At 44.6% G+C, this 287,593-nt stretch overlaps 1 protein-coding gene and 2 long non-coding RNA genes across 11 annotated transcripts; all 3 read left to right on the top strand.

The window, feature by feature from the left end:
- The first annotated feature begins 48,566 nt into the window (after nucleotides 1-48,566).
- Nucleotides 48,567-225,052, top strand: CADM1 (cell adhesion molecule 1). 8 transcript variants are annotated; one of them, XM_084495641.1, is made up of 13 exons: nucleotides 48,567-48,722; nucleotides 166,830-166,976; nucleotides 168,089-168,241; nucleotides 171,889-172,026; nucleotides 173,864-174,019; nucleotides 185,668-185,767; nucleotides 188,825-188,997; nucleotides 193,129-193,200; nucleotides 204,396-204,428; nucleotides 210,764-210,817; nucleotides 212,955-213,035; nucleotides 221,338-221,469; nucleotides 222,470-225,052. In XM_084495641.1, the coding sequence occupies exons 1-13, from the start codon at nucleotides 48,608-48,610 to the stop codon at nucleotides 222,586-222,588; spliced, it is 1,473 nt and encodes a 490-aa protein (XP_084351767.1). In that variant the 5' UTR covers nucleotides 48,567-48,607; the 3' UTR covers nucleotides 222,589-225,052. The 8 variants fall into 8 exon arrangements, with proteins under 8 accessions (XP_084351767.1, XP_084351768.1, XP_084351769.1 ...); XM_084495642.1 differs by lacking the exon at nucleotides 193,129-193,200; XM_084495643.1 differs by lacking the exon at nucleotides 212,955-213,035.
- LOC311422515 lies at nucleotides 113,541-116,031 on the top strand. 2 transcript variants are annotated; one of them, XR_014685397.1, is made up of 3 exons: nucleotides 113,541-113,862; nucleotides 115,607-115,810; nucleotides 115,920-116,031. It is a non-coding gene; the product is annotated as an uncharacterized lncRNA (long non-coding RNA). The 2 variants fall into 2 exon arrangements; XR_014685398.1 differs by having other exon boundaries at nucleotides 115,891-115,973.
- A 48,236-nt stretch (nucleotides 225,053-273,288) lies between the features above and the next one.
- On the top strand, nucleotides 273,289-285,633 carry LOC311422510. Its single transcript, XR_014685394.1, has 3 exons — nucleotides 273,289-273,332; nucleotides 282,271-282,354; nucleotides 284,367-285,633. It is a non-coding gene; the product is annotated as an uncharacterized lncRNA (long non-coding RNA).
- Nucleotides 285,634-287,593: the final 1,960 nt, after the last annotated feature.

Below are 287,593 nucleotides of genomic sequence, written 5' to 3'. Positions count from 1 at the left end.
CAAACAGATTTAATGGAAACACAAAAACAGTAGAGGACATCCTTGAGGTGAGACAGAGCTGGGTGCAGACCCAACCCTCCAGCCTTAGGTCTGCTGACAAAATTGTTCTTGGGCAGAACAACTCCTCTGCGCCCTGTAAAGTACATGTCTGTAAATGCATCCTGCTGTGATGCCTTTGTGCAGCAACACGAGGCTGTTGACTCATGTTCAATTTGTGACCTCCTGTAACCCCGAGCTTTCTGCAGTCCTGGTTTTCCAGCAGTACCTTACAAGTTAATTACATTCCCTGGACTTTTCGATCACACTCCCAGTTTATCAGAATCACAATTGATCCTTAGCTTATCCTCCAATGTGCTGCCAGCCCTAGTGTGGTGTCATCTGCAAGTCTAATAATTCTTTCTATTCCATCATTTAGGTCATGAATGAAAATACTGAGTAGTACTTGACCTCGGACCCCAGCAGTGTCCCTGGCAGATACATCCTTCTGTTTTGACAGCAGGCCATTTATAATACTCTTTGCATACAGTAATTTATCCCCTGATATAAATGCATTCTCTGGTAACAGTTTGAATTATGTGTTTTTGCACCTCCAAAAAGTCATTTCTCCCGGAACAGTCCTGTGAAGTCAACTCTGTAAAGCAATGGTCAGCTCCAGAAGACCGGTCTTAGGCACTAGTTGCAGTTGCTAAATCCAGAAGGATTCCTCTCCACTAAATCACCCATAGTAGGAAAAAGGAGGACAGCAAGACCTGTAGCTTTGGAGTGGGAAACAATAAATTGTGTCCCAAATCTACCTTTCCATGCACAAATCAGTGCATGGTATTGCAGATTCAGAACAAAGAATGTGGAATTTATTTGTTTGCCTGGAGGTGAGCTTAAAAGATGCTTGTAGGCACAGTAAGTGCTTGTAGCACTTTGTAAAAATCTGGCCCCACGCTCTCCAAAGTAAACGCTGTTAGTCCCAGCATCTGGCCTTGTAGATATGAATCATAGCCAGGTAAGAAAGTATGGTTTGTTCTGCCCCCCCGATTTGAAAGAATTGCAGGGATTTATTTTTTAGAGAACCTTACATCAGCTTTTCTCAAACAGAATTTTGAGGGGGAAGAATTTCAACAAGCAGCGTGTGTTCTTATTTCAAGTCAGACGCAGAGGTGAATGGGGAGGCTGTTGCAATAATGCCATGTTACAAGTCAGCAGTACAGGCTGTCCGGGGGCAGGGTTTTAGCCTCTCTTATCCCTGATGCTGCTGCACGGAGCAAGAGGTTTAACATTGACAATATTGTCAACCTGCAGTAATTATCTTGGTTAACCTCTAGGCAGATCAATTATCCTTTCTGACAAGGAATATAATATTAATACCCAGTTGTGTTGGTTTACTTACAATAGCTCTTTGGTACTTTTCCATAGTATCACAACACGTCTTAATCAGATGGTGAGTGGGCTTAATTAGCCGAAGTATAGGTTTTATTTTTGATTTCTATGACTACTTAATCTAATGGAAACACATTATCTGCTCTGAGGTCTGCAGTTTTCCATTTGTAATTATTGCTGCTCTTAATTGATGGTGCATCAGGGGTTGTGGCTGCAATATGGAAGTTGAAATATGTCGCCTTTCTTGAGTACAGCTTCTAATATGTTACTGCTGAAAGGTCTGTGCCCTTATATGCTTGAGCAGATGGACTCCCGTTTTTTACTTGTGGGATACCTGGCTTCTGTCAAAGGAAGGAGGAAATTCTTTGGAACTATGGAATACTGAGCGTCTGCTGCGCAGAAGCTTTGCGTTTGTAAAGTTTATCATGCCATTTCATGGTGGAACTCAGATGATTACAATGCCTGTATATAGTATCTGGAAGCTGTTCAGGTAATGGAAGCAAAACAGCTTATAAATTTCCAAAACGAGGCCTGGCATTTATGACTAAAACCTCACATTTCAGGACATGCAGATGGTTAGGAAAGAACAGCTTGGAAGGATGGGCTAATATAAAATTATTAATTGTAACATTTTTTTTGCACCTTTTTTTCAAACAAGGGTTCCTGTTGAAATAAGCGGCAGCTCTGGTTTGATGCAGCTGCTGCGAAGGGCTGCCTAGCCTGAGGGCAGTCATGCTACCTCTGTGTTACCATGCTGCACTAGTATTTTGTACGCTCTTGGTGGCTGGAGTTTGCAAGGCTAAGTGGCTTAGCCTCTTCTGTCTTCCCTGGAGAGAAGAAACGGAGCTGCTTTGTCTGCAGGGCTGGCAGTGCCTCCATGGCCCCTTACCAGAGGGCCACCGACGTGCAGTTACATGCAGCACTGTTGGAGATGTACCTGAAAGGATGGATGTGTAAAGGTGTATTTTGCAGCTCCAGCATCTTCATGAGTTTTGGGTGTTGCCTTTTCCAGCTTCTGCCAGCAGAGGGAATATATGTAAATGTGCCAAATACTCTTTCTCCTCTATTTGTTGCCATTAAAAGGACACAGCTTGGCTCCAGAGCAGGCAACTGGGCAGGCAGGTATTCAGAACCAGGTGCTGTCTCTTGGGCCACGTCAACCCATGCTCAGGACCCTAGCGAGAGCTTTCCCATGTGCTCAGCAGCCGGTGCACTGGGGGGAGGTTTGTTTTACAAAATATTTGCACCGATTCCTTTGTGCCTGACCTGCTTCAGTGACAAGGAGAAGCTGAAGACTCTTCCCCAGCCTCTTACAGGGTGACTGATCAGATAATGTTCTGTAAGCAAATGCACAAATAACATGAATTGGGGTTGGCACTGAGCAGTGAGGTGTAAAAAAAGCAATTTGAGGTGTTCTAAGAAAATGCCAGAGCCTCTAAGATGTGATTGCCTGTCGGGAAGCCATGCCCGGAGTGCAGAGCTGCTGCGCCACTGGGAGCACTGCCGGCGAGGCACTGGGGAGAGCAGAAGGGGTCGTGTGGGTAGGATGAGGTTGGGCTCTCCATGCAACCCTCAGCTGATCACGTAGTCTCCCTTGGCTGCAGCACCTCAGCTCTAAGAATTGGTTGCTTTATGCTGTAGTGTTCAGGGCAGAGCTGCCCATGTGCAGCACCGAGCATGGTGGTGCGAGAGCAGGGAGCTGATGGCTGGAATGGGATGAGAGTTGCTTCCCCCTCCCTTGTGGAGGGTGAATAAGCAGAGCGTTCAGCACAGCCAGGATCATTTGCTGCTTTCCAGAGACAAGTGCACCTCTTTGCTGAACACAGATTCCTCTGCACATGGTGCTGTGTGTGTGCACAGCTTTGATTCTGGGACATGTCCCTTATCCGTGCCCACTCCGGCCCCCATTTCTGAAGTTGAATCTGCCTGCAGGCTTCTTCCCTGGGAACAACCTAGTGAGCTGCACAGGAGGATTCATCCTTCCAAGCTTCTGCCATGATTCAATTCCCCATGCTCCAGCAAAAGCCATTCCCATAGCAGCTTCCCTGGGTGCTGGGTGCCCCTGCTATGCCTGGCCCCTGTCCCGTGGGGCCGCTCTCCCTGTGCCCTCTGCTCCAGCCAAGCCCCCGCTGCTGCGGGTGCTGCTCTCCCATTGCTTCTGTGCCAGCCTGTCTGGAGAGAGGCAGATGATATCCGAGATGGCAGCCTTGCATTTCTGCTCCATTTCCCTCCAGCCTCTGCTGCCTCCCTCCCCTTTTGTAACATTCATTAGCCACGGAGAGGCGAGGCTGAAGCAGCACACGGAGGTGGTGTGCAGCCCCTGAGTAACCTCGCTGCTGAGCACCGTGCCTTTGTGCCCCCCCCATCTCCTCTCGGTGGAGTAATAAGACTTCACCTCTGTGCCCCAGCCACCCTGTGTAATACTGGTGTTCCTCGTTAGCGCTGCACAACCAACATCTGTCTCTTTTATGGTGTCTGTTTACCTTGGGAAACTTCTGGGGGAAGCTCTTTATTGTTAGAAATAAAAGGCAGGTTATAAGAGAGATGGGAATTCCATGAATTCATATTATTTAGAAATCACTGGAGTTTCACCTTTAACGGATGAGCAGCTTGTGGACATCTGAGTGGCATTAGGTAGCCAGCCTGGCTACCTGGGGGAGCGGGAGGGAGCCTGTCAGGTGCCGAGAGCTGGGACACTCCAGGAGCCTCCCTGCTCTGCTGATGTGAGCAGAAATCCAGCAGGATCCCACAAGTTTAGACTCATTGCTGGGTTAGACCACTGCTTTCCACGTCACTTCTGGAGAGCCAGCATGCGCAGCTGTGTGTGGAGGACAGGGCTGCCCCTCACTAGACCTTGCATGCCTGTTTCACTGCAGAGCTCACGTCTGAGCTTCTCTTTTCTCTGCCTGCTGTTCCCTGCCTGGCAGAAGAAAAAGGACTTCAATGCAAGGGGCTGTGAAGGAGGTCAGAGCCAAGGGCTGCGAGCTTTCTGTCCATCATGGAGAAAGGAGGGGGGCAGGATGGATGGCTGTGTGGGGCCACAGCAAGTGGGAACTGGCTGCAGGGTGAGATGCGGGGCAGAGGGAAGCAATCCCTGTACCCAAGTGAAGGGTCATGCTCGGGATGGCAGGAGGGGAACCTGTTTTGGATATCCCTGCTGTTTGCAGCTGGTGTGCCCGGTTGGTGCGGCTCTGCCAGCTGGATCTGCTGCGTTTGGTAGGTGGCTGTTTGATGTGGTGGCCGTTCTTGGTGCAAAACCAAAGGTGCTGGTGAGGCTTCAGATGAGCAGCTGGAAAGCTGCCTTCCTCTCCTGAACGCTCCTGGTGCTTTCTTAGCATGTCTTCGCTGCTGCTTGAACATAATGCCAGGACAGGAGCTAAAATACTCTTTCAGATAAGGATGTGAGGGTGTTATCTGGAAGCCTGCAGATACTGTATGTCAGGGGAAAGGTCACTGAAAAGAGGGAGGTGGTAGAGATGGAGATTAGGTGATTTGGAGATGGCTTGAGGGATTTACTGGAGAGACAGAGCTCCTGTGGAGCATGAATGGGCAATAGCACCTCTGATGGATTATATGGCACCTTGTTCAGAGGCTTTCCATGCTGCTGCAGACACCAGCAGGGAAGAGACGGGGAAATCTTGCATTGAAAGGAAGCTGCAAAGCTCTAGATAGTTACATCCCTTGTTATTTCTCTACCTGCCCAGAAAGCGCGTTATCATCCCGGCAGAGCTGAGGCAGGAACTTGCAGCAGGAGCCAAGCCTGCCCCGAGCTCGTGGTGGAGAATCGGTTTGGCAGCAGCACGGCCACCTGAGGAGCGAGATGGATGGGGACAGGATGGCTTTTCTGTGTCTGAGCCTCCCGTGGTACAGGCTGTGTTGGGAAATTCATGTTGGTGTCCCCCTGGGGAAGCCCCCTCCTCTGTGCCTTTCTGTGTTCATCTCCAAACAGCTTACTCTGGTGTGGAGGTGTTTCTGTGAGCTTGTTCCAGGCTCTAGGATGAATGTGCTGTCTCTGACCTCCTCTAGCTGCTTCTGCCTTTCGGATCTGCCCTTTCATATCCCATTTCAAACCTACTTTTAGTAAAAGCACAGTTTACCGTCTTGATTATATTACACGGGGGCTTTTCTTTGCCCCTTTATTGCTACAGAAAATAAACGGCGAGCTGATACTGCTGTGCAATTGCTGTCAAGGATGTGAACCTTGGGTAATCAGCCACGGGATCACATCTTATCAGCTGGAGCTGAGCAGCGAGACCCCTGCACCACGGCTGGGCCAACTGTATCAGACTTCAGCCCCTATTGTTAAGGACACAGAAACTAAGAACAGGGATTTGCCGGTCTGGCAAGGCTCACGTCTTGGCCGTGAGGATCTTCCCCAAACTTTCTCCTGGCTGCGTTCCTAGACTGGCTTTTCTCCTCAGTTGTGTTTGTTTTAGATGGGTGTTGGGCTTTGTAATTGGTATTTAGTAAATATCCTCGAGCCCTCACTGCAGCCTGGCAGCGATGTTCCCAACTCAAGGCAGGCACCCCCTGCTCAGCCGCTGCTGCTCCGGCCCCTGCGGCCGGATCCTGCCACCAGCACCCCTCTGCCCGTGGGAGGTGTGCGGGTCCCGAAGGGCATTTTGATCAGGGCCAGCCCCAGGCTACAAGGACATTTCTCATCCCCCCGTGTTACAATGAGCCTGGATGCTCCGATAGCTGCGTGAGCACGCAGTCCCTTCTGTAGTCCCGCTAAGCCTTTGTCCTTATTTCCTGTGACAGTAAGCTCCCCAACTTCATTACAGGGTGGAAAACAATTTCTTTTTATCAGCTTGGGCTTTCCTACTGCCTACCTTCATTGAAAACCCCAGTTTTCATATCTTATGAGATGGTGGTGAAGTACCAATCTGCCTCTTCTGGATCATCCATTTTCTTTTTATTGTCTCCTCTTATCAGTAGCCACTCCAAAGGCAGAGTTTCTTTTTTTTTTTTTTCTTCTTAAATCTCTCTTCATCTCCGAGTTTCCCAGGAGCTCTTCCCCTCTCCTCTGAACACCACCTGCTCCTTTGGTCTCCGTTTTGTGCTGGGAGGTCGGACCAGGCGCAGTACTGCGGGTGGGATTCCAGCAGCATCCCCTGCCAGAGCTTTGCTGCCCTTCACTGCTGAGCAAGAGCTTTCAGCGAGCTGTCTGCGAGGCTGGCAGGCCCTTGAGCTGAGCTGACAGGATTAATTTAAAATCCCATATGGTGGAAGAGTTGACTCTTCCCTCCCAGATCGCTCCCTGCATGGGTAGCGATCCCCAGCTGGTGTCTTGTTGCCATCTTACCTGGGTTTCCTCTGATCTCCGAAGCTCTTTGGTCTTCCCTGAAGCTGGCAAACCACAGCAGCTGTCCTGTCCATGTGGTGGTGTGATTCTCACCTCTTTCTTGGATAATAAAGCACATCAAAGTCTGTAAGAGGACACCCGGAGTGCAGGGGGGTTCCCAAAGTATGGGGCAGCCTCCCCATGACCTGGGGAGTGGCAGTGCCAGCAGGGGGGCAGCAGCCTCCAGTGTTTGGGGAGGCAAACCTGGGGCTGTCAGACTGTCAGAATTGGGCAGCTTTGCCTTAAAGCAAGGGAGCTGAGACCTGGATTCTGCTCACAAGTTTAACTTGATTAAATATAACTTTGGGCGAGTGAATTAATCTTTCTGTATTTGTTCCTTCTGCAGCTCCCAGCGTCAAGGTTCTGTTGGTTAATGTTTATAAAAGTCTTTTGAAATCTGGCTGTTGGCGTGTGGGTCCAACAAAGAAGCAACAGTGAACAATAAAAGAATATTTTCCAAAATACAGTGTAGTAAAAGCAACCGAGATAAGGTCTGCTCTCATTAATTTAAAAAATGATATTTTTCTTTCTTCTTTCAATAAAAACTGTCTGCGTGATAAACTGACATCTTAAACAATTGTTTAAGCAGCACAGGTTTAAATATATACTTCCTGCATATGCTGCTGATGAGTCACTAGTCAAAGTTATTTATCGGATGTGATCATTCTGTACTAGACAGTGTAAGACTGAGCTCTTTTCTTCCCACAGCTACACAGTTACTGCGAACAATGAGGGCGCTAAAGTTTTGCCCGTGATTAAATGATTTTGAGTCAAATCTAACATCTTTTGGGAATTTGGAGAGTTCCAGAGATGGTACTGAGAATGCAATATTTTCTGTAGTCTGAAGGAATGAGCAAAGCTTAAGCCATTCACAAGAAATGCCTTTAGAAATGCATTTTGGGAATCTCAGACGCTTGGAGCTCTGCTGTCAGTTTCTGAATGCTTACAATCCTGTTCCTTTTGATTGCAAATACACAAACACTCCTCAGCTAATGTAAGAGTAACTCGCTATGCAGAGAAAAGAACAAACAGACTATACAAAAGGCTGACAATATGTGCAGTGAGAAAACTGATTTAATAAATGTATATAGACGTGCGCACACCCGATGAGCTTTTATTTGTGTCAACATCAGATGGTAAGTAACAAGGATAAACAATTTAAGGAAGGTGGTTCATGAGATATCTACCAAAAATTAGTGCTGAAGCATTTTACTGAGTCGTTTTAGAGTCCTGGAGTGATCAGAGCTCTTGGCATTTGTGATTTGCCTTCAGCAAAGTTAATAATTGTAATCAAAGTAAATCTGGGAGCATATTCACTTCAACAAGTGTAGTGTTGAGTGAGGTGATGGCTGCGTTTATGGACTGCACATCAAAACCGGGGCTCAGTGTGCTATGATCTAATGACAGTAATGTTGATGAAACCATGAATAGGATGAGGAGTCACTACTCTGTGTATCCTTAATGCAGCATTTGGTGCCACTGCTGATGTAGGTGACTTTGGAAGGCGATGCTGGGACAAATGGTTCGTGCTGGTTGCTGCAGAAGCCTGACCCCACGCACGGGGCTGATGGGCACTGCAGTGAGATGCTGCCTGTGCCTGCCGGAGGACAGGGTCTCTTTCTTCTGCCGCTCGCAGGGTTGGTCTCCTGAACAAAACACCTCTATTTTCTTTTAATCAAATTGTCACCAGGAAACACATCTGTTACTGCTTGCTTTGCCGCTTTCATCCGAGGTGAGGACGGAGCCGTCCTTTTGAGCTTGCCTCTGTTTATGCAAAGCACTTCAGCCAGGCAGGGCTACTCGGGTATCAAAGGCAGAGACTGGAGAGGTGGCCTGCCGGCATTTGCATATAAAATTGCAAACCGAAATACAAACACCAGAAAGATGTGAAGATCAGTGTGAAGGGTGAGCATGAAAGGCACTGACAGGCCCCAGAAGCGGGGGGAGCGAGGGCAGGTACGGAGAGGGAAGCGGTGAGATATGAAAGAGAGAGAAAATGAACACACAGAATATTTTAACTAACAGAAAAGTTTCTTGTACTGAAGACAGATGATGAAAGAGAGACAGTGAGGAATTATTAGGACAGAAGATAAGGAAACAGCAGAGATAGGAAATAATTATTTTGTATCTGTCTTTATAAATGAAAATGAAGGGCATTAACTTAAATAGGATTTAGATTTTCAGGGACAGAAGGGGATGAATTAGGAAGTGTTCAGATAACAGCAAAAATGATTATTAAAGGTCGGGGGCTCTTGAAACCGACGCCGCTCCTCTGCTGCGCAGCTGGCAAGGAGCCTGCGGCCGCTCCGGGGATGCTCGGGGGCCTGGTGCTGGGCAGGGACCACCCCGGTCCCACCAGAGCAGATCCTGGGAGCTGGGCAGCCCTACAGAGCCCCCAGTGCTGCTGACTCGTGTACCAGGCTCGGTCAGAGGCCTGCAGAAGAGAGCAGGGGGAAGCTCTGCGGGGAGATGTGAGGCCTTTCCACACGGCGAGATGAGATGGTGCTGGGAGCAGGTGGAGCTGAGGGCTGCTGGAGTCTCCTGGGGAGGGCTGGCAGAATATTAATGGTGTTAGTGTTTGGAAGAGCTCTAGGCTGCCTCTTCCCTTCCTGGAAGCTGCCCTCTGGGATTTAGGCATTAGTATTTTGCCTGTGCTTTGTAATCGAGCTCTGAGCAGCCCACCTGCTTCAGCTGAACTTCTGCGATGGGGATATGGGCATGGTCCATTTTCTCTCTAAACCCCCTGCCTGTGGCAAAGATTTCCCCAACAAAGATGCTGGTGTTTAGGATAATGATAATTAGGAACAGTTTCTAATATTGCTATGGGGGTAGGAAAAAAAACACAACACAGCCCCAGTAAGAACTTCCTAGAGGTGTTTGTATCCCCCCTTGCTCACATACAACAAAATTCAGCAAGTCAAGCATTTTATTAAGTTCTTAAGCCAAACAGCCCTAGGCCCTATTACATTTTCATGCTCTTAGAAGAGCGCTTGCAAAATTCTTTTCATTTGCACTTAGTTTAATTTCAGATGATGCTTTCATAAATCAGCTTCACCACTTTGCATGCATAGCTTGGTACGTGTGGTTATTTGTAAGCATAAAACCTTATGTCTGTAACTAAAAATGTTTGTTTGTCTGGTTTAATGGAACAAATAGGTAGGTTTGAATATGCCAATAATCACAAATATGGAAGTTAGGCTGAGTGATTCATTTAGAACTGCAGGTCAAGATTTCCCAAAGAGATTAATGGTGTCAAGCCCCATGTCTGAAACTGAGCTATTTGAACAAAGCCTGACCTTTGGAAGCTGCGTGCTAACTACTTTCTAAAAACAACACTGGAAGTGCTTTCCTTTGGGTGTTGAACCTCATGAGCCACTTATGAAAATCCCTGCCACTGCTCCAGTGCTGGCTATCCAACCTGATATGAACTTTTAACTTTTACCCAATAAACAAGATGTAATAGGCTTTAAATAAACTAAATAACAGTAATTTCTCTTAACCTCAGACTCTTAATAACACTTCTCCCTCGTATTACTCTGATATACTCAATTTCCCTGTTAATGGGCTTGTTTTGGATGGTGTTACAGTCCTACACAGACTCAGAAGAATCCTTTCAGCTTTCCCATAGGTTCCTGCTTTCGTGCAGTGCTGCTGGTGGGTCTGCACACTTTGTCTCTTGAAGAGGGGCTGGGCGCTGGGTTTGGAGCATGCCTCGGGGCTGGGCTGACTTTAATCTCACATGCCAACAGCATCAGATAGCCAGCTAATACCCTGGTCTGCCATAGCCGGGGAATTGAGGGATACGTGAGGCTGCAGCTTACTGCCTGCTTGAGCCCCTCTTCCCAGTGGTAACTACACCCAGCCTCTGTCCATGGAGAGAGCTGAGGGATGGAGCTGTGTAATCCTCCTGTTAAAATCCTGCATGGGAAAAGCTAGAGGAGTTCCATATGCTTGTTGCCTAAAAGAAGAGCAGGATCAACCTCTTGAGTGGGCGAGTTGCTTATTTATAACTCTCCCACTGAGCTTGAGTTTGTTTAATTTTCTGGAGCAGCACACTGCTTGTGAATGTGGCTGTATAAATTTTCTAACAATAGTCTGGGACTATATATAAACCTGAAGACGCTGCAGTCCATGGTGCATTCAAATTAACAGGATGATGCATGATATATGGCATGCCATAGGTAATCTTGGATCTTAGGTTGCTGCTGGTCTTATCAGCCCTGAAAATCAGAGTGGAAACAGTAGGTTTGCCTCCCTCCTGTATATAGCTTAAGAATAGCAACCTGATTTTTCAGTACCACCTGCTATTGTCCTCTGCTGTTGCAATTTACTGCTACCTGATGTGTTCAGACCCACATGCTGCTGGTCCCTCTCGCTCTTTTACCACTGGTTCTTGTGCCTGATGCACTGTTACACCCTGTGAGCTTTGTGCTGAAGCAACTACAGCAGGTTTGTGCGGGATATTGGTATCTTTTTATATGGACCCTTGATGAATCTGCTGGCACATGCCACCAGAAGAGGAAGGCAGGCAGCGGCGGGGAGGGTTGCAGGAAAACAAAGGGGTAAAGTGGCAGGGTGAAAGGCAGCGGTGTCAGCACATCGGCAGGCAAAGTGCTCAGGGTTTTTAAATAGACATAATTCAAAAGAGGTTTTTAAGAGATGTCCATTATACTGTTAATTGCTAATTGATAAAATCTGACAGAGTAAAGGCCTGAATCTGCATGAGGGAAGCTAAGCTCATCCTGTAAATTACCCAGATAGAGCTGGAGTTTCCTTCTTGGCTATTCTGTCAGCAAGAATGTGTCTATTCACCTGTTAAAGTGGAAAACCATGATCACAAGGAGATTTAGAACACAGTTGTGGGAAAGAAACAAAAGGCAAAGCTGCCTTGTCAAATAGGTAAGTACAGAGCATCTCCAGGCAGGGGGCAGCCAAACAAGGGGCACCTTGGGATCAGGGCTTCTGTGTGCAGGATGCCCAGGTGCACCAGGGCTGCTTGTCTGGAGCACAGGTGTGAGGGGGGATGAAGAGCTGGGTTCTGGGGAGGGTGTGGGATGTGCAGTCACTTAAGGAGCTCCCTGTGAATAGGAGATACTCACCGAGCTACAGGCAGAGGAGGTGCGGTACTGGGGAAACATCTCAAGAATAGAAGGAATTTCTGGATTTCTGAAGTGTAATTGTGATTTTTTTGGGGGTAAGTCTTTTTAAAGATAAATTATCCACTTGGCAAAAAGGACAATCTGATGTTGTTAGTCGGTCTTTGTAGTGGGACTAGTTCTGAATGTGACCTGGGCTTCACTGAAGGGATTTAGGGACTTGCTTTTGGAAGAGCAGGCTTACCTGTATGGTCTTAGAACAATTTATACCCCAAGTAGGCTTACTGGGCATGTGCACAGCCTGAATTCATGGATGCTGTTCAGAGTGGATGCACTTGCTGTTTGGCACAGGGCAGCAATAGCAAGTTCTGCGCTGTCTCAATGGAGCAAAGTAAATTCCATCAGCTCCAGAGCTATACACTGAACCCAGGGAGGGGTTGCGTGAACCTCTGGATAAGCTGAGTCACAATATGACCATTTCATGTCATGCAAAACAAAAGGTGCAATTTAAAATATCATCCTTTGGATGTATTGAGCAGTATTTGGTTGTCAAAACTGTGTTTCTTTAAGCCAACGGTCCAGAAAAAACTGGTAATGAAGAGTTGTTTGACAGCAGGAAAGTGGAAAGGATGCATATGAAAATGACACATGACTTTCTAGTTTTTCATAAACTTAATTGACTTTTTCCACATACAGTTACACTGAATTACTTCCTGTGTATGTACCTTCATGTTAGGGAACGAGATTGCATAAATAAATTGCATGCATATAAGGTGAATAAAAGGACATTCCAGCAGCGGTGCATGTGTGTCTGTGGCCAGAAGGGAAATGCTTGTGCTCAGTGGACTGCAGCACTGGCAGGCTTGTTGATCTACTGCTGTATATAACCTACTTCTCAGCTTGTTTTGTATCAGTTGTAGAGCTTAAAAGCAAAGGCATTTTCTTCACTACACCCACCTGTTGCTTGCATTACAACTGCTATGCAAATGACTTGTATTATCATGGCCAGAGATTAGGCATCTTCCTTGCAAATTCAGCATTCGTCCACAGAAAGCACATCTCCTATGAAGCTAGCATAAAGGATAAATGCCTCATTCCTTGGTGTGTGTTTTTTTTTCCACATCATTCCTCCACAGTCTTGAAGAAATGTCTGACAAGACCTATTATTTTTCCAGTTATCCAAACTGTCCACATCTTAACAGCTTCCTACTTCAGTTGAGACAGTCTGAAAAGTTTAATATCATTTCAAATCAGAGAGCCAATAAAACTTGACATTATTAATATGATGTCAAGGGGTTTTCCAACTGCTTAGGGAAAAACAATGTGTCGCATTAAGCATAGCTCCTTGCATGGTGAAATATTAAGTGACTTTTCAATGAGTACCAGCTGGAGCTATTAGTTTTTCTTTGCTGCAGTTGATACTGAGAAAAGGTCTGGTTGAGAACCTTTTATGAAGACATTAGCTGAGTCTGTGCAATCAGAAAGGCTTGTGATTTCCGAGGGATTGCTCTCTATTGGGGGCTGCATATGCAAGTATGAATTATTAAAGGCTGTAAATACATTTGTCAGGATGTGCTTTCTCTCTCCCTTAATGCACTTGTTACACTAGGGAGTCTGGATCATCTACTGGGAATTTGATCTTAGATTTTAATAAACTGAACCAACTTCTTAATCTTCTCCCGCACCTTCCACTGGGAGCTGAGAAACAAGGGAGTGTTACAGGCTTCATTTTCTGTGGTCTAATTCATGGTCGGACTGTGGTAGTTTGCTCTGGGTGTTGCTGCTGGATGTTGCCTAATACTAGCCCTACACTTTGACCTAGAAAGCCTGCCTTGGCTCTGGACGTTAATTTTTCAGAAAGGACTTCCCCCCGGGTATAGCCATTGCTGCTTTCCTGGCTGGCTTGTTTTTCTCGTTGGTGCCCGGGCGGCTTTGAACAGGCAGGAGGCCTGATGGTTCTGCAATCTTTCCTTTACCTTCAAGTTATTGTAAAAGAAAATTGCTTCATCTCTTTGTGTGTCCAGACTAAACATGTTCTGCACAAAAAAGTTAAAATATTTTTTTTTTTAGAATGCCTTTGGTAACACACCCTGGGATCAAGTAGTTATTTAGTGTGCTTAAGGCTTTGTACAGCACATTAAAGCCTCACAGATAAAGCCTCACTAGCTGTTTACAGTGTGTATGTGTTAGTGCACGTTCTTAAACACACCTCTGGATTCTGGTCTCGACTGTGCCTCATTTTCTTGTTTCCCCACTCGTACAATAACTAATGCTTTGATGCCTCACAGGGGAAGTGTAAGTATTTAATTTAACTTTTATGAAGTTCTTTGACAACGTAAAGATCACTGAATATAAAGCAGAGTTTCAGGGAAGTTGAGGCAGTGATGTTCCACTTTTATCTCCGATAGGAGTTCACACATCTGAGCCCCAGTCCCTCAAAAACCCCAGGACTTCCAGCCAACCATATTGTTGCCTTAAGGCCATAACTATTTTTGACATTTTTAGCCTATAAAACCATAAATCCCCCTTTGACATTATAATACACCAGAACTGGTTTATTACTGTAGCTGCTAATTCAGTTGCAGTCCTACTTCTGCAAGGCAGTGCAGCTGCAGTAGAAATTGGAGTAGCAAATGGGGTTCGATAGCTCCCTTCCAAGGACATGAGGATCCCATGGACAGCCTGGCTCTGTCCTGTGGGGGAAGCTGCAGCTTTTCCCCTCCAGTGGGGGTTGCTTGGCTTCAGGCAGCTCTCAGACCTTTGAGGCAGGAGCATGGGGCTCCTGTTCTCAGCCAGGGTGCCTGTCCCTTCCTGAGCTCTGCCTTTACCCAATTTGTGATGAATTTCCCTCCTAGGAAGGGACTGATGAGAAGTGGATGCCCAGGGAGCCATCTAGCAGTCACGGGTACGTGCCACCCCCATGCAGAGGGCACCTGCCTGTGGCTGGTGCTGAGATTTGGGGCATGTCCCTGGGGCTGGATGTGATCGTTCAGCTTTGCCTCTCAGCTCGTCCAGTCTGAGGGCTTTCTGCTTCTCCAAACCACAGATTTGCTTTTCCAGCCTGTGCTGGCCACCAGGGGATCTTGCTCCCCAAGAGACCACCTGCAGTTGTGCTTGATTTCTCCCTGGGCTGCTGAGGAGCAGCAGGAGGAGCATCCTCTGCAGGCAGGGTGAGCCTGGGACCTGGGCACTGCTTCTGTTCCCGAATCTGCTGGCCCCATGCAGGAAAGCTGGCGGCTGTACACAGCCTTCGCCGAGGAGGAAGCCTCTTACTGCCTCTTCCCTGCTGCACAACCTTCCTTCACCTTCTTTCTTTTAATGTCTTAATCAAGTGGCTGATAAGAGAAGTGATCCATGAAAAGGACGGGTATCTTGACAAGACACAGAAGCTTGTGGCAGCACTTTCCCCACAGATCAGCATCCTCCACAAGAGGGAGAGACAAAAAAGACAGATTTTTGTACCCTTAAGCTTCCACCACTGCAGTTCAAAAGACCAATCTTTACAGAAAATAAATTTAAAGGAGAATTTTTGATGTATATGATGGTCTCTTGTGGTTGACAGGAGTGCTGCTGGCAGTATATGGAGTATGCAAAGCCAGAGTTGGGATTACTTAAAAGTGTCTGTAGTTCTTTGATTAACCAGTGTGTATTTTATTTTTTTATATGGCACAATCAGAGCCCTACATTGATAATATCTTGCTATTATTGTTCAATACATGAAACTCCCCTTTTTCCTGCAGTGTGTAGCTGCTTTTTAGGGCACTTTTTAAAGAACTCATTCTCCGCATATTAAATTTATGCCTTTAAAGCCGGCTTTGTGCACTCGGGTGTAATCGTGGTGTGGTGTCATGCACTCAGTCTCATGAAGAGGGATTCGGGGGTGTGAAAGCCCTGAAAGGGAAGGGTCTGTGCCATGATGGGCGCTGTGCTTGCAGGGGGAGAACCGTGGCATTTTCCTCCCTGCTGGCTGGTGATGTCCAGTGGGTACCGGGTGCCCATCTCTGCTCCCCCCCTTACTGCTTGGCAGGGAGGGTGTGGGTAGAGCTGTCACGACAGGAGCAGTGTCACCGTATTTTGGTTCTCTGCCTCTTTTACAAGGGTGCAAGTGAGGCACCAGGAGGGAGGTGTCATGCCGGAGATTATCCATCAGGTCGCCAGCACAGCCAGGAACAGATGCGAGGCCTCCGCTCTCCTAAATGACTGCATTTTCTTTGTACCCTGCCTCATCAGCTGCCTTGTTCAGCTGTTTCCTGGGTCTGGGCTACAGGCATGTGAGAAGTTTGCAAAATAAAGAGATAATAATAGTAAACTCCAAGAAGGCAGAAGTGAGCAATCCGAAACTTGAGCTGCTTCAAGCGGGAAGTTCAGCAGCTGTAGCGAAACAAAGAAGCAAAGCCTGTTCAGCACCCAGGGTGGGCTTGGGTTTTGGGTTGCTGCTGCCTCGTGTTCTTGTGTTTTGCTCCTGGAAAGGGAGCACCTGGCCCTTGTCTGCCCCTGTCCAGGGTAGGGAGAGGGGCAGCGGGGCAAGGCTCCTGCACCAGGCATCGTCACCTCCAGCCAGAAGCTTGTCCCTGCCCAAAAGACCTCGCCGCCTCCCCAACAAGTGTAGAATTTGAAGCCAGGCTATCAACTCTAGCTGGAATCTGTCAGGCTGGTCTCTTCTGCTTTTATCCTGTGATTTTATTTATTTATTTTGCTTCTGGCCTCTCTGCTGCCAGCAATACCTGTTCCCGAGTCCGACTGAGCTGGTGTAGTATTAAGGATCGTAATCCTTATGATCCTGTGTGATCCATACATCCTGTGTGATGTAATAACACTCCAGCTCTCCCCTCTGCAGCTGTATTGCTTTTGCTGTGCTGATGGCCCTAATGACTTGTTCTTGTCAGTTGACTGAGCAGACAGGGCTCCTGGGGTGTAGCGCAGCTGGAGAGGAGCTAAATCAAGGTGCCTTATTCCCCTTACAGACCTGCTTCCACCCCCTTTCTGAAAGGGGGAAAAATCATATGAAGATTACTTAGCTCGTTCCTAGGGAAGCTTTGGCTTCGCTAAAAGAAATGCCATCTGTTTCGGTGCACTGAATTTATGCAGGGAAGACAGCAGTGTTAATAAACAGTGTGTAACAGCCTCGGTCCACCTCCGTTAGAGCTGTCCCGGGAAGGATGAGAGGTGCTGGGCCAGGGGAGAGCCCGGGAAGGAAAAGCAGGGTGCTGGGGCTGGAGCTGGTCGGGTGTGGTGTGCTCAGCACTGTGGGATTGGAAATGAAGAGGGAAGGGATGCTCAGCCCTTTGATTATTTTCCTCCTTTTATAATGCCTTCACTTGAAATAGAAATGAAGGTAGAGAGTAAATTCCACATCCAAAGATGGGTGTCTGGTTCTGAATAGGATCGATTTAGGGTCAGTACTTCAACGGCTCAGAGGATTTGGGTTTCAAAAGTTCCCAACCATTACTGCAGTCAGATTTTTCTAAAGGGCCCAGCGTGATGACATTTACAGCCAGATTTTTCAAAAACAGTGTAGTACTTCAGATGCTGAACTCCTGAAAATCTAGTCATTTAATTTGTTAAATGAGAGCGAAGGTCTCTTCAGATAATCTCTGTCATTGTAAGAGTGGAGCTCTTCTGTGGGAAAAGCAGTCTATTCCTAACCAAATCTCCTTTCAGGTTTGAAGCACATTAGCCTAGAGTCACTTTAAAGCACATTTTAAAGGCTGAGAGCAACCTAAAGAGGGAAACGAGACCTAATATCAATTAGCTGAAATTTGCATGGCTTGTCACTTAAATTCGGAGATGTTTTGTCTGTGACAATGTTGTCTGCGTTCATGGGGGACAACTTGCTGAACTATGGCATTTCCCCTGTACGCGCCTTGCTGGAATCGGGAAGGATGCTGCACAAGCCTGCCTGAGTGAGTGATGGGTCTCCAAAGGCGAATAAAAATACTTCTGTGACAATTCACTTCCAAGATTTCAGGCGCATCTTTTTCTTAAGAGACTCTGGTGGGCTGAGCACCGTCTGGGGAAACACAACTCTGAGTTCATTACTCCCTCCAGCTGCAGGTTTTGTAGGATTTGGGCAAGTCACTTAATCTGCCCCGGCTCCTGCCCCGTCATGTCGGGCCGGTAATTCTTTCCAGCTAAATGTGGGTGTCCTGAGGGAGGAGCACGGGGGGAGATCTGCCGGTGGTGATCTTTCCCTCCCTATGTATAATAATCCTGAACTGACGAAATAATGACTAGTCAATACCTGCCTCTTTCATCTGGCAATCTCTATTTGCACACTTTAAGGGCCTGATTTTTCAGAAGCCCAAGCGCTCAGAGAGCACAAGGGCTCAAACACGAGCCTGGGGATGGCTGCTACAGCCACAGCACAATGCTGTCCCCTGTGTGTGCACTCCTTTCCAAAGACATTTCTCTGAACACAGCGTGTAGGTGTAGAGTGTGGATAAACACCAACCGATGGGCTGAACCTCTTACTGACCTTTAACTGCTTGGTAACTGATTCTCTCCCATAATAAATATCTCCTGCAATTAATAGTCAATTGGTACTTAATTAATGAAGCAATAACAATGGAACAGAACATTGTCACGGGATAATGGTCTCCTGCAGCCATTATACTGTAGCTGTCCCACTAAATCAAAATTAAGTGCAGTGCTCCGTCTGTTTGGAGCAGGAGGGAAGCGCTGCCCGCCCCAGCCCTCGGCTGCAGCAGGGTGCTCTGAGCAGCCCCATCTCTGTGCCAGCAAAGCAGAGAAAAGGCTCTGGAGTAAAGCAGGCAGGTAATTGTAGTGAAGGTTAAGAGTACAGAACAAATGAAGGCTTTAAATAATCCCCACGAAGGTCTCAGCCACCTGGTAGGGCTGCAGCATGCAGGGCTGGATGCTGGCAGTGGCTGCTGTGGGCTGTGTGCAGGGGAAAAGCTCAGCTCACACCAAGAGGAGTTCAGTGCTCTGGGTCCTGCCTTTCCTTGTGCCAACCTTTCGGTAGAAATGATGTGTGCTGCTCTGGGGGGCTGTCAGGAGCGAATGCCAGAGCCTTTCCTCTAGGGACAGGGCTTTTGGGCAGTGATCTCCAGGCTGTAAAACATCCCATGGCTCACTCCTGCACCCCGTCCTTCCCTGAAGTGCATGCTGCTGCCTTAAAGGTGACTCAAAACATGTGAACGCCAGCTTCCTGTTCGTTTTTTTAAAAAAGTCCCATTTTTCTGTCTTGTCAGGTCTATTTAAGTATTTAATGAGGTGAGATAGTACCAATAAATTTACCACAGCACAATAACTCTGATGTGGGCCACAGCCTCATAAACTTCCATCCCTGGGACGGGAGGGTGAGCCACTCGCCCAGGCTGCACCGCGGTGATTGCTGTGCTCAGGCACTCTGAAGGTTGGCCAAGGACTTTGGAGGCTCTGCCACAACCAGGAGCATGCTCACCAGGATGAGCTGCAGGGGACTTTCCAGGCACGAAGCTGTTAAATTGGCAGTGGGGATGCAGGGGATGGGGCTAAATCCTGCTGGGATGGTGGAAAACTGCTTTATCCTGTACTGCTCATGCTACAGCCCGTGGAGGCCTCTGAGGGCTCATCAGCAGGAGCAGCTGGTGCTGTAGCAAGCAGAGCTGACTTTCAGCTGATTTCCTCCTGGGGACCACCAGGAGCAGTGTCCTCTTCACCCATGAACAGGGACTTAGTACAGGCAGGCTGAGAAATCAGCCTGGCACTTTGAAGCCTGTGGGTGCTGGGCTTGCACCAAAACTGCATGGCTTGTGGTGCTTCTGCCCACACCCCATGCAGGAGGACAGTGTGGACATGAGATCCGTGTCTGCTGCAGCTGATCCCTGTGGCTGGTTGGGGTCGGTGAGCCCTGTGGCAGAGCCAAGGGTCCTGGTGCTGAGCAGGGCCAGCGAGCTCAGGCACCGTGCTCCTGGCGGTTCTGCCACATCCAGCCTCTGAGGAAGAGCTGGGTGACTGTGCTGCAGAGCACAGAGAAATGCTCATCTCTGAATGTCTCCTGAATGAGTAATCTCACAGATATTCCCCCCCCACACACACACTACTTGCAAATCTGTTTGCAAGCAGCTTGCTTTCTGGGAGGACTTGGAATTGTTAGCTGGCTCCTGCATCCCGTTTACTGAGGCATCCCTTCCTGTGACTGGCTTTGGCAATGACATTTCTCTTGATCTGAATGTGTTGGTTTCTTTTTTTTTTTTTTTGAGTAGAGAGGATGGGAAAAGATGAGATTAAAGCTGTTTCATGTGGGGGCATCTGTGAGTTTAAGATTCATTCTGGTACTTTGGCATGAGTGCTTGTGGCTGATGCAAAGTTATATTGAAGTTTGAAAGAATTGTCTCTGGCTCTGTATCTGTCTCAAGATTTTAATTGCTTCTGTAGTCTGATATTGCCCATTCAGCAGGTGCAAGAGCTGAACTATTAGCTAAATTATCCATTTTCCATGGATCCTATACATTCTAGTAGTATGCAGCAGTAAATTACAGAGATTTCACGATTTTCCTCTTTTTGCTTCTGGCACTGACCCCTCTGAGCTGGGGAGTAAGAACAGGATCTGTGCTATCCATCGGCTGTATCTGGGCCCACTGGAGCACCCTGTTTACACCAATCCTGTACAAATTCATTTTGTGTTCTTCTCTATAAATAGCTTTCCAGTGCTTGCCCATACTAAAGAACCATCATACTCCATAACTGGCCAGGCACAAATCTAATTATCCCAAAAGGGGAGGGAGTGGAGAGAAGAAAGCACATAGAAATTTCATCATCTAACCTTGTGAAATCTGTATGACTTGGAGCTCCAGAGCCTTTGCTTTCAGAGTACAGCTCACCTTCAGAAGCATGGGTTATTTAAAAACACTTTTTTTTTTAGCTATTTTTTTCTTCTTTTTTTTTTTTTTTTTTTTTTCCTCTGTGCACTGTGCTAAGGGACATACTGAGAGTAGTTTATTACAGCTTTCTGTTTCGTTCTGCTGCAGTACAGTAGAAATAATGCAATCATGTCTCAGCTCCATATGGTCTCAGAGGCTGAGAAGCAGAACAACCTTTTGCTTTGTTTGTGTTTTCACTTAGAGCGTTGGGGGATGCTGTGGGGAGCTGCTGGCTCGGCTGCTGTCGGCCCCCCCTCTGCTGTGCCCCGCTCCCCAAAATGCCACGGCGCAGCGGTGTCCCGGTGTTCGGAATGATGGTGTGGCTAGAGAAGGAATACTGTGCTTGGAAAACAGCCATCGTTTATCTAAATATTTGTGTTTGTATGTGTGGGCTCCATATTGCAGAGAGCAAGTGCGGTTCTGTAGCCTCTCCACTACAGCAGGTCAGACCATACGATCCGAAGCTGCCTGCCAGGTTTGAAACATGCAAGTGTGTTTGCCTTGTGTGGCAGCAAATAACCTCATGCTGCCCGTTGGATGAGACTGGGGTGCGAAGAGCACCAGGCTGCAGTGATGAGAGCCCAGACTGTAGGAAATCAGGGGTTGTCTCCTGCGTTTGGGAGCTGGGGGACCCTGGAGGAGCCGTGCTTCAGCGCTGCTGAGGGTTGTTACTTCGGCTCCAGAGGACCCCCCCTGAAGCATCCCGATCCCATTTGGGTCATTTTCATAGCAAAAAATTCATTGTCAGCAGTGGCTTCTAAGAACTGAAGCCAGGAGTGGGGAAATGGCACTGTTGTAAGGTGCAGCTGATTTTTTTTTTTTCAGATTTCTCAGAATTTGGCAGGGCACAAATTGCGCACGCAGTGTTGGGCATGAACTTGGTCCAAAGCACCCAGTTCTGCAGCTGATGCCCAGATTTGTTATCAGTGAGCTGCTCCAAGCAGTGCTGCTCTGACCAGGGGATCTGATTCAGCTAAATAGAGAATTAAACTGTTCTTTGAACAAAGAGTTGAAAGGTGCAAGGCCTGTACGGTGCGGATCAATGCAGTACACACAAATTCCTGAACCGCTGGGTTTGCTTGGCTTTGGAGGTCGTGAACTCTGCTAAATTCTTTCAGCCTCTGGTTCTGGAGCTCCATGAAACAAACCTGGGGAGAAGGAAAACATTCCTGGTGCCCGTGTGCCCCTGCACAGAGCTGCACAAACAAATGGTTCCAATTATGAAATGGAGTTTGCATGCACTGTGTTATTTCACCCAGTGCCGGAGGGTCTGAATTTCCTCACTACTATGGATAAAGTCTGTCAGCCAACATCTACACTCGTGTAAAAACATAAAATCGAGCTTTGTCTTTCATCAGAAAAACAAACTACGTGCCACAGAGCAGAATAGCAGAGGGAGCACCGGCAGGGCTGAGCAGAGCAGTGCTGGGCAGCAAGGCAGGGAGAGAGCCAGGCTCGGGACACCTCTGCAGGAGCTGGGGCACCCTGCACGGCTGCACACACCATTTTCCTGGGGAGAGGACAAAGCAGGAAGGCACAGGGGCGAGGTGTCTGCTGCATTGCTTAAAAACCCTGCTGTGGGGCATGGGTGGTACATAGAGAGACCCTGAGGGAAGGCACAGGGAAGCAGCTTGAAAAATCAGGAAGGGTTTTGCACAGAGATGTACAGCAGCTTGAGAAGGCATCTTTTCCTTTTGGAGCTGTGCAGATGGACAAGACCAACGAGTCGAGCTGCAATGAGGCTCAGTATGGCCTGCTTTGGATTTATTTGGATTGGGGAGCAACCTGGCAGTACAGGAATACGACACCTCTCTTGTCAGCGGATGCTGGGTCAAAACGTTCCCGTGTTATCAGTGAAGTATTTCCTACTTGGCACTTAACATAAATAGATCACAAAACACTTCACAGAAGAAGATGGAATGAAATTGTGTTGGGGGGAAACGTGGATGCAAAGCTTTGCCCCAGCTGCAGCAGGACAGTGGCAAAGGAGAGGGGAGAGCTGCTGCTTCCCACCATCAGCTGGTGGCTTTGTTCTCCCAGACTTGTTGCCTGCCTTTATAAGTGCAGGATGGGAAAGGCCCCTGCCAAAGGTCTTCCAGGCTACAAGGACGTGGTGACAGAAGGGAGGGCAGCCCATGCCAGAGTACTGAGCAGCATCCTGCACCCAGCCCAAGGCATGGTGCCTGGAGGCACCCAAATGGGCACAGAGCCCAGGCCTGCTGGCTTGAGCATCCTCAGGCAAAAGCACCACATCTCACCTCTCTGCATAAAGCATTTTTCTGTCATCTGCAAGATACTTTTTATCTGAAGAGCTCTCTTCACTAGCATAATTTCTCAAATTACTTGCTCTTTCTTTACCTTCCATGTGTGTGCTTGCACTTTTCCTGCCTCATGTTGACGTCATGTTTTAGTACAGCAGCAGTAACATCCAGCCTGAGGATAAATTCGTGCATGTGAGAACTAAGAGGGCTTCACCTGTGATGGGTCTGTCCAAGTACTCCAGAAGAGCAGTCCAGCCCTTGGGATGCTGTTTGTCTAAATTTTCTGAAACCCACGGCTATAATTAGGCTGCACTCTGGGTATTTATAACCCTTCATGGCTTTGTGCTTAGTGTTTCTAAATGCAGAGTGGAAATTGGGGCCGGCAAGGTAAAACTCACCGGAATAAACAGTGCGGGGCAGGCAGGTGCATTCTGCAGGGAGGTCTGAAGGGGGTGAGCCCGAGGCCCCCAGCTGCCTGGATGTGGGGGGCCGTGCCCCCCAGCCCTCTGTCCCAGGCTGTGATCTTGGCTCCGCAACCCTGAGCAGGAACGTGAGACCCGCAGGGGGAACCTGGGGGAGCGATGCTGCTTGTTCAGAAGGAAGCGTCTGGTCAGTGATTAACCAGTGGGTTTTGTGATGTGAGGGCTCTGGCCTGACTTCTGAGGGTGTCTGTTCACAGAGCAGCCAAGTTCAGGAGGTAAACGCTGAAGTTCCCTAAATGTAATGCCCCTCAGTACCTGGGAGGGGGCTGGTGCTTGGAAAATGGTTGTGGTGGTGGTGTCACAGCAGCCTTTTGAAGGGCGTGTGGTTTATTTCCATTGCACTTTCAACCAAAGGCTAGAGTAGGTGGGGCTCCACAAGAATCTGCCCCTGGGCAGAGGGGAAAAACTGCTGGAGGATGGAGAAGCCAGGTTAAAGGAGCCTCTGCATGCAGGAGGTGGAGGAGCTTTGGGAGGGCATCAGGATGCTGCCTCTGTCTCCCTCCCTTTGCTACTCAGCAGAGCAGGAGAGATGGCTTGAAAAGCTGGCTAAATAGCAGAAATAAGTTGCTAGCAACTAGAAAAGTAAAAACAAAACCAAAAAGCATCAAGACCCGGGGAATGCTTATTTGCCTCCAGTAACTGATTCCTGTCATGCAAACTGACAACAAGCGCGTATTGAATATTTGATGTTTTACTGGAAAGTGGGGCATTAGTAGTGGATGTGATGGTAAAGTGAACTGCTGCCTGGGCTAGCAAATCGACCGACGCTGGAGCTGGGAGGACGAGAGAATCTCAGTGCTCTGCGTGCAGGCTGGCAACCCTTACTCTGGTGGTGCAAATGGCCTTGGGACGGAGCTGTCTGTGTTCGGGACCTGATTCGGTTGCATTCAGGCAAACGCACCCAGAACGCAGGGCCTTGGTGCCAGCCTGCTCGGCTCCTAACCCGGCGTTCGAGGCACGCTCCGTGCCGTGCTGTTAAATGCCCTACATATGGATGAATGTTTATTTAAAGCCTTTAAAAGTAAGCAGCAGCAAAAGAGATCCTTGGCTGCTTGACAAGGCAAATGTGGTAGAAATTCCATATGTTTCTGGCTTTAGCCTTCCCCAGAGTGCCCCATTTTCTCCATGTTTTGATTTTTAGATCAGGCGTAAGCAACTTTTCTCATTGGTCCGGTTGCTGGTGGAAGTGCTCCCATCTCCAGTCTTTTGTTGCTGAAGCAAATTAGGCAGAGTTTCAGCTCCCTTACCTTCACACATGCTGCCAAGTAAATCCTGCAACTTTTGGGGGTGACGACATAAATTTGCAATGGTGTTCTGCAAAAGCACCCTACCAAACCAGAGCTGTCTAGCATCCATAACAAGCTTATCAAAGAGTTTCTTTGCAGTGAGATCTGAGCCCTCCAGGTTTTGATTCATAGCAGGTGAAGGCAGAGTGTGCTGAAACCTGATTGAAATGTGCGAGGTCAACAAAATAGAGCAGAGAGTGCACAATAATTGGGGAAGAAGCAGCAGCCTTGCTTTCTGCATGTGTTCATGTGATCCCTGTACTTTAATCTCCCATTTCCAAAGGGAAGCCTGTCTTGCATACTTTATTATGGTGTTCATTTGCACAGGAGGTCTTCTGTTATTATTATTTATTTTTTTTTTAAAGGGGGGGGGGGGAACATAACTGAAATTACTGCTGACTTTACTCTCCTCCTTTCTCGTGAAACCAAAAAGGGAAAAGCCTCCCTCTCTCCCTCCCACCCAGCAGGGGTGTGGGGAGAGGAGTGGTACCTGACATTCATTTTAAGGATTCTTACCTCTTGCAGAGTTTGAGCCCTTTTTCTTACTGCAGTGCTGATGTTTACTACAGATGAGCAGATCTGAAAATGAGGAAAGCCTTCTGTGCTCTTTCGGAAGCTAAAATCTCTTGAATGATGAGGTCTGAGGGCTGAAAGAGCTGGGCTCCTTGGGGCAAAATGCATTTGCTAGAACAGATCTTGCCTCTGCCTGGGAGAATTGCCCCAGATTTGGGGATCTCTGACCTTTCTCAGAGATTTGGGGAAGAGGTAGGAAGAGTTTTAAGTAAATGTTTTCCCAAAAGGCTATAACATTTTGTTGGAAATGCTCCATTCCCTAACATCTGTGCAAATTAAAATCTTTCTTTGCTTTCAAGTGGTTGTCTGGGGGAGGGCTCCCTTCTCCTCTGCATTCTGTCTCTGAAATGGAATATGTTAAAAGGTAAATAAATAAATAAATAAAAACTGGGAAGGGGAGAGAGGAAGGGGAAAGAAATCTGTCCCCTTTTCCCTCCTTCCCATCTGTTGTTTAATCACCAGCTGTTTGTCCTTAAGCTTGGATTACAACCTCTTCATCAGCCTCTTCTGTGCAACACCTTGTGCAGCGGGGCCTTTGAATCCCCCACACCGCATTATACATGCACCGCGTGCGGGAAGGGCCTCGCTTCTGAAAATCTGGGGGAGATCTCTAGCCCCATTGCTGTCTCTCCTGTAGAAATGTTAATTTCTCCACTCTGCATGTTCCTACTTGAGATTGTCTCTGCTGGAAATCCCTTTGTGATGGTGCCTGGGCGTCCCATGCCTTCACCCCAGGGTACAAGTGCTTAGGGTCACCACCTTTCTTCCTTGCAGAGGAAATGAACCTAAATGCTAGCAAGTGTGATAAGCAATCAGCCATTAGGCACGTGTAGGGAATGCTGGCTGCTGTGGCAGCATATTATTTACCCTCTCACAGGGAGTGAATAAATAAGACTCAGTTTCAAGCACTCGGCTGGGAGGTGATGCCCAGGCATGAGCTTGGAGCCAGAGCAGTGGCGAGGCAGGAGCGGTGCGGTGGCTGCTCACCAGCTTTGTGCCATGTGTCTGTGCCGTCTCTGACCCCGTACGGGCTGTCTGGCTCACGGAGGGGTCTGTGACAAACACATGAGCTGATGGTGGTTGGTGGAGTTAGAAGCCAAGAGTGATGCCGGATTTTTAGCGCGGGTGCCAACTCGGCCTCCATCTGGAGTAGCCGTAGGAGAAGTCAGCATAAAACCTGGGGACTGCTTAACAAGCTCTTTAGTGCTGCTGAATGTGCTGAGCTCATCCAGGGAAGCCGTGGGTGCCAAGCGTTTTCTACTGATGGACTTAATGCTGTAGGATGGGGAGCCCCCGGTCTGCTCCCTCTGCTTCCCGGCTACCTTTGGGGGACGGCTGTGCAGCCCCGCAGCCAGCCCTGCACTTGTAGAGCTGCTGCTTTACACAGAGGGAGAAACATTGTGCTGCCGCTCATCACCCTTCCCTTCAGACTCTTGCTGCTGAACCAATTCTGTGTCTGAGTGCAGACGTGCAGGTTTTCTCCTTGGCACCACCCGCACGTGCCCACTTTGTGGGCTTGTGCTTCAGACCCCTGCCCGGTGACAGCAGCTGCAGCAACGAGAGTTCAGCTGCACCACAGTTGCCTGAAGACATAGCTACTGGAGCCTAATTATCACCAAAACGGATCACTACCTCACTGCAGACACCAGCCTGATTAACAAACATCCCCAGCCAGATGAGAGCTCCCTGCACAACCCACACGGAGAGCCTTGGTGCTCTGCAACAAAGGAGGTGTGGGTTTAAAGAGGCGACATCTCGCTGTGCATGCAGCGAAGCACCAAGCAGTGCCTGCTACATCTTTATTAATGATACCAGTATCAAATGTGAACTATTCGTAGACACCTGTGTCAATCGGAGAGGACAAGACAGAAGCAGAAATCCGGGGCTGCAAAACGGCATCCAAAATATTTTTATAGATTAGCCCGACTGCTTTTTCAGGGGGGAAAAATGTTCAAAGGAAACCAGGGCACGGTGAGCAGCCTGGTACAGAAAGCTCAGAATCGATCGATTTAGCTGAGTTCACGCTCCTCCCAGAAATGAAGGAGAGATAGGGCTAAGGTTTTTGGGACACGCCTCACAGCAGAGCTGTGAGAATTTCTTGGCAGAATTTCTTCTTGCAGGAAGCAGCTGCACGGTGTGGACGGGCGTTGTTCTCATGTCCTGTGCGCAGACACCTGGGCAGGTGTTGCACTGGGTGCTGTGAAATACGCGCAGGTCTGATGTGAAATATGTGCAGGTTTGATCAGGGGAAGAGAGAAAGAGTGGGTTCCCCTGGTCAGAATTGCAGCAGAAGGAGTTTGAGGTGGCAGGCAGGGTTAACGCTGCTGGGCTGGCAGGGTGGCACGTGGCCTCAGGCAGGACGGGCTCCAGTACAGCCCAGCACAGCTCTGACACCAGAGTAAGTCCCAGAAAGAGAGGAAAATACTGTATTTGTAAGCAAGTCTCAGATAACAGCTTGCTCGGTCACCATGGGGTCACCTGCTGCCATGTACTTTAGGTGAAGTCTGTGAACAGTGGCTTTAAAATAGCTTTTAATCTCTGATTTCCTGGGAAACACAGTAATGCAAGGGTAAGGAGCTGCCTGGAGTCAGTGAAAGCCGTGTGTTTGTTGGTTAATGCCTCACCAGCAAAGCAGAGGTTTGTTAGAGGAGGGCTAATCATTTACAAGCTTTAAGTTTAGATGCGTGGCTTAAATTTCATTGCGTCATGCCCTGAGTATGTGCATTAGGGTCCTGGCTGCAGGCTGGTGCTGCGGGTTTGGTCTTTGTGCCCCTTGACGGGAGAGATTGGCAGTGCAGCACGGATCTCAGTCTGCTTGCATGGGCTTGCTGCTGCTTGTCTGGTAAATATCAATGTCAGTCTGTGTCTGGAAAGAAAAATCATATTGCAGTGAAACTGCAAGCATGGCGAGTCTCAATATTTGCATTTTTAAGAGCTTCAGTCCTTTGTCTTCTCTGTGTATTAAAAGGAGGGTAAAAGAGTGCAAACCTCAGCCCTTGGCTTGTGGAGCAGGGCTTTGGGGGCATGACCAGGAGCAGCTTAAAGCCTCAAGAAGACACCATGCCTGGAATAATGCACGATGTGATCGCACGCCAAGCTCACACCTCCAAGATATAAGGTTTGCTCAGGACTCAATCATCTGGGTTTTGACAGAGCGGCCAGGACAGCTGGTCCCCCAGCACCCCAAGCTCCATCACACTCCTGCTAACACCAGGCTGGGCATCTCCCTGTGTCAGGGCACGGCTCTGCCCTGCCGGGTTCCTCGCACCCATCCCTGCCTCGGAGACCTTTGTGCCTCCCTCCTCAGCCCACAGGGTCACCTGCAAATTTCATGTTTGGAACCACTATTGATTTTCCTGACTGATGCACCTTGCTACGCTGTGCAACACACACCAGACAAAACAAAAAGAACTCAATCAGCCACTTAAACAAAAATAAAATAATAATAATAAAAAAACAAATCAAACAAACCCCACCGGCTTCCCATTATGGGCTGGGCAGATCAGGCAGTTATAACTTGAAAGGGTTCCCATTGACCCATAGCACTCAGTTAAAATGAAGGTAGCAGTGCAAATACGGGCTGAAGATGTGGGCTCAGGAGAGCTCTTCCCTTACATAAAAAGAACATTTTGCTTTTTTCTTTCTTGTTACCTGCAAATGAGAAAGAAATGCTGTGCTCCTCCACTCTGCGTAGCATTATTCCTACCATACCAGCTCTCAGCTCCCTTTTCCCTTAGCTAATAAGTAATCATGAGGAGGTTTGTGGCCTTGTTTATTATATTTGGCCCAGAAAATGCTTTTTTCCTCTCCTCCTCCCCCTGCCTCTTTCAGTAAAATGCTTTCTGAGATTTATTTGTAAGCCTGTAAATACAGAGTAAATAGCTTTAATTTAATTTACTGGGCTCCTGTAAGAAACTGTATCTGCAAGCAGGAATTGTTTCAGCCTCTGCTGAGCTGAGACGTGCCTGTGGATGCTGGATGGTCAGGTCTTTCTGATTTTTTTTTTTATATTTAATTTTTATTTTCTTTACCCCTTCCTAAGGGGAAAAACTGTTTCTTTGCCTTCTGCTGCCTCCGGGAGCTTTGTTTGCACTGTGCTGTGTGCGTAGGTCGGATGCGTGGTGCCGAACATGACAAATTGCCATCCTGACCCTGAGAAATGGAAGGTAGCGATCTGATCCTGCAATGAGGCCCATACATCTGTTGTCCCAGCTTGCTTTTAAGGTGGCAGCGTGACAGATCCAGAGAGGACATCCTCCTGCCTTTTGCCCAGACTTCAGTTCTGAGGAGGCTGTTTCAGTATTTTCTCTCTGGTCTTGGAGGATTCACAGATCCTGGCAAATATTTGGCAGACAGAGCTTGATGCCTGTCTCTTTCTGTAAACTTTGTGTCTACAGCGCTGTGACTTGGGTGCAGAGTTTTATGAATGGGGAACGTTGGTGGCATATGGGAAGCAGCGCTGAGCCTAAAATCGTGGTGAGAAAAAAGGGGGAGGACGTGCGATGACATTCGCTGAAGGTTGGAAGGAATGAGGCTCCTGCGTCGGTCTGCCTGGATGGGTGCCCGGGTGCCTGCAGAGCCTGGCTGTAAGGGGGGGTCGGTCGGCCGAAAGCTGCTGACTGTTGCCATGTAACAGAGCCGCTCCTCAGCCGACTGCCAAATGTCTAATGTGGGGGACCCCATGTGCAAATCTGTCTGCGGCTTGTAAATGGACAAGGGCAGTATCAAGAATCAGATTATCAGCATCCCACCCGGCGCTCTGTTGTGCGGCGGGTGCGTTGCTCTCCTCCTTCGCCCTCCGCCCTGTGCTCCAGCAGATAGCACATATATCCTCCCTGGCACAGCGATGTGCGTGCTCCTCTCGGCAGAAATGTGATGCAACCACAGCTGAGTTATGTCAGTCCTGAACCCACGCTCCCAGGACCCGTTCATACAATCGCTGGGCACGGCAGTTCCCGTGCGAAGCGAGCAGGTCTCTGCATGGTAAAGAGAAGCAGCAGCAGCTCAATTCCACTTGCTGGTGATGAAATGAGATTGCTACACCACTTCCTCTCCTGCTTTCCAGCGCATTCTTGTCCACATCCCCTCCCTCCCAGCCCAGCACCGCTCCTGGGGCTGCAGGGAGAAGCCGCTCATCCCCGTGCTGTTGGGTAGCAGCGCGCTCCATGGCCACGAGCCCAGAGCAGAACGGGTGGGAATACAGGCAAAGCTGGCAGCCTTGGCACGTTATCCAAGATAAATCCTGGATAAATGAGTCACTGACGCAGGAGGCTTGCTACACCCTGTTTCGCCCCTGTAACAGTGGCTGGCACTCTCCCAGTTAATCAAGTGTTGCTTGTGCACCAGCTCGTGCGCGGGGCTCAAGTGCTGCTCCCGGCTTGCTCATCTGCCAGTGACGAGCCCGAAGCGAGGAGGGTGGCTGCCTTGCTTGCCTCTGTGTGTGTGTGGTTTTATTCTTCGAGTTATGAGATTTGCCAACTGAGATTTTTTTTTTTTTTTCATTTTGCATCAATTTATTAGGAGTTTACCCCCACACACACCTCTTTTATTTTGTTAGCTGCCTTGGTTAAGTCTGACAGCTTATTTAGAACGGGCTGGTGCCCAGAGGTAGAATTTGCAAACAAATAACTTTCACCCAACATGACAGTGTGCAATAGATTGCAAAAATCCTAGGCAATGCTCTCTGACATGACAGTGACAATAGGAGTTTTGTCCTCATTAGTTTTCCCAACATAAAGACTTCCAGCTCTGCCCAGCCCTTATTGCCTGTCAGTAGGAACAGACTTCAACAACACCCCACTGCTCTGCAACAAGCTGGTGCTGTCGCGGTGATTTGAGGAGCGAGGACACCCTTCTCCCTGCTGTCCCCAGCCGCACTGATGCAGGGCTGGACGAGCCCTGGGTGTACGTCTGTAGCAGGATTTGGCCCCTGTGTGAATGAGTCATTTGTGTGAATTTGACTCCACATCTGGTTTTGGATAGGGGAAGAAGGGAGGGGAAGGCGGTTGCCTTCCCATTTGCTGCTTAGCACAGATCTAAGAGTTATGGCAAGTGTTGTTCTCTTCTGTGGTCATAGCAACTTCCAAATTAATTTTGCTTACTTTTAATCTGAAGTATTTGCAGTTCCCAAATGAGTTGTCCTCTCCAGCACTGATCTCAATTACTTTGTTATGATCAGAGTGTGTGTGGTGGCAGGGGAAGAGGAGGAGCAAATCGTGCCACTGCTTAAAATGTGCTCTGGTCATGGGGGCTATGGCAGGAGGATGATGTTCTTTCCTCTGCAAGGGATGGACTGGGGATTGGGGAATGCCCCTCTTTAAAACATCTTGTTCCTTGAGCAGAACATCTGACAGTGCAGCCACTTCTCTAGCAGAAAATCCAGTTGTGCTATGGTTTCAGGATCACTGTCTCCCTTATTTAAGACTTGGGACATTGAGCTCCCAGGGGACAGAGGAACCCTTTCTCCATCCCTTCCCACTCCCAAGCTGCCGCTAACAAATGCCTTTGGAGCAGCTGTTGAATGTCCATGGAGAAAAACCGACAGTCTCCCCGAGAAAGGAGACTGATGACACACTTCTCTTGCTTGGGTGCAAGGGGGCTACCATTTTTCCTAATTAGTCATGATGTCTTGCCCATCACAGGAATAAATAGCAAGCTTTCCCTAAGGATGTGAGATGAGAAGCACTATTTATCGTTGCTCTCTGAGGAAGCTGACAACATGACAGGTGAAATATCAGGAATAATTAAGAAAAATAAGGGCTTATGTACTTTATTGCATCAACAGCAGGGATGTATTGCCAGCTCCTCGTGGATTCTCATTGTGTGCCCCTATCCTGACATCATCTGTAAATATTGTATTTTCTCAGAGCTGCACTCTTGTGCTTCTGTAGTGCCTCTCACCCGGGGCCCTTGGCAACTGCTGAACATCCCTGCAGGCACGAGTGCTGCTTATTGTTCCCTTTTAGCCACTTAAATGAAACAAAGGTGCCTGCTTGGTGACTCAGTGATGGCTTCGATCCGCAGTCCGGCAGTCCTGGTTCTCAGCTGCCTGCTGAGCTGCTGGAAAACACCACCTCCTCCTCACCCTTGATCCTGCTTCTGCTTCTCTGTCCCTGTTTCTCTGACCACTGTCTTTGCAGCAAAGCCAGGAGCTCCTTTTTTTTTTTTTTTTTTTTCTTCTTGGAATAGTCTTTGCTTCCACACAGTGTTCATGAATTTTTCACTTAATAGTCCTGGGTTTGCTTTGTGCCACTGAGCTTTCCCGGAGATACGAACATGTTGGGTAACAAATGTGTGTGTTTAGTAAATACTATTTTCCAGTGAGCTCTTTGTCTGGGAGAGAGGAAGGAGAAATCACTAACCTGCGTATGAGCAGAGGACTTATGGATTTTAGACTGAACCTTTTTACAAATTGTTGACTTCAGAAAAGTGGCTGGGAAGCGGATCCCTCTGAGACAGGCGCTCTGGGAAGGCTACGGCTGCCCTTACCACTTACGAACCAATGCATCTTTTTTCTGTCTGGTAGTGAAAGCTCTTGGCTGCATTAGGGAGAGCATCCACTGACTTTGAACTGCAGCTTTTTGCACCATCCCTCCAGAAATCGATGGCGAGTGACGGCCCAGAGCTGGGGGAGCGGGGCTGGGGGGGAGCAGCTCCCAGGACCTGGTTCCCATTAAGCGTGAGCCGTGCCCCTGGGGTGCTCCCTGCTCCTCTCGGGCTGAGGCCACGCTCCCGTGCCTGGCTGAATATTAAGTTAAAGCCGCAGCCCGCCTGCGTTAGGAAGATCTGTTTGCTTATGAGGCAGGACAGCTGGAGAGCTCAGAAACTGTATCTATTCAAACAATGTGAAAATCTGATTACAGCAAGTGTCACTGGGCATCACTTAACTCTTCCTCTGCAGCCCTGGCTTTGGCTGACAAGCATAATAGATCTCTTGGATACATCTTGTGCTGAAATAAAATGCCTGGTCAAAAGTGCTTAAAATCCTTCAAGTTTAGAGTTTGCTAATCATGTCTCTCATTTGTTGGCTCAATGTGATTTTCGGGCTGTCCGTCCTACATTAAGCCTCATTAAGATTGTGTAGCAGTGTTCATAAACGCGGTCAGTAAAATGTGTCTTTTTTTAGGCACTTAGGAGAAAAGAAATTGTATGTCACAGTCCTCATCTTGTCCCCTTTGACCATATGCTGTAAGTGCTCATTGGAACTTTTTAAGAGGCTTTTGAAAGAGATCTTTTGTTAGAGGGGGAGGAGAAAGCTAGCAGCAAACAACTCCTGAACTGGGAAATGCTGCTCCTGGGGCACTTATATTTAGCTCACTTGCAGCAGTGTCCCTTCAATTTATACTTACACTTTTGTTCCTTTTAACTACCAGCACTGAGGGTCTAAAAGAGAGACACCAGCCAGGGATAGGCAGTTTCTCCTTGTGGAGGTGAAGGTATTTTTAACACAATGCCCAAGAAAAAAGAATTTGTTTCCTCCAACATTCAGTCAAAATCAGTGCTGTGAAGGATCTCTCCTGGCAAGCAAAGCCTGTGCACTCCTGTCCACAAAAGCATCACATGCAGTAATGGAAGCAAAATCAAATACAAAAGCTGGAGAGGTGTACTGGAAAACAAAGGTAGAAAGAAGTTCATCCCTGCTCGGTGGCCTGTGATGACTCACTCCTGAGGCTAAGCACTGCGAGGGAGGCAGGCAAGCCACCCACATTAATTCAAAATATGCAGGGTGGCCGGAATCCCAGACCAGCAAAAAGAGAAGATGGGTTTGCAACGAGAGCCAGGTCTCTGCCAAAATGAGGACTGGTTTTTGTTCCTTTAAATATTTATAGAGTGCTGTAGTACCTTGTGCTACAGCCCGCGTTCCCGGAGGCTTTGGAGTAGGAAAAATGTCCAGAGCAGACTCTGCTGGCTAGCAGTACTGCTGTGAGATGCTGCTTCGGAGCCTGTCCTTGGGGACTTTTCATCTCCCGTTTGATTTACGGACCGAGCAGCCCCAGGGCATGAGTGCAGAAGCGTGAATCTGCTTCAGCTGTGGCTGGATCCAAAAAATAGGTATTTCATGCCCTATGCCAGAGAAGTACGTTGTCTTGGGAGAGGTGTCCTGCTGGCCCAGCAGATAAGGAGCAAGGCAAAGGTGGGGGAGAAGCTGTTAAAAATAAGCAGTGGCTTCAAGACAGACTGAAACAGGCCAGATTTCATGAAATGGCTTACTCGTAGCCATGGTGTGGTTTCTTTTGTTCTGCCAAAGAACCTGGGGCTCTGTTACTGGGCCTGGCTGCTTGCTGTGAGCTGCAGGGCAGGAGCAGGGCTCTCAGGGTGCGTGGTGTGTGTTTGTCACACGTCCCCTGCTCATTGCCTTGCACCGTTGGTGCTGTGATCTGGGAACGTCCTCACAGCCTGCCCATCCTGCCAAGCACAGCCCTTCCTTCCCCTTCGCTGTCGTTAACGTGTTTGCTTTTGGTAGCTGGCTGCTAACAAGTCAGACAAGTCTTGGGTTTAAATGTGTGATTCCTCAATTCTCCCAGCAAATAAGCCAAGATAAAACCCTGACCTTTGAAGCCACTTGTAATTTAATACAGCTTAAGTAGTAAACATTGAACAGTTGCAAAGGAATATGATCAAAGCCATTGATTTCTTTGTAGTGACATAGTGACTTTCTGAATAATTCCCAATAATGAGAAAATCTGAGAAAATTGAAACCTGTTTGTAGATATTATAAGCCTAAATGATCAAATAAATAATTAGCAAGCTACTCATTTAAGCTCTGCATACGAGAAAGCAAGAAAATCCTTAAATGCCGCTAAAATACTAGACTTCACATCTTTTGGGGGCAAAATAGAAAAAAATCACCCCAAAAATATTACTGTTTCTGCTTGGCAGCAGTGTCGGTTTCCAGATGATTAATGCCGATCAGAGATCCCACGGGGCTGCTGGGGGCTACGTGGAGGATGAGGTGCACAAGGGTGGGAAAAGGCAGCATGGAGGTGTGAAGCATCACTGCTCAGCTCCCGGGCCTTGTTTCATGTGCCTGCCTCTGCCACTGCAAAGTTGCAGTAGCAATAGTTACCTGACCCTTTGGTACAGTCAGTGTGGAAAGCAAAAGTCAGCACAACACTAATGGTAAGTGGTGCTCTTGGAAATGTTTCTTCCTGCATCCTAGGAGAAGAGGTATTTGAATATTTGTTACAGAACTTAACTGCAGTTGAATTCATTTAGCATGGGCTGTCTGTGATGCCCCGGTAGAGGACATTTTAAAGCACCATTAGTGTCGTGCTGGTTCCTTCTTTGCATTTGGAAAGGACAAAGCTTGCTGGTGAATGGGCTTGAAGAAACAGGAGCGATTTGTGGGCGCATCCAGCATGGCTCCTCCTGCCTGCTGGGGTGCAAGCGGCCGTGCTGCTGGCTTTGTTCTCCCCAGCCAGCTGTACAAACACGATGCTTAACCCTGCAGAGCAAACCTTTACCCTGTGTCCCGACCCTGTCCTCTGAAGTACACCTCGCACTTACTGCACTTCTGCCGGAGGAAATCAGCTCTTATTTGCATTGCTGGCTTCTGCCGTCATCCATAATCAAATCTTCATTTTTATTAAGAAGAATGAATGCCCTAGGGTCCTGCCTGAGTGCCCGCTCCCCTCCTTGCTGCAGTGGGTCCTGCTCCTAGGTCTAAGCCAGAACGCTGGGCCTGGTCTCACCCAGGAAGCGTAACTAAAAATTGCTTCTGTTGTAAGCTCTGTCAGCTCTGGGGGAATGACTTTTCCTTGCTTCTTCCTTGCCCTGGAAACAGAGGGCAGACAGTGTTAAATGTTGTGGTTGTGCACCGTGTGGTACGATGCTCTGAAACGCTGCCGTCGTGACAGCCACAGGAATTTAGTGGTTCTTGTGAGTTATTTACTGGTGGGGAAGAAAGCAGCATTTCTGGTTTGTGTTGCACACAAAATGCCTACCTGATTACGGGCTTCCAGACTTCCAGAGATGCCTTCCCCAACAGGCACGTTCAGCAGGATGCTTGCCTACCCCCTGCAGAGACACCCTGCTCTCAAAAGTCAGACTCGTCTGGGTTTTCATACGCAGTCCTGTTGGCTTTCAGATGTCAGTATTTCAGTTTTGTCTTGTGGCTGCTGTTCAAAGAAGAAAAATAGGGTGGCCAAAAATCCGGATGCAGCAGATAATGCTGACAGTCACACCAGGGCAGTTCTGCCTCTCAGGGCAGGAAGCCACCATTTATTGCTAATGCCAGGACGAGGCTCAAAGTGGATGTCCTCGAAACACAGCCGTGCTCTTCCCCAGCCCTTCAGACAGAAATGAAAAGGCTTTCATGTTCTGCGGGGGTGGAGAGCACAATTTGTGGTGACCTGTCTCTGGCTGGTATTTGAAAGGTCACTTTGAGTACGACACTCTCTGAGCCCATTGATTTGGGGAGGAAAAAAAAAAAAAAGCCCCAGCCCTGTACAGAAGGGAAAAGCGGGGGAGAGGAAGCGAAAATAGAACTGGCCACAGCCATTGTTTAAAACTAACAAAGAGCCACTGAAAGGCTCCGCTCGCTGTCAATAGCCCAGGCAAGGGCGGCCGCTGGGCAGGCGGCTGGGGCCGGGCTGTGCATGCACTGGAGCCTCCGCTCAGCTCCTGTGGTTGGTGGCAAACGCCTGCAGGAGCTGGGGCTGTGGGGAGGCCTGGCAGTGTGCAGAGGGCTTGGATGGACCATCAGCTCCCTCCTGGCAGCAAGGGGTGGGTGCCCAAAGCCCCATCAGAGAATGTGCGCACCCAGCCGGGCATGCCTGCCGGGGGTGGTGCTGATGGTGCAGGAGCTCCAGGAGCAGGCACATTGGGTCCCTACAAACCAAAATGTAGCCTGGAAGGGGCTTTGCCCCACAACCACAGTTGGATCATTACCTTGGAAGCAGCCGAGGCCAGGAAAGAAACGATTTGCCCTAAAGAGCTCAGCCAACTGTCAGCTGTTTGGTGAGCATTAGTGAATAATAAGGAGAAAGAGCAGCATTAGCCCTGCATCCATGCAGTAATCTGTCATACAACAAGGAAAGTATTGGCACGTTGTCATGTTTCAAACACTGCTAATCAATGTCTCATAGAAAAAAATAAAAAATCACCCTGAATGCACCCAGCGGCGTGGTGCTGGCTGCGCAGCTGGAAGCTGGCAGGGGTCAGGGGCAGGGGGACAGATGCCCCCTGCCTCTTGAGGGCAAGGGGCTGGGGATAGCAGGCAAGGTGAGGACCCTGGGCTCTCCCTGAGCTCTTAGTGCTTGTAGAGCACACGTAGCTGCAATTTTAGGAAGGCTAGCAGAAGATCAAGCAGTAAGTTTTTAGCTAGAGTCATGCTGAAGGGTTAGCTTGTTATCTGCATAGTGGTTAAATCCCAGGAAGACCCTCTTATTTCGGGATGTAGGTGATCTCCTTTCTCCCTGAGCGTTGTGGCTGGTGTTCAAAAGGGTGGACAAAGTCACATCAAATAACAAATTGGTCTTCGTCAGAGGTTACGGGCCTTGCACAGGGAATAGATGGAGTGAGTTGAGGGGAACTGTGGTGGATGGTCACAAGAAGGGAAAGTTTCAGTGCCTGAGACCCAGATTCAATTTGTTGTATTGTCTTACCTTCTGTGTGGGACTGGATAAATTAATCTCTAGCTCAGTGCCCTGCCTGGAAAATGGGGATAATAGCATCTCGGAGTTGCTCTGTGGGTGGTAAATGTGTATGAAAGACACAGGACGCTCTAATGCTACCATCCTGGGAACAGTTTGAGTGCAGTAGACAGGAGAAGCCTAGCAACTGCTATCTCAGTCACTTGTGTCTCCCATAATTAATTACAATATGTAGTGGTAGACATTTGAGTGGTTGAGAGGGGAAAGGGAAAGACTCAAACTTGTAACTGGATTTCTGGAGTCAGGAGGGAAAAATTGAATTTTGCCCTGCAAAAAGGATGCGAGGGGAAAACAGAAGGGAGGAGACAGCATCTCCTGGCCCGAGTGTGTGGAAAGAGAATAATCAAGGTGCAAAGGTGATGCTTTTAGGTAGGTAGGTATCTTGGAAAATGGCATTTTCTTATTGACGTATCTGGGGAGAGACTAAAAGGGTTTTGCCAGTTAGCGATGGGAACCTTTTCTGCTGCAGGCACAAACCCAGAGGGGGTCCCAGGCAGTGGGATGTGCCTGGAAAGGCAAAGTTCTGCATTGACAGAAAAGGATTTAGCAAAATCACTTAATGGATTTATCCTTCTAATTTCCCTGAGCTCTTCCAAGCTCTGGATAGAAGCAATGAGGGCAAGTTTATGCACTGATTATAGAAGTGATGGATCTAAAGAAAAAGAAGAGGTTTGAAGGGTTGAAATTTACTGCAAAGTCTGGCCCAGGAATGACCCCCTTTCTCCTCCTTTGAATTTTTTCATCTTGTGCAGAAAAATGCAGCTGGTCAGCTTGACAAGTGGAAACTGTAGCTTTGTCATTAATGTGCAATGCTGAAACAATGATGTATGGCTGGCAATAGATCATGTTGGGTTTCCGCAGAGCAGGGAAGACTAAGGCATGAGACTAATTCATGATGCATGAACGCATTGATCTTCCTGGCTCTGAAAATACAATGTAATGAACCCCCGCTAACACATCATTTTTATGCCACTGCACCTCACTAATATCTAATGATTTCACCTTGCTCTGAGATAAAACATAATTGTATGGGAGTTCCAGCTTTGTTCTTCAATATCTGAGTAGAGTTAACGAATTATGTTTTGCTCTGTAGCTATCGGCAAGTTGGGACAAGCTTACAAAAAATGCAATTATTGGGCTAAGATGCATGCCTAAAGCACTGTGTCTGTGTGTAATACTGTGTGTGTATACATACGTGTATGTGTGTGTACACATCTGCTGGGGGCATATGTGAGAATATACACCACTTATGCATCTGCCTACTAGTAAACGAAGTAGTTAAAAAAATGGAATTGTAAAGATGTTGAGAAGCAGGTGTCCAGGCTTAGGGATTTCTGGATTTCATCCATCCCACTGGTGCTCAGAAAATGGCAGTAACTTAGAGATGGAGGCTGCCCCGTAAATGTTGTTGTTTGCAGCATTCCAGCTGGTGATTTGAAAGCACAACAATCATTTCTTCCAAAGTCCACAATCCTTTTGAAGACCAACCTGCCACAGTTCGCCCTTGCAAAGCGCCAGGCAGCTAGTTTCTTCCCCAGCCAGGCAAAGCATTTTTCTGAAGAAAATAGGTTTGAGTTCCTTTTGATAATTTTAAATGCTAACACACTCCTCAGTTGTTTGTACTTCACCTAAATGAAGCTGTTTTTTTTTGTTGTTGGTGGTGGTTTTTTTTCTTTTTTTCTTTTCTTTTCTTTTCTTTTTTTTTTTTTTTTTTTTTCCTGCTTACTGTCTGTCCATAACCAAATGCTCTCTCTCTCCCAAATCATTCTGCACGTCCTGGTTTGAGGGGTTGGTAGCAGGGACTTTTCCTCCTCAGCCCGCCCGAGCCGAGGCGTGCGGTCGGGGAGTGAGATGGCGTGGATCAGTGGTGGGGACGCTTCTGACCGCATCAGTCCTGGGCTGTCAAAACCTCGACAGCAGCAAGGCTGTCTGGGGACTGCTGCGGATTGCCCTGGCTGGCAGCGGTTTGTCTTGCCATATTATCTGTAGTCACCTGTCTTCTCTTGTTTTATTTAGTGATTGGAAGCTCTTTTGGGGGTGAGCAAGTGGTAAACTCCTGTTTGTTGTACATCATCTGCTGCAGTTGGGGTCCTGGCCCCTGACTGTGGCTTTTAAGTAGGATTGCAGTACAAAAAATGAGCAAGAGCTAGTAAATGTGAGTTGAAGGTGAAGATGTTTGTGGATTCTTCAAAGGAAAACCCTACTGTTACAAAATAAGTCAATGGAAATCTAACCATTCTTGACAGTGAAAGCTGAAGTAATGTTGTACCTAATTTGAAATTCCCTCTAGGCTGAGTAAGACTTTTCCTTTCATGTGTGATGTTTGTATCCCTTCTGGGAGCCCTTTCCTCTGTACCATGGTTGGTTACATGTGGTGTTGACAGATGATTAAGACATGAAGTCTCTTAAATCAGAGGAACAGTCAAAGTTTTGCATTGTGTGCTCAGGTGTTTACCCACAGCATTTTAATCATTTCAGGCTGGCTTTGAGGTTTTGGACTTGCTGCCTCTTGCATCTTTAGGTGTCCACAGCAAATGAGATGCTGAAGGGAACAACAACCCCCAGTCGTACAAGCAGGATACCGGAGGGGAGAGCAGTCCCTTAGGGGTAGCGATGCAGTTGGAGTGCGTGATCTTACTGGTGCATCTGGTTTCCAGCTTCTGTACTACTCTGCTTGTCACCTCCTCAAAGGAAAACTTCGAAGTTTAGGAAACTGCAATTTCTGCTCTGCAAAACTGTGCCTCTGCATGTTTTTGAATGTTTCCAAAACACGAGGGTTAGACAGCAATGCCGCAGTGGGCTCGTGTTCTGACGCCTTGTCACACGAGCCCACGCTGGGTTTTTGGGTATTTGGGTGGGGCAGACAACACCCATGAGTCATCTTGCTGCGGAGAAGATATGGCTTTTGATGTGATCAAAGGGGATTTTTTTTTTTTTTTTCTTTTTCCTTTTCTTTCCCCAGCTGCATGTAACAAAAAACCCCACAGCCTGCCACACCGTGATGTCTGTCTGGAGCCGGCTGCTGCTGGAGCCTCCCCAGCCCGTGCCTCCCCGCAGCTGGGCGCTCAGATCGAGCTGTCCTCGTGTGGGGACAGCAGCTCCCCCAGGGGATGGAGGACGTGAGCATCACAGGGGATGAGGAGAAGTGCCCGCCAGGACTCCATTAGCTCTGACGCCTTCTCTTTATGACAGACCTGTAGCTTCCCTCGGCACTTATTTTGATGGCTTGCTTTCTCCCCCCATCCCCATGATCTCCATGTCTTGACTTTTGCAGGCACTTTTCTCCTATAAGAATATTAAGCATATTTAAAAAACACTTAAATGCTAATGTGAAACCTGAAAAGAGGATGTCAAACGCAAGAGACACTCCGAAGACATGATGTCTCTGTAGAAGGATTTGACCCTGGTAATCTAATTTGCTTTACATTTCAAATGATACTTCATTCTCTTATTATAAGGCTCTGTGTCATTGGCTCATAAAGATTACAATTTCTTGTCTCCCAATTGTAATAAATCCAATTCAAGCACCCTCTTGATTTGAAATTTGTCACAACAACATGCGGAGGGCACAGTTCCTGAGTTTTATGGTGAGGGTGCATTAGACTCATCTGCAGAAAAGATGACGCAAGACTGTAAAATGATTCGTCCCTCTTTCTCAATTGGATATATGATAAAAAAAAAAAAAAATCTAAATTATAGCTTATTCCTTATTATCCAACAGTAAAAAGGCTAGACTGGCAGGGGAGCCAGACTGGCTAGATTTTTTTGTGCGTTATTGTTACACTAGGGAATAATCTGGTTTCTTTAAAACCATCTGAAAATATTTCATCTTGCTTCAGCAGACTTGGGGGCTTAACCTTTCTGCTTATAATTATTGGAGATGATAGAAAACCAATCAGTATTTTGTGCATGTATCTTATCAGGCACTAAATAATATAGTCACAGTGGCTGATGCATGGCTGCTTTGTACCAACACATAATCCTGTTGACCAGATGAAGCCCTGTCGTAATGGACAGGCAGAAATAAGGCGTTCAGTTCACATAAAGTTTTGTACTTGTGCTGTTAGCATCCAGGTACTACTGCTGTGGAGAGCAGGAGCTTTGCTAGGTGCTGTGCTGCTCACAAAGTGATTTTTTTGGTCCATATCCATGGTGTTTGTTTCAGTGACAGAGGTGTGCTAGCTGTTTTACAGCGCGTTCTTTGTTCCAGATTATGTCTGTAGGAGAATGTGTATGTAAACATTGAACCCAGGTATGCCTCGGCAGATGTTGATGAAGGTGTGGTGCAGATCCCAGCCTCACAGCCGAGCATGAACTTCGCTCTTCACGTGCTGCCAGGCACCTGCGTAGCTGGGATAAGCTCTCATCTTTTTTCATTCTGCCTCTGATCTGCACTCGGTTTTCCCCGTGGCGTGCTCCTGGCCATTTTTCCTTCAGGAACTTATTTTATGCCCTGCTTTGCAATGGCTGAACACGAGCACAAGCTATGCCAAGGCTTAATGAACCCTCCTGGAAGGAGAAGCTGGCAGTCAGGGGCGTCTCTGACAATGCTGCTGAGATGAGGGAGGGGGGAATGCATACCGGCCTGTGCTCCGTGCTGCTGATGTACAAACATGTGCTTTGTTGAAGTGGGGAGCTAAGCTGCCTCCCGAGTTTTAACACCCAGTAGGGCTCCAGGGTTTCATGTGGCAGCTGCCTAGCTGATAAATATAGCTGACACACATCTCGAGCTAGAAATGCAACTACCCTCCGCCTGCCACCGCACTGTGCAAAGCCTCTCTCGTGTCTTGCTTGGCATCAGGCATTGGCTTGCTCCAAACGGCTTTTGTGTGAAGCTTAAAGCAGGCATCTCTCCCCCGTTTCGCATCGGAAACTTGAAATACTTTGCAGGGGAGCAGCACAGACCAAGGCTCGCTGGGCTGCTTTTCCCCTCGCCGAACCGAGAATAGAGCGTGACAACAGTTGCCTCCCACGGTCCTGGGCTGCCGTTTCATTTCCTGCCTGTATGCATCAATGACAAGATTGTCTGGAGTGGAAGGGAAATTCCTTTAATGAAAGCCACGGTGCACCTTTCCAGCCTCTTTCTGGTGTGTAGAAGCAATCTTAAATCCCTGAAAGTAGACCGCCTGCCCTTTGTAACTTGGCTCGGTGAGCCCTTGCCTTGGTGACAGTGCCTCCAGGTGCCAAGTTGCTGCCGAAAGGGAGAGGTGGTGTGCTGCAGATCCAGGCTTGGGTTGCTCTGGTTTGCTGCGTGCACAGGATAGCAGAGGAGCTAGGGAGGTGACAGCAGTGCACCTGGTTATCAGCCATCGGTGGCACGAAAACGCTTTTTTTTGGACCGTCTCAAATAAATACATGCAAGAGATTTTTGCTTGGAGAGAACTTTTGTACTTTTAGTGGCTGTTGCTCCTTAGGGTTTTTTTTTTGTTTTCTTTTTTAACAAAGGTTTTAGCCAAGCAAAAAATCCCATCTGTACAGCTTTTTTATTAAAAGATAAAAAAGGAGAAGTTCATAGGAGTTAGCATTAAGTCACGGTCCGTAGCAATCTAAGGTATTCACTGGCTGGGGACTCTCTCTGTTTATTTCAAATACCCCTTTATCATTTTGTTGAAAGAGCGGTGTTCTCTGTAAAGCTCTGCCAATTGAAAAAAGAATCAGATAATGAAGACTGATGCTGCACTGATGACAGCCCTTCAGATCCTCAATAGGATTTCTCCAAAATCAAAAGACTTTTTTGTTTTATTGTCACACTTGTGGCTTAAAAATAATTAAATTTAATCTTCTAGGTCTCGAACGAAAATGAAAATTTAAAAACAGGCCCCCCACATGCAGGAAAAGGACAAAGCAAATGCAAATATCCAGTAGGTGTTAAAGAAAATTTTGTAAATTATAAATGAAAATATCGTATTTACAGTGGGTGCTGAGCATATGCGCTTTACAAAGACTACATTATTGCTCTCAGCAAGTGTGACTGGTCTTTGTGTGTGCCTGCAGTGTTTGTCTCAAGGGAATTAAAGTCAACGTATTTATACACTTGTATAAATGTTGCTTTCATTTACTGGTTTGGCACCAGTTGTTTTTGAATCCTTTGGAAATGTACTGTCTTTTCCATGTAAATGCCACTCCAGCAAAATACTTAGACATGTATGTGACTGCACAGAAACATGCAGGGTGCACACGCTGCAAGTTGAGCCTCTGCTTAGATATTTGCTGAAGCGGAGCTGCTGTTTCCTTCCCTGCAAGAAGGGAAGGCTCTCCAGACTGCCAGCAGGCTGTGTTTGGTACCGTATTAGCTACCTCCAAGAAGCTGTGAATGCTGCAGCGAAATGTGGCAGCTGTTCCTCAGCGCTCGGGAACGGGGAGCTCCAACAACCCTTACCTGAAACACAGCGGTGTTAGAGGGGCACGTTTTGCCTTCAGCTCTGTGCTAGCTGCCTGTTGTGTCATCCCAGCAGGTCAGTGCACTGCTGCAACTTGGCTAATTTGGTTTTCCCGTCTGCAGAGGGGCTGTGGTGCCACATGCACCTCCAGCGTGCCACGAGGTTGGGGGGTCACCTGCCTGGCAGTGCAGGACATAGCTGCCCACTGTGGCACAGCAGCCTGCTCAACCTTTCTCTGTATTCCACTCTCCGATGTCAGGCTGTAACTGATTAGGACCAAACCAGGCATTTTCCCCTAAAAGTGTCCCCACCAGCAACTGAGGCTCCTCCCTGCCCTGCTGGGGAGATGCCGGCTGCTCCGTGGGCACGCATCCTTGTGTTTTGCTGGGCTGGGATGAGATAAAGTTCTCCTCTCCTCCGTGGTGATGGCAGCAGTAGTTCGGCTTTGTATTTTGGCATCTGTTTTATACCTTTTAAATTTTTGAACAAATTTGTTGTTGATCGCAGTGGGAGCCAGATAAATAAAATATATCGGGAGATATTTGTACTGTAACTAAAGCACTGAATTTCTATAGGGAGAGCGTAGCAAATGACAACTTTGTCACAGTACGTGGAAGAGTGGAAATTAGGCTTTGCATTTTTACCCGATCTTTAAGCAGGCTGAACTCAGTGCTTCCTTCTGGGGACAGGTAAAGGGAGATGCTCGGAGGCCCCGGCGGGGAGCCAGTCTAGCTGGGGGAAGCACGCAACAGTTCCTTCAGATGAGCTGTTAAATCTGAAATGCTATAACTTGGTTAATCCTTTTCTGGATTCCTTTTGACAAACTCCTAAATTTTCAAAGAGTTACACAGGATTTAGCCCCATGCCAGCTTTAATGTGAATTGTGTGGCTAAAATTCCATGCAGTTCTTTGAAAATTTCAGAGCCGGTGCTTTTCACAAGATCGACAACTGTTTTATTTCTCTTGACAGAGTATGTGGAGTGAACAAACACTGCCATTTGTAGAGAAATCTTTTTGGTCTCTCAGTCTCTATAGCACCTTTAATCTGAGACTCAAAGAGCTGTGTAAGAATGGAAAGTCCCACAGTACCTGCAAAAGTTAAATGCAGTGTGCATTACCTTCATTTTCTAGAGCGGAAAACTTGGGCTTTTTTAGGTTATCTTTTTCCCTTCTTAGATTCACACAGCGAATGGCAGTGCTGGAGGACAAGACGGAAAGCCATTTTGGCTAGCGAGTAATTTTGGTTCACCAGCCTTTGCGAAAGTAAAGTACAGAAACCATCAGTTGGCTGCATTTATTTATGAAGTGGCCGTAGTTAACGTCAGCTGCTTGAAATCAGTTGGAAGCCAGGTGAGGTTGAACCCTCCGCCCCCATTCCCAGTAGCGGCCACAGAGGCAGTACCAGTAATCTGCACTGGAGCTGCTTCCATCTCCAGCCTGATGTCTCGCCAATTTCTATTCATCCAAAGAGCCAGGGCTTGCTTACGCTACCAAGTTTCATTCAAGGCATCTCAAAACATTGCCCCAAGTTGGATCCAAAGCTCGTGTGATAGGAAGGTAAAGCACAACTAATGTTTCTCATTCTTTCTGCTCCTCTTGTCTTATGTGCATGTTTGAAACAGGGGGTTTGGCTCTTTCTCCAGAAGTATGCCACAGATTGCAATTCTCATTTTTAAGTTTATTTCTGCTCTTGACTTAAAAACTGAATTAACAAACAATTGATTATCAGTTTTAAAATGCAAAAACACCATCTGGTCTTTGAGATGTGCTAAATTGCTGGGGGGCGGGAGGGGCAGGAATGATGAATCTGAAGGATTGCCACAAGTGGCACAGGAAAGGTTCCTGTGCGAAATTCCTGCTGCTCGTAACCCCTACCACCCAGAGACGAGATCTGAAACGTGATCCTCCACCCGCATACCTCTGAAGCTCAGAGGGGCTTTGGTTACGGGGTGCTGCAGCATTTCTGCCTACAACACCAACATGCACAGCATCCCCACGCTATGCAACGAGGGAAAACCAAAGCACCTCGCTGGGGGCAACTGGGGGCTGTGCTACACCAGCTCAGCTGTGCAAGGGGGACCCTAAAGCAGCCAAAGCAGCAGGGAGTAGGGGCTGTTCCCTCTGGTGCTTTGCTACCCCGGGCCCCCAGGTTCTCCCTGGTGCCACGTGCTGCACGGATGCCGACAGGCCTTCACAACCCCGAGGGCCGTAGCCTGAGCTCAGCCTCGCTTCTGGAGCAGGAACAGACTGGTTTTTCCATCGTTCTGTGGCTCCTGGCTGCCTCCCATGAGAGACAGGTCACAGCGAGTCTCAAGAATGAGTGGCTGCTTGTCAGTGGGATGTGTCACTTCGGGAGCAACCTTGTCATGTAATGCCAACAATTATATCAGCTATATTTGTGGGTCAGGTCAACCTTCATCAGACCTTTCTCTCCTCTCCCCTTCCCTTGCTCCTGCTACCACTCCCATATTAGCGAGCTGCTGTCTCTTGCTGCCTGCAAGTTGAGCCCTCGCTGATTTAATACAGCTTTCAATCACTGCCAATGGGGCTCACGCTTCAATATCATAACTGCTAAACACACTGTGACAAATAATCTGAGGCTAAGCTTCCAGGACAGAGGAAATCGTTTTCCTCTTGAAATTAAAGTTGATGCATAATGGAATGCAATAAGATGTTTCCAGCAGGAACACAGCCAGTTTTAGTGCATCTCGAGTCCCTTTTTGTCTGCTGAACGAGACGTTGCAGGTTACGGAAGTCATTTCCTAGAGTTCAGGATTTGCAATTTGCATTCTATAATCTCCTGGTCATTTAGCAGCAGATAATTTGTCATGGTTTGTTTTAGCTGTTGTGATATCGATATTTATTATGCAAATTGTATTTCCTACTACTTATTGTTCTGCACCCTATGAATACTTAAATTATTATAAACCTTTTTACTTAATATGGGTTGTCTTCCAATTTGATGTTTGAGCAGCAGTAGGTCATAATGCACAATATTGTACAAAGGGGTCTAAAACATGTAATTAAAAATAGACAAACAAGATAATCTGGTGCCTGATGACACAGAGGCAAATGGAGCCGCTATGCAAAGTCTCTCAAGCCCAAGCTGTTTACCAGTGCTAAAGTCCTTCTGGAGGGAAGGGAATTTAGCGTCGTGGACAAAGACAAACGCTTCCTTCTAAACTGGAGGATAAATCCGGCTTAGTCGCACAATCGTGATGAGCAGGGTAGCCTGAAACTCCGCGTACGTGGCACTTGCCATCTCTCCAGGGCGAAGATGCTTGGCAGCTCGGGAGGGGCACGGGGCACCGCTCCGGGGTGGGGGCAGCCTGCGGGTGGGGGCTCCCCCCAGCCCTGCGCTGGGACCTAACGCCCGCCCGGAGCCGTTTCAGCTGCGGGCTCAGCAGGGACGTGCTGATAAAGTTGGGCTGACAACTCACCTGCGCCCAGCTTAGCGCGGAATAACCCTGCTAGCGGCGGCAGCACCACCCGACGGCCCCTCCGCCCCCCCCCCCGGCATTGCCCGTGCAGGCCCACGGTGCTTCAGGATCGGAGGCTGGGGCCCGGCTCCCCTTCCCCGGGCGCTCCGAGCCCGCTGCCGGCTCCCAGCTGCCCGCTGCGGGGTGCCGAGACCCCCGGGTGGGCGGCCGTCGGGTACCGGGTACCGGGCAGGGGGAAGCGGGTGCCGGGGCTGCCGGTCCGGGGGCTGCCGCCGGGCTCGCTCCGTGCTCGCCGGGGCTCGCCCGGCCTCGCCGCGCCTCTCCCGCGGCCGCTGGGAGGCTCAACATCGCCTCCAGCGGCCCGGCTGCCGGCTCCGGCCGCGGCGGCCCCCGGGGGGGGCGCGGGTGGGCGACACGCGGCGGGGCGGGGCTGCGACACGCGTGGGGTGCGCGACGCGTGGGGTCGGCGAGGGTGGGCGGCCGCGGAGAAGGGCTCCCACGCGTGTCGCGGCCCCACCCACGCGTGTCGCGACACCCCCACGCACATCGCGACACCCCCACGCGTGTCGCGAGCGGCGCCGCCCGCCCCCCACGCCCCACCGCTGCTTTCCCTTCCCATCCCCGAAGCGGAGAGAGAGAGGGGGGGGGGCTCCCGCCCTCCTCCCGTTTTTCCGCCGCCGGGGGGGGGGGGCACCGGGCCGCGTCCCCCCCCCCCCTCTTCCCTTCTGCCCCCCCCGTCGGGGCGGAGCGAGGCCGTGGCGCTGCCCCTCCCCGCGCCGTGACGCGGCCGCATCTCATTAGCGGTGCGCGCGGTCGCTAGGTGCCGGCCGGGGCGCAGAGCCGAGCAGGTGCCGGCGATGGCGGCTCGCGCCCAGCCCCGCGGCCCCGCGCCCCGCCGCGCCCCCCCGGGCCGCCTCCTGCCGCTGCCGCCGCTGCTGCTGCTGCTCTCGGCCGCCGCCGTCATCCCCAGAGGTAGGGCGCTGCACCGGACCCCCCCCCTTATCCCCTCTTTATCCTCCCCATCAACAAAACCCCCCGGGGCTGGACCCGGCGCGCACCGTCCGCGGGGGGGCGCCGCGGGGCTGCGGGGCGGGTGGGGGGCAGCGGGCGCCCCGTCGGTCCGTCTATCTGTCTGTTCGTCCGTCCAGCGAGAGGGGGGGGGGAGCGGCGCCGTGCGGAGGCTCCCGCTGGGTGCGGGCGGTGCCCGCGGAGCCCCCCCCCCCGGGGCTCGGAGCGGTGGTGGCGGCGCCCCCGGGGCTGCCCGCTCCGCCGGGGGGCGTTGGGCAGCGCGGGGCGGGCGCGGCGGCGGCGGCTCGGTGCCGGTTTCCATGGCAGCGGCTGCTGGCCGCGGGGGGGGCTCGCCGGGCGGCCGCCGACCTGTTGGCAGCGGCGTGCAACTCCGTCTGTCCGTCCTTCCTTCCTTTCGTCTGTCTGTCTGTCCGCCCCGTCCGGGCGGCTTTGGGCTGAGCGGGCGGCACCGGAGCGGGGCTGCCCCGGAGCCCCGAGCCCCCGCTGCCCCAGGGGAAGCCCGGTCCGACCCGGTCTTTTGCAGCAGGGCCGTGCCGGTGCCCGTCGGGGCAGCCCGTCGGGGCCGCCCGGTGCCCGCACAAGGCTCCATTTAGCGGCTGCCGCGCCGAGCGGAGCTGGCGTGCCTTGCCCGGGACCAGGCGGCGGAACAAGCGAGCCATTGAGCGATCTGTTGCGTTTCGCTGATACGGAGAAGAGGGGAGGGGGGGGGCGAAGGCGCGGGCAGCGCGGCCGAACAAAGAGCTTTATTCACGGCCGCGCTCTGCCCGCTCCCGGCGCCGGGGGCTCAGCCCGACGGGGGGCACCGCTGCGGGCCCCGGGGGTCGACCCCGTCCCCGCGATTTTCTCCGTTCCGGCTGCCCTGCGGCCCCCGGAGCCTGTCGGGGGTGGAAAGGAGCCGTCGGTGGCAGCCCCTTTTTATTAGAAGCTGGGGAAACACTTGTGTCGCTCCGGCACGGCTCGGCAGCAGCCGCCCAGATGTTTATGTGATTAACGCGCTGTCCTCGTAGTTTTTTCGGAGGGCTTGCGCGGAGGTGGGTTTTGTGGGATCCGCGCTCGGTTCAGCTCCACATGCAGGGAATTGTCTGTTGGTCTGACCTGTGGGGAGCTTCCACTTCAACCAGCCTGAAATAAAAACAAAAGCCCTGCTGGGGGATAACTCCGCTCGCTCTTTGTGTTGCCGTCTGCCTCCCAACATCTTCCCTCGCGTTTCAAATCGTTTTTAAGGGCCGCTTTTAGCCAGGGGCTCGTGCGGTGTCACAGCAGCACGAGCCTGGTAGCCGGAGCCCCACTGGCGGCCGTAGCAGCCCGCTTCAGACCGTTGGAGCAGGAGCCGTTGGGAAGGAACGAGCCGGGGCTGGGTGCTGCAGCTCGATGCCGGTGCCTGACGTGTGCACTCGATGTTTTCCGATAGCGAAAGGCACCGCACGGTACGAACCGAGATGGCGATGCTGTTGGTAGAAGATAACTACCTGGTGATGCCAGCGCTCTGTCGCGAATAAAGGATAACATCCTAAAAGTCCTGCTTTAATGTATTTCAGACAAAACTTCTTAACGCTGAAGACTTCTGGCTTTTTTTTTTTTTTTTTTTTTTTTTTGATATTTCCTTCCGTTTCTCCCCTGTCTTTTAAAAGCTACTAGTTTGTTAGCTTCAGTACTCCTGGAAGACAAACCCAGCGGTGTGGCAGTCGGTGTCTGGCAGTGATTGCTGCCCGCTGTCGCCGTGTCTCCGTACCGCTTGCCACACGAGGAACACCAGCCCCGTGCTGTACCGCGGCGCAGCAGCATCCTGCGAGCTGGAGCGCGCGTTGGAGTCTGCTGCCATCGCTTCCCTGCCCGCCTGGAGCTCGGGTGGTTGGGCTGGCAATAGGCAACGCTAGGGCTCTGTTTAAACCGAGCTGGTACCTGGAGATGAATCCGTGCATTTCTGCAGCACCTTTTGATCTGATCGCGGTGCTTTACAGTGAATTAAACTTTGTAACACCCCTGCGAAGTAGGACGAGAGCTGAGGGATGGTTTCGGCTAAGGCTGAGATGCAGTCAGCGCTGGAGCACGGCAGCTGCCTGGCGGCACACAGCCATGTTGCGCGGCAGTTTAGAAAGAATAACTTCCCAGCCGAAGCCGCGGGAGGCGTTCAGAGGAGCGGTGCCAGCATCGCTCCGAAGCCCGGTCGTGGTGCTGGGTGCGACGGCCACGCTGACACCAGGGTGCTGCGGGTGCGCCTCGGGACAAGCAGCCGTCACAACTGCACGCTGCGGCATCTGCCAACGTGAAACAAGCCCCGAATGCAATAGGCCAGGGGAAGACCTTTGCTCCTTTGTAAATACGGAGTCAGTTTCTAAGGAGCTTTTGTGTGCAAGCAAGACAAAGCTTCTGATCTGCAACGGTTTCGCTGAGACTTGGCTGGGCTCTTGCATTGGAAAATACACTGACGTTCTGGTTGTGTTCTGCATGAAATGCAAACACTTGAGGAAAATTGCAAGGAAGAGGCTGGTAAATAAAGTAATCCATCTGGATTGCAGCTTGGGCTCATTTGTCTTGCATGTAGGCAGTTGGGCACAGGTTTATAAGCACGACAATCTGGCTGAGAAACCACTGCCAAGGAGCCTCCTGTGATTTCCAAGGATGGGAAGCCTCGCGGGGAGTCGGCTCTGCTCTGTGCAGGATCTACACACAAGAGGGGGCAGTTCCTCGCACCTTTGGCCCGATGGACACCTGTTGGGTTTATTACTGGCAGCGCTGGATGTCACGATATGCACTGGACGTCGCGATATGCCTTGGCAAGAGCAGGGGCTGCTGGCGGTTCCCTCTGCAGAGGTGGCTGGGGTGCACCTGAGGCCGGGAGGAGGAGACGCGCTCCTCCTGTGCGCGCCCGTCCTTATCAGTCTTTGGTCTGTTGATGTTGCTTTGCTGTTTTCCTTGCTTGTATTTCACTCTGTCTCTTCTGGGTGTGTAAATAAAGAAGGCTTTGTAATCAAACAGCCCTGACTCAGTAACTGAAGATGGCTTGGCGTTGCTTCCTCAGGTCTGTGCCAGAGCCCAGTGCGTGTTCGGGGGGGCAGAGGCGTGCGGACCGGGGCTCTGCCCCGTCGCCTGGCTAAGAAGGGATGGGTCGGCTTCCTCGCCCTCTGTCTGCCCGGGGCCACCCAGAATAAAGCATTTGTTTTAGGCTAGGTCTGCTCTCTCTTTGAAATGACTGTTTAAATGCTCCTAATAACATGTTTGCTCAAAAACCTACTTTACAAAATAGCTTTCTGATACTGCATGTAGGCAGATTTTTCTGGCGTTTCTGTTCAGCGCCAGCTTTTCTAGAGATTATTGTCATAATTTTAAAAGGGATTTTAACAACTGGTGCCTTTTTTTTGACAGTGTAGCAGTACTCCTGTCTTGAATACAGGGGCTCTGCATATCCAAAAAAATGAAGTTGCTTTCTGTGGTTCAGGGAGATACGATTTTAACAGACTTCAGAAGCTTTAAATGTAATGCAAGCTGTAAGTCTGCAGCATTCACTGCAGCTGGAATTCAGCCAGTAAGTAAATACTTATGCAGCGGTTTGAGAGTACAAGCAAAGCCAGACGTGTAATCTGTATCTCTTCTGAGAAATGGGATGCGACATTAAAAAAGTTGTATTTGTTCCTCTGAGGAATACTGTGTGCTGTTCTCTAGTGGCACAAACCCACTGGCATTAAATAAAGAGACTTTGTTTGGAAACCTGCAATGAAGAGGAGACCCTAGCTGGAATGTTGTAATTACGAGTGGTATGTACTTGTTTAAGTTTCATAAATCAGTTACTTCCCTGGCGATTTAATTGCATGCTGCAGCTAGCAGCTGCTGTTGTGGTTAACGGGAGCTCCACCACAGAGCCCTTTGAAGGTCGTCCAGTGCTGGCTTGGAAGCTTTGGTGCGCTTGGCTTCACGACCAGGCACCAGGGGAGAATGCTGGTGGAAGAGGCTATTTTTGCATGTCTGAAAAAAAGATACCGCGAGGCTTCAATCAAAAATGTAGTAATTGGAAGGGGAGTATTTCACAACAGAGCTTGGCGGCTGGGCCACGCGCTGGTGTGCAGTGTCTGATCCCACTGCTCCCAGCTCGTGGCTGGTCATGGTCGAGCCCTGCCCCTGCGTTTGGGTGCTTGGTTCCTTGGTTTGCAAGTGCAAAGAGCCCGAGTGCAAGCGATGCACGTGGCAGCTGGCTCCTCTTCTGATGTTTGTCTGCTCGTGAACAGAATCTGCCTGGTTTCTCTTGGCTTTTCTTTCCCCAGAATAAGCTTTTTTTCCCCGTCTTTCCTCGTGTATTTGTTACCTGGTGATCTTGTTGGTTTTCCCGTCATGCTGCACATTGGGCTGCGTCTTAAGTCTTTGTATGGCAAAGGAGTTAGCTGTTAGGGAGCTGTTCTAAGAGTGCTGGATGGGACTTTGGAAATCGGACTTTGGGGTTAACCTCATTCATCTGTTCAGCGTGTATTATCGTGAGTGATAACAGTACCTGAACAGCAGTGTTGTCATAGTTGGTGTTTACCTGCTGAACGTGCCAAGTGGCTTTTCTGTTTTATTTAAAGCACTTACCTGGGCTGTGCTAGGAACTCCTACTGGCCTGCATGGATAGTTAGTTGAAATCAGTGATGGCCCTGCATGGGCCGGTATGATATTTCTACTCTACAGTTCAGTTTGAGTGGATTACGTTCTTCTGTAGTTTAAAATTTTGAGTAATAACATCAAACCCTAATGGATATCTCAAGGTGGTGCTACTATAACAACTGACACCCTGTTAAGATACTAGTATAGAGGTAAATGGTATTTAAAATGGTATTTAAGCACATCTCTGGTCAGAAATATAAAACTTTCAAGGGCTGTCTTAACGTGAAAACTAAAGAGATTGTTCAGCTTAATTTTTTTTTTGTCACTGGAAATGCTTGTGCATCTTGGTGTCTGTTGGCTGTCGTTCATATCTGGAGGTGCTGTGTTGTTTTCCCTGGTTTATATTTTTACCTTCCCAGGGCATGTGTGGGTAGCTTCAGCCTCTGGGGATTGCAGTGCTGTGATCGGGAGTTGCATAAGCGTCTTTCCCAGTTCACAGGGCTTTCTCTGAAGGGTAGATGGAAACAGTGTTCATGGCCAGGGCTTGGCTTTTTTTTGTAACTTCTAAAGCAGCAGCAGTTAATATTTCTGTGGGTTTTGCCAGATCACTGAAGTCGGTGTCAGCCCCTTCCCTTCTGTTAGTGACAATATGAGGGAAATGTAATTGTTGAGGAGACGATGGGCTCTGAGCTGTAGGAGATGACAGGCATTCCTTTAAAATGCAGGTGTATGTTTGGCACTGCTGGGGAATAGTTGTGTTAGAAACGTACTTTCCCTGCCAAGACCAGCTGTGAAGTGTTTGCCCTAAACAATTTATATTACTGGCCCGATTCTTCACTAGGACAGACAGCAAAAGTCCGTGGCTGCTACTACATTTTCCAGACTCCTTGGTGAAGCAAAGGAAGCTTAATAGCAAGAAACTGTAGTTGAACGTTTTGCTCAAATGGTTTTCTCCGAGAAGGTTCAGGTACTGATTAGCTTACATGACAGTGAACTTCTCTTATCTCTTGTATGCTCAGCATCTTGAAAGTGAGGGAACTCTTTGAAAAATGCATTTGACAATTACATTAACAGTGTCTGGTGCCGTGTACAGGATTAAGCTGCCGGAGGGCACAGGCAAGCCCTCGCTGGCTTTTAGGGAGGGTGTGGGACTGTGCAGTTCATTCCCCTTGGGTTTCCTGCAGGACGGTGATCTGCTGCTGACCACCAGGTGCTGGGTACCGGCTCCCCAGCCAGCTCTGGGAGAAGACAGGCGTTTCGTATACAGAGTTTGAGGCAGTGCCAGAGCGTTATTCTCATCGGGGTGAAGGCAGCTTGCACGTTCCCTCTGGTTTTGCAGCATAACTATGCGAGCTCTGCACTGCTGACATGCAGAGCGTGGGCGCTTATCTGGGGTGAGGAGTTGAAGCGTGGGCTGTTAATCCCCTGCAGGCAGGGGAGCTCCTGGAGGTGAGGCACCGTGGGCAGCGGTGGTCTCTGGACCACCTGAGTGGTGGTGGAGGTGCAAATGGAGCTGGTGGAGCCGAGGAGATCCACAAACCTGGCACATCGCCTCCTGAAGTTACACTGGCTCTTGACAAGTGCTGGGTATATAAAACACCGGGTTTGGGTTACGTCTGTGGATGAACCTCTTTGATCTTGTTTTGCCCTTTTTTAACAGTTTGTGAGCGACCGAATCTGATTTATAATCTCTTCAAAGGTCTGCAGCCAGAATGGAAGTGTTACTGTATTCCCCAAGCTATCGCAAAGCATCACGAGTTGATCGTCTCTGAGGTGGACTCGAGTGGTTTTCTTCCATTCACAAAGATGCACTCAAGTGCTAATCCACAACACGACAACTTTCGTGAGCTTGGACCTGAGAGATCTCAAAATTTGATGCGGAAGCACACCTTTCTTAAAGCGGTGTGCCAGCCGAGGATGCGATCTTCTCATGGACAGCATGAGACCAAAGCAGGACTTGGCAGGCGGTAGCAGGAGAGGTCCGAGGCTGCCGTGGCTTCCAGTTCTTGCATCCACTTTGTGCCAGTTACCACAGCATGTATCCCTCCTTGGGAGTGTGATGAGGGAGAAAGAAGCACCAAGCAGCAAAGTGACATTCCCCCCCTTCCCTTGCTCCCCCCGTTCAGTAATAGAAATACGAGTGAGTCTGCAGCATCAAAAGAGAGATCAGAGTAATCGGATCAAGCATGAGAAACTGCTTGTTGCTGCCTCTCTGTTTTTAAATGAGGCTGCCTGGCAGCTTCCCTCTCAGAACACTTCTAAATACTGGTGATGTTCAGCTTTGGAGCTGGGGTTATAGTGAAGTAGGGCTCTACTAAAATTAGGCTAGAAAGAAAACTTTCCTTGTGTGCTCTGAGCGTTATGCATCAGCTCTGGGCTAACGCGCTAAAAGAAAGGGGTGTCGTGCCCTCCCGGCCTTTATGTCGTACCTGAGAAGAGGAACGCTTATCTCCAGCTCTAATTGCAGAGACAGCACTTTCACTTCATGCGTTTTATTGCAGTAGTGCTCTTCTGAAATGTGTTCTGTGACACTGAGACATCTGCGACCTTGGCAAACGTACACGGCTTTATTGAAAGGCGTTCGCTTCCCTGCCCTGCTGCCACAGTGGGGCATGGGATAACTTTTGGGCAACAGCTGCTCTTTGTCCATTGAAAGGCAATGAAATTGCTCGGCTGGGTCAAATAGGGGAGAAAAGCTGCTGGCTCTTGGGTATGGCTTACCTGCAAAGATTTTTCTTCTTCAGCCACAATTGTCTCTTGTACCATCTACTGTGCCTGCTGGAGGCATGTGGACATCCATCCCAGTTCCTAATGTTTGCTGTGCTCCATAACATCAAAACTGTCACTTACCGTACAGTTGTAAAGCTATAATTGCCTTTGGGTACACAGTTGTGTTTGCTCAAGCATTACGTACGGATTAGTTGGTCGAGGTTTGTAGAAGAACGACAAGTATTTATTTTTTTTAAACTTTCCTAAAGCAGAAAGTGATTCCCAACTTCTTGCTGGACATTGCAGATAAGATGGCTTGCTTTTGGGAATACTGCTCTAAAAAGATACTCATCAGTTCTTTTAAAACATTGCTTGAAGTAAGGTTTTTTGTTACGCCACAGATAATCCAATGATGCGGTGAAGTTGTGTTGGGTAAACCTAAGCAAAGTTGTTGTTGCATAAACCAGGACAAACACGAAAACCCTGGACAGATTTGCATAGTTAGGTTGTTTGGAGGGTCACATCTAATTCTCACTGGTTTCATTATAATGAAGACCTAAAATATTCTCATTTAGAGACTTACTGCTCTAGTGTTTTTTTTTTTTTTGTTTGTTTCTTTCTTTGTTTGTTTTTCTAATTTGGATTCTAAGTTATTTTGCTTCTAAACATGGGCTATTCATTTATACTCCCACTACTTGCCTCTTTGATATCTTTATCCATGTTAGTTTACGTGTACTTAGGTTATGAAGTCAGAAGGAAAAGACTTCAGCAGGAGCAGAGAAGCTCTTGTGAGCTGCCCTTCGTGCTTTCCCCAGCCTGTGTAAAGTAGGTGCTCCTGCTAGCAGAATTGAGGGTAGTCACTGCCATGTACCTGTGAGCAACTTCAACAAGAAAGTATGCTGCGTTGTTCTTGCTGTCAGCAGCTTGTTAGAAACGCTTATGCCCGGATCCCATTTCCTGCCTTAATTGGGGGAAGATTACGTTGCTTCATATTGAGATCCGGAATGATGCTGTTTTGGTACCATTTCATGACGACTGTTGGGCTTGGGCTTCTGGAGTCGCGTGGATAGTTGGTCACCAAACATCAAAACTGTGAATGTTCGTCAGTGATGGTCATCTTTGTCAAACTCAGGTGTGAAGAGAGAGGAGTGTTTGGGTTAGTTGAACCTGTTTGGAGTAAGCGTGCTTTTTCGGGATGGGTGCAGCAGGAACAAAGCAAAGCAAAACCCTTTCTTATCATAGGAAGTGCTTTTGTGGTGACAGTGAGAATCTAGGTCATTTAACAGAAACTCGTTCTCTAAGCAGATTAAATTTTTTTTTTTTTTTTTTTTACCACCCTAGTTTTTTACCATGCTGTGCGGAGTCCGCAGAAACTACGCCCAGTTCCTTAGCACATATTAACCAACAGGGGGTCAAATTAAATTGATGTGCGGAAACATTTTGATTTGCAGTTGAGCAGTGGGTGTAGTTTGGTTGTAATAGGGTATCCTGCTGAGTGAGCTGGTATTTCCTTTGCTCTTCTGCAAAGTAATACCCTCTGTTATGTGAGAGAAGTGATTGTGCTTCTGGATATGGACGGTGGAACAGAAGAGGATGCGCGGGCTCGGTGTGTGTGGGTGGAGGAGAGGAGCAGAGATCCCTGCCGGGAGCAGTGTGATTTGGCAGAAAGCTCTGTGGCTTGGCGTCGGTACCCGTATTGATACAGCATGCTCCTAATCTGTCAGTTGTAAACGCTTACAGCAGCTCATGGTGGGAATAAGGCAGAACCCATTTAACTTGTTCCAGCTTCTTGTTCTTAGTCACTGTTGAAGTCTGGGTGTGTGGAAAGGTTCTTCTGGGTGTGTAAAAACAGAGTATAATTTTCCTTTGTCGTTTGAATTTTTCACTTTTGAACTTAATTTTCTAATAGCTTAACTGCTGCTCAAATTAAGACTTATGCTGTGTCATTAGGAGTGGATGTATAAGGTGATGATTGCATGACTTTTGTTTTCTGCCATATCGCACTTAAGCACTGTTCTTCCTCCATGCTCAGCTTCTGGTCTGAGGGTGGCTCTGAAATGGATATTTCTCATTAACCTAGTAGGCAGAACTACTGAAAATGACTCCTATGCTCAGGTTTTTGAGCTCTGCCCACTTAAACAATTTTCAGTTTGATTTAAAGGTCTTAATCATTCCATATAATCTTTAGTAGAATGTACACATGTTAATCAACTCTACTGAAGCCGAACCTGCCAGTTACTGCTTCTTTTGCCTGTCAAGTGTAGTTGCACTTTTTTTTTTAAATAAAAGCAAGGATTAAAGTGGGATAGATAGGAGATTAACACTGTTCCCTTTGGACATCTTCAGGGAAGGATGGAGAAAATTGTAGACAAGAAATAAAGAAAATACTTGGAGGCAAATCATTTATTGCTATGTAGCAGTACATAGAGCCTTGTAAACAGGGGGTTTATAGCAAAACCAATGATGTAGCTTTTCAAATCTCTGGGAGGATTTTGGATACACAGTTATGCCTCCCTCCTCTAGGCTCTTTTTCGTAAATTGGATCTTAAGTTTTCAAGTACGTTAGCACAACACGATGTATGTAGAATGCAGCTCTAAAGGGGTGTTTATATGTTAGATAAAGCTGTTATTTTGTCTTTTTTGGGTAGCTTTTCATTTTCAATTTCATGTTGAAGTTGGATGGGTCTATTGATCTTGCTCCTGGTTGAGATCACAGAGGCTGTCTTTAGTAAGAGCTCCTCATAAATATAACTTAACTATTTACCATAGAATTAATTTTGTATTTCCTTGCAAGATTCAAATGTTTTGTGGACTACCCATTGTATTTACAATTCACCTTTTCCTCTCTGACACCTCTCCTTCCCACCCACACACCACACCCCTCCCAAAATCTGACTTCTTTGGGTTTATGTGCAAGACTAACAAGGCAGGAATAGAGAAGAAAAATAGGTGGACGTATGCAACTGGCGTACGTTGGCAGCTTGAGTCCAACATTTTTATTAACTTCTGGAATTAATCCTCGGGGAATGCACAGCCATGTGCAATGAGTCAGTGTTTGTGGAACAGTGCTGTGCATCTGGAGGGTAAGACATCTCGAGCAGCTTAAAGAAACTTGCGGTACATGCAAATAACTGAAGAATTAAGAATTTACACTACTTGTATGTACTCAGTGGGTGAAGAGGTAGCTTGACTTTTTATGAGTAATCTGTTACAGCAGCAGTGAGTAGTTAAATCTGCTTTCAGGCTTAAAATGCAGTGTAATCTTCAGGGTTTTGCCATGCTGTAGGGTCTTTCACTATGGAATTTCACAGCACCGGTCGCTATGCCCCTAGAATTTTATTTGCAATTGCTTTAGCTTGGTTTCTTCTCATGGACTTCATTACAAACAGCTCCTGGAGGGGCGTTAGGGTTAGTGGTAAGCAGCGCTGGTGCTGGTTTCTGCAAGGCCTCCAGGGCACCAGTGGAGGCTCTTTGGCTGGTGTGTGGCCTGCTGGCATGCATAGGCTTCCTGCGGTGGTGGCAGCAGGAAGGCCTTACTGGGAAGGCCTTACTGCCCTGTCTGAGCCCAGCATGGGGTCACTGGTAGTCCTGGTCAGCGTGCCCTGAGGGACCCCCAGGAGGGTGCTGTCTGACTGGCCAGTGCTGCCTCCTGCAGTGGTACAAGCTGGAAAAAGGGTGTCGTGTTTGCCTGTCAACCCCCATGTCACGTTTAAATCCTTTTGTAAAATGGAGAGTAACGTAAATTAATTCTGCAGTGAATAAACAAGCATTAGGAAGCTATTTTGAGCCTGGTCATCTGCGTGTCCATCTGGGGAGAGCCAAACGGACTGACCTATAGCGCTGGCTCTCTGTGTTGATATCTATGAAAAGATTTTGTGCTGAAATTAATGGGAACATTGTCTGGTGAGCGCAGACTAAAGGGGGTGTGGGAATATTGTTGAAAAATGGTGTGGATTGTTCGCTGCTGCTGCTGTTGGGTTTCATTGCCTGAAGAATGAACCTTGCACTTCCAACTGTCACTGAATTCACAAGGGAAGCCTTTCGAAATGCAGTTTTTCTTTGCTTTAAATAAAATATCCCTTGTAGCAGGCCAGGAAAGTGGTGTCCATTAAAGATGCAATCCAAAACAATATTAAAGTTTTAATAACTTAGTATTTTTGTTGTGCCAAAAAAATCAGATTACTTAAAGAATAGCTTTTCCTTGCTCAGCTGATTTATAAATGCCAATGAAATCTTTTGCCTAAACCTCTGTAAAAGTTGAATTTGAATGAACTAGCTAAAGAGACATTTTTGTCAGTTTAATAAGCATAATAAAACGGTAAATCTTAGTGAAAAAAGCACCTCTGAAATTGGTATCTTTTCATTTTAAATTGGTTCCTAGGATTTATAAGGAATTCAAAGACAGATAGAATGAACAGCTCTGGGTAGATATTGAAGCAACATGTTCCTATTTTTCTGGAAAATATATGGACAGTGTGGAATAGAAGCCAAGCTCTGAGAAACTACAGCACATAAATTACTACTCGCGTGGCTTGCAGCAGTGGCAGAAGTAGTCCTGGGTGTTCCCTTTGGTTTTGCAGTCAGTGCTCAGAGTGGTTGCTGTTTCCTCCTGTGCATTGACTTCAGCAATTTCACTTATCTGTATCTGTTGCTCACAATTTGTGATTTTGTATGTTAGTCTTCTCTCGGAGTGACTTTTTTTTTTCAGCATCCATTTGTCCAGGTTATCAGCATGCAGAGGAGAGCTGACTTGTATTTACATGATTTAGTTGTAAATATGGTAAGCGTTGATAGATATTGTTGTCATAAGTGCTTACAGCTACTGGACTGATTACTGAATTTCTTCTGTGAAAATCTGTACAAGCTATGCATACCAGCAGCTTCCCAAGGGAAGTGTGTGAAATGAGCTTGTGGCTTTTCATGGAGAAATCAAATCCTAGGTGTGGCTGTATTGTGCTAATTTATTGAGGAAGTATTGTCTGGCAACAACTGGGGTTCTGAGGCTTTAATGAAGGAAAAATAAGAGGCGATTTTTTTTTTTTTTTTTTTTTTGGTGGGAACAGATGCCATTATGTGGAATACTATTTGGGGAGGATATGAGTAGAAAACATCTGTAATGTTATACACAAGGGGCTTGGAGTGAGCGATGTTAATCGTTGCCACTGGGGTTGAAGGAACAAATGCATTATTTGCTAGTAGTTTCTTTTTAATTGACTAATACGCTCTGCCTGAGCTACCATTGTTTAATAGCATTACTTCCAGGGTGTTTTACACATCTATCTAGACCCCCTGTGTTTCCAAATGACTGTTCCTAGGAAATGTCTTTCCAAATGCAGTAATCCTGGATCTGGCAAAATATTCCCTAGGGGGTGTGGCTTCTAGAGGGCTCCCTGCAGACACAAGGAACATCCTCAAGCTGCCGAAGATATTCAGTTCTTCTACTTTGGACCAGTGAAAAATGACAGTTTGGGGGTGTAATTTGAGATTTTGAGGTATTTTAAGGTGGCAGTGGTTATTATATTTAAAAAGCAAACAAATATGGAGAGGGAAAAACAAGGCAGGTAACAGATGGTGCCTCCCGTACTTGCATGTGGCTTCATCAGTGCTGTATAGTGCCAGCTGCTGGGAGGATGAAGTGCTGGACTTGCTGCCGATGACTTGAACTCAGCACACTCCTAAGTAATCAAAGTTTGTAAGCTGATTTGCGAAAGTGTGATGCTGCAAGGCAGTGGTAAATGGAGATGCAGTATGTTCACTGGTTAGATATAATGCCCTTGATGCTGAATTTAGACCACAGACTTTTTTTTTTTTTATTTTAAGTATCCGTCTCACCCCACCCTGTCCAAGTAATTTCCTGTGTAATACCAACACTTACAGTCTTAAATCTCTCACAGCAGCTTAGACTATGTGAGGAAAACCTAGGATCTGTGTCCCAGTTCTTATGGCCTTAGCTTTTCAGGATACCAGCCATCTCAGCAGCACTGTACGTGTGAAATGAGAGCTGTGCACGCTGCTCAGCAAAGGCACTTCTCAGTTTGGAGCTGCTTTGTCAGGCATATAGACAAGTAGGAAGGGATATCTATTTATTCTCAGGAGGGATGAATTGCAACTGCAAAACCAGTCCCTTTGGTAGGAGATGGAGTTGCTTGTCTGGATTTGCAGCTCGGTTTGATTTGTTTGCCTTTCAGCACCTTGATTCAGCAGTGTTTTTGCCTGATAGGGGGGAAAAAATCTGTACTTGTGGGGTCAGGAAAAAGGGAGGATAGGAATCCTGAGTACTTAATATGGGCAGTGTAAGCTTTGCAGAGTCACACATCCAGATGGATTACATGAGGAACTTGACATCTTGTTTAAAAACAAATCATTCATTATGTAGCAGTGAATAATCAAGCATTACAGTTTCATCTCTGGAGGTTCCTTTTTTGGTTGGAATTTTGATAGTTCAGTAATTAAAAGCTGAAAGCTATTACACTGTCTACATGTTGATCAATTGGTAATTAAAAAGTTGATGATAGATATGGTATTTCATGGGACTGGTTTGTTACGATCAGATTTCCTTAGTGTGTTTTGAAAATTGTCATTTAACTTAGCACTTAAGCATTTTTCAATATTCATGGACTATTTTATTTGAATTTTATAAATGCCTTTAAATTATCAAAATTTGCATACAGTAATTTGAGATTCTGGATCGCATGATTTTAATATGATCTGAAAGGTTAGTTTCTTCTCCGTCTGTGGAAACGCATTTCCAGCCTATGTAAATGTTCTTCCTCTCTATACTATATAATTCTTTGGCTGTTGTATCATTAATTTGCTGTGGCAGATTGCCGTGGCTGGCTTAATCAGCCTGAATCTAAGGCAAATACTTAAGAGTACTTGAGGTATGACCCTTGTCACAGGATTCGTTCCTCGTAAGTCATTCAACTTTCCTGCCGGCTGCTTAATCTGCACCTGATGTCAAAGTGCTAATTGGGACCAAAGCGATTCAGGCTCCCGGGCTGAGGTGTTGACTGCAGCGCCTGCATTTTCCTGCACGTGTGGTCCCTCGGGTCAGGGTGCAGTGTGAGCTGCTGTGAGAGTGTCACGGCTCTGGCACAACCCTGGCTCATGCGTCCTCGTTAGAGTGGTCCTATCAAACACATGAGGGGGATTTGGATGCTGCAGGGCCCCAGGGAGCTCTCCTGCAGCTCAGGTGTGTCTTCAGATGGGAACAACTGTGCGGGAAGTATGTACCTGCTGCTGGTTTAAGACTGGGTTTCCAGTATTGCAGTAATCCATAATAAGGCTAAATTCCTCTGGTTTTGTAGTTGTAGGTACAATGTAAACAAACACAATTCTGAAAGGAGAGCATGCCAAGTTGTCAGTAGCTCTTGCTCACGTTGTAAACTGTTTCCTTTGTATTGCTTTAGTGTCTGGGGATTTGGTGACCGTTTGTCTCGGTCACTGCAAATAGCGAAGACGATTCCTGTCCTAGAGAGCGTCTAAACCTAGGCTTCATGGCAGAGGACTGGAGGCTTCTTTCAGTTACCATCATCTTGTGTGTGGGTTTGAGAGCTTCAAGGATAATCAGTGGAAGAGGAAACAGCACGTCTGAAGCATGCTTTGAGGGTTTCTTGTGAGGGCTGCGAAGTTCAAGTTAGGCTCACCGTGTGTGCTGTGAAGGTGACGGACTGGGCAGAATTCCTGCCTTCCCTTTCGGTGAGATGAAGGCATTAATCTTGTCCCCAGGAGAGGCTGCTGCAGACTGCTTGTTTGCAACAGCAGTGTTAAATGAAAAGAACTGGAAGGATCGTAAGTGGAAGACCATCAAAATGCTGCTCTATTTAAATTGGAGGATTTTGTCAAATCGATTTTTCAAAGGGACATGTAATGCTGGTAAGTAATATACTTAAAAAGCACAGAATTGTGCTACAGTATCAAAATCTTGGGTTGTACAGGACAGCTTGTCCTATCTTTGGAGCTCCTGCTTTTTCAGCTTTTGGCTTCCCTGCTTGATGAATATTTGAAAAGCCTGGAGGCCTACTGAGCCTCTTACAGCTGAGGGAAGGTTGAAGATAAGTTTTTGATAATACAATCAGGGATAAAGCAGTCCAAAATGAAGGAAAACTGTGTTGGTAATGGCCTCCTTGATGGAAGATTCATTGCTTCAGGAGCCTAATCTGAGACCAAGATGAAGCCCAAGCCTGACACTCTGCAGAGCATAATGCAAGATTTACAGGTCTGCCACACTCCAGAGATTAAAAATAAAAAAACCTCCAAGCCTCCTTTTATACCCTTGAAAAACTTTGAGGGGAAAAAGAGGAGATTTGTTTTCTTGTGAATATTTAATAAATAAATAAAACAAAACCAAACCAACCAACCAACCTTTCTGCCAAGGCATTCAGATTCCTCCCTTCTCCGATGCTTACAGTCCTGCGGCTGGCAGGGAGTTGTTGGGGTACAATATTCTTGGGTGAATGCAGCAGCTGCAGTGCACGCTGCTGGGCAGGGCTTGTGTGGGTGCTGGGTGAGCTCGGCTCCTTAGAAACCCTTCTCGAGCAGTTGTCAGCTTGGCTGGGGTGAGCCTGGCCAAGTGCCCTACCTGAGCTGTGCTCCTGGAATGGTTTCGCTGTAGTTGGCTTGAACATAGTGAGCCACTTAAGATCCCTGCCAAGCTGATCTACCGGAAAACACCTTCCTATCACTTAATCTGGCAATTCCTAATAAACCTGTGAAGGCAGGCAGGACTCTGCTAACACACCTGAGAAGATGCCTGTTTTGGGTCACGAGCCTCTCCATCACACCGTGGGGCATCCAGTGCTGTGGTGCTTCAGGAGAGCCAAAAGGAACAGCACAAAAGTCAGATCCTTGGAACTGGAAGGGAAGAGGAGGGCAGAGGCTGTCCCAGCTCTTGCGTTTGACTACTGGGAAGACCTCCTGTACTCCAAGACAGAGCTATTTGTATTCACATCGTGGTATAAACGCTCGTAGTTGCTTCACCTGGTCCTTTGAGACAGACAGCATGTGGGACGACCGTTTTCTGCATGAGATGAAGATATGACATTGGTGTGTTAACATTAATGACTTAGATGCTTTCTGAAAAAAAGCACTCTGTCCTTAGATACTTGTTGCTTTGTGACAGCTGGTTCCAGTAATTTGTTTTTATAGGGCAGTTTGTAGTAAATGAATGACATGTTGAATATTTTACTGAGATTTTAGATTATCTAAAGAATACTTTCCGGTTTACTAATTGGTAGATAATGCTGCGTACATTGATGTTGACATGAGCAAATGGATTTAAAATGGTTTTGAAGTGAGCCTCATTAAAAGATGTTCTAATTCAGTCAACAGGAAATGTCAACTAATATGTCTGTCCTCGCTCTCTCAGCCCAGATTGGGGTAGTGTTGAAGCTTTTATGGGTCTGTATTAATTATAGGCAAGTGTGACTGCTGCATGTGGCTATTGATAAGTCTTGTTAAATTCTTGATGACAAATTCTGTGAATTCGGTTCATTAGAAGGTGGTAAATGTGAAAGCTGTGTAATTAGCTGTCTTACAGATTTCCTTTTGGCCTTTGATGAACCATCCTGAACCAGGCGAGGGAAGGGAGGCCTAAAAGTGGTCTAGTTCTGAAAAATACCTAAGGCAAATGAACAGACAGAACTGGAAGGTGTGGTCAGGTTGATTTGCTATGTGTTTGAGTCTCTTGAAAGTTCTGGAGGCAGGCAGTGATTTTGGAAAGCTTTCTAAAAGATGATTTTCCATAATCTGGGAGCTGAGTTGCAGGATGCCTCTAACTGTCTAAAGCAAGCTTGGTAGGAATGGGAAGGAAGCTCCGTGTTGCAGTCTGAGCTGCTGTTGAGGCTGTCTCTCTATGCATGTAATATTTGCCTGTAGCTGTGAGAAAGAAGGCAGAAAACCTCTAAAAGGGCCCACTTGCATATAGACGTTGCCATGATGCACAGGGCTTTTGTTGGCAAAGGTGATCAGATCATCCAGCTAGATACTGCTGAGCAGTTACAGTCCAAAAGCATCCTAAGAGGTAGATCTTGCTGCCTCCTCAGGCTTTCAGTAAATCGCTGTAGTGTCACAGGACTCCAGGCCCTTTTTGTTATAGATGGGTGGAGATTCGTTACTCACCCAGATTAGCATCTGCCAAATGTGTGTTTTCTGACAACCAAATAACTACACTCTCTTTACAAATCTAGATGGTACTAGACCATGCTACCTGAATTTGATACAGAAGAAAAAGGAAGCTTTGATGTGAAAGTCTTGCATCAGTACATGTGTAGCTCTGGTCTAGCATTAACCCTTTTCTCTTTCAGGGAAAATGAACATCTCTGAAGCTTAGTAAATGAAGAAAACAATGCTTTGGAGACATGACTAACGTATCAAACATTCACTATGTTGCATAAACTTTCTGTAGGTGTAATGCAATGTTGTCTCTAAAGAGATTTGTGGCTGTTGGGGCAAGTGAGGAAGCAGTCCTTTGCAGTAAACTGTGGCTTGATGAAAACTATTTTAAACAAACCCGGAGAAACTTAGACTTCTCTTACAGCATTGTTGTGCTTCTCTTCCACTTACTCTCTATAGTTGCAGCCATCTGGCTTGCTTAGGGAGCACAGTGTTCACTGAAATAAGACTAATGTTTGAAATATCTGACTTTGCTAATTGGGGAAGGAGTGTAAAAGAGAAGCTGTCTATAGTCTTTGTCAGCAATCTTTAAATCTTGGAGAAATGGGGAGCAGAACACTGCAGTGAAGCCATGAGAAATTGCTGGAGTATGGGGAGAAGGGAAAAATTTCCTTCAGAAGTAAAAGCAGCTTTTGCTTGTAGCGCAACTGAGGTTTCTTCGACTAAGTTTAAGTGATTGTGGCATCAGAAATAAGCTCCTGTATTCTTTGCAGTCTGTAGTGCTGCATTTCCAACTCCTAGGGTCTGCATCCAATGTTTTTGTTGTGTTTACTGTGTGTGTGCACGGAGCAGTTGCTCACAGGGAGGGAAAGCAGTGTGTGCAATGTCACAGCTACTGTCATGTGGGCAGGGATGCAACTTGCTCTCCAGACCTCCTTTGTATTGGCAGTACAAATGCTGCCAGTCTTTACTTCTGTTTCCCTACTGTTGTCTTGTTTCCCAGATAGTTATTTATGTCGATGGCTTTCATACTACGTGTTACACTGTGCCTAGTGCAAGGCAGCATTCGCCTTTGTTATGCGTTCTGGTTTCTGCCCTGTTCCAAATAAACAAAATCAGTGCTAATGTTAGAGGAGAACTTTCCCTACCAAACCTAAGAATAGAGTAATAATACAACACAGGAAATGAATTCCTTTTCTTGTTACTTCTATAATCCCATCTGATGCTTGTGGGCCAACCCGTTTACTCTCTTATGGGCATGCTAGACTGTTCAAATGGGACTTAAGCCACTCTGAGTTTTTGTTGATGTTGAAAACTAACAAATATGAATGCTACTCATTTAGAGAACAATCCTGACAGTAGACTGCATGTAGGCATAATCAAAGGATACTTAATGTACTACATTACCTGGGATATTGGGGGTTATTTTTATTATATTCTGAAAGTAATCTGCAAGATCTGATATGAAGAGACACAAAAGGTTAGTTGAAAGCAGACAAGAACTGAATCATTGAATTGAATAAAAACTGCATTGTGCAAGCTGTAATGCTCCTTTCCATTCATTACTGCAATTATAATTATGGAACCCAAAGTATTTAATTGGCCTCACATACTCTTTACACTGAATAGATTGCATTGTTACTATTTAAAAAAAAATATCCTCTTATGCATTGCAAATACATGTACGTGTTGCTCTCTGGTTCTCAAGAGGTTTCTTTGTTTATATGATGAGTGATTAACTGAATTATGGATCTTCTCTATGTTGTGTCAAACTAAAATCAAATGGAAGAAGAATTCTTCCCATGCATCAGATGAAATTAAATGGAAGCTTAAAAAATACAGCTTCCTACATTAAAAACCCGACCAAAAAACAAAGTGATTTTGGCCATTAAAACTGATTTCAGAGGTATGGGAGCCTCTAAAATAGATTTTAAAGAAAAAAAGGTAAGCAAAGTAAAGCTAAAATACTGATTTTAAGGCTCAGTGCATGTTTTGCAGAACTGACTTTTGGACCAGTGCTCTTCAGGCAAAACTTGAGTAAGGCAAAGCAAAGTCACCTAAAAGGATGTATTTTGGCCTGAAAGGGTCACACAATTGTTGTTCCTCTAACAATTAGTAACAATGATCTTATTATTTCCATTAATGAAAACTGCTTGTCAAGCAGCAGGGAAGATGGCTTGACCCAGTTTGTATCCCTGTGCGTGCACATTAAACTTAGTAGTCAAAACTATAGAGGGAAAAGGGCTGCATCTTCTGCTTGGCTCTACTTTCAGGGTAGCTGATCTATACATCTGACAGATTTTCATCTCCAGGTATGGTGGGTTGGCATGCTGGTTTGTGAAATCATTTGTTTTGTTTTCCTCTCCTGCTTAAAGCTGTATCGAGATTTCGAAAGCATGGTACTACCAGTGTGTGTTCATAGGGAATATTTGCCGGCTGAGCTCACATCTGTCTATTTGGCTTCGATGCCCACGTTGCTCCGGGTTAACATGTTGTTGTGTGTTATCTTCACTGCTGTAACTCCTGTGGTGTGTGCTCTTACTCTGTATCGCACAAGGTACCTTCTCTGTCTCATTTTGGGTGAGCTAGCTCAAATTATCTTGCTTTATGCACCTTTGCTTTTTGTGTATTGTGTGTGAAACAAGCAGACATGTTTAATTACAAAGCAGTAATTCCATCATCAAGGCTCTAGTGAGCCCTTTAAATGTAGGGGAAGCCTATTTGTTCTCCATTAAGAACAGAAAGGTGCAGAAAGGTTTGTTTTCCACATTTACTTCTGCATCCCTGTTTGATGCTCGTACGGTATTTATTGTCCTTTCCTGATCTTTTAATGTTTCCACAAATGGAAGGACAGTGGGTTCTGATATACCCAGATTGTAACTTCCCACTTAAATGGCTTTTTAAATGGAGCGTTTTTCTGAATTGCTGCTTCTTCTTGTTGGCTAATCTTCACTGAGGGTTGGTGGGGGATGAGGACTGAAATCGTCATACACAAAGATGCTGTGTGTAACACTTGGCAGGAAGACTTGAAATTGGATTACAAGCTACTATTCCAGCAAGTAAATGTCCATGGTGTTTTTATAGCTTATCTCTATTCATCTATGTTTGCAGGGCTGTGCTTGCCAAGTGTTAATGTAAACACTCTATTTTGAGACATCGGTCCATTTGCCTTCTGGACATGCTTCTTTTATAAGGTGGTAGTAAACCTCTGTACATAAAAATAAAATAGCCCTGTGGTCATAACTGCACACAAACTAATGTTACTGATGCAAAGTGTCTGACAGCAATTGCCACCTGTGTCAGCAATTCAGTGCACTCTAACTGAAGCCTGGTTTCAGGAAAATACTCTCGCTTTACGCACCAGAGCTTGCCCTGGGCTTCATCTTGTCTTCTGGTTTTGGAGCTGCTGCTTTGGGCTCCAGTACAGGGCCGGAATGAGTGAGCTGAGCAATGCAGCTACCAAAGGTGGTTTTCTAGGCTCTGTGGTGGGTGGCATGTTCCAGCAGTGAAGCTGGTGTTATCCTATGGCTGAACTGGGAAGAACTACTCTGGCTTTCAACAGAGTTGCTTGCCTCTCCTAGAAAAAGTTTTATAGACTTGATGCTCAGTGCAAAATGGGTAATAGTTCGAACTCTTTCAAGGATTTAGGGAACTTTCTTAGTATATTGTTGGTTTGACTTAAATTGTTTATAAACATCTCCTGAAACTGACAGGAGAGAAAAAAATGAGCAAAGCTTGTGTGTCTAGCCAAGCAGTAGATCATGCTGGTGGTACGTGTTGCACAGTATTTTAGAATAGACTGTCCAAGCTCTCTGACCTACAGCCTGGAGAAGATGTGGGGAATTCCAGTATTAGAGGGATCTTGTCAAACTCTCAATGTCTTGTAGGTCAAAGTACCCGAAATATGTCAGTGATGTTGAGTGGAATGCAAATCACAAATGTCCATTGCACTTTGTTTAATAAACACATTTGCACTTGTGTATAATGAAATCCTTTTATACTGCCTTGTAACTAACACGCTTATTCTGCAGCCCTTCCTTTTAGGACAGGGGAACTCACGGTCAGCTGTGCTCTGCATGACTTTATGAGAAATGTGTGTGATCAGCTCCCTGAGTGACAAATGGTAACTGTCGCTTAATTTTTATCCCCAATTATGTATCTCTGGGACCAATTTTTCAGGTGGAATGTTGGAGCCATTAAAAAGAAATAAGTAAACTCTGCCGTATTCCATCATTTTTGGCAGCTGCCCAGTGGTCTGTAGCTTTAATATGTGCATTTCTGTATGGATATTTTTCATAAGGCTTCTGCAAGAGGGCTGTTCAACACTTTACTTGTGACTTAACTTATGAAGATGCAAGTTGTAAGTAAATCCTAAGCCAAGCTCTTCTATGTGGAGCAAATGCTGTTTTGGTATTATTGTTCCCAGAATTTATAGGTAAATTGGTAGTAGATATGTTTAATACTTTCATTCTCAATATTTCTAGCCTCAAATAGGGCAGACTCTTCCCTGAATCATAAATGTTTAAGGGAAGTGACATTGCATTGCTCTGCTTGTTTTTTACTTATCGGATTAGAGGTAGATAAACTGGTTTGTGCTTTTCACTTTTTGGCAGTTCATTGGTTTCTGCAACACAGTTGTAATTTAAAGGCTGGCAGAACCTTAGTTTTATTGGAAGCATTAATATACCATATAGAGGCTTAAGCATTATCAAGCTTTCCCAGTTGCTCTTAATATTTTCTATAGAAAGCAATAAGGATCATGGTTTTGGGATGCAATAATATTCAACTAAATTTTCAGTGCTCCTAGGTATGTTATGCAGGTTCTTACCTCCTCTGTTACGGGGAACAGAAGTCCTGTCTCATCTGGGGATGCAGGATTTCCAACCCATTAGTTTATTTCCAAGTAAGAAGTTTTATAGTGTGTTGCAAGTGATTTGGCGTTTTTAAAGGTAGCTTAAGGGAAGCTTGATTTCCTTGGAAGTTGAAGGAGTCTTGTCGTGGGCTTCACGTTCACTTCAGACTGCTATGTGAGTTTTTGGTAAGGGGCCCTTTTGTGTTGTCAGGGAATTTGTCCTCATGTTGGTGTGGTCTACTTTCTTATCAAGCTGCCTATTATCATAAAGGCGTATGATTTGTGAGTAGCCTTCTGCTGTTGATGCCTGCCTTTTGTTTTTATCATGCGGTTCATCAGCCATTTTAGGAAGGGAGCACAGATATTTTATCGTGAGCTTTACATTGTGTGCCACTTTGCAGTCGCTAATATACTTAATGAGCTTACTAAGTTGCAGGAACTATGTACAAGAGTATTGGTTTCTTTAGCAGATTGATGTGTTTATATGCATGTAAATCTATATACAACGAAAGCTGCTTAGCAGCTGCAGTTGTAAATGCACACTAGGCTTGTTGGACACGCAGTCTTTGGTTGCTGCTGTTGACACAATGAAGTAACCCCAGTTGGTTAGCACAGTTTGTTCCCAGGAAATACTGGAGGCTTGTGTGTGCTAAGTTTTGATCCCAGAGGGGATTTTCTGACAAACTTGTCATTTTCTTTAAAGCACAGCAAATATTCTTGGTGTGCCAACGCAGTTGTAAATCTAATGTGTCCCTTTGTATGCGTTGGCCCAGGCTAGTGAACTGGATTGCCCCTGCTCGTGCATGGGTGAGAAGAAGAAAAGTGAGGTTGGTTGCCTGCGCTTGCCGGGCAGAAGGGCTATCTGTCACTGTCACAGCCTCGCCCTGCCTGGATTGCTTCTGCTTCTGTCAGATGGAGATGAACGGTGACTGCTGACACCTTTGTGGAGTCTTCTTGGAGACCTATCCTTTTCAAAGCAAATGTTTTCTAGTGAATGAGGGGTTTAGTTTGCTAGTAATAACCCTGAAGAAGTTGATGAATGTAGCACTTCTCCCAGGTCAGCCTGTGCTGTCCATGGCATGGGAAGGAGCAGGTTGCAGCTGCTGCCCTTCTCACAGCACAGTCATGTTCCTGGGCAAACTGTAGCTTTGTAGATCTTGGTTCTTTCCTACACCCTTCTAGGATGTGGAGCTCCCTTAATTTCTGTGGGAAATGTAGTCTGTGGTATTTAACAACTCTCTGCATAAATAATAAACAGCTGAGTAAACTTGGGAAAAAACACCCCAAAATAAACATCCCAGGTGTCTCGTCTTCATTCACAAATCATCTTCTATCACATGGTTCAGATGCATTTCCCATTATGGATTTTGGGTTGAATAACTCAGCATTCTCGACAGCAACGTGAAATAAACGGGGGTGGCATGCCAAGTCGTGTTCTGTGTGCTGCCTTCTGCTCGCTGTGAGCCTGTCCTGGGATGGCTTTGATAACTCCTGCCTCTCGGAGCCAAGGCTCTTTGCCCCTACAAGGTGGTGCACCACATCATGAGGTGATGGTGTGTATGTACATTGAAAACTAGTCCGCAGTCTCCCAAGTGTAAGAAAATGCTTCACATTTTGCACTGGTACAGTTTGAGCCTTGCTTTGTGAAGTAGATGCATGTCCGATGTTAAGCTTCAATTGATATTGTCAAGCTATTTTTTAAGCAGTTACACATGAAGAAAGCAGGTGATGTCCTTTTCGAAAGTTATTTCTCTCTGTATGATTTGATTGGAATGAATGACTGAGACTACATCTAATTGCAGGCTGTGTTATTTAAACTTTTTGCAGTGGAGTTCACACTTGTTTTGTAGTTCCACTGTTACCTCTGCAGTTCCACATTCAGGATAAATGTATCTGTATGGGTATACCAATGAATAACTTCCCTTCATCGTTAATATTTAATAAATAGTCAGCTATTGTGATCTTGTTCTGTTTGGTACTTGCAGAGATTTTTGGGAGGACATAGTTACGATGTTTCTGTACTCCCTTTGGTGTTTTTTGTCCTGCTGGTTATAAATGAATGATTGCAGCCCTTGCACAACTTCTGAATGGACAATGCAGCTCTTGTGCAAGTCCAGCGTGTCTCCCACTTGTCCGGGGAAGTCAGTGCTGAGGACTGGAAGATAATGAAGTTAATGAGTACACCACAGAGTCAGCAGTGTTCTTGCATTGAGAGCGCAACGAATGGAAGATGCTGTCCTTGGTTAAACTAATTTCATCAGAGGTTGGGTTTGGGAAGCACGGCTTTGTGTGTGCACGGGCTCCAGCTACACGCCTCGCTGCTGGCAGCGGGCCCCCTTGCTTGTACGGAGGTGACCTGGAGCATGACCCAGTTTCCACCTGCACTTTGAGGAGCGTAGCTTTGAGGCTGGCTGGTTTGATTTGAAACTGCATAGATTATTAAAATACATGTGCTTTTCAATAAAGGTGTGCTGGAGATTTATTTCAGTGTATCGAATTTTACTTAGTGCTTATTAGTCGCTATTGTTAAAAATAAGTGCTCGCTGATACCACTACGTTAAAGGTGAAGATGTTCCGAAGCACAAGGAAAGCATGTGTTCGTAGGTGTTCATTACAGCTTAACTGCCACTGTCATTCTTTCCAGAGAGCATTACAGATCCTATTCTGTGGAAAGATTTAACCCCTTGAAAAACAACAGACAGTCAAAACACTTGCAAGGTTAATATCAGTTAAGAAATAGCTTTTAAAACCAGGCAAGCTCAAAAGTCGGCGTTTCTTGAATAAAACACGTTTCTGCTTTTGAAAAAAAAAAATCCGTCTGAAGAAATCACATTTTTCCTGGAAAAGCTCAGTGACAGAAAGTACAGGTATAAGCACCCTAGATAATAGAAAGGGAGCTGAAAGAGATTATCTTTATTTCTGAGATAGGATCTGATGTATTAGATAATTTCTAATTTAGTTTTGAAAATCCTCCAGTTACAGGGATCCTGTAATGCTCCTTGACAGCCTTTACACACGCTTAGCTGTCCTGATAGTTTTCGTATTTATAAGTTTTCTAACTATTAAGTTTAAACCTTTCTTGCTGAAGAGGCTTGTGCTGTAAAATTGCTCAATGGGATTTAAACACATGTGCAGCAAATTGCTGAGGGCTGGAGCACAGGTGCACTGGATATAGTGTTTTCCTTTCATTGACCTTAGCCGAAGAAGCAAAAGGATTCAGCAAGCATGGTTCCAGGTAATGCGATTTGCTGAAAAAGTATATATTTTTAGGGTGTTTACTACAGAGGTCTAAAATTACATGGACGTTTTGCCGCCCTCAACAAGAAAAAATGCATCTCCAGTTAAGTTCCATAATAAAAACAGTGCTTTAATAGAGACCTTTTCTTTAAAAGCTCAAGTATTTTAATGAAACTTGCTTCATCGTAAATCAAAGCACTTACTGCTCTGTAACCACAAAGTCTGACTCAGGGCTGGCATTTCTTTTATCTTGGTGAGCAGTTCTGACACTGTTCATCTGATTTGTTTCATTATTTTTCTTTCAGAATAGTACATCATCCGCAGAAACTAATTCTTTAGGTGTCAGTTCAGGGATTCAGCAGTAATCTAAGCCCCGTGCTTGTGCTCCACAGCAGCGCTGCGCCGCGAGACCCGGAGAGGTGGTATTGACCCTCTGGTGCCTTAACCAGTAACACGTTTACAGCCCTCGCTCCTTCGATCCCTCCTTGGGATTCCTCCTTGAAATCTCCTCTTTCCACAGCCTGGTGAGGAGCAGAGGCCCTGTGCCCACCGGGGTCTGGGCGAGCTCCCCGCAGCCAGGCGGGCGCAGCGGCCGCTGGAGGCTCGCGGCGGATCAATAGCAATTCTGTTATGGGCCAGATGTCAAAGCACAGAAATATGCTTTCAAATCCCAGGGACTTGCTGTGACAGCTAGTGTGCTAAAAGACATTTGCTTGGCAATCAAAGGCATTAATAGTGGTTTTTGTTGACCACCTGTTCGGGGGAGGTTTTTAATTACCTTTTTGGTTGCTGGCCAGCGTGATAATGCCGCTACATGTTTCCTTTCCTTCGTTTGGTTCCCCCAGCTTGAACACAAAGCAAGCATTAAATTGCCTTTTCAGAAGTGTTGAAGCCTTTGGAAGGGGCGGCATGCTTATTCCATATCTTAGTTGTATCTTGAAACCTGGGGTGACAGAAAGTTGAATTTCAAGGGAAAAGGCTAAGAATAGGCTTCAGGAGTAATTGGCAGTCTTTATGCTGCTCGCTTTGTTCAGGATGTTTGCATGCCGGAGGATGGCTTGGGAAAGGCACTTCATTACGTGTGGCATGAACTGGAAGGAGAGAGGACTGCTGGTGCTCTGTGTAATTTTTGGATGCAATCTTCTAATCTGAGAACTTGAAAATGCAGAGTCTGACACCTGAAGGGTGTTTATTCCAGTGTGGATCATCAGCCTTCAGATTCCTGTTAAGAGACCTCTGTCTCCTGAGCTAATGCAGAAACTTTGCGGTAAGCTGTTATTTTCTGTGTGAACCAGTCAAGAGAAGAGGGATGAAATGCGCGCTGGTGAATGGGTTTTATAGATACTTGTTGACAGCAGCGGAGGATTGCAGCATTCTGGCCTTGCTTTGGGAGCTCTGGCAATGCTCTGCTCATAGATTTTCTCTGCTTTTACCCCAGGCTGTCTCATTTTCTACTCACTTTTCTTTTTGGTTTCTACCAGCTCGTGTAGCCTCTCATTTGTCTCCTTTCGGAGTCTGGAGGTGGGGGTGGCAGCAGCTGCACCCCTGCTGGTGGGCAGGCTCCGTGCTCCCTCCCTGCTGGCTTATCTTTAGGAAAAGCTGTGTGAGTCCCCCATGTCCGTGGGCACGGGGACTGGAGGGGTCACACAGGTGGGGGCTGTGCAGGAAGGAATTGGGCTCAGCACAGGTATGGGGTCTGCAGATGTCTGAGCTGCCAAATTCTGCTGACCCTCTCCTACACACATACAGCCAGATGGGACTTGGCCCATCTTGCACAGATTTTTCCATCAAAAATTAAGGTAAATTGCTGTCACAGAAGTGACTCTCTTTCCACTGCACCCCCTCCTTTCCCTCGGCTTCTTTGTCAAATTTCAAGGCTCGTTCCTGAGCATGCGGTTGCTGGAGATGCCGCCTAAAGGCACTGACAGTAAAAATCCTTCTGCAAGGAAAATGGAGGTTCCTCCAAGCTGGACATGATGGAGACCCAAAACATTTTGGCTGAAAATCTGCTGTTCTCTTCCATGAGCGTGGGTTCCCCCACTCTAACCACTTCCTGCTGTAAGAGATAGAAACCATCTGCCTCCCCAGGCCAGCCCGGGGTCAGGGCTTGTGGGGATTCGGATTTACCACTGACCACCTAGATACGCTTTCCGTGGTTACAGCGGGCACCTTTGGAGGGATGGTGGTCGAAAAGTGAGGAAGTGGAGATGCTGTGGTGGGGCTGGGTGGAACAAAGCCTCCCTGCCCTGGCGGAGGAGCTTCCCCGTGGCCAGGAGCCGTCGCTCCCGCAGCGAGCGCTGCCGCTGCAGCCTCCGCCAGCGCGGTTGTCAAAGCTGTCTTTGATGCGGGGAGAGGATAATTCTGACCTACCTCTGAGAGCTGTTAAGGATTAATGTTTACACAGGGCTTTGAATATGTCAAGCTTTATGTAAATACCAGATATGACTTTTTTATTAATACCCCCTGCATGCTCTCAAGTAAATAACCCCTGCCGTGCGCACGGTGCCTGAAGGCAGGCAGGGAAGGCAGGGCAGCGCGGTGCCGGCAGCCAGGACATCCCATGGCAGCTGCTGGGCACCGCAGACCCTTGCCCATGTGCCCCTGAGAGGGTCTGTGCCCCTTGGCTGTGCCCCACGGTGAGATTGCAGATGAACCGTCAGGTAGGAGCAGAGCCACGTAGCGCTAGGCATTTAAATGAGAAGGCAATAGCCCTTGGGGGCAGGCTGGCTTGGTACCAGTTTTATTAATTATTACTTTTTTTTTTTTTTTAATCTGCAAAAATGGTCATCCTCTGAAATGCCACTTCAAGGTTTAAAAGTAAGTTATATGGGATGAAAGGAGAGTTGTGTGTTTTTTTTTTTTTTTTTTCTTTTAACGAGAAAACGTTAAAATATCCTGTCATTTTGGACTGTAAATTCCATTAATTTACAACTTGGCTTACTCTTAATACGGGATTCTTAAAGAGGGAGGATTAAACTGTGGTTTATAGCTCCTCTGCACTTGTTTGTATGTGTTTGTAACAACAGACAAAAAAAACCCTTTACATCTAACCTTTCCTGTATATTTCTTATATAAGGCTGTGTCAGGCTTTTACTGCTCCATTCAGGAACTCATTTCCAAAACTTTGTTATGCATAAGAAACTACGGAGGGTGGGAATTGACTTTTTGCCAGTTACTTACTTAAACCGAAGAGATCTTTGCATTCAAATTACTTATCTGGAGTGCTGGCAGGCTAATAAATTCAAGGGGCTGTTCTAACCACTGTCAATCTCAAATGTAATCCTATTAAAATAATTGAGTATTTTCAGGGTTTAGAATTCCCTCTTCCTGCTGTCCAGGGCACACAAGAGAAAACATGAAAGGCAGCCTGGAGTGTCCTCCGAATGTCATTGAGCCGACCCCGCGTGCGTTGTGTAATTCCCTTCTGCCAGGACTTGGCCAGCTGCAGCATGCGTGGGGGCACGAAGTTTGTAACACAGCGATGTAGGGCAGTCCGAACTCCAACTTCTTGCCTTTTTTTTTGGTGGAAGTGATGGCAGTGGTTTTGGCCTTGCTCTGTGTTTCAATTGGGCTACTTCACCTTGATTAGAGTGGGAGACTTTTTGTTGCCCTCTGGGATTTGCACAGGGAATGCAAGGAATGTCAGCCCTAACCTGACCTGCTCTTTCAGGGGCCATCCCATGCAACTGCCAGCTGCGCTGTGCACTTAATTCAAATGGGAGGCTAACCCCCATAGCAAATTCTTCTTTTTTTTTTTTTTTTTTTTTTTTTCTGATCCTTATAGATGCTGAGATAGGTGCTAGCAATCTCTCTGCCCACGTTTTTGTTTTTGTTTTTCATTTGAAAGTCAGATCGGTTCTTTGTTTCGTAGTGTGGCCCCACCAACAGTTGTTTCAGCAGAGCTAGGACAATGGAAGCTCTTTGTGGTGATGCTGCTGTCGAAGCCCCCAGGACATCAAAGCATAGCTTCTGTTGCTTTTTCAGAGATGACAGTTTCTCCAGTTTGTCTTTTGATAATCTTCAAATGCAGGCATGACCTGAATTTACGACGTGGAGAAAGAAAAACGGTAGGAAAAATCTCTGAAAGCTTTTAAGGTATCTTTGACAGCAGTAAACTAGAGAAAATAAGCACAAGTTCTTTCCTCTCCCCTTTATTTTTGCAGGTCACTTTAGGGGAAATCAGAGCAAAATCCGAATACTTCAAAAACAGCCCTCAACCCAATTTCCACCAGCAACCAACCAAAAGTCTCCTGCCATGCAGCCCCCAAACCTCAAATTCTCTTTGGCAGGCTTGTGTGAAAACCATCTTTGAATTACTTGCCACAAGCAGGAGGTGAAGTTCCCCTGATCTGGGAAAGTAAACATTTATTTTCCATAGTATGTTCAATCACTGCCGAAGCTTTTACGTGGTGATGCAGCACTTTGGCACAGACAGCTGACCTGTGTGTTTTCCCATCTTGGCATTACCTTTGCACCCAGCAAGCTCAAAAGGCAGCATTGTTTGGCCAGAGAGAAATGATGGGATGCAGAGGTGATTCCTCTTGCTTGTATCCTCATAATTATAAGGGTGCGATATTGTTCAGCTCAGTTTTTCTGCAGAGCATGGTCTAAAATGTGTGCCTGTCTTGCTTTGTGGCTTGTGTGTGTTCCATTTCACCCATGAGCTTGTGTTACCTTGAATTGAATTGGTTTATGGCATGCTGTTTTCGGTAAAGCGGCAAAAGAAATGGTCACATAATTCAGCAGGGCTTGCCCTTGGAGTGATTTAGTTACACTGGGTGATGGCCGAGGAGCCTTATTGATTTGGAGCTCCCATTGGAGCTGAATTCGGAAAGCTTTGCAGCACCTGCAAGACACTCGCCTGAATAGAGCTACTGAGAAAAGCATTTCAGTTATTGGCATTGCTCCTAATGCATTTTGTATGTGTCTATACCACAGGGAGAAATGTGTGGTTATTGTTGAAATATTATCTACACAGGTTTTCAGAAGATGAAGAAAAGGCACTTTGCTGCAATAACTGTTGTGGACATGCTATTGTGATAATGCTTTGGCGTTTTTATATTGAGATGTGGCTCAATATATTTTCGCCTTGCTGTGTGCGTTTTTAAAAACAGTCAAGCAGAGATATTTGATAAATGGGGCTTTGAAGGCTGCTTTCTGCTGTCCAGTAATTTTGGCTTGAAATGTTTATTTGAATCGTTCTTTAGTTAAATCTACTTGGATCTGGATAGTAATACGTATCAGCTGTTCTAGTAGCTGTGCTATGTATTAAGCATGAAATAACATTGATCATAGGAATATGAGGGAATAAATGAATCTCAGAATTGCTTTATGTTGGTAAGTTGATTTGGATGAACTCGAGGGAACAGATTTTTCTTTTGTCCTGGCTTTGCAATGTATGTTACGGTCTGCTGGAAACAGCTCTAAATATGTCTTGAAGCCACCGTAATATGTGAGGAAATGTACTTTCTGTGTGGTGATTTTGCAGGAAGGTTTTATAATTGTTTGCCGTAACAGCACCAAACCTGTGGCTTTTTCTCAACCCCTTTTTCAACATGGCTCATAAAACTCCTTTAAATGTGTGGGGGGCTTTACGTGAAAGGCAGTTACTTAGCACTGGCCTCAAGGGAAATGGTACAGTGTGGAAAAACCTGGAGGTGAAAATAGGAAACCCATGTTGTAGCTCAACATTTTTGTCTTGGTTGCTAGCTTTTCACCATCTTTTATCCTTACAAAACAAAATGGAGTTTGTCTAATCACCAAAGTTGCAGAGTAAGTACTTGTGTCCAGGGTGATAGTTGTCAGTGCCAAGAAATAGAATTGAGCAAAATTAAACCAAAACCTGATTAGTGACCTACTTAGAAGAAGCAGAAGGTTCTTGGATTCTAGCTGAAGTAAATTCCAAATACTGTATTTAATTGTTTCTTCCTGATTAATAACATCTAAGTATAATATCTGTCAGGATTTTTAAAACAAGGAAGCAACTTTAAAGCATTACATTTACTTTACCTTGGGAGAACTTAATTAGCTGTCAACCACACTGCACATGAATGGTGACTTTTGAATGAAATTATCAAATCTCTATTCCTGAGGCATTTTTTCTCCCTACTTCCACACGGAAGAGGGGAACAGGAGAGATTTGTTTAGATAGAAGCAAAAGTAATTTTTAGGAAAATGCTTTTGTGCATGCAGTTTTCTTGTATTAATTACAGAAACATATAAACATTCTATTCCTGGGTGAAAGTGAGTGACTTACACAGAGGGGTTATTAAATCAGGTTGGAAGTGCACGTCCAAGCAGATACAAGATTGTGGCCTTGTGGTTCTCCATTTAATGGGCTAATTTCTTACGGGATTGAACTTCTATCATTCAACTGCATACCATGGTAATTTACTTATTTTGCAAATGCAATAAATAGATCAAAGCCAGCAAATCAATTGAACAATCCTAATTTAGAGCTCCTTGCTTTTGCCATCACGTGATGGCAAAAACGTGCCATGGTGATCAGGAAATCTGATGCATTGGTGAAGATGGTGAAGAGAGTTGAGGACATAATGGTATAGGAAAAGAAAGCAAAGCAATTTGAAGTATTAAAATATCTTAGTGTTTTGATAGGTTTGTTGGCAGTGATATGAGTTGGTGAGACAGTGTGTGAGTATAAACAGCTTTACTGCAGCATTAATGTTATATATAACTTGCCTCTTCTACCCAATGCACGCCTAATGCTAGGTGAACGTGTTATCCAAATGAATCCTCTAAACCTGTGTTTTAAGGACCAGCTTGTTGCTTTGCTTTTAGGTCTGATAGATCTGCTGATACTGTCATTCTTCAATGGTTTCTCACCAGTGTTCTCATAATGACTAAAGCAAACACATAGGTGACAAAAAAAAGTAAATAAAAAGATTTTTTTTTTGCTAAAATGGGGATATTTGCATCTCTTTCAGAAATTTGATGCATACCTACCTTGATAATCAAACCTCCAGTCATAGCTTAATTATATAATTATATGGTCTGATTTTTTTTTTTCTTTTTTTTTTTTTTTCTACACCCTTAGAGCCCTGAACTAGGAAGAAATCTAGATACAGCAAACATCTGAGAGGACCATTAGATGCTTTGTTAAATTCTCTTGTAGTGCTCTAAGCTTCGTGTTTATCAAGAGTCAAGGCAATATAGCACTCCGTTTTAAGTTCTGGCTTTATTTGAACTCAGAGTAAGTTCTAAGGTTCTTGTATGGACCAGGTACCACGAGGCTTTTTCTGTGTGCTACGTTCTGTTGTGCTGCATGGAGTATCTCCTGCCATGGTGGCGTCTTCAGGTTTTATTTTGAACTGTTGTAATTCATCTGTTCTCAGTGATGCGTGTGTTTTGCAAAACGTGTCTGTGGCTTCTCTAATCATTCTTGAAGAAATGTTGTTCTGTCACCTTGTGAATGATCTGCGAGGAAAGTTTGTGAGGCAGTGTAACACGAGCTAGAAATGCTTCAGCCGTTTATAAGTGATTATATTCAGTTCGTAGTGTCCAAGCACCATAATGAATGAAGTCAGTGTCGCTAATGGCACTGATAAAAGCAAATTCTGCCTTTATTTCCTGTAGTCACTACATCATCTCGACCAATGGAAGCCATAACAGGATTTTCACACAAGATGGGCATTAAATTGGTGATGATGCGTGAGCTCCTCACATCTGCTGGGCTGTCACTCCTGGTAGCTGGCGCTTCTGCAGCTAACCTGCGTTTAGCTGTAACTTCATTCTTGGGTTGTTTCTTAACTCATTTGATTATATACTAAAACTGATTCCTTTACTGATTAAAACTGATTTCCTTTAGGGGTATTTGCAGCTCTGTTTTTCTTTTTCCTTTGAGGAATGGGTGGGTGGTATTTGAGTTGTGTATGCTAATGCCTTGGTAAACTTCCATCCTTCATCCCGTGATTGAAGTCCTCCTGTTGTCTCAGTGGGGACAGAAGTTTGCTAAATCTGCTTAGAAATGGGGACGTGTGAGACAATAAGGAAAAGGACTGTTCTGGCAAAAACTGAAATACGTAATGTTGGGGTTGTTTTTTTTCAATCCAGATCTGCCCTTCAACTCCACTGTCACAAGTCTTTGCAGACCTTCTGATTGAGCTTCCTTGCCTTCCAAAGCAATATCGAGAGAAACTGTAAAGTGATCCCCACATATTTGAGGCAACTTGTGACAAACAATTTAAAATTTGGCAGATGTAACAAAATTGTTAGCTGTATCCTGACACTACTTCTGGGGCTTAGGAATGTGTTTTTGTAGCAGATGGAGCTATTAGTTAGCTGTGCTATCTTGAAGAATTGCTTTCCCAGGTAATCAGCTCTGCTCATTTAGGATGTCGTTTCCCCACCTCGATATGTCAGCCGAGGAAGCAGGAATGATTAATCACTGCGGCTTGGACACTGCACAAGAATAACTGCGTAGAGGGAATCATTCTGTGGAGCACCAATGCCACAGGGAGTTTAAAGTGCTCTGATGCAAAGCAAACAAGATGGAAAAGATGACCGTGATGCTTCCTGATGGCTGTGTGTCAGTGCATAGAGTTTCTGTGGCAACCTGAAGATTTGCAATTCATAGAAAGCCTGGAGCGAGACAAAACTTCTAAGCCCTGGCTGTCACTGCTGTGGAACGGGTGCCACCAACACCTGGCAACCTTCTTCCATTGCTTGCTTTTCACGCTTGGCAGAATAAATCATATAAGAGTAACGTGCACAGTTAACCCTTCTTAAAATGTATACCTTCAACGTTTCCAATTAATCTTCTACAGAAGAAAGGCTTGTGAGAAGCGTTTGAAAAAATAACATTTGGTATTGATCTTAACTGCAGGCATATTATTGAAAATACTGCTTTCTTGTAGACAGATCAACAAAAAATATAAAATAATATAAAATAAGCACATCTTTATTTCTTTTGGATTAGACTGAAAATGAGGTGTGTTTTTTTCAATTACTAGTATTCTTAAATTGCCAATAAAGGTTAGTCTTTCTATTTTTTTCTGAACAAGCAGATCTCAAGCTCAAGTCTTCTTGATGACTACTTCTATTTTCATTTAACCTCTTCAAAAGAAATTTGGAATATTTCACAAGACTTCTGGTGTTGTGATGTACAATATAAACATAAGGTGCCTGGGATTTGTGATGTGAAAGGGCATCAACCTGAAGTAGGTGGAAACCACTAAGCCAAAGCTACAGTAGTTAATACTGTTAAGCTTAATCTTTGCGAAGCTGTCAACTTGAAAAACAGACACTGGAAACTTATTAGGACTGCTCTTGCTAAGTGTTAGTCTTCATTGCAGTTTGGGCTGTACAGCAATGGGTGAACTGCGAGTACGAAAGTTGTAGCAGCATTAAACCTTTTGTAGAGAGCTTGACGGTAGATGTACAGTCTGGTGTGAAATCTGAAGGACTGCATCCCAAAGCTCCCCCGTGGCATTTGGTGTAAGCAGGCTGCTCTGGTACCGCTGGTGCTGGCTCAGCAGGCATGCCATGAATTGGTCGAAATACACCAGTAGTGCTGGCAGCTGTGCTAACCTCACCTCATAGTGCATGCTTACTGACTTTATCTTAAAAAGTCACTGCAGCATTGGAATACCTCTTCCAGAAACTTGCTTTGAGGCCCATTTGGCAATGCAGTGCTTCCTGTGGCTTTGGGAGGGATTTTTGTTTTCCCCCTCGGAGCGCAGTGCTGGTGCCTGCACTGCCCGTCTGTCTGCACTCGCTGCTGGTAGAATAACAAACTCGGTTCCTTAGCGTAGCTCGAGGCTTGTGTACCTTTGCATTTTCTGCATTCTCTGCACCTAATCCTAGATGTTTCCAAAGTTAAATAAAAGGTTGTGCATATTTTATACATCAGATGTAAGCATGTTGTTCCGTACTTACATAAAGACAGAGAGAGTAAGAAGCTACATGCATAGTAAGTAGGATAATACACTGCTCAGGGCGGGTTGTTTTCTGGAGTGTGTGCTGGCCCCAAGGCATTGAGACATTTAATTTGTAGCGTAGCAAAGATATTTACCTTGAAGCATGTTTGTGAACCTTATCCTTACCTAGTTTAGTCATGTCTGTTTCTGAAAACATTTTTGTTTATTTTCAAAGCACCTAATGCCTGTAGCAAAATTTTGAAGTTAATTGCCTGGATATATACTGCAAGGAAAATGAAGTGTTACAAGAAGATAGCTGTAGATAGAGGGGCTGAGAGAATAACCTCGGGGCATCTGCCTGTGAGCAGACATGTAAAAATATTAATTTTTGAACTTTTGACTTCAAATGTTTTGTGTAAAATGTTTAAGTACTCTTTCCATCAGATTTGATCTTTTGAGGCACAGGACCTTGTTGTGGTTGGCAGAGCTCCTGTAACGTAATTCTTTTTAAACGATCTCTGAAGTTGTCAAGTACTTTTTTATGAAGGTGCTTGATGGAAAGCTGTACAATTTGTTCCGGCAGTAGCGTAGAATGACTTGTGTTTTTTCAGTGGAAACGGAGTTGGTTTTTTGAAACTGTTAACGTTTAAGAGAAGACTTGTGTGAACGCTCACAGGAATGGAAGCACAGCTTCTTCTTTGTTTGTTTTCCCAAACAAGTGTGTGAAAATACACGGCAGAGTACACGTACTCAGGTATGGGCTGGGACAGCAGACTTGTTTCTTGAAATTGGAAAGTTATTCCTAAAACACAAAATAAAAACTACAGGGGTGTGGGCTTTGCTTTTCAAGATGTTTATATGTCAACTTTCACAATTTGTCTGCCCCCTCCTCCCCTCATGTGTTGCCATTATGATGGATGAATTTCTTGGCTACTGGCTCCATGGTTGTTGTGACTGAGTAGGAGCATCCTGACATGCAAAATCACAGCAGACTGTAGCTGAGTCACAAATGACTGAACTAGTTAGATTATCACTTCCTACACAGGCTCTCTGAAGTTGTCCTGAGAATCCAAATGAAGGGAACTTCCACTGGCAGTGGGAAAAGCTCTGAAGACTTTTCTGCAAGTGCATAAATAAAAAATTAATTACTGACTGTTATTTCTAAATATCAGAATGGATAGCCCAAGCCTTGAGCGTTCCTTGCTGGTGACCTTGCAAACCTTCTGTGGGCTGCAGAACTTGTTTCCCAAGCAGTGAAGATGCCTTTGAAGGCCACGTATTTCTGGCTGTGACTCTGGAATTGTGTTGAAACAGGTAGTCAGATACCGCTCGAACATCAGCTAGCCAAGAAGCAAGCAGCGTTGGTCATCAGGATTAACCATTTCCATGTAAATAATTCAGACCTAAGAAACATATCTTTAAGAAAAGTATCTTTAAAAAAAATGTATCTTTAATTCTGGGATATTTAATCAGTCAAAGAGGATTGGGCTGCTCCAATGAAATTCTCATATTTCAGTCTTGAGCCTTGTTCCCCAGGGAATGGGGAAGCATTTTTCACATATTGCTGAGTCTGTTTTTGACCCTAATAAGGCAAATGGACAAGAAAAGAAGAGCAGCAGGGACATGTCAGATGAAAAATTAAATGTTCTGAAATTGATTATACGCTGCAGAAATGTGGTCGTCTTTCTAGTAGGAAACTGTAAACAAAACAAATTGGATCAATTATCCCTTTCTTTGCAGCAGCCATTGCAATTAGTGAGCACCTGGAGTGCAAAATGTGTTTCCCAGGTGGAGTCAAAATAAAACGCTGGGTGGCCCCAGGCCTTGTGCCTGCACCGGCTGCGCTCTGCGGCACGGGAGCAGCGCTGCTGCCTGCTGCTCCTCACCAGCCTGGCAAGGGCTGAGCTGGCACCGCTCGTGGTGCGGCTCCAAGATGTGTCCTTCAAGCCCAGGTGTGCTGCGTGGCAGCTTCAATCAGCATGGTCACCTCCTCAGGGTACACAGATGGAAAAAAAAAAAACACAACACATCGTTTCTGCATGTGGTAACTTGCAGGCAGCCTTCAGCAAACAAGGTCCCCTCCTCAGTGCATTTCTGCAGCGGTTTCCAGACAGGCGTGGTTCAAGTTCTGCACGTGGCTAGATGTTTTGCCAAGCCTGGCACTTGATGAAGTGAGGTGCCATGTTGGGAAGATAGTTATGCGTGCAGACTTGAGTCCATGAAGTGTACGTTTAATAAGAAGTGTCACTTGTCAAAATAAATGAGCAAGATTTTTATTGCATGTTCATTCGCTTGTAAAATTTGCTAGTCTGCGATGGCTCTTAATCATTAATGTGAATTAGCCAGGTTCTTCTGTAGTTTAATTACTAGTATGTCATGTTTACATTCTCTCTTGATGAACTAATGGTTACATTTTATGCACAGTTTCATTATAGGTAATGGGCAAAATAAAAAATACCAAAGATGTGTGTAGATGTTGTAAAGCGCTCATTCTTCGGAAGATTGAGGTATAATTGCAGCTGAACAGAAGTCTGGATAGGAGCTCTGGGTCATCATGTCCAACCCTGTAAGCTGTCCATAGCGACTTGAGGACAATGAACTATCCTAGTCCAGGGCACGTTATGCTCCTATGCAGGAACTGCTGCTCAGTACGCGTCTCTGATAATACTTGTTGCTTGCTTGGGATTCTTCTTTCTGCTGATATGGTGCTGCTTTGTGGTGGTGGTTGACTGTATCATTCCATATTCACAGCCCGTTTCTCATAGCAAGGTTTAATTATGTTGATAGGCAAAAGCAGGAATGCTTTCTATTGTTTCTTACTTCATTGTTCCTTGAGGATTAATGAGAAAATTGGCAGAAAATTGACCAGAGATGCAGACATTTGAAAGGATTTTTTCCTTCTATGATATTACTTACAGCTTTTCAATAACTGAGAGAGCTTTTAAGCTATGTCACACTGTGGGTATGTTGTATGTTAATTGTTTGACTTGGTTTTTATAAGATGACTGAGCTACAGTATTTAAACAGAATGGCAGGTGGAGCCATAGATAACATTGAACTGAAATTCATTGCGAGAGATGTACTCCTACAGATTGTCTGAAATTTAGCTGTGGCTTTACTCATCTTCTTAGGTAAGTAAAGCAGAGCCAGTTATGCAGCAAGCTCTGTGCCTGGCAAGTTGGTCTGTTGGAAGTGCAGCCTGGCCGAGCTTTAGAGGTGGCTGCCAACTCATCCTCCGAGTGGCAGCAATTGTACCGCCTTTTTCTTCCTTGACCTCTTGCTCAAAATGAAATTCTTAATTGCTAAGAAAACTGAGTCATACTGCATGTTGTCAAGGAGACAAATAAAGCCTATTGAACTCACAGAAACAGCATTAAAGACATTGGCATGTTTTCTCTTAGTTCTATAAGCGAGCGGTTTGTGACACTGAAGTTCTCCAGATGTTATGTACAGCTGTTGCCTGAACAATATAGATTTCACAATGACATACCTGAATACAAAGAAAGCAACTTTCCCCTTCCTCTTATCTGTGCTCCTAGGGAATTCTCTATTTACCTTGATAATGCAGGCTTCTAAGAAGCTGCTCTTGATAATGACTATGTAAGAGCAGACAAGATGTGCAGGGGTCGTAATTGGAAAGGGAAATAACATTTAAGAAGTGAGAAACTGAAGATGCTTTCCATATGGAATAATATGTAATCAACCTTTTAAATGCAAGGAGTGCTGACTCCTTCTTTGGGCAAAAAGCAGTCTGTAAATCACCTGTAGCAGTTCTGCTGGATAAGTCACCTTGTTACAACTAAATGAGAAATTAGGCTTAGTGTCCAGCATCAATTTATTGCTTTTATATTTTCAGTCATGTTATTTGCTTACCTGCAGCTGAGAGGATACGGGCAAATTCAGAGATGGTGGTGCAGGAGAACTCTTGTGCTGTTTTCCACAGTCGTAATGGTGAGCACATTTTGTGTTCGCAGCACGTTTGAGGTCTGTGAGCACATTTGGCTTTGAGCTGGTGCTTGTGTGCGCTAGCGCGAGCTGGGACACCAAGCAGGTGCTGCTTCCCTGCGTGCACAGGTAGGGCTCTGCCTCTCTGCAAGGCGCTGAGAAGGTGCAGGGACTCGCAGTTCTTCTAAGAATACTTATTTCTGGATTTACTTGCATGAATGGATCTAAATGATTTCCATAACAATTACCTCTGGAAATTCCAGTACTTGAGCGGTTCTTACTGTTTTTAAGTGAAGAGACAATGAGGTAAAAGCAGTTTATGCTGAAGCAGTTGCTGTTCCGTGGCTAACCTTAGGGTAGGATTCTGGTGTCCTGACTTTACTATTAGCAAGTCACTTTCTTCCATTGATCATTGAAATAAAGGGTGTTAAGGGCCTTAAGCTTCACATGGAGCCATTACAAGACACATCAGGAATCTAACCGTGGAGGTATCTCTGAGCAATGGGTGATCAAGTTGCTTAAAGTTCAGGTGCTCTGCTGCAGTTTGCTTGGATTACATAGAAGGTGGCTTTCCACACATACACCTGTCTTTTATCTCAGGGCTTGGAAGAATCCAGATGTATGCCCGTCAGTATGTCTGCTTAAATTAGAGGTGACAAATTATTGATAATTAGCATTGCTTTTTGTTTTACCATTGCAAAATGTGAATTTATAAAAGCCAATTTATTTTTATCTTTGGCCTCAGGAACTCCAGAGCAGTTGTACTTATTCTTAATTGCTTGTTTTATGGGTGAAAATTAGGCTGTAAAGCGAACTGCAGTGTGAGGAGACTTGGTTAGATAGAACGCTTGCAATGTTTGAATGGCAAGGAGAAAAACCAGTGCTGAGGTTTGTCTAATACTTCACAAATTCCAATTTTTATTAAATTTAACAATGCAACCATTTCTAACCGTTCTATAACTAAATATAGTAATGAAATTTTATTTGAAGTCAGGAACATTATCCAGATATGACTTGATGTGTGTAAGATACTGCACATCAATGGAGTGGTACAGATTGTGTTAAATGGGCCTGAAATAATCTTCAGGAAAGAAAATCGTTTTCTATTCTTCTTGACACAAAGTGTTTGTCACAGATATGCATTCTTATCCGCATCTTGTTAGTGAAATCATTATACTTTTCATTACAACTTTTATGCAAATATGCTGGTTTTCCTTGATTAGGTTTGCATGAACACGCTGTAATTACAGGCTGAGGTGATATTAATGTGTAACAATTAAATATGTAATTACTATGTGTAATTACGGCTGGGAGAGTGCGTTGTAATGGCCTGTGCACCATGCCGGCTCACGGGCAGGGTGTCGCCCGCAGGAGCCAGCAGTTGTGATTTTACGCCCATTTGTACCAACAAATCTTCAACGGCTCTCTCGGCAGAGATGTCTTGAGGTGGAAGGGGCCATTAGAGCCGGGGACACGCAGGGTTTTATGGTTTTATGCCATGCCACCCACAGGAGCTGCGGGGCTCTGGGAGCACACCCGGTGGCCCGGCTGCGGGCCTGGTCCGCTTCGGGCAGGGGTTTGGTGCACTCAGCGTTCCCCTCCTCCTGCTCATCTCCTCACAAAGGCAGCCAGCAGCAGAGGAGCCTCATTTGCCCCCGGCTGGCTTTCCAGAAAGCTCTCCCAGCTCGTGTCCCACTGTCACTGCGGTGCTGGGCCGGTGCCCGAGCACACTCTGCAGCCGCGGTCTCCCGCTGACAGGCACCAGAGGATGGGTGCTGGTGCATCTCAAATTTAAGATGTGACGTGATGCAGGCATGATAAAGGCAGATCATCAGCAAAGGTCAGGTATATTCCGTTTGATATCTGATATATCCCCAGGAATAGATCCTATTCCTGGTGGGAGGAAGGACTTGGTGCCCAGACAGGGGGGTTAATTTTTAGCCTCAGCCTGGCGGTGCAACTCGTCAGTTCTGTTGGGCTTGGGGAAGGTTTTGTTGATGTGTATGGGGAGGAGAAAGAGCCCTGTGCCTGGGAGGTGTTTTCAGCCTTCCCTTTCTGCAGATGAGCAGAGGCTGAGAGAAGCTTCGTGCTCAGGGATTCTGGGGCTCTGCTGGGGGTCCACGAGAGCTCTTGCTGAGCCTTTCTCTACCACTTAAAAACCTGCTGCGACTTGGAGCTTTGCTAAAGAGAATGACTTAAGGCTAGCTCTTCAACCTCGTCTTCTGGACGTGTGGGAGTGCCTGTTTTACCTGGCTCTTAGGACAGCTGGGGGTTGGTTGGTTATGTATATCTGGAGATGAGATCTGTTTTCCTCTTAGTACGCTTTTACTCTGATGCTGTGAGGATGATTTTGCTTTAGCTCCTTTCCATTGATGTGTAGACCAGGCAACAAGAATGCCTGGGGGGTACATCTTGAAGAGGGCTACCATGAAGCAGATAAAATGGTAATACTTTTTCTGCTGGAAGAATACCAATGAGGGACTTGAGGAACCTCCTCAACTGAGGTTTTCTCTGTACTAGGAAAGGAGGCGAGGAAGAATACAGATATGGCCCAGTCAAAAATGCTCCCTGATACCTGCATTGCAGTGAGGACACAGGCTAATGGCTAGGGTATCCGAAACAGAAGAAGGAAGAAAGTTGGAGGCGATGGGAGTTTAGTGATAGTGTCCTAATATTGCCTTGTATGAAGGCTGCACGCATAAATGTTTCTGCATGGCATGGGGGGCTGCCTTGTCCTGATGAAGCATCACTTAGTGGGGGATGCAGGAACAGAAGTATCTGTGGTACAAGGGATCAGGCTGTGCTGTGGCTGCAGACCACCCAGTGGGAATTTCTCCTCCATATGACACTTTGCTGTGTCTTCAGTTGGTGCTGGCAGAAAGAATATACCTGCTAAAATTCTCCTCTTGGAGCAAGGTTAAATGGTCTTTTCCAGGGGATTAAGTATTGAGACATTTTCAGAGACTGAGGATATCCATTTCTTGCTCTGAGGGAGTTTCAAAGGGTTTGTTTCTATTTGTCAGTCCCTGTTGGGAGAGAAGGGATTCCATGTCAGCAGTTGTGGAAATGTACTTTTAGAGATGACTGAGTGTAATTAAGAGATGTGTTGGCAAAGGCATGTATTTAAACATCTTTGCTTTTTTTTTCACAGAGTCCTTATTCAAGTGTTCCTGTAGCTGTAATTTCTTTATTTTTGGTTTGGAGTTTGGGTTTTTCTGTCAGCTGATAATGCATCAAGAGCTTCTCTGGTGGCTTTCTTGGAGAGGCAGCGCAGCCTCTGCTTGTTTCCTTCCCGCTGCTTCGCGTCCCAGAGCTTGAATTGTGATGGGATTCCTAATGCAAAAGCACAACTTGCTATCTGTAGCTTGAAGAAATGAGTTATTGTGCCAGTAAGAATTGTTTGAAGAATTAAAATTGACCCATTTCCTTCAGGCACAGCAAAGTTAATACTCAAGAGTGTTAACATCGTAGGAGTGATTTGAGAAGTATTATTCATCAAATCCCTGTGCTAATATGTATGTAGGTATAAATAAAAAGGCCTCAAAGGTTGTTTCAGTATTTATTAACCTATCCTCTTCTTCAGGGGCCTAACTTGGCTGCAAAAGCTTGGTCAAGGCTTTTAGGTAGTTGTCTGTGCACTGTTTCCCACTTTATTGAAGCAGAGAAACCTCTTCTGGAAAAAAGGCTGCTAACTTATGGCTGTTGTCATACACCTGCACAAAAGCAATAACTTCCAGCAGCTGCAGAGAGTTCCTCTTGCTGCAGCCTGAGCAGCAGTGGGCTATGGACTGAACCACAACTGGAGTGGTGCCCATGCCATCACCTAAACGTGCCCAGAAGCTCAGGGCAGATCTGCCACTGTGAAACTTCGCGTGATAGACAGCATTAGATCTTGCACTTGTGATTTTTCTAAGATTTAGCTTGGAGCTAGGGTCTGTATTCGCTGTATTCTAATGCTAAAGCATAAAGGCACCATTTTTCTTTTCTAGATTTTTGCATGTAACTTGCTATGTTTGTACTAATTTTATTTTTTCTCTGTTTTCTTTAGGTAAGTGGATACAACTTGAATGTTAATGTTCTGCATTGGACAACTGCTGAATCTGGACACTGGAAACCGTAAGCCAGTTGTCAGCTGAGCGATGCGTCCTTAGTAAGTTTAGAAACACGCGACAGCTGTGGTGTCCCTGCAGCACGCATGGGGGTCAGCCTTGTGTTGGTCAGAGACACTCAACTTCTGGATGCTGGCGTTTTTGGTGGCTTGTTTGGATAGGCAGTGGCCTTTTCTGTCACCTGGGAAGTGCTGATAATTTCAAGTGGCAGGTTGACTTTTTTTTGTCTCTAAAGCATCTATGGTGTGTTTTTTTTGTTGTTGTTGTTTTTTTTTTTTTTTTTTTTTTTTTTTCTTTCTCTGGGATTCTCTCACTTGATTGAGGAGAGAACTCACACTTCCTCTCTCACCACTGCTGTGAAAACCCATTTAGTCTTTCCCAAGTAGTGATTTTTCTGTCTGATTTTTTTCCATTGTATGCTTAGGATTGTTATTCTTCAAAGAGTAAATTTTAAATACAGTTTGATTCCTTGGCTTGGGAGTGTTCTTCAGCTTAGTGTTGAAAGGGAGCATGAGGTAAGAGGCAGGAAGTTTTTTTTTTCTTTTTTTTTCTTCTTTTTAAATAATGCTTAACCTAGAATTAAATTCAGAGGAGTGCCTGGAGAAAGTAAGATCTGTGATCAGATTCTCAGAATACTTTTTTGTCTTATCTAATAAGCAAGAGAAGCTAGTAGAGGGAATTATATGCTGGAAGGGGAATTTTAATAGCAACAAATATGCAAAGAGGAAAGCATCTCAAGTGAATAAAGAATGCAGACTGGTAAATGACAGATCTTTACCCTGTTTGAAGAATGCAACTGTTTTGTGGTACAAACCTAACACCTGGCCTTCCCCACTGGAGCTAGAGAAGACTTAGCATCTACTTTGAGGTTTTGAGGTTGTGAGAATCCATAGTTCTTGCCTGTTGATGTGGAAGCCTCCCAACCAGAAATAAATTAGGATAAAGTAGCAGTTCCAAAACCATTCTGTAGCATCCTCACTTCTGATTGTACAAACCTTGCCTATGTAAATGAATTTGATTTGCAGCCCCGCTTCTAAGGGTTGATACTTCTAAGTGATACACATCCATAATTTCAGTTCAGTTAGTTATTGGAGAGGGTGTTGCATTTTAATTCAGGTACAATCATGATCAGCTCTTTGACCACAGGCATCAGTTTCCTTCTTTTACTAATGCCAGGGCATATTACAGGAAAATATGAGCATCTTATACTGGGTGTCGGCTGCGCTCAGAGTCTTTTTGTCTAAGAATCCAGTTAAATAACACAGCATTTTGTCTAATTCCTGGAGGTGTCATTTAAGCAGCTGTGTTCTAGAGGCAGGGCTCTGGGGAAAACGCAGGGTTGGCTTTTCTTTGTTTCAGATGTGCTATCATAAGTTGGAGTGTATGCAGGAGGCAGTCTTGCAAGACCTGAGTACTATTGGCAGTTGAGGAGCTGGTGCCATTCGGGGTCAGATATATGGCTGTGCTGTAGCTAACTCCAATTAAAGCAGAAAGCATTTTCAATTTTTAAAAAAGGAAATGTTAAAAGCTTTAATTTACTGCAGTGAACTGTGGATCATGGTTTAAGCTGGGAAGACAAGTCCCGTTGTGCAGGCCTCCACATGAAAGTAACACCAATTCTGGCTTTCAGCAATGTGTATGTGATGACATAAAGGACTGAATGAGCCAGCCTGTGTGGTTGTGGGTACTGTCCTGGGCAGAAGCTGTGAGGTACTGTCCCAGATTTGCTGCCCTCTTCAGCTCTGGAGCCACAGACCCCGTGCACAGGTTGCTGTTTTCAGCCAGGATGCTCCAGACGTGCACGGTGAGGCTCAGCAGGCTCTGCATGCCTGCCTTTCATATGCAAAACCAGATGTGTGGAGTGGTCTGCTAATTAGAAGGGAAAAATGGGAATGGGAGTAAAATAAATTATCATTCCAACTAGGAGCCATTTAGTAAAAAATACTTGTGTAATGTGTTAGAATCCCTTTTTTGAGCAATAACACCCTCATCGTTGTATTCAAACACTGAGATAAATGCATCAATCTAAATTCATGATTTTAGTTTTTTCATATAGTTGCTAATTATTGAACATAACTAGTTTATTCATAATTTCTTTTCTCCTTCTGCTTGATAGCCTTAATCCTGTATTTGTGCGGCTGTCATTCCCATGGTAACAGACTAGTGTCTGAAGCAGAAGATTATTAAATACAGAATAGTACATTAAAATAATGTTAAGGTTCTGACTTAGAGACTTTCACATGGGGGCAAACTTCAAAAAAAGAGAACATTTTTACAAAAAGCAATTTACTTTGCCAGTAATGTTCTCTATTCCCATAGCTATTACTGAAGAGATTTGTTTGAGTAACAGCCTGCTCCCTCGCAACCCATCTCCTCCTCCCGCTTTGCAGAGAAATCCTAATCTTGTGTTTGTGTCGTCAGTCTGTTTCCATGGTAACTGTCACAAACGTATCGTGACCTCACAACAGGATGGCAAAGGACGAAAATGTGCGTTGAGAGGCGGTATTAAAAATGATCATCAAAAACAAAGAAAAACCTCAAGCCCTGGTGGGTGTAACAAAACATAATAGAGAAAAAGGCGATGGGGTTGTGGCACACTGCACTGGTAGCTTGTGTGTGTACATATACAGCCACAATTACTTTGCCTCCTGATCTTGCTTTGCAGAAACTTTCCTATAAAACCATGTTTATGCTCTAACTTTATTTATCCCATCGCGTTTGTGGCAGTGTTGGGTGTCCAAGGTGGCAACAGTACAGCAAAAGGGTGAGCAGATGGCTTCCCTTAACTTGTGATTTGAATAGCAGGGCTGACAGCTGAATGGGCACGCTACCTTTTTGTGGTGTCAAACGTTTACCCTTTTAGCTTCTGGAATCTGTTTTCAGCCATGGGTCATATATGAGTGAGGACAAGGCACTAATTGTGGCTTTGCTGCAGCACAGGACCCTGCGGAAAGCAAATTCGTGCAATAACAGGCTTCAACAAGGTGCTTCTTACACGTTTACAAAAACAGATTCTCATTAATTAAAACTGAAGCTAAAATTTGAAAGAGGATTAGGAAGGATTAATAAAGAAAGGTAGTGAAGAGGCTTGATTATCTGCTGTGGAGATATCAGCTGAATAACATGTCGTGGGCAATGAGATGGAGTAGAAAACTCGTGCGTACCTGTGATCGGTGGATATGGCAACTTGTGATGCTTTTTGCTCGTTTGCACTGACCAGGCTGATGCAGGAAGCTTCCCAGAGAGAAATTTGCCCCTGTAATGCCTTGACAAGAACTGCTCCTCTTTTTCTCAACTCAGCAGGTGAGAAGCTCTTGGCATAAGGTAACGTGGGAGCTGGGTTGGGTCCCCCTGCTGTCAGGACAGGGGCTTTTACTTCGTCCTTTTGGAGAAAAAGCACGTTGTCCAGGGGTTTGGTTTTGGTGATCTGCTTTCCTTAGGATTTGAGAGGGATCTTAGTGGGTACATTTGAAGGTATCTTGCCAACGTTTTCATCCTGCAGCCAGCAAGAGATGACTTTGGCTGCTGCTGGGCTGTGATGCTGCCTCTGGTGACTCCTGGAGCAAGTTCATCTGCTGATGTTAGGAGCACAGAGCCGTGCTAGCAGTTCGACAGCCCCTTTTGTGATCCTTTTCAGAGCCTGTAGTTAAGACAGTGTTATTGGCAATTTTGGTGTGTATCATGATGGCTAGCAGCTAGGGAGGGATCTCCAAAGGGAAGTTCTTGTTCTCATCCAAGGAGCTGTGCGTACAAGGATGATTTGGCCCCTGAGGCAAGGGCTGAGAAGGACTGGGGTGTGCTGGCTGGTCTGCGCAAGTGGGGTTTGGAGCAAGTGCTTGTATTACACTGCCTCTGAGCTCAACCATTTCCTACATACCAAGCATGTAGCAAGCAAAGATGATAAAAATAGGGAGCGACATACAGAAAGTTACTGCTGCTCGAATGCTGTCTTCGTTTACAGATACTTAAAGCAGTGAAGCCACACAGAGAAAGTGTGGCTGTCTGCATACCTCATGTATTTTTAATACAATCCTTTATAGCACTAATAAGATCTTCGTGCAGCTTGAGCTTCAGCAAGTGCTGCTGGCCCCACCAACTAATAATCGATATGTGTACACTAGATTTTTGCAGACAGCTGCAAACTCTTTCTGTGCACGCTGTGTGGCCGTGGATGTGCAGTGCCTGCGGTCCTGGCTTGCCCCTCGTGCCAGCACATAACGGAGTGATGTGCGGCTACATGAGAGGAATTCAGAACGGGCCAGCCTGGGGCGAGGGCAGGGTGAACTTGTCTGGATGGAAAAAGCCTCTTGTGGGCATTAGCAGCAATGTGCTGGGGCGGTGCTCACAAGAACAGCATTGCCTAGATGCCTTTTATTTTTTTTTTTAAATCCGTTTTTTTCTCTATGAGTAACTTGTAGGGCTCGATTGATTTGTGGAACATGTGCCCTTTCTCTTTTAAGCAGTTTCTCCATCCTCTTACTACTAAAGAGCTTAAGCATTATTTTCCTCTTCAATTGGTGATGCTGGAAGAGTTGAGCGAGCACAGATTTCTGCGTTCCATAAACCATAAGGTCCTGCCTGCAACTTAAATCTCTTTATTTGTTTTGTTATTGCTTTTCACATATGTTTGGTTATAAAAAACAAGTTTTCCCTCTGGAGATGGACTTTAAAAAGAAAAAAAAGGAGAAAAAAGGCTATAAGGAAACATTGTTATCAGAGTGTCTTGTTTTGCTCTTAGCCTTAAGAAATACTTGACTTCAAAAGAAAATAGCAGTAGGTCTCCTAGTTTTTGTACCTTTCCTTTGTTCCATTTGTAATGTGTGCTGGCTAACTTTTGTTTTAGACTACAGCCTACAGTGACTTCACAAGACAGTTTTGTAAAATGATAGTGCTGTAACGCTTTCTTCAGTGGATTTCGATGTTTCTTCCACCGCTGACGTGTTCCTGTGGCAGCTTCCACTTGTGTGGGAGTGTGCATCCCCTGTGAGTATCCTTCATAGGTGCACGTACAAGAGGGAAATGACAAAGTTAGCAGAAAAATATCCTTTGAAAGTAGGGCATCTTTGCTCTCGTCTCTTGCAGAGCTACTTCTGTTTTGTAACTGTCGCCTTTTCCCTCCCTCCCCAGCCAGCCCTCTGCCTCGTGGGTAATTTATGACCGAGTTCAGTGAAATTCTGCATTTGGCTGATACATTGAAAAATCCATTTGCTATCAATGACTTCCTTTAATATAAAAGGAAGTAGATTTATGGGAAGAGGAGCACTGGCATCACAAGTACCCTTTATCTTTCCTCTTTTAGTTCATTCACTCCTAACCTGTGTCTGTTTGAACCAGGAGCATTATTGGTGTTCTGAAAGATTAGGATTTGAAACTGTAAATTTAACTCTGATTTCCACCTCCTGGGAGATAACCTGAGGACACGGGGCTTCAGCTGCATTAAAACACAGAGGTATGCTCCCTTCTGTGCTGTGCCCATTTTTTAATATTTTCTTGAGCTTTTCCCATTGAAGATAGAGGGTGAGGAATGAAAGTCTGAACTGGGAAGCGATGATTTTTACTTTTAACTTGATTCTTTCCCTGCTTTTGTGCAAAAATGTGATGGGGCTTTAAAAATGATGTAATAACTGCCTTTTAAGGATATAACCCAAAATGAAAGTCACAGTTACGACCTCTGAATGGAAAACGTTTCCAGAAGTGGGTTTAAATCTGCAGTAAATGGTAGGGTGGTGTGACCAGCAGCCGCTGAACCCATGGCACCAGAGAGGCGATGGGAGCCGATGGGCTGAGCGCAGCTACCGAAAGGTCACCACAGTGGTGCCTGTGGATTGAGCACCTATCAACCAGTTATCTTCAAATTATCTTCTCCCCCTCACTTTTCAATTCAAGAGCCACGCCAGTGTGCTAATCCCTGGGCTCCAGGAAGTGTGAAAGAGCTGTGGAGCAGCAAGGCAGGGCAAAATTAAATTGGCATTGGGGTTGCTTGGTTGAAGGGGACAGGAGATGACGTACGAACCCAATGCAGTTTGACTTCTAGAACAAATGGATTGGAGGTAAAAATATTTCTTCCAAAAAGGGGGTAGAAAAGCACTGTGGTTTGTAATGGAGTACTCAGCCTAAAATAATTTTAGCCGGTTTCATGGCAAGATCATTTCCAATGTTAATTGCCTTTTTGCTTGAAAAGGATGTTGTTACAAAGTGAGTAATGGGGCTGTTTTTCAAGACATCCGAAAGCTGAATTGGGATATTTTCCAAAGTCCTGCAAGTGCAGAGGTTGAGCCGCTGCTGGCCAGAAAATGCTTTGCTGTGGTCTGGCCAGGCAGGTGACCAAGGACCGTGGCCCAGTTGAGTGCTGGGGACGTGGGGTGGTGAGCGGGGTGATGTCAGTGGTGTGCTGCTGTGCATATCTGAAGCCTGAGCCCACAGCAGCAGCCAGGGCATGGTGCATGGGGGATGCTCAGCAGTCCCCATCGAGCCACGTGTCCACGCTCTGCTCCACTCCTCTGTAAAGGATAGGAATGTGGTGACGAACCAGCGGGACACAAGGCTGCAGCAAAGGCAGCGTGCTTCCAAAAATGAACAAGAATTAGATGGAAAATTCCTGCATTTTGTTCGTTTTGATGAATTCCGTAAGTTGGAAGGCTAATTGTGCTCAATTATTGCAGTCTAGTGCAGATAGGTTAATAGTTTCTAGACATTGATGTGCATTGATTTCTTTCTCAGGCTTTGAGACAATAGTCGATTTATAAAGAACGACTAAGTTTGGTTTACTGTCAATTGTTAGGGTTTTTTTTTTTGCATTGCTGCTGCTGTATTATTGGCAGCCATTAAATTGATTCAATTTGAAAACTGAATGAGAAATTAGTGTGTTCTTATGTGGATATGTTTCAACTAAATTATTAAATGAAGTGGTTGACTTTTCTATCTGAGTTAAACAAGTAGAAAAACTATAATTAACTATTTCATTGACTGGGTAGAAGCTGGAAAATTGACATAAGATGTTGACCTCTGATATTTTTTTTCTTCCTTGTTTCTTCCCTGTTCTATGGAAGCCAGGGTGAGCTTTAACAGGGATAAAAGACGAGACCGGTATATATAATTTGCTCCCAGAAATAAAAATGTTTTCATTTCTGTCTTGCACATCTCTTTTGCTTTATTTCTCCTTTCCCTCGGAAAGGTTATCTGGCAGTTTCTGATACTTGCCAGTGCAATGATCCTTACAGCTCTGTATCGTATCGCTCACCCTTGTAAAGAGGTGCCTTTGGATGTGCCAGAGGCGCGGACTCCTTGGGAGACCTTGCAGTGCACCGACAATACTGAACGCAGTTTTAATTATGGCTCAGAGGGATGGGGGGGGAAAGATGTTTTTTTTTTTTCCCTTTTGTAGGAAAGGCACGTAGCTGCTCCAGTGACAAAACACTCTGAAGCTTCGCTGTCTGCCTTCCTGTGCATTCCAAGCACTGTGCAGAAGGCACGTTTCAATTCTCGAGCTCTGCAGCAGAAACAGGCTTGGCCCAGGGTGAATTGCATGCCCTCCGCTTACCCCGTATGGTATAAATGAAGTGGTTTGCAACTGCGGAGTCTTGGTACAGTACACTTTGAAGATGCTTCATTAGTATGTACTACTATTTATACTCGATCTGCATTTGTGCTCTGCAAGACCAGTTATGTGGCACTAAGGTGCTCTTTTTGGAAATGGACGTGGACGGTGATGGTTGGGCAGCGAGGAGGTGCAGCTGGTCACGGCCCTGCCCTGAGATCTGGGACTAGAATTCAGGCACTTCTCTCTCCTTCTTGTTGGGCCTGGCTTTTATTTTGGTTGGTTTTCATGATTAATGAGCACGTTGCACGGCCTTCCATGCCCTCGCCCTGCTTTGTACTCTTCTTGTGCTTTGTAGCTCTCCTAGCACCATTGCCTACAGCACTCTGACTTAACGTGGCTGTACGCACTTACAGGTTGTTGGCTTTTCTTAAAGAAAAGAAAGCAAGCAATGCAGCACTACCTTTGGTTTGGATATTTGCCTAATAAAACCCGTGTGCCACTTATATGTCATAATCAACTTTTCCGGGAAGATTCCAGCAAGTCTCAAATAATCCAAGGTGCTTCGTGCAAGTCTCGGGGATGCTAGCAGATGTCCTGCACCCGTTGTTAGGCCAAGATTCAACAGCTGCTCTGCTGCCAAATATGTTAAGTATGATGGGTAGACACTTACTTGGCACAGCTGCCCATTCCTGGTAAAATGCTAGAAAATGCATCATATTATTATCTTGTGAACTTTGAAGCTCACAGATGGAAAGCAGCATGTAATAAATGATTGGTGAGAGTCCATTAAAATAGCCACTGCAAAACCTCCCCCCGGCTCCACGGGGGTGCAGAGCCCTGGTTTACAGAGAGAGAAACGGAGACACGTGTAAGTGGGAGAAACTGAAATTTGTAGCAGCAGCAAATCTTCCCGTTATTGAACATTTCAGCCTCGTGTCCATCCTTACACAAGAGAGGGTGGTACTGGCCAGGCTGTGGTTAGTATTAACCAGCAATGTAAACTGGTAGTTATGCGGGAAGTCCCTTGTACATGAAGTACCACCAGCTGTTTGTTACAGAAGAGTACATCATTGTTTTCTGAGTAGCAGGCATTTTTCTTTCCTTTATTTGCATGCAAAGTAACATACGCTTTTTTGAAAGCTGGGTACATGTGGAGCTGTGTAACACTACAAACTCAGAAATGAAGGATCACGTTTTTTAGCAATACATGCTACGCTACTTTGAGCCTCCCTGATCTAGGAAAATACTTGCTTTTTATCAAGAATATCCAAGTCACTCTCCTAATACAAAATTATATTAACCACATAAAATTGGATTTCTTGGCACTGTGTGGCATTAGTAATTAATTTTTTGTTCTTGTTCAAATGTAATGCATTTTTTTCTATCTCAGGTCTGCATCTAAATGCCATAAAGCAATGTTATTATCTTTATTAACTTAAGGTTTCACTAGGAATTGCTTGGGACTTTATGGAGTACGTTGTGTTTTGCTACGAGGTGGATGTGGCAGGTACAGTTATATTTACCTGATTTGGGAAACAGAGAATGCATTTTACTTCATTTATTTTTAACTGGATAAGCCAGCCCAGCATACCTTGATGATGTTCTTCACTATAATGAAAGCTACTGGGTGACCTGGGGAAGCAATGTTTTAGTTCTGCAACCTGAAATTCTTGTGTGGGGGTCTGTGAAGTTTGTTCACATATCCCTGTCCTATACATGGCAGCTCCTTTAACCTTACCTTATCTATTTTTAGTCATAATATGCTGTAATAAGTATATATGATAGCTAGCTTGGTGGGAGAAGCTAAAATCACTGTGAATGCAGGTTTTCTGTAAGGTTTCTGAGAGCTATAATAGGATGCATTTGTGATATAATGTTGGAAAAAGGTGAGCTATCCATCAAACGCGTGATCTTGGATTTGAGTCTTCTATTTAGATTAAGCACGTTAAGAAAGATGGATGGTAAACACATTTCAACAGCATTGTCCCCAAACCAGAGTGAAATATAAAGACGCTTGAAGGATTCAATTACGTTAGCAAATAGTGTGAACAGGAACTGGGTAAAAAGGAAGGTTGTAGGGCAGTGGAATGCAAGCTGTGGATTCATGTCGTTTGGGCATAAAAGCATTTTTTTTTTTTTAACCCTCCCATTCACATAGCATCCCTACAAGCTGCTTGTTTGGTGTATTTTATGATGTCCCTCTAAATGTCTTTAGTATTTTACATGTTTTGATATGTATGCACCATTTTGTGCATTTAGCCACCACTAGACTGTGGTGGGTGCACGTAGGCACTCTCAGCTGCCTTAGTGTTCATGAAGTCCGTCTTTTAAGCCAGTGTGGAGCAGATGTTATTTTTGTCTTTGCAGCTGGATACACAAGAATGCTGCTTTGAACTCTTTGCTCTACATCATACCGGTGTTACTTGCATTGTTGGTGCTGGCTGGGGGTAGAAGCAGCTGAGTTTTATTGCTTCCTTGTAAAATTAATGCCCGTGGAAAAAGTTGTCAAGAAACTGTGTCTTTTGCCACACTACAAGATTCAGGAGAACAAAATAGAATTTTACTACTCTGGCATTGTAAACTCACTTTCCTATGACTTCAGTCTGGGAGTGCAGTTGCAGCTCATGCTCACTGCTGGGATGCTTTCTTCCTCTTGAGGTAACCACAGTCAATGAAATGTTCCTTTTCTGCCAGTCTAGCACCTGGCAATTAAGGAAACCATATGATACTTGTACTTTTGTCATCTTTATCCTTTCTGAAATCCTTAGTACTGCCAATTGAGGTACATGTGATGGTGCAACACTTGTGCTGTTGAGATGTGGTCCCGTGCTGTGAGCCTGGTCCCAAGCCTTCCCTTCCACTTCGTGGGGTGGCAGAGAAAGTTCTGTAGGTCAGCTTGGAATCAGCATGCTTGCAAGGAAAAAAATTAAACTTGACTTCAAAGGACAACTCTGACACGGTCAATTAATAATTAAAACAGTTTTTTAATGAGCTATGCAATTACCTGTGTGTCCCTGGAGATGATAGTTTATGGTATTATTGCACAGTGCCCTTTCTTTAGTCATGGCAGATGACATCTGTAATTTAAAGCAGGCTAGACATTAAAGTGACAGAACTTTCATTAACCTTGTCTAAAGTTTGTTAATGACAAATGTCTCTTAAAAAAAAAAAAAAAAAGCTATTGTCAAAACATGAATTTAGCAAAAAGAAGCCTTTAATCCTATGGTTTGATGATTTCTTTCCTGTTAACAAGTAGGTGTGAATCTTCCAGATGTCAGCAGGGGATCTGTGTTTTGAAGAGACTTTGGTTTCCCTCCCCATTCCTCAATATTTAAGTTGGACAGCTCAGTATCTGGTGAGGTGGCACGTTCACCATGTGTTTTTCTTGCTTGAGTTTTCCGTTTCTGTAGCTATCAGTAGTTCAGGCATCGGATATGACTTACACTTGTGACTTGAGTTCAGTTTGTGAACTTGTGCAGGGACAGGGACCTGGGCACGGGGGCCAGGAGCTGCATCCCCCTGTGCTGGCTGCCCTCTGAGCACTGCCGACGCCTTGTTTGCTGTGCTGAAACGTGCATTGGGTTTTAATTTCTTCACCACTCTTAATTCCTGGCTTTTATGGCTTACGGGGGCTGGTGTTGGTGTAGGAAGGAGAGGCAGGATGCAGGAACCGTGCGTTTTGTTTATGCATCTATCAGGCACCCTGTCTGAGAGCGTTTGGATGCTTCCGTAAATACCTTGTTATGATACATTGGTGAAGCTGACAGCCTTAACTCCTCAAATGTGAGTTCTCAGACGCAGTGCTTTCCATTTGTGGCACTGAGAAGTTAATTTAGTTTCCTCTGGAATCTAGATTAAAGACAGAAATTATCTGCTTGAATCACAAGCAACTTTGTAGGAAAAAGATCAGCCACAGGGAAGGCTGGTGGGGAGAGATGCATTAGCAAGGAGATTGCTTTGAAAAGGATAAGTCAGATCTTAACATCTCAGTATTGAATGTCAGGCTGTTTGGAAATGGAATTTTTGCAGAGGCATCAATGGAGATGCTGTAGGAGAAAACATTTTGTTTGGCATTATCGTCTCCCATACGAAACAGGTAGGAGGTGGCTTTTTTTTTAATTATCTTTAGGTGAACTTTTAAGAGTTCATAGCAACTCATTAGTGTCCTATTACTTCAGACATTGTTAAACTGGATGAATTTTTGCTTCCAATCCTGTGAGATTTAAAGACCTATTAATATTGACTGCTGTATTTAGGAAGCGTATTTCATTCAGAACACAGTTACTTCTAACGTATTTCAAGATGATGAGAGCTGTATTTCATCTGCCAGAAAGAAATGTTATTTCCCATTTTAAATTAGCAATAAGGAATGTAAATGTCTGTGTAACGGTAACAATGTATTTCATGCCTTTCTATTTGTTGTGACAAATTGGATTTAAAAAAAACTCGCTTCTGCAAGAGTGTTTTATTTGCCCAGAGGAAAGGATTTGCGATACGTGCTGGAGCCCTTTGCTATTAATGTAAGTGTGCGCGTGTATACGTGTTGGTGTGTACAGACAGAGAAAGCGTGTGCAAGTATTTCCTTGTTGTTGCTCAAGTTTGTCAGAATTTGAGAGGCAGGTACTTGAACAGAAGGAGTTACCTTCCTTTTGACCGTGGCTTCGCAGTAAGACTGGGATGCTGTTGCTCCTTTGTGTTATTTTCACTATTCTTTTATAGTTTTCTTTTTTTTTTGGTGTTTTCTGTTTGTTTGTTTTTTGTTAACGAGGGGGTAGTACCCGTGTTTCTTGCAGGATGTCACTTGCATTCTCACCATTTGTCTTCAGTTTGCAATGAGCCAAGGCCAATGACAGCAGCCTGTCATTGCGTCTTCTTGCACATACGAGCTGAATGTGGCATGGACTTTCTGTCTCGGTAAGTAGGCTCTATTTCTACTTAATGAGTAGTTTGGAGGTTTTAGGTCTTTAATTCGGGTTTAAAAGATAGCTAAAGACAAAATCACATGATGCTTTCCTTTTTGTGGTGTTAATGAAGTTTTAGTCAGTGCAAATAGCATCTTCACATCCTCCAAAGGTAATGGAGTGGGATGGATATGAGCCTCTAGCCTGTTGTTATGCCGGTTTATGGAGGCATTGCTAATTCCAGTTTTCCCTGCTAATCTTCTCAGTATAGATTTCTAGTTGGTCTTTCATTAACATGAGATCAATATGGAATCGATTTGGGACGGATCTGTAATTTGGGAAGGAAACAAAACAACTTGATACTAATGAAGTAGTTAAAAACAGATGTAGACTTTCTATAATCACTTCACTTTTTGCTATTTTGTAATTTTCCAACTGAAAAAGTAAACTTCTCAGATGAAGGGCAGTTTCTTATAAGGATGTAAACCACTCTTTACTGTGTGGCTTTTTAGTAATGTCACTGTCCACTGCATTTTAATTTTTTTCCTATTTGTTCACAAAGCCTTGAATTCCAGTGCAGTGTGTCCACCTAAGGATTCCCTTAAAAATGTGTAGTGCACCTGCAAACCACCACTTCTTAATAAAGACAAAACAAAGCAGATCCTATGGATTACTGTCACTGAAATTCAGAGAAAAAGGGCAGAGAGGTTGCTGTGGACAACATTATTAGTAGTGGATTTTGAAGGTAGCTGAGAGTTACAGCCTTGTATGAGTGTCTTGTGATCCCAGAAACCTTTTTAAAGCCTCTGTACGCCTAAAAGAGGAAACATCCTTTCCCACCTAGCAGGTTTGACCTTCTCCAGTGTGAAGGTAGTGAACCCTTGTGATTATTAGTCAATTCAACTAGTAATGGAGCTGCTGAAAATAGATGGGGAATAGCAATTATGTGTATTTATCTAAGTAAAACATAATGTGTATTCCCTGGATAAATGTATCATGTTGCCAAATTTTTGTCTACAAATCGCTAAAACTGGTTATGCAAGCATGTTTGCAAATGCACATGACTCTAGGGACTGTGTTTTTGTACAAAATAGCCCATTAATCTGAACAAAATGTTTTAAATAGTTTTAGATGATTTATTCCTAAAAGCTTAGTGTCTCTGATGTAACAAGTAGCAAATGAGCAGATGTGCTGATACTTGTTCTGATGTGTGGTAGACGGGCTTGAGAGGAATCTCCACTTGCAGTGACATTGTAGTTCTGCATAATGTTGGGCTCCGGCAGTACAGAGAGCTGAATTGTAGGAACATTCAGTCGCAGGCTTTCTTGTGTGTTTAATTGCTGATTTGCTAGAGATATGCAAAAAGGCTAGAGAATGTATATGGCTTGATGGTTTGAGTTACTCATCCTATTTGTATAAGCTAATAAAGGAGAGTACAATACGCAAACATGCATGTTTTTAAGCTATGAAGCAGGCCAGAGAGCGTAGCTGTGCTCTGGAATTCTTCAGAGGTTTTTCGGAATTGGTTGGCTTTCATGGCAGGCGACAGCTATTACTTGTCTGTTTGAATTTAGAAGGTGTATAAACTAGTAAATTGGTTGGCAAGCTGAAATTAGTTCATAACCTATGTTTTTAAGTAAAATTAGGTAAATAGTTGAAAGAACTGCTGCATATATGTCAAAAGAACTGAGTAGCCTTGGAAGAAGGTTGTGCATATCAAGTACAGCTTTAGGAACTGCCTACATTACAGAACGCTTGTCTTTTTAATAAATTCTTTCTTGCAATTTGCTTGTATGTTTTGCAGACTGTTCAATTAACACAGAGCAGTGATTGCAAAGATGGGTTTGTGCCATCTGATAAATATGGCAAAGGTTACCTTGTGATGGGCCTCGGGGTGGGGGAGTTCTCTCTGCTTCAGCAAGTTACCACAGATAGATAATAGTGGTTGAGTTTGTTTGGAGATGGTGTGAACCAGTTAAAATGAGTGCTTTCCTATCCTTTTTCTTAATTTGAAGTTTAACTCCATAGCCACCCTCGTAAGTAGCAGGAGTCCTTCTTAGCAGAACAGAGTTGCGGGGGTCTGTCACTCGCTTTAACTCGATCCTTCATCTCCGAATAATTTCTTTCAGTTACAATTTTCTGTAAATTCTGCTGGCTTAGGCCAGTGTGTCCTGAGCTGGAAGATGACTTCATGGTCTTTCAAAGTCATCTTGTCCCTGCCCTTGTTGCCTGGGCTGGGATCAGGTTTCCCCAACCCATTCCTGACAGGCAGTCATCATCAGCTTGTTTTTAAAACTGCTCTGACTGCCTTAAGCAATCTATTTCTGTGGGTTTTTTTCATGCTTGAATAAACCTGCCACGCTGTGGTTTAAACCTGTTGCAGTTTGCCAGATCTGTAATGTCTATGCAGAGCAGTATATTTTCATTGCAGCTACCTCTTGTGTAGCTGCAATTTGGAGACCATTATTTTCTTCCGATGTCCTCTCCAGCATGAGCAAGTTCAGTTTCTGTGCAGGTTGTGTCATTTTAGAGAATGCACAACTGCAGTGAACCAAGCACGAACCCAGCTGAGAGGAGATGCCTGGTTTTTACACCTCCTGCCAGGTTAGTTTTCAGTTTGGGATGCTACCTCGCTGTGCAGGCACACCAGTACTAGTACCAGGGCACGAGTTGGAGGGGACATAGTGAGGACAGGTGAGGCTGTTCCCTGTTCGTCTCCTTTACCACTTCTCACTAGTTTAGCTCATCTCTGGATCTGTTGTAAAGTCAGAACGGCTGCTTCAGGGCCCCTTGATTAATGAAGGTAATATTGGGTGTTGGTGGAGAAACGTCTGGTGTGGATTGCTTTGCTTCTTAGGATGGTGGGTTGCTCACTGGGTAGCTCCTTTTAATCACAGCTGGCTATTGCATTGTTTTATTGCAGACAGTTCAGCTGATATTGAAGAAAGCTAAAGGAATAGGAACAGATTTGGTTTAAAAGATAGTGAAATAGCTGGTGCTTAGCTAACTTGTGATATTGCTGCTCTTGGTGTTTTATAACCACAAAAATATCAAATGCTGTACAGTTCGGGACTTACGATGTTGGGGGGAAGCAAGGTTAAATAGCATCTCACACCTTTCACTTCACATCTCATTATTCATTGCTAATAGAAGCCTAGACCATCTGTCTCTGCACAGAACATTGGTATGTGACAGGCATAGTAGATGTTACAAAACTTTCTCTCCGAGATGTTTATTTATGGTGTGTTCTGCTGTTGGTGTTCCTGTGCCTCCTGCAGCTCTCCAGCTCTTAAGGAGGAAACCACAAGCTCAGCTGCTGCCGCAGGTAACCAGTTGGGATGCTGTGGCTTTGCTACGCATTTCCAAGGCTATCAAGAGCTAGGGATGTTGCTTCCTTTCCTCTTACATTGCATCCACATAGACACATTTCATTCCATTGGTGCTGGGTATCCGTCTGAGGCGTGGGGATAGGAAACAGGCCATGCTATCAGGATTGCAGTAGCGTCGTGGTTGTTAACCATAATAAAGAATTTGCTGCTGCAGTTCCTGCTCCCTCTGCTCCAGCCTGAGTCTTTCAGTCTCGGTACTGCGCTATTTGGACGCCTCTGTCCGCTGAACTGGGGAGCTGTGGGCAGACTGGAGCAGACGGGTGCCTGTTAACACCCAGAGGTGGGCTGGGAAAGGGGGGAAGAAGAGCATTTCCCTCAGTTACACAGTGTGCACGGAGCTCCCGAGATGCCGTCTCTTTGTTTCCCTGCAGTTTTGCTGTAGAAATACTTAGAATATCAAATACCCATCTTCCCTGGAGGGAAAAAGCTGCTGTGGGATTTTTTTTTTTTTTTTAAATTCTTTTGTGTTTTCTTACTGCAGCAGTAAGGAAAAATATCTGCTGCTTTCCATCAGTTAAATTGACGCTTATAAAAGATTTAACAAATGCCTTCTTCCAAACATTTATATGGCTTGTGAATTCAAGCAGCAACCAGAAAACCAAACACAAAGGGTTGTGTTGAGTAAGAATCCCTCGTGTTCAGGTTTCGGTCATCGTGGTGGCTGTGGTGCAGTTCAGTTACTTTCTCGGCTGTCTGCAGCCCACTGCCTCCTCATTTTTCCCCTCCCTGCCACAAAGGAGATAGACTGTGAATTTCTAAATTAGCTCAACATTGCAGAGGGTGGTAGGAGAAATAAAAGGGAGCAAAATTAACTTTTTTTTGTGGCTGTTTAATAACTGTGACATCTAAATCTAGACTCTTTGCATTAAGAAGCAGAGCTACTGAATCACGGTCCTGCAGAAAGAAGCAAAGGAATACAAATTGTAAGTAACAGCTTCAGCTTTGGATAACATGTACTGGAGTCGGCAACACAAGGAGTACTTGCAAGTACTTGCAGGTACTAGTACAGCAGAGCAGAGAGTTGCTTAAACAAAGCACACGCGTGCTTGCTGCGGTGATGCCTCTTAAGCAGCCTGTAACCAGGAGTTATAACGAAACAGGCTGCTTTACTGCCTGAATCTGTATGTACATATGTTGTGTGTCCCTACGTGAGCAGCTGGTATGAAGGACAGAGATCAATTTAAATGCTGAATAATTTAAGGCGAAAGTGCAGTATGCTACGCATTAAGTCTGGCCACTTAAGTAAGAGATGATAGATTCCCGCAGAATCCATTATTCTCACTTTTCGGAGACATTTTAGGGAGACAGCCTTCCTAAGGGGATTGAGGTCATCACTCTTCCCTTTTTAAGACCTGGTGAATTGCCTTTTGGACACTTTATCTTATGAATGACATGGTGTTCAGTCTAGGGGTTCTGCTGACAGCATAAACTACACAAATACAGCTCAGTTTGTGAACATCAGCAGAATCTGAGATTGAAATACTACTGTAGCGTTTATGATTTAGTCATGGAATGTAAAGAATTTTCAACAGTAAATGCATCGGGTCTTGAGGTGGTTTTATCCTCTGCAGAGTTCTAAGTTAGATGCCAGTAGGATATCCGTATTCACTTTATAGATTTTTTTTTTTTCCGGAAGATTTTTCGTATTTTCGCTAGTCTGATGTTGTTCATATTCAGGTTTTTTGCTATCAATAACTGTAGAAGCAGTCCTAGCAGTGCTTGCAGAAATTGCTTTGTCTGTGCTTTATTCTTTCTATTATTTATTGGTCGGCACTAAAACATGATTATTTTTCTGTATTCCTGTTGAGATACAGCTTTGAAAGATGCTATCCAAAGATGCAAAATCTGCAGTTTTCTTCTACTGATTAATTTGCAGGAGAACAACTGTTTTTATTACAGGTAGCTGATTTGAAAATTAATCCTTTGGAAGTTAAGGGCTTGCATATTTTTTATACTTTAAGATAGATCTCAGATGCGTGGTGAGGCAGTAGTAGTATTTCCTTCCTTTGAAATAATGTATGTGATACAGAGTTTATTTTCAGGCTTAGGAAGAACTACCTCACTGCAAAGCTGGACTTGCAGTGCTCTATCTTCATTGCTGCTAAATTCCCCGTAAGTGTTGCCTGGATTTCTAGAGTACTCCTTCCTCGCTTGTTCAGCAGGAAGCCAAGGCATTGCATCTTTTTTTTTTTTTTTTTTTTCCTGGTGCTTTACTGGGTAAATGTAAACCCTTCTTCATGCTACTGGAGGGTTTGTGTGAAGACAGGAGAGAAGAGCCTGCAGTGAGGATGCGTGGTGAGCCACACTGGGTGAGGCTGGGTGCAGCCAGTGCCTGTCGGAGGCATCTGAGGGAGAGCCCTGCTCCCTGCAGGGGCTGCCAACCCACGATGAAATGCTGCCAGCAGTCTTATGTGAATAGAATGGAGGGATTGGGGTGAAGAGACAATGAAGAGCTCATGCTAACTCAGTGTTGAAAATAAAATTTTTGAGCTGATGCAGGAATGGTTGGTACAATTGCTAGAGTTGTCTGCTTGCAAAGGTGTAAATACACAGGTATGAGTGCATGCATGATGCATGTCTTCCCAGCCTCTTAAAAATCTCAGTTTTGAAACACCTTTTTATAACATCTGAGCTATTCCTGCAGGTTTGAACTAGAAGAGATGGAAGAAGAGAATTAGAAGCTGAGGTTCCTTGTTTGAGATAGCCCTTTTGTACGAGGCTCCCGCTGGTCCTTTTACCCTAGACTTTTATGAACAGAGGAGAAACCTGTGCTGTACTTCTCAAACAACAATTTTGTCAGCATAAGCATCTTGCCCAGATAAGTGTTCTTTAATAAACCTAGCAGTACTATTCTACTGGCCTGCAGTTCTGGATGAAAATTGACTGAGATGAATAATTTATCTAGAGGTTCTGCCAACCCATGGCCTTGCTCTACTCAGCAAGGAATAACTTTATTAGTATGGATAGCGTGAGGATGATCCATCTGTTTGGAAAGGGGACGATATTGAGGTAGATTGTCAGATCAGATGAAGCTGAAGTTCTTAAATAGGCTTTTAAGTAGGATTTGAAATTCGGGAAAGTTTTTATTTGGTTATGATCAAAATCTGGTAGCAGGGAGAAGTTATAATGGTACAAGAAACAAGTTGCTTAACTTACCATCTGCAATGAATCTCTATTGGCAATACGTGTCTTTGAGCGGTATATTTGGCCACTGAGCTGGAAAATTGTTATCATTTGTGAAAAGGCTATTTTTAGTCTGCAACATCTGTGGAACACCATTTCCTCAAACTTTCACTATCTTTTGACAAGTCAGCCAGATGTGACTCACTTGAGCATATTGGATGGAGAGGAAAAAACAATGCATTGTGTTTACCAGAAATGCAAACATGACCTTTTTAGTATGAAGGCAGCCTTTATTCCAATCTCATGGAAGAGGCAATAAGAAAAGATTGATTTTTAACGTCAGTATTAAACATTCTTACAATTTAGTATTTTGGTATAATGTTGTGGAAGTCATCTTGAACAGACTTCTGTAAAAATGTAATTTTCTCTCTACTAATTTCAGACTTGAAAGGCAAGATGACTGACTATTACATTACTGTTCTCACACCGTGCGTCATCTTCTGTAATGAACTCCACTTAAACCAAGATGTTTTGAATTGGCCTTCATTGCTAAGTGCGTGTGAAAACGGTGGGGTTCAGTGGCAGTTGTTTCACTTTTCCCAGAAATACTTCTCGACTTCAGAATTCAAAGATATTTGCTTTCCCTGTCACAGTTTCTACAGTCAAGTTTGGCTTTTCACTGCTCCATAATCTTCCATCAGTAATAGGCACAGAAAATAATGCTGAGGCTGTGCCAGGTGGTCCCCATGACACAGTGGCTCATGCTCCATTTTGATTTGTGACCTTGTTAACCTTGCCAATATTAAAGTCCTTTCTTTTTCTTGTAAGTATGTCTGTGATCAGACGTGAGTGGACGAGGAACACTGAGCCCAAAAAAGTCTAGAGTGTGTTAAGAAAACAGCTCAAATCCACCTGAGCTTGGTGTAGTTGCTGCGAGCCAGCTCTTTGGAGGAAGGTTGGCTTCGGTTGCCTGTGTGTAATGGATGGCTCGCAGTGGAGAGTTCCTCCTCCTGCAAGATAACCACCGAGAAAGCTGTTGAACATTATTGGCTTTTTATGAATGATGAGATGCATCTTTTATTCACTGTTTGTGTGTCTTCAGTTTTTTGAGATTGTCACTCTGAAAATCGCATTGCCATCATTTACTGGAGCTGGAGCTGGCTCGGGAGCTGCAGCTCTTCAGCTCCGAGTCGTCCTGCGGCACAAGCAGGCGGTGGCTGTGCAGCGGGTGCAGCGCCCTGCTGTCACAAAGCGGCTTTTGTGGGGGTGGAGATGCCTACCGAAATGGCTTGCAGCTTGAGATGCTGCTGAGTAGGAGTTGGACCTTGACTTGAGGTCGCAAAAACAGGTTTGGCTTAAAATCGGTTGCTAACTACTATAATCAGAAGCAGATTTGTTTAAGTTACTTTTAAAATTGGATAGCATAAGTTAACTTACAGCAATATATTAACTGCTTGCTTCCTGCCCTCATGCACACATACATCCCCAGGGAAGGATGGGCCCTGAAGCTCATGACAACTCTTCGGGAGTGTTTTGCAGAGGTTTTTTTGTAATCCTGGTATGGCCTTCAATCCACTGCAAGCTGAAACAGAATAACCATGGTAGACCACATGAACTAAACAGGGCACTTTACTGCATGTGAAAACTTGCTGCATCAAGTGCATCTTATCCTTCAGCACTGTTTAGTCAAAGCAAAGAAACCCCAAGAAATATTACCTTCCACGCTTTGACTGAATTGTTAGAATAGGAGTTAGTCCTTGACATTTGATGTCTCTGAAACAGGTTTGGCTTCAATTTGCTTGTTTACTACTGTAGTCATGAGCAGATTTGTTAGACAGGGCTAATTATATGTGCATGTTCCAAAATCATTTGGAAACTGTAACATTTGTTGCTTTTGAAACACTTTGAAATATGCAAATATTTCATACAATGAAGAGAACTGATTTCTCCAGGAATCCACAAATGGTGCTAAAGAAAAACATGATTTTTTTTGGAGGCCCAAAGCTAATCCATTTCTTGAAAAATCAGGGAAGGAGGAGAGGGAATTCTCCCATCTACACTGCTTCGTGTAAATGCATGTCATCCGAGATGAAAAATGAACAGGTGTAGTATTTATTTACTCTTCTGCACAGGAATTTGTTAAACAAGTAGTGGGAAGATTACCAGGAAATCCATTCAGTTACAAAAGAATTGATCCGTGGTGGTATTTGTCTACATGGTCTGGCTGCTTTGCGACACAGCCCAGCAGCTGCAAAGGGCTTGCATCAAAGTACTGGGGCACAGAGCCCATGTTGGCACCACCTTTACCAGTTTTTAATCCCCAAGCTCTTAAAATGAAATTCCTCAAACCGCAAAATTTTAAGCGTATGTAGGTTGCTAATTACTAAGTGTTCGATTCATATCATAATTAGCATGTTTTTACTGAAATTTGAATGTTTGTTGCATTTGCTCTCGTTCCTTCACATGTGCCTTCAATTACTTTGCAGTGCAGCTGTTGAGCCTAGCTCAGTATGGCACCTGAGCGTTGTCAGGTCATCACAGCCACTTCACCTCCCCTTTCATCTTTCACGGGTCATGATGTAACCTTTGCTTCATGGTGGGTTGAGGTTTTTTTACTGATTTGTGCATTTCAGCAAACAGTGTTGTAAAAAGGAAAAAAAAAAATCTGATCTTCACGTGTGGTAAATACAACCCTCTAAAGCTGCTAGCTGGAAGGTAAGTGTTGAGGCTACCCGTGTACCTTATGCTAGCAGTTGGAATGGATGTTGATGTTGTAATGTTGGCTGGCTTCAGGTTTACCCTGCAAATTGCTAGATACTGGGATCTTAAAGTGTTTCCTTTAGGGCAAAAAGTATCATACAAGAAAACCTCCGTGAAAGCTGTTAGCATGATGGGAGTTGCCAATGCCTTTCATATTATTTGGATAATTTAAATAATAAAAAAAAAAAGCCTCCTTATTTTGTTTTTTCTTTGCTTGAAACCATGTCTATCTGCCAACCTTTCCGAAATGTCACGATGTAATTATTTTAACAGGCAGTCTGTGCTCCTTTATTTGGGGGATATTAACCTTTCTAAACAAAAGGAATGTTAATATACATTGGAGATGCAACTAATGGGATTTCATTTTTCTTATTAGAAAAGACTTGAATTCTCTTTTTAAATTATTGTAAAAGAATTCAGCAAGTCAAGTAATTGCCTTCAGCTAATCCATGATAGCAAATTTGAACGTGAATATCCAGATCATTTTGTATGGATTGGAACAAGTAATGTGATTTTCTTGTTTTTTATTTGCTTTAGCTAAACAGTGTTGAAGGATGATATAAATTCATTGAAGTTGGGACAAAGAAAATGCTAATTATTAATGTGCTAAGTTCTGATACGCTATAAAATGTACTGTTTAATTTGGGAAGCCTATTGTGGCCTATTTATATTTCATAGCATATGGATTCAAAGTTTGTATTCATACTAGGTTCAGTAACTTTCCATGATAGTCTTGAAATTTCAACTCAGTTCGTGGGGAGTTTCTCTGTGGTTTAGAGATGCTAAGCAAATCAGGTGAATGGCTCATGACTTCCAAAGGATGTGGATATTTTTGGTTCCTCGGATACCATGAGTCAACTTTTGGTATGATGCCTGTTGCCTGCTAAATTAGGAAACTGAGATTCTAGCAGAAAGTGAGGTGCTAGTTGGATGTGTTGGTCTGGACATATTTGTATGCATTTTGATAATATTTTATAGAGTTTGGCTGAAGTTGACTGTATTAATTAGAAGTTTGTATATGTGCAATCTATACTTAAAGCTGTCTGCTGGTTACCAAATAGCTGCTTGGCTTGTAATGTTATTTTCAGTGCAAACACTATTGCTTTTATGAGCTGATGCTGCATTTCAAGCCCTTTATTTTTTTTTTCCCCCCATAGTGCCTTGCAGTTGGAATGTGTCTAGATAAGTATCCCAGACTCTAAAGGATTTATCTTTCAATCTTGGTTTTAAAAGAATATTTCAAAGCACTCTAATCACCTTGCTTTATCTGCAGTGAACCTAATGTATTTTGCAGTGCTATAACTGCTTCAGCACCTCTCTTGAAGTTATAAAGAAGCAATGCTTACAGTTAACAGATACATAATAGAATTTAATATAACCCCTTGATGCATAAAGGAGGATAAGTGGAAAGCAAAGTTGATTGCATGTCTGGAAGAATATTTGTGCCTGATTTATGTTCTAATTTTAGCATTGGGTTTTCTTTGTGATAGGAAAATGTCACATTAGCATGGCCCTTTTAATCTAATACAGTTCTAGTGAAAACAAACACCAGTGCTGAACCTGTACTTCAGGCTTTCCCAAACTTAGTAATCTGATGACTTTGTTAGAACATTGTCTGGGTTACAGTAATCTTCATACATTTTTTTTTTTTTTTTAAGAAATATCTGAACAATAGTTTTATTTCTTTCTTTCTCCTCAGTCTCAGCAATGCCCCTGAGTAACTCCTTATCAGCTGCTTGGGGAGATGTGCTTGTGATAGTTAATCCTTGCATATGGAATCAGCAGCTCAGAAGGTTTTTTAAGGCATCGATGATGTTTGTTAGAGGTTGAAATAAAGCAACTCCCAAAGCCTGAAGCTCTGAAGCTGTCAAACACACAGCACTGTTGAAATATACAAGCCAAGGTATTTCTTTTCAGCACTTAGTGTTTCCATCAGCTTTTTGCTACAGATAAAACTCTACAATTAAAGTTGTCAGTTCCTAGGTGTCATGACCCAGGATTTGGAATTCCAGGCTTGCCCAGAGTTTGAGGTGTGACTGCCCGGTGCAGGAGCTGCTCACTAAGACCCTGGAGATCTAATCTTGTGTGGAACTGGAGACTGCTTCTGAACTAATTATGATAAACAGAAATTGATAAATCATCTTGTGTCTGTAGGAAGAAAGTGAGTATTAAATTTGATTAGAAAATGACAGGTTTTAGCCTGGTAATTTGCAGTCTTTATTAATAAACTTGTAAAACTTATCAATAACACAAGAAACCTCTTTATTTGTGCGACTTTATTGCAGCTGCTATCTTTTTTTTTTTTTTTTCCAGAAGAAGTAGTGCTGATATCTCATCCTCACTGATGCTTATTAACATCCTAGGATCCATTTCATTTTTATACAGTGCCTTTCTCTACTTATATGCCACAGATGAGTCACTAGCATGTTTTGATTCCTGGTCGTTCTCTGCTTGCTTTGCCAAATCCCCCAAGATTTCTTTTCGAGGTGATACGTGGTAGATAACCACGACTCCAATCCTGTCCACAGACTTTGTGTGGGATTTTTGGGTTTTTATCAGGCGGCGGTATGAAACACGCAGTGGAGAAAATAGTAGCCATATGTAGTGTACTCGTGTCAAAAGTTGGGGAGAGCTGCAGAGGAAGGAAAGCTTTCGGAATCTTTTCCGAGTTACCTTGGCTACGCAGTGCTCCTGGGGGAGGAGGGCACCTGCAGGAGCTCCTTGGGACCAAGTGGGGATGGTGCTGGGCACACTCCCCCTCCTCATCATCAGGGTAACGAGTGGGCTCACGTGGAACAAAAAGCTGCCTGGCTGCTCCTCAGGAGCCACCGGTGCCTGAGACAACGAAGAGTAGCTGCTGATAGCACTTGATATCTGGCCATTCCTAGCCACGTTAGCATGCATGGTGCCGTAGTTCCCCTGTAGGATTAGTGATTTTGGAGGTGGGTGTGTGAGGTGGCACGGCCGTGCGGCAGCTTGACGTGACAGCATTTGAGGACGCCGAGCAAGCAGCAGCTGAGTGCTCCCAGGAGAGCCTGCAGAACAAAGATTTTTCCTGAAGGCCTTCAGGGTGCATTTACGCTCGAGCCAAAAGCGTTGGTAATAATGACAGTGCTGTCACCCTGCATCAGGAGGATTCCAACTGCAAAAACATTTGCTGGTAATATTCGGCAAGAGAAGTGGAGCTGTCGATTGCAGAGATCCTGACAAATTGAGCAGAGCTGCAGCCACCAGGGTGAGGGCAAGGCTTCCTCTGTGGAGAGAGGAGAACGTGGAGATTTATTATGCAGATCTGCAGTTTGGAGTCGCATCGTGTCCGCTTGGGATGATGCTGTTAAAAGTTGTGCTGCTTTTGTAGATAAACACTAAGACATCCGCTTTCAACTTCACATTCTTTAACCTTGTTTTATTCCTTGCTGAGTGCTGACATTTCAAGGCAGATGAAAATCATACTAAATTTAGCCATGAGAGAAGTTCCCTATTCTTCCTCTCCCCCCCCCCCCCCCGCACGCTCCCCGTTCCAGGCGCAGCGTCTGAATTCTTTTGATTAGTTTTGCCCTTGGTTTCTGCCTCAGATGTGAAGTTTTCTAAAGCAGCGATGACAAATAGTGTATTTTTTTCATTTGGCAGGCGCTCAGGTTGCAGCTGTCCCGCTGCTGGCCTCCAGCAGGGGCTGTGCCTAAAGGCCTCAGGTGCCCGCTGGAGTCCCACACCAGGTCCTGGCCTGCAGGGACCCAACGTGTATGGCCTGCTCGGGAAGAGCCCCGTGTGCCCCAGGGGTGCTGGAGGCCTCTTCAGGCCCTTCCAGCCATGAATCCTTGAGCAAATTGCTGATCTCAGGAACTTGTTAGAATTGTGAGTATCACACGCCTCATTAAGGCACTGGCAGAGCGCATCCGTACCTGTCCCAGCTGCCCCTTGGAGAACACATCAGATGTTCCCCCAGCAAATTTAGGCCTATGACTGAGCAAAGGCAAATTATTCTGCTGTGTTATGAGGACTATTCAAACCAGAACCCTCTGGGGGAGAAACTTTTAGAGGCAGCTGTGCTTCAAAATTTTATTTGAGCTCTTGTCTTTGCATTTGGACAAGCAGAGTTGGCCCTTGATAGTTGCTAGCTCTGCTCCAAATAGAGTTAAAGAGATTACAGCTGCTTCAGCTGCGCCTGGAATTGGCAGATAAACAGGTGAGGTGTGTAAAGGAAGATACCCAAACTCCCCCTCTCATCACTAAAAAGGAAAACTCTAATATCTTGAGACCGTGTGTGTCAATTTGGTCATCCGATCTATCGCAGGGAGTATTATGAAAGATTTTTGTTCACAGCTGGCTCATCTTTTCCAAAGACATCTTGATGAATTGTTTCCCACAGCTGACCAATGAATTTTGTCCAGTCTTGAATAGCCAGTAACTCAGCTCATCTGCCCTACCAGTGTATTTGCTGCATCTTGATTGTTGCATTGTTTTCCAGCCTTTCATTTAGCACCAGTTGGTTTGCATTTTTAATAAGGAGAATTTGGTGACATCTAAGGATTAAATAACCCCCATCAGTTGTGAAATTAAGTTCTCTTGAGTGTTAAAATGCTACTTAGATGGCAAGCTTACATTTCTATTATTAGTCTTAGGCATACAGCTGAAAAATGAGACTTAAACGTAATGTTATCTCCTTTTGTAGCCACTTAAACTTGCATGTGTCTTTCTTGGAACAAAATGCACCTGTGTAAATCTTGTAATTTTATCCAACACAAAGCAAAGGCGAGGCAAAACTTGAACTGCCATCGCTTCTGGCACAAAGCCATTGTGCCATGGGTGAGGACATACTGGATGCTAGCAAGTTCTTTGGACTAGCAAAAACTGTTTGTAACAGCTGTTATGACAAACAGGAGAATGCTGCAAGGGAGCGTGCATTGGTTTTGTTGAGTCGGGGGGTGTGAGGTCTTCTGTCATCTGTGGTAAAATGTTGTGCTGCTACTAAACGCTCAGCGAAACATTAAGGGTGCTATGGCTGAAAGATGTGCTGGAAATCTTCTCTTTAAGTAATAGCACTTTGCATATGCCATTAAGCTTTTTGCTTTTTAAAAAACTACCCATATTCTTTGCTTAGGAAACAAAAATAACGTGTGTAATATTTCAATTTAGGATCAAAACGTAGATTTCCCCAACCCAGATCTCATTTCCTTATATTACTATTTATAAGAAAATTATGGCTTCTGTAGATTCTTTTGAAATTGATATGTTCTTTAGCTATTACACTGATAACATTCTTGAGCAAAACATAGCGGTGGCTCTTCAGTATGATAAATTGACACTGTTTTTTAGGTTCTCTATTAACTTTGTTCCCGAGGAATCAAATTAAAGCGATCTTCTGTTATAGTATAGAAGAACCTGCACATACAGCTATTTTTTTATGGTAGCCATAGTTCTTAAGGTAAGTTAAAGTTATTTCAATTGTTACTTATCTTTGCAGTGACGGTCATGACAAATGGCTGGTGTAATTTCTTTCCTTAGTAGATGGATATAAAGTGAAGATATTACATGGGCTTCTCACTGAATTCATAAATTTTTAGATTGGGAACATTGAATTAGATATTGAAACATTTAACTTGACAAGAAGATAGAGAATTGTTTTCTGATCTTGTTGGTAAAATAAAGTGAGACTCGGTTGCTGAAATTTATGTCGGCAACTTTTTGTTGCTGTATAGTTTAGATACTGGAAGAACAAATAATCCAGCAGATAAAGATTGCTGGGCTTTATTTTAAAGAAGGTGTACAGGTGTTTTTTTTTTTTTCCCCCTGCCATATGAAAAGCTGTGAATTAGTGTGCAGGATCTCAGGTGTGCAGCAGATGGTTTGATCTGCCAGTGTGGCCTTGAAAGGAGAACCTTCAGGTGGATACAACAGGCAAGGGCTTTGCAAAGTGCTTGTGGAGAAAAATGTGCACTGATGAACTCAGGTTTTGGGGATGTCTTGTTATATCATGCAAATAGGAAAATATTATTTGAGTATTTTTTTCCAGCAATATATTTTTTTATTTACATGTCTGCTAGTTCAAAATGATAGTGGTGTTTGGTTTAGTTGTGCGAACCCTCTGTACCTGTTGGGTGGCTGATATAGATGGGAGCAGGAGAAAGATCTCCAGAAGCTGAAGCGCCGTGCCATGGAGCTGCAGAGCAACAGCTTGCAGCAGCACCAGTGGTGGTGCTGTGAATAGCCTGGCTCTGCTCTCCAGGCAAGCTCAGCTCCTTCTTTGCCCCGGGACTGGTGGATGTGTAGAGCCAAGGGGTACGACTCAGCCCCATGGCATTACTGTTTGTGTTCTTAAGATGTGAGTTTAAGCCCGGCGGTATCGGTGTGAGGTCCGTGGGATTTGCTGACGTGTGCTTTTTTCCCCATGAACTGCAGTTATATTTAGCATGATGATAATTGGGTACTGCCCTTCAAAATGCATCATTTTATCACTTTAGTTTGCAAGATAGATAAGAAAGGAGCGAATCGGTTGAAGTGCAAAACTGACACTTGTGGCTCCCCGACTGTATCTACAGTGCTTGTAGTTTCCCTTATAAAAGGCAAGGAAAACTTGGCTTCGGTTTTGCCAGCTATAAAGAAAATATTTTGATAAGAGCTCATGACTCATCTGAGATAAAAAGGAGAGAAGCACGAGCACTAGAGCCGCGCGTGGCTTCCCCAGCTAGCAGAGGAAGGAGCCAAGGCTGGGAATACAGCACAGGGGGGCTAAGGCTGGAGAGCAGCTCACTTTGTTCTGTGGGCACTGGTGCCCTCAGCCTAGGAAGCTGTGGTGCCCACTCAATTCCCATTTCTTTTCTCAACGACTGGGACCTCAGTATCGCCAGTGGACTACTGCCAGGCTGTCTCTGAATGCATCCGAAGCTCACTTCATCCATAATCCAGTTCAGACTCCTTTCCTTTACAGAGGCACAATAAAAACGTGTCCTCTCTAAAAGGGATGAATGACCTCTCTGCAGTCACCTCCTTCATCTGTGTCCTTCAGACTGCAAGTACAAGGCTGCTGCTGAAACTGCTTCCCTCTTCTGGGACGGCACCGGGAGGAAGGCTTTGCCCCCTCCTGGGTACTGCACAGTGCACTGGTTAGTGGTTTGAAGTCTTGTCTTGCTGCTTTTTGCCACCTTTTCCCCTGCTGCCCCTATTCCAGTGCATTTTTTGTGTGTTGGCCTGTTCTTCTGCTACACACTCTTCTTCATTTCATCCCGTTAGGATGGGCGTGGTGGCACAGGGATGGCAGAGCACATGCCTGCCGTGCCAGCAGGTGAATACCGAGGTGTGAAAGCTGGGGCTGCAATTTTCTCAAAGACGTGGCTGCTACTGTGGCTCTTCAAAAGACCTAGTGCACGAGAAGCAATTTGCATTGGGATGCATGATGGTGCTGTCCCTCCTCATCTTCATGCTTGAGCTCCCTCTGTCCTTGTGGTCCGACTGCTGGGAGAACAGGTAGTGCAGAGGACACTGGTTTCTGCCCTTTGTCTCCTGGTGCAGCGTGACTGCCACGTTGACTTTTTCTCTTCTCCCTGAAAGCATTTTTCAGCCTGTTTTTATTTCCCAGTTTGCTCTCGGTGGCCAGCCCTGGTGCTTTTGGGGCAGTGTGGCATTGGGTAGTGCTGCAGGTTCCCTTCAAGGGCATGCAGGCTGGGATGGACGGCTCTCCCCACGAGGAGGCTGTTTTTGAACACCAGAAGGCTACCCAAGCTTGTGTGATTGCAGGAAAGTTTTGGAATCTCAAATCTTTAAGTGATTGCATAACTGAACTAAAGTAAAACTTGACATTATTTTATCCCATAATGCTTCAAATTGGCTCGAGTCTGGATGTTATTACACAGACTGGAAAACAGATTGGCATAATATTAAATCAGAATTTATTAGATCTGGAGGAGGAGCCCGCGAGATGCTGCAGGGATTGTTGTTAAACTAGCTTGTTAATAAAGGTTCTTTAAATAAAAAGAAGGCAGGGGTTGGGGGGGAGTAGCTTATTAATCTTGTGTGAGTTGTTGGGGAGGTGCTGTGTATGCAGGAGAGCAGAAGGATGACAGAGTGTTCTAGAATTACTTAAAAACGAGAAAGGAAATTAAATTACCTGGAAGCTTTTTAATGAATCCACCTAGGGAGTATTGACTGACTCTCTTCTGGGAGAAGTGAGGAGAGGGCAGCACAGGTAGCCAGCTTTCAGTAGGTGCCAGTGACAGGACTCGATGTGAGCTTTGATTAAAGGGATGCAAAACAGTTGTGCAGCTCCTGGTGGCTCAGGCCCGGAGCTGAGATGCAGACACGAGATCTTGCTCCTTGTTTCAGGGCTAAAATACAGAATTTGGGGTTCAGACCTGCCACTCTCCCTCCAGGACATGGCTGCAGCTTGAGAAAAGCCCCGGGAACACGGGCGGCAGGACAGGGCTGCAGGCGAGGGGAGGGCATCGCGTTTTGCTGCGTCTAAAGCAATCAGCCTCCCTGCTGCAGGAGCCGTGCTCAGACCTGTGTCCAGGAAGGGAATTGGAAATAGCAGGGTGAAGCATAAGCTGAGCAATGTGAAGTGATGAGATTTATTAGACTGGAATAGTCTCCCAAGAGGAACGGTGGAGGCTTAATGACTTGTCATTTCTGGGCTAGAATGGGCAAAGCACTTGGGTGTGTGTTGTAGCAAGCGGTTTTGTGGGCAGGCAAGTGGACAGGCCAGACAGCGTAAGAAGTCTCTTTCATTTGTAAGTTGTGATATACAGGGTTTTGAATGATACTCATTTAGTGTTTGTCTTTAATTTGTTGGATAGTCGATTCAGAAAAGATGATTTTTCTTATTTTTGTGTGCTTCAGGATGGTTAACCATCACAAAAATAAGATGTCTGTCTCAAGCTGGTTGCAGGGAAAATGGCTCTTTAAATAAATAAAATAAATGCATGTAAATCCAAGGGAGTTCAATAGGAGGAGGAGAAATGGCAAAGGCTATAGCATGGAAATCGGGTACTATGCAGCTCTTACTGAATGTTATCCCTTAAAGATTATATCTAGAATGAGACATACGGCAAACCAAATGCATTCACACACGTGGACATGCACATAATACAATGTTGATTTTATTCAGTATAGAATTCTAAATATTAATTTGGAGCCATATCAGTGTGCCAGTTATATGGTGTCGTGCAAATGAACAGAATACTTTGGTCTTCTAGGGACTGTTTGTTCAGTATAATTGCAGCTTTAAACAAATTCAGTGGTCAGAAAGCTATAAAACATTTGCAGGCAAAAGCACGCTTTGAATATTCATCTTTTTTAAGTGCTACCAAGTGACATCTAAGACAAACTGGGCAGACATGGGTGCCAGGCAAAACAGAGAGCAGGGAATCGTACTGGCTCATTGGTATTCTAGATGTGAATCTTAAATTAGTGCGAGATATTTTAAAATGGATTTTTAAATGCCAGGCACATAAGAGACAGAATTGATATTAATATTAATGGGCTTAAGAGATATTTAGTGAAATATTTGTATAATTTAATTTTCTACATAATCAAGTCGGAAAACTATCAAGTGACCATAGGGCTCAAAGATTTCAGTCCGAGCAGTCCACGAGCTATGCCTGGATGTGCAGAACATTAGCACGTAACTACATCTTCCTGAGACTGCTTACACTAGGATGGGGTGTGCTCGGTGAGCAGGCAGGACTGGGAGAACAAGAGGCAAGCCAAAGCCTTCTGCTGGCCTTTTACGTTCCTTAATGGCCTAAAAAGCAACGGGAGCAGTTAACCTCGGGCAGAGGAGAAGGGCTCATTTCCTCGGGAGCGTGCAGTCCCACGGCAGGGAGCGTTTCTCTAAGCAAACAAGAGCTCAGAAGTAAGAAGGGATGGTATCTCCTGCAGACAGAAATGAAATGAGGGCAGTTACAGGAGGAGGAGGAGATGGGAGAAAGTAAAACATTAATGAAGATATAAAGCACTGCACCTACACCGGGAGCAGCGTGATGTTCTTGCTCATCTGTCCACGCGGAGCTAGCTGGAGCTTGAAATTTTAAAGCTTGGGTGGGGAAGAGGGGCGGGGTGGGCAGCTCATTGCAGTGCTGCAGTAGCACTGGCAGCCAGCTTAACGGCTCCAGGGTGTTGTGCATGGGAGTGAGTGGCCCTCTGTGATGGAGGGGGACCTGTCTTTTAAATCGATAGCAGATTTTTTTATTTTTTTTTAGGATCTTTTTTGGAAGATCTCAGTGAGGCGGAATGTATTACGTGCTGTAGGGCTAGGGAAACAAACACCTTGGTGAACAGCATCTGCCCAGGTTACATGTTGGGTCATGGTTTTGAGAGGCAAAACCACCACTTAAAGTCTCTGGCAGCGAGTGCTCTGATGTTAATTTACTGACCAGAGGCCTGTTAAAGACGGGGTGTGGAGCTGCACTGAGTTACTGCACTGGGGCTGGAGTTGGCAGAGCCAGGTTCTGGTGCTGGGGAGCCCAGGCTCTGCTCCTGCAGCTACCTCAGGAACCCTGTGGCTCTGCTTTCTGCACGTCTTCCTCCTCTCAGCAAGGAGTTTGCCTCCACCTACAGGAAGCAGAAAGCAAAATAAATATATAAATAATAGAAATCACAGCGCCTTCTGTTAGTCCTCATCTTTCAGGGAGGCTCAGTAAAGCATCTCATCAGGCTTGATTGCTGAGTGAAGCGCTCAGACGTGCTACTGAAAGGTGCCGTGGTGGTCTGAAGACTTCTTAGCCATTAGACAGGTTTTAATTCACCTTTTCTCGTAACCCAAACCTCAAAAAGGAAGAGGCGTAAGAGCTGACAAGCTAGTAATTGAATTTTGGTTGGCATTAGTGAGGCTTCCACTGGGGTTCGTGGTTGAAAGACAAAGCAGATATTTCTGAGGAGAACATTAATAATGCTGGAAGGTTTAAAAGACAGCAGCTTTGGGTAAAGTGGAGCATTGAGTACTGTCCAGATGGAACAGGCTGTAGGCAAACAGCACGGTAACTGTCTCAATCTCCTGTCTGTGCACAGGAAGAGAGGACCAGGCTGAATTATTCACATCGATCACACCAGACAGGTTGGGCAGGAACTTCAGGAAAGTGGATGTGCTGGAAATCCCTTTTCACATAAAAATGATAAGAAGGAGAAAGCGGCACCTTTCCTGCCTGCTCTGGAACTGGAGCTGAGGCTGCTGCGTTGGACTGGAAGGAGGTGATGGTGCCCGCGTGCTGATGGCCCCACAGCCGGAGGGTTCAGGGGTGGTGATGCTCCAGCAGTGCCCCCTCTGCTGAAACACTGCGTGCCTTGTGCTTGCCCAGCTCCTCCAGCAGTGTCTGTGAAGTGACCTCACCAGTAGCACCGGCTTCCCCTCTTAGGAACAGGACACCAAAGGAGACCTGTGACCATCTTGGGCTCATTTTGGGTTAAGCGCTGCTATTTTAGGCATGCTCCATACTTAGTTCTGCTTCCCCTTTCTCTGTTTACTTACTCGGAATTAAAAAACAAAGCACTGACAACTCTCCTATTGCTTCTCTACTGAAAGTATGGGAATCTCCCAGTTCCTCTTTCACTCCTTAAATCGTCATCAGCGGGTTTCAGCTTTCACCTACTGCTGTATCGGAAGGGTTATTGCTGTGCAGGCTCAAATAGGTTGTTTTAATGTGAATCCCGGGGGTAAGTTTTATTTTGTCCACATAACAACTGTCTAATGGGGTGTCCCTGGAAGGACTTAGCCCCTCTAGGACTTTGCACACACAGAAAGCTCAGCAGCTTTCAAATACCTGTGTAGTTGTGTGTGAATAACCGACAGCTGGCAAACAACCAGTGCAAGAGCTTTTAATTAGGATATTGTAAAAGGGGAGGATGTGGGAACACGGCTTCGGGGCAGCATTGTGCGGGTGCCTGGAGCGAGAGGAAGGGGCTGAGGCCATGGGCAGGTGGGTGAGGAGAACACCTTGGGGGCTCAGGCTGCCAGGCCCCAAGTCAAGGCATCGATCGGCATCACGCTGCCGAAATTCTGCTCTTGTGTGCCAGGTGGATTGAGTAATGTGTGAGTGACGCCTGGCCGAAAGAAATTCCACCCTCCGTATTTTATACACCGAATACCTGACAGTAAAGCTGCGTGATGACCTTTATCTTTATGAGCTGTGAGAATTAAGGAGTTCTGTATTTTAGTTTAATTAAGCAATAAGGCGTAACAGATGGTGCTTTTCTGGGTGATTATTGAATGTCTCTGGTTTGACTGAGAAGTGCAGTAACACGGCACGCGGAAGCGTATTGTCGTTTGAGATATTTGAGGTATCTGCGAACATGTGTCTGATCTAGCTATCTGTCATCGCTGCTGTTACCAACCACGCGTCTGCACCTCTTCGCTTTCTGCAGCCTTTTACACACCGAGTGCCGGCGATGCAGCTACGCGCTGCCCGGAGGCGTTGCGAGTGTTTGGCAACGCAGATCATTACGGGGAGCCTTTGCCTGAGCCGTTCTGGATGGAGCTGGAAGCCGCAGCTCCGGGAGGCACAGCCTGCTTCAGCTCATCTCAGGTGACTGATTAAGGGGCAGCGCTAACAACCCTGGCTCTGATCAGTTTGGCAGAAATACCTGCCTACTCTTTGTCCCTGGAAACGAAATTGATTCCCTTTCTTCCCCAGCAGTTAGAGGTCTCATCAGACTTGGGCGGCTTTTTGCAATTGGAAGAACGGTATAAAAATAACTTTAAAATTGTGAATTTAGGGTAGAAAAAGGATCATTTTTTGTGAAATGAAGACCATTGCTCATATAGTACAGCAGGACTTTATTTAACAAACATTTCAAGTTAACTTACCAAACTCAGAACTGAGACATTGGAAGCTTCTGGAAATTTGTTTTCAGTCCCATTTAGCCAAGGTGTCTGTGTGATGTAGGAGGTGTTCTTCTAATAAAATTGACAAATAAATTACCCTTGAATTCCTAGCACCTTATAGATTCAAAGTAAAGAAACAATCCAGCACGTATTGAGGCACATCTTGCTGAAGGCATCGCAATGCTGACAAGATCGCTTTGTTATCAGCACAGGGAGAAAAAACTCAAGAAGCACAATGGGCAGGGAACCAGTAACTTGAGTATTTTGTGACCAACTTCTGTGGTTGTGGATTGAGTACATCCAGAGTATCAAAGATTGTGTTATTTCAATATTTGTATGCATAAACAAGGTCAAGAATTGAGTGCTTTTAGGCACTCAGGCTCAGGAAGCCCAGAAGAGCCGAATTCGAGGCAGGTTGATCTGCTGTTTGTTTTTTCTGACTACAAGAGAGCTTTGCAAATCGTCTGTGATCAGGGTTCTGCACACTTGCAGCCACTATATTTACTCCAGAGGATGTTAAAAAGCTGCAGAAGCAAGGAGAAGCATGGGATTCATTGAGCAAATCTCACCAATCTGTGGCTTTTACAGGTGAGTGCCAGACAGGTAACTCAAGTTGCAGTTACTCGTGTGGTATGCAATAACTTCCCCTTTTTTTGCCCCCTAATCCTATCAAAGCTGTGAATTGCTTGCAGCCTGGCACCAAGCTTGTATTCTAGATGGCTGACTAATATGCCCAAATTTTTCTCATTAATGGAATATTTGAAATGATCAAAATGAAATAGATTCACTTGCTGGCTGTAGAGTTGTTATAAGGATGATCTACGGGGAGTTTTTAATATAGTTATAGTTTCTTTGGAGAAAATCACACACTTCTCAATCTTGTGCTGTTACAAGGAGATGCAGGTTTGTATTTTAAATCCCAAACTTTGAAAATCAGTAAGTACCCAAGAAAACTTTACATTTCAGTTTTGAAAAACTATTTTTTCCTGCTTCTCTTCTCGACCTTCCCATTTGTTTACTAAGCTGTTTCCCTGTTACCCCTTTTAGTACCTTGAATTATGTGCTGTGTGGGGTACTGCCCCACCAAGTGCCCGGGGGATGACAGAAGTGCCTTTCTCCTGCTGCAGCTGCGCCAGAGATGATGATGTGCAATGCAGGTTTGCTGTGCTCTGCCTGGGACTTCGGTCCTGTTCACATCCAGTGCTGGGTTTAAGAGCTTGGCATTAAACGCAAGGTGGTCCATGTGCATCGATGGCATGTCTGCAGAGCAGAAATCTGCCAGGTCGGTGTTAGTGCTCCCACGAGCAGTGGTCTCTGCAAAGCTGCCATTTTGGATGCACTATTTAAGAACCGTGCAACACAATTAAAGTAAATTCTTGGTTGTAGATTACTTGGCTTTATGCCATTTTCGGAGACAATGTCCCACTTAAATAGCTTGGATTGGGCTGAGAAGAATAATTGCTGCTATGAAATAATTTTGCAATTACCACTGTAATTAAGGGCAGTTTGTTAATGAAAGTGCTTGGTGAATAATGACTGCAGGGCACTCCATCTTGCAGCTTCGTACCAGATGATTGGTTCATGTGGTGGAAATGGTTAGGGAATCAGTGACACAGCTGTCACAGTTGCAGGATGGATGTAAATACCCAGTGCTCCTCGTGATGAAGTGCAATCATTAGCCTTCTGCCCTATGGGAACTGGTCATACAAGGAAAAATAAACTTAAAATATGATGGTAAATGCTATTGCTGATGGCTTTTAAAGTCCCCTTTTTTCCCCAACCATGTTAATTTGATATGCAGATGCCCTTAGCAAGCTGATTCATTGTTCAGTTGGGAACCTCTGAATCAATTTTTCAGGAACATGAACTTACTTGGGCTATATTTTTGTGGCTCTACTTGTTTTTTAAGCTTGGTTTCCCACATGATTTTTCAGAACACAAACCATCGTGTTTTTTCTATTATATAGGTTTTTTTTTAAAAAAAAAGCGTAGATATTTACGTGTTTCAGTATATACATATCTCATAGCTCTAAAATCTAAAATTGACTGTTCATAGGTAAGAAGTCTTGGTATTTTTTTGTGTTCCAGTGTTAAATTAACCAAGCATTTTAAAGCACTGAATGGAGGCAGCCAGTGATAGATGCGTTGTCCATAGCCTGGGGATGAGTAGGGGCCTACTGAAGCAAATGTAATAATGGTGCCAACTCTGGCAGTGGGCAAGTGATTTTCAGAAGCCTCCAATGTTTTCTGTATGGCCCAATGCCTTGTTTGTTATTACCTGGGGCTCCTTGTGGTGCACGCAAGCAGATTTTGCAGCATCAGAGGAGGGTTGGGGTTGGGGAGGACTCACTGCCTCTAAAATGGGTGCCTTTCCCGAGAACTCCAGGAACGGGGTCACTCCTCTGATCTGTTTGGGTATTTAGAATTAGGCTACTAGGGGAAAAAAAAAAAGAATTTTGGGGTGATATTCCTTTCAGATGGCTGTTAATGTACTTCCCCCTGGGGCTCACAATCATTGCCTTTTACTGGTGGAACTGAAGAGGAAGGAACTTGTGGGAATGAGATAGGTTTTTATCTTGGACCTAGGACCTCAGCCACTCAGACAAACTATCCCCTTTTTAGCTGCACTTTCAGGACGACTTTGCTCTTCAGTACATCCTGAACCTAACTGCGGCATGCCATTTTGTATTTTAAAGCAGTCCAGGAGAGGAAAATACCACTTGCTCTGACTCCTTTTGCTCTACAGTAATCTGGATAGGAAGGGAATTCTACAGTAAAAGTGATCCTTTTAGAGAAAAAGAAACTGTTTTTGTTGGTGTTGCTTTGAGAGATTGAGGAGGGGAATGGAACAAGTAGGCAGCATCTGAATGTTAATACTGAAAGTCACTAAGCACTTCAGGTTTTATTTTATTTTTACCAACTGCATTACTCTATAGCAGTGTCTTTTGTTTTAATTGGATTTGCAAACACTGAAAAAGCGTGATTTACGAGGGCTGCTTCAATATGCAGGCTGAGGTCTTTGGAACTGCTGAGGTGTTCGTTTGACCATCAGCGTGAAATAATTCGGGTTCTGTATGTTCAGTTTGTTCAAACAGTGGAAGTGCCACAAAGTGTGCGAGGAGAGGGAGGCGAGCAGGAGGAGCGGGGCTCTGGCCCCGTACCCAGCTGCCATTTTCCGAGCCCTGCTGGTTAGAGCTGTCTCGTGGAGAAACACCAGTGTAAATAGGAGGAAGCAGCCCGTCTTCCGTTTATACGAAGCTTGTCAAAGGTTTTATAGATCTCCATAATGAAGATGGATCAGGTTCATTCTCCTTGCCAGTTACTCTATCAAAATAGTGCTAATTACTGCAGTTGCACATGTTACATGCGACCATGTTCTTCAGTAGCTTAAAAGCACGTTTTGTACCGCTTACAAAAGAGGGAATTAAAGCAACTTTTTCTATTCTATTTTTGGAAAAGTAGTTAGTAAAGGAGAATGAAATTGATTTTGGTGTCACAAAGGACATTTCTGACAGGAGCATACTTTGAAATGATTCAAGGCATCTGTTTCTGTTGCAGACACCCAATGCTGCTAAGAGCTGTACCTAAATTAAACTGTTTAACATGTCAACCCTGGATATGAATGCAATTTACATCCCGGTGGCATGGCTGGAATTTTTATCGTTTAATGAACTTTCTCACTCAATTTGCAAACAAAGTCTCTGCCACAGCGACTGTTTTTGTAGCGGTGCCGTCGTGGTGCCCCTGGGGATGGAGAGGGCCGGGCTGGGTGGCATGGGCAGGCTTGGTAAACCCAAAGGTGAGGTGAACCCAAATCCAGGTGGACGTAATGAGCCGTGCTGGGGCAGGTGTGTGCTCCTGCCACCAGTCTGACAGCCTGGAATGTTTTTTTCATGGTGCTTGTTTGTTTTTTTTTGCTTGCTTTTTTTTTGTTTGTTTGTTTGTTTTTCTGTCTAAGGTAATTATTCTTTATGCTTCTCTCTTTCCCATCTCTTACCATTAATGCAAATAACTCTTGCTTTGGAGAGTGGAGCAGCCTTTCTTAGTGAGCTCAGTAAGGAAGAGGAAGGACTGCAGGCAGCTCTGCCGTGCACTGCGTCGTGTGCTGGGCCATCCCCAGCACCGAGGAGATGGGGTTAAGGGGAAGAATTTGGTACGTGGTGCAGTGACGGGTGTTTTTAGAGCATATTTTACTGCCGTCTTTAACAACCAGAATGATCAGTCACTTAAACGGGGGAAAAAAACATTGCACCTTCCAGAAGGTGGCCTCCCCATCCTCGCCCCTCTGCAGGTTCTGAAGAAAGCTCATGTTCCAAGGTGAGCACAAAATTAACGTGAGGGACTTGTAGAGCCCTACAATTAAAAGACCTTTTACTTTGCCCACTTCAGAACAGATCTGATGGTTTATTGCTGAAGTCTTGGCTCGGAGCCTGGCTGACCTTGGATCTCTGCCTTTTAAGTATCAGCGGGGTTTCTTGTGCGCTGTTGTGGCCTTTTATGCTAAGAACAAGCAGCCATTGTGGCTAGGGTGGGTTTTGAAGAAGGCCGGGAAACTTGATTTTTTTTTTTCCCCCTTTCGAATGCATCTCCCAGTTGACACTTATTATGCTGGTTAGGTTTTTGTGAAGGTTAGATACGTTTTCTATTTAGATACCTATCTTTTTAAGCTCTCCTAAACGGCTTCAGTCTGATGAGGAGTCCCTGAAAGAACATGTTACAAATGCCTATTAAAATCCGGAAAATTTGGTGTCTGTTTGCTGCAGAGCCCTGCACGTTGCCAGCTCTGACACCTTTGGCAAACAGTCGACATTTGTTGCTTCTAAACTGGTCCAGAGCTTTTCTCCTCTCTCCTTGTGTTACTTCTTTTATTGAACTCCATGCTTTTCTTCAAAACCATCATGTCTGCCATAAAAAGGACGTACGTGTGTTGGGGAGGGAGGCTACTGTGCTATGGTGTTAGGAAGTGTGTGCTCTGGCTGTGTTTTTCTTTTAAAAAACAAACAAAACCCAAAGAAACAAACAAAAACACTGAAACTCCTGATGGAAAATGCTGTAGATAAATACAGAGTCATAGTCTGGGCTGCTGAAGTAAAACACTGTATTGAAAATCTTACCCTATGCACTTAAAATAGAGCATTAAATATGCTTGTGCTGTTTTTGACATGTTAGGAGGATTGCATTAATGCAATTTAGGTATTCCTTTACTGAAAGTAAATTTTCACTCAACTTGAGTCATCTGCTTCAAGGGGAGAATAAATATTAGAGTGCTAACATAAGGAGAGTATTTAAGAGGTCATGGGTGACATGTCATTATCATTTGTATTAGTTTACATTGGCTGAAAGGATAAAAAGGGAAACAAGGATATTGACTTATGTAACTTAATATTGAATTAGCATCCCTTTGCAAAGGGCTTCTGGTTTAACTCCTGTCTGTAAATAGTTTCCATCCCAACATGGACTGGAAGACTCCAGAACAGTGGAGCAGGGATGTGTTCATCACTTCTGACTGTGTTTTTCTGTCTTTCACGATGGCACAAAGTACCTTGAAATTTCTAAGACCTTGCACTGCTGCAACTGATGTGGAGTTTGTTTTAGCTCTGACTTCAAACAGTGGATTACCTTTTATCGTATTATATGATGAATTATTGATCCCCTGATTTTGAATATTTCAGTAAAGGCACACTGACGAGGACTGGCACGCTCAGATACCATGCCTGCTCTGCCCTTGCTCTGAACCGCTGTCAGATGAGCAAGCCAAGGTGGCACGGTCCTGTGCGAGGTGACATCCTGGCTCCAGGCACCCCTATGTCATGCCATGAGTGCCAATTAAAATACTTTGCTGGGTGATGCCTTTTATACAGCATCACCTTTGTTACTGAAGGGAAAAATAGGATGGTCAAATTCTGCCATTGATCAAGACATCGGTGGGCAGGATTGCAGTCTGGAGCAGGGGCTGACCTCTCTAGAAAGGTGTTGTAGGTCAGTGTTGAGAGCATTCTAGGTTTTCTTTTTTATTCTTCTGAATGCATCTGCATTCACTTATGTCGAAGTGTGCGTAATTTGTGTGTACTGAGTCGCTGAGTTTGAGGTGATCCTGGTGTAAATGTGTGTTATTCAAAATCTAAATTTCATTAAGTATGTGTAGGTAAACAGTGCTCTTGAGAGCACAGTTCTCATTTCAGCGTGCGTTTCCTGGGGAGCGGAGGGAGCTGGCAGATGACTGGAATACACATTTTCATTGTCCTCCCTATAAGCAATATGGAGGAAGGAGATAAAGCACAGAACATACGTACTTCTGGCGTCAAGCTGCCCAGGCAAGATTTTCAGGAGCTGTTTGCAGTGAAACCAAGATGTACGGTGAATGCAGGAAGAGTTCTGGAGTCTGCAAATACAGAAGATTATATCCCTGGAAATAAAAAAAGATTTTAAGTCTTTGAAATTAGTTTCTGATTGTTTTCCTTTATGTATACTCTTTAGGTCCTGTCGTGGAGCAGCGTGCTGCTGCTGTTCTTTGACATTCCAGCTGCATTGCTCTCACTGCATAGATCGATCATAGCTGTTGCCCTGCCTGCAGTATTGACAGACAACTTAAATACTTCTCATTCTAAGGAGTGCAGCATGGATAATTAAGCAATGCACTCTACAAGTTGGTGATCTGCTTCTTGTGGAGAACCAATAATGAATAAAAAGTACATTAACCAAATTGAACTTTTGATGCCTTTAGGTCTGCAAATGTTGAATTGCCTTTATGAAATTCATTACAATTTAGAAGAGTTCTGTTAATCAAAAGACTCCTGCAGAAAATATTTTGGGATTGAAAAGTTAATTTCCATTCTGTATTGTTTAGGACAGACAGAAGAGCAGCGACAGTGCTCATCTTTGAATCCTTAAATGTGCTCTGTGTCTGGGCCCGTCACGTGGAAGAATTTCATTTAAACAGTTATACATGCTCCTTCTCTCCCCCACACCCCCACAAAACCAAAACTCATGCCCTTTCCCAATGATATCTCGCCTTTGAAGGAAAGTGTTGTATTTAGTTCTGTATTTAGTGCAGCTAAGCAGATACCCAAGCAGCCTGTATTAGGATCTCTATGCTCTAACATATGCATGCAAATAAATTTGTATTTCTTAATGGGTGCTGCTTGAATACACGGGCTCTGGCAAATGTCCAAATTTTATCCTGTGCTTGATGGACGTGCATTTGGTGGTTTATTTAGATTTATCTCCTAGAGCACTGAATTTGTGCAACTGCCTGTAGGGGGCTAGTAGGGTTGGGGTGGTGGGCTGGGTGGTGGCAGCTCACTGGCTCCTTTTCAGGTGCTTATGCTTGAGAAAACAGCCACATAACTCTTGAACGTTAAAAAGAAATCCCCATAAACCAGTCAAGGTAGAGGAGTTAACAATCTGAACCCAAAGTTCCACTGCAGGGAGTGTGCAGGTTGGGTTTTATTGAGTGAAGAAATGCCCAAAGGTGGGGGAAACGCGATGGGGCTGCCCTGTCCTGCCTGCACTGCCCGGAGCCTGCTGGGGCTCGGCGCCTTCTCCAGCTGCTGCCAGCTCTGAGCACGGGAAGGATGAGCTCTGTAGGTGTAAGTGTGCCACACGCCGCAGTAACACAGCTCCATGGAGGTGTGAGTGCGTGCTGGTGGTGACCTGATCTGTGCCTTGGAAGCTCTCTATCTGTAGGCGTCTCAGCCAAGCAGACACTCTGCTTACAGTCCAGATGTAAAGCTGTTTTAGACTAACACGAACATACTGTGAAATCCATGTTTGCTCTCCTAACTTTTTTTTTTGTGAAAAACTGCCAACTGCAAACTTGGACGGGAGCCATTTATTTGTAGCACAGTCAATCTTCCCTTAAAGAAAACCACCAGTGAATTAGCTTTTGCATAGTGTTTCAATCAAAGCATTTGATCCTTGTTTCTGTGAGATAATCCTAAGAACTTCTTATTTTGAGAATAGAAGACCATGATGGATTTAATTCATAAAGGGAAGCAGCCGTAAGGAATGTAAATGTAAGAGCCTGATAAGGTAGGATTTCCTAGTTGCCATGACAACCCCTGGGTCATGAGCCTGAGAAAATATAAAGTAAGTCCTGAAGCTGTGAAGATGATTATAAAATTTAACTGTCATTCTTCATTTAGAGTTGATGGCAAACATTATTTACTTAAGTTTATCTTCAGGCAGGCAAGGATCCTTTCTTCCTCTTTTTAAATCTGAGCCTTGGATCACAAATGAATGTGTTGTGCATGTCTGACACTACACAGCGAACCCGCTATTTATTATTCTAACCAGACAATTTGAGCGTAATATCCCTGCAGATTCAGTCACTATCCTGTGGAAAGCAGCGCTTTTATCTCGCGTATCCACCGCCAAAGCCTTGCTAAGGCGGCTGGGCGCGGGGTAATTCCGCAGAGCCGCGCCGTGGCGCGGGGCAGGAGGCGGAGAGCCACGGTCGCCTTGCTGCCGGCCTTGCGCCGCCGATGTTGTTTTCGTTCCCTGCAATCCGGTTTTCAGCTTCCATAGGGAAGCGGCGTGCAAAGCTAATTATTTGCTCCGTTCGTGTGCCCTCCCCAGCTGGCTGGCGGCTCGTCTCCGCCTGCGGGAGAGAACAAGAAGCAAGCTGCAGCCTCTGCGTCCGCCATGCAGCGCTCCCGGAGTTATTTAGCAGCCACACACGCCTCTCAGCAGCCCAGCGGTGCTTTGGTGTCGTGGTTGTTGTGCTTCTGGTTGCTGGGTTCTGGTTTAGCACCGGTAGATGTTTACAGGCTGGAAAAGGAATCGTTTTGTGGTGTGGGAAGCTGAAAGAGCAGTCCCGGCTGGAATAGATGAAAGCTTAAAATGCTCCCGTGTGAGCTGCTGACATTCCTGGGATTAGCTGCTGTGGGAGCTGAGCAGCATCTGGGTACTTGGTAGCTCCAGAGCAAACAGCTGCCTGATCCCAAGCTGTCCCAGATACTCTGGCTGCTGCGTAAATGTAGATTAGTTGTGTAAAAGCGCATCTTAAAGCTCTCCCCTAGACAGAAATCTGGGAGTCCCTGGCCTGGCAACTAGACAGCCGGGGACTTTTTACTGTCCATCTGTAGAGGTATATGTCAGACATTTCCAGCGTTATATAATAAATATCCATGAAGAACTGAGTGTGTGCGCTGAGGAGTGCAGGCAGTGTTCCTTTGCAGCTCCCCACGGCCTTTTCAGGAGAGTAGGAGCTGGTTCTGTAGGGAGCAACGAAGCTGGCTGTACAAAACCTGCCCCTGAGGGCAGGACACGAACGTGTTTGAGCCAGGACAGTGTTGCCCTGCTGTGCTGCTTCCTGGTGATAACTGCACAACTGTAGTGAGCACAGCACTCGTAGATACACCTGTTGATTTTATAGCAAGGTTTTATAAAGGTGCATAAAGGAAATTGCCCTCTATTTAATGCTAACCCTTGTTTTGTTCGTTTTTGCCTTCTTAAAGAGGGAGGAAAAGTCCTCCAATTATTTAAGAAGACTTAACTCTGGTGTTTGAACATTCCATCCAAGTGAAAGGCACTGAGAATCATCCAGAATTTGAGACTGATTTTTTTTCTTTCTGCATTTGAAAGATTTTTCTATTGCTAGTCAGTCTTACTCAAGATGATAAAAGTGAAATCGTTTGATTCAAAGAGTCCACATAAAGTAAATTCCTTTTAAGGATTTTCACTGACGACCGAAGTTAACGCGGTGCTATTTTCAGACTGGTCTCACAATTTCAGTCAGGAAAGTCTTTCACCTTTGTGGCTTTCATCCTGCAATGAAGTTGGTGCTGGCGAACCAGCGAATTCTGTTCAAGATCAGAGTTTATGGCAGTTACTAAAAAGAAGTAGCTATTGTGGAAATGGAGCAGAGAATTATTACTGTACTAAGAAAACCAGAATTCATTACTTTTCCTAGGATGGTAACTTTTTGGAATGAACTTGCCCAAGTGGAAATTGAAGCCGCCTGAAGTGCTACTCACACTGCTGTTTTATTAGCCCATAACTCGCATGACCTCAGAGCTGCTAATGTCATCTCTTGCATTTTTTGAATGCTGGTTTTGTTTTTGAACTCTTATTTTGTTGTTTGTGCTGATGAAGCCTGGTAAAGGTGGAGCTTCTCTAAGCAAAGGGAGGGAAGAGAGTGGGTGAATGAGGAGGAGGAGGCAGCGCTTGCACGGTGCTGCCAGTGCAGGGGCAGCCGAAAGGGGCTTCACTGCTGGGGGGTCGCCTCCCGCATCTCGTCGCCTGCCAAGGTTAACGCGAGGTCTCTGCAAAGAGCTGCTGGCAGCTCTTCCCTCGGAGCCCGAGCTGCTGTAGGAGAGGCCTCTGTCCAAGCTGCATTAGGCTGTTACTCTGAGGTCTCCTGATCTATTTGCTCGCTGCTGCCAGCTGGATGTGCTCGTAGACGTCGGTCGCCTTGAAGGCAGTGCCTTGTGTGCTGCTGCTCAGCTGCACTTTCCTCGGGCTGCCTGGCTCCGCGCGTTGCAGGGTGCTGCTCAAGGAAGCTCTGCAGATGGGGATGGGTTTTGGAGTGCTCTGCATACGTGTGCAAGAATCCTTCTCAAAATAAGAGCTGACACTATGCCCTGCAGGGTCACGAGTGAGCCGCGTGACTAAGCTTTATAGGACATGAAGTTAAGGTAACTCAGTAAAGTAGGAATCTTTCAGGGAGCTTTTTCCTAGTTTTGTAGTTTTCCTCGCAGGGACCACTGTATCTGCCCTGACTGGGCGCTCTCAGGCACCGCCACCCATTGCCTGAGGTCTGCCAACGAGCTGGATCCCCAGCTCATCTCCCAGGTTCATCCACAGGGCTGTAAAGTCCTCCTTTCTCACCCCACTGTCTCCACAGGAGATGGTAGTTTTGTGGTGAACTTGCTCAGAAAGGTTTTCTGACCAGCATAGAGTGGAGTGCTTCTTGGCAGCTTCACCTGTGTGCACACCGTGCTATGTGGCATGGCAGTCTGGGCTTTACAAAAGTAAAGGCTGCCAAGAACAGAAATCTCAGGCTCCCCCATACAGAGCATTATATGCTACTGTCAGATTACTAGCCAAGTAAAAGCAGAGTCTGTGACCATTAAGGTTACCTGAGGATTTTCAGATTTGTTTTCAACATCATGGTGTAAAGTCAAGAATGGGAGGGAAAGTGGGGTAGCAGTGTATTTACCTAAATTGAGTATGTTGCATTTTCAGAAATCATGTAAACTTAATACTGCATTCTTTTAGAAATAGTTGTTGGGGCTCTGGCACCTCTTTCCGAAGCATGTGGGGGTTCTCCGCGTGTCCCTGGTCCCCAGGGCCATTTCTCCTGCACGGAGCCCCATCTCCAGCAGCCCCCATAGCGTAAGCAGAAGCAGAGCTGAAGGCTGGGAGCACAGCCAAGGGCTGTGCTGGTGCTGAGCCCTTGTCTCTGTTCAGATTGCTAAATGTGAAGGAATGCACAGGCCCACTGATCAGCTTTATTGGTAGGTGAGGTGTGACCATCAGAGGATGCTAGCACGCTCATCTCCTGCGGGTAACTCCTGGAGGCCTCCCAGGGCAGTTGCCAGTGGACATCTTCATTCTTGAAATCATCACAAAATTGCCATGACCTTCCTCGCTTGACCGTCTGTGCCTGCCATCTATTCCTTGTAACTGAATTCCCGATCACCTTGTGGCAGCACAGGCATTGCCTTGCTCTTCTTCTTTCAGTTCAGGGTCTCATGATCAAAGCTTGTGCTGTGCATGTTAGTGTACGCCTGGTAAATCTGCTTCAGCATCCTGTAGGCACGTCAATATAACTTCAATATCCTGTGGAAAATGGGGAAATCACAAGTACTGAAAGGGCAAGTTGGGTATTTTAGGACCTTCTCATCTCTGTGCAGAAGCAGGAGAGGGGTAGACTGGTCAGAGGAGCCCACTCCTCTAATCTGAAAAGTGAAAAATACTGTAGATAAGCTTAGTCTAAAAAAAAAATAAAAATGTTGATGATTATAATGAATGTAAAGGCCCACCTTGTTTTACCCTACATGCTTTCAAAATCTGTGACCACAGGAAATGTATTCTAAGCATTTGCTTTTACATCACATAGAAAGTGTGTAATTAGTTTTTAAAATAGCTTCAGTGAACATATCCTGTAGAAAAAAATGATCAAATATAAAACAAGTCAAGGGTATCTACATGGAAAAAATATGTTCAGGCAGGGAAGAATACTATCAGGAACGCTTGTTTCTGTTCAGAGTCCAGTGGGCAAAGTACAGCTTCCTGCAATAACTTATTTTCAGAAATGTTCATGATACAAAAATGATACTTTTCTCCTTAGAGCAATTGAGATGCTAGTTTCCCTGTTTATAACCTAATTTAGACCAGATAAAACTAAAGCTGTTATATTTGCAACTGCCATAAATTTAAAGTAGCTAATATGAAACCGTGTTTTTCTATCAGACAGGAGTTTTGATGACTTCTGTACAGAGCAAACTTAAAATTGTCTTTTTTTTTTTTTTTTTTTTTTTTTTTTTTTTTTACCAAATCAGATTATTTCTGCACACTTTATAAACACTTCTGCAATTCTGTTTCCATCTTCGTAAGAACGGGAGCAGTTTTAGGGGACAATGGTGGTGAAAATGGCACAGCACCCAGTGTCACCTCCATTAGCAGGACTGATGGTGGTGACTGCTGAGCCTTGTGCTTGCTTCTGCGCAGCAGGACTCCGTACCGCAGTCCAACCTCAGTAGAAGTGTGTCAGACCACAGAAGTGTGAGAATGTGGTGCTGCATTGTAAAATAAGAAAGCCTCCAGTCTGGGTGGATGAACAGTCTGGGCTGTGGCTGGATTTTTGGTGGAAGAAGTGGTATGTTTGTGTGCTGTGCAGGCTTGATGGGTTGGTGTGCGGTGATTTTGTTGGCTCACTTCTGGCCTTTGCCATTTTCAAAATCTCTATTGTTTTTCCTTTTTAGTAAGTGGAGCAGGCTGAATCTTGGCATAAGTTGAGCACAGTTTGCAGTAAATACTTAATTGTAAAGATTCTCTGAATAGGCACGGTAAGTGACTGTGTTTCTGTGCTGCGTTTATTCATCTGAGGCTCCAGTTTGGAAAGGTGTATTAAAAAGTCTGCTCCAGAAGGCTTCCCTGGGAGATACTGGTGTGCTGGAGCTCTGAAGTACAAAAGAGAATCAAAACATCCGAGCATAACACGTCTGAACACAAAACAGCATTTTTATTTAGTGTCTCATCAGTTCTCCTTAAGCGTTGCGGTATCTCTAAATTGATTTGAGATTTAGCTCAGCCGCCCTTATTATCCCTAGTTTAAGATGGAAAATACTTTTTTGCAAGTGCAAAGACTAAAGCCTTTCGAGTTAATTAAATCTGTGAAGAAGTGAACCAGGAGCTAAGCATCATGGTTCTCCCTCCTGAGCACGGCCGGGAGGTGCCCTGGTGGTGTCCGCCTGCTGTTAGCATGCTGGTACAGTCTGACCTAACAGGATTCAGGTAACATCAGATTTTTCTATAAAATGGAGATTTCGAGCAATATGCAGGAGACTGTTCATGTAAATCACATCCCGAAATAGCTGCTCTTACAAAGACTGACAGGTACATGCCATTCTCTTCATCTGGCACATGCTGTCTGTGATACCGCTATGAGAGCTGGCAACAGCCTTGCAGTGGTGGGTGGTGAACAAAGAATGTTCTGAGAAATATTTTCCAGACAAAGTTAGAATTAAAAGCATGAAGCTAATATAAAATAATGGTGATAAAGATATAGATGAAAAGAGTTGCTGGAAATGCGTAACTAAAACCAAATTGTTAAAATAAGACATTTCTTGTTCTTGTATTGAGTTTTCCGGAGTTGTTTTCTCCTTTTTGTGAAGTGTGAATTGCTTGTGAATCTGCTTTGCCTGCTTACTATTGATACAGTGGCAGAGATCAATAATTCATGAACATATGGAACTGAATTTGCTCTTAAGATGAGGTAACTTGTTGACTCTGGAAACATTTTTTTGCTGGTCCGTCTCAGTTGAGCATAGTCATTATGCTCGACACTCACCTTTGACCAAAGCCTGCGACTCGTCGTTGACTCACCTCCCGAGATTGGAGGTGGAGAGAACACGTTCATCTGCCAAATCTCTTTGAAGAGCTAGCAAAAATTGTTGCAAATGCTAGCTATTCCCCTCCCACGGCCACCCTACACACTGCCTCGAGCTTTAATCTCATCACTCATAAACACTCAAATAGTGTTGGTCCTGATAGCGCCGTGGAACCCACTCACCCCCTCCTCTGTGAGGATAATCTAGTGAAGGCTGCTACTAGTTTCCCGTTTTTGGAAGTAAGGAGGAGTGCAGAATATTTTTAACAAATCCATTTGGGAGAACGGGGAGAGACTGAGACAGCGTCAGACCCGCAGCGTGCTGTGGGCCAGTCAGTGCTGTTTTACACAGACCCATTCTCCAGCTGTTTTGTGTCTCCTACCCCCATTTTTCCAGTGATGCCTCATAATTACTTCAACTAGATGCCTGTGATCATAGGTGCAGCTGTCTGTGGAGCCTTGCTGTTTGTCCTTGCCACTCGCAGGTAACATAGACCCGTGCATGGGAGGTGCGTGCAGTGGAGGTCGTCTTGTTTCACGTCCCCGAGGAGCGAGCTGGTTGCTGTGCATGCAGCAGGGCAGAAACCCCTCTGCTTGTTCTCCTCAGGTAACTCAGAACCCATAGAGCCGAAGCAGGGAGCAGGACACCTGGAGAAGAATGCTCCCTTACTGTAAGTGTATGCTTGAGTGCTGCTCAGCTTCTTGGTCTCGTTTCTGCAGCCCTCCTGTTCCCGTGGTAGGGACGCAGCAGAAATGCAGTCAGCTGGATGAGCAAGTCTCAAGTTCCTCTAATTTTGTGAAAGGTTGACAATAAAAAATGTAAGCTGAGGGACACCTTTTGAGCATTTACATGGTAGAAAGGATCTGACTCAGCTCCCAGAAAGCCAATTGACCTCATGGCTAATAGTCAAATCCTGTTGTCACACTTGTGACAGTCATCAGAAGTCAGCAGTCCTACATGTGGCTACTCATATGCCTTAGAAATTGGCAAATCATCCTGGTATTAGTCACATGATGACAGGACATTTCACAGGGGAAAAAAGCATGCATAATATTCAGAACAGACCTAGGAGAGCTTAAAGGCAGCGTGACAGCTTCTCTTTCTTCTGGTCTCCCTTGTAAGTGTGTGAGATTAACAGCAGAAGCCTTGCTTCTGATACACCACCAGTGTCCAGCCAGCCCAGTCTGTGCTGACCTTGAATAAAAGCTTTTCCTGGGGACGTGTCCTTTCCTGGGTGGTGACAGTTGCCCTGTCCCTCAGGGAATATGCCCGGGACATCCGTGATCAGACAGCGTGGGCAGCACAAGCTCCTTTCAAGGTCGTGTCAAGCAGGAGAAACCACAAGGCAAGGTGAAGACCTGCGAGTGTTTGTGGCCAAAATGAAGTTGGGCAGCAATGGGTGTAGGTGGAATCCCACGCTGACATTTTAGATACATCTAACTAGAATAAGAGATAATTACAAAGCAGCAGTGGTAAATGTCACATGTTCTGCTTCTGTAAAAGAGATGAAGTAGTGCAAACAAGTGGGCAAAGATCATGCAACCACTAAAGATCATTATGAGTAAGTACAGCAGTACAAGATCGACCTATCTTGGCATTGCCAACTTTTTTAGCTGCCAAAATGTAACGATTGTTAAATACGTGGCTTTCCAAGCAGATCATGGTAAGGCTGTTTGTGGGTGTACTGTATTGTAGGAGGTGATAACTCTGCTCCTGTACTTCCCTGTATGGGAACACAGCTTACAACTCCCACCCCAGGAGTGACTGTTGTTTTGGGGGATGTTTCTCATTTGGGTTTTCCTAGTCCAAATAACTACTCCAGACTGATTTGAAAAAAGACATGTTACGATCTCCCTTGAGGACTCCACAAATAGTTCTGTTCTGCAAGTTGTGCTGTTCTTAGCTCCGCTTCCAAGTTTTTTTTTTTTTTTTTTCTTCATTTTTAAGATCGTAAGCAACTGATTGCTTTTGAGAGGAAAGGTCTTATTCTTATTGTCAAGTTTCCTTGGAATGTCTTCATGCATGCCAGGTACCATTAAAAAAAAAAAAAAAAAAAGAGGAGTCTCATATCATCCTGATAACGTATTAACAATTGTGAAATGGTGATTGGATTGGTGTCTAGAACTTCTGTGGTTGTACAGTGAAAAGCACATGCTTATATAAAAGCACCTTTCTGTTTGCCCATGCTAAATCTTTGTGGTCAATTTTTTCCCCACAAACTCGGTGTGCCTGAATTTTTCGTTTTAATTCTGCTTTTTTTCTCTTTGCCCGTGATTACATGGGCTCAAGACATGTTACCAAACCTCCACAGTTCCAAAAACTGTAAGGTTTGTGGAAACTTCAGGGGGACTGTTGGAAAAGTACGTAAAGATGGTATCAAGACTGTGCTTAATTTATGGAAAAGAAGGGAGGTTAACACAAGAGACAGAAATCCGCTATTCTCTTTGTAAGTGAAAGGTCATGTTACTGAGCACTGCAGGGTGGATTTGTGAAAAATGAGCTCCCGTTTGCTAGGAATTAGAATGAGTATCTGACTTTTTTTTTTTCCCGCTTGTGACCTTTAAAGATGCTGCTCTTAGATTGATAAGCAGGCTGATGCATTTAGCAACCCAATCCAAAATTTCTTTCTTATAGAAACACTATCTTTCAAACACGGTTGGTATTACTTCCGCAAAACATTTCTATAAAGCCCTCCAGGGAAAGAGATGCAATGAGTGTATCTTATCTGACGTACAAAAGGAAAATTCAGATTTGCTTCAAATGAATAAAAAGGCAAATTTTCTGTGGTCTAGAACACCGTATGGAATTAGCACTCGCATTAGAGGCCATCAGGCCAAACCCCTCAGCTGGAGGACTTTCCGTACCCTCTTTTTCATTTTCGTTCCCGGGCTTGAAGGGCTCTTATCCTGTGGGTCAGTAGAGAAAGCACCGGGAGGCTGACATTGCACGCTGAAAGAGGAGATGTCGTTCTACCTCTTCCCGTTTGAAGAGGGGCATTTTGAGGCATGTGATGGGCAGATCAAAGGGTGCGTGTTGGTTGCATCTGTGACGTATCAGTGTGTTTTATCTGAGTTGTGCTGTTTTATACGAGATGGCTGTCTGCTTCCGCTTGTTGATGCAAATATTGCTGTGAAGAGCTGTGTGTTCCATCAGGTTCCTGGGCTTCACAGTGTTACTGTGTGGGTTCTGCCAAACCCACAGCTGCACGTTGCTTTGGCTGCGTGTCCACCACCCCCGGGCTGCCCGTGCACAGCTCCTGAGAGAGAGCGGCTGCTAGGAGGGCTCGGAGCAGGACTCTGAGAGCAGGGATTTGGGGAAACTGGAGCTCAAGTGGCAAAAATAATGCCAGAAGATGATGTGCTGAACTAAGAAAAAGCCTTTTATCTGTAGACAAAAGTTCCATTTTCTTCAGGTGTGATGACGCATCCTCAGGATGCGCAGAGGAAGCTCCCTGCTACTGCCTGCCTCTCTTAATTAAATGGAGGGCTTGCTTTTCCAGCTTGGCAATCTCACTGAGAGGCTTTCACTATGTTTATTTTATGTTCCTAGAGTGCTTTTGGCAAGTGAAGTGATGTGACTGTAGACACCCTTAGTATTTAAACTCCTGTAACAGGACTCTCCTGTGTTGTATGTTCTGCCAGTTCTGTCGTGCAGGCAATCTATTGCTGTCCTGGACAATTAGAGAGGAATGTGCTTCTTAGGGGGTGAAAATTTGTTCCAGATAAGCAAGTGCTTTTCTGGCGATGTCTCCTTTCATTGACCTTTTCACTCCTTATCTTTCACTTTAAGCAGGAGCTCGAAGCTTTGGGTTCTACCAAAACTGTGCACTGCATCACCCCAGAGCAATTAACGTGATGAGTTCTACTGCATCGTTTTTTTGTTTGTTTTGTTTTGTTTTTATTAAGGGGTGTGTGTGTGGTTTTGAGACACAAATAATTCTCTTGCCTCAGTTCTGAGATGCTTTCCTGACCTGGTCCTGTGTTTTGCAAAGTTTGCTATTAGCTACCTAGTGCTGCAGCACGATGCTGAAACACTCGCCCATAATGCTGTTTTCCTCTGTACTGTGGCTTGGTGTCCTGTGACAAACAGCTGATGGGCTCCCTTTCGGGTCAGCTTCAGTGGTTCTGGCACAGAAAGGGAGGGGGTGAGCTATGCTGGCAAAGCTGTCAGAATTCAGGCTTCATCTGTCTTTGATCCCTCGGCAGACAGCTTCTCCTCAGCATTTTGTTTACTGATTTTCTCTTAGTTTAAGATGCTCTGACTACTCGTTCTCTTTGGACAGAAGATGACTTCACATTTTCACATGTGCAAAGCTGTTTAAGTAAAGATGCTGAATTTCCTTGGGATACCGTGTGGGTTACAAAAAGCAAAGAATGTATACATGTAAGAAGTCTGAACACTGTAAAAATGTATTTGGACAACAGTGCGCTGAGTCTTGGAGCGTAATTTTTAACTAAATGGTGCGTTGACTTCTGACACCTCAAAGTGGCATTACGGAGTATGAATTTGTCTTACCAGCACTTGTAAAGAACAGACTCCCTTTTGTGCTAAGACATCATAGCCTCACCTCACCTGCAGGAAGTTTCAGTTCAGTGCTACTCAAACAGCATGAAGGAAGCCAAGCTTTCTCCTTTTCTGGGAGGAAAGCTTGCGTAAAGCAGTAGCGATTATACTCTTTATTTTACAGTGTTCATTTGTGAATGCCACCTTTACATAAGTACAATACTTAGGCAGTGCTCTAGCAGTACAATATCAGGGTAATGGAAATCTCATTGGACCAGCCAAGTTTCCTGGTTTTGAGCCAGACATCTGGGTTTGGTTTTTTATTGCATTCTTTAGTAGCATTAGGAAACCTAATAATGCAGCCTCTCCAGGGTATTGTGTTAAGAACCACATTCCCAACCAATTACAAAACTGTTCTACATCAGTAATGAGCCCTTACTTTGGGAAGGGATGGCGGGAAGACAAAAACACAACTTTCAATGAAAGCTGCTAAACCTTTTGACTTGAATAGATGTGTGCCTGTTAATTGGGATCGCCATCTGAAATGTTCCCTTCAGTGCTGGTGCTGTGTCCCGAGCTCTAGCAGTGGGGTAGGGAGGTGGTAGAAAGGGAAAAATGATCAAGAAGCTGTTTTTTTTAATTATTTTTTTTTCTGTTAATGGGTTTGGCAACGGTATTAAGGCATGATAAAGCATTTTTGAGACCAGAAAGGTACTCTGAGTTGTTTTCTCAACTGTGTGAGTCTCGTCATAGCAAAACTATCACGCGTATTTGGGAAGGCTTGCTTTCCCTTCCTTCAGCACCATCCTAATTAGCAGTGACGTGATCGGAGGTGGAGGAGCTGCTTTGGCAGTGCTCTTTGTTCCTTAGCACCTCCGGCCCCCGTAAGTCTCGGCAGCCAGCAGTCAGGGTAATGGCCAACCGCAGTATGGGAAGGCTGCGAAAAGAAATACGGGATTACGCACGCACTTGGCAGGAGCTTGTACTCCATTGCTAGCAGAAAGAGAGCTGTAAAACCATGATGCTGAGAACGTGCAGACCTGAAGCAGGGGGTCTGATGCTGCTGAAGCACGGGCATGAAATGAAGAACCAGGGGGGAGAAGCTCTGGGGCAGTCGGCGGGTGGTCGAGCAGGGGCTCAGGGGCCCTACACCCTCCCCAGCGTGCAAGGCTTCTATCACTGGCCTTGCATTTCTGCTTTGCACAGATGATATTACTTTTTAATTTCCTGGCTTTTGAACATCTTCACACTATGGCTAATGAGCTGCCTGGAAAATGAGGGAGGGCTCGGTAGCTTGCAGAGTGGCAGTGGCTGGAGCAGCCCTGGGTTGTAGCCGAGTGCTGGTGCTGGGCACTGCTGTGCCGGCTGGTGACAGTCCCCTGCAGCCCGTGGCAAAGGTCCTGCGTGGCTCATCAGTGTGCAGGAAGCTGGCAGTTCTCTGCATTGTCAGAAAGCGCTGGGATGTGGCTATTGGATGCATCCTATTCAAAGATAATCCCAAGCAGAAATGCACAGGTTATGTAATTGTGCGCCCAACGTACCGATGGTGTGCTTAGAAAGTGTCCTACAACGTAGATTTTATAAATAAACCACCCCCCGTTGTGTATTTGTGTTCAAGACCCGCATTTGTTTCTGGGGTGTCTGAGAGCTTGCCTCTCCCACTTGTTTTCCTCAGGCAGGCAGGTGCCCAGCGGGAGCCTGGTCGCAGTGAGATGGGTTTGGCACCTTCGGCTGCTGCCCGTTCTGCTCGGGGGGGTGCCTGTGTCTGCTGCAGCCTGCCTACCAGCATAAACCTCGTTGGTGTCTGTTTAGAAAACAAACCAAAAGCGCTCTGAGCCAGCAGGAAAAGCTCGTCCTACAGGGAACGAGAACAGCAAGGCAAGCACGGTGTATGCTGTGGCTCAGTCTGAAATACACCAGCGGTGCCGTTGCTCTAGTGGTGCGTAGCTCTGTAGGCCATTGAAAACCTTGTATTAATGAATGCACGCTCAATTGGCATTGAAAAATGATATTTTCCTTCCAGTCTGTGTGCTCAGCAACGCATTGTGTGCCCGTGCTGTGCTCAGTGTGTGTGGGTGGTGGCAGTGGGGTGGGGAGCAAGCTGGCTGCGGGCATGCCCTGGTGTCCCTGGAGGTGCTCGGTGGGGTGGTGCTGGTGGGCTCACTGTCCTTGCCCCCTGCTTGGGTGCACCAAGTGGCTCCTGGCAGTTGGCAGAGGGCAAGTGACAGGTTTAATTCATTATATTGCGTTTCAGGTTGGAAAGAAGAGTGTGGCAGCTAAATTTATTTCCTTTCTAATTCCCCGCTCCCATTTGATCACACTATTGTTTCTTTGGGCATGTTAGAAGAGAATTTGACTTAACTCATTATCTCTTGTCCCCCACGCACCCTCCATATAATCGGCTTGTTGTACGTTCTCAAATCCTTGAGCTTTATGCAGCAAGGTTTGTTAATGAGCAGAATGTATTTTTTTTTTTAATTTTTTTTAAAGGAAATTATAAGAAACAGCATACCCAGAAAATCTTATGATTCACGATCGTTTGTTGTGTTCTCATAATGCAACCTAAACTTAAAAGCCATTCATCAAACTGTAAAGGCTGCTCGTGGCTGTCTTTGGATAGCATGCAAAGGATAATTCATCCCAAACCGGAGAAAAGCACATGTTCGTTGATCCATTTCCAGGCGTGCTGCATAGATTTCCTTATTCAGGGTTGTGACAGGAAGACGAGCTGCTACCGAATTAAATATATGCAGTAGAAAAACGAAATTTTCCTGGTTGAAGTAACCTAGCTCATTTTCGGTGTTAAGCATATGGTGTCTGTGTCAAAGTGTTTTTCTACAAAACCTGAGTGTTTTATCTCATCAACCAAGCTTAATAAATTCCATTCACAGAATCTTTATTCCATGGTAATGAATTTCAAGCAGCAACCGAATGAAGCTAGCTGTTGAGATGAGTTGTACTCGCACATTGCACTTGTTGCAGAAAGGATGTTGTTGCTCAGATGTGGGCGCGTTATTAACGTAACTTGGTAGGTGGAACCCTTGTGAGCACCTTTCAGAGGTTAAAGTGATTTATGGTACCTGCAGAGTGGAACTGGTGTATCTCTTCCAGCTAACAGGTAGTCTACATTACTGATATTTTTAAGCCAGTTTTTATCTATTGTAAATTTTGTCTAGGTTATTCTCAATAAGTGTTCGCACCACTGACAGTTTAAAACCAGAAAAAAAAAAAAAAAAAAAAAAAAAAACAAACAAACAAAAAAAAACTTTTGTATAGAAGCTACCCAAGTGGCATTTCAGCGAAAGCCATTTTAAAGTTTATAAACTGCTTTTAAAAGCCAGATTGATCCAGACTGTAATTTCAGTGACTTACTAGAAAAATACCTACGATGAATTGCACTTAATGTTTGTAGCTCCAAAATATGATGCATCGTACAGTTCATTGACAGCAGTGGTATTGAAAGGTCAGGCTTTCTGGTTTCTGTTTGTTTAAAAAAGGTGGTTTTGATAGACCTTATTACGAATTAGTGTTTTATATATATATAATGTTTTTAAGTGCACATGATCTGTTTGTATCGATTAATGTTTTGGCTGAGATATAAAAGTAGGGTCAATCAGTTTGAGGCCGGGTGATCTCTAGCAACTTTAAGTTACCTGTAAGCTATTCAGCTTTGAAAAATGGGAATTCCCAAAAATGGGAATTGCTGCTGCACATTATGTTGGAAACCCAAGGGGACTGTATGATGCTACCAGTACAGAATATTGTTACTTTTGGGAGGCGAGGGGTGGGAGAGAAGAACTTCTGTTGTTCTTGGATGCAGATGCTACTCCTGAATCAGTCAAGAGTTGAAAACTTCAAATGTCATGATTGTGCTGCAGGATTGTTTGTTACAGAATGTTTCCTTTAAAAAAGAGCCTTGTTTTTAAATATTCTGCCCTTTGATGTGCTGAATACAAGAGGTCAGTCTTCCAGCTCCTTAAAAGCTGGCAAAAATAAGCAAACCTCTTTGAGCTGTTGGGGTTTGAGGAAAGAATTGTGAAGAATGTATATAATTTAAAATGTTGTTCTTTCAAGAAATGCTAAGCAAATGTCTAGTAGATTTTCGGCTGCTGTTAGCAACATCTGTAAAAGGTCTGGTGTCTCTTGTGGCATGTCGCTGGGAAGATTTGAGTGCATTCAGAATTGGTAATGGGAGCACAAGGACGAACCTCGGGAGGATGTGATTTTGAAACGCAATTATTTTAATTACAAATGAAAAGAGGGGAAGCCATTTATATGCCACATATCCGTATGCTCCTTTCTGGAGAACTGAGTGCTCGGAATTCTCCGACACCTCTGTGAGGTCCTCACAACAGCAGCGTTCAATTAAAGCTCTGTACCCCACAGCCCAAAGCAGCCTGCCCTTGGGGCTCACGAAAGCCATGCGGGCTGCTCACCGTCGGGCAGTCCTGGCACAAGAGGGTGGCTTCCTTCTGTCCCAGCTCGCTAGAAAGATGCCTTCCTCTGAGGGAAAGAAGAGTGGTGAGGAGAGAGCAAGGCAGCCAGGTGACCCTAGGTTGAAAAGGCTTTCAAACATGAGTGACCGAGGACAAATCGCCCCACCTGCGCACGCCAGCTGAGCATCCTTTCCTCTTCTGACGTGAGACTCATCGAGAGAGCTTTCAGCGGGCTGATCTGCAGCATCAGACGGTTTTAGATGGCTCTGAGCACGTATTTATGTCTTGTCACATTGAGAAACTTTGTCACTGACTGTTGTGATCATCTAATCCTGGCTAAAAGAGTAAACTCTGTGATGAAGCCAGGCGCTGCAAGCAGCTGCAGGTTTTTTGACGTTGCTTTGTAATCCTGGCCACATTGGTGCTGTGCGTGTAGAAAGAGAAGCTTTATTTAATTCTAATAATGGTAGAGATAATGTTGGCTTTGTGATAGTCTCAGGCACTGCTGTTCTGTAATATCCACTTTGGTACATGATGTGAATGACTAGCAAGGTATCAAACCTCTAAAATTTTTTTTTCTTGCTTTTCAGTGCTTGAATGGATTGCATTGGTTTATTGGAATAGCACTGACTTTGTGCTCACAGTAATTAATTCCCTTTTCCGGGCTAGGGGGAAAGTTGGTTATAATTTCCTGCGTTCTTTTATCATAAGGCCAAAGGAGAAACTCAGAATAGTGAGCAGATAGGAGCACCGCATACATGCATTTTAAATTCCGTTTCAAGCAGTTAAGAAGATAGATTTTTAGTGGAGTGGTCTCTCTCTCTCTATTAGCACACAATTTTAAAACAAGGTGACCCAGAGGATTGGTGCTAGGGTATGGTTTCCATTCCAGAGATCTCTGCCTTGACTTCTACCTCGTTGTAGCTGTAAGACACTCTCCATGCGCATACAACACACACAGTGTTTTGTTTGTTTTTTTGTTTAAGGGCAATTTAGGGGACTGGATGATGGGATTTTGCCTGGTAGGAGTTCCCATGCTGCCAAGTAGATGGAGGCAGGTTGGAGAGCGGGGGCACACCTGTACCCACTGAGGCCCTTCCAAAGGCTGGTCGTTGAGATCAGACATGTGGCGAGCATGGGTCTGTGAAGGAAACACCCCCACGATGTTCCCAACCTAGGCTGCATTCGGTTTGCTTCGGCTCCACTTTATTCGGAACCCCGTGCCCGTGTGTCCTGCCTGGCCCCGTGTCCTCCTCTCCGTGCCACACGCGCTGGTGCTTTCCAAGGGGCCCGGGGTGGCCGTCTGTTGCCTTGCCAACGCTCCGCAGCACTTTGGGTGTGAAGCAGGCTTTTAAGCAAAGCAACCCTGTTTCCGCAGCAGCAGTGTAATGCCGAGCAGATTAGGGCGATGAGAAAAGGGGGAGAGAAGGTAGAGAATGGCAGTGATTTAAAAACACTCATTTACAGGCTGCGGAAGCAGGGAATTAATACGTATTTCCAGAAACATTGAATATTCACTCCTTGCTACCTCTGAATTTGTGCAACAGTGTAATTATTTAATGATGGGTAATGGTAAAATGCATCCATTTCAAATCTGTTTTTTTTTTTTTTTTTTTTAAATGCCTTGTCTGTCTAAAGCTGCAAAGTCAGAGAGCTTGACATAGCTTACAGTCAGCTCGGTGCCTGCTGTCCTGATACCTGCTGGTGTTTGCCATTGGTGTGTCAAGGAGCACCAGCAAATTAAAAATGGCTTTTAATGGGCTTAGTTTGTATGTTTTAAAAGCTTCTCAGAGGAAAAGGGAAAAAAATTAAAAAAAGAATAATAAAAAAAAGAATTTTAAAAGTTCTTTAAAGATTTTAAATGGCTTGGCAGGGCCAGGGAGGCTTTACTGTCTCAGGGAGCAGGAGGAGGTGGTAACATGCGTATGGTTTTGTTCCACACTTGTTTTTTTTTGTGAGCAGGACTGCACCATTAGATTCTAGGGCAATGACAGCACTGTCACCAGTGTAAAGGCCTTGGCTGTGGTTTTTGGGTTTATATTGTGTTCAGTATTGGCAGCTAGAGATATGTAGCTTGAAAGACTCAAACAGCAGAAGGTGCTAGAACAAAGCAGGATGGTAATGAACAAAAGCAAAACACACAGGCTTCTGCTGGCGCTTGCTGAACGCCTGTGAAGTCCAGTAAAGAACTCCTGTGTCTTTTCATAGTGGTTTATGGGAACAGTGGTAGACATGGCAGGTGTTTAAGCTGGCAGAAATATTATCAATGGAGTTGTCACGTTGGACCGTTGTCAGGATTTTGTATTAAATCGCTAAGATAAAAAATTGGGCAAAGCAAAACAATAAAAACACAGAGAAACAAGCATGAGCTGGATGCGACAACATTTAGGTCTCTGTTGTTGTTTTGCTTCTGTACCGAGTGGTTAAATAAAGACACTGCAATTAATCATGGGGCACCAGAGCACCTTTCCTTGGCAGATGATGCAGACGGGGCAGACTGGGAGTGCCTGGCTTTCTGTCCGGCTGCTCGGTGTCAGCCGTGGCACAGCAGGGCTCGGGCTGTGGGCAGCATCCCCAGCACCAGAGCTCTTCTCTTCTTTGGCTCAGCTTTGTCCCTGCCCCTCCGTCAGCAGTTCCTCCTGGAGTCAGCTCTCTAGTTCTGGTGAGCGATGGTTAAACACCACCCGTCCCAGCATATGCAGAAACGTAGCAGAAAATTAACATTTCAGTCAAAAAGATGAAAATATGAAATGTGAAGGCTTTTTTTGCTGCAGTTTTGCCTCCGAGCATGCTGCTTCAAAGACAGCAGTGAATTGAAGTCACTAGCTGTAGCTGTCTCGTTCTTTCTTGAGGCAGTGTTTTGATAAATGTTGATGAGTTTAACTGTAAAACTAAATGACATTTATAGCACGATGTATGCTTTACCCATTGCTTAATTATATCTAATGGTGTTGCATGTAAAAGGCATTTACCATTTTACTTTTGTTTAAAATGACAATCTAAACCTCAAGGCCTGTGTTTTTTATACAAAGACGAAGACTTAATTAAAAACTAAATACAATCTATTTTTTAAAAGGCGACTGCAGTTTTAAGAAATAGGAGATAAAATTTACAAAGTGCTTGATAAAAGTACTTGTGAATTCAGAGCCGTGGAGTTCCTGTTCTTTGAACAGGTTCTGGAAAACTGGATGAGTGCAAAACCTTCTCCTTACCTCTCCTGCTGCTCCGTGATGGTGCTAAGCAATCAAAAATGTTCTCTTTCTCATTATTTCTCTATTTCTTTTATGGCTTCATTGCTGTAACTCCAGAGGCAGTAAAGGAGATGGTGCTAACACAGTTTATAAAATCATGGTTTTATTTTTGTGTGCAGTGTACGCTTTCTTTTCCTTTCCTTTCAACTTTGCCTTTCTCAAGTTAGCCAGCAAGCATACACAGCTTCCCTATTGAAAATAAGGTCTGCAGAATGAGCATGTATCAAGCGGGCTGCATCTTTAAAAATAAACACTGGATCAGAGCTTTGTGCTTCCACTCAGCTAGCAAAGCAAAGACAGCAGGTAGTAATGTGTTCAGGAGCACCTGCCCTTTCTGGTTTTGTCATGGTTTTAATGAAAGTGAATCCTATAGATGTAAAGGGGAAAAAATGCGTGCATGTGTATTGTATTTTCATATATACAAGGTTTTTTTTGTTGTTTTTTTTTTTTTTTCCACCCCAACTGGAGAGAACCACTGGGTGAGGGCTGACGGGGGCACCTGCAGATTCTGTAGCAAGTAGATTAATGTCTAAAGGCACTAGTATTGTTCTTTTACCAACATTTATAAATCTGACAGGTGGCAGATTGAGGGCTGATTCCACATTTTTTCTTCCTCTCCTGTAAAATAATAAATATGGTAAAATAGCTCTCAGAACTGCCTTTATCACAGGGATGAATCAGGACAGTTGGTGTAGCAAGAGACTTAAAACTTACAAATATGTTGCCCTTTAGGCTAGCATTCATCATTGTGTCTGATCTGGAATCTAGACTAAAGGCTTTTGTTATTATATACCTTTTTATCCTTCCTTGGAAGTTGGAATTGGAAGGAGTTCTCCCTTTGATTGTAATACTGCTGCTGCGACTATTTTTCTCCCTGATTTTGGGTTGGGGGGGTAGGGGTGCATAACCCTAGCTGATAGCGTCTGTCATTCTTTCTGTCTGACAAAAGATCTTGTCTTTAATCTCTCCCTTTAGGGGAAGACTAAAAAAAGAAAAGAAAAGAAAAAAAAAACTAAGTACAATACCCCTTCCCCATCAAACTGTGTGCGTATAGATGATGCACAGATATTTAAGTGACCTGTCTGGCCCTTGTAGCTGGATTTCACAGGCGTTGCAAAGCAGCAGAATAACTTCAGCAAAGAGATCAGCGGAAAGTTTCTCAGTTCCTTTATGAGTGTATGCAGTTATTAAGCAGAGGCAAAACAAATTAATGCTGCTTGTTTGTATTGTTTTTAAGGTGTGCTGAAGCTGAGGATCAGCCCTTAATTCCCCTCTGTAAATATAGGTTTTGCAGCACAAATGCAAAATCTGTAAGGGTCTGAAGCACTGCTGGAGGATTTGTGAAGTGTGGTAAAACACAGGGTTATAAAAACGACTAATTAGAAGTGTAAACCTTGCTCTGCCCTTGAACTGTTTGGCGAGCTTGCCGGCTCTGATGTTGTATCCTAAAATTCACAAAGGCGGCATTGTGAATCTTGCTGCAGTTTGACTTGCTGCCCACTTGGCTGCGGTGAGCTGCTGGCAGAGAGCTGCTCTGGGTAGGAAGCAGCAGGATCTGCCGGTCAGATTAGCTGTTGTATCGCATACAGTTGATAACACTCTTCGTTAGCTCCATCAGATTAAGCTCCTGGTAATCCTTGGGTAGCACGTCGGAGAGTAGTTTAGGTTTGCAGAATTATGCCGTGTATTTGAGGAGACAGAACATTATAAAATTATATTTTGCTTTTTGCACTAATGCTGTTTCCATCTCATGGTTTTTATTGAACCTAGTTATATTTGTCATTTCACGAAAGCCCCCAGCTACTGAAATCAATAGCTTTCATTAGAAACCCAGCTTGTATTGTAAAAGACAGTAGCGGCAGTTTTGGTCTTATCATAGGAAAGAAAGACCTGGAAAATATAAATTGAGTGAATCCTAGAGGCTGACAAAGCAGGAGACATGTTGTATCTTAATCTTCAGTGTTACCGTTGCTGAATGCTTGAGGTTGATAACACGGAGCTAGTTAGGGTGGGATTGAACGTCCTTGTACTGCGTAAGAATTGGCGATAACGTGCTGTCGTGCTTTCTCCAAGGGTGTATCAGCACAAGCTTTCACAAGAACCTCCTCTGGGTCTGTAAGTAATGAGGTGTACCAGAGGCAGAAGCTCTCGGAAGGTGAATTTGGCACGTCCATGGGGGTGAAGGTGGTGGAGTTAGTGATGTGTGCCGGGAGGTGAAGGCCACCAGGAGGGGAACCGGTGGTCACTGCTGATCACGTCTGGGGGATTCGGGAGGGCATGGGCAGCTTAAATGTTTGTCCGTCCAAGGTATGGACAGTGCCCGTGCCCTGCTTATGGAATTTCAAAATGTTTACATCTACAAAGAAGTAGAGAGTGTGCTGTGAAGCAGGAGGTGCAGCACCGGGTGCTGAGGCGCTGCCTTCGTGGGAAAGCCGCTCCCCTAGGAAAGCGCATCCTTCGTGCTTGTACCTGGAGGTGTAGCTTGGGATTACAAACTCTACAATTGCTCAAGCAGGCAAATATTCTTGCTTTCGAATTTCACGTAGATGAACACTTCGGAGAAAAGTTCTGGGGCTGTTTAATTGAAGTCTTACAGAAGAACTCCCGTGTGTGACACACCACGTAAAGTGCGGTAATCTCAAGCTGCCTGCGTGTTGCTTTAGTCAAAGGATGGGAATTGGTCAGAATACCCAAAGAAAAATATTGTATTCCAATTTATTATCTGCTTTTATCCCATTGTGCTTTAGGATATTTTCTACAGGTTTGCACATTTGTTATTAATTTTGTCACTGCTTGCCTATTGCGGTGGCAGAACTAAAGATTTTAGAAGAGCTTTAACTACCACGCACAGGTAGTTCAGGGAGATCCTTTTTTATGAGAGAGATCAAGCTGTTGATCAAAATTCATCTCAGATACTTCACGGAAATAAAGATTTCTTGGGTTTAAAAAGAGATTATTAAGCTTCACATTGTGACAGATGCTACTGACAGTAAAATATTATAGATGTTAAAAAAAATCCCCAAGAAATGGGTTATAGGTATGGATATAAGAATTATCTGCTCATTATAATAAAATGTTACCCATCATCTGACTTAAAACAGTTTTCCTCATTATTGGAAAATCCCATCTTTGAGTACTCTGTGTTAGCTTTTCTTTTTTTTTAGGGGGGGTGTGGGTGTTGTGCCTACAGCAGGTAATGTAGTGTCTAATAAGTGAGTGCCTACAGAAATGGGCTTTAATAGTAACAACAGAACACGTGAAAATCACCAAGACAATCTCAGAAGGGGTGGATGCAGAATAACTGAAGGTTAGAAAGTGCTTCCTGCACTTGGCTCTGTGCGGAGGACGTGATGGCAAAGGAAAATCGTGGCATGCCATAGCTGCTGCCCAGCGGTGGTAGCTGGTGGACAGTCGGGACGCTGGTAGTGGGGAGCGTAGCTTCAATGGCCATAAGAAAAGGTGGAGGAGATAAGAGTACAACCAATCCGAAATCTGAAATGTGGGGCTGCTGCCAGCCCTTACGTTACAAAAATTGAGGTGGTGATGCAGGTGACGCACCTGCAGATGCACAATTCCTCTCCTTCCATGGTTAGGATTTCAACAAAGTCTGCCCCAGCTTTAGACCCCTGTGATGGAATTGGAAATGAATGTAAGGCAGCATGAGCTGTTAAATAATGTTGTTCTAATAATGTAAATGTACTGAATGCACTCATTGTCCGTGAAAACTGAATATTTTATCAATGCTTCCTCTTCTTACCTGCAGCAACCTGCTGTACATCAGGCTTCAGTGCCTAATAGAACGAGTCACGGCAGGTACAGGAAATTCAATGTGTATTTTAAACTCCAGATTAATCAAGGTCTCCTTTCTTAGATCTAGGCTGTGTGTGTCCTTGATATTGATGTAGCTGGGAGATAAAAAAAGCAGATAAGAAATTCTGTATTAGAACAACATTAATAATAAATGAATGTTGATCCTAATTGAGTATTATTTAAACATACTGAATGGAGGCAGCAGTCTGCTGGGACCATCTTATGTTGTCAGACTATTTCTCCCTTGCTGGCTGTTGCTTCTGAGCATCTCTCTTTAGCAAGAAGACTGAATTGTTGAATTTTAGGTGGTGTCCTTGACAGATGATGACTTGCAGTGGTGATGGCTGAGCTGGAGGAGGAATGCATGCACAAAACTTGTGAAAGATACACCCGTTGCATTTCTTCTGAGGCTGTGCAGAGCTTTGCCCTTTGCTGCATTTTTGCTTTCACTCCCATGCTCTTCACTTCTCCCTTTTCATCTCTACCTGACAGCCCCATTTAGAGGCCAGCAGGCATCTCTCAGGGGTGAGTAGCTGCTGCTTTTCAGGCAGCAGATGACTTCCTCATCCTGCCTCACCAGTACCTATGCTTTCTCAAATTTTTCCACAATACATGTCTTTGAGACATGTGATGAATGATAGGAGTATGAATCAAGCATCTCCTGTCACCTGAAGTCCTCGCTGTTTCTAAATTGCTTTGTCGATGATTGAAAGCATCTTGGAGCTGGGACTCGTACACACAGTACTGAATGACCCACATAGTTGTTTGGAATCGTGGTTGTTTCACAAAGCTTCTCCCTCTTCGGTAGAAACAAAAACATTACCTACTGTCCTTTTCCCTGCTCAGTAATTGAATGATTTTTAATTGACTGGTTGTCTTCCTGTACAATGCAGAGCAATTTGGCTCTGGTGCTGCACAACCCGATCACACTCGGTGCTGTTCCTGCGCTGCAGTGCAAAGCTCAGTGCTGTGGCGTGTCAGCCCCTTAACCCAAACCACAGCTACTCACAATGTCTACAGCTGTAAGACTGGATCATACATTTTTCCATCACTTTTTAAGATGGAGATTGTTAAGGCTTCGTGAGAGTACCTCCTTCCTCCTACCACCCAGCTACAAGAAGTGCTAACCTGAAATAGGCGCAGTGGAAGTTAATTCCATGCGGTGTCTTGGTTTGCTTTCTGGCTTGAGCTCCTTGCTCTGCTCCCATTGTGTGTCTGCAGTGGTTTATTTTCCTCCCCTGGAAGGAAGCTTCACTTTTTTGATCTTTCATGGTATTTTTCTAAGTATTTTTATGACCCTAACCAGAATGAAGTTGCTCCATCACAAGGAAATTGCAGCAGCACCCTGTAAAATAAGGAGGGATGAAAGAAACTGAGGCTCTATTTTATATATTGTACTTTTTAAACATTTATTGATGATCGTACTCATAAAAAACACCTAGAAACCAGGTTGATGATGTGCTGGGCACTACAGCCTAGAATAAAAAGGACTGGTACTCACCTATTTCGTCTTGGGAGATCGTACTGCAATGAACCTCTGACGCTACGAGTGCAAAGCAGTCTGTTAATAAATGACCTTTTATTGTCTTGCAATCTACTGTGTGCTTCCAGGGTAAAAGCAAGACTTCAGCTTGTCCCAGTTTCTGGAAAACTGTTCTGGTGCATTAGTTAAACTTGTTTGAGCATCCCTACATATAAATACATATAAATAAAAGGCTGCAATAGCAACACCTTTTATTTACGAGCTGTCAGATGAGCTAAGAAATTAGTTCTAATACAGGAAAAGCATAGCCAGCAGCCTTCCAACTTAGCCATGGCAGCAAAGCATATAAATTGTGCCTGTAGACACCAGGTCCATTGTGGTGAGTGTGGCTTGTAGGGATCTCTATCCAAATGGTCAAAACGCCTTACCTTGAAATATGGTCATATTCTAAAAGGCTGTTTCTGGCAATTGCTGTAAATCCTGTTCTCTCACAAGACTTGATTTGGTTAGAAATGTGGAATAAAAGTCAGATTTGCAGAACAACAGGCTTTGTTGCAAAAGACTGTACTAATCCTGTGAGCCATGACGAATTCTTCTCTGCTGCGTTCCCGTGAGCCTTGTTTGCTGTGCCCCGCCGAGGTCAGTGACAGATAAGATCTGTATCGATTCTGAGCATCCTCTGACGGTAACCTTTGAAGGGACAGGGAATGTATGGCCGTGGAATTTTATCTATCAATATCTGAGTAATAGAAAGACAAGCATGACATCTAATCCCAACACAGGTGACAGATCATAAATCTGAACTGATATGGTTACTGGTAATGGGAGGCCTGCGAGAGGGAGGGCTGAAGGGGCGTTGATGAGCACGGTGAGATCAGGAAATGCTTCAGGCTGAGAGATCTTTGGGCCAAAAGCACATAGGTTTTTGTCATAGGAGAAGGGTTTGGATTCACAAGTGCAATATGTAAGATCAAAATGCATGTGGACTATTGGTTGTTCAGTCAAGTCGTACAATATGAAAGTCAGATGCTCGCTGCACACGTCGACTTGTAAGCAGGACTTTTTTAAGTTGACTTTTTAGGCTGGACTGGCTTTGAGAAGCGCCCAGCCCCGCAGCGCCGTGCCGAGCCTCCTGCAGCGCTCCCTCTTCAGCTGGAGACGGGGCGCTCCCAGCTCCCGGCAGCCTCCGGGGTAAATAACAGGGAGAATTTTAATAATTCAGATGGAGCACGGGTTTAGTAAAGTAACTGCTTTTCTACAGACTAACAATACTTAGCTGGCTGTGTTGCTTTAGCTGTATTTCAAATCAGTTTTCTATCTTCATACCCTTTTGGTTAGACACCAGCGGAAAGAATTCCCCAATGCAATTTCATCACACAGAAATTCACAAATGTTTAAAGTAAATAAAACCCTTGGTGTCAGTGCGGAGCTGTTGTCATCTTTTATTCTTACTATTTAAGCATGAAAAGCAATAAAGGTGGCTATAGCATTTTTTCTTCTGCAGAAATTTAATAGCTGTGCACAACTTACTCAAATTTGCAGTATATTTTTCTGAAGTGTATAATTCATAACATAAACATGCTCCCAATAATAAGCAATTTTTAGCACAATCTTGCATATTCTCTCAGAAAACAGGCGAGTAATTCAGTAGAGAAATGTTAGCTGCAGCTTAGTGAGAGGTGGGCAAAGGAGTTCTCTGCCTCACTGGGTGAATCAGTGATGAAAGGTGCTGAAAGCATTCACACGTGTGTACACTTGTTAAAATATGTATTGAGAAGAGAGGGAAAATAGGTTCCTGCAATTACAGAGGTTGAGTAAAACATATGACAAGAAAATTAAATCGCTTGCACTGAGGATGCTGAATGGTCGAAGTGTTTTCATCCCTGCAGAAAATGTTGGGGAAACCTGCTGAAATTCGGTGTAAATAACAGAACGGAAAACTTGGGGTAGCTAGGCCAAATTACGGGGTTGCTGGTAGTAATCCATTTGGATTTACTGGTCATCTAAAAATAACGTGTGCAAGTTCTCCACCTTAGATTTGGTGATGAAGTCTGTCAGAGAAGGTTGTCAAACAACCTTTAGATAACCAAGCCTGGAGAGCAAAATGCTGAGGAGGGTGATGAAGAGAGCATCTTCCAGTGCTGCTGCTCCCTGGGGACAATCTTGGACCTTCTGGTAATTCAGTATGAAGCTTTCATCTCTTGGCTCCATCTTTCTCAGCTTCTTCTTCTGAGAAATGATGAACCTTAACAAAGAATTGTTCTCTGTTTTGAAAATAGAGGCTTTGCACTTAATACCAAATACTTCCTTAATTGACAATCTGCTTCATTAGTGATAAGCAGTAGCTGTTTTCTTACAGATCTGTGACACTGGAATAGTTTCCATGAATGTTAAGCGCCCCTGCCCCTTTTTTCTACTGCAGAGGAAAAAAGCTTTTAGCTTACGCTCTTCCAGAGTGCATGCATCAGGTGATACCAAAAGCTGTAGCAACAGGATTGACATGGAAATCAGCACCCTTCATCAAAGTAACCCTTTTAAGGCTAGCTTTTGTGGTAAAGGAGGAGTAATATGCACAAAATTTGAAAGTAAATATTAATGCAGGGTGAGCATTACTATATCAATTTGCTGTAGTCTCAACTTCAGACCCGGGAGGGGAGATACTCTGTCCCATCCCCTCTATCTCATTTGAGCTTCGTCTGCTCAGTTTGGTTCTGAGCCTGCAGTGGGGTGCCTCGCTGTGAAGTAGCTGTCACTCTTGATACTCAGAGATTTTACACAGGGTAAAACTTCACATTACATTATTGAAGATGACAGACTTGCAAAGCAAAACAAACTTGAATATGAGATTTTCTAGAATTCTGTTTGTTTACCACCAGTGCTTTTTTTGAAGAGCTTCTTCCCAGTGGAGGTGGAGTTGCATTTTGGTCGTACTAAGACAGTTGCTAGTCATGGAGAAGATTTTGAAGAGAGAGTAAAAGCTACTTGACCGCAGTAAAATCTCAAAGATACTTGACTGAAGGTCACAAAACTGGTAATTAGATCTTATTAGAAGATAAAGTTGCTATTTCAAAATGTTAGCTGTAAATCCTGGTCGAAAACAATCTTCCTCTGAGTTTGAGGATAAAATTAAAAGAATAATTGTTCAGAAACACCCACATGATGCTTTAGGCTCTGTTGCCTTGGGAGGGTTTCCATTATTGAGTATTTTTGCTTGGGCTGGACTTAGAAGAGAGTCTCCGGGGCAGAAAGATGTCAGAGCAACTGGCAGACAGCTGAAGGGCGTCAACCCTTGCCATGGGCTGGTGGGGCTGAGTCACAGAAACCCAATTTTATGCTCAGAAATTGCCCTTTCACGTTGTAGTCCAAAAGCACTTGGCTTCTTCAACGGAAGTATGAGTAGTTTTCCCAACGCAGTGTTACTCAGCATGATTGCTGTGATCTGTTTACAGCTGTCTCAGGACATATTCCTTGCTCAGAGCTCCCCCCTGGATACGTGTGCTGGGTCTGGGGGGTTTCTGTTCCTGGCTCCCCCCTTCCCGTTCCCTGGGTGATGCGAAGGGTGCTGGCACGTGCTGCAAGGTGGTGTCGGATGCGTGCCAGCACTTACCCAGCATGTCAGTCCTGAGCTGCTAACGGGGAAGGCTTTCGGCATCGCTCTTTGGCAGGCAAAATGGACTGGGAGATGCGGAGAGACTAATAATGCAGTGAAATTGTGCTCACCCAGACTGGCAGGACTAACAGATGCCCTTGAAGGTTCAGTCGGTGTCTGGAGCTGGAGCTGAGCTGCTCGTGGAGGCAGCATTGCACAGCTTAGTGCCAAGCAGCTCCGTTAAGTAGCAAAGACTGAACTAGGGCCTGTTGCTGGAGTACATCTTAGCAGGGTCACACCGAAATGCTTTTGAGGGATCAGAAGATCAACCCTTGTTATTGTTTTATGGTGGTTAAGGAGCACAAGTGGGGTAAAGGTCTGTTGGTGGCACTTCACATTAACGCTACAGCATCTGCAGGCGCTGGTGGAAGCACCACATGCCCTTAAGGCTCCCAACCTTACCCCATTGGTGTGATTTGCTTAGTCAGTAGTTTGCATTTATGGGTATAAAAAGCAGCATGCCGCCTTTCCTCCTTCCCTACCATGCTTCTCAAGTTGTTCACAGTAAGCTTTTTTTATACGGGTGGAAGACAACGTATCTATTTCTGTGTATTTGAATACGTGTTGAGGATTAAAGACTGCTTATTATTGCATGGCTTTTAAGCATTATTATCCAAAGCCAGACCCAGCCCTTTCCATCACTAGTGCAGGCTGCAGCAGCTTTCCTACACGATGGAAGCCATGTCACACGCTTGCATGTGTAGGTATATTTTGTAGACAGCCTGATCTAAAATTGTTATCATTCTTTTGTGCATGAAAAGATGTCATGAAATTAACTCCGTAGAAAGCAATTGCCTTTTCTTGTCAACACAATTAGCGTGGATTGTCCATTCTTCTCAAAAGATCAAGTGTGACGATGGTTGCTTTTTAAAACAGTTTGTTGAGGCTTCAGGACCAGATGCACTGAGCTCCAGCAACTTGCTTTCAGCACGCTGCTGTCAATTCTCTTCTCTCTCTTTAAAGCAAATTTGCTGAGAACTTAAATGGTTATTTGTTCTCCTTCTTCCTGCTCTATAAGGTTGCTATATCTGATCACTACAAAATGTCTGTTCAATTACTGTAGTCTTGCTGAAAATACAGTTTGTGATACTTAACTTAAAGCAGTACTGTCTTCATGATGGGTGGAAAGAGCACAGAAACTGCTCAGGGAAAAGCAGTAACAAGGAGACAAAGCTTTTGGAGTAGGTATGTTGCTAGGTGTTCATAAAACTTGTCTAATGTTTGTCTCACCCTTTGTTGGTTATTTAACCACTGTATTCTTCCTAGATAACTGAAATTTATATATATATATATTTTTACATTAAAATTACATTAATTCTGTGGATTGATCATCATTTCATTCTTCATCAAAGACATGAACAAATAGTTTTTGTGGGTTTTTTTGTTTGTTTTTTTTTAAGCATTATTATCCAAAGTTATACCCAGCCAAATTCAAAACTCAAAGTCTTTTTTTCCCCTTTGGCTCAATTTATTAAGAAATTTTTGTTTATGTGTCAGTTTACATACTTTGTGTTTCATGAAAATTACTCTTTCTTGGAAAGCATTTGTGTCTGCATTCTGTATACTGAATCAGCAGTGCAGTTGGTCATGATGAAGTACCCATGGCTAGTGTTTTGTTAGGAATTGAAGAATCGTGTTCACAGGCACGTATTTTTAATCTTTCCCTCTTTTCTCCCTGATGCTTCGCTCTATCCCGATGTGCTACAATTGGAAAAAAGAATTAATTTTCAACGTGACCACTGCATATGAACCAAGGTCCCTGTGCTGTGTCTACCTTAGAGGAACTTGTTTTAAACACGATTTACTGGTCAATATCTCTTACTTTGCAGTCTTAGAAACAAATATTGCAGTGATCTAAGGCAGAAGTACAAGTGCAAAAATTAATTGTATAGCATCTAGCCAAAGCTTCTCCCTAAGTATGGTATCTCTCCAATTTATTCTCCCCTTCAGTAAGTGTAAAATACGTCAGTTTTTTACATTGCGCAGAGAGATTTCAATAGATGACACCAAAGAACTGCTTTGGGTAATAAAAGAGACATGCATAGCATTTTTTTTCTTCCCCTTACATTGCAGATAACTCTTCTAGTTGTTATACTTGATCATTAATGTTATATGTATGTGTTGCATGTGTATGTCAGTTCACACTGAAGCCCACCCCTGGAAGCTGACTTAATACATGCTCCTCTCTTTTTTCCTCTCTCAATAATGGTGTTTTATACTTCAGATCAAGAATGTGCTTGCATGTTACATTAAGTGCAAGTTTCTGGAGGCAGTGATGAAAAGCTTAGTCCAGGAAACTCCAGGTTTGGAGTTCTCAACACAGACGTGTCTGATACAAAACCAGTGCATGGGGGCTTTCATATTTATATATGAATAGTCAAATTTAATTAGATGAAAATAAAGCGAGAATAATTCTGTTGTTTTTTTCCATTTGCCCTGCTCATGCTCTGCCCCCCAGGAGTACTGCTAATTGGCAGATGTTTTCAGAGTTCTTTATCAATAGCAACTTTCCCTTTTTTCCCTCTCATCTACTGTGATTCTGTGCAGGATCCATAGCAGGATCCATAGTATTCAGCTTCTTCCTCCCTCTCCCCACCCAGATCTTTTCCCTGTTACAGTGATGTTGTGGTACTTTAAATGTATGTATTTCAATGAAAGTTAATACTCAGAACACTTGTGTGGTGCCAGTAAATATTAGGGAATAACTTCCTGAAATGTTGAAATTAAAATGGGTCTAGAGAGTTCTCACTTCACGTTGCATTTTTTTTTATTTCATTTGAAGTTTGTAATTGATGCTGTTCTCAGGAATAGCTTCCTCGTCGTGGTAACTGGGAGCAGATGTGAATGCAGATAACCATAAGTGTTAACTTGTACTGTCTGGTGCTGTTAGTTAAGCAAACAAATTTAGGTCAGCAGAGCAAGAGAATCTTTGCGAACAGCAACCAGATAGGATGCCCTTTGGTTCAGAATAAACACACAAAAATCCATGAAGGCTGGCTGTTTCAGAACAAGAAGCTTTGTCCTCATGTGCACTGTGCCTATCATTAACCCCAAAGCCTGAGGGAGAATAAATACTTCCTGGAGACAGATCCTGACGCCAGCCTGGACCTAGATGCTGGACTTCTAAAGCAATCAGTCAGCAGGCTTAATGTAGCAGCATTCCAGCATGAAAAGCTTCAGTGGTTTGAACTTCAAATAATTTATTTCTAAATTACTTCTACTGTAATTCTTATTAATTCAAATAGGCTTCCAAGCTGATGTAAAACTCAGTAAATGCAAGGAACAGTTTAATGAATTGAAAATAGGATTGAGTCTTTTAAAGTAAATGTAAAAAAAAAAAAAAATATGCTTGCAATAATTGCTTAGATGGAAATCGAATCTTAATAGCTTTGTTAATGATTTGTAGTGAATATTGCATTTATGAGAACATATCAAGCTGATCCTTGTGCAAGAACCTTGTTTTGAATGGGTTTGATAAAATTACTCCGTAGAAGCAGTTAGTGATGTTTAATATTTTTGCCTTTACTGCTGTTGAAATATTTGAACGTAGAGGTCCTCAGGTTTACACTGGCATCTGGCTGCTGGAGAGGCGCTGGTTCTTCTGCCCAAAAATGCAAACCCTATTTTGAGTTTTACCAAAACCTTGCATTTTTCCATCATAGCCAGCTTAGGAGTCGGACTGTCTCCTGCCCTGGCCCTGCACAAACATGCTGTGAAGCAGCAGAAGGCTCTGGCATGTGGTCTGGTCACCCTGCTCCAGCTCCACTCGGTTAGGTGCTCGCACACCTTCTCTTAATTTGACAAACTGATAGTCAAGGTTTCAAAATTTCTCCCATTTTATTTCATTTCTTATGCCATCAACAAGTAAAGCTTACTTGCACTTGCCTCCTTGTCCATAATGTTTGTATGCTTTGAAAGCAGACAAGATCTTGCTGCTCCGCCTTTCCACCGCAGTCTTCCAGCTTTAACCTGATAAAGAATATGTGGAGAAACTGAAATGCAAAACGCTTTTTCAAATTATGATCCTCTGCAATCTTTAAAATGTGAAACAAATTTCTCAGTGTGCATCTGATCTAATGATTCAATTCATTAGAGAGAGAGTTTTGAGGTGATGACCTATAAATGATTACAAGACTCCCACGGCATAATTGCATCGAGCTCTTTTTTCCTGCCTCTGGACATTAATAGCACCCACTGATTAGACATTAAGTAAAAACCAGCTCACAAAAGTATATCTGTTAAAGTCAAAGGATAAATGCCTTTTTCAGCAAATTGTTCTTTCAAGGTAATTTAACAATATTTGTCTTTTTAAGAGAGGAAGCAAATTCTACTATCTCCGTGCATGTGGCATGAACCTTACACTCCTGGGGCTGCTACAAGTATTAAAGCCTGGAGGGGTGTGTGAAGTCCAGTGAGATTTTTCCCCCGTCTTCTACTTTTTATTATTCAAAATATAATGGAGAGAATGTACTGAGTTAAAGTGACTTTGCAATAAAAAAACAAGCTCTGTAATGGGGCCATACAGTAGGCATTTTGCAGCTATGGACCTCTCTTCCAGTTGTTCCTCTTCAATTCACTGATGTCCAGTACAGCTTGGGGGGCAGAATACTTTCTTGAATTCCCTGGTATTGTAATTCTGTGTGTTTATCATGTAGGTGATTGCATCTGTTCAATGAAAATAATACCAGCCCCAGCAAAACAAACAAACAAACAAATGGCTGTAGAATATGTTTGCTGCTGAACACATACTGCACAAACCCTGACCTCCTGGGGCTGTCACAGGGGCTGGCATAGGTTCCTATTTCGGGTGTAGGAACCTACTGAAGTTTGATCTTTTTGTTGGTACTCAGTTATATGATTCCAAATGAAACTTGCTGATGTCATTTTTCATTTTCATATTTCATCTTCCCTTTCTTCTTAAGGTGATGGTCAGAATTTGGTTACAGAAGATGTGACGGTAGTGGAGGGAGATGTTGCCACCATCAGCTGTAGAGTCAAAAACAGCGATGACTCAGTGATTCAGCTCCTGAATCCCAACAGACAAACGATTTATTTCAGAGATTTCAGACGTAAGTTTCATCTTTTAATATTTGGTAACAACTTTTGCTGTACCCTGCTTGCACTTGGGATAAAGCATTTGCTGAGATCTCTTCTTTTAATTTAATGTTAGACACTTAAAGTTTAGTCAATTCTTTAGAGGGCAGATGAAACAGGCAATCATAATCTTTCTCCTTAATGGAAACCTTGATGGTCCCCTTTAAAAGTCAGACTGTCTTACTTTGCAATAGGAATTGATTGTAGTAATTCAGGGTGAATTGCAATTGAGTGCCAAATATTTAGCTGACACAAACAAATTGAATAGGGCAAAGCAGAGACGGTGCAATGTTCTCAGAGGTAATCTGTTTGGTTTGAAGACAGAAATTTTCAAGACAATCTATGCCTCTTTATAGCCAAAACAAAATCTCCCATCACTGCGATGTCCAGTGAATGAGTCTGGCTTTGTTTCCTGTTGTGACAATACCATGGGAGCCTCATAGCGGCAATGAAATGTTTGAAATTCTTTGCATTAATGTCACAGCAGAGACTAGAGATGCTGGCACATTATAGAAACGCATGGCAGATCACGTTCCCTTCTGAGACATTTTATGATCTACAAGTACGGGAGGGCAGTGGAGGCTGGCTCACTTCACTTGTGCTACCATTTGTGGCCAGTAGTTTAGCTGGGGGAATTTGGAAACCAAGCATTTCAAATCTCTAGAAGAATTTAGGTAGCCACTACTCATCAGGAAACAAATCTTAAATCATCCTTTTCCAGTTTTTGTCTTTCACACTGTCCCTGGTTCACTCACTGCACTCTGAAATGCAAGCATATAGAAACGGATTTGCACAGTAAGCAATTTACCTACACATCCCTAAGCTGTATGAAGATAAACACCATGTCAAAAGATTTGGTGCTGTGCCCAGTGGATTTGCTTATGTTGATTCTTTGTAATGATTTGAGAACAGAAGTGTTTTATAGATCCAAACTTAAACATAAGAAGCAGGATTATAGCTGCAGTCAGGAGCCCATGGGGTTCTGGTTTAGATGTTACTCACATTTCTATAGACTTTTGACTTTTTGTTGTGAGAGGAACTGCTGCATTTGTCATCACAGTCACTGACGATCCCTTTTGCTCTGCAGCGCTGAAGGACAGCAGGTTTCAGCTGGTGAATTTCTCCAACAGTGAACTCAGAGTGTCATTGACAAACGTCTCTATTTCTGATGAAGGAAGGTACTTCTGCCAGCTCTACACCGATCCCCCGCAGGAAATTTATACCACTATTACAGTGCTTGGTAAGGACCCAATCGATGCTTGTGATGAACTTTGCAAGTGCTCTGTGCATGGGGTCTGGGTTGGATAAGGCAGTAGAACAGGGCAGTGACTGGGGAGTTCTGCCTGCCCAAAAAGAGCCAGAGCATTCCAGTGATTTTTGGTAAACTCTAAGTATTGTAATACTAAGTGCTCTCCCACTGGAGACCAGCTCAGCTCTTCAGTAGGTCAGTGCAGTTTTGTACTTGAACTTGCAGGCACGAGAATTTCAAGGGCTGCCTGCAAATACCAAGCCCAGCGGTGTGTTATGGCCATTGTGTATTCTCCCTGTCTTGCAGCACACCCCTGATTGCACACCCAGTCTGTCTTTGTAGGTCATGTTGTACTTAGTGTGATTATTGGGTCTTCCCCATTTTTTCACAGGGTATTTTTAGCTTCAAGGAATAAGCAGAGGTATAAGTGGGAGGTAGTTTCTACTTCTGAGCCTCTGTTTTACTTGCGCAGGTCACTTGGAAATTCTACTGTGTTTCCTGCCATTTATGAAGTGGAGTTTAGCACAAGCTTTGTTTTGCAGACAATTGGCAGGGATTAATATTTTAACTGTCATATTGCCTGTCTGTAAGAACATCAAAGTGAATCATTATGCTTTTGGGGCAAGTCTGAACCTGCTAGCATCCTGGAATGGATATTGAGTGGCTTTGCAGGACCGCACGTGCTGTTTAAAACAACCTTTCCTCTTGCCATGTGTCCCCTTCTTTTAGGGCTAGAGAAGACGTATTTCTTGCAAGCAAGGGAATTTATGTTGTGATGGTTGCATCTCATTCTGTGGAGAAAGAAAAAAGTCAGCCAGAAAGGAGAAGCTGTAGAAAATGTCTTTCAATAATTATCTGATTTACAGAGGAAAAATAAATTAATGTTAATGCTTCATAACATGGTAGAACAATTCAGTTTATGAATTTTGTGTTGTCAGTAATCTGACTGATCTGGTCATATGCTAAATCTTTTCTTCTAAAACTTGGGGATGATACTATAATGAAGAAAGACAGCACTTTTGCTTGTCCATGGTAATTCCTTAAGGGCAAATATTAGTAACAGCATAGCTCAGTAACCTCCTACCATGTGAAGATGCGTAAGATTTTGTTTGTCTGTTGACTAACTCAGGGAAATCTGAAGTTCAACTAATGGAAAGTGATAGTTTCCTATCAATTGTAGCAAACATTTTTCACATGTAATGGAATGTAAGATCTTCCACTTGACATCCTAAAGTTGCCCCTTTGTTTAAGAATTGCTGTTTGCAGAGTTGAAGTTAATTCTGCCCCTTCCTCCCCCACCTTGCTCATGCTTTGCAAGACTGTGGATATGCAGCTGCAAGACTGCTGTGGTTACGGGTAATAGCAACTTGTGCTATTAGAGCTATTTCTACAGATTATCAGTGGCTTTTAAGATTCTATTAATAGGAGAACCTGCATTACAGAGGATGATATAATGTAAGATCTCGCTTGCTGATTAGTTTAAATCTTTCTTCTTTTATTTAATGAGATTTGGTTCTTAGGTTTTATACATTGTTTAAGTAATGTTTGTAAGCAGTTCTACTACAGCTATTACATTTATCAACAGCTTTTAAGTCCTAGCGTAGTTTCCAGTATCCATATTAGAAGTTCTCTTCCAGCTCTTCTCTGTAATCATGCATACACAAAAATGTTTTGTGGTATTTAATCTCACTGCTAACAATGTGTTTGACATAATAGTATTTACTTTATTCGCCTATAAGCCAGCACTGCATGTCTTTCAAGTGGGAAACATAATGCACTTGGTGGCTTGTTTTTTTTTTAGCATACATTATGCTTCAGAATTCAGGAAAAAGTCTGTTTTCTTGTCTTGTACTTCAGTTCTTTTTTTTTTTTTTTTTCTTTTTAAGCAAAATTTGCAGCATGACCAATGTGTGCCTGCCTTTCCCTCACGTTCATAATGCAGTGTTTTGTGTCCACCTTTATCACATAGTCAGGCAAAACCTTAGTTCACAGGGCAGGCAATGAAGATAGATGTTTATTATTAGAAGACTAAGGAGGGGATTGTTTATCTTAGCTAACATTTGTAATTAAAGATAGGGTGCTGTGAAGCCAAGGGTAGCATGTCTTTCCTTTCTTCCATATTATTGACTCCCTAATTAGGAGAAAAAATGGGACAGGGCAGGGGAGTAGTTATCTGTGTCAGTACATTGTTGGTCCTCCTAGGAATTCATTTCCCACCCAAGATCTCTAAGTCATTACTTAGGCTCCTATATATTTTAAGTTATATCAAAGAGTAGTTTTGTTGATCTGCTTCTAATGATTCTTGCTTTAGAGAGCAGGGCAAAGTTTTCAGACATCCTTCTATGCAGTCAGTGTTAGAGGAGCTTCACACTTTCTTTTCCTTTAGTAATGTTCCTCCTTCCTCTTCCCCGTGACTTTAATGTCTTCAGTGAGACTATATGTAGATTTATTCACGCTTAATTGGAACATGTGAAAATCTCCAATATGTAGCCTGTTCTGTTCTTTTTAGAGAAAAGCCACAAGTGACTAATTAGTCCATTTGATCATCTGGATGGTATTTATACATATTTGTTCTTCATTAGCTGAAAAACGTGTTAGTCGCATTTGAACTATACAGTTGCTTAATCATATCGATCAGAGCAAAGTTGAGTTTCCTTTGGAAGTTCCGTGTTTTTTTCCCTGTAAGTACAACTCAGCGCTGCATGAACTCTTGATGTTCATTTTTTTTTCTGTCTTTTGCCTCTATCTACTGGTTCTTTCATGGGGAAGACTCCTTGTTTCTATGTCATAATTTTTAAGCTTGTTTGTCATGTCTCTGGGTTATGGTGCAGTTGTTATCACCCTGAAGCTCTGGCCTGTTTCTCAACATTACTGGATTATGTTTCATGCAAGACTCTTGATCTGTAGAGAAAACTTGTCTGGGGAGAATGGTGAATTACCATCTCAGAGTAACTACCAAATGATGCAAGGATCTGTCACTGGATGCAGAGTCGACTCTCTCCTCTCTCTGGGGTGGTTTTGTGTTTAGTTTGTGGGAGTAGGCAGTGTTGTTTAAAAGGTGATGGCAGTCCAACATGGTCTTGTGCTCAGTGCCTTTTGAGCATTTTAAATGAGCTTGATGTTTGCTGGCCTGCTTCCATTCCTTAAGGCTGAGGCTTGAAACTGAACAGCAGGAGAGAAAAATTGCCTTCTGAGGTTAGAACTGCGGTAAGTAATGCACTTCCAAATGTCAGCTTTGGTGTTTCCTCTGCCTGTCAGCACAAGTCAAGAAATGTGCATGAAGTCAAACTGTATTTTTAAATAGCACCATACACAACTGAATAACATGGAATACTCAAACTCGTCCATGGAGTGGTGCCTTGCTAGGAGAGAGAACAGAAAGTTAAGAACTTGATAAGTGATAATTTGTGAAACCACTTTGATTATTAGGTGGAGAGTGAAAGCACTTACTCCGATTACTGTGAAACCATCTATCAAAGGATTTGATCGATTGAAAGATCAAGTAAATGCTGGTGGCTAGTTTACTCTGGTAGATTTTATGGGTTTTTCAGAAGATCTTGTCTTGTGTTGGTGATCAGAAAATGTCTTTCTTGTCTTTTCATCAAGTATGTGTTGTGTTGTTTTTTTTTTCATTTTAGTACCACCACGCAATTTGGTAATTGATATCCAAAAAGAAATTGCTGTTGAGGGAGAAGAGATTGAGCTGAACTGCACTGCCATGGCCAGCAGACCAGCCACCACAATCAGATGGTTCAAAGGAAACAAGGAGCTAACTGGTAGATGTATCCTCTAAGTCACTTGTTTGTTTTTTGTTTGTTTGTTTTTACATGGCTGAAATAATTCATGTAATATTGTGTATTTGTTCTCTGCCACTTAAAAAAAAAAAAAAAAAAAAAAAAAAAAAGCTGTTTTAAACACCAGCTTGGGAACAAAAGAGTATGTGGGCAGACTTAAATTATTCTTTAACACAAAAGGGCTGAACTTCATTTTGTCCTCTGCCTACCTGCCAGAATTGAACACAGGGTTCTGGAGCCTTTCTGTAACTGCAGGTGACTTTGAAGAGCCCAGAAACTGTGCAAAGAGTTTATTTCTGTGGTTGTTTATGTGTTTTTCTCCCCTGTTTTAGGTATGAGTAAAATCATTTGCACTTTGAACTGTAAAGATTTTCAGTTCACCTTCGTATCCTGTTCTTTTGTTTATACAGTATTTTTTTCTGTGTTCGGTGCAATATTCATATAAGATGGATTTCTCCCACTCACCAAAATCTGGTCGCTCCTGGTATTAGCACATTCAAGTCACTGACACTGATTGCATGTGTCATGCTGTTAGTTTAAGTCTGCATGTAGATGTGAGCTTGGTTGACAACACCTTTGTGCTGAGACACTGAAGGGCTCTCTACAGAAGTCCAGACTCATTACTTCAAATCCAACCCCCCTACAAGGGCAAGATAAAATCTTCTATTTAAGTACAACACCTACAAGCATCCGAGTATGACACATGCTGAGCGTATGCTGATAAAGGTGGAATGCAAACCTGCTGCTGCTTGAAGTGGTGCCCCACTGATTTCCAGCACCTGTTGTCATCTAAACGTTATACTGATCTTCAGATGATCTCTTTCTTAGTTCCCTTTCCCATTCTGGCGGGCAGCAGTGCAATAGTATTTGACCCTTCATGCTTGACCTGTCCAGCTTCTTGATTGAGTTTTCTTGCGTTGGCAATTGAATCCCAGCTTTCCTTTATCTTTGAAGACTGCTGAGCTGAGTAGTAGCTTCTTGAAATACCAGTTCACCCTGCTGATTCTTTGGATGTTTTTTAAACAGAAGTAGAAAAACTGAAATACTTGGTTTTAGGTTGTGAATAGAGTGAAAATGTAGCTTCTCTGATCAGAAAGCCTTTCCTCTGAATATAAAGGGATGTCACTTTCTGCAGCTCTCCTCGTGTTTTACTTTAATATATTATCCAGAAATATTTTCTGTTTAAAAGACCTCTGCTACAAGTTACTCTTAATGTTTTGACTGTGTGATCTGAATTCTTAAATAAAAAGCCACAGATAAGAGAATCTGGAAGCACAGTGGAGGCACACTATCAGCAAGTGCTTGCAGAGTTCATGGAAAAATTCTTTCTCTCCTGTCGTGTCTTTTCTTTCTTGATTCTGTGTTGTGTGTTACACCACCTAGTAAATCCTGAACTACGCTTTGCTCCCACCATTGTGGTTATTCTCTTCTTCAGGTGGAGTACTGCTGAAATATTTCAGCCTATCAATACTACTTTTAATTAAGTTAATCTGTTTAATCACTTTTCTAGCTAATTGTTGATTCAAGAGTGGGAGGGGATTTGTAGCTCCATTGATTTAAGAGTTTGGGGATTTGGGGATGGTGTAAGGGGATTGTTAATCATTGTGGTAATGTAGTGTAGATTTTAATCAGGAACAAATTCTTGGAGAGGTGTGTTACTTCATACCTGCGTGCATCCCGGCCATAACCTTGTATCTGAAGAGGAGAAATAGATGCTGAAGGGAGCATACCACCTGGGCACAGAAACAAGAAAGGTGAGCGTATCCAGTAGATGCTCCCCCCAATCACTTTCTGCTTTTCTTTTTCATCTCCCTGCCAGGCAAGTCTGAAGTGGAGCAGTGGTCTGATATGTACACAGTGACCAGCCAGCTGTTGCTGAAAGTGGGACGTGAGGACGACGGGGTCCCAGTCATCTGTTTGGTGGATCACCCGGCTGTCAAAGACTTGCAGACGCAACGTTACCTAGAAGTCATGTGTGAGTAGCAGAACTTGTAGTGCTTTTAATGTATAAAATTGCTCACTTAAGACCTCAGGAACCATTTGCTGTATGATTAGATAAAATTATAGTGTAGATGGAGTTTACATTCTGTTCTTTAAAAACTGAAATAAAAATGTTGGGTACCATTTAATAGGTTAAGCCATGACTTTTCCCAGTCTTTTGCAACAGCATAAATACATTTATTCTCTTAAATAACTTTCCTCACATTGAATTTGCACCATGAAAGGTTCCTGGCTGGGCTTTAAAATTGCCAGGAAAGATTAAAACCAAGTATTTTTCTTTTAGCAACCTACTCTCTTTGAAAGTGTTTCTGTAATACGACATTAAAGCAACTGGCCACCATTGCAAGCTTACTGGAAAAAACTTGCCCACCATGCAAAAGTAGTATTGTTATTGTGCGTTGTGAACATACAGCTCCATCTGTTTTTCTAAATTAGGGCAAGATGAAGTATGTGGACTCTGTAGCAACACCACTGACAAAGGCCTACAGATTCTTTGCTATAATGTTCCTGACATGTTCATTGTTAATAATGCATTTTCACTTTGTTTAGGAACTGTTCTACTGTATGTGATGTTAACAGGGTTTCTGAGCAGTTATCTGAAAATACCAGTGGTTGCAAATGCAGACATGCCTGACTTTCAGCTGGTGGAGATAATGGAGCTGCTATATGCACGTGCTTCTGCTCAGAAAATGGCTTCCAAAACCAAAGTCAGACGGTCCTCACAACATGGTTTGGGTGCCATGAAAAGCAAGGGCATTAGGATGATTCAAAGCGCATATTTTTGTAGGTTCACTTCAACTATAACGTTACATTAAAAGGGGAAGAAGAGGTTGTATTAATTTATTTCATCTGCTTCGTTATGTAGTTTCATTATGAACATCTTGGTTACAATTCTCGTATCTCTGAAACTAGAGTGAAGTAATGTTCCTGTAATGAGGAAAACAGAAATGATCAGATACTACCTAAATTGGCAGATACTAGATTTCTTGCGACTGTGCTAATGTGTAATTCATTTATGCAAACTTAATGTCCATTAACATTTCTTGTAGAGCTCCATTAGCTTTAATAATACATTAGCACCTTTGTGAGGCTTGATCAAATACTTAACGGGGAAAAAAAATCCTATCTTCCCTATTATGTGCAGATACTGAAATCTTCCAGGATATCTGGATATCTTCCCCTTGCTTGAAAGGACATCTGGTTACTTCTAGGCTTCCTTTTAGAAATTGCTCTGAAATCTTGACAGTTTGATGTGATAGGAGAGGATCAATGGTTTGTTTGTTTGTTTTGGGAGGGAACATTTTTTTTCTGTTCTTCCGTTCTTCCTCCATATCAAATAAATCTCTTCCTGGCTATTTTCATCTGCAGTCTTTACAGGGTTGGTTCCATATACAATGAAGGCAAAGCACACGTAAAATACGGTTATTTGGATGTTAAACATGGTGTGAATTAAAATCACAGTTTGTAAACAGAAATTATTTATGGGGACTTGACCCATGTTAGTCTAGTTAGTTGCTTCAGTGGGCAGTAGCAGATGGCTTGAGAAAAGAGTACCAGAAGAAGAACATGTAGTGCCTCGTAACCCTGCAGCTCCCCACGATTAGTGGCTTCAGGACTTCATGTGCTGGAGGATGTCCAGACGTTTGCATTTAATACCTACAGCTGGACCTGAACTTAGGGTAGAAAAGACAGTGGGAGTGAACATTTACCCTTGAGCTTTTCTTGCTTCAGTCTTGTGAGTGCAGCTCAATTCTTCGGAATAACGAGAGCAGAAGGAAACTTCATGTCTTCACCGAGTGGCATCTCAATCAGAGCTTCTGTTGACATGAACTTAGTCTCTTGGGGAACTTAGACTCTGACAATCAGGCCTAATTGATACTTTCTCAATTGCTTTTTAGACACAGGATTTGCAATCAGAACAGATCTCTTCCAGTTGCTGTTCATGCACTTTCACTGACCACGTTGTTACCTTCCAGGCACGCACAATGCCAAGTCTCCAAAGCAGCAATATTTAGCATTCAGTGATTGTGGTAGTGTGTGTGGTTTTAGCTGCTTTTCTTGCAGCCACAGAGGTATAACTCAAGATCAGTTGCATGTTGTTTGTTGAAGTGTCTGCTGTTATGTTCTCTCCCCTTAAGTCTTGCCCATTCACACCAAGGGCACAGCAGATCCACCTCTTTGGAACACCAGCAGGACATAGTAAAGTATTTTCTCAGTGGATGTTGTATTTCTCTGCACTTAGTGTATCCTGCACAAGCAGGAAATGTGTTGGGGAAGGACAGGAGGATGATGGATGGAACCTTCTTGGATAATTATGTATTTCTGTCTGACTAAATTTCAGAAAATGGAGAGATTTTGAAAGATATGGTTCAAAGTTTTTAAAAAACAGAACCACAGAAGACAGAACAACAACAAAAAATTGCGTAGTTTGCAGTGGGGGGGAGGGAAGGGAAGCACACGTCATCCTCGAAAACTACTCAAAACATAACCTGCAAAAGGGAACAAACAGTGACCTCAGTGCTGTTTGTGCTATCTTTAAATGACAAAAGGCATTTTCAGAGGTTACTCTCCCATAGAGTTCAGCCATTTCCAACATTTTTCTTGTTTCTCACACGCTTCTGGAGGAGACTGACTTTTGTAATGCTCCTGGAGAGAGGAATCAAAGCGGAGATGAGCAGCGGGCAGGGCACGTGCTCTCATGCTGCAGGGCTGGCTCGCCTGGCTGGCTGCAGCAGCCCAGAGTGGAGAGGAGGCAGGCATGTCTTCCTACAGAGTTGCATTATTTTCCCTTCAAAGTGTTTACCTTTTATCTTTTTAAAGTGTTTTTTCTTAAAGCTCGGTATGTCAAATGTTTCTTTTTTGTAAATTAGGATCTTAAGTGTCATTGAAAATCTGGAGCATTTGTACTTCAACTTATTTTGGTGCATTTGGAGATGGCACCTAGAATATGTATTTATTTCATTTTATTGAAATCTTCTTCTCTACTAAGGAAAAAAAAAAAAAGATGTAGAAATTGAAGTCTGCAAAGTGACCTACTTCACTTTATTTTAAAAACAATTCAAATGAACATTTTCGTCTGTGCTGTAGTTCAAAGAAAATTGCAGATTTGAGTTGTGTGGTTTTTTTTAAGTTTCTCAGTAACTTCAGGAACATATTTCAAACTGACTATTGGCCTTATCACCCCAGGCTGTGGTTGCTCCAGATGCCCTGAACCAGGAAGCAGGTAATGCTCTTGAAGGGGAGATAGGCAGAGTAATTTCAGACGCATGTCACAAAAGTATGGGATTTGTGATAATGTTGAGTAAGGCAGTTGTTCACTACAGTAAATGTGATCTGTCTTATTGGTGCCTTGTTTTCTCCATGGTTATTTCCAAGCATCTTTATAGGTGCTAAGCATATAAAATCTTTAAGGACGGGCACAGTCTTTTTTGCTGTTACCTGAGGGAGAGGAATGGCCATCTTGCTCCTCCTCTTATGTGTGCAGGGGCTTCTCCTCTGGCAAAATAATGGAACAGTTGTGTTATCTGGTAAAATTCTATAGTATGTACCGATAACTTGTTATTATACCATAAGCTAAGCTTTAAAAAATAAATAGCAGGTTCACCTGAAGCTGACCAGCACAGATACTGGGGGGAAAATAAACTTTTGCTGTAGTTAGTGAAACTGAGTAAGACTTACTCATGCTGAGTATTAACTTGTCCTACTCAGGGAGTAAGCTATTGAATGTATAATGTGGCACATCCTGCCCCTTTGTGAATTTTTGAGTAAATGCTTCTATCTGAATGTAGGGTATGTTTTAAAAAGAAATCTCTGCAAACAAGCAGTTTGTAATATTTATGAAAATCTCCTGGTAGTGCTTTTTAAAAGCAGAGTTTGACAAGTGATGCCATGTACACACAGTAACAATAACACTTCTGTGCTTGATTAATAGCTGCACCACTGAACGTATAACCCTGTGCAATGGATGGCCACAATAAGTTACATGGGATTGGTCTGAAAATATATGTTGATTTCGGCTCAAGTTGCTTTCTTTTTGTCATTCCGATTATCCAGTGAGGGATGGAAGACCAGTGCGTTGAGTGTAATTTTAGAAAGGAAATGAAGCACCAAAATGCATTAAAATATCATTAAGGAATTGAATGGAACTAGATACTCTGAAATATTTAAGTTCAGCCTTTGTGGTACTTTTTTTTTTAGGTCATTATGTGATACTGGAGATGAGGTCCTCATTTGACACTTTATCTTGGTTTTAGTTGTTTGTTTTTTATTTTTTCTGAAGTTATAATGAATTACACATTCATTTTTTTAATACCTACATGTATACCTCTAAAACGTGCATTGATGGAATCTGTTACAGCCTCTGCTGTTATGAGGGGAGAACTCTTTGTGCCCAATTATGTTAAAAATCAGCTATATATGTATGCCGTCACATCTCCAGTAATCCTTATATTTCTATTGAGTACAAATATTAATTGCATACTATGCAGTGAAGTGATTAACATCAATGTAATTTATCATCTGGAGATTTCTAAAAACGAATAAATGAGTTGTTTTGTTCAGTGAGGTGTTGACCCCTTCAGAAACTTTGATTTAAAGCTTTTTTTTTTTCTTTTTATAAATATGAAAAGCACCACAATCAGCCAAGTGTTCAGTTATTTGATTTTCTGGGGCATTAGCCACTCTTGTTTGTGACATTTCCCAGTTGGGTGCTCGTTTGCAAGCTCATTAATAAGGTTTTCTCAGAGGAGTGTTGTTGGGAATGAAGAGCATACAGTACAGTCTGGACGCTGCGTTTTGGAAGTGTTCAGCAGCAGCATGCAGCTACGTCTTTGAAATGGGAACGTGCACGTACAACAAACCTGCCTGTTCTTCTGAACACGACTGAGCGTGGCATCCCACCACGGTGCACACAGTACCCAGCAGCCGGGTTACCAGCCACTTGTGCCACACACAGCTGTGATCCTGAAGGGACCAAAGCGTGCAGAGCTCGCCGGCTGCAGTGCAGGCTCTGTCCTTCTAGAAGCTAGGGAGAAAACACAGGGTAGCCAGGTCTCTGCTGTCACTGATGCAGACTTCATTTCCTGCTAAGTAAACCTGCTTGATGTTGGGATAAAGGTGATGGCTGTATTTATTATACCTACGTATTATGTTAACTTCTCTGAGTTCTTTTAATATTGAAGACTGTTTTCCTCCTGACCTTTCCCTAGCTTGTGAGTGTAGTGAGATACAAAAGCTGCCAGAAGTCATTTTCTTTTAATAGTTTATCCTTGTTAAAAAATATAGGCAATATACCATGCTAGTTTGGGCCACAGAGCAAAGCAGAGACGAGGATCTGTATAAAATAAACACCTTTCTTCAGATGAGCACTAAAGCATATTCGGGGTGATTTTGAAGCTAGAATTATCTAAAGTGGGCAAAAACTCTGCTTGACCTGCAGGATATTCTTCTCTTGAGAATACCATCTGTCATTATTTTTGCAAAGAGGTACGCATCAGGAATTAATACAGTAATCACAAAATGGATTTTAAAACTTGGATTCAGTACCTAAATTTACAATGCAGGCAGGAGAATTTTCAGCTGAATCATTGAAAGAATCCATTTTGTAATTTTCTCAGTTGGCAAACAGTCTGGCATTACAAACCACGCTGAGCCCCATGCTGCAGTACCACTATGTCAGAAGCGCTGCAGGAGCAGTTTTGTCTGCTCTTGTCTGCCATGAAGAAACCAGCCATGTATAGTCATGCAATTTACTTAATGTATGTGTTTAGCTGTAATTTGGAGCTGAGAAAGAAACCCTGTTCTGAAAATGTGCACTGGTCCTGAGAGCCCTTCATGCTGCGTGTGCAGCTGAGCGATGGTGGTAATGGAAGTGCCAGGAGGACCTCGGTGCTGCTCCTGGGCTGTGGTGGGGCAAAAAAAAAACAGTGGTTGTTTTTCCTCAGCTGTGTTTTTGTGTGTTTGCCCCAAAAAGCAGCATGTGGGAAAGAAGGCTTCTTTTTTTTGACTGTGTTCTGACCTCAGCTGGGGTGGTTGTGTGGGCAGGAAGGGTTGACTTGTTTGCCGCTGTTGGTGGTTGGTGAGTTGGACAAGTTGAGAAAAAAACATCCCCTGCTAAAGAAATGCTTCATAGACTGTTTTTATTGTGTTATTAATGACTGTTTCAGTGCAATGTTTGTGTTTAAAGTGGACAGATTGCTGCACTGTAGGAGCCATATCACTCTGAGATTGCTGGAGGACCAGGAGCTGCTGGAGTGTGATGATTCAACTCGGAGGAAATGATGTGGCCCCAAAGAACATCTACCTCAAGTGTGATGTGTTTTTCTTTTGTTTTGCAGCTTTTAGCAGCTTTTGTGCACAGTGAAATTACATGGATATAGCCACAGAGTTAAATGTACTGCACATTTTCCTCATTAAGCATATTCTGATTGTGTTTCAGGGGGAGATGTTGTTCACGTGCCTTCTTGCATTTGCCAAGAAAACCACCCTTTTATTTAAGGTTGAATTTCCAAGCAGGAGTCATATCTAGTGTCTATTAGCATCCTTGTGGGCTGCAATACCCAAGACTTCAGCCACAGGCTCGGCAGTTGTAGGAACCTGCGCTGCCACCACGCAGCACTTACTGCATGCAGAGAGACGTGCTGTCTCCAGCAAGTGCTGCCGTTGGGTTTAGTCTCGTTACAAACAAGATAAATGTTTTCAGCAGAGCTTGGCTGCGTTCCCCTGGTCAGTGCGTTACGGCACAGGCAGAAATTCGGAGTACCTGCTTGACCCGAGCTGGCCTGGAGCTGGAGAGGACCGAGGTGATAGCATGAGCTCCAAAGGATGCATCCAGCCTGGAGCAACCAGAACCAGGCACAGTGGGGCAGGGGCGAGAACTGCTGGGGGTCCCAGGCAGGCTCCTCAATGCACCCATGCAGCAGTGCCGGGGCCCTGCAGGAGATCAGGCTTACCAGATCGGTCTGGCGGCACTCCCTGAGACAACAAGCTCGCCTGTCTTTGAGATCATAGGTCTCTCTGATGAAAGTAAATGGGTAGAAATAATGGGCTTAGGCTTTTGTAAGACACCGAACTCTGTATAACGTGATATCCTGACTGATTAATGAGATCTAAGCATAATCGATGGAGCGCACATTTAAATGGATTAAGAAATCACTAACTGGCAGATCTCAAAGAATAGTCATTAGGGAGTAATCAGCAAGCGATGGTATTTTTAGAGCAAATGCACTGGCCTGGGTGCTTGGCCTGATGCTCTTCAGTGCTCCCGTGACTCATTTGGAAGTTCTTAAAAAAAAAAAAAAAAAGTTAAAAAAAAATAATAAATCACTGTTAATAATCTTTGCTGATGACCAGAAAACTGGCTAATGCTTAATAAGAGGAAGAGTTGTGCATGCACAGAACATCTTGAGTTTTTGTAGCTTCTGAACCACAGCACTTCAACTCTGAAAGGTGAGCGGGTGTAGGCTATATCCCTTCTTCACAGAAGTGCAGCTACATCCTGGAAAACACTTGGAGTGCTGTAGTGGGAAAAAGCCTGATGTAAGGTTTTGCCAAGGAAACCAACCTGACAAAGCCAGTGCTTCCTTGCAGGTGTGAAGCAAGGAGCTAGGGCTAAGATGATGGCTTTTCTCTTCTGTGTTGGTGAGACCATTACTGGAATATTGCACGGCACCTTCGTGAGCAGACTTTGAAAAGATGCTGGAAAATAGGACAAATTGCGGAGAACAGGAAGAAACCACCCAGGAAGAGACTTAAAAAGCTCTGGCCAAATCTGTCCTACCAAAAAGTATTGAGAAGCAATTTGTTCACAGGATAGAAGAACAGCCATGGGGAGAATGTGCGAAGTACAAAGGGAACTGTAATCTAGCAGGGGGAGGCAAAACAGAAATCTTTGGCTAGAAGTTAAACTAGACAAAATGAGGACAGAAGATGCATCTTAAATGCGTCTCAATTTGTCAAGACCTTTCTCAAGAGAAGCAGCGGGTTCTCTGTTTCTCACATCATTTTAGAAGAGGACGCCCTATCCGTGCCTCGGTCACAAGCAATTAGGCTGGACGTGGAGCCTGAAACGCATGGCATCAGCCCAGAGGCGATGCACAGAGAGGGACGAGAGGGGATCTGATGGGGGAATGAGCCAAACACTGCTGCAGCTCTGCCAGCACACACGGCCCACGGCTCCCAGTGCAGCTGGAGGTGAAGCCCCGAGGGAGCCAGGCTGTCCCATGGCACCGCCTGCACCGGAGGAGCCGTCAGCATCCCAGTTGCTTGTGAAATTAAAATACAGGTTGTTAGGCGGAGAGGGAGGAGAAGGAGCATTTTTCATATTCAGGCTGACTTCAAGACTGTGGGAGGCTGAGGGGGCCGGGCTCGTGTACACCATAATTGACCAGCGGGGCAAAGAGCAGGGCGTGCTGTCGCCTCTCTAAAGGCTGCCTTTCGGATGCGTTACAGGCACACGGTATGCATGTTGTAAAAGAAATCTCATCAAATGCAGAATGGTTTTGTAATAAGTTTTTCAAATTGGATGCTGCTACAGTGTAACCTTTAGACTACTGGTATTTAACCTTGTATATCACTTGTAGCTTTTGAATGAATTTAGCTTAATAAAGGTACCTTATTAAATTACTAGGCTTTTTTTTTTTTAAAGCCACTAGAAATAGGCATACTAGGAAATAGCTTGGGGTTGTTAGATCTAATTGTCTGCCAGTGGAGTATATTGTGGCTTAGATGTGTAGATGCAGGCATTTATTTTTATTTAGTAATCCAGCAATATGATATTATGAAGTTCCAAGTTAAGTATTTCAGGCTGTTGGAATGCACTTGGTAGTAAAAATTCTTCTGCTGCTTGCCTTATGCCCTAGACTGCCATCTGAGATGGTGATAGCCCCAGATTATACTACCACAGATGTCACTACTGGAACGTGGCCTTTTTAATAAAGTGGCTAATAGGTGGCAAACTGCTAGTACAGGCCTTGAAAACCATCACAAGCTTGCTGGTGTCAGTTACTAAATGTCACAATTGCAGGTAGGAGCTGAGCTCAGAATCCCACAGTGCCTGGCATTTTACAAAGCTTTACCTAACAGAGTGTATAATCTGAAGAAAATAGATTCTGACTTTGTCTGAGATGGGATGCTTAGCAGTAGGAGTAGGATTAAAGATCGTTTAAATGTGTGTCCTAAAAAAATAATAATAAAAAAATCCCCTCCCCCAAATTCTTGGTCAAAGCAAGTGAAATTTTCATTGTATACTACAAGCCTAATTAAAATGTCAGTTCTCCTGAGTGCCAAGCCATCCTTCTGAATCCTTCAGAATTTTGAAGCACTTCCTATTTCCATAAGTGCCTTCAGTAATTACTCGCATGCTGGTGAGTCCTGCTTAGAAGAGACATTCACTGTGATAACTCTATTGGGAATGTTCTTGTCTTCACGAGTACATGTATGTGTGCTAATCAAGTCCAGATTTATATTGTATGTGACACCTCTACAGTGTGCAAATCAAAATGGTATAGATTCACTTTCCTTCTTACATTTGATTAGTAGAGACTATGGAGCTAGAACGCTGAAGTGGAGGGGGGCAGTTTCTGTCGCTTTGGGAGAGCTTACTTAGCTTGCAGTTTATTCTCAGCACAACAAGCCTTCAGTGTATTGTTGCTTTCCATAAGTAATTGACAGCTGGTAAACATCTCGTTAGAAATACTAAAATTTGTCTCCTAAAAACAGGATTGGAGCAACAGAAGAGGCAAGCTGCAGAAGATCTCACCCATGGCTTTCCCAGCCCAGGGATGCCGTTCAGGGTAGCCCGTGTGTTCCCCTGTATATAGGGCTGGAAAGGTTTTCCAGTCATTTCACAACACACAGTGTAATAGCATCCATGTTTCTGGCATGGGCCCTTAGGTACTGTCACAAAGCAAATAGTAAATAGTAAGCAGATGGCCGAGGTGGGGTGACTGTGAACGAGAGGGGTAAGTGTGAGCATAGCACGTAAGGTGTTGCTTGTGCCATACTTGCTGCATAATACTGTTTCACTGGTCGTCCTGTGTTTATGCGTTGTGTAAGTACTCGTGTTGCAGACCAAACCCAGTGTGGTATTTCAGCACTGTTCTTTGTCTTCCTGTGTTTTTTTTTGTGTGTGCATCTGTGCCACTGCCCCACAGGACTGGGTTGTGTGTCTGGGGCTTGGACCTTGCCGGCTGGGGAGCACCTGCCCCTCGCTGCCACGGCACAGCCCAGGCGCCCTTTGACGGGGCTCAGCTCCAGGGCACGCACCGAGGTTGTGTCTGCCCTCCTAGGGATGGTCTTTGCTCACACCTGGAACGTGCTGGTGGCTTCCAAGCATCTCTTCTGCACGCTCGAAGCGCTGAGCAGCGTCACTGTTTGGGGGTCAGCTCCTGTTCTCAGGCACGCTGCATTCCTGTGTTTCCAGAGGAACTGGGACTTTGCAACTCAGGCGTGTAACACACTTCCAGAACGTCGTAATCCGTGTGCTGCTGCTGTGCTTTCCAGCCTGCAGATACGCCTTAGTTTCATAGCTGCAGGAAGCATCTGTAATGGGGATTAGTTTATAAAATGTTTGTGGTATAGTCATCTCAGGAGAGGATTTACTAGTGTAGCTTATTCCATTACTGAAAATTATGAGAGTTTAAATTGGTTAAATCCTGACATGGATTTTTTTTTCTAATCTCTATTATTCCACAGGAAGCATGTTAATGAGTTAAACACAGTTAATAAAATGCAGCAAGCCGATATTTTTGGTAGCAGTTACTCTCAAAGGAACGAGAAACATTTAAATTGTTTCAACCTTTATGCATACTGATTTTTTGCCTTCCTTTATTTCTTACAGTTGAGTAAATTCCTGAAAAATATATATGGCCTAATGGCATTTGTAGTATTGAATTGATTTTTTGCATTGATAACATTTTAGCTACAGCTTAGATTGCGTTTTTAATCTTTGTTTCAGTTATAGAAGGTAATGAATTTTTTAATCATGGACTCCACTGTGTTTTGTGTGTGTGTGTGTTTTTTTTTTTCTCCTGCAGGGTCTTACTAAAGTGGTTTGAAGCTGGATCCCTAACTATAAATGCTTTAATTCTCTGTGTTTATTTTAGGATTTAGAAGAGCTTCATTTGGACTAACTAAAATCTTCCATTGTTTAAACAAAAGCATCAGTGGCTGTGATTTCTTTTTGTGTTTCTAACAAACATCTCTTGTAAAGCCAAACGTATTAAAATGCATGGACACAAAGTGTTGTCATACAGTAATATATGATACATGATAAAACGTATCAATTCTGAGAACCACAAATATCTCCGGTTTCACCTCAGCATGAAGGCAAATGAGTTCCTTTTAGCTTGAGTGAGTTCAGAGATAAACTCTGGTGCAGCAAAAAGCATTTCCCGGGAAACGGTGGTGCTTCAGTCGGAGTACAGATCTCCGATCTGCCTCGCGTCTCCTCGGTGCTAATCACTTCAGCTTGAAGCAAATACCAAGTTCACTTACTGATTAGACAAATGGCATAGAGGGGGCCGAGAGGAAAGCAGTGATGATGACTGTCTTTTGGTGTTCAGTGCGTAGAAATCTGATTCTGTTTGACAAGAAAATTTATGAAATGATGTTTTTGTCATGCAGATAAGCCTCAAGTGCGGGTTTCTCAGAATTACCCAGTGCAAGGCCTCACGAGAGAAGGGGAGCCACTCGAACTGACGTGTGCAGCTTTTGGAAAACCACAGTAAGTTGGAAACTACCAGAGGATGGACCAGGCTGTCTGGCAGTGATGGGGCCATGCTGCAGGGCCACGCAAAAATGCATGTAGGCATTTCTGGCCTCTTTAGCTGTTGCAGAACTTAGTGTGCCATTTTCTGCTGCGAAGCCAGTGCAAGAGTATGAAAAAGAAAGTATGGAGATCTCCTTTCTGCACCTGAGCATGTGCTGACAAATTAAGATATCTGTTTTGATTTGCATTTATTCTTATATTTAAAAAAAAAAAAAAAAAAAGAAGGTTGAGGATTTTTTATTGTAAGAGCTCCTAGGAGCAAGCCCTCTGATGCAGAATGGACGGGTGGTAGTGTGGGTGCCACACAGCCATGCATCTCCTCCCCAGGGAAGTCTCTTCCCAGCTTAGGTGTCAATTGATTTCAATTAATCTGCAAAAGCAAGGTCAGTGGCCTGCGTATTGAATCCTAGTAAGGTGCAAGTATGCAGAAGTGCGAACGGCCCAAAGAATTGAGCACTTCTAAAAGTGGAATGGATCTGTAAGGTAAGGCAGTCTGTCTTTCTGCTTATATTGATTATATGATGATTCTCCTCCGTATTTGGTGGCCTATGTTTTTTCTATGAAATGCAAGTTGTATTCTTTCTCCTCTTCATACCATGCCCTTGAGGCTTTCTTACATTGCTTAAGAAATTTATGCATCAGGAAATTCCTGACAAGAGAGGGTAGATTTTCTTCCACACTTCCATTGTTGTTCTAATTTAAGTTTTGTTGACTTTTTTTTTTTTTTTTTTTAATACTTCCTCTCCCACTTGGCTTTATGGTTGTCAAGTATTTACGATCCTTTTTTACTTTCATCATGTCCATGAGATTTCTGCAAACATTCCCGAAGTCTGTCAGCGTCTCCTTGGTAGTGAGCCCAGAACTGAAGGGATACTGCAGTTGTAGTCGAACTTGAAGTCATCCAGTTTGACAGTTCTGTTTCTGTGGGCAGGGACAGGAAGGGTCTATGCAGCTCAGAAGTGAGAAGGCTTGTGATACTGTCATCCTCCACGGTAGTGTCCTACCTCACCTAGATTGTTTTGTTTATTTCCACTTCTCAGTTTCTTCTGTTCAGCATGTGGCTGATTCCTTCCCTGTACATTAGAGACTGAACAATCCCATTTGAATATCTGCTCCCTGCTTAGAATCTGTCAAAGCCCCTTTGCATTTCTCCTCTCATGGGTAACTGCAGTTCCTCCCATTTGCTATCATGTGGGAATTTAATGAATAGGCCTCTTTACCTTTTTTTTTTCCAGGCTATGAATAAGACATACACATGTTAACTAAGACAGACACATCTCCCAGGCTGTATGCCACTTAATGTTACGGTGATGCTAGTAATGTGCTAGGAATTTCCTTATGTAGGTCATTTCACCTGTCTCTCTCAAGGCATAAGAAAATGTACAGTAAAATATTTCTGTTTAGTTTTTTATTATTATTATTTTGTTTGGGAAAAAAAAATAACAAATTTCATAAAATCCTTTGCAGAGGTTTAGGATGAACAGGGATGTTTCTTCAGTTAAAATCCTTTCTCTGCAATATTTTGCAACATGAACATTGGGTTGGGGGAAGTTCAGAGAAAAACAAAACACGAGAAAGTATAATTTTCTGTTTTGGTATTAATATAGGTATTAAGTTTTCAATGTCCAAGGTTAGACAGTTAAAGAAAACAACAAAATCCTGTGACAGAAGTGGGAATATGCTGAAACCATGAAACCATCCCTTTTAGGATATTCACATCTTTGAAAACAGGCTGCTGTGTAGCGCATGCAGCATGTGAAACCCTGGGACTCCAAAATCACTAATAGCTTTTGAAAGCTGTAGCCAGGAGCATCAAAACCTTTCCAACAATGTTGAGGTAAAACTGCAACTGTGGCTCTGCTCTCTGGAGAGCTGCTGTTGTAGGGCAGAGGCTCGCACGTTAGCGGCGTGTTCTGCAGCCTCGCCAGGCAGTAAGTGCCATGGATGGGAAAGCAAGGAAGAGCACACCAAGCTGTTGCCCAAAACCAGATGTTGACTTTGTAGCAGGCAACTGATTTTATTCAGTATTTTGTCCATTCCAGTTGTGGGGCTGGGATGTTGAGACTTTAGGAGCTTCTATTTCATTACGGTAGTCTCCCATATGGACACCGTAAAAAGCCCAGGCTATTTTGATACCTTTAACAGTGCTAGCTCCCAGTAGAATATGACTTGCAAACTTCGTCTTTGGAACTAGGCAGTCTGACAAATGTTTTACCCTGTAGACCTCCCCTTTTTAAGAACTTAGTGTTCAGTTGTCCTAAAAACTGCTATATATTGCTGGCGAAGGCTGTCTCATAGGAGTAGCTGATTTGTCCCTACTGCTATTTAAAAGTTTTCATAGTAATAATTATTTATTTATTCTTAACAAGAATTCCCCAGGCCCTGAAGCACTTCTTTTCTTTACTAGCTCTAACAGACATGCTAATTTCGTTCCCTAAATTATGCAAACACGATACTCATTTTGGTTCCATTAGTAAAAGGATGCAGGAAACAGGCTGCCAATTGGAGAAGCATAATTGGGGGAGAGAAGAAAGGTGTTCCTGTTTGCTAGCGGCTAAAATTCTGTCACTAAGCAGTAGAGCCAAAACTGAGGTAAATAGGTCTATCACGTCTCTCTGTGAAATGGTTCAAACTTCATGAAAATGTACTTGTTCTGTCACATGTCCAGATCTGCACTCAGAGCACCCTGTGGATGCACATTTTAGTCCATAGATCTCAAAGATTTCAGGTTTACTGAATAAGTGAATGATTAACCACTAATGAACTTTCTTCCTGCTTGCATTAGTGTCTTCAGAAAATATAAGGTCTGGATACAGTTTCCTGTTGGGTTAAAATAAATTTAAATTGAGGAAGCCTGACAGCATCTGGGCTTGAGTAGTGCAAAAGCATGTGTTTGTTTCTTTACAGTTTTTCTTGGTTTGGGCTTTCTGTCTGTGGATGAACTATTGAAGATGCCATCTTTACCATAGGAAAATAGTAATGTGACTGTTTCTTTTTCTCCCTCCTCTGTAGGCCTACGGACATGAGGTGGTTAAGAGTAGATGATGAGATGCCTCAACACGTTGTAGTGTCTGGTTCAAACCTTCTCATTAGTAACCTAAACAAAACAGATAATGGTACATACCGCTGTGAGGCTTCAAACGCGGTGGGGAAATCACATGCGGATTACATGCTGTTTGTATACGGTACGTGAGAAAAACCACCGTTCTTCTAGACTCATTTACACATAATTGCAACATACCTCTCTCTGAAAGCTTTTAAAGAAGTTAACGTTTTGCTTTCTGCAAGAATTACAGATAGCTCCCAACACATCTACATTATACTGGGCTGGGGTAGGGGCTGGAAAAGCATTTCTTTTGCTTCTGTAACTCTTGGTGTCGTGCATCAGGTGCAGAGCCATTAAGTTCCTTTCTCTGGAGCTGCCTTTGTGGACTTGCTATGACACTTGTGCATTGTCAGATGAGGCCTGAGAAAAGGCCAGAACGGAGGCATGGGGAGAACTGTGAAGTTCTCTAGCCTGACAGTTCTCACAGGACTTCTCCGATATATTTTCCTTTTTGTAATGACTTTTCCAGTGTCTTCAGCAATGGTGCAGGGTTGGCTTTTTTTTTCTTTTTTTTTTTTTTTCCTTGTTTTTTATTAGCAAGTTAAATGACTGAAGAATCAGCCAGCATCCCTGGATAATTGCAAACCAGTAAATAAACTGGAGGAATGAGATGTCTTAAGCCTATATGTGGCTGCTGAGCAGACACTAAAACATGTCTCAGCATCTTTTTGAAGTGCTATTAAGTACCTACTTTAATACTTCGGTTCCTCTGTATTATTTTGCCATTGCTCTAAACCTTGTTGTTCTCTTGTCATGAGGTGTTGCACATAATGAAGATTCAGCAGGCACTTGAGGAGTGATCCCCCACTTTAATTGTGAACAAGTCCCCTGGGCTGCATATTTGAACTTTATCTGTTAGAGTGTTTATTGTGTGGCATTGCTAAGCTTTGGTGGATGTTGCCTGTTACTCGGATGGGACAGTGACGTGCTCTGGTTTGAAGTTCAATCCATGCAACAGCTGCTTGAAGCTCTGCAGTCCAAATTCTCTTGTGTTTGCTCTGATCCCAGTAAATAGTTGGGAACATAATATCACCTATCCGGTGCCAGTGGTATGTCACCAGTTTTGGGCTCAGTCTTAGAAACTTGCCCAGAGACTGTAGCTGATAACAAACCTTACAGCTCTGAGCTGAAATTGGACTCCTGTACTGCAACATACAGGTAGTGCTCTAGTGCCTGTAGCTCCGAAATACTCCAGCTTACAAAATGAAGTCAGATATGAATTGATGGTGGAATAAGTCACTCTTGGTGTAAAACTGACTGTTTACATCACTATCTGAAGAAACAGCAAATGTTGGGGGAAGTAGTAAAGAAGCTGAAATAGGATACAGGCAGCAACCCATGAAAAGCATGGAAAGCTACTGCAGTAAAGCAGTTATAGAAGAGGTTGTTTAATTCCTTGTGTAGTTTAATGTACCTATTTTGGCCCAAGTGAGTGCTAGAATAACTCTCACCAATGTTAATGACCTGGTTAGTGCCCAGGTTCTGTAAGGCTCGGGAGGAACCATTACAGAGGATCTAGCTGAAATGTGTGTCCCTGCAGACACACCAGGGATTTGGTGGGCTCTGGAGATGGAACACCATTCTCACCTGTAAATGTGGTCTCAGTAAGCCATTTAGACCTCATATTAACTCTCACAATCATTAATTATTTCATGTTTTTGATGTGGGCAAGAATCAGATTACACAGGAATCCATCAGAGCTTTCACCCCTTGTGATTCAATTCCCAGGAGGAGACGGTGTTATTGTAAAGGTGATGCAGCTTCCCAGGGGATATTAACCCGTGGACTCTAGCTCAGGTACCCAGTAGGCATTTTGGCATGTAGGGAGGCATTTCATGGTCTGTCAGGAGCTCTCTGTTAAGTAATTGTTTTACATCCCATCCCATTCCGTTCCTGGATGTCTGGGAGCGTCCTGCTATGATTCAGCACTCTGGGCAACAGAAAGAATTCCTTTAGACCTGAATCGAGAAGGGAGACCTCCAGAGCTGCTGATGTAGTGGAAGTGGTTAGGCTGTGGTCATCATCTGAAGCCCTTTGGCATAGAATCTAACTCAAGGTGTCACCAAAGGAAAGCAGTGTGGCTGGGTTGAGTGTGAAAAGGAGCTGCTGGTCTCAGTCCACGTGTCAACAGAAAGCACTTCTCCAGCCTTTGCTGAAATTAAGGAATAGAAATTAAGGAATAATATACATGCCTATGCAGTCTGTATCCCTGCAAAAATGCCTCTGTAGGTGTGTGAAAGATAGTGGGAGGATGTGCTCGCTGCTTGTCCCCTGCCCCAGCTGTGGACAGGACTCAGTGGCCACCGTGGTGCTCCCTGCCCGCATCCAGCTCCCCTGGGAGTGGGGGGACGTGCACATGGGGCCGTCCCCACCAGAGGCATGGGGCAGGCACACCTTCACGGGAGGTAGGGGTGGTTTAGCCTCCGGACAAACAAATGCACCAGCAGTTAAATGGCATTAAGTGCAAATGATTGCGAGCAGCCAGGACTTGCAAAATAACCGCTGCAAATCTGTGCTTAACACACCTTGCTCTGTTCACACATGGTGTAAGGATGTCTAATCCCATTGACGCAGACTGGAAATATGCTTGTTTTTAAAATTCTTTTCACGCTTTTCCTCCCTGTGGGAGTGGGCAGACACATTTTTCTAGAAACTTCTGGCACAATTAGCAAACATTCATTTTTTGCATTTATCAAGGAAGAGTCTGCTGCACAGCACCATTCCCAGTGCAGGGTGTGAGATGAGCTGGGATTATCTGCCTCTGCTGGCACGATGAAAGGGCAGGGACTTTATTCCTGTGCTTCTGTTGTTCCATCTCTACTACTGTGGAGAAGTGGCAGCATCTCATCAGCATGGCCTTGGGCAAAGAGCAGGAAGGAAGTTTTAGGAGCAGGACAAAATGGCACTCAGCGTAAATGACCACTTCCTTTTATCTGTCTCCACAGTGAAGCGAACTCCAAGGTAATGTTTCTCAACTTTCTGAAAGTTGTATGGAATACAATAAAGGTGCAGCATATAATTAAAGTTCAGATGTATTAATTAGGGAATCTGAGAGCTCACTTGGAGATAAAAGAGTAGCAGATGTGTTAGTGATGAAAAGTTGACATGCTATAGAGAAAACCTAAAATCAAAAGCCTCTGAAATGTTTCATGCTCTATTATTGCAGGATGAATCTGTAGTTCAAAGTCTTCCCGACTACTTAGCACATTCAGTTTGATCATCTGGGCATTGATACATATTTTTTCTTTTACATCTTCTCATATCTACCTTCTCCTGCCCAATAGTTTTGATGAGGATGTGCCCCTGTACATAATATAAATACTGGGAAGAGTGGCAGTGTTTGATTCTTAGCAGGTCAAGTGTCTCTGAGAAATGGTTATTAGTTACAAAGAGAAACATCTCAGTATCTGTGTTTCTCATTAATGATGCACTATGAGCAAAACCAAGAGTGTTGAAATGAAATTGTCAGAAAAATATCGGCTTTTTTATAAAAAGATATGGTGATTTTTTTTTTGTACCTTGAAATTGATATTTAGTAATGATGTTCTCATTTCTTTGTATTTATTACTATCTTTGAAGTAGTTTTTAACATCCTGCTGACGTGTATTCATAGAGGAAGAATAGTGAAGTTAACAGCCCTGGAAAAAAAGTGAGATATATTCATGTGCTGTTGATATTTAGTCTGTTAAGCACAGCAGGGCCCCTCACACAAACCTCCCACCTGGATTTTCAAATGTATATGTAGACAAACAACAAAGCACCATTGTGTCTTTCTTTGTACATGTAAACTGTTCTTTTTGTTGTGGAAAGTGTGCAGTTTATTTTTCTTACAGCTCTCCCATTCCATTTCTCTCTCTCTCATTGACTAATTTATGCTGGGTTTTATTTATTTTTATTTTGTTTAGCATTGTAGAAAGCAAAAAGGGGGGGAGAGTTTCTGGGCCAGATTCTCCAGCTGGTTAATGTCTCTGCATAGCTCCCCGATGCGGATTGAGCTAGAAATTCAGATTCAGCTGCTGAGGATCTGGCCCTTTGTCTTTAAAGCCAGCTGGAAAGTCACCACCTGGTTTTAGAGGAGGAAGGGTACCCAAGAGCTACGCTGCTTCTTAGCGTCCTTGTTTTTTCTCTGATCATTATTGATCACTGTTGTGTTCTGCTTGTTTTTTCTTAATTTGCTTTTTTATTATTTTCCTTTTTATATTTTATCCAGATCCCCCCACAACTATCCCTCCTCCCACAACAACCACCACCACTACCACCACCATCCCTACCACCATCACAGGTATGGTACCTTCATAACCATTGGAAATGTCCTGAATGTTTATTGTCTTTTATGTATTTAAGCAGAGCTTGAAGCCTGGGGAAAAACAACAAACAAATCTCTTGATTTTTTTTTTCTCAAATACATCCACTGTGTGAGTCCTAATCCGGCAGTTCAACGAGTTGGATAGTCCTTACTGCAGGTGTTTCTGAAACATGGAAATTGCCATGTCAGAAAAAGCTATTAATTCAGTTACTGGTGGCAAAAACTGGGTACTTCCAAATGAAGCATATAAATAGCCTTAGAACTCAGTTAACGCGGGGAGTTGTTTCACCCTCAACCCCATCAGTACCAATTTCTGAGCAGTTTGTACTTGGAAGCATAAAGTTTGGTCTTTAGTGGTTTAATTCACCTAATGTAGAGATGCTTTTTCTCATGCATAGGTGTTTTGTGTATTTCTGTAATAAGCTGTCTACCTCAGTCTCACAGAAAAATGAATTCCACCAGTTATTTTTGTATTGAGTCAAAAAGTATCTGTAGGAGCCTTTTTGAGGAGCTGGCTTTTAGAATTTAGCTTTATGCCTGTCTGGTAAGAAAAGATGAACAGAAGCAACTAGGTGATCATGAGACACCACTATTTTACACACATGCATCATATTTCCTCACTAGACCCAACTTTCTCCGCTCATAAGAAAGCCCTTTCTAATTTCTCTGTATTCATTTGCATTGTCATTTTTCTGATGTTTTCTTTTTCAACTGCTGCTTTTGCTTTTTTTTCATTTTTTTCCTTTTTTTTTTTTTCTTTTTTTTTCTTTTTTTTGAGGTAGAAGTGACAAACTGAAGGTGAGAATGGACCATTGAATAGCTAATGGTATAATGTTTATTGTTGCTCTAAACCATCCCCTTTGCAAATACCGTCACGTTTTGTTTGCTTTTATGATTTTGCTCAGCTGATTCTAACTGTCCTGTTCAGGGCATTTTGTGGCTTTTTCCTTCTGAGGTTTTTACAACCAAATCAGATTCCACTAGCATGGACAAGCAATTGAAGTCTTTCTTCCAATGTGCCTTAATACGCACTTTCTGTGCACTGTCTTCCATATATCATTGTGTTGTCTGGACTTTTCCATTTTCTGTCTTCCTCTTTCCAGGTGGCTATTAATAATATTGAACTCCAGGCACCCAGGTTCGGATGCTTGAGGCACTCTGCAGTGAACACTTCCCCATTTTGCAATTTAGTCACTTTATTTCAGTTCTGCTTTTAATCTCTTAACCAATTTTCATTCCAGAATAGTTTTCAAACTTCATTATTTCAAAGTCTCTCTAAGAGCTTTTTGCAGAGAAACTTGGTCCAGTGTCTGTCAGTGTAAAGAAACATGCATACAGTTCTCTTTTGTTTTACAGTAATTTGTTAATGCTTTCGGTGAATTATAGAAGGCTAAAAGGAAGAATTTGTCTTGATGCTTGATTTGACCCCATTATGTTTATGTCAGTGCCTGGTAACATTAACAATTGTCCTTTTCCCTGGAACTGAATTATTATCAGCCTGTCATTTCAGGGATCACCTGAGGACTTACTGTAAAAGTGCATGCCAACCTCACCTGCTATTGCAAACTCTGAAGTAGTAGTTGTTAATAATAAATAGCAGTATTATTGCTTGCTCTTCTGCTGCAATCATTGCAACTTGTTTGTGAATTTTAAGTATCCTCTAGGCTTCTTCACCCAGACTTTTTCCTCAGTCCCGTGTGTACATCCATAACCGCAGTGCACCAGAGCACCACTGACTCTGCCTTAAAAAGTGAGGAAACTCCATTTTCTCTTTACTCTGAATAATTTCTCACTTTCCTCTCGAGCCTGTTTCCCCTTATAATATTTCCCATCCAGCATTCAAATATTAGCACTTGTAATATAAATTTAGTTCCTAGTACTTCTTCAGGCATACAAGGATCCCAGGATGTCCTTAGCCTTTGAGGGAGCCAGCAGCATGATGTGCCTGGGTGCAGTGGGTGAGTTGTCACCATCTGGTCGCTGCCAGTGATTAAACTCCTGGACGTGAAATCCATTAAGGTTAAATCCCTGCTCCTTACTCTTCCACTCTTGAGCTTAGCACCGTGGGTTCTTCTTCCTGAGAAGACATTACTCCATGGTAATGATGGTCTTTCAGGAAGTGAGGGCTTTCTGACATGATACTTCCCCAGCTATTCCTCCTGGGTAACTTCCCATCAGAGCAAACCATTTCCCTGAACGCAGGCTCAGCACTACCCTTTTTGAGGTTGTTACACTATAAGGAAGTTTGACTAAATTGAAAAATGATTCAGTGTGCACTGCTAAGATTCATTGACTAGCAGTTCTTTATTTCCTTTACAAGCAGAATTGGGGGTTGCTTTTTTGTCAGGCTAGCAGAAGTATTTTGGTTTCAGGTGCGTGTGACTGGCCTATGCTTTTCTCACATCTCTATTTGCAATGATGGAGAATCTACAAGCTTGCTGACCTCCAGTTTGCAAATCCTGGACAGGTTCAGTTGCCTCCTTGATGAATTCCAGTATTGGTTTTGAACTACTGACAAGGCTAGAAATGTAACGAAAATCTAAAATTGTTCATTGATACCAGCAGTTAGTGCTTATGGTACGTAGGAAGAAGATTTGCTAACAAGAAGCTGAGAAGGGAGATTTCTGTATTCTTTCCTGACACTGATGCAATGTTGAACCTTCTTAAAATGTGTCTGCCCACAAGTTAATAGCTTTTCTCACAAAGAAGAGCTAACATTTAGCCTCACTTCTTTGTGCATAAACGTTTTTATGTATGTTTTCTGTATGTGTTAACCAAGCAACGTGCCTGTACTCCGTTGAAGTGGATGATGCTGTGTGGAATTTTACCCTTTTGGTAGTCACCAAAACAGTATGCCAATATAGCCAAGTATGACAACTTTCTAAAATCCCTGTCTTTGGATGTTACTGTATCTTTGGCAGGCAGCTGTGTCTGTATTTATCTTAAGGTGAAAGCTGCACTGGTGGAGTGTAACGTGTGCTCCTCCTGCCCCAGAATAAGGGTCACACAGCTGGGCATTTCGGTCCTGCAGGTAGCCCACCACCTGTGGCTGGGTAGCCAGGTCTGATAAACGGGTGGCAAAATTAACTCCTGCTTCCAACCTGCACTGAATGTTAGTAACTGCTGCTGGTCATGCAGGCTCCCACTGCCAGGCGGTACGAAGCCTGGAAATGTACTTTCCTCAATAGGTACAAGATCTTGTAGATGAAAAAAATCAGGTCAAATTAACATAATCTTTAGAATTACATAGCATAGCAGTGTTGAAACACTTTTTAAAGCCTCAAGAGACAATTGATAACTTAATTCCTGTCATCACCAAACTGTTGAAATATTCTGCTGTGGCATAATGGCTTTGTTAGCAGATGGGAGCGTTTCTTGTTTCCGCCAGCAGGCAAGGTGCGAGTAATCTTCCAGCCAGGTTAAAAACATTTGCTTAGAATGAGGAGAGTTTTAAATCTATGTTATTTGACCACCATCTCCCCACCCCTCCAATTCCTATTTCTGGTGTAATTCTGGCCTAGTTTGTGTCCCCTGAAGCCACAGACTAGTTCTGAAAAGCAAATTTTTAATTTAATCGGGAAAAAAAAAGGTATGGTGGGGGGAATGGAAAGAAGAGACCTGCACTGAAACAAATTTTTATGTCCAAAACTCGTGTTTGTAGATGCCCATAGAAAATTTTATTGGAATTACTCTTTTTGAGTTATTGGAGATAACTTGTGCTGGCTTCATTTTTCCCTGCTAAAGCTATCTAATGGAACAATCTCAAAGGGCTACATTTGCTACTCCACAGGCATGGTAAGTTACTCATTTTGAGCAGCTTCCAACAACAGACATCTTTTGTACTTGCTTTACATACAGTATTTCTATTCTAACTGTGTTCAGACATGACAGGGAAATGCAATTCTGCCTCAAAGAGTTTATCTCTGAGTGATGATAGACACTGTTCAGCAAATATGAGCTAGAGCAATAGGTGCAGCAAACACAAGAGGGCAAGTAATGCAATGTGTAGGTATATGATGTAGCGTGGTCATTATTGCCCAGCCTTGGGGTGCAGTGAGCTCCGGGCTGTGCTCACAATCCCTCCCTAGCCCCCCTGAAGTCACTGTGTAGAGCACAGGGTGCCTTTAGCAGCTGCTGTTGCTTTACAAATCAAAATGCTGCACCAGCGCTGCTGTGGGCTTGACCTGCAAAGGCATGCTGAGCTGATAAAGTAGTATTGTGGCACGGAGGTTTGGGGGAAGATCACAGCTAAACTCTGAAAAGCTAACATACTTCTTTCTTCCAGGAGAAGGAAAAGCTGAACAGTGGTGAAGTTTCCAAAACAGCACGACCTTTAAAGCTTTTCCTCTGTCACTGTTGCTTTGCTTCAGTGTAGGTGCTTGAAAAGATTTCCTGCGTGACATTTTGATCTTTTTAGTATATCCTCCAACTGCATTGATATTCTGACCATCCTTTGGTGTTTCAGCTGTTATCACCGGCAAGCCCTTTTTTTATCAGTTCAAATTGTCCTTGTGGCTTTCTTCATTAAGATGTACAATACGATACAGCAGAGCAAACCGCATAATTTGAATTACCCCTGGAGTTGTTACTTGAAATACTGGTTTTGGACAGCTGTTGTTTCCTGGGAGATAAAGGTTCTTCATAATAACCAAGCCCTCATCTTTGGCATAAGGAAGAATGGAGTGTTTTAGCCTGCCATTTCAAACACTCTTCTGCTGCCTTCTGGACTTGCCTAGCACATACACTTCCACGCCCCAGGATCTACAGAGTTAGCTGTACATCCAAATTTGCATTTATCACACTTCCTCTGCAGCTAGATCTTGCAGGTGTCTTGGCAACCATTCTAGTGGAGACCTGAGGGTGCAACATGCATGCACGTTACCAGTATTTCAAGCCTTGCATTGGGTGCTATTGATTCTGCGAAGCCCAGGCTGTCCATCTTGCAACAGTGCCAAGCTGGCAGATGTGACTATTGCATGTCTTTAGTGCAGTTTTAAACCCTATTTTTAAACCAAATATCCCTTAGAATATGCAGTAAGAGGTGTGCACGTTCAGGGGGCTGAGGCATTGCTGGCAGTGGCTCTGGATTAAAAATTCCCAATAATGCTCATGCCCCCTGATGAGACCCACTGAAAAGCACTGAGCTCGTGCTGTCAAAACACTACAAGATCCTCTGGGATGGCGAGTTTTTTTTTGTAAGCAGGCCCAAGAAAGTTCAGTTTCTCTCAAAGCTGTTCTAAAGTCAGCAAGCTCCACAACAGGAACGGTTAAGTGATGCTGAATCTGAACGTTGCATCTTAACAAGTCTCATGTATTGGCTGAGCTCTCGTTTTTGCCCGTGGGGGCCATGCATTAGCTTACTGGAAGTGAGTGAGGGCGGAGATCCTTTGTGTATACTTGACAAAGGCTATGTAGATGCCAGCTCTGTATGGTCCATATAAAAACCACATTTTTATACCATATTAGCTACCTAAGAAGTAATAATATATAGAAATGTTAAGTTACTGAGAAAGAAATGGTGTGACATTTTCAGGCCATGAATTCACATGCCAGAAAACTTCTTTAAAATGAGGATAATGATTATTTTATCCTTAGCAGAAGTTTTTTATTTTCTGATTACATCTGGTTGTGTGGAAAAACTACGGTTGTATGGGATTTATTCCAACACTAATCCAAAAAGGTAGTGGGTGGGAAGAATGCAATAAAAGCCATTCTTTGCTCAAATTACCTTGCAGCAGGTTTGTAGGAGGTGAAGAGGCAACGTGGGGATTACTGAAGTACATGTGCACTAGCAGCATCGCAGGCTTTAAATCTGACCAGGTATGGTTGCTTGTGTTTGTTTCTGGTGGTGGTGTTCACGTGGAGTTTCATCATAAATAGCGAGCGTGTCTGTTCCCCTGGCAGATTAAAAGGATGGTTGTGGTCGGCTCCAGCCTGGCTGTGCGGGCCACACACGTCCTCCTTGGGTGCTTTTTGGGGAGCCTCGTGCGGGGCCAGGTGCTGCCTGCCTCCCGGGGCTGGCTGCACGGAGACTTGGCGTGGTGATTTGCTTCCCCAAATTATTTATTGCTTAGCTTTTGCTTTTAGCTGAAGCTTCAGCATGTCCCCGGTAAAATGTCAAGTTAATTTACAGATGATACTGCACTCTTCTGACATTTTCATCCGGTATGTGACCACATTAAAGGGAATAAAGGAAGAGAGAATAACTCACAGGCCTGTTAAAAATGAAACGAAATCCAGTCTTCTGGTACCACTTACAGTCAGTAGCAGACACGGTACTGTCACGCCTGGTGTTATGGGTGATAATGCAGTGAAAGCGATGCAGAAACCATCTTTGTGTCCTGCCGAAAACTTGGATGTTCAGGAAAGCGAGGGCAGGAGGGAGCCGTGCACAGGACACCCCATCCCCTGGGACACCTTGAGCTGAGCATGGGTGGAGTACAGATGGGCAACATTTGCACAGGTTTCGTATGCCACAGCGTGGTGGGCCAGCTTTCTGGACACAAGGTGCTTCCAGCCAGAGCCAGCAGAGCAGCGTGGGTGAATGCCTGAGCCTGCATAGGTTGGTGTTGGCCACTGGATGAAGTTGCAGCTGGGTCTGTAAAGGTTCTGGACACTATATTCAGGAGGTCAGGATTTAAATAAAAAACAAAATCCTTTTAGAGCTTGCTGGAAAAACATAGAAAGGCGTAGCCTGAGCTGCAGCACTGATTTAGGAATATTTTTGTTCTTGTCACATACAGCTTCCATACAGATTGTGATTATTTTTGTGAAACATCTGCTCTGCAAATCAAATTGTCCCTGGGGTGCATTGCAACATGCCCATACACAAAAGCTTTCAGCACAAGCTGGAATCACTTTACAGAGGTCCGTCATATAGGATCATAATGCACAGTACATTTTTATCCATCCTTCTGAGGAATATTTGGAGAACGGAAGAGCTACTGCGGTTTTTCACTTTGTGGGGATTTTTAAGCTCTTTTGCCCCTCAGACAACTGTCTCACAATGTAGTTGAAAGGTAACATGACTGTTAATGTCTAACAGGTGTCACAGGTCAGTGGAAATTAGGAGGATTTGCGTAGTTTTTTTTTTTTTGTTTGCCTTGAAGGTTTGAAATAAAGCAGAAATCTTCTGTGTATAGTACAGAACACTGATACCTAAGGTTGCTGTGAAAATGGTACTGTGAAGGGGTCTGTGCTTGACCTGGTAACTAAATGTGAAGTAGTCTAGAAATTCAGAAAGAATAAGAGCTCCACAAGTCAGTGCTCAAGTATCAAAGTATCAAGTAGATATTCATAGTTATTAATATCTATTGAAAGTGGTGAAAAAAAAGAAAAAGAAAAAAAGCTGTATATGAAACGTGTGTTTTGCTGTTATTTTGATTAGGTGCTGCTGTAATGCTCTTTGCAATAGCTGTGTGCTGTTAAGCTCCAATGTATCAGTGTATTTCTCTAAGGCTGTAGCACTGCAGTTCAACTGAAGAAAGAAAATAAGCATTCAAGTTTGTGAATTTAATTTAGCTACTAGGGTTTTAATTTTCTCCATTGTGCTCATTCTGTTCAAGGCTGTGGACTAATTACGGACTGGTTTAAAGGCCCAGTCTGTCACACTCAGCCAACAGTTTTAAGTTGGAGACAATCCATTTGAAAAAATTAGAAGGCATAACAGTGGAGCTCGTAACTCAACTAAATGTTGCCCAGATGCTTTTGTGCAGTAATTTCATAAATGCATGCAGATACGTGTGTGTGTGTGGCTGCGTAGCTACTTAACAAAGTGGTGAATGCGTAAAAGTTGGGTGTTGCTCGAGTTTTCTTGTTTGGCAGATGCCACCATCTGTATCACAGCACAGTGTGTTACTGTCCTCATTCAAGAGCTGGCCATGGTAAAGTCTGTTCTTACCACTGATACTAAAAAGAAATCATTATTAAGTGAAAAGTGGAGCTTTATGGAGGCCAATAGTTATATTTTGACTTCCCTGTTTAATTATGAATCAGTCCTCCAGTGAACTTACATACAGGTAGATTTTGAAAGACTGCTACACTGGTTATACTTCTACATAGAGCAACTTCTGTTGAGTATTCCTGATTGAAATCAGGAAAAGAACCCTTGTCTGTTTCATCTTCATCTTAAGGTCAAAAGTGCCACATGGAGCTTCTTTGTTTCTCTGCTTTTCTTCATCCTCTCTGCTTTGCCACATCTTGTAAAACAGCCCTGGTTCAGCACCAGCTCATTTGAAATGATATGCATCAGCTTTGTGCGACTGTGTGACTGCGGTTCACACCTGTCACTTACGACCAGAACGGTGCTTTTTGGTGATGGTGAAGTCTTTCACTGGCTTTGCTAAACCTTTAAGTCAGAAACATATCAAGTGCTTCCTTGTCACTCCATACATGAGAAAAGGGGGGATGATTTTTCATCTAGGGTCTGGGGCAGAAGTCTGATCACTGGAGTTCTGTATGTCTGCTCTGGCATATAGAGATGGTTATTCTTTTTTTTTTTTTTTTTTTTTTTTTTTTTAAAGTTTAAAGTTAGCCAATCTGTCTTAAAATTCTGGGTTGTCTTAGCAGCAACATTGCAGGGCCTGGGATATTCCTTCTTACATAAGGCAGAAGAGCGATGGAGCTTGGCGTATGCACAGTTCTACATATATATTCATTAATTTCATACCAAAGCAATGATGGCAATTTTTCTCCCCTTTGTAATGCAACTGCTGTAGTAGTGTGTGTGTGTGTTGGGGTGTATTCTTTGCTTTATTTTAACGTGAGATTATTCCTCTTTGGAGCACTGTGTATTTACAATCATTCTCAAAGAAGACTCTGGGATTGAACTGGACTTCCAGACAATTCATTCTAAACTTTAACTGGTCTGTGTTTCCTATTGCAATCATCCAAACCATTTGCTAATCATAACTTTGTCATTCCAGCTGCAGCCAACATGTTGTTTGACTTGGATATTTGTTCGCACTTACAACTGCTTGAGAACTTTATTTTTTGTAACCTGTTGGTCTCTGTCCCCAGATGGGGAAGCGAGATGCACTGTCCAGTTTGCACTGTTTCTTGACTAATATCTCTTCCAGCACGTGAATACGAGTTTGCTTTCAGCAGATTTTCTATTTAGTGTAAAAGCTGACATAACTTTTTTTTTATTTCAGGAAGACAGTAAATTGAGACTATTTATAGATGCCAAGATGCTATCTCAGGAATTAATACTCAGTTTTATAATCCTTTCTAAACACAACTTCCCCCCTCACCTTCACCACCATTTTCCCCTTCACCATTTGCTTGGTAAAAATGAGGCATTATTTGAGGATTGCTACTCAGAAACAAAGAAGAGTCCCAGTCTTGTTCTCATCTGTGCTTTGGAAGGCTTCCCTTGCAGCCTCCACCAGAGTTCCCAGCAGGAGAACAAATGCTAGCATATTTAAGTGTGTGTTAGATTTGATTGCCAAGATGAGAACAGTATATGTTGGCAGTGGAAACAGGCTAATGACAGCTTGATAATCTGTTATGCAAATTTTGGTGTAGTTTGTTAAATTGTGCAGGGTTTATTTGTTTTGCTTTTATAATTAAAGCATGTAGACCTTGTATCTGTAAGCATTGTGTATTCCTTGTATGATTCCTGTCCTCATTGGTGCTTCAGAAAACCAGACTAGGGCTGTCCTCAGCTAAATTAAAAAGGAATGGGTCCTCACTTTTCCACTGCTTTTTCTGAATGTGCAGGAAGGCTACCCTTCCTAGGGTTCTCCGGACAGCAGTTAATTAGCAGAAACACCAATGTGAATTGTCCATTGTTGCTACAAAACCGAAGTTCCAGGCTAGTTCGCAAAACATGCAGTAGAGCGCTTCATTTAAACATTGCCTGCATCAAACCAAGCAGAGTTCTCTGAAGCCCTGTCTTTGCTGTGAATAACCACATCTGGGCTTTACTGTCAGTTTAATCTGGGCTTTGCTGTCAGTTTAAGAGTGTTGATAGGTATTAACAAAGTTGTGGTTATATCCTGAAGAGTCAGACTATTACAGCAAGCAGCCAACAAGTCTGTCTAGTAAGAGCAACTGATAGGTCCTAGCAAACAGGAGGAGGATATGTAGGACCAGATGAGATTATCTAATAATGGGACTCTGGATAACATGAAGGACATATGATTCAGACCCAATGGTATCTGAAATAGCATAATGTGCTGTCAGAATGGAATTGTCTAGAAAAGCCTGTGACTTTGGGTCTGTCTGTAGAACTGCACGTTCCAAACACCTTTGAAGAGATGAAACAGTTGGCAACTCCAAGAAATTTCCCGTGGCTTGCAATGTCAATGGAGTAAAGTCAGCTTTGTACCAACAACCACCCCCTAAAAAAAATAATTTAACTGTTGACCACAAAAAAAAAAAAAAAAAAAAGTTTGAGGGTGTGACCCAGTGAAATTCAGCTCCAGAATTCAGGACATGTGTTTCACATCAGAGGGACTGGGAATATCTGCTTGCATTTGTCCATTCTAGAACAACTTTTTTTACACTGAAAAGAGATGCAGCTTGTGGGCGCGTGGTTCAGCATAAGGAAGGCAAAAAGGCCATGTATGCAGTCAGTGTGCAATGAGATTTATCATTTGTTTGCCAATTCTAAAAATGGTCTGGACTCAGGGGGTTACACTGTGAAGGAGAAGAAACTGAAACAAGATTCATTCACTGTCTCCTGCCAGGTGATCAGGTACCTGGACTGGATGTTGGAGGGAGTGTTTTGGTGAAGGCAATGTTTGAATGTGTAAAAACAAAAATATTTTCTAAGCATCAGCTCTATGTGCTGGAGCTCTGTGTGCTGGTCCTGAGCTTCTGTTTTGGTACTTACCAACAGAAGAGTTGGTGTTGGTGTTCTCCCCATCTCATGTTCCCATGACTTTGCAACCACCAGTAATTGTTCTGGCAAGGTCCTGGAGAAAAAAAAAATAAATAAAAATTTACTGTTTTCCTCAGGCTCATAGCTTTTGAACTCGAGGCATGTCTTCTAAACAGTGCAACTCACTTCAAATGCTTTTTGCCTTTCATTTTATTATTGCTTGTCACGCAATGTTCTTTGAAAGCTTGCTCATATATTATCTGTTCCATTTTTTCCATTTTCCCTTTTTTTGCATGCTGTTCCTCCTGTTTCTTCCCTTCCTCCAATCCTCTGTTCCCGTGTGTAGACACAACGGCGACGACAGAACCAGCAGTTCACGGTTGGTATCACATTCCTGTTTATCTTATTTCTCAGCACTGCTGAGTGGCAAGACAAGCCTGGGAAGGGGAAGAAAAAAAGGAAAATGTAGTCTTCAAGGGAAAACCATGTTTCAAGTGGACTGATCTCATAAATATAACATAGTTTTTAAGACTTGAAAGTCTGTCTAGTCTTGTCATTTCAGTTGTGAGTTTCATAGCCAGTTGTTGTGGTTCCAGGCCAGCACCGATTCCCAAAATCCAGGAGAAATGACACACATGTAAGAGGAGTGCAAAGGAAGCAAATAATTTATTCAGCAATCTCGATTACTGGGGTAATCATTTCAAACATTAAAAAGAAATCTGGCTTTTGAAAATACGAATTCAAATTTAATTTTTTAAGAGATGCATGACATTTTCAGTATTTTTTAAATTTTATTTCAAGTTTATAAGAGGTGGCCTCCAGCAGGAGCACCAGAGTCGAGCGGCATGCTTGGTATTCTGCGGGAGTTCGGCAGACAAGCCCCTTGCCTTGGAGGTCAGAAGGGAAGTTTTCATTATTACACTGCAGAAGGAGATTTTAAAAACAAATAGCAACACTTTCTTATCAGCATAGCAGTCTAGCAAACTAACCCTTCTCATCTGCTCAAGGAAGTCTAGCTAACAGCTTGACAGCTTCCTTAGCTTCCTACATTTTTAAAGCAAGCTTAAATAGTCACTTCAGACTGAAAGTTGAGCATACAGTTTTTTGGCACAAGCTTGCTTTTCAGCTGAAGAACCAAAACCTCTGACAATTCTAATTAAGACTAATCCATGTTTGAGTTTGCTATTTTAGTGTTGTTTTTTTTTTTTTTTAAGTTTGATAAATTGACTGTTTTTCTTATTGATATGAAATTATATAAGCCAGAAGTCTGTAGTGCTGAACTATCTTTTTTTCTTGCTTTCTCCCAACAAAGCACAGCTCTGGTAATATAGGCAGATGGAGGACTGAGTAAAGTTGGGGTTAAACAGCACTGCCCCTACCAAATGGAGGGAAAAGCAGTTCTTTTTCAAATTTACCTACATGGATGCATTTTTGCACTTTATGTAAAACTTGAAGGCGTTCAGGCATACTTCTGTTTTCTATACGTTGCTGATCTCCCCATGTACGTTTTGTATAATGACAAGATTCAACATCAGTAAGTTTGTAGCTACTGCCATGGAAGTCATGGCAAGGTAATAAAAGTCCCAAGTGACATCTCATCACGCTCTACACTAATGCGTGTGAAAGTCAGACGAAGGCAAAAACGTTAATCACCCAATCATCACCCCTGGGGAAAGTCCTGAAGGCTTTAAAGGCAGTGTAAGACAATGAACATGGGAGCATAGTTGAATTAAATAACAGCTTAAGAAAAGGACTTGTTAGCTTTAGGTAATTGATGTTACAGGAAAATATAGGTAAACAATTTAGCATTTTTCATGTAGATGAGGCTGTTTTCCATGGCAATAGAAATTAAAGGTGGTTGATCTACTAAAGCACTTACCCCAGTAGTGGAACTTGAGAAGCCTCTGAGATCCTGTCAGTTAAATCAGCTGGAGTTGCTCTTCCCAGCTCCTCGGGGGCCACACAGGGGGGGTTCTTCCATCAGCTTTTGGCCAGCCCTTGCAGTGCCATGCTGCAAGGTGGGCGCTGCGGGCACAGGGTGCTCACCACTGCCGTACTTCAGTTCAGCTGAGGTAACCGTGCCTTTGGTGCCAGGATTTGCTAAGAAAAGGTAGAACCTTCAGGCAAAATAACAAAGAGGACTGCGCTATCAGAAAATAGTACAAATTCACATCTTTCTGGTTTTTTTCAGCACTAGAAATCCACATGTGCAGGGGTTGATTCCTAAACGTGGGAAGGGTCAGATAGTTCTGATATTAGCCTGACTTCAGGCATCTTGGGAAGCCTTTTCTGACACACAAGTCCCCTTAATCTGTGGATAACTGGAGCTGCTCTGGGGAAAAGCCCATGAGAATCTGATTCTCCCTGAGGTCAGACCGGGAAGCTCTTGCACCAGACGGGGAGATGCAGCATCACAGCCACATCACCCTGGCCTGATTCTTTGGTGCAATCCCTGATGGTTTCCATCTCGTGGAATCTCTCCATGTTTGTGTCAGGGAAAGCCATAGAAAGCACATTTTTAATTCAAGGAAGGCTTCTGAATATTTTAACATCTGGTGGGGAGGAGAGCAGCTGCATAAGATTGACAACTGAAATGACAAGTAAACCTAATCAAATTAGTTCTGACAGACTTTTTTGCCTTAAAAATCAGCCTGTTTTGTACTGAACTCCACTGTGTTTGCCCTCTTGGGTTCTTTTCCTGCGAAGACTCCGGGGTTTCTTTCCAAGCTTGTATTGCTGGAGTGTGTATGGAGTATACCAGGTGTTTATGTACGTTGGCCATTTGTTCTTACCAATGTCCAATCGGAGTGAGCATGTATGTGAATGACTAGAAATGCATGGGCATGAACTAAAGCCAAATGGATTTTCTCCAAAAACGATTTCAAATGAATTGGGGGAAGAAAAAATAATAAAACAAAACCAAACCAAACCAAAAAACAAAAAACAAAAACAACCAACAAACCAAACCTAAAAAAGAGATTGATAGCAAAGAAAATGAAACGTAAGGCTAGTGTGGAACCAGCACAATACTTCAATCGGGGAAAGGATTTTTGAGTAATTTAATTTTTTGGAGTGTATCCTAGAGGACTGGGGGGAAAAGGAGTCCTGTATGTGTATGCATGTAAAAGCGGTAGCAAAACCCCTGCCATTCCTGTTTTCTTACGGAATGGAGTTAACAGCAGCAATGCATGAGTGACTTAAAGCACGAACATTGTTAACTCTTTTGTTTAAAAATGAGAGTTTAACTGTAAATTTTCTGATGCACTGTCTCCTTTCTCTGCACTGTTCATTGCCAGAACTCCAATAACAGCATGGTCATGGCCGGCAGGAAGGCTTGTGCTTCTGCTGCACTGCACTACACTGGGTTTACTGAACTTAAACCCTCCTTCCCTTCTCTTTTGCACTTCATGTGTCAGGGAGCCAGTGGGGCTGAAGCACTGGTGCATTTTGAAATCGCAGTTCCCTGCCTGCACGCAGTCAAAATGAGGGCACACGTTGGTGCAGCTGTGGCAGCACCGGCTCTGGAAGTCTGCCACCACTGAACTTGGAAAATGTTTTTTCCCCATTCCCTTTCTTCTCTCCTGTACCCCTCCTCCCCCTAAAAATCAAAATGCAAATTTTTGATTTCTTAAATGTGCTGGCTCCACAGCTTTCTAAGGAACACAGCCTTGCAGGGTTGCTGCCCTCTGAGAAAGTTTTTGTGTGAGATTACCAAGCTCGCTTTTTGCCTCCTGTACCAGTAGAACATGTAAAAACAGCCATGACCTCATACACGATGTTCTTTTGCTACAGCAAAAGTAACAAATTTTATGTTTTTCCCCCACCCTATGGTAAGCTAAGAGCTTAAACAAGCTTCTTAATGATTTTTAAATCACACAGACAATGCCCATTGCCATGCGTTACGTCTGCTACATGTGTTATGCATGTATGTCTTTGGGCACCTGGGTGCATACACCAAAGGGACCGGCAGCTGGCGATTCCTCCCAGCAGCAGGCTCTGGCTCCATACCAGGGTGCCCCGAGCTGCCTTCAGCTCCCTTCCTGAGGCAGAAGGAAGGTGCTGTTCTTTTAGGATAGGCAGAACTTCTGCTAACGTTAATTAGAAGATAGGGTGTAAAAAATCTCTTCTGAAGCTGGCAAAGCAGGAAGTCTGGAGTGAAGGTTCAATGGTACGAAAACATCCCAAACAAGAGTGAAGAGTTGCAAGAAAACGCGTTGTCCATAATAGAGCAGAGGAATTATTTTCTAAGCTGGAAATACTTCCTGAAGGCTGATACGAATTTTTGGTCTTAGCAAGGTTTTGTAAACAAATATTTAACACTTCTGCGTTAAGCTGTTGTTGCTTTTTCCAGTTGTGTTCAATCTCTGAAAATGAGTCTGAAGCCAAAAGCTCAGCCATGCCAGAGCACTAGTCAGCTTCCAAATCTTGCCAAATTAAACAGCATACAAGGAAAAAAAAGCCTCTGTGCTTTCTGCATTAGCATTATCAAGCAGCTCTGTCTGTCCAACTGCCTTTTTTCCTTTTTAAAAATGCCCTACTTAAAAGTGCAACTAATAGTAAATACATTTATAAATATATTTTCCAGACCTAATCCTTGGGGCAATTGAATAAAACATCACAAAGATCCATGCACATGTTAAGATTTCTGTTCAGCCCTGTAGAATACACAACATAAAACGGAATCTGTAATTGGTTATTTACAGTTTGTTACAAAGGAAAAATTATATTTTGCTTAAAAATTGGAGGTAACCTATGAAGAAGTTCAAAGCATTACTCTGTCAATAAACCTGTAAATAAATGGTGTGTTCGTTTAATTGTCTAAACACCTGTATCAGGCTTCAGGATATGCAACTCAGCTTGCTGGTTGCGCACTTTTAAGATTTATTATTTGACAGGGAAATTGTATCTGAGTGAAAAGTTAGCTTTCATTTATTTAAAAGAAGTTGCAGCAGACTTTGAATACATTCTGATCAGACATGAAAAGAAGGGACTTTAATCGCTGATATGAAAGTTTAATGAGAAAAATCAAGAAGTAATTTACCACATTTAAAATGCCTCACAACACATTTTAATACTGTTCAGTGGCATTTTTAAGTATACCAGGTGCAGGTAGAAAACGAATTGTTGAATTGTTAAATTTTCTTTTGAAAAAGATTTTTTTGCTTCATTAAAAATGTAACATTGCCCTTTTTCATTATTGAGAAAATGTGGTTCCTTGTAAGTGAAAGGGAAGACTATACAGGGGCAATTTTAGAGAGAGAAAAGTTGAATGGCTGTTCTGCAGAGCACAGATTTGCATGTCCAATGCTTCTGTGAGTCAACTGTAATTATTTTTTTATATATTATCGTAAAAACTACCTGAAATCCAATAGTGGTGCAAAAACAAATTTCTAGCTATTAATCTAAATGGCTTCCTGCTTTAGAAGATAATTCAGATTGTAGATTCCCGATGATATATTTTAAACACCATCACTGAAAAAGAGTTTTATTTTTAATGAGATATATGTATTGCTTATGGCTTTCCAATAGGAGACAAGTCTGCACATTGATTATACTTTATTAATATCTTTGTTATTTAAGCGAAAGCCTTTGTCCTAGGAAAAACACGTCTCTAGCCCTCTGTTGCTACCTCCTCCCCAAAATGTAAAAAGTAGATGGGGGATGGGGGTATTTCTGTTCCTCCAAGGCCAGCATCTTGCAGGTAAATTCTCTTTGTGCTCCAAAGCCCCTGTAAGCACAAGGAACCTGTTCTCCAACGTTATTCAGGAGCATATTTAAGCTACATTAGGTGTTTGTTTTTTTTGGTGTTTTTTTTTTGGCCAGTCATTACTTGAAGAGAGGGGTTATCATATACTGCAAATAAGCCCAGAACTCAAATTGAGATCCGTTAGCATTCACTGGATCCATTTTACAGAAACTGGGCAAGCACAGAGCGTGTGTTTAGCTGCCACTTAGTGCATTAACAGATCACTGAATTGCTGCTGCTCTCAGTTCTCCCCACAAAACATCTGGATTTTTGTCAGTCTTCAAGCTTTTGCTGACAGTTTTCCAAATGGCCGGTAGTGATAGTGTTTCTTTTGTGTCTGCCTTTTGTGGTCACAAGAGTTTGTCTTGTCGAACTGCTTTATCAGCTTTGAGGACAGATACTTTTTCCAGAAATGCACTGAATTTAGGAAATTAAAAAAATAGTTTCAGATTATTATTTTTTTTTTACAAAAGGTACAGCCTGCAGTCTGCAAGTACAGATGCCTTACAGTTTTGAAATGTGATCCTCAATATTCTTTAATTTATAAATTGCTGTGCTTGTCAACATTACCAAAAAATATTTAATTTATCAGGAAAATTGGAAGAAAAAATTACATTGACATGTATATATAACCTAAATCAAACCAGAATAAATTGGGAAATTTGCCCCTATTTGATGAGTAAAAGACTGAGTCTGGGGGTTTCTGCATGCTGTTATGAATGAGTGATTTTGATTCACCTACATGTTTCGTGTGTTAACAGTGTAGACTGAGGAATGTTTCTGCCAGTCTGTCAGTAATAAAGTAAATGATTGGAATTCTGAAATACAAGTTACTCTGCTCAAACCAGCAGAAGATGGCAAGTGATTGACTCATTTTTTCCCCCAAGAAATTCATCCTCAGTTCTTAAGTGTGTTGTTTTTGTCACTTGAGAAATACAAAGAAAAATGAGTTTGTTTTTACTTGTAAGGCTTTACTCAGTTGCCAAATTCCGCAGAGGAGCTGGACTATGGGGATCTCTCAGGTAAGGGCTAGCACCTAGGTAAAGCACTGCTCTTCTACGTAGATACTGGTTCCACTGATTTCTGCGTCTTGGCCATTTTGCATTGTATAGTCGCTATGGTGTGGCAATTAATTGCACACAGTCCTGCAATTTGGAAGTTACGCTGTTTTCTGTTGGGATTTCCCTCCCATTTTTGGGGGCATTGGCACCCTGTTGTGAAACCTGAAAATGGGGGAGGCACATTCAGAGCAGTGGGGTTCACCTTTCAGGTTGTGCGCCAGCTACTGTGGCCTCAGTAGCTTGCAATAATTTTCCTAACACTAATTTGGAGAATGGTTGAGTTGAAATTTTGTTTGTAAAACACTCAACTACGCTGTAGTGTGCAAAACTGTCTTCAGCAAGTGCAGCCGGCTCTACGTCTAGGCTGTTTGGTAAATTCTTGTAAGGGGAATTTCAGGTGGGAGGTCAAAAGGAGGTGATTGTTTTATTGGCTGAGACAAAAAACAATGATTTGGACCTCTTTTTTATCGACAAGCAACTGGAAGTTGCATAAATACGACTTTATAGTTGGTCCTTGCAAATTTGCGTGAATTCAGATGAAAAAGTAAAAGCATCCTCGGTGGGTGAGTTGGGGCAATTGGTATGTTCAAAAACAAGGGTCATAGCAGTCTAAACCTCTGATCTTCGTGGTTTGACAGGCTTCCTTAGTGCTTTTGGAAATGAGCCCCTTTTTCGCTGCCGCTTCCCAGACAATCTCTGCAGCTCCCTGCGGGATGGGAAGGAGCCTGGAGATGGCCAGGAGCCACCCGGTGCCCACCACCCATCCCTGCAGGGTCCCTGCCCTCGGGGGGCATGCAAAGAGCCCTGCCCAGAAGGGTTTGGGTCCAGCACTGTTAATTCCCTTTTGCAGTTTACAAAGTGAACGAAAACTAACACCAGAAAGCAAAGCCCTGAGCCCTCATCTTTTTCTGTAAAATGCTTTAACCCAATCAAACCAGCAGCATCTCTTCCTGCAAGCTACTATAGGTATGCTTTGGCCAAGAGGTTAGAAATGATTGATTAATTCGATATGTATTCTAACACCTGAGCAATACTAATAATTATTGTTGCAGGCCTGGGCCAGATCTCATAGGTAAGAAGCACTAGGTGTCTGTTGAATATCACTGTGTGGATGGAAAGTAACTGTTTTGCTCTGATAAGCTTTATTTTTTTATTTGTATTTTTTTAAAGAAAATACATATTTTGGTGAATGAACAGAAGAACGGGAAACAATTCCACAAAGGAATTCCTCAAAATGGGTGTCTGCTAGCAGTCCTGTCTTTCCCTTAAGTGAATCTTTCTCAGCTTTTGGTAGCAGCACAAGTTAAGTGTAGCATGCCGTTGAGAAGTGACAGTACTGACTGCGGAGGGCGGCGGGGGGTGACGTTGTTGAATTTTGCTGTTACCCTTGCAGTGCAGTCAGCGACACATTCTCTTTTCTCAGAAAGTTGTGGATGTGTTGAATGGCTAGTATGTCTTTCTGACGATATACTGGAACTTTTCTATTTTTGTGAATCTTAAATGTAAGTCAAAATTTGCTTCAGATTTTCCACAAAGCAGTGCAAGCACAACTGCTGGCCGTACCGAGCAGGTGAGCGAGCACCCTTTCTGCACTAACATACACCCATTTTGGAGCATCAGTTTTGAAGACTGATTTTTTTTTCCCAAGAATTTCAAGATTTCGTTTGTCGCTATCTACATTGTTTGTGTACGACCAAAGGGTGACTCTACCAAGTCAAACCTACCGGTATTACTGGGAAATAGAGAACCAGCCCTGCACTGTTCTCTGCTATGACCAAAACTCTGCCCTCCATCACATAACTCATGCCCAGACTCCTGAGAAACTGACATAGGATCCCGTTTGTGGACTGGTGTCAGCAAATTTGAGCTGTCAGACGGGTAGCACAGGTGAGTGCTGAGCCAGCTCTCCGTGGGAAGCGCTGCCCCCCACCTCCGCTCCGGGATCGGCTCCGTCCCCTCTGCCCCCGGGGCACTGGAGCCTGCCCTCAGCGCCCGGGCTCCAGCTCAGCCCTCCGAGGGGTGGCACGCTGCTGAGACGTGGTAAAACTGAATGTGTTGGTCCTGCTGCAGTGTTTGCTCAGTGTGCTGTTCGTTTCAGGTACTCGTGTCCTGCTAAATGCTTCAACGGAGGCTCTGCCAACTGTACAATTAAGTAATGCGTCTGTTGCCTTGCATCCAGGTAGCTAGTTTCCAGTGTCGTGTTAACTTTTGCTGGTTGAGCTGTGTGTGTCCATACCACTCACAGACCTTTTGTTCCTAACGTAGAAGAACAGTGCAGAGACAGTTTGTCTTGCGCTTCTGCAGCACAGATTGACTTCTTACTCTACCGCAGCGCTTTTTCAACCTAGTGGTGTTACAGAGACGTTCCCTGCAGTGCTGTGTATCACCAGTCCAAACTGCTACGTATCGGTGTGTATGTATGTGTACACACACAAACATATATAAATATCTATGCTGCTGTGTGCTACGATTGCAATAATCCAGTTAATCTAATTCCATACCTGGGTATTTTCAGTCCCCTCAGGTGCATTCTGGTCTTCTTGTTTTGCTCAGTAGTGTTGATACACATCTTGTACAACATTGAACAATCAAGAAAGACCTGTGTAGCCTTTACATCTGGTTTGATTAACTAATCAAAACCTGATTAGCACCTTTGTTCAAGGGGGATGCTGATTAATCAATTACTATTGATTGTAAGTGTGGCTCCATTTTCTAGCAGAGAGAAGTCTGAAGAAACAACCAATAAACATTGAGCACCTGTCATAGTGATTAAATTTATTAAAACAAAATGCATTATTTTTTATGAAGCGATCTTGAAATGGGTCACTGAAGAGGAGCTTATTGATTGAAGAAGGATGAACTCCTTGAATTTCTCTAGCATAAATTAGACAAAATTCAATTACAATACGACGAACAGGTTAACACTACTCTTTAACAGTCCATCAATAAATTAGAGTAGGGGTAGCACACTTAATGCTGGACTATAGTAATGAATAATATTATTGTTCATCCTGTCATGCAGGTAGTGATTACTGTCCTCCCAGATTGTAGATGAAGACTTTAAAGTGTTTCTGAAATAATGACAGCCTGTTCTTCCCCCTGCTCTGCCCACCAGCACCCCTGCCTGCCCACCCCAAATTTTAGTCATGTTCCATGATGTCAAAAACTCCATTCTACAAAAGGACTAACCAGCTATTCATCAAAATAAAATTCAGTGGCAAAACGTTAGTGCTAACTTCCTTTTAAGTTTTCTTCGTATTAGGAAAGAGGAATAGTTGGTTTATTAATATTTCAGAAGTGCATGAGTGACTTAAGGTCATTGCACCTAAATCATGACCAGTAGAGAAGTGTGGAAGCCTGAATCATGTTGGTGTTTTAATTGTGCCATAAACTTAACAGGAAGAAGAAAAGATTGGTAAGTTAGGAATTCTTGAAAGAAATTGATTTAGGTCTTCTTTTCCCTAACGTGATGCAGATATTGCATCTAGGAAGCACTGCAGCTATTTATATGTACGTTGTATACATGTACATACGTGCACACAAATTCAACCCATGTTGTGCTACATCAGTAGCTTGAAATTAATTTTCACCAAGAATAAAAGAGACATTCTTGTGGGAGCGCAGCCATAAATCCAAATATGCCAAAATTAATACCTATACTATATGTTGGTGAAGAACTCTATCAATTAATCAGAAGCAGTGCTGGAACACACTGGGAAAACAGCGAGATACACCGTTCAAAGCAATAATAATAGCAGAAATTGTGCTAGTGGGAAATGTGAGCGACTGGCTCTGTGCTGGAGGTGACCCGCAGACCTTCTGTGCTGCTGGTGAGACTGAAGTCAAGTCACTTGGGAGTTTTTCACCTCTTCTGCAGGCTTTAGCAATAAAGTGATTCATTCCTTGTAGGTCCAAAGCTTTTAACTCCAATGTAATTGATATTTAAAATACTAGCTAGTGGAGTCAGTCAGATCTGATCTAGTCCTTTCTCTTAATCTTGAGATGTTGCCACGTATAAAAAGCAAGAGCAGGAATACACGTGAATGTGCATGTATGCATATATATATATATATAAAGCCTCATTAAAAACAGAATTTAATGGAACCTTTTTATGGAGTGGTTGGGAGGAGAAAAGTCTTCCATATGCTAAAACTTGCTGTAGTTGCTTAACCCACATTATTAGGATATTACCATTAAAATCTGCCAGCCTTTTTCATACTCTTGAGGCTGCAGTAAGTGATCTATTTTTAAACAATTACTTCTGAAAAAATATTAGAGAATTTGAGATCATTAACACGCTTATTTTAAAGCATCTCCCCTTGCACAAAAATAAATACATAACAAGTAAGATTCTATGGGTTTAAAATGTGAATGTCAGCTGAGAATATTTACAAGGGAAATTAGCAGCATAAACATCTCCTTTGAGTTCCTTGTTACCACTTCCCTGAGTCATTTTCGGTGATCAGCTACTGGGGCTGATGGCTGTCATTGTTGTCATCTGCCTTTGTCCTGCCGGGAGGTAAAACTGAGACCAGTGTGGGTTTGTCCTTTAGCCAAGAAAAAGGTGAGCAATGTGAACTGAAGTTGTGCAGCCCGGAGTCTGCTGTGGGTGTGCTGCTACATCTTTAATCAGATTGGCTCAGGACTCTAAAAATTTTAAATTACATGAGTTAGTAGGGTGTCAAATAGGAACCAGTCCAAAAGTGCGTTTACTTTCTCTGTGTGTAGTGTTTCGTGAATTACACTTTCTGTTTAAAGGAAAACTTCAGGTTTTTTTGGTTTTTTTTGTTTGTTTTTTGAAGTGCTATGATTTCTTTTTGTTGATTCAAGTAGCAGTTGGTTAAAATAATAAACAAAATTAATTTAAAGCTACCAAAGTTTCTTATTGGCCACAATTCTAAATGCGACTACAGTGCTCTCTGCTGCTGTATACTGTGCTGCATCTCATGCAGAGAAGTTCGATGCTATGTTAGATAAAATTATGGCATCCCCCTAATGCAGGACACAATCATACCATTCTCTCAAGGGAGCAACACAGTAGTTAAAAATATATATATATTGATTTTTTTTTCTGTGTATATCAAGTTGTCCTAAGTGGACTGTAACATTATCACTGCAGTTTTCCTTTAAGGTGCTTTGATATAATGCAAAACACCACCCTATGGAATTTGGTTTAGCTGAGGTGTAGAGTAGCTGCAGAGTAGCAAAGTAGTTGTGCATGTTGTTCACAACATGCTGCAAATGTCTGTATGTTGACTTTTTTCTTTCCTTCCTGCGTATCCCCCTTCCTTCCACTCTCACTCTCAAGAAAACACAAGCAAAACAGAAACAAAGCCATAGCAGAAAAATTCTGACTATTCGATTTAAAGGCCAGCATGCTCCAATATATATTAACATCTTAATGGGAAAGCTCTGCATGTATACATTTACTACTCTCTGACAAGAGGGAATTAAATGTCAGAAGGATTTGTAGCATCTATAATTGAATTGGTGCTGAGAGAAGCAAATCTTAAGGAAGAATAACATATTAGGATTAGCAAATAATGTGGCATTTTGTCAGTTGCTGCCATCTAGTCTGTTCCCTCTTCAGTAATAAAGTTGTGATTTCTTTTTTTAATCATAGATATGAAGCAGGAATAGATTTTGTGAATTGGAGAAAGCATTTCAAAGCAGATTCCAGTTTTTAAGGTCAAGTTTGTCTGTCTTGGTGGAAATTCGGAGAATTATTGTCTGCTCCATAGTCGCAACATTTTTTTTTATTACCAAAGAAATAATGAGTGATGCCAATTATTGATGCTTATTCAGGATGAAATAATTACCCATCTCCAGCGTTGCTGCTGGAGTAAGCCCCCTTCTTCCCCAGAGCCCCCTCTGCCAGGGGAAGGGCTGGGACAGGGGCGCGCGGTTCAGTGCCAGGCTCCTGCTGCAGCAGCTGCTGTCTGAGAAGCCTGGCTGGAGCAGCTGCAGGCTCACGTCCCTGTTACAGGGGTTAGCAAGCATATTGGAAGGCTGGCTGCGTTCCCACCTCGCGTGAGAATATTCTGAAGCGAGGTGCTTACAGAAAATTAAGCAGGTCTGTTGCTTGCGGCATACAGATCGATTTGCCCATAGTGGTGTCCAGGATTGCTGGAGATGGGGTCTGTCGAGGGGCAGCTCTCAGCTGCCGGCTTTGTGTTGCCTTCCACGTTCATAGGCAGAATTTTGTTCACGCTGGGTAGCAGCCACTGTGCTAGGCACCACGGGGCTGAACTGAAGCAGACAGGGCTTAGATGGGATGTTGAAAGAAAAACACCTAGCCACAGGAAAGGTGTAACAGTGGTGTTGGCATGGCCTTGCCATGGGCACTGCAGACCCTGGGCTCCCAGGTTCTTCAGAGGCTCTTTTTTGTGGCTGTTCTGGTGGGGATAGGGGGTCAGCATTACAGAAGGCAGTCGGTTATTAAAAGTGGGCAGTGGAAGAGCTAGGAAAGAGGGACAGCTGAAGCAGATGAGGATGGAAGGACAAGAGGAGGAAAGCTGACAAAAATCATCACCTTTGGAGAGTTAAGGAACTAAACAGAAACAGTACTGCCACCAGGCAAGGTCTTCTGGAAAATCCCACTCATAAACACGCTGCAGAAGCACAGGTCAAAGGAACCAGCTTGCCTGCAGGACCTGCAAAAATTTCTGGCCGTGTTATCCCGAAGCTTCAAGTAGTTCCTGCGGCAACCTGCTGACTTGGTGCAGGTGGTGCCTAGGCAGGTGAGCTTGTATGGCAAGCACCATCCTGAAAATGCAAAAGCAAAGAAGTAGAAACCCCTGTGAGCCTCAGAGCATATGGACTCCTAAGGATTTCTACTATCGTGTTCTTAATTTTATGTTTAAGAAGAGGAAAGCAATGGTTTTCTTCATTTCAGCAGTAGGCTTCAGTTTTTAAAAATTGATTTTTTACCTATTTTATTTGGAGAACAAATTGATGCAACAGAGAAAAGACAGGAAGAGGATTTAATTTTGATAAGTACAAGTGTTTTAGTGCCTCTAAATATGGCATATTTATTTTTAAACAGAGCTCCAGCCTGTTTCATCCAGAACATTTGCAATTAGAGATGAAGAGCCATTCCTTTCACTTTGATAATTAATATATAAACATAAATATGTTATCTTTAAAGTCAAAAGTACACTGTCAGCCGCCTCACAGACTCGGGTATCAGATGGTTTGCAACCACTAGACATCCTCAGCATGTAGTTAATTTTTACTTTGTATGTAAACTTGAAGACAAAGGTATTTAGCAGAGTACCTAATAAAACAAGCTTGCAGTTTGCACTTTGCTATGTTTTTAACAGAAATACTTCAGGAAAATAGCTGTGCATGTCCCAGTAGAAGAACTCATAATTAATAAACTCTTCTGGCCGGAACTGTCCCTTCTCAAGGAAATGCTGACTCCTTGCTCTTGACTTAATTGCAAATTGAGTAGAAACTGCAAAGGATCTGTCAAGCGTAAGGCTTTAGCACAGCCCTCCAAGTAACAGTGGCCTGATTCTCTGCAGCTCTGCAAATTCAGTATAACCACCTTGAGGCTGGTGTTGCAAGGATGAGGTGCACCAACTGGTGTTCAGGTTTCATGGCTGCAGAACTCTCTTAATTATGTTGATTAAGAAAAAAAAAAATGCACCTCGATGCAAAATCCTCCTCCAGACACATTATAGGGCCATAACTCAGTGCATTTATTCTGCTCGGCTGTTCCAAAGGCCAATAAGACATTCGTCCTGCAGCTTGGGATGCTTCCCTCTTGCCTTCAGTGCAGCCTCTCATACCTTGGTGCTCGGTACCTGCCAAGGAGGGAGGTCAGCCCCGCGTGCTGCCAGGCGCTGTGCCGACAAACAGACGTGTTTGTCACCTTGGTAAAGCAGCGTGCAGCACGTCTGCAGCAGCAACTTGTCCAAAGCTGCAACGAGGAGACTTCAGTTTGAGTGCTAGTGCTTGCTACCTAGAACTCCCTGGTCCTCTGGTTTTCCCCTAGCTGCTATTCCAGACAGACAACAGTGTCTCTTCCCAAGTGAGGCGGTCTACTTGGCACGCTGCAGTGCTTTCATGGGCATCTTTCCCATCAACAAGCAGGGATATTCTGCTTCTTGCCAAAGCAGCAAATGCTGGGAAGTGCTTATGATACAGTCTGTTCCTACTGAAGATTATTTAGAAAAAGAAGAAAAAAAAAAAAGTACCTTCTTAGAGGCTGCTGGTTCTGGCAGTTTGCCACAGCAACTAGAAATCCTTGCGTAGTGGTTCCAGGACATGCACCATTTTCTTAAATACTTACTGTTATTTTTCTTCATCAGAAAGCTGGGAATAATTGACTTCAAAGACAGTAATTTTCATTGGATGTGGAACTGTCGACAGTTCAAGATCAGTTAATTCTCCTCATTGAGAGAGCTGTGTGTATGCCTTTTCAACAGAGTAAGATATTTTATGGGTTGTTTTGCAATTAGGTTTTGTCCTTTGAGTGCACTTTGTCATTACAACGTAAGAGGGAAGTTTATGTTTCACTTTTTGTATCTCATTTTTTCTAATCGTGAATTTCTACAAAATAATTTGCCCATGATGTGTGTGCCGTTGGTATGCACTTTACTGAACACCAGGTTTTAATATGCTTTCAGATTTCCCTGGTGTGTTCCTACCGCAGTTAAATGACCTGACTTTAGATGATGTGGAAGCAAACGCTTCTGATTTACAGTGGTATATTTTTTGCCACACTTAGTTTAGCTTGTTAGATAAGTTGCTGAAAGGACTTCTCTCATTGTGGTGCTAATAGGTACTATTTTGTTTTCTCCCTTAATATGCACCAAACCTTGGCAAAATTAAACCCAGGCATCCCACTGCCTATGCCAAAGCTGCTACTTTTTAAAGTTACTTGAAGAAATGCTCTACGTTTTTTTCTTAAATTGTTTTAATTAAAGCGTACTATACAGTCTCAGTCACGAGTTATTTACTTACATCCCTTAGTACTTAATCTTAGAACAGAATTGGAAATATCGATAGAAAGTGTAAATCCTGGGCTCCTGCTTGAAAGCATTGTATCAGGTTTCAGCTCAAAAGAGCACCATTACCTTTAGCTGTCACGGATCTGTACGCTTGATCGATAAACTTCAAATATTATTAGAGGTGGAGGCTTCAGAGATTTGCTCTGTTCTTTGGAGAGAGACAGGGATAAATCTTTCTTAAAAATTGACTTGAATTTGCACTCTCAGTCTTCCTAGTAAAATGCATTTCTCTTAGGTGTCTGGGCAACTGCATGCAGGGCAGATTTATAGGCCATGTGCTTCTTGTAGTGAAAGATTTAAATGGTAAATCCTTCACATATGACTTCACAAATCATGTAAAGTTAAAAGATTTTTACCGTTTCTGTTGCTGCTATGCTTAAATTGTAAGGTATGGCTAGTAAATCATTTTAATGGAGGTGTCGCGCTTGACTCAATAAAAAATAAATAAATAAATAAATAGAGACAATGGTTTAGCTTCTATTCCAAAATGTTAATGTATTAATCAACGGGAGAATAATTGTTTTTTACTATGTTATAAATCTCAGTTGCCATTAGAATTGCAGCAAGGGTTGATGTAGCTGTGTTCTTAAATTAAAATTGTTTACACTGCTATACATTCTTTTTACATGGCCATAGCTCATTCTGGGTTCATTTCAGAGTTGTTCCTCAGCCAAATAAGTCATTCCTCTCCCAGTGACGGCATCCTAAGGGAGAGATGCTTATAAAAGAAAACTAATTGCGTGGTGAGGTGTTTAATAAATAAAATAAAGCAGTTGGAGGCAATGCACAATTATTGCTTACTGTCTGCTTTTGAAGAGGTTTTTATAGTTTGGGTTAAGAGTTTTGCATCTTAGGACGTCATGAACTGTAATGAATAGAAAAGGTCGTGCTTAATTATGTAATCTTTGAGTTCTTGGGTTGGGGGAGAAGACGGCTGCAAACACATTTACAAAGCTTGGTTGATTGTTTTGTGGTTGTAGAGGTTTTGGGGCTGATATTAAAATGTGTCACCAGGGCACTTGTTTAATGATGTTTCTCTAAAGCTAATGATGCGTATTTCCATATAGCATTCTACTGCTATTCTCTGTGCCCCCCTGCTCCCCAGGAGGATTGAAATTTTGGGGAGTGTTCTAGGGAAATTTCCAAAAACACATGTCCACCAATGATTCCACATCTCCTCTCCTCTCCCATTCCCTATCCTAGCTGTCTTCCCCGTGCATAGCAGTAGTGCTGCTGCTTATAGCGGACGATACCTTGCAAGTTGATCGGCCAGATCAGTTCAGCCTCGGGCAGCCCGCTTGCTCCTCTGCCTGAACTCATCTGTCGAGATAGCTTGATGCTTTATCCCTTTTCCTTTGGAAAGCAAAAGGGTGGCTTTTCCAATCCTGAGGGCAGCTGCAGCCAAAACCTTCGGATTGTGTCGTAATAAGTCCCGAATTCTTATTCCTCTTCTAATCTCAACAGATTCTCGTGCAGGTGAGGAGGGGTCAATAAGGAGCGTGGACCATGCAGTCGTCGGTGGTGTTGTGGCCGTGGTCGTATTTGCCATGCTTTGCCTGCTCATCATTTTAGGGCGATATTTTGCAAGGCATAAAGGTAAGGCAAAGACTGAAACTGAAAAATGAATGGACTTGGTACAGCTGTCACTTCTGAAGCTTGCAGTCAGCACTGCCACTCTAGGTGTACTCCGAACACAGGCTAAAACTGAAATTTGGAAGTCTTACTACAAAACCTAATTGACCTGAGCTGGTACATACATGCCAGTGTCTTGGTTTTGTGGTTTACATTGTAAAATATAGATGTCCATCCTGGGAGCTTGTTACAACTTCCAGAGTAAGGCTGAACCCACCCACAGTGACGTGACCATTCCAGTCCCTGTGTATACGGGCAGGTGTTTGCACAAAAGGATTCTCTGTTAGCAGCTTTTATTTAGTGGATTTGGGGAAAGCTGTCAGAATAATGACGAGCTGGTTGAGACCCCCGCCAGGGTGGAAGGAATAATGCAGAGAAGAGAGGAGAAAGCAGTGAGAAAAAAAAAACAACAAGGCACATTAGGGGAGAGAGAACAGGAAGATGAAAGATGCCTTTCCTTTAAGTGTTTAAAACACAATTTTACTGACATTTGAAGGGTAAAATCACTGTGTGACCTAGTTTCTTCTCTGTACTACAACACCATGGAGAACAGCACACCATCACGTCTGCATGGGGACGTGACTGCCCAGCCAGCGGCTGGTGACAGGGAACGCTGCGGTGGGACGTGGGGCAGCATCAGCCCCACTGCTTGCCCTGGCACTGCTTTCCTGTGCCCTCTGCTTGCACTTCCATGGGAAATGCAGGTTAAAAATGCCCAGCTCCTCTTGAAGGAGTTGCACATCTGGGTGCCTCAGGCAGGACTGGAGATAACTCTGTCCCCGTGCCGTGGGGTCTGTGGTGTTGTGCTCCCTGGTAACATCACAGCTGCACAGTCCCGAGCCACAGCTGCGTGGGACCTGCTCTCAGGCTCCGTTTCTTTCCTGTGGCATTGATTTCCCCTCCTGCTCGTGGCTTTGTCGCTCTCTTGCTCGCGATGTCACAGACCTTGCCGCTTCGCTTTCAGGTACATACTTCACTCATGAAGCCAAAGGAGCAGACGATGCAGCCGACGCAGACACAGCTATCATCAATGCAGAAGGAGGACAAAACAACTCTGAAGAAAAGAAAGAGTACTTCATCTAGAGCAGCCTTGGTTTCAATGAGGTGTCCAACCGTGGACGGTTACTGGCCCTATTTAAACGCTAAAGAGACAGTGATATTGGAAGTTGCAACCAGCTTGTGTCTTTTTTTTTAAAGAAAAACGCAAATGGGTGGAGAGTTGTGAGACTGGGAGGGTCCGGGATTTGCTGTGTAAAAATATTCTTCGTAAAGTACACTCTGCTGTTTGACACCTCAATTTGTTTGGGTTTTATTTTTTTGGCCAAGTCCGGCTTGGATTTAGTTTAGTGAAGTCATTTGCAGAAGATTCTGTGCCTTGTTTTATTTCTGTTTGTTTGGGTTGGGGGGGAGGCTGGGAAGAAGAGGGGCTTCTGTGCGTTAGTTCCCTTCGGATTTCTGTGGTTCTTTGTTTCCCCTTTTGTCCTCTGTTTCTGGAGTTGCCTGCTGGGACCCCTTGGAATAGGTTGGTTTCTTTTTAAGGTATTTTTCTTTCTTTTTATCCTCACTGTTTTCTGTTTGGAACTCGGTCTCATCGGAGGAGAACCAGCACATTTTAGATCTCATAGTTTGCAATTCAGTGTACCCATATTCCATTTTCTCTATTGTCGTAAAGGCTTGGATAAACAAACAATGAGAACCTGTTTGTGGCTGCCCATGATTCAAATGCTTTAGATGGTGGAGACTAGAAAATAGCCTGCAACCCAGAAAACGCGCTGCCCGGCTGCGGAGCAGTGTGACACCGGGGTCCGTGTGCCCGATGTGTCGCGACGTGGCCCCAACCCATGTGCCCGTGCCCGTGTCCTGCTCCCAGCCAGGGCTCCTCCTGCCGCCCAGGTGGCTCCAGGGTGGCAGGATCTGGTCCGCAGAGGGGCAGAGGTGGGATTTCTCTGGGCTTATTTTTGTTGCAAACCGTTCTGTCGCGCTGTCCCGATTGGCCTGACTTCTCCCTAAATTGCTAGAAAAGGAAAAGCCCCCCCCTGGGGAGCAGAAGGCTGCAAACGAACGGTTTTTGTATTCTTTTCCCCTCTGTTTGCCCTGTGCCAGGGAAGGCAGCAGGGACCGGTGCTCAGGCGCATTTGTCCTTTGGGAGCTGCGAGCTCCCGGCCCCCAGCCTGGTCCGGGTGCAGGCAGCCAGGGCCGGGCTGTGCTGACCGATGCCCGGCTGCCTCCCACCCCTGCTCCTGCCTCAAAGCTGCCAGCCACGCACCCCTGTCCCTGTCCCTGCACGGCAGCAGCCGTGGGGCACAGCGACTGACAACACCTCACCTTCCGCATGTGTTAGATCCGAAACCTGGAGCAACTGGACAGGTGCAACTGCCTTTTTTTTATCAGATAAGTAAAACGTGGGAATTTGCATTAAAAATTAGTGTGCTAACTGACTTATAAAGCCATAGGTAAAAAAGAAGAATTTAGGTAAATTAGAATTGTGACAGATAGCAAATCACAATGAGAAGACGGTTTTAAAATTATATATGCTGACTTGTTTTTGGTGAGTAATCTTGGATTTTGAGAGATACTTTTTTTTACTGTGTTTATGTGGAACATGTATGCTGATTTATTTAAGGGAAACATTAATCTTAGCGTCAACTTTTTTTTAGGGGGTTGGGAGGATCATTTTTGTGTGTGTTTTTTTTAATTGTTTTTGGCAGAACCATTATGACGCAGGAGTCTGTTGGGAATGGGACGGCATGAGAGCAGACAAGCCCATTCTCAAGCAGTAGTCTGTCTTTCCCCTTTATACAAGAAAAAGAAACTCACAGGAATAGCTTTTTTCTGAGCAAATTTTGTGGAGCGCAGCTCTTTTCTGAGCCTTCAGCACCATTGCCAAATCACACCATGGTGAGAAGCATTCAGCATGTTAGAGTTCGGGGGGGCTTTTTTACTCATTGATCACGGAATTGGCATCCTGTTTTTGAACAGCCCATCTTTGTTTTGAAAGTGTACAGTAGTGCAGTGTTACCGATGTAACTTTGACTTAAAATGTTGACATGTCTCAGGTTCATGTGTTTTGATTGGTGTTTTCCGTCTCAGGTAGATTGCAAAATTTCGGCCCCACACATTGGAAAAAAAAAAAAGAGTAAAAAAACAGGAAATTACGAATTTTAGTTGTATATTGGTTTATGTATTTTTTCTTCAGTATACAGTGCACTGTTTGAAATGTATTGTTGAGTATTACTTTGTACAGCTTTAGGTCATTAGGATTTTTAAGTGTGGAGAAAGAACAAACTTGTTTAAAGGAGTATTACAAATGAAGGATGCGTGACTGATGCTAAACAACCTTGTTCTTTGTTCACCCAGCCTTTTTATTTTTTCCCCTTAGGCCAGTTCTGTTTTAAGGTGTCCATGGAAGATGTTACAATGTAAGAAAATACATATCCATATGTTCCCATTCACATTTTGTATTGGTTCATGTATACCATTTTTACAAAGAAAAAGAAGTACTATAAAATATCTGTCTTCTTAATAAAAAAAAATTAATGTTACAAAACTATCTTCACTTCTCATTCTGCGCTCTTTATCTCCCACTGCTCTGGAGGCCGTGGTCACGGCGGAGGTGCGGGGGCAAGGACGGGGCCGGTCCGAGCCAGAGGGAGCGCTGTGGAAAAGGTCGGCGTTGGTAAACTTCCCATGGTATGTTGGGCAAGAGCCCTGGGGTGACCCGTAAACCCTTGCTGATGCTCCCTTCCAGTGTCTGCCACAAGTCTGAGAAGGGAGCCTTGCTCTTTACAAGAGTTTTACTCCTTTAAGAAATCATTGATGCGATTTCCCAGACTGCTAAATCCACATCACGCCCTCATTCCTAATCCATTGTAGCAGTGTGAGCAGTATTTTCTGAAGGGCCAAATGGGGAGGAGAAAAAATGAAAGCCACTAGTACTGCTTGGACGGAGTATTTCTAGTTGCTTCGTTAGGCTGGTGGCTGACATTAAAAAGATTTTATTTTTTTAAGGAAGGATCGCTACCTTGCATAAGTATTTAATTTGAGTTTCAACATAATGTGATGGTTACCGAGCACAGCAATAATGTTGGCCTGCTGCATGCAGTTGCCCTGCTGAGAGGCCTGTTTTTACAGCTCCTGGACGGAGGAGGATAATCCCGAGATGAGAAGCACTTGGCAGGGTGCTCCACGCACCTGCGCTCAGCCTCGTGGTGCCTGTTGGCGTTGAGAGCGCGTAGCCTCGCTCGGTGCTTGCTGCCGGAGGGAGTCGCACAGCTTCACGCCGAGCTCTTGTCCTCTGCTCGGGGTCTGGTTGTGTTTCATCAGTGCGAGGGATGTGCTCTTCCTCTGTAGGGACAGGTCGTGTCAATACAAAATGTTACGTTGTATAGAGTTACTTCTATCTGTCTATGGAATTAAATTTTTATTCCAAATCGGTCACATAATCTTGGATTCCAGAGATTACTGAAACCCCAGAGCGATATCTGTTGATCCGGCAGTCACTGTTCTGAGACTGGTCTTTGCTGATCACAAACTCAGAGTAGCAAATAGAGCTTACCTTCAAGTCGTGTGTTGAAAAAAAGGGAGCTTGCAATTTAGCTCACATGCGAGTTCAGATCTCCAGGTCTTATACAGGATGTTGTCTTCTACATGACACTTAGATGTTCAAAACCAGAGTATAACTCCCATGGCACTTTATTCCTTGAGTGAAGTCAGCTTCAGAGTTACACGGTCATTATTTATTTATGACAGTGCTTGCTAAGTAATACCTGCTTCCTAAACACAAAGCACCATCCTTTGCTCTGAAGAGCAACTGCAGCACAGCTCATAAAACAAAAAAGTTCACAGAAGGTAAGGACTGGTTGAAACACAGGTGAGTGAGAAGTGACAACCCTGGGAGCCTCAAGTTGTGCTGATTTTAAGTCCACGCTGAACTGGAGCATTTCCAGAAAAACTGATCCAGAACTGGGAGAAGATGGACTGAGAGACCTGCAAGCATAAAGCCTCGATGAAGCTGCATCTCGGTAAGAGGTTCTTTCTGAGCAGCAAAGTGCAGGCACCGAGCAGCCAAAGCAATCACACCTGGTCTGCAGTGCATGCAACACCGGGACCGCAGGGGTGATTTGTTAGCAGCAATGCCTGTGTGTAGGTGCTGGCTCTGGGAACTGCCCCATTCCTCCAGCCACGGCTGGGAATTTCTTTGGCAGTCTGCGGTTTTACAGCCATTTAGCCATGAAAGAAAAACTCTCCCGGTTTCACAAACCTAATCCGTAAAGCCGTACAGAGTCGGCGCTGAGCAAAACAAAAGGTAGCCATGGGAAGATCAAAGAGCATTACGCCTTCCTCGGTCTCTGCTGCCTCCCTGTTAGCACGCACGACTTCTCATTCACTCATATTCCCAACGCGAGAGCCTTAAATCTTCCTTAAGTGATATCTTCTCAGGTTAATTAATCTCTAGGCTTAAACTTGCTGTGAGCAGCAGGAAGTCCAGCCTGCAGTCAGCAATGTTACGATTGCATCTTCTAATACTGTTTATCCTGCATTAGTGTTTACTTAAGGAGAAAATTGATCTGTAACTGATATTTCAATCTTCCAGAGCTGATGTTGGGCAGCCCAGTGCACAAACGTTTAATAACAGACAAATATGTAAATCCTGTAATGGCAGGTGAGTGTTGAAATACGCAGCTTTCTTCACTGAACAGCTATCCCAGACTCAGTTCTGATTACTGCCAGATTTGCTTGCATCTCCCTTTAAAACGCTCAGGATTTCAGGACTGTAATACGTAATGCCTGCTCGCCTCAGAACACCAAACTCAAATAAAAAGTGCTGCCACAAAGAATATGTTTCACCACTGATCAGTCTCAGCGTAGCTAGTGATGAAGCCAATGTTTGTTTCTCCTCTAACGTTTCCCTTAGCCGCATCTCCTGAATTCAGGTTATGAGGCAGCTGCAGCATTGAAATTAGGAGCATCAATCTTTTATGTTTTGGACAAAGAAGAAGGAGAAAAACAATTGCTTTCCACTGAATAGATACTAGTGAGAGATACACCATCATAATGTCCATACATAAACCAACTACTACACTTGCGAGTAGCTTTACATATTTGGGCTCACGTGCCGAGGGCTGCTGATGCTTGAAGGCTGGTATTCAGCACTGTCGAGCACTTGGTGCATTTAATACACTTCTCTGAGAAACAACATTTTTCTTAGAGAAATTATAACACTGAGCAAAAAGCTTTAGGGCAAACCAGAAAAAGGAGCTATTCCTTTTCTTATACAAAATGAGTGTGAACATATGTTCTTTGATCATTAACATGGCTATTTTCTAATTATTTCAATTTACAAGAGATTTTAATATCATATGTCTGATGCCAGCTCGTAATGCTTTGTTTTTTGTTTTTTGTTTTTTTTCTTCTTCAAGACAAAACTAACTGCAGCACACACTTGTGGTGTCAAATGCAAGGTTATGGAGTTAGATAGGCAATTGAATTCCTTTCCCACCTGTTCTTGTTCCCCTTTCTCCGAACACTTTATGGTCATTATAATTCAGGTGGTAGCATTCCTGTCTGGCACAATGTCGATAGAACAGGTGAAAGAAAAATTTGGGAATCTTTATTCCACTGGGGGGAAAAAAAAAAAAATGGAGTAAAAGAAGAAGGCACAAGAGAAATGTGAAAAATACAGCAAGCACTTGGCATTGCTTCCAACGAGGAAGAGTTGAAAGCACTACATGAGCCGTCTGAGGCACCGCAGTGGAAACGCTCACTTCCAAACCACCAGAGCTGCATTATAGTGCTGCTCTTCATGTTTGTGCCATAAAGCTCCTTGGCAGGCAGTCATGATATGTTTTATTACAAGCCCATCAACTCAGAAATACCTAATGCGTTCCCAACTGCCAAGTGAAAGGGAGCTCAGCACTGACATCTCATCATCTTCCAGTGCCACCCTGTCTAGAGACTTCTCCATCGGGCAGAATAACTCCATTAAAATACTATAAAGACAGCGAAGAATAACAAATCACAGAGTGACACTATTATCGCATGAATTTAGCAGATTATTGTTTAGCTGCATTCGGTAATGGCATCTTATTTATTTTGCCTGAAAATAACAACCATCAGGGGATCCGGGATGGCATTTTGTGCCAGATAAAATCCCTCATGGGTGGCAGCTGTGCAGCTCCTGGTCCGAGGCTGCCCAGGCGCTCTCACTCATCTGAGAAACGAGGCAGCTAACATGTTAACATAACCTGACTCTTAAAATCTGCCTGGGACCTCATGGATTCATTTCAGTAGTATTTTGACACGAGGCTGTTGATTCACACACCTATGGGGAGAAAAGGCCAGTGTCTGCCTGCTGTTCATCACTGCAGATGTGGCACTGTTCAGTGCCGTGGTAGCTGCAGCTGGCCTGCATCTCTCATCGAGGTGATGCACATACAAATACAACACTGGGTGAGTACTTCATGAACACCACAACCTGATTTATTCTGCACTTGTGTTGCCATGAGATGCCTGAAGTGTCTGTCTCTGTATGTTGCAATGGGGAGAGGTTTTTCATCGTTCCTAACATGACGTGCTGTTTGCCTCTCAATCTGCTCGAGCCGGCGCTCTTCCCCGAGGGCGCTGAGCTGTGATTAATGCTGTGGTCTGCCTTTAAATGCAGCCCTGCTGCTGCTGCTAGTTGCGGTAATTTTCAATAATTTAGTAAGCACAAAGGCAATCTACCGAATGCTGTGGAAAAGCGAAGCCTGCAAGAGCACAGCAAGGCTGCTGCAAGAGATGGGGAAGGGACGGAGCCATTTGGTTATGGCCACGTCTCAGTTTCCAGAGCAAAACTGATAAAAGTTTGATTGAACATTAATAGCCTATTAAGAATCCAGTTGTGAACATTGCCCAGTAAGAATGCTGCCAGCCACAGCTTTTGTGAGAACAAATAAGCTGCCTGTTGCAGAGTTCATGATTTATTTATGGACATGTGTGGCTCATTCATACCATGCCCCAAATCAGGACGTTTCTCATTATTTTTGCGCTTGCCAGCGACTCTGTGCTGGGAAGGAAATGCAGTTGCTTGCTCTCAGGCTGTTTACCTTCTGTGAATGTTGAGCAGGGTCTTTGCCAAGACTTCGGATTCAACTCCTCAAATGGCCCAGTTATTTCCCCAGTCATGTGTATTAAACTACTGCTCCCTTTAATCTTGGCAATTTCAGGCTGCAGCATCCATCTGTTTGGAAAAAGAAACCCAAACAGAAAGTGCTGCTTGAAATGATCACAGATTTACTTAGCTGCAGCTTCAAAAGGTTCTTATTTATACCTCATTACATCCCAGGGAATAAGGAGATCTGCCTTGGACAACTGGAGCTTAATCCTTACTCTTAGATGACTCCAGTAGACTTCTGTCAACGTCCAATATCTTACTTTAAAGTTATACAGCAAGTGATTGCATTATTCGTTTGTCCAGCCATTTAGTGTCACGCAGAGAACTAACTCTGCACAGAAACCTTCTTGATTTCGTTTGCTAAGGCTTAAGAAGTTGCAGCAATTTTCCACGCTGCCCAGATTGCACACCCTACATCCCTCCTTTATTCCTTGGCTGTTTAAACCTCACAAGCCAAGTGCACTTTATTGTCGAACATCCAAGCAGATCTCAACTTCTAGCAAGCCCCGTATGACCCCAGCAGTTTTCAGAACAGAAAATAACAAATTCTTCAATTTATAATCAGTGTCATATCCCCAAATGATTGGGGATTGTTTCCTCCTTGCTCCCAGCCCATCTCCCGTGCCTCTCGCCTCGCCTTGGCCTCCGATCATCTCCTCTGCTCACAGCCTGCTGCCCGAGGCTGCTGTTCCTCTCAGCTCTTCAGCTGTACAACTATTGCTGTTAAGTTCTTTTAATTAAAAGGATCGAAGGACATTTCTAGATTTCATGAAATTGAAGAAAATGATCATTACTTAAAAAAAAATGTAGTGTTTGCCCTGAACTTAATGTTTTTACAAGTTGCATAAGTAATTTGGCACTAATTGCACGATTATTTTATTAGGTAAGAAATACAATTCTTAATTTATTTATTTTTTACCAAGTACAATGAGGAATTATTTTAACTTCATAAATAATTCTGATTTGCATAATTACTGCCTCTTCTGCCTGGCTGATGCCGCTAGAAGTTGAGGTAGCTTATGCTACATTAAGTAGAGATACATGATACTTTAGATTATATCGGGTAAAATGTACCTGAATTCTGAGCTCAGTGATTGAAATATACTTGCTGTTAAAAAAAAAAAAAAAAAAAAAAAAAAAGCGAGGAGCTGGGGTGAAGTGTGACTGTACAAGTCCGTGGCATTGATCCGAGCTGGCCAGTCAGTTATCATCAGAAGCCCTGACAACAGACTAATAGGTTTTTCTGAAGATCCAGTCAGATCTTCCAGGCAGTGTCTCACGGTGTGCCACGTGGGATCATACCTGCTCCATACTGTATTGATCGGCCTAGGGCATGCGCTCCCTCCTCTTCCTCCCCTCAGCTTCCCATTGTGTCTGGGTTGAAAGGAATATTGTAAGAGCAGGCTGGGAGCTGGTCTGCAGCTGTGGAGGCTCTGCTCCTCGCTGCCTTTGCTAGGCTAGTGCCAGCCCTAGCAGCATCCTGCCTCTCTTGCTTTATGTTACTCTATTTTTCTCTCTGGAGAGAGAAAGGTGCTACGGAGGAGCTTTGGTTTGCAATAATCATATAGCAACAACAAATTAATAATTCCCAAATAACGGAGGAACTCTCACTGCCTGTGCCCCAGTGCAATTTCAGTAACAAATGGAGCAGCCGTGTGTTTATGGGCTGACTCTGCATTACCTTGTTCAGGAGGTTACTGCTGCTTGCAGTGTGAGGAGTTCTTCCAGCCCTGCATTTAGAGGAGCATCAGCAAGGACTGGGCTGGAGCCATGCTCCAGCAGATGAGGCTGCCCTGTTGCAAGAGTCTAAGGAAGTGCACAGTGCTGCATTAACCTGCTGCCCCCAAAATTACATGGGGTTGTGAGGCAAGAAAGGCCCTTCTGGGGCTCCCATTGCAGCGGGTGCTGCAGCAGCAAGGACACTGCCTCTGCCCCAGGAGGACAGGGACAAGGAGGTGACATTCACGGGGCCAACGCTGAGCTGTGCTGACCTACAGGATCAGGTGCAGGGGGATTGTCCAGGGCTCGGAGCTGTTCAGGCATAGGAGAAGGGGCTGGCCTCTGGGCTTTGAGTGCAGAGCGAGCAGTATGGGAGGTCCTGCTGGTTCTGGTGTACCTCGCTCAACCTTTCTGGCTGTTTTCCTGCAGAAGCCTGAGCTCAGCTGCAGCCCCAAGGGATGCTAAGATGCGGGCACAGCAGCCTTGCTCTGCACATCCTGACCGTGTGTGGACTCCCACCAGTAAGTGAAAAATTCCTCCAAGCACAAAGCTTCATCTCCGTGCATGCTTCAGTGACAGGAGAGCTCTGCATGACTCCGGATCAGCTGCTCAGAGTACTGCACAGCCCCTGAGAACCCCAACTTGTACCTGTCACACACGGCAGCATCCCTCAGGTGGGCCAGCAAGAGGAAAAGGTGAGGTTAAAGGGAAAGGTGGGCTCCTTGGAGGGCCCCATCAGCGAGCAGGAAAGCAGAGGGCTGTAAACACAGCATGTACACAATATTTACAGTATACCAGTGGAAATGAGCTTTAGTTGAATCCTGTGAGCCTAGGCAGAGCAATTCAGTCCTCCGCACTGTACAAGACCATAATTCTGGTAGTTCCAATTTGCCAACCATTTGCAGAAGATTATCTCCCTTGCACACATTATCCTCTTCAGATTTTAAATGAACCCTACCGTATCTGGACATATAATTTCAGTGAAGGGGGAAAAACAAATTCCAACTAAAAAGCAACGCTCAGGCTAATATTTAAACATGGGAGTTAGTAAAACAGAGAAAATAATTTAAGTCTAATGGCCAATAAAAGTTTAAACTAGCTTCGTCCTATTTCAAGGAACACTCGTGGAGACATTTCCTACTCCACATTGAAGGTCTTTCCTGGAAAAACGTGAATATACAGGTAGCAGGATGGTGGGTTTTTAAATGATGCTTGTAGGGAAAGAATGGGAAAAGTAATTCTGCAGATGGGCAAAGCTCTGCGTGCCCTGCTGCTGTCTTGCAAACTGCAGCAGCTCCTTGGCAAGCTTTGGTTAAACAAAGGGGGCAGCTCAGCAGCGGGTGATGGCTTCCAGTTTGGACAGGTGGGTGCTTGGTGCAGGAACCCAGCAGAGCTGTCCTCGCACTGAGGAAGGCAAAAAACAAAAACAAAACAAAACAAACAAACAAACAAAAAAAAAAAAAAACGTGAGAAACAGGAGCAGAGCCCTTCCCGTGTACACTCTGCTGGCACAGACCCCTTGCACTCAGTGCGGCCAGGATGTGGTCCTGTCCCCTGTAAGGTCCTATCCTCAGCTGCCCCGTCCCCTTCGTTATGCCATTTCACTCCCACTAATTGCCTCGCCACGCTGCCTGCCAGGACATGGCCAGGCTGATCGAATCCTTTCTGCTCTGAAGAACTTGTCAGCGCCGTGCCCGTGTGGACGGACAGACGCTGACTGCAGGGCTCGCCATCCGTTCTCCCTGTCAGCCAGGCCTAGCTAAATTAATACCCGTTTTAACCACTGTGTCTGTCTATCTGCCACACAACCCCTGCTCCCTCCCTCCTATTTCTTACCCCGTTCTGCAGGATGGCAGCTGGAGCGCTGCAAGCCATGGGTGTAGAGGAGTACAGGCACAAGAGGGATACTGAATGTAGATAGAAAGGATAGGGATGGGTACAGTTCAGGATTTCCTCAAGCACCAGTGGGAGAAAATCAAAGGCAGGCAGGATCTATCAGTGCTTGACAGCCTGGGTTTAGTCTGGGGGAAACTCTGACCTCCAGATAAGGAGGGGATTGTGTGCCTTCAGAGCAATGAGGGTGTTCGGCCCTGCGTGAGCCTTCCTCCCTGTCCTAGGGCTGTGCTATGAGCAGACCTGCTCCTGCCTGCCCCCTGCTCCTTCCCAGCTCAGTGCTTTGCAGAACTGCTGGAGGGGTCCTGTGCCCTGGCCCCAGGAGCAGGAAAGCCCCTGCTCCACTTTAATAGCTAAGTAGTCACAGAGGCTCCTCGTGCCCGTCAGTACTCTGCTGGACTGCCGTCTGTCTGTTCCACTTCCATTTCGCTCCCTCTGAAATCAGGAACATTTTAGACGTCTCTGAGTACAAAGAGGGAAGGAGTCCCTGGTGTTTAAAAAGATCCTGAGACTTGAAGTGCCTGGTAAGAGCAGGAGCTATTTTAAAGTTCTGCTGGCTGTTTGGAGTGCTCCGTTATAGCCACGATTGCTTTCTGGAAATCCTGTTTTCCTTTGAATTACTTAAATAAAGACTTGCTTCGTGTCCCACCAGTGTTGTCCTTCGCCTTTCCTCCAAGCCCCACGTGCTTGCTCTCAGCATCCTTTGGGATGAGCAGGATTTCCTTGCAGACTTTGGCGCTCTGCCTGTGTGACTGGGTGTTGATGGTTGCTCATGAGCAGTCTGTATTTGGGGTGTACAGCCACCACCATGATACCCTGGGCTAAGCGTCCCACCAGGACTTCCCCCAGGGCTGCTGTCCCCTTTCTTCTGGGCACAGCAGCTCCTGCAGCCGGTGCCACCGCCTCCTTGCTGCAACAAGCACCGGTGTCACCTCGCCCGCGGAGAGCACCTGGAGCAGTGCACATGAAACAAGCAACCCGAGATATGAAGACTGCCAGGAGTAAAAGGAATATTTGATCACATGCCCTCCTCTCTCCTCTGTACTCAGCTCGGCAGCCTCCCCCGGGGCCGGCACCTTGCCGCCCTGCTCGTGTCTGCGCCGAGCCGGCAGGCTGGCGGCAGCTCCTCGAGATGGCAGCGGCACAGGAATAGCAATGAGGAGGGAAGGTGATCTCCAGCCTGCAGTCCTGCACACGCCTGCCTTTCCTGCTCCCTTGCATTCTCACTCTTTCCACTGCCATCACCTCTCTGCTGCTTTGTATTTTCCATCCTCTCTTCCCCAGCCCTGGTCCCTCTGCTCCCCAGGATGGCCTTGGGCAGGGTGCTTGGTGGGCACAGCAGGCAGGGATGGGGTGCCTGGTGTATCTCTTGCCTTGCCCTAGATGAACCATCCCCTCCAAACAGCCTTGTGAAAGCCAGCGATCTTCAGGAGCAGCAGACTACTTGAAGAAGACCACAGCTCATCACTGGCAGGTTTAAAGGACACTCCAAGAGGTTTGGGAGTCTTTTTCTGAGTCTTCCCAGGCCTTTGTGTTCTGAGATCAGTGAAACCTCTGAATCCTGATTCTTGGTCATCCTAATGACTTCAGCAGCAGGCAACATGAGTGCTGCTGGTATCACTACATAAAGACAGGGTCCAGGTATTTTGCCTCATTCATAAGAAACAGGAGCTGCTCAGCCACTTATCTCAGAGGCAGCCTCAGGAACTGAGAGCACATCCCTACAATTATAGCAAAAGCTTGTGTCCAATCTCCTTCTGTTTCTTCCAATGTGCCCCTTACCAATGTCATGATCCAGCTTTCACATATTGCAGGCTGTTCTACATCTCCCAGCTCGGACCCTGGCATCAACACTTACCGGAGTCCTTTCAACAAGTCTAGCAGAGCCACGCTTCACATGTGAGACTTTGTGTCAGCTGGGATTTTTTTGGTGTCAGAAAGCAGGAGAACACCTCGAGCCACATCCCAACCCCCCCGCACCCAGGCTGCAGCCCCCACAGCTGCCCTGGGGCATAACCGGCCCCCCATGCCTGGCTGATTTTCCCTGCTCTGGGTAATGCTGCTGTTAAGAAGGAGCAAGGAGAGTGGCAGTGTTTTTCTGTGACTAAGAAAAGGTGTACGTGGCCTTGATTGCAAATGAAAAATTAAGGCCCCGTGTCTTGCATTCATTCCCACTTGATTACACACTGGTACGTAAACAAATCTTCAGCCTGGTGCCTGAGGGGTGTCAATGATCCACCTTTTCTTTCACTCGCCTCTCCTCCAGCAAATCTATAATGCATTTAATCTTCAGCAGTCACTCTCCTCAGTTTTTAAATGTCTAATTTGCTGCCGAGTGCAGCTCCAATTCTCTCTGTGCCGCCGTTTTAACTCTCTGCCTTGTGTTTGCCCAATTGGTTGTCTGCTTGGATGGAGAGACCTGACTGCACCTGATCCTTCGGAGAGAGGGAGGGGGAGAGAAGCTAACTGGAGGGCAGAGACTTCCCAGTGTCGTTGTCCAAGCAAACACCTCGGTGCTTTGGGAGACTACCTGCTTTGCTCACACCACAGCTAGCAGGCTGCTGTCGAGCAAGGCTTTCCCCCGTGCCAAGAGCAGGCTCCCCAGCCCTTGGCTGGCTGGAGCAGGCGTGTGGTGCCTGGGCCGTGCTGCCAGTGCTGGCACAAAGCCTCCTGCAGCCCACGGCAAGGCAGAAGGTGGGGATGGTCTCACCAAACCTTGTGGGTTTGTTCCCAAGTGCCCAGACTCGCTCTGACCCTTCCAAGGCTGCTCAGGCAGAACCTGTCCCCAGGAGCCCCCACCCCAGCCCTGGCAGCCCCTGACTGCTCTCCCTCTGCGCCCCACCACCATCCCCACTCGCCCCGAGCAGCCCAGTGTCACTGCTGTTACTGGCAGCCCCCAGCATACTGGGGACACTGGGCACTGCCCTCCCACCCCACCTGTGCTCCCTGCTGCGGCCACTTCTCTGCCACATCTGAGAACACTCAGCAGCAGCCTGTGTGCCTGCAGCCAGCTCTGGGTGTTATTGCCCTCTGTACTGGGCTGGTGGCGTGTCTGTTTGGGGCTCCTCTGCAGGTAAGGGGGGTTTTGGGGGGTGCATCTGGATATGCCTTCCTCAAGGGCTGTGGGTATCGCCATGGTTTTACTGTGAAACCTGCGTTTTCTGTGTGGTGGGTGTTGTCTGAGTAGCACGCTCGCATTCAGCTTCCTTGTAGTGGGCAAGTTGGTCAAAAGGCTGCGAGGTCTGAAAGGCTTGTTTAGCACACAGAGCCACAGAAATGAATGCATTCACACCCATCGAACTCAGCCCGCTTGTAGCACTTACAAATTACAGTTATTTGTCTATAGGTGTCTTGTCAAAACTCATGGTTAGCTGAAGTGAGTTGCAGGTGGGGACTAGGAAGAGCAAGGATGCCTGCTCCAGAAAGTGTGGGACAAAATGCTCTCTAAACCAGAATTCTCTAACCTGGACATAAAAGAATATTTTAGCAATGTGTCTAGTATGTTCTGTACATGCTCCTATGGTCAAGCAGGACAAGCACTCTCATCTTGCCTCAGCATAAACAGAGCTTGCCTGAAACTGTGTGGCAGCCTCACAGCAGCACCCGCAGCAGTACGGGCAATCCTCCAGCAGCCTGGGGGTGTCCCAGCCCCTCTCATACAGAGCTCTTGGCTGGTTTGGGAGCAGAGAGATGATCCGTAACACGGATTTCCTCCTCCCAAGCACTGCCTTCTTGTTTATGCATAGGTGAGCGAAACAGGCCTGATGGCAGGCCTGGATCAGAGTCCCCCATGGTCTGCGGACGCTGGGGATGCTGCTTGAGTTCAGAGGAGCTGTGGGTTATCTCTAGGCTGCAGCTGAATAGGCAGAAAGCTGACATCTCCCAGGTCAGCATAATACCATGTTCAGCTCCTTGATTTTTTTTTTAATTTTTTTTTCCCCCAAGATTTCTCAGGGACATATTTGAGATGCAGTTGCGAGGCTAGTCTGCTTGGAGCAAAACTTATTCAGGTTATCAAACACCACATAAAGCTTAAAAGGCATCTTTCTCTGTATGCGTATGTATGTGTTTTTATTTTTTTTCCCCTACTCTGTCGAGGTCTAAGGCTTTTCCTTCCCCTGGCTTTTATCTAGTCATTTGAAATGACTCCTACAATATTTAATCTTTATCAGAAACTGTAAGCCTTGTATTTATTTTATGGGTCAGTTGTTCATCCTTTTTTCTTGATGTTCTTGCTGGAGCTGTATTCTGGAGGGGGGGAAGGGAGGGGTAGAAAAAAAAAAGCCCTGCTTGTTTCTGCCCGTCAACATTTGTCCAAATGACAGGCAAACAAATCAGAGCTCTGAAGGCTAATAGCAGGAAGATAAATCTGGCAGAAAGTAAATGGTTGCATGAAGGGGATGTTGGAAATTTCCATCCTCTGCCACAGTATCGGGAGAGGACAGGAAGATTGCAATCCATGGCCCGGGTCAGGCTGTGACACTCCTCTATTTGCATAACCATGTTTTTTGCAGTGAAAGATTAGGATATCAGAGAAGCTTTAACTCAAAAACCCACATCGCTATCAGTGCAGCCACGGCTTCCTCCAGCTTGTCTGGAGTGGGGGTCTTGTCCAGTATGAGCCTGTGGGTGGCAGGCAAGGATTCTGGGTTTCCAAAAAAAAAAAAAAAAAGTTCAGAGCTTTGAAAGTCCCAATATCTGACTCCAAGGTGAAATACCCAGTGCTCTCATTGTCATCTTCACTATGTAAAAAGCTTTCACTTAGAATTCAGCTGAATAAAAGATCAGTATTACGGGGGAGAGACAGCACTAAAGGTAACAGGGGTCTACAGAATTTACTATAGGTGCTGCAGAGACATAAATTTGAAGGAGAAAAGTGCTCCCTAGACATCCAAGATCTGTTTTTAGGATTCCCCAATAGCCTCTGGTTCTTGGAGTGTGAAGGAACTCCAAGAAGAGTTCACGGAGAAACATCCTACAGAGGACTTGTTGCCCTGTGGGTCGGCAGCTTGGGGGATGAAGCAAGACCCAGAGGCTGCTACAAGCATAGGGACTTGGAAGGAACGATTATGAATTGGGGATGTAGAAGTGTTTACTGGTTTGTAGACCGTGCACTGTAGAAAGGCAATGAATATTTCATGTATTAACAGTATCTGAAGTGTGGAAAGGCAAAGATTCTCCCTCCCCCCATTTTTTTTTTTCCCAAAGTCAGGAAAATCTGTCAAAACATTTATCAGAAATCTGTATAAACTGGCTAAGCGCTGTGAAGAGCTAATCTGCGCAGAGCTAATAAGAATGAACAAAGTCACCATAGACTTGCCATGGGCGTTCTTGATAAGGATTTATCATCGGAAACTCAGGTGAAATATAAACTGCCTCTGGAAGCGTGATGCAAATGTGTTGTTTTAAAACGGGAGCAGCCTGGGGGAGCCGTGCGATTGTCTGCAAGGAGGAGTGGGGCTTCCCAGGAAGGTCGCAGCAGTGCCACAGGCACCCACCCATGGGTGCAGGTCCGAGTGGGGGGCGTCTTCTGCAAGGCACACAGCCTGGCCGGGTGCTGTGGGAGATGAAAGGAGGGAAAGAGGACAGTATGTGGGTACAACCCAAGCAGCACAGGACATTTTCTGAACAGGTAACTGTTACAGATGTGTTTTCCTGCTTTGTGATATAACCCGACGGGTGCGCAAGTAGCAGTATTGCCCCATCAGGGTGTTGTGGCTGCCTGGACTACCTCGGGTGCCACCCAGGTGCACGGTTTCTCTGGGCCACAACCCGGTGGCATGAGTAGCCCCTTCCTTTCAGCCAACAAAGTTTGGCTCCCTGCTTTTGGTACAGATCTTGAAGATTACTCTGATCACCTTTATGAGCCTCCGGGAATCTCCGGGTGACTTATATTTAACTGAAAATGTAAATAGCCTAATTGGTGTACCGTTGAAACTTCCTGAGAAGCTCATTGTTTGGGAGGAGAAATCTCTTGTTCCCCCATCAATTAATCTTTGGCTGCAGGAGCCTGGAGCTCACGTATCAATGGGAAGATTGGCAGCTTGAAGAAAAGAGAAATAAATGAAGCAATCGGTGAGGGGAAAGGGGAAGGCTGTTGTGTCGAAGAGAGGTGGGACTTGATGGCATCCACGACCCTTTCCCTGCAAGGCTTTGCAGGAGCAGGTCACACCATAACGCACTCCCTATTCATCCCATCTTCTGTGGTTCCTAAACACCCAAGTCAGAGCAGAGAGACATCAGGACATCAGTTTTACATGGCTTCAGGCACGGTGTAAATCATAGCGCAGCTTATGCAGGTGGCTCAGTGCTGCTGCCTGAAGGCAGACGAGCTGGAGGTGGTTCTGGTGTGCCATTTGCGGGGTATTTCTTCCTTTCTCCTGATCCCCTGGTAACCCGTGGACTTGTGCTTTTATTACTGAACCCAAGGCAAAGCACTCTGCGCCTGGCTCTGGTCTTCTGTGGGCTCTGCAGCTCGCCAGCAGCTCTGCCTTGGGGTGGCTCTGAGCTGCTGTGGTGCCGGGGGGGTTTCCCCTCTGCTGCCTTCACTCTCTCCATCTGCAGTGCCCCGCTGGGAAAACTGCCCTGGGCTGGGTGCCACAAATAGTAAGGCAAGCCCTGGGACTGCTCCTGCTGGGGGCTAACCCCGCCTCACTGCTGGCAGTAACACAGATAACTTTCTTCCCACTTTGGTTTCCACGGGAAGCAGTGCTCGCTCAGGAGTGCAGCGTGCCCTGGTCTCGACCTGAAATTAAATTAGAAGGAATATATTTCCTCTGCCAGGTGAAAAGTTGGACACAAAGAAGAGCAAGGGCTTGAAGAAGCAGTGTGTTGCCCCTCGTGTGTAATAGCCGGGTCCGTTCCTGTAGCGCTGTTTTAGGTCACCTCTCTGCATCCTCCCTGTCCAAATGTGGAGAGCTTGTTCTTCTGCTTTGTTCCTTTCCTTTCATTTTGGAGGGTTAAATGCTAAGTTCTCCTGTCAGCTGTCACTGTTGAAAGTCTTTGCGATTGACCTGCGTGGAGAAATGGACAGGCGTCTCAGAAAAATGGCAGTTTGAAGAGCGGGTGTTTTCCAGGCTGTTGAGTTACCGATTTGCATCGCATTTAGCGGCCGGGGCTGGGGTGAAGGCACTGGTTGGCAGCTGGATGCAGCAGTGCTGTGCAGGACGCCTCCTCAGCACCCCTGCAGGGCTCCTCGCACCGATCCTGATCTCTCCTGCGGGGCAGCGCAGCCCTGTCTCTGCTGCAGCACTTCCCCTGCAGGGCTTCGCGCTGGGCTTTGAAGCCTTTTGCAGCTCTCTCCTTGCACTTCAGGTCTTCATCCTCAGCACGCCCGCTTGCTGCAGCCTTCTGACCTCGCAAAGCTTCAAACGCGTGGCGTCCTCTTGTTTGTGCCGACAGCGGGTCAAGCATTTCGGGCTGCGTGTGGTGAGGCTACAAGGGCTGCGGGTGAGCTGAGCAGATCCTCTTTGTGCATCTCAGATCTCCCAAACTCAATTCATTTGTGTTCTAAGCTTCATGCCCAGTATCCTCCAGAGCAGACCGTGGGATGGCCCTGCACACTTTGTTTTCTTTTAAGAGAACCTGGGTGGCATAGCATGAGCTCAAATAATGGCCCAAGTGTTGTCTGGAGAGAACTAGTCCAGATATGGCAGAGACAACATTTAAAAACCTCATTTAAGTGAACACAATGAGAGGGCTCTTGGGTAGAAGGAGAATTAATTAATTTCATTCCTATGTAGATACTTTTAATTAAATGTAAGTGTATGGTCTTTTAAAGTACATCAAAAACAACCCGAGCCATTGTACAGCTTTGCCTAGCAGGAGGACGATGGGGGCAGTGAGATTTTTTTTTTTTTTTTTTTTTTTGAGTGTTACGGAGGAGCATGCATCAGAGCAGGAGAGCGTGTGCTGAGACCATCCTTTTCTTTCGTCCCCTCTGCATGAGCAGTCAGGAAGCAGCCTGGTGCACGGAGCACAGCGATGGGTGCTGTGGCCTCCCTGCACTTTGTGGAGGTGCAGGTGGGTGAGAGGGCCTTGCTTTAGCGATGTCTGCTCGGGAGGACCTCCCGGGTGAGGTCTCCAGAGACAGGAGGAAGAAAGGCAAACAACTTGGTGAGTGGTGCCTTGGCCCAGATGAAAGCAGAAGCTCAATTTCCAGAGATGTAAATGAAGAGAGGTTTCATCCTCACCAGCTTTATATTAGGAATGAAGGGCTTAAAGGAAAAAATAGTTTCTTCATATTCCCTGCTGGCATTTTAATGAGGTAGGCTGTAAAACAGCTGGTGGAACAGAGGTATATCAAACCGCATAGCCAACCAGATAATATTTGAGGAGAACGGACTGGTCACCTTGTGAAGTCTCCCTTTGGTGCACTAAAGCATGAAGGCAATTCTCTAGAGAAACTGAGACAGCAGACAGGGAGATCTGGGCGACCTCAGCCCCTTTCCAAACTCCTGCCTGTCTCTCAGAGGTCAGAAAAACTATTTCTCCCTAGGTCAGAATATTCATCTAGACTTCTCTGAGTTAAGTTTATGGCTGCCATGGAAACGCTGCAGCTGGGAGTCTTCCCTTCCCATGACTTGGTTTCCTCATTTGTGAAACAGACGGCACTGATGGGGTAACTAGATGAAAACACAGAAGCACCCGAAAACTCTGGGTACAAATTAAAAAACAACATTTGTGCATTAGTGCAAAGTGTTTTGGTCACTTAAGGATCCGATCATTGCTACCTGAAGTGCTGAAGGAAAGCGGAACGGGTCTATTTTATTTTACTTGCTAAAACTGAATTTCTGCCCACATCCTAAATCCCCAGTATTCCCAGCTTCTTGAGAGCAATTTGGATCCTTGGGGCAGTAATATCAAGAAAGGCTAAACTTTACCACATGCTTATTACTGAGCTCGCTGAATAAGCTAGTGATGATTCCCTGACTCCAGCAGGTGATAGATAGGCACAATTAAATATTTATGAAGTGTTGGTTTCTGACAGACAGAGGGAATTCAGCCAAATATTACTCCATTTTCCTCAACCCTTGCTTAAAATATGAAGATAAACAAGGAATGGGAGTTGTGTTTGTTCCTTCATTAGAATACTTTTCCCCACAGTCCTCTCTAGGGGAAGTAAGTCTTAACAAATACAGTTGGTATATTTTTCCCCCTCATAGGTTGAATAGGGGAAAAAAAATGAAGATTGGAAAGCTGCTGTGATTTGCTAGGCTGCATATAGCATTACTGGAACAGCACACACTGCTCTCAAACGTTAGATGTGCCCTGATGTGAAGCAAGCTTGGAAGCATCTGTGCAGCACCCTCGATGCTGTGAGCCCGTCCCTGTGGGCACAGCAGCCCCTGCTTCACGCTGCCCATCCCATGCCAGCAGACCCCTTCCCAAAGGGGCTACCAAAGGCTCCAGCTGCAGTTCTCAGCTGTATCACTGCCTTGCTTTGGGGCTTGAAAGGACCGCCTTGCACAGGAAAAGGTCTCCCTGCACCTGCAGTGGGACTGGCCAGGCCCTCTGAAAGGAGAGGAAAAGCATTTTTCTTGTAACAGCGAGGGCAACCACTTCAGGAAATGTTCTCCTCCTGCATCCACCCTTGTTGGATCACTCTGAGTGCTGGGAGATTATGCGCTGGTGTACGGGAATGGCATCTCCATGCAGGTCTCTGCACTGCCATGTATTCATGATGCTCTGGCTTACAGAATGCACTCCTTTTCTGCTCGCTTTCTTGCTCACTCTGCATCTTGCTCTGTCTTCCTCTCCCTTTTATGATTTCTTATCCTAGTAGCTTGCCCCCACTCATCTGCAAAACCTATTTAACATCAGGAAACTCTGTCAACCATGGAGAGCTGACAAAATCATGGATGGTTCAGGCAACAGCAGCTAGATGTGCTGACTGCATTTTCACAGCTCAAATTATATTGTGTTGCAGCTGAGGCTGAAAGTGAAACGAGGCTGTATCCAAGAGAGAGGGAGTGAAATTTAATAATAGAAGTGTGAGATCTCTGGGAGAGATGCACAGTGCTGTCTGGGCAGTGCCGGCACTTTCCTGTCTTGCTCTGCCACTGAGCCTGCCCTTTTGCTAGGGAGCCCTCAAAACTGACCACATTTTGCTGGAATCTTTTCAACCCGTTAGCAGGGAAAGAAACGACATGATTTATTTTGGAAACTAGAAGATGCTGTGGCTAGGGACCTCCGATCTACCCTGTTGCACCAGCTTCTGCAAAATCTAAAGCTTGTGAGCATCTTGCACAAAGCAGGTGACACTTTTTAAATGTGGGCATGTCATTCTCTGTTCAAAAACCAAGATTTATTTTCCTATCGAGAACACTTTACTTGGTGTACATATGGGTTCATACTGACCCGTGTCATTACCCTAGCAGGCTTGATCTGCTTTCTAAGGGCCTTATGTTTGTTATCTTCCTGATTGTGGCAGCCTCTGAAAGTCTCAAAAAAAAAAAAAAAAAATCCATTGGAGGGATATGTGCACCTTTGTTCTGTTGCAGCTATTGAGAAATGACTCATTCATTCTACCTGCAAAGGGTCAGTAGAGCTAGGTGAAAATGAGCCCCAAACAGGAAATCAGATTTCTCCTTTCAAATATCTGTAAATGCATTTATTTTCTTGTTTTATATGTATCCACCGGACAAACAATTTTGCGGGTGGATCGTGTATATTTTACAAACTGTGCCAGCTGTTTGCTATCTGCAGCTTTGTAGCCCGTGATCACTCGTATTGCCCTGTTGTTATTCCCTGGCTGGAAGATGAAACCACTGTCAAGAGAATGGAAATCAGCAAAAAAATGCATCCCCATAGATTTAGCAAATACTTTTATGAGTTTCCAAGGCTCATCTGACTATTTGCTGGTAACATATGGCAACCGATCAGGATATAGAAGTTGAGTTTAGATATGATGATCTAAATAGTATAGAAATCTGAACACAGCAAAGCAGGATGCTTGCTATTAAGTCAAAAAAAAAAAAAAAAAAAAAAAAAAAAAGTCGAGTATCTATTATCACATTAACTCTGCAGGCTCTAAAATCATTTGGAGGACTGTATTTTCTAACCTAAAAGCTGGTTATGAAATACTCCATCTTTTCTGAAAATACGTTGCTATTGCCAGCTCTGAATTCGGCATTGAAATGGGCATGTTTATTATGTCAAGCTGCTGGAGTAAATCTGCTGTATTTAAAAGGTGGCATTCATCAGGCATGATGGGGAACACCTACAGCAGGAAGCATTCCCTTCTGCATGGCCAAGGGAGAGCGATTAGTGTCCTCAGAGAACTGTTAACGCACGTAACCTATGTGGCTGAGGTGTCAACTGTATTAAAGCACTTAGTTTTTATAAAACACAAAAACAGAAGCATTGGTATTAATTTTTGTTATAGGGTTTGTTTGTTTGTTTTTTCTTTTAAATAAAGTAAAAATGCTAAGTGTTTCTGATCCCTCAGAAAGTTCCTGAGACATGGAATATTTTATCAGGCACTAATTTTATTATTATTTTTTTTAAAATACATTTGATCATATTTTCTTTGTAGCTAGCTATGTAAGGTAGCTAATAGAAAATATTGAAATGCCATGCAGGATAGATCCCCTTGGCAGGTTGAAGGTTCTCCTGTTACGAATTGCTGCCTGTTCTCTTTTCTGTGTCTTTCCTGATGAATAAAGAGTTTTTGATGGTGCAAGGGCATCAGCTGCTGCCATGAGCTGTCCCAGATGTCAGCCTCCAGGATTTGTCCTTTGCTTGGACACCCACGCAGATTTTGCAGGCTTGTTCAGTGCAATTGCTTGTTCATCACCGCAGCTATAGCTGAGCTTTGCACCGGGGTGTGGGCCTGCGAGGCCTCTTCTGTACAAGTAAGAGTGTAAAATAGAGGGGAACGAGATCAGTTCTCCCATCTGGCTTGGGAATGGGGAAAACCCTTCCCTGCCCTCCAGCTGGGGCAGGACTCGTGCAGCTGTCCAGGCTGAGCCGCTTGGGTTTGTTTCACAGTTCTGGTTTTGTTGATGCTCGTTTGGGTGCCTGGGTTTTGTTCTGGTGTTTTGTTTTCTGTTTTAGGGACTTGTTGTAACAACCACTGAGCTTAAGGAGTGCTTTCAGCTTTTCCCCAGGACTGAAAATAGCGTTGCTTTATTATCCTGTCATGTTTTGGTGAAAGGTGGGAACACGGGTCTCTGCGGCTGCCCCTCAGAATGACAGGATGCTAATGAATTGAGAAATGGCTGTGGAATTTGCTTAGGACTGTGCTGCCCGCATCATATCTTCATTAGCATCCTTCTCCCAGAGACCGCTGTGATTAACATTGTCACCATAAACAGGAAATGAATGAATAATAATTGCCCATCTATTTGAAAATGTTACCGGTGTTCCTACAGTGATTGCACCTTTTGCTGAGCAGCAGAGTAGGGACCCCATGGAGAACTTCAAGCTGCAGGTTAGATGCTTCCAGGTTGCCTTTATTAGTATTTATTAACCAGCTGTTGACTATTGATCCATGGAGGGAAAGTCCTTTTGGCTTGAGCCTGAGCAGGAATATTAGAATTAATGACTGCTGTGCTGGATAAAGACTCAGGTAACACCCTGAGGGCTCTTTGTCCATAGAGAGAGAAGTCTCATGAAACATCTGCACCACTCCAGGTGTGCAGTTGGGCTGAGCTGCCCTAAACGGGCAGGCCGGATGATAGGAAGGTATCCGAAAGGTGTGCACTTGTTAGAGACTGTCCCCTTTTCGGGGGGGAGGGCAGAATGAATTAACACTGGGAATGCCAAATGGGCAGGGTTTACCTAAACTCTAAAGAGATCTTGGTCCCTGAAAGCAAGGCTCCCTACCAACCACTGTTTCAGCCTCACAAATTCTGCAGCTCATTTAAAAATAATAATAATAACCTGGAACAGATGTGGACATGATCCTTCCTGTGACTGTGCTCCTGCAGCCAGCATCGTGTGTGCCTTGTGGGGATGGAAGCTCTTTGGACCAAGGGGTTAGAGGTGCACAAAATACAGACCTAAGTCTGAACGTGCTGGCCAGATGACATTACGATGGGAGTGAGGAGAAAGGGATGTTTTCAGGGTGCAAATCATCTTGTTTCAATGTAGGCATCTAAAATACAACATGGGCGTTTCTCTGTTAATTAAAAAAGTTGGCTTAGACCATTGGTTTGGATGCAAATGCCCAGCCTGCAGGCAGGCAGGCTGACCTCCCCCCTATTTGCCTTGTAGCCCCCTTCAGACCATGGTTGTGAGGCACTGGCTGAGCACCCTGGTCTGTGCCCAGGACCCAGCAGCAGCCAGATGCCCGAGTTTCAGACAGCAAATGCAGATCGCAGCTGCTGCAGCTTTCCCGGTGCATGTGCCGATCTGCCCACGCTTCCCTGCGGTCCATCCCGAGGCTGCCGCCTTGTCAGCCCCGCAGATAATTGCAGCATTCACATTATTTTAAATTAGGGGCTCATCCAGAGCGAGAGCTGGGGCTCTCCTGCTGCGACTTCCCAAGCCAGCTCCATCGCGCGGCGCTGAGTGTGCTCCCCAGCAGTGCTGCGGCAGCCTTCAGCTGCCAGTTAAAAATAAACCCAGCTAATTTGTTAAGAAGGCAGCTCTAGTGTCAGATTCCAGGTACTCCCGTCCCTGACACCTCCTGCTCATCCAACAGCTTCGGATTCTCGCCCGGGACTCAGAGGAGGAACTGGTAACGAGTCTCTCGCTTTCACGAGGAGCTTTTTATTAGACGGCTGAGTCAAAAGCGCCAACTTGTTATACAGATGCCATACTGTACATGTGGTTAGCAATTCGAGAGGCGAGGGGAATAGTCACTTTTAATATGCCAGCACCTGCTTCTTTGAAGCACACTGAGTAGGAAAAAATCCTGTTGTATGAAGGAGGCTGAAGTTGCATAAATCTGGAAACTTGCAGAGGTCAAAAGAATAAATTACTATAATTTTTAGGCTTTTGTGAGTTGTTTATCTCCCCTGTTTTCAAGTCAATCTAATCAAATGCGGATTTGCTACAATCACAGCTCATGCTAACCTTCACCTGGAGGGTATTAATATGCATGACGCTCGTTAAGTGTTTGTTTAATTTTTATTTATGGAAACTAGAATCTGCTAAGTGTAGCTGAGCTGGATGTGAGAACATGTGCGAAAGACGTGTTGGGATAGGAAGCCAAAGCAGCCAGCGGATTGCTGTGCAGCTCCCTGACATGGGGCGTTAGTCACAGCTAACACAGGCTTAATTTCTCTTCCGCGCCACGAAGAACCAGCGTGGCTTGGTGGGATTAGCGGCGGCAGGCAGAGCAGAGAGAAGCAGCCCCTCTGTCCGTGACAAAGGTTAGCCTGCTGAATTTGGGCTGCGTGCTGAGTCACCCGGCAGCTGATGGTACAAATGTATCTGGGAAACTTCCTGATCCACAATTTCACAGCCCTGTGCATTGAAAGTGGCCTCAGACATGGTTAGTGTTCAGGCAACCTTACCGGGACCAACATTTGGTCAGAGCTACACTGCTGTGTCCACATGGATCGCTAGGACTGTCCTGTCCAAAAGCTTGCAGTTTAAAAAACAATTAGGAACGTTATTCCCCTTGCTGTGCTGAGCAGAGGTGCAGAGGAATTAAGTGGTTTGCTTTGAGCCATGGAGGGTCTGCGATGCCGAGGACATTGAACTGGCCCTCCTGATGCCCTGCACCAGCATCGTCCAGGCACAAAGTGCTACTGAAGGGGCTGTGGAGTTCAGGGTTTTCATTTTGCTGTACGAAGCTGCAGAACTGGCAGGGAGATGTGAGCAGTGCTGGGCAGCAGCCGCTGCCAATGGCGCAGCACCAGGCGCGGTGGATCAGCAGCTCGCTTCCATATGGCAGCGGCTGCGTTTGCTGGCGGCAGGGGCTCGGCTGCGTTCACTGCTGCTCCCAGGGGTCTGCTCGGGGAGCAGTGCTCTGCTGCAGCTGAGTTTGAAGGGGAAAAAATAAAAGATGGAGGGGGGAAGGCTTGTTCTGGGCTACCTGCTGGTCATTTCTGTGGCCTTGAACAGCATTGTGTGGGAAAGGGGTGAGGCCAGGAGCTGCTAGCCTCAGCAGAGGTCTAGGCCTTCTGCCACCCTCGGGATAGATGTCTGTAATATATAAACACTGATGTATGAATCAAGCTGCCATTTACTTTGTAAAAAGCACCTCACGGTTGGAAGGAAGATTAGGGAAGGAATTAGCAAGGAACTGAATAAAACATGATCTCTGTCCTCTCGTTGCTGCTCACGTGCTTGCTGCTGTGTGCTGGGGGGGTCGAAGCCCTCCTGCTGTCATACAGAAATACCCCCCTGATTTAAGCCAGCAGCGGTGTTGTGCATGGCAATTGCAGGGACAGAATGCCAAAGTTGCCTGCTTCGGCAACCTCAGAGACAAACAAGGTCTGAGTTCAGATTTGGAAACCTCTGGACTGAGGTGATGTTTCCTGAAGTGAGTCTGGGTTCAGACACGGGTGTTTTGTGCTGCAGAAAGCATCTCTCTGCTTTGGATGGGCCAAAATGTCAGGCTTTGGGATGAGCGGTTGCTCTCCATGTCTCTTTTGACTCCAAACCAAGCAGAGCTGGAGCAAGCTGAAATGCACCCCTCCACAGCCAAAGCCAAAGGTAATGTTTTTCGAAACTTGAGCAAAGGAAAATAGTGGAGTTTTTCTCCAGCAGCAGCTCAGAGGGGCACAGTATGTTGCAGGGCTGGCGTGCGTGCTGTGGAGGGAAGCAGGACTACCAGCAAAACATCTCTGCCTTCAGAAGTGGAGTTTGCACTGATCTCTCAGTGGACTAAAGAGCTGGCAACTGGAGCACATTGTTAAATAGAAATGCTTGACCCCCCAGCCCTGGATTACTGTTTAATGATCTGAACCTTGTGTGCCATTCTTCTCATCTATTGAAGATGTGCTCACAGCTCACTTAAAGGGCGATAACATTGTGTTCCTGAGAGAGAGGAGCTTTTTATAATGGGGGATTTTCCAGAAAACAGCTTTTATTTTTAGAATTGGCACTGGGGAGAGGGGAAGGGAAGGGAAGGACGGTAATGTATTTTTAATGTGATGGATATTCAGATAAGGGGTGCAGTTGTTCTCTGAGGAAGCTTGGGTAGTGACTGCTTTGTTTCTGGCTTGGAGGGGCTGTACTCCCGCCTGGCAAGAACATATCCTTACTGATGCTGCTCTGAGGTCTTTAGGCTGGAGGAGAAGTTTCTCCAAGATCCAGTTCCTTGGAGACCCCTGTGCTGGGATGCTGTAAAAGCGTTGTGTCTGTACTGATGGCATTGTGGCCCCTCAGCCCTTCACCAGGACAGGTCTGTTGGGATGGGGCAGATCAGACCCCCTCCGAGAAGCGGCCACCACCCCAGCAGGCTGCCCATGCTGTGGGCAATAAAAGTCTGGTGTAACCTTTACAGGAAAGCTGCAGTAACTCTTTCCACAGCTATTGCAGCTTCTCTCAAAGCTACTTAACATTTAAAAGAGCAAAAATAGCAAATCAGCTGGAATTGCCTTGGTAGACAGCGTATCTAATTGCACTCCCCCTTTTCTTACCTCTTCCAAAGGGAAGAGAGGGAGACACTGAACTGGTTAGCTGGCTGAGCAAATCTTTGCTTATTCTGTATGGATCCGAGAGGGCTTGAGGGATGATTGTGTCCTAGCGCAGCAGCCCCGGTCAGTGTGAACAAGCCTGCGTTTGCCTGAGGGGGGAATGGGATGTGCTGTGCCAGGACCATCGCAGATGGGTCTGCAGTGGGAGGGGAGCACGGAGCAAGGATCGAGCCTCCATGTGTAAGGGATTTAATGGGCTGAGGTACTGAAACCCCCAGCTCTGCGTCAGTGTCTGTCTATTATTGTCGCAGGCTGGTAGGGGTGCCAACTGGAAGGAGACTTGGGAATTGAGTTGTCCCCCAGCTCTGCCAAGATCTGGGCTGTCACCAGCTCTGTCAGGTCTGCAAGGGGGGAGTTTGGGGCAGAAAAGAAGAGTTATGGTTAACCTGAGGGGAGAGCGTCATGCCAACCTTCTCTGTGCTTCATCAGACTGCAGCGTGCCACTAGGCACCGTGAGGCACAGGGTCTTTAAGTCCAGGAGGTGAAACAGCCTGGTACACACGTATCACACAGAGGGCAGGACAGATTTTTCCCATCTTGCTGTCTGCTCTCCAGACGCTGGCTCCAGCTGCATCGTGCCCACACGTGTCAGACCTGTCGCCTGGTCTGGGAGGGCTCCTGCCGAGCAAGGGAGGAAATCAGGGGCTCAGCTTCAGCGCAGCATCGCTGGTCTCTTGCCAAAAAGCAGCGCTCCTGGAGATCAGCGTACTTACAGTCAATCTGCAGAGATGCTGAGGAAGTGGAAGATGTTTGAATAATCAATAAACTGAAAGAAATCTAAATAAGCACGGGGTTATCCGTTGGGCTGAAAAAACATGAAAAAAATTGGATTGTTGAAAATTATCTACTCTGTTCCATGTGTGAGTAGTTCTTTTATGGATGAAAGGTTCCACTGCCCCATTAGTTAAATCAAAGAAATGTCTTCCTAAAGCCTGCCCTGATGCTTGCATTGCAAACAGCATTTATGTAAAAGCATTAATCTAAGCTATAATGGACTTGCAGTCCTTATGTTTGCACCAAGTCTATAAATAATAATTTATCGTTGACCTCTAATTTGCAGACTTTATTGAAAGTTATGGAATTGAATGTTTTTACATCAAGCTTGGTGCATTTCAGCAGTCAGTCCTAATCTTGAAATTGATTATAAAGTCAATATTTGCCCAGCTTTATTTTGATCTCTCTAGAACAGCCGGTGGGTGGTGGTTACGTCTGGTGCATCCTACTTCTTCTAGGATCCAGCGACTTGATCCTCACACAATAGCAACTGATGTTAATGCTACTGATAGCGAGCTCCTGAAACAAATCCACAGAGCTGTCTCCTGGAAACCCTTAACATATTCGTAATAGGAGTATTTATGTATTTGAATTAAAAAAAAAAAAAAAAAAAAAAGTCTTAACCTTGGGGAGGGGTGGGTTAAGGGAAGAGAGGGAGGTTGTGGTGATTAAAGAAAGCTCTGTTCATTTGAGCAATATTAAATACAACTGGCATAATGACGACTGTGAGATCTGATAGAATATAGAGAAGGCTGAAAATAAAGGGCTTGTATTTTTCCCTGATGTAACATAATGGTCACATTTTTCTTTCACAATGGTTTTTCTGAGATAAAGAACAAATTATACTGATTTGATTGCTACTTAGAAATACTTAAAATTGAAAAAGACAGCAGGTGGGCATGGTTAGGAAGGATGGTTATTTTAGCATAACAGATGCATGCATAAAGCATTGCAGAGCCAATTTTTTAATCGTGAGACCAAAAAAAAATTCCTTCAGATTTTCTTTGCGCACTGGGGAGGTGATGGGTGGTGCAGAGGGACGCGGGGGGCGGCTGCTCCACCAGCAGTGCTTCTGCCAGTGCTTGGGGCAGGACCGTGGCGTGTGGTCCGTGGGAAAGCAGCGTGAGAGGTCCTTACGCTGTGCTGTCAGTGCTGACTGAGAGCTGTCGTTCTCTGGGAGGAAAGTGGGAAATAAAGTAAGGACTCGATGTCAGGGACCTCTGAGAGTGGTGGTACATGCTGCGCCGTGCCACCCCCATGAGGGTGAGCCTGGGGAGTGGGGTGGAGAATCTGCATGGGTCAGGAACCAGGCAGTGCCTGGAGGTGCTGCCTGGCTGCAGGGCAAGAGGACTGTGAGCACCGTGCTCTCCTAAGGGCAGGAGAAACTGGGTAGCATCCCTATGGATTGGCACTGTGGGGGCTGCCCCGTGGGCTTCAGCATGGGGTAGAGGGAGGAAGAGATGCTCCTGAAGAGCAGCCCAGGATGGAAATTCTCTTGCATAAAATACACAGTAATTCTTAATTATTCCCACAATGAAAACAAAAATAACTTGTTTACTGAGATTTAAGCAATGCTAATAAATATGCCTTGGAAATTACTTAGTAAACCTTAGTTACTTAATAAAAATGCCATATATAAAGCAAGTGCATCTCTCTCTAAATCAATTAATTAGTATTTAATTACTGGAAATTACTATCAGTTACTGGCTGTTGCTCCAATTTGCTCTCAGAATGGACACCCTTGTTTACAAGTATAAATAAACCCACTCATTTCCATCGGCTGCCCCTCTGGGTCCTGCTGGCTGTGGGAAGCCCCTCCACAACCAGCTCTCTCTTCCTTGGCTGCACCTTGACTCTTCTCATAGCACCCCGAAATCCCTGGGGGTATTGGTGTGTGAACACAGGAGGGTTTTGGCCACTGGTGAGCTCAGCTGAGCTCCTGTGCCTGTAGAGAGGCTGGGAGTGAAGGGAAAACCACCAGGGGCTGGCTTTCTGGGTGACTTGTGCCAGGAACAAAGGGCAAGTGGTGGGGTTTGTGCTTTATCGGTGTCACCAGAAGCTGGACCTACCGTGCTGCATGGTTTTCCTGGGTTTGTAAGGCCCCAGGATTTGTGGTGGGAGCAGGGTTGGGGTGGGCTCGCAATGGGTGCTGGGCGATCCAGTGCCTGCCCGAGCAGTGTGAGGAGCTGCTGCTTGGAAGTAAGGCACAAAGTGATGGAGGGGAACGCGAGCAGCTCTGCGGAGCTGAAAAACAGCAGCTGCCACCGGAGCCAAAAATGTGAGCAGCCAGTTGCAAATAATGAAAGACAGCTGAGTTTTTGCTTTGCCCCACAGGGGATTTCTTACAATACAAAAAGCACCAGGCACGGGAAGAGCTGCCAAGTAACCAAGAACAGGCTTCTCTGCGGCAATGGGACCCTTGCTTATGCTGCAAAAGCATTTGGGGGATTTGCATGAATAATCTAGATACATGGTAAAACTGGCAAAGCCTCACTAATGTACTGCATCATTAGTCCCAGCTCAGCTGGAGGAGCGCTGTGTTTGTTTAATTCAGGGCAGAGCTGGAAAAGAGCCTCTCAGGACTGCACGAACATGCGCGGTGCTCAGAGCTCGTGGCTCGTAGTGGGCTGACGGTCTCCTCCGAAGCCCTAAGTGAGGCTGACAGCGCTGCTGCTGGCAGCGATGATCGCCACTGGTGCAGGTGGAACGCTGTAAGATTTTATTGATTTTATTTATTTTTAGGACTCTAAGTCTAATTCAGGATCTGCTGGGCTGATGTTTCTTTCAGTCTGTCAAAGTGAAAGCTATTTGCAGTATGGTTGGTTTCATTGCATTTTTCATTTAATTTTTTTTTTTAAAGTTTCATAACTGTATGTCCATTTTCAACAGTTTCCAGACGAAACTCACATTTTCCATTTTGATAGTCCAATGAACACGCGTGAAACAAAAAAGTTAAAAGAAGAACGGTAGATTTGAAAACTTTCCAGAAAATATTAAGAAATGTTCATTTAATAATGAAGCGCATTTTAGATGGCATCTAGTTTATAAAGGCACTAAAAAGCCTTCATCCTTATGGAATACTTAACCAGTTCCTTATCTCCTTGCCATCAAGAAATCCTCATCTAAGCTTGTGAAAGCAAAACTGAAGAATGGATATCTTCCATTACATTTTTCCATAGATTATGTGAATAATTTTAAGCCTGAAGGCACTATCTGATAATCTAGCCTAGTCTGCTAAATAGTACACATGCAATTCAATCAGACAGACTTGTTCTGAGCTTATGTTTGACTAAAACAGAATAATGTTGCATAAAATAAGATCTTTGTTTAAAAAAAAACAGCGAGGGTCTGGAGGTGCCTGTCCTTGCCCCCCAGGCAGGGACTCGGGGGGGCCATCATGAGGAGGGGAGCGTGCAGGGCCGTGGCCACCACCTCCTGATGCAAGCAGAAGCAGCCAGTTTCAGTGTCTCTCTGTTCTCTTCTTTCTTTTTTTCTTCTCCTAATCCTGCCTGTCCTGTTGCATCCACTGGGGCCTCCTATGAAAGTATGGATTTGTCTGGCTTTTGTGGTTAATCCCGAACCTGTCAAGCCTTGTTAAATTTGATGGCACCTGAAAGGTCTAGTGTTAAGCAAATACGCAGTGACCAGAGCTTTTGATGGGAATCAAACTGAAGCCTAATCCTAAAGTAATGGCTTTTACCATAAGCCAGGAAGGCCTCGGGGCAAAGAGGGGCAGATGAGAGCTGCGTGCGTAGGCGAGCTGGAAGGGAAGCCGCACTCCTCCGCCTCCGGACCTTGCACAGCTTCATTAGGATGGATGTCGCAGCCCAGCCCTGTGGGGTGTTAATTAACACCTCCATCCTGCTCAGGGATGGGACATCTGTTGCCTGGTTTTCCAGCATTGCCTGGTGGGGCAGCATCCAGCCTGGGACAGGTTGCAGCTGGAGCTGTGGGCTTAGAGCAAACGGGGGCCAAAACGCAGTGGTGGCTGCCCCGAGCCTCCCAGCCCCACAGGACTGCTGGGGCTTTGGCTGGGTGCGAGGGCAGATCATCATCTCCCTTTCAGAGAAACCTTCCAAACAAAGCGGGAAGAAGCTGTCGCTCCGACTCTGGCTGCTTCCCAGGGGAAAGCTGCTGTGAAGAGTGCTGTGGTATCTGATTAAACATTCATGCAAAAGATATAAACACTTTGCAAAGAGATGCTTAAGCAATCAAAAGCTGGAGGGGGCGGGGTGCTGCCTGCTAACCACATGCCCCGGGGCGAGAAGACATTAAAGGTTGTCTTGTGCCACCAACTCCTGCCCCTGCGCCTGGCCTCCTGCAGCCTTCCCTGGGGCCTTGCTGTTGCCATGGGGTAGCTCTGTTTGGGCTTTCTAGATCTCCTTTGGTTTTGTGGGAGGTTTCTTTTTTTGGCATCTCCTGTTTTCTTTTTTTGCACTTGTTTGATGTGGGCAGAGAGGGAAAAAAAAAAAAAAAAAGGCTTTGCAAACAGCACAAGCCAAGTCAGAAATTGCTTTCAGGCTGCGGTTTGTCTGCCCCAGGACAGCTCAGTCTGCTCCCCTGGCTGCTGGAGGAGAGCTCAAGTCATCAGAAGTGCTGCTTTGGCCTGTGTGACCAAACCCAAACCCACGTCCACCTCCTCAGATTGCATCACCCACACCAGGGCTCACAAGTGACGCAGTGCTGTCCCTGCTGCCTGGAAGGGAGGCCAGGAAAGTGGCAGAGGAGGGATGCTGTGCCTCAGGATGCAGGCAGGCCTTGTCTCGTGGGAGTGATGCCCAATCCTTCCTTTTAGCCTCCTTTCTTCCAGCTGTAGCCCGCCAGGCTAGGATGGTACTTTTAATTAAGTGAATATTACTGGTCATGTAATTGAAATTCGACGTTAAATATTAAACTGAAAAGCAATGAGCCTTGAAGGAAATTGCAGTGATCACCTAAGCTCCTGCCTTGTTTCTGCCACCCTGGTGAGGAGGAGTTGCTTGCCCCAGCAAAATCCAACCCTGGGCCTTTAGCTCTAATTCCTCTGTCCCAGGGCTCTGTGTGTGCTTATTTGTTGATGCACTGTGCCCTTTTCCGTAATCCAGCTCCAAGAAAACAGAGCAGCAGCATGTTAGCTTCAGCTGTGTGGGTGCCTGCCCATGGTTGGAACTTGCCCTGAGGCTCAGCTGCGGGTGGGTGGTGTGGATGAAGCTGAGCACCCCCTGCCCCCAGGTCCCTTCCCATCCCCTAGCCATCAGGGTCTCTTCATCCCTGCATGCGCCGTGTCAAAGTGCCTGAAACTGTCGTGTCTCACTTCTTCAAGTGGAGTCCTCGTTCTAGATTTTGTCATTTGGGATCTAAATTACTCATTTTTCTTCTGGGATTTTTCAGAGATGCTTATACCCATTCCTCATTGACCTGCAACAGAAATTGAGTGAAATTGAGTCTTTGTTCTTAGAGGCGTTTTGGGGCATGTCTGTGACTCCTAGACCCTGTATTAGACCGTTAATTAATTCAGTCTGTGTTCCAGGCTCACCCGATAGCACTAGCTGTGTGCATTACTGAGACACACGTAGCCCAGCAGTTGGGATCTAACTGCAGGTATGGGGATTTCTGGCAAAAGTGGATGAGGTAGGAGGGGCAGGGGCTGGCTGCGACCTCGTCTTCCTGCCCGGCTGCGAAAAGCCTGACACACAAATGAGAGCTAAAATGAAGATGTATTCTCTCCCATTCGCAGAGAAAACAGTTTTTTTTTGTAAATTGAAGTAATTCATTGTGCATCTCCAGACAAATTTGTGCTTGTGCATTGTTATTAATATGGTCTCTGTTTTTAATTTGATTTTTTTTTTTCTACAGCTAATTACCTGTCAGATAAAGAGTTATCTACTGTTTCATGTGCACTGAATAGCTGCTTAGGTAGTTAGCAAGAGGGAGCAGAGATGCAGCTTGCTTTCAGACTGGTCTTGCTCTCTCAGGGATGGACATTACTGAGCATTATTTGTGCAGTGCTTGCTTGGCCTGGGCAAACCTCTCAGGGCACCCAAGTCACTCTCACATACCAACTGGCTGTTGCTGGTTTTCATTCCAAGACAAAGCTCCCCTTCTAGCTGGTACTATTGTTCTAGTTTTCTTCCCTGCACCATTCTGAATGGAGATGGGCACAAGGGTGATGGAGGCAAGTAAGGGAAATTTTTGTTTGGGCTTGGAAACTGGATATTAACGTTCTGAGAACTGTTGGATGAGCTGCACAGCAGACAGCAGTCTTCATGGCTGCCTGGTGTCCTCAGCCTTGAACAACTCTGCCAAAGGTGCAGGCTTGCAATGCACGTGCAGTGAGGAAATTCATGTTCCATAGCTGTGGTATCCCAGAGGATCCAGCAAACTCGATGCAAACATGAACATCTCGGGCAAAACCCAGAACCCAGGCACTGCACCAAACCCTTGCACCACGGAAATGCTCTGGTACACCGAATGATTAGATGCATGGCCGTGATTTAAGTAGCAGCAGCTATAGAAAGCCCAACTGCTCTGATTATGGTGGTGTGATTTGTGTGCTATACAAGGAATGGTATTATCTTTACTACCAGGGGAGGTATCTCGCTAGCCATCAGTAACTCATTGATTCAGGACAAAATTATTAATCTCCCAGACACGTTAATGTGGGGAACATTGTAGGAGGCAGGACAAAGGGAACTGTAGGCAGAGGATGGATGTAGCAGAACCAGTTCCAGCAACTCTGGACCTATCTCTCATGCTCATCTTTGATGAATGGTATTCACACAGCACCTCCATTTAGTACTCCATCAGCTCCAAACCCTCTGTGCACAGCAGGCAAAGACAATTTAACATTTTGTGGGGGCCACACAGAGGTGCTGTCTACATTTCCATTCCCTGCTCTTTAGACAGGAGCTGGCATCTTCAAGTCTGGGGAGAAATAACTATGGGAATAGTGGGGGAGGAGGATGTGGGAAGGAAAGCCTTTCCCTCTGACTTGGTGACTGAGAAGGTTGCACTTGCAAAGTACCCTCCACGGGGCTCGGGATGCTGAGCTGCAGCCAGCACAGCCTGAGGAGCCCCCGAGGGCCAGCACTAGCCAAGCTTCTGCCTTCATGAAGGTGGTGGGTCAGGGCACTGTGTGTTCAAGTTTTCTGGTGTCTTGTGATAAAGTTGCTTGCTCATCTGAGCCTTAGCGTAGGTTCAAAAATGTCCTTCATGTTTATTTCCTCTGTCATACTTCAGTTTATGTAACGTTGATAAATGAATGAATAGCTGTTGCAGGATATAAGTGGGTGCGTGTTAGATAATTATAAGCACATTAGTGGAATGAATTATGTATACGGTTATAAGAAATTATTGATCTGTTGGGTTCTAATCATGCAATTAGTCATCAAATGATCTATTGCTCCTTTGTTAACCCCTTGCAACCTGCTTGCAAAGAGATTTTCTGGGTAAGTTGTGGCAAGTCGAGGTAAATGTTTTTACTGAAGTCACGCGCTCCCCTTTAGATCTCATGTTAGCTATAGTGAAAATGTGTGACTTCTGCAGGGACACAAACGCCAACAGGTGAATAATTAGCATCTGTAAAGTCACAAATCCTCCTGGCATGTGTGATTCCCATTGAAATTGCTGGCCCTAAACTGCAGAGGCTCCCAGGCCAGAAACGAGGGGGCTGTGCAGGGCCTGTCCCGCGCCCCGAGCTGGCACTTTGATCTCTGCAGCCACTGACCTGCACGCAGAGGTGGCTCTGTGCTGAGCTCGCTCTGAGTTTGCTTATGGAAAAGCTTCGTGCCCTGCCTCCAGGGACCCCAAAAGGTTTGTGTTGCTTTCAGCAGAATAATGCAGTTCCGCATATTTTATTAACCATAATAACCACGACTCTCTAACCATTAATATAGCCACATACGGATTTTTTCCTGACTTTCCAATTATTTCAGCTCCTTGTACAGCTGACAGAAAACACATTTTAGCATAGTTAGCTCGCTCGGTGCGCGACGAGCCTCCCAGTGCATTAAATACCGGTGCAGGCACAGTGACGAATACGCAGCCCACGCTCCCAATGACCATAACCTGCAGTGAAACTCCACAGGCTTGGCAGGCGTTTTGATTAGCTACTTGTGTTTCTCCAGAGCTCTCTTAGCCCAGATAAATCCGTAGCACCCACCTTAGGTCACATTAAAAATTACAGAAACTATTCAAGAGATTTACTCTCCATAAAAAATGTGTGACGGTTATGCCAAGTTGTTGCGTTTTCCTGTCTTTTTCTTTAATGGGTGCTAAAACTGATTGACTCTCCAGCTTTAGATGACTCCACAGAATATTAGTTGGGGCGGGATTGATCCCCCACACACACTTTCTTATGCAGCAAGCACCTGATGACTTTAAGTTACGAACTTTGAGTTAAATTATGAACCTTTTAGTTTTGCGTTACAAGAAGTATCTGAAACCTGATTTGCTACATCAAACCACATTAGTTGTGTTATGTTATTTTCTAAAAACATATTTCGGAGAAATAACTCCAATCTGTGTTGCATTTTATAGAGCAAAATAATTGAATGGCGGCTGTTTGTAATTTTAGCAATCTCTTAACCTTAATCATATTTAATGGCTTTTCTCTTCAGGCTAACAGGAGGGGAAAAAAACATATTTCAGCTCCATTATATAACAGCACTACAGTAATGCACTCCCGTCTCTGGCAGGCACTGTAAATTCCTGCTTTCTGAATTGTTGGTTCAGGACAATCATTCAGCAGGGAATTACTTTCTCATCTATGAAATAAATGAGATGTTAAACTAGTTTTCTGCTTCCTGTGGTACAAATGTGGCAGTGTGCAGACCTGTGGAAGGCGAAAACAAATGCAGAGCTCCCATTATGTCAATAGAGAATGTTGAAAAGAACCTGGGGTGAGTCGATCAATGAAATATCCGGGCAAAATAAATAAATCCAGCAAAATCAAAGCAGACAAAAAAAAAAAAAAAAAAAGAGATGTGCTTGCAAACAAGAGCACTCACGAACCTGGATGCTCCCCTGTGTGATGTGCCAACTTTTATGGGGAACTAAAGGGAGGGAACATCTCTCAAAAGACAGGAAGGGGCTTGGTTCACAGGGGTTCACAGGCTGCTCGAGCCCTGGTCCTGCTGGTGCCCTGAGACTGCGAGCCTTCCAGAGCTGAGCAGCTTTGCATAAGTGACAATCAAAATCAAGACTGATTGGGTTACTCTCTGCTACGGAGTTTAGAAACCAGTGTGTCTTGAAAAGGCTTTTATAAAAATGTCTGTCCTCTTCTGGCTTTTAAGGTGGTATCTGTTGGAGTGATGAAGGGTTTCATTTTCTTATTTGTATGTTTTTTACATAGCTGACTGAGTTAGAAACACTTCTGTGATGTTACTAATTAAAATTTCAATTGCCTTTGTAATTGAAATATGCTTCATGGATGAGTGTATAGAACTTCTTCCTAGCACATGATCGTTACCCAGTGGTTTTTAGAGATTTTCACTCAAGAGTAATGCAAGGACCAGACAGCACACTGATGAAGTTCACAGGTATTTGCAAAGAGGCCAGCTCCCAATTCCAAGGGTGACCCATGGAAAGAGCCATGGAGTTGCATATAGATGCAGTTGTCTTTTGTTTGTTTAGGTTGTGTGTGTGCTTGGAGCCTGGGGATTCTTTTGGGTGACAGAAGCATCCTGGAGAAGAGCAAAATACTGAATGTTTCTGTAATGAGACTTGTCTGTCACTGGCAGCAGCCCTTAGAGGTGCAAGAGCAAAGAAACGGGAATATTTGGAGCACAAGCCAGCCTAAGTCCTGCTTTTCCTGCAGCTACTGCGGGCTGGAAGGAAGCCTGGTAAAATATCCGGCTGTCATTGCAGAGCCTGAATAAGGAAGGGAAAGGAATTAACTTAATAGCTCGTATTTGTGGGACGGATTCTGCCACCCCTTACTCACACTATATATTACTTCTGTTCTCAGGGCAGTTCTGCTGAGAATTACTGTGCCACCAGGAGGAATAAACAACCATTATGTCTCAGCACAAGGAAGGCGGTTAATTTTTCCCTGTTGGAGCTCTGTTGCTCTGAAACACTTTCTCATTGTACTTGTGAAATATATGTTAGTATAATTATGGATACTGGTCCGGGCAGCAAATGAAAGGCATGGTGGTGATTAATGTAAGTGTGTGTGAGGTCACCTTTCCTCACCCTGGCATGGAAGAAAAAAGTCCATCTCTCTTTTCCCTAAAATCTCCTGGAACTAAATGAGTGGCAGGGCAATATCCATAACAATGTGCGGAACGCTGTAAGAGATGGCAGACCTGAAAAGAGGGGAAAGAAATTCCCCTGAATTTCTGACTTCTCTCAGATGGAATATTAATGCTCTTTTAAACAGTATTTTAAATTCTATTTCTATAGATGGATTTTCTAAAATGATGGCGTTAAAAAAGACTGCCCCCGCCCCCAGCAGTTTCTGGCTCACATCAGAGGAAGCTGCTCAGGAGGGCTTTGACATACAAGACACTGTAATGGCTCCTGAAATCAGTCCCTGCCATAGCGAAGTCACCACCCAGACATGCACAGCACCGTGCCCGTGGGCTGTGGAGCCCAGCTCCATGAATGTGTGGCAGAGCAGGCAGCGGAGGAGAACAATTTGGGTGGGAAAGGGCTGGGGCTGTGGCTCTGGGAGGTGTGACTCCCTGCCCATTGCTTTCAGCTTGCTGGAGAGCTTATGAATATGTTTGCAGGATGCTGAGGGCGGCTGGAGCATGGACCTGACCCCTCATTTTGCAGCAGGTCAGGATGGTGGCAGGGGATGGCCGTTGTCTGTCCTTCCCCAGCTGCTGTCCACAGGAACAGCGAGGTCCTCTTGGGCAAACAGATCATCGCCTTCCCTTGCTGTGAGGAGGAACAGGTAGCACACGTGGCATGGTTTTCTCCACATTTTCTGGGAGACCCAGGTGCAGTGGCCTGCACACCAGTTGCAGGATGTTCCTGCCTCTCCTAACACTAAGGTTCAGACTTAGATGTACCTGTGTGACTAGGTAAGGCCTAGGGAGAGCTGAGGGGGAAAAATGCTCCAAGCTTCTTGCGTTCTTCTTTTCCTAGGACATTGAAATTTCGGATGATAACTCATATACATGAAATTCTCCCTGTGTGAAGAAAAGTTTTCCTTACAAAGGAAAAATCATTTTGTCTTGAATTGCATGCTGCAAGTTATTTTTTGATTTTCTAAAGTGAAATGCTAGCGACAGAAAAGCACTTTGAAAGGAGAAGGTGCTTGCAAGCTCCCCTCCGTGCTGTTCTGGGTCAAGGACTTTCTCATGTCCTGCTTGTGCAGCACAGGGTACAAACGAGCTTGAACTTGGCTGAGCTATTGGGGACAAGTCAAGCGTGATGGTCTGCAACAAAGAAATCCTAACAGGGCTGGCTTTCAAGGGTAATGCAGTCGGCTTTGGAGCCCTGTGTCCCAACCTTCAGGCCACCTAGCCTTGGTATGCTGGGGTCTCTGGAAAACTAGTTGAAAATCCAGGCAGTGATCTGTAGAGGAAGTTTGAAGGCAAAATGTGAAGCAAAAGTGTAGAAAACACATCAGAAATGATGCTAGGTGGCTGGACCTTCCTTAAAAGCAAAGTGAGTCATCATTTAGGCTGCGGGCACTCCTGGAAGAGCAGCAAGGGCTGCAGCACCCCAATCCCGCTGGCTGCCTCTGCCTTCCCTCCGGGCCCCTGCTCCTGGCAGCACCTCAGTGTTCAACAGCATCTGATGCTTTGCTGAAGGAAAGTGATAATTGCCTTTTTATTCATTTCAATAGCATCATGAAACATTAAAATCGGATTTGGTTGGTCACATGGGAGCGTCATCCATCAGTGACTTGGTGTGCAAGAGCGCGCAAGAGAGTTTCTCCCACTGCAGGCAGAAGGCATTATTAAGGAAACTAATCATTAAAAAAAATAGTACAAATAACCTAGTTGTCTGGTGAGCCTAATGGCTTTATTTTCCCGTTCTCCAGCATAATGAGAGCAGTCTGGGCTGCTTGAATCTGCCTCTCCAAGAGCCTAATTGTTTTTAAATGTCTTTGCTAACCACTTCACATACAGCCCATAAATCTGGTTTGGGGTAACTGAGAGCCAGGCTTCTGAGCTCCCTTTTAGGATGACACATTTGTGTGTTAATTAAAAACATGCTTAGGAAGATGTAATCCTTCAGTCTTTAAACGTGTGGCTGTTTGCTGTGCTGGAGCAGGGTCTGGGTGTTGGGTTTCTATCCTCAGCAGCTGAGAGCGATGCAAATTATCCGGAGCAGCACAATGACCACCTGCAGGGGCTCGGCAAAACAAATGGTCCCAAACAAGTACTGAGGCGTTTTGTTCCTTGCTGTGATATATCTGCCCTTATTTTGAAGATGTCTTTGGAGATTTGGTGCTTGCAGCTACTGCATCTACAGCCGTGGTTTGTTTTCCTTCCAAGTCATTCCATCATGATTATGACGACAGAGAAGGTTGCTTTATTTAATGGTGCCCTGTGGCATGACTGCAACGATCCTTGAGCTCCTCTGCTATTTCCAGAAATATTCTTTCCTGGAAGGTATGTTCTTTGAAGCTAAACTGCAAAGAAAATCTGAAGAGAGAAAGATGAAGGGAATAGATAAATACATTTAGATTTTGAACAGCGGAATAATATAAAATGAAACAATGGAGACAAACAATGAGAGGAGAGATTGAGCCTGCTACCTGATTATCTCCAGATAATGCAAAGGTGTTTCTGCACAGTCCACCACTGAGGACCTTGTCCACATTAATTTCAAATTATTTAAAAATATAAATTAATTCCAAAAGGAGCATCTGCTCCTTTTGGATATTTGGCACACGGAGGAGACCATATCCCAGGCAGCTAGGAGACAGCTCTCATTGGAAAGACAAAACCTCTTAAAGCCCTTCTCTGCATTTCCTGAGCTGGGCATCAGCTGGCAGGCTGCCTTGACTCCAGTGGGGCCTCACAGAGGTACTGGGCTGATGGTCGGGGTCTCCTGTAGCTCATTCTCTGGCATGCAGGAGGATCTGCAGCAGCTCCATGTCTCCTGCTGCCACAGCCCAGGACCGCCAGGCTTGCAGTGCTGCTTGCAGCATGTGGCAGACTGGGGTTTCAAGAGGACATGGGCAAAGCATTGGCTCCTGCAGCTTCCCACCCAGTTCTCCTGCCCGAAGAGGAGCACCCGGCTGTTTGGGCTGCTCTGATAACACTGCATTCATTTAAAAACCACAGATACATCCTTTAATTAAATTTGGCCTGTGTTTTCCCCTGTTAAATTAAATGATGTCTGAAATGTGTTGTGACTTTGAACCTTGGGCTGCATTTAACCTCAAACAGCAGGAAAATATCACATTTTTTTTCAAACTACATGCTGAATTTTCTCCTTCTTGGAAGCTGAAATATTAACTATATCTGTTTCAACACAATTTTGTTTCAATTGCCCCTTTACCTGAACTGTGAGATGAAGCTAATGCAAAGGGATATAAATCAGGCACGACTTCCAAACAGTTTTCTTTTAAGCAGCCCATTATACATTAACCTGCAAGACGACATGTTTTAAGAGAACCTTGTTCAGTACCTCAGAAAAGTCAAATTAACATAATATCTGGAAAAGAACAATGGGGATAAAAAAAATGTTAGTCACTGTTGATTGAACAGGTAAGTTTCAGTGTCATGATCTGTTGAATATTCATACTATATTGTTTTTGACATTTAAGAACTCAATTATCAGTTGACTAATCAGTCTTTTACAGTACGTTATTTTTGCGATGGAAAATGAAGCATTGATAAGCCTCAAGGGGAATACTATTCAGTTAGGCTTTTTAATATTTTTGATTTTTTTTTTTTAAGACAAGTTTTTTCTTTATTGCATGGATTAATGCAGCACTTCTACTCATGAGCAACAGCCTTCTAGCACGGTGGTCAACTTTTACCCAGGCTTTCCAGCACAAGGTGATTTAGACTCAGAGCACTTAGAAGGATGAAGCCCAGGGGCTGGAGCAGCAGGAGGGTGCGTGCAGCGTGCCCTGGGGATTGGGGCCAGTCCAGCTCCCAGGCTGAGCTCACAGACCCCCAGCCCTTTGACTGACAGAGTCTGGGACAGGTACTGCTGAGAGCCTTGGCTCCTGTGCTCTGCATCTGCATGTGTACGTGTGGGTGCGTGGGCCAGATCTGCACCTGGCTTCTGCGTGTTGTGACAATTCCTTCCCCCGTTTGTGGCAACCTTGTCTGCAAAGTCATCTCAGCAGCCTCCTTCCCCTGGTGTTTATGTGAGCATCTCACGCAAAGGGGCTCCTACCTGCCTTGTACCCCCCAGGCCGTACTGCAGGACTAACTGACAGTAATAGTGATTAACGCCTGGAAATGGTGGCTAACGAGCTTCGTGCTGCTTTCTTGCTTTCTGCTCGGGGAGGAATCCCAGTGCTCAGGCAGGAAGAGCCATGCCCTCTTTCTCTGCTGATCAGGGACAGGATGAGGTTACCCACAGCATGTGCAGCACCCTGCCCACACTCGGCCTTGCTCGGGCTCAAGGCAGGGTTGAGGCAGTGCAGAAGGGATGGGGAGCCCTCTGTTGCCCCCCGGCCTCGCAATGGGGATGCTTCCACAAAAAGCAGCCACATGCACCTTGCCACCTCCATCCAATGAAAACCGTGAAAGAGTTTTCCACCACTGAAGAAATACCTTTGTTTGCTTTTCAATTAAATGCTGAAGGTTTTGTCTGTTTTTTTTTGTTTGTTTGTTTTTTTGTTTGTTTGTTTGTTTGTTGCCCCAACCTTCTTGTCCGAGTTTATTGGGTACAGCTGGGTCTTCTTTCTCAAGTTTTTCTGTGCAGCAGTGACAACAGCTTTCTTCCATGCTTGCTTCCACCTAGGAGCTGGAGTCTTGAAGGAAGATGTAAGCACTTTGCAGCATGCAGTCATCTGGCAACAGTGGCAGTGAGAGATGAAAGACAGTCAGGCTCCGGTGTAATTCAGAGCTCCAAATCAGCCTTGTAGCTCCACATTAGTTTGAACTAGGCTGAAAAAGGTTGGGAACTGCAGTTAGTAACGAATGTGTCCAAATCTTGCTGATTTCAAAGCAAAAAAGAAGGGATGGAATCTGTCTAAAAGTTATTAAAGAGCCCCAAAGCTTGTCGCTTGTCCTATTCTTCTCTTTATCTCTTTTTTTTTTTTTTTTTTGAATATATTTTGGAAATCAAGTAATAATCTTTGTGTAATTTACCTCTTTCATTGAACAGCTCAGGGACCAGATTTCCCCTTGATAGATTATTTTGACATATTTACTCATAGCTATGTCTGTCTCAGCAGCATCCAAAGAAAAACCTCAAACTTTAAATTAACATGTAGGGATTGAGATTTTTGCCTGCAGTCAAACAATCTTAAACAACTCTCCTCCCCCTGGCTTTTAGTTATATTTAGGTCTAAAGCTGTAACTACAATAAAGCCACAAGTACATTTTTCAGAGCAAAAGTTGAGGCATCATTAAACAGCGCTTGTTGCCACAGAGCAAGCCTCGAGTCTCTTCTGAAACTGTGGGTTCTGGCTGAGGCAATTCAGTGTGGCCATCCCAAATGGCTAACGCAATTACAGACTGTGATTTCCCTGCTGATGCCTGTGATCAAAACCTTGAGGACCTGCCAGTGGTTTTAAAATCTAATGATAAGGCTAGAAGGATGGCAGGCTGTCAGCCTGCTGTTTGTGGTAGCTAGGCAGGGAGGCGCGCTCCTACAGCTCCCCCAAGAGAGGCAGGGTGCTCTGAGCCTCAAGGTCTATTGACCTGCTGGAGAAACCCGCATGCTTGTGGCACAGGGTACATCAGAAAATGAGGAGGTGCCAGTGTTGTCCTGGATCCCTGCACTGCCAGGCTGTGCAAGCAGGGAGTGGGCATTGAGCACTTTGACCTCAGAATAATAGCAGTGGACACTGAATGTGCAGTCATGAGAAAAGCTCTGGAGAGCACCACGCAGTGTCGTGGGGCCAAAATAATTGTATCTGCAGCTGTGAGCAGACATTCCTGCCCTGCCTTGGCTGCTGTCAGCTGAGCTCAGGACCTGACTGGTGGTGACTTTTTCCCCACTTCTCCCCAAGCCTGTAAGGAGTCCTCACTGCAATGTTTTATCACTGGGAAAGAATAAACAGGTAACTAAGTGGTAGGGAGGAATATGTAGGCTCACACATAAAAGCTGGTCTTTTAAATATATCACGTTGATGAAGTATTTTTGCTGGTGAACCCTCTTCACTGTTCTTCCACACTGGCTTAAGGATACAAACGGTGGGGGCAGGAGCCAAGAGAAGCAGGAAAGCCTGGGGCAGCTCCTTCTCTCCCTCCACAGCTTCCATAGGGTTGTCTCCTCTCTGAGACTGCTCACACGGGTTAGTTATTTATGGTTGATGATGCAGGTGGGCAAGGGATTAGTTACTATCAGATATTAGGGTTAGTGTTACGGGTTAGGGATTAGGAATTAGGGTTAGGGTTGGGATAGGGTTAGGGTTACAGTTAGGCTTAGGGTTAGGTTTTGGGTTAGGGTAAGCTTTAGGGTTAGGGTTAGGTTCTTGGCTGACATTTCCCTTTAAATATATCACGTTGATGAAGCATTTTTGCTGGTGGACTTGCTTCACTGTTCTTCCACACTGGCTTAAGGATACAAAGGGTGGGGGCAGGAGGACTCAGACAATTCCCTACAGGTTTGCTTTAATCTATGAAAGAAAGAAAACACATTATTTCACCTTCTTGGAATGTGACAGTTATTAATAACCCTATTAAGAGCAATACTGTTTGGCTCTTTTTAAGCAGGCAATGCCTGAATGATTGCTGAGAAGCAGGAAGGCTACCCTGGCTTACCAAGTTAACAAGATGTTGTGTTGCTAAACATTGTTTTTCTTTTTTTTAACAAGCTATGCTAGGGGTGTTGCAGGTCAGATCAATAAGAACACAAGCCCCCTCCATCACTCCTCCGGAGAGGGGAAAAGGACATCAGCTAAAAGATTTCTTACATTTTTTTTTTAAATAAGCTCTTTGCTTTACACTCTTTTTATCATGCACTGTTAGAAGTCTCTTGTTATTTTCTTTTTATTATGAAGCTTAGTCCTCTGACGAGCAGCCTGGCTAATTGAGAGGTTTAAATGGGAGGCTGTAAGTGTTTTATTTTTTATTTTTTTTTTGGAGGGGGGAGTGGGAGCTTTGCTCCCTGCAGTCGTGCAGGTTTGCTTTCACAGGAATGCTCTGGGCACTGTGGCTGTCAGCTGTGGCTTGCTCAATTAACGGTGCTGGTGGCACTGCAACAACAAGCACTGGCTCGTCTCTGTGGGGTTCCACAGGCCACAGGTATTCTGTGCTGGTTTACTGTCATAGGTGCTTTGCTTGTGGTGCTGCACATGCCCGTAGCTGTCAGGTTGCTAAGGGAGCTGCAGATGTGCATGTGGACTCGCTGTTGTAAGGTTGCTCATGAAGGAAGAGGAAGAAAAAGCCTCAGTTCAGCCTGGTGGAAGAGCCAACAGAAGCAGGAAAGCCTGGGGCAGCTCCTTCCCTCCTGCTCTGGGAACTGCTCTGGTCCCCTTCCCACACGCCAGGCTGGCAGGTCAGCTGCAGTGAGCCAGGGTGTTCCCTGGGCCATCCGCTCCACTCCTGTCCCAATCTGTGTGGTTTGCTTCTAATTCTTCCTCTGATAGAAAACTTCTCCTTTTCAAAACGCACTTGCATTTTATTTCAAACAAGCAGTGCATTGGTTAGGCCTGGCTACCTTTTCTCTTTCCAGAGAACAAAATAGGCACCTTTTTCCCCTGTAAATACATTTATTGTGCGGTAAGGAATCAAAACAGCATTTAATCCTGAAGATTAAAACCTTATGTTGTCAGGGGATTCTTATGTGGAACACTTATTTTCTTTGCATTTATTTTCTCTTTCTTTTCTGGTGGAAGCAGTTGTCTGTTTTTCTTGTCACAAACCCGAACCCTTCGTACTGCTCCCAGGGCTATTACTCTGTCATATGTTACCACTCTACAGAAAAAGGTATTAAGCAAAATAGCATTCTCAGAAGCAGGAATTGCTATTGTTAGCAAAACAATACCCGCAAAATAATTTCCTCCCAACTGAAGCCTCATTTCTCCTAGCAGCTAGAAAGGAGGGACAATTTATTAACTAGTACAGGGCTGACTGCCCCTTCTGACCCCAAAGTGATGCCTTCTTGCAACGCGAGGCTTAGCTGACTGTAAGGGATCCGCCCCATCACATATTGCATGGATGGAGCTGGATGGCATTTTTCAAATGAGGAAAACAACTGAGATATCGAAACGGGGAAGGAATAACAGCCAAGGTATGGCCACCATTTTATTTGCTACTCAAATTTTTTAAATGGTTTTATCCCAAGTAACAATGAAAGAAAGAGAAGACTCAACAAAGGGCATGTTCCTCTAGAAATACTCTAAGAAATGTGCCAGAAACAAGAACTTTGTCCATTCCAGTAAAACCTGAGAGTTTTTCCTGCCTTTTGCAACTGCATGGGATGAGCTTGTAAGGATCACAGGGCTAAGGCGTTGCATTGTTGTATTCCTATTACCTTCTATTTTAGTAGGCCACATGTCTGCAGATTTTCCCATTCACCTATCTGTAGAATAGAGACAACAACTGAGGTGTTTGGGAGTTTGGGGATTTTGTCTTACATTTTTCTACATTAGTGTTGTCATGATTTCTCATGTCAGTTCTGAAGAATCAAAAATGTCTTCATGCAAAGACACATAGAGCACAGATAAAAGCCAGCTATGCACTGCTGACAGAATAGAAATTTCACCCAAGGATGCTCTTTCAGCAGAATACCAGTGAGTTTTGACTGCTTGAGCTGAAAGGCCAGCGCCTGGCTTTTGTCTTAGGGCCAGCAGCTGCAGTGATGGGCATTCGGTCTGGAATACACCATTACATGCTTCTTACGTCTGTCATTTTGTTATTTTGTCTAAATTTGTATTCCAGTTACTGGAGCTTCTTGCACCTCTGTTAGTTTGAAGAATCCTTTGATATAGAAATTTTATTTCCCTGGTATTGGCACTTTAGAGGTAATCTTGCTATTGTCCAGAAGAGTTTATCTGAAATGAGTCACAAAGAACAGGTTTGGATCCACTGGCAATCCTAAATGTTCTTGTGCATTAAAATCATGAAAAGAAAAGGAGGGGGGGCGAGGGGAGGAAAGGCAAAAAGACAATTGGTAGTATAGGGGAAAAATGTGGGTTTGTTGGGGATTATTTTTCTGACTGTAAAAGAAAAAGATGTCAAGCCTTGCAATAAATAAGCACAGGTTCCTGCAATGGCAGAGCGCCAGACCTGAAGATTCACTGCTCATTTTTTCAACAACAACAATTAGCCTCTTGAGCTAATGAGGGGTTTCATAAGCAACCATGAATAATAGTGCTTAGGGACTCTTGGCAAAAAAAGGTGTTTTGAATAACATAGCCACCATGTCGTTAAAATCAAAGTAGAGACTCCTTGCACAGCAGTTTCCTCTCTGATTCGTTTCCTCGGAGGACAGGCTAGAAACACTGTGGGCTGTCAAGCAGGGAGATGGAAAGGCTACAGAAATAACATCCAGGTGGCTGAGGTTTGTGTGGAGTGGTGTAGGTGGTTTGGTTACGGGCTTCTCCAACAGATCTCTCAGGGAAACAATGATCCAGTGCTGCAGATGCAGTTGGAACTATTGGAATACAATGGCCACATTAGGAGCCACAGAGAGACCCTTCGATTCCATCGACAGGGCGAGAGGGAATATCAATTTTATCTTTCTGAATTAATGAACTACAGCCTGAAACTTGCAACCTGGTTAAAAACATTATAGATTTCACCCGCCTGCCGCTCAAAGAGGATTTCTGTTGTCCCCCACATGCTCTCTGCAGGCTGCTGGGACTGCCAAGATTAAGCTTCAACCTGCATCCTTCAGGGAGAGGTGACGCCGAGGAGTTCGTGTTGCTGCTGCAGTCTTTCACCCTGCTCCCTGGAGCCCTGTGGCTGCCAGGCACAGCACAGCCATAAATTCTCCATTTCCTCTGAGTCGCTGAGCGGTGTGGTACCCCCATCAGACACAGGCTTAAGCCAGTGGTATGCTCACCGCTCGCCTTGAGAGGTTGTGAGCAAAGAGACATTCCTAAAACAAGTGGCTACCCAAAGGGATGGAGGGCCAAGCCTTTCACTGAAGCAGTAGTCATCACACTTGTAATGTGGTCTTTGTGGTCTTCACTCGGCAGCATCTTCCTAAGTGCGAGGCAGCATCAGCTCTCTGATTTTAATTTTATTCATAGAGCCGCTATTACTCCATCTGGATCATGCGGGATGAATACTAATGGGTCTCTGGATTGTTTTAAGTGCAGATCTGAACCAGATACTTGCTTTCATTTTGTCAGGAGCTGTCGTTTCATACAGATTTGTGGAGTTTTCCCTCTAATGGATTCGGTTCTGGACACTGGTGTGTGTGTGTTTGTTAGGGAAATGCAAATAGCAGGGAAACAGAGACATAGGAAAACCTCTCCTCTAAACTGATAATTATTAACTCCAATATGTAATTGCACAGGAAGGACGGCTCTGCTCCCAGAGGCAGATAGCTGAGGACAAGCTTCACCCAGGAAGCAGAAGCATCAGGGCTGAACCCTGCCATAAATTCTGCTGAGTGCCCAGGCTCACCAGCATGCTCCAGCCCCTGCCTCCGTGCAGATTTCCTTCATACATCTCACCCACCTGAACCAGGAGCTTGGCAGGGCAGAGACCTTCTGTACTGCACTGCTCCAGTGGGACCTTAGGCCGGAGCACTCCTGTAATACAAATAACAATTATCAGCCATGAGCTCCTTTTCCTGTAGACTTCCCTCTTGCTCTTGAGGTCTCCCCCACCTCTCTTTCCTTTGCAGGTTGATCTGTGCCCATCTAATAGCTCTGGCTGCCCTTGATGAGGATGTAACAGGTAACTTCGTGACCTCTTCACAAGGTGCACGGTCTCCTCGCAGGGCACGCACACTTCTGTGCTCTTTCAGTAATTGCACTGCGTGTGAGGGTGTCTCCGAGCCTGCTCCGAGGGCACTCCAGCGCTCGCAACGCATCCGAGGGGGGAATTATGCCATTTAGCAAAGAGGATTAATGTTTCATAACAAAAGGTAATTTATTCAATTGTATGCAAAAAAGGTAGCTGTAACGGCACGTACAAAGCCTGCTTTATTTTTGTCTATTGTATTATAAGTTTAATTCCTGTGAAAACATTGGTAACTCCATCGTGTACCTTTGGGGAGAACTTGACCAGTCCTAGCCTGGATTGGATTGACTTAATTAAATCCACTTGACTTTGACAGAGGAGGAACCTGATAGGCTTTCCCAGGGAGGAGGCTTAAATGTCTGTGTGAATTGCAGGAGATGATGGGGCAGATGTGAGAGCACAGCAGAGGCTGCAAGGCCAGCACTCAGCCCATGTCCAGGCATCCCCAGGGACATGGTGATGGTATAGAAACCAGTATGGAAGGCTACTTGATTTTCCATACCTCCAGTAACTTCTGTGCTGGTTTTTGGAGAATGCCTCTGTCCCATGATGCGTGAACTGGCTGCTTTCAGCCTGGAAGGTATCGAAAAAAAATCATCATACAAGCTCACGTCACTTCTAAGTCACTCTCTTGACTGTAATCATCACTCAAAAGGGGAAAAATATATATTTTTTTCCCAGTCAGTGTGTGAGTCACTGGCATACAGCCGGGGTTTGGTGTACCTCCTGCACTGACAGTCTCTGCGGGTGCTGCGCATCGGGACGGAGGAAGCCTGGCTGGTGGTGTTTCAGCAGCTGTCAGGTAGCGTTCATCCCAGTGTTCAAATCATTGTACAATATTGTTCACTGCTGGTTTTGCCAAAGTCAAAAACAGAGGTGAAAGGACAGTTGGGCAGGGGCTGCGATCTGTATTTCCATCACTGCAGCACAAGGACAGCAGAGAGCTACAAAGTGTCTCCCATCGTCCTTGCAGGCAGAGAGCTCCCAGCGCTGGCTTTAGCACACGCCACCTGTGCTGAAGGCTGTGCTGGGGAAAAGCTATTAAAAATCCATATAAAGATGTAGCCTATATTAACCGCGTTGCAAACTGAATCTTGGTTTTGCTGAACCAGCCAAGAAGTAAGAGCAATACCGTGTGACCGGTCAGCACAATTAAACACCCCGCTCTGAGCTCAGGATGGCTCCAAAACGATCCGCAAAGTCAGCAGCAATGGCAAGGAGCTAATTGTCTGAGGAAACCATGGTTGGCGCGTGACTACTGAAACAGAGAGTTGGTAAAACAATTACTGGCTGGAAATTATCATGTTTTTATCAGAGAACTTTTACACTGCTCTGGAGAACACAAGCCAAACAGCAAAACATTGGGATCTTTAAAGCACGCTGGGAATATTTGCGCGCACTTCTGATTTTTATGGGCTCTTCAGTTAGTTATCTGATGTCCTCCCTTGCCCCTTAGCTCTCCCTCACCCTGTCCATCCAGGGACCATTCCTGGTCTCCCTCCCCTCCTGGGGATGGGGCTAGTGGCCCTGGGGCAGAGCTTGTCAGGGATTGCCCTCATTCAGACATTACTGTGGCCAGGTGTGGGGCACCAGCTGCAAGCCCTTGGCCCACTCAGACCTTATTTAAGGCCCTGAGCCCTGGTGTGGGCTGTAGGATGGTGCTATGTATGGCTTGAGGTGCTCATGTTGGTCCAGGTAAGCACAGACAGTCTGGTCTCATGGCCAGAGAGCAGCATTATCTTGCTGTTTTGGGTTTTTGTGTGCTGGGTGCATCCCCTGTTTTATTGTGCTGGTTGTCCTAATGCCCTCTTGCCAGTCTTTCCACCTGCTCACTCCCTTTTTCTGCCCTGACTGGTGGGGTTTGAGCTGCAGCTCCAGCTGTCCACCTACTTCCAGCCTTGCATGCTGGCTGGCAGCTGCTGTGTCTGCTGAGCCTGCTCTGCCCTCTGTGAGTTGGGGTACTGATGCTGCTACCATCAACGATGGGTTTCTGAAAGCCCACGATGCTTTGTATTGTCTCTTGCATTTCAAAGCCTTGTGTGTTTCTGCTGAGTTCTCTGAAAGCAGCTGATCATCTGTCTTGCTGAAGGACTTTGTAGGCAATGCAGCTATTTGCCTCTGCATTGTTTTTGCAGTTACTGTGAGCCTGGAGGAAGGGCCCTCTGTTGGGACACCGCTTTCATTGCGTCTTTGCTGGCCATGTCAGCAAAGAGAATAGCAGATAAATTGTGGCTGCAGACAATTAAGGGTAGTGTGCCTCAGGGATTTGTACCAGATCCAGGACTAGGCTGTATAGTCATTAATGATCTAGAAAAACAATGAGCAGTGAAGTAACAAAATTTGTAGATGACGCACAGCTATTTAGAACAGGCAAGTTTGGAGAACGGAGAGAAATTGTAAGGATGTCTACCAAAGCCTGGCGAAGAGGCACTGGCTTGTAAATGACATTCGGTTTGACCAATGTAAAATGATGAACACTGGTTGCAATTATCTGAGCTATTTGCATGTATTTCTTTATTCTAAGCTAACACTGTAATTTCAGGAAGCATGCATTTGTTTATGTTGGAGAAAAACTCTGCACCTATCACCTGAAAAGACAAGAAATATAGTGTTCTTTGAAGCATATGGCAGGTGGAAAAACAACAACAGCAACAAAAAAACAGCCCTAGAAATATGATGCTCTAACGCAATGGCTTATTCTCACCCAGAAATGTGTGTTGAGTTCTGACTGAGTTACCTCCAAGATTCAGAAGAAATAAAAAATGATGGTAATACTTTTCTGAATAAAATATAATTGCTCTGTGAAATTCCCTGCAACAAGTTATTACTGATTTCAAAGTGCTTGGCAGAATTCATAGAAAAATAGATTAGAAGATACCTTATTGGTCTCAAAGTTCAGCGTGCTGCACTCCGCAGCACCTTTGTCATAAAGTCTTTCATTTTTTTCTGCCCAGTTTCAAGTATCTCTGCTTAAGATAAATTGCATAAAGGAAATGAACCTTTGTTCATCAGGATAAAATGCAAACCTTGTGCTCACGGAGCTCCAGAATAAGTTTCTCTGATTTCATAAATATCTATTCCAAGGACTTTTGCATTATGCTCCTAGAGCAGCTGGAGGTGGCGGTTGTGCAGGTGGGGTACTGAGATGCGCGGATGCCTCTCGGTGCTGTGTGGAAGGTGGCCGTAGTGTGGGAAGCGCTGAGCTGCACACGTGCTGGGCTGAAACAGCTACAGATAATTTGGGCTTTCTTGGTGTGGGCTTGACTTTAGCTGGTGTACTTGATAGGATAGGTGAAAGAAATATTTGGGGTGCTGCCAGGTAATGCAGTAATTCCAGGGCATCTCCTGGTAGAAGCCTCCTATTTGTCCAGTTCTTCTTCTGTAACTGAACTCAGAAAAGAACCAAGTCTGGCCCTAGGCCAGAGTGATTTGCTTGACTACAAATCTTCCACCCTGGTGTCTCCATCCTGGTCTAGATACACAGGAAGAGAAAGATGGAAGGAAGGAGAAGGACAAAATGTCCCCCTGGAGACTGGCGAACTAGAGAATTACAGCAGGTGGACGAAGTATCAGTTTGCCTGACTTGAGCTCCAATTCCCTTACTGCTCACAACCTGTGACATTGCTGCTTTCCTCCCTTCCAAAACTGCAGTGCCCCCAATTAAACCTCCGGTCCAGTGTGTCTCAGATGTGCCACGGGGATAAGTTACCAGCTCACAAGATTCATGGTATTGCTTCTCCCCCAGTAACTAATAATTCCAGAGCAACATTCAGAATTGCAATTTATTCTAGTTGTAAAACACAAAGAAGGTAAATCACAGAGAGTATAATCATTTCTTACTTATAAATCAAGCCACATCTAAAAACTTGTCCTCTGCATTCTCAAACAGACTGTTTGATATGGTGGCCAGCAGGAAAAAAGAGGGGTAAGCTTTCATGTGTGGACGTTTGAGGAACATGTAACATTTAAAGGCAAGGCAAGTCTACTTGGCGGCTATCTGAGCCTTCACCCATGAATTTTTAGCATGCTTCCCTAGCCCATCAGTCACTCTTGAAGAGCTCAAAACTCTATTTTCCGGCATGGTCTGTATGACATACTTTTTCCTTGCCCTGCAGCAGCCCCAGTTTGCAGTTTCAGGCCCCTATGCCATCTTTGCTTTGTGTCCCAGCACTGCACCCCATTGTAGTGGCCCACCTCTGCTGGTGCATGATAGCTCAGGAAGCCTTCTCTGCAGAACAGGATCCTTCCCATGAGGAGGCACCTGGTAGGTTATCAGTGATCCAAACTTCCTCTGTACTCTTTGGTACACAACCTGGATACTGAGGGATCTTCATCTCCTTCCGCTAAGGACTTCAAAGCTAACCTAAGCAATTATAAGCTGTATCCTTGTAGGTAATAATTATAGCTCAGTTTGCAGATGGAGACACTGGGAAGTTAAGTGACTTCTCTAGGGAGTTGCAGGAGAGCCAAGGGTGATGCTTGGAGGAGAGCCTCGCTGTTAGCATGGGTCCACACATCCGCATAGCAGGTAGAGAAAAGATGAAAAGCAATTTCAGTAGTTGGTTCTGACTTAACCACATCATTATGGAACTGAAGCTTGTTTCCATGCAATATCAAAGGGAGTAAAGCATGCCCCAAAGACAGAGCTGAATGTGGAAAATTGTGTACTTACAGCTCAGCCTTAGGGGCTTGGGGAAGGGACAGTGTTTAAAAGCAACCGAGGCAAACTCTTACAGTCTACAGAGTCATTAGTATGCCAAGTCCTGCAGGGCTTCCCGCATCCTCTTGGACTTGATAAAATTATAAATCAACCAGCAAAATTCCTTTTGGAACAGTCTGCGCTTCGGTCCAGGGCTGCTCGCCAGCTCTGTGCGGACAGAGCCTTCTCCATCTGCACAGGCAATCATCTGAGTTAGTTTCTTTGGTTTGGAAATGTGGTGTCATAATCAGGGAAGGTATGTACCAGATATTGAGCTGAAACAACTCAATTTACTGTGCATTGATAGCTGTCAGCATATATAACACTGTTTTCTCTTCATTCCTCTCACCCTTACCCTCCCCTTTTGCTTTTGCTCTCATAATCTTCTCATTGTTTCTTTGCCCTCCTCTTGTTCTGATTCCTACTCTTCCAACGTCGCCCCATCAGCCTGGGTTTTAATTTCTCCCCTCGGCCCAGGGCTGGGAAGCACATTCTGCTGCTTCTGCCTGGCCACTGGAGAACAAAAGGGCCCTTGGCCCCAGTGATATTCTCTGGTCCTGGAAGAGTTTCCAGTCTTAGCTGGACCTGAGTGGCTCTGATGGAATTTATGCCATGTTTGTAGGAGTGAGAATGAGATCAGGATCTGTGCCATTATATCCATACAAACCTTTGTTTCAAGAGAACACTCTCATTGTCAATATTATTGTTTGCAATCAAGCACGGCACAGATGCTGCTCTAAGCACAGAGCTGGGGGTTGGAACTATATGTATTAAAATTACCATTCTGAAAATTGTTCCTTTCCTTGTGTGGGCAAGTCTCCCTGCCCCTGTCACTGTCTGTGCAGCAGAGATAATTGTTGGGACATTGCTCATGGGACAGGACAGGATTAATATGTTAAAAAGCACTCTCTGTTGGATTAGCTTTTCTTCCCTTCAAATTGATGACAAAGCTTGCACGGCCTTCAACTGAAGCGCTCACACTGCCAAGTGGTTTTGAAAGCCATACCCTTACTGTTTGCACAGCACTCTGCGGGTGCTTGGAGCAATCCAGGAGCACAGGGACAGGCTGCAGCTTTGCCACATGTTAATGTCCTCTCCCTCAGCTTATGCCTCTTATTTTGTAGGAAGGAAGTCTTTACATTAGCTAGACCCCTTTATTGTGCTGGTCTGTACTACGAATGGCCTTTTTTTGTCAAAAGAAATGCCCAGTTGAAGTTACTCCTGCAAGTTTACAGTTGAGTTTCCAAGAATATGGGATTCAGCACTGAAAGCATCTGCATCTCTTGTTAAATGAATGTGTTTTTACTAGAGAAAACACTGTGTAAGTCGGATTTTTCAAGAAACTGAAGCAGACAATGGGAAGGCAGTGGCACACATGTTCCTAGTTGTCTCCCATTCTTCTGCATAGCCTAGGCTTCAACGGCCAAGGTCTGGCTGGTGCCTGAGTCCTTCTGAAAGTCAGAAAAAAAAAAAAAAAACACTCAGCTGTTAGCAACAATGTCTGGGGGTCTGCTGCTGCTTGGCCACCTCCCTCGGCGGTCACAGCTTCCTTGGTCATGGCACATTTCTGTGGGATGGGAGGTGTCCAGCAGCCTGCAGTGTGCTTTGCTTTCCCCCATTCTGCCCCAGAAGAGGGGTGCTGAGCATCGCACACCTCCCTCCTTGGAGCACAGGGCTCTGCAGCCAGGCAGGAGGCTGGCCCAGGTGGCGGTGTCACCCCGGTCCCTGCATCCTCCTCCTCTTCCCCAGGCTTGATCCTAGCCAGAGCATGTCAGAGGAGGCTGGGGCTGGCCAGCAGGGCCCTAATGAGCCTTGTGCTTGGCCCTGATGATGAAATCTTCAGGCGTGAGACAGTAACGAATGGTAATTCTTCAAGCCCAGCCATTGCTCTATTTTTTTCCCCTTAACAACTGAACTGATTAGGATGAAACTTTGACTTGATTAGTGATTATTGTCTCTGTATGGCAGTTGCTTTCAGCCCTTTCATTTCCTTGGTTTGTTTTTAAAAAAACATTGGCAGGCATTTCCCCTGATTTAATGCTTGGGTTCTCTGCTCCATATTCATTTCTCTCTCCCTCTCTTTTCCCCCCTCATGCTTAAAGGAATCCAATTATTGTTTTATTGTTATTTAGTGTATAAAACAGGGATGGGACTTCTGAGGTGTCTGTTCCCCTTGATTCCTATCACTGGAAGGAAAAACACACACACATGGGTGTGCTCCGTTATGCAGGGGGATGGAGATGAAGTTGCAGCAGGCCCTAATTACAGAATAATATGCAAGAGCAGCTCCATATTTCTTTCTCCGGGGTTTCAGCTCACTGAACTGCTTTACTCTTAAAGCTCCTACACATTGGAGGCTTATTCAGCATTATTTCTGTTAATTATTGGCATTAGAACAGTTTCTAGAAATCCTGGATGAGGCCGGAGCTGTTACTATGATGATTTATTGCCTTCTCTCGTCCCCTAAGAGGCCCAGCCGAAGCCAAGCCTGGCAGCAGCTGCTACGTAGACAGAAAGCACGCGGCGGAGCTGATGCACGGTGCCTCCTGCTGAGGACGAGGTCAGAGCGAGCAGCAAAGTCAGGCTTAAATGCTGAATAACACTTGTACCAGGGCACGAGGCAGAGGCAGCAGTGATCCTTGCAGCAGCTGCCTGCCACATCCACACAGGTGGGCATCTCGGGATGATGCCAAGGACTCCGCAAGCCCTGGTGTGGCCTCCTCTACCAGAAATCCCATGGGATGCCCACCTTGCAGCTCCTGGTTCTCTGCTGAGTGAGGCTTTGGTCTCTGGTGGTATTGGGTCTGATGTGAAGTCACCCTCCCACCTTTCACCCACCCCACGAAGCCTGTGCAAAATATTTATAGTGGGGACCAGCTAGAACCCAGCTCCTTCTGGAAATGCAGCTCGTGTGCTGCATATTTCAATAACAATGACTTACTAAATAATGACTGACATTTACCTAGCTGCTTCTTGTCCTCAGAGTCCCCAAGATTTGGCGAACTTTAATTAATAGCTGTTTTAATAGTTAAATAACCTTTATAACTGCATTTCATTTAGTCAGGGCCCATCAGAAATAAAGTCATAATGATCTGAGTCAAGTGATAAAACACAACATCTGGTTTAATGTTTGCAGGCTATTAATGAACTGCGTAACCAGGCAGGTGAACAATATATTTATTTATTTTTCTTGTAAGAACATCCATTTTGGAGAGCAATGCTGCTAGGTAATGGTGTTTTCTCTTCTGCTTTTAGCACTTGTTTTTTGCGCTGGGAGTTAGAGGTAGGGCTGTGCAAGGCCCCTGTGGGCAGCAGGGCTTTTTCTCTGTTTACACTGTTTTTCTGGAGGGTGGAAGCATGTGGGTGGGCGGTGGGCCCACTGTTGGTTCCCTCTAGAAGGGAAGGGACCGGGCTGCTTTCACAGCAGAGTCGTTCCTTGCTCTGGTTCAGTTGCCCTGGCAGTGTGCTCGCCAGCTGAGTGCCCCGGGTGTCAGGGAGTCCTGCTGTATCAGAGATGTCTGTGGACAAAGTGGCAGAAGCACTGTTGATTTATCTCTGGATACAATCTTTGCCATCTGTTTTTATATTGCTTTCAGCACAAGATAAGTAGTTCCCATATAGTGCGTGCTTCATAGACTGTAAAGTTCATGAGTCTGCAGAATTTATGATAAGGCAGAAAATTGTCTTAGTGCATCATTCATGTGAGCAGGGTCCAGAACAAACGTTGCAGCCTCCAGATGTTTCTTTACGCTCAGGAGGTGGCCATCCACTGCCTGTACGTGCTGCTGGCGAGATGAGGTCCTCACCTCCTCCTCTTGCAGGGGGTCTTTCCATCTGACTTTGAGCAAGTTGTGTCCTGGAGTCCTGGGCCCTTATGAGTGCACTGTCAGCAGCTGCTGAGGTCAGACCCTCTGTTCCTGAATAATTCTAAGAGCCTGGCTCTGGGCAGTGCAGGGGAAAGCATAGAACTGAGCATAGAGAGCCTGGTCTGTGCCAGCTGGGGGCAGAGCCATCCCACCCGCCTCAAGCAGCGGAAGGAGGGAGCCCCTGGCTGGCTTCAGCTCGCTGCAGGAGTGTTAAACATTCTCCCCTGAACTCCTGACTTGGGTTTCTTTGTCTTTTTCTGCAGCCTATTAAGACTCCATCCTGACTAATGTTGCTTAGCGCAGCTCCCACTCCCTGGTTCCCAGAGCACAGTCTGCACAATAAAATTAGCTTCCTCGGGCATATTTTTGGTGCTTCTCCCCCCCTCCAACATTACCTATTAATTGCACTCAGAAAATATTCCAGAAATTTACTTATGCCCTTGAGCTATATTCATGTTTATTTCCATAACTCTTTGATACAATATTTGTCTTTGCCTGAAATAGTTTGCCAAAAGGAAGGGAAAGGAAGAAGCAGCATATGAAGGATTTGGATTACCTCACATCTGCCTTTCTTTAAGCAGCCCATATGGGAAAACATATTCTTTTGCACAGAATTTGTTAAAGGTTTCATAAAATGCATTGCATACACATTTAACACAGAGCCTAACAATATTTATATTTAAAATGGGTCCAAACAGATCAATTTGGCGAGTGTTGGAAACACGTAGGGTGGCAGTGCACATTGAGAATGTAATAGTCTTGTTATCTTTTTCCGTTCGTGGGATCTGTTCCTGCCATAGGTTTGATGGGAGGAAAAAAGCTATCCAGCTTGTTAAGTATAAAAATCATAATATATGCAATTTTATGAGCACATTTCATCTGTGAGGCTCAGAAAAGGCAACATTATCCACAGTCTCCTTTAAGACAAAGTGGTTGAGCAAATGGGAATCGACATCAGCAGATACTTCATCTGTTTCCTTTGTGTTGGTGTAAATCACGAGGGGCGGCTTGCAAACCTCTTATTCCTGTCTGCAAGTAGTTACTCAGATGAACAGTGCCATCGACTTCATTGCAATAACTCAGGACAGCAATGACTCGTGGGCTCCTCCGAATCACGCAGCCCTGCGGGGTGACAGTGTCTCCGCTCCCCGAGGGCAGCAGGGAAGGAGCAGGTTCGTGGACACATGAGCTGTGATTTCAGGGTGGCTGTGGATCCAGCTGCAGGTTTATACACCTCAGGGGCATTAGGTGAAGCCACGACAAGCATCTCCCGGCAGAACAGCTGGAATGCTCCTCGCTGTCCAGGTTGTGGTGTTGTAGCTCACGTGCCTGATGTATCCATAGCTTGGTGTCTTTCTAGGGGCACCGTGTTCTTCTGTCTTTTAACAAATGTCCAGACTTGGTCAAGTGCTGTGACACACCAGAGCTGGCCTAGAAGAGAATACGTCTTGCTGCAAAAATGTCTTATTTCTGAATTGTCTTTAATGTCATAATTTAAAAAAATCTCTTCCCTGCCCCTTGTGTATTTCATTAAATGCACAGCCCTGGTATCTAAACAAGAATGGATGCTCAGGTTTAACAGGTAAAAGGTAAAAGCAGAAACTGAAGAGAGCTAATCAAATTCGATTAGCTAGTTTCAGACTTCACTGGGTTTTGTTTGGTCTGGTTTATCTGAATCTTTATTAGATAAGCTTGAATTGGCAACACTGGTGTATGATGCAATATCCTACGTGATCTCCATCTGAATTGGCAAGGGGCAGCTCACCAGCCCTGCAGCCATCCTTCTGAGTGCTGCTCACAGCTAGCTGTGCCTGCCTGGAGATAATTTTATTTAATCTTGGCAATCTTCTGCTATATACTTAAGTAAACAAAGATCAAGCTACTCACAACCTTAATTAGGCTACACATAAATAATAGATTACTGGATTAGCCAGGAGTATAGAAGAGATGTGAGAGTAAGAATAACAACAAGAGAAAAGCTACCAGTATTTTACTTGCTGTGTAACCACACAGCTCATACCTTTCCCCTGCCCCTTCCCACCCAATGGATCTTTTTTGCTCACTGCAGATCTGAGGAAACAATCTGAGTGCTCACAGACTGGCAGAAAGGTGGATTGCTTGGAGAAGACACCACTGACTGCTGTGAGGAATGGTGTGTGTAATGCCAGGGCTGGGTGGATGGGGGAAATGAACAGGTATGGTACTAGTGCATGGGTACATGCAGCTGGCAGCCAAATTCTCCCCTCATTGCTTGGAAAATCAACCCCATCTCTCCTCCAGAAAGTCTGAAGCTTTTTGAGCTGTACTTATGAGTGATGTCCATGTCATGACTAGGATACCTTTCATGGGACAGGCATTTCTGAGGACAGTATTTTTTTTTTGTCAGTGATGCTGAGCTAAGCACTGACTTTATCCTTATAGACATGCCTTTCTGTCTGCAGGAAAAATAGTTTTTTTTTTCCTGCTATCCCTCTACCCTTCTGATACATTTACTGGTACACCAGGCAGTCTTCTGTAATGAAGAACAGTTTTACGCTCTTCTGATGTGCGTGAGTTTACGCAACGTTCAGTCATGGTGGTGTCCAAGCAAGCCTTACGAAAGGCAGGGTGCTCTGCTGCTGGTGTCCAAGGAGACCACCTGTAGCTCGTGGGTGCTGGAATCTGAAGGCAGAGATCCCACATGCTTCCACTGGACACTGCAGGGCTTCATCCTGTAGCATCCTGGAAAACACGGGCACTCCAGCAGATGCAATTCTTGCTGCAGGTCTTGGTTTGCCAAGGAGACAGCGATTTGGAGATGTCAGCTCCTCTGGGCAGAGCTCTTGGGGGCTGCGCCCCTCTGTTGCAGAGGACAACCAAAGTGAGCCCTGACCAGTGCTGCCTCCCTCTGCACTATCAACGGGTGAAAATGGTCCTTCAGCCAGGCATATTACTCACTGACACCTTCTGTCTTTAAATGATGGAGTGATTCAGCCGAGTCAAAAATAACTCTCTGGCTGTGGTAGTTCATCCTGGATCAGCAGTCCATGTGGTCTCTATCTGTCAACGTGTGTCCTATACTAATGATGTGATAGCTTTGAAAAGTTGAGCTATTTACACAAGGTCACTTTATTAGTAGGGAAATCGCTCTTATGATAAATGAGCACTCTGCAGCCTGTCACAGGCGCTCTCCTGTCCCGCTCAGCAACTTGCGCAGCCCTGCTGCTGCTCAGCTCTGCAGCCTTAGCAAAAAATACACCTTCAGTAAGAAAACACAGCAGAAAAAAGTGCTGGTGGGTGGCTGCTTTCTCTTTTCATCAGTGCAGCACCAGGTTGAGGGAGGAGGTGAAACATCCCTGCTCTTCGCTCTGCAGAGGCAGCTGCTTCTCCAGCCCCTGTCTGGGTTCTTGTGTGCTCTGCGCCACAGCTCCAGCCGTGGGCTGGCTCGTGGGCGATGCTGGCGAGCAGCCCAGGCTGCAAAGCCCTCCTGGAGACCCAAATTTGCATCAGGTGGCCATGCCCCAAGCTGTGCCCTCCACACAGTGACAGGGTCTGCTTCTGGGGCACAGTCTTGCTTTGCTCTTTCCTCATTCCCCATTTTTTGTCTTATGTGTGTGTATGTGTGGGAATTGACTCCAAAATACCTTTCAAAAACTTGGTTGTCATTAGCTGCACAGAGCTGCAAGCATCTTGGATGCTAAAGTCTCTTAAAGGTGGAGAAAAAGCTATTATATCATGTGGGTACTTCTGTTGAGTTTTGATTATTCTAACTTGGGTTTGCCAGTGAATAGAGAGACAAGGTCTGCGTGTCCTCCAGCCCTGGTGCAGTCTGAAACCCTTTTCCCTGCTGGTGCTTTGCCCAGCCACTGGGGAGGGGGATGACTTGCAGGGCAGCTGAGAGGCGTGCTCAAGCACTCAGTGACCTATGGTAACTGGGATACAGCAGCAGAAGGCATAAAATATTGTAAGAAGATATTTTTCAGGCAATGTGCTGACGCAGCACCATCTCCGTTTCTTAACTGGGAGTGATGTATGAATTATCTCAACCTAAAGCTTGAAATATACATTATAGTCCATATCTTTCTGTGTTTTATTTGGGCTGTAAAGTGATACCTTATTATTTCTCCCTTCTGGGCATCCTTTAATGAATCTAGATTGGAAAGTGAAATCTTTATTATATTTCAGGAGGTTATCCATGGAAGAAGAAGAGGAGCAATATGCAAATTTGCCAGAAAGCTTTTTAAAGTCACTTTTATTAAGAAAAATGTGCAAGCGTGCATCCCTCAAGACATTGAATGAGTGTCCCTAAAAAGGGGTTTACCAGGGATGTTGGTGGTGAGATTCTCTCCGGGAAACTACCATGTTCTCCCTCCTCGTAAATGCTCTGTTTTCATCCATTTCACGTTCTTGTTTTTAAGTCATGATATTTTTCAGTCAAGACTATGTGTTGATGGCATACTTGTCCTGGAAGGTGGCAGACCCTACTGATCAGTGACACAGGCAGCAAAGCTGGCTGCAGCCTTCCCTGACATCCAGACGCAGGAGCTGAGAGAAATGCTGTGTCTCTGGAGATGAAGGATCCCTGCCGAGTGACGTTTTCTCTGCCTGATGTATTGCTCTGCACCTGTTGCCAGGCGATGAGGTGCAAGCCTGCCAGCCGTGCTGCGTCCGAGGAGCGAGCCCAACGGCACCAGCTCGGCTGCCGTGCCCTCCTGGGGACGGGGCAGCGCTTCCAGGGACGAGCTGCTGGATCAAGAGCCAGGCCACTTCTGCCACTTGATGCTCTGTGTCCATCGCATCCGAGCCCTGCTGTGTGCTGCCCGCTCTGGAAGCATTGGGCACGTTCCCCTGCAGCCTGAGTGCCAGCTGAGGCTGAGCGAGAAGTGCTCAAGAGGTAGAAATTTAACCATGTTAATTTAGATAATATTAAAAAAAAAAAAAAAAAAAGGTAAAAAGTAAGCACCAGGATATGTTTATAGCCTGGTTAAAACTGCATTGTGAAGCCCTATAGCAATGATGTGATGGAGGTCTGTGGTGGCTCTAACAGGTCCTGTGGTCCCAGCCACTGCAGGGGAATGCCAAACGGCAGTCGCAGAGATGTGTTTAATTGTTTTTTGGATTCCTCAGTCTGGTCAATTTAGTGGCTTGAAGAAGACAAAAGAGTCTTACCCCTGTAAATAAACCTCTGCACACCCATTTGTAAACAAACACATAAATCCAGGTTTAGCAACATAGTTAAATGCTGTTGAAAGTTCTCAGCAAATCCCTCCTTGATGAACTGTGAGTTTCAAAACCATGGTGCAAAAAAAGGTCTTGCAGCTGCAATGGTATCAAGATGAGCCCAAGCTTCGTTAGAACAAATGCCATTTGTTTAAAAATAGAAATATTATGCCATCTTCCAGCAGCAGAAATGAAAAAAGCTATTAAAGGATTATGATTCTGTGACTTCAGACCTATTGTAGTCTTAATATTTCATGGTGCATTGACATAGAGTACATAATATGCTGAACAGCACTGTTGGCTTCAGCTGTTGCAAACAGTATGGTGCAGAAATAATTGAACTAAAAAGAAATTACAGCTATTCAGAGAGGTAGCAACTCAGCTCTGTAGATGTGAGATTGTAGGTGCTGAGCCAAACATGCACTTAAAAAAAAAAAATGTTTTTGATGGAAAAATGTAGGTAGATTCTGCTTTCACTGGCATGGTCGTTTATGGTAGGACCAAGTAGGAGTCAGATGCTGCACTGCTCTGCCTGTGGAGGGAGATCTGATTTGTCAGCAATATATAAAGGCAAAGAGTATGGAATATGAGGCCTTATCTATACAGCGAATGACATTCATTTAAGGAACGCTGGCGTGAATCTGTTTATGCTTTTAAGTCTCAGATGTATCATCCAGTTACTGCAGCTTAACAAGTTGCTGTTTGTCAGCTGTGCTGTTAAGTAGCTGTGTACGCACCCTTAACCCAGAGTAGATATGACATAAACCATGTCAGATTACATCTTTCATCTGGTTTTATTCAGTTCATTTCGCTTAAACTAGTTCCTAGTCCTTAAACAGAACCCAAACAGGGCAGTTTCCATCAAAATAGCTGTTTGAACAGATTCTTCTTGTATCTTAACCAAGCCATATTTTAAGTCAAACTGGGTAAACATGTGTAGGCGATTCCTTGGACTCAGATATTGCACATCAGCAGAAAAATCTTCTCCTGCAGTTCTGTGTGACTGCTTTGGTGAAACGTGGGACTGCAGAGGTGGAAGGGAGAAAGCAACTGGGAGGGGATGCCAAGCAAAGGCATCAGGAGCCAGCTGGGGTGCTGCCCCAGGCATGCAGCCAGACCCTGGGCACCCTCTCAGAGTGCCGTCGGCCCTGCCTGTGACTTTTGTCACCCCACAGCCTCCACAGGAGTGTTTCAGGTGCCTCAGGTACTTGAAGTGGTACAAGCTGCCTGCACACAAGCAGCTGAATGGCACACGCCTGACTCTGGCCGTAAGCGGAGCTGTTCCGTGTCGGTGCCCCCTGAGAGCAGCTCTGTGCTGCCTTCCTTTGCAGCCCTGTTGAATACAAGGTGGTGTAGATTTATGCAGGACCTAAATATTGTGTGTTCCTTGTGATGGGTTTCTGTACCGCAGCAACTATATATTTTCAGCTCAGCCTTTTGTTCTCCCCCAGCTGCCCATCCTATGCATGATCCCTTCCAACAGGGGGAAGATTTTACTCAAAGGATGTTTGGCTACTAAACCTTCTCTTGTCTGACTGAGGTTTGCCCAGAAGCAATGTAAACAGCCAGTTAATTTTCATTGTTGTCCCCTCACCCCCAATCAAAAACACACAGTTCTGATTCCTGTATCGTGTACATGTCATCCGTTCAGAGGAATATCTATCATTTGGGGGTTTTGATGCCTATGACCAGTAAATCAGAGGGTCCTGCCCTTGCTAGCAAGACATTTTAACAAGCTTTTAGGGAGGTTGTGTGTGTGAGAGAGAATTGAGAAACAGTCTGTTTTTTTGCCTTCTGAATTCCTTTGACTGCCAGTGGCAAATGTGGCAAATACCCTACTTTTTAATTTGTTATTACTGTTGTGTTTAATATAAATTGCTCTGTTTTGTTTTTATCTAAATGACATCAGAATCTAGGAGGGAGGAAGCAATGGCTTGTGAGAGGTTAGGACCTTTGATTTTCTCCTTGCAGCTGTCAGAAGTCTTCTGTCTCCGGCTACATGCTCTGAGCAGAGGTATAATCATCAATCTGGAGACATCTAATTAGGCTCACTCCTCCCCGCCTGCCTGCTGCGGCGTGAAAGCCTTCGCCTGGCAGAGCTCTCAGGCTGACAAACAGGCGCTTCTGCGCTCGCAAGAGACACCAGTGGTAGCGGGGTGCTACCAGCTGGAGCCTTTTGTAGCAATATTCCC

Source organism: Aythya ferina (assembly GCF_964211825.1).
Source record: "Aythya ferina genome assembly, chromosome: 22".
Classification (NCBI taxonomy): domain Eukaryota; kingdom Metazoa; phylum Chordata; class Aves; order Anseriformes; family Anatidae; genus Aythya; species Aythya ferina.
The sequence above is the reverse complement of the archived record's forward strand: the minus strand, read 5'-3'. Positions and strand labels throughout refer to the sequence as shown.

What these genes read in the sequence shown, in the direction of transcription:
- CADM1 (XM_084495641.1), top strand. Translation starts at nt 48,608, where the DNA reads ATGGCGGCTCGCGCCCAGCCCCGCGGCCCCGCGCCCCGCCGCGCCCCC. An exon ending in ACGTTACCTAGAAGTCATGT is followed by an intron (nt 174,020 to 185,667) that starts GTGAGTAGCAGA and finishes TTTGTCATGCAG; the next exon opens with ATAAGCCTCAAGTGCGGGTT. An exon ending in CATCCCTACCACCATCACAG is followed by an intron (nt 193,201 to 204,395) that starts GTATGGTACCTT and finishes TCCCGTGTGTAG; the next exon opens with ACACAACGGCGACGACAGAA.